General features: G+C 36.3%; 43 protein-coding genes, 4 long non-coding RNA genes and 5 pseudogenes across 61 annotated transcripts; 35 read left to right on the forward strand and 17 right to left on the reverse strand.

Moving 5' to 3' along the window:
- Positions 1–4301: 4301 nt before the first annotated feature.
- LOC125580520 (protein DA1-related 1-like) lies at positions 4302–8220 on the forward strand. 2 transcript variants are annotated; one of them, XM_048745041.1, is made up of 12 exons: positions 4302–4654; positions 5154–5293; positions 5369–5474; positions 5549–5906; positions 5980–6100; positions 6271–6354; positions 6435–6554; positions 6628–6840; positions 6913–6975; positions 7058–7176; positions 7258–7316; positions 7577–8220. In XM_048745041.1, the coding sequence occupies exons 2-12, from the start codon at positions 5177–5179 to the stop codon at positions 7906–7908; spliced, it is 1692 nt and encodes a 563-aa protein (XP_048600998.1). In that variant the 5' UTR covers positions 4302–4654; positions 5154–5176; the 3' UTR covers positions 7909–8220. The 2 variants fall into 2 exon arrangements, with proteins under 2 accessions (XP_048600998.1, XP_048600999.1); XM_048745042.1 differs by having other exon boundaries at positions 4302–4539.
- Positions 8221–9646: 1426 nt separating this feature from the next.
- Positions 9647–12484, reverse strand: LOC125580858. The gene has a single exon (XM_048746106.1). It carries the CDS (start codon positions 12482–12484, stop codon positions 9647–9649), a length of 2838 nt encoding a protein of 945 aa, XP_048602063.1.
- A 1179-nt stretch (positions 12485–13663) lies between these two features.
- LOC106407925 lies at positions 13664–15193 on the reverse strand. Its single transcript, XM_013848770.2, has one exon. The coding sequence runs from the start codon at positions 15191–15193 to the stop codon at positions 13664–13666; it is 1530 nt and encodes a 509-aa protein (XP_013704224.2).
- Positions 15194–17566: 2373 nt separating this feature from the next.
- LOC106429842 (probable vacuolar amino acid transporter YPQ3) lies at positions 17567–20698 on the forward strand. Its single transcript, XM_013870923.3, has 11 exons — positions 17567–17851; positions 17952–17994; positions 18088–18114; positions 18265–18363; positions 18443–18555; positions 19494–19680; positions 19769–19870; positions 19946–20041; positions 20142–20162; positions 20243–20392; positions 20493–20698. Exons 1-11 carry the CDS (start codon positions 17625–17627, stop codon positions 20601–20603), a joined length of 1176 nt encoding a protein of 391 aa, XP_013726377.2. The 5' UTR covers positions 17567–17624; the 3' UTR covers positions 20604–20698.
- A 1875-nt stretch (positions 20699–22573) lies between these two features.
- Positions 22574–24012, reverse strand: LOC106369794 (calcium uniporter protein 1, mitochondrial). The gene is made up of 2 exons (XM_013809907.3): positions 23362–24012; positions 22574–23254 (listed from the first exon to the last, which is right to left on the reverse strand). The coding sequence occupies exons 1-2, from the start codon at positions 23890–23892 to the stop codon at positions 22793–22795; spliced, it is 993 nt and encodes a 330-aa protein (XP_013665361.2). The 5' UTR covers positions 23893–24012; the 3' UTR covers positions 22574–22792.
- A 2421-nt stretch (positions 24013–26433) lies between these two features.
- Positions 26434–28036, reverse strand: LOC106441455 (geranylgeranyl pyrophosphate synthase, chloroplastic/chromoplastic). Its single transcript, XM_013883303.3, has one exon. It carries the CDS (start codon positions 27674–27676, stop codon positions 26564–26566), a length of 1113 nt encoding a protein of 370 aa, XP_013738757.2. The 5' UTR covers positions 27677–28036; the 3' UTR covers positions 26434–26563.
- A 972-nt stretch (positions 28037–29008) lies between these two features.
- LOC111202031 (NEDD8-conjugating enzyme Ubc12) lies at positions 29009–30640 on the forward strand. Its single transcript, XM_048745044.1, has 6 exons — positions 29009–29152; positions 29567–29693; positions 29779–29887; positions 29988–30066; positions 30146–30262; positions 30347–30640. The coding sequence occupies exons 2-6, from the start codon at positions 29576–29578 to the stop codon at positions 30482–30484; spliced, it is 561 nt and encodes a 186-aa protein (XP_048601001.1). The 5' UTR covers positions 29009–29152; positions 29567–29575; the 3' UTR covers positions 30485–30640.
- Positions 30139–32855, reverse strand: LOC111215608. Its single transcript, XM_022719363.2, has 5 exons — positions 32646–32855; positions 32194–32491; positions 31601–31896; positions 31369–31532; positions 30139–31307 (listed from the first exon to the last, which is right to left on the reverse strand). Exons 1-5 carry the CDS (start codon positions 32744–32746, stop codon positions 30706–30708), a joined length of 1461 nt encoding a protein of 486 aa, XP_022575084.2. The 5' UTR covers positions 32747–32855; the 3' UTR covers positions 30139–30705.
- A 2350-nt stretch (positions 32856–35205) lies between these two features.
- LOC125580521 (BES1/BZR1 homolog protein 2-like) lies at positions 35206–36969 on the forward strand. The gene is made up of 2 exons (XM_048745043.1): positions 35206–35564; positions 36088–36969. Exons 1-2 carry the CDS (start codon positions 35328–35330, stop codon positions 36760–36762), a joined length of 912 nt encoding a protein of 303 aa, XP_048601000.1. The 5' UTR covers positions 35206–35327; the 3' UTR covers positions 36763–36969.
- Positions 36970–37634: 665 nt separating this feature from the next.
- Positions 37635–39478, forward strand: LOC106369801 (UDP-glycosyltransferase 72C1). Its single transcript, XM_013809913.3, has one exon. The coding sequence runs from the start codon at positions 38090–38092 to the stop codon at positions 39476–39478; it is 1389 nt and encodes a 462-aa protein (XP_013665367.2). The 5' UTR covers positions 37635–38089.
- A 2224-nt stretch (positions 39479–41702) lies between these two features.
- Positions 41703–45238, reverse strand: LOC125580522 (aminopeptidase P1-like). The gene is made up of 13 exons (XM_048745045.1): positions 45010–45238; positions 44831–44894; positions 44588–44727; positions 43839–44495; positions 43412–43633; positions 43204–43338; positions 43036–43116; positions 42899–42953; positions 42711–42815; positions 42528–42599; positions 42303–42427; positions 42082–42231; positions 41703–41848 (listed from the first exon to the last, which is right to left on the reverse strand). The coding sequence occupies exons 1-13, from the start codon at positions 45100–45102 to the stop codon at positions 41825–41827; spliced, it is 1923 nt and encodes a 640-aa protein (XP_048601002.1). The 5' UTR covers positions 45103–45238; the 3' UTR covers positions 41703–41824.
- Positions 45239–45285: 47 nt separating this feature from the next.
- Positions 45286–47019, reverse strand: LOC106441873 (probable NAD(P)H dehydrogenase (quinone) FQR1-like 2). Its single transcript, XM_013883654.3, has 2 exons — positions 46407–47019; positions 45286–45688 (listed from the first exon to the last, which is right to left on the reverse strand). The coding sequence occupies exons 1-2, from the start codon at positions 46970–46972 to the stop codon at positions 45460–45462; spliced, it is 795 nt and encodes a 264-aa protein (XP_013739108.2). The 5' UTR covers positions 46973–47019; the 3' UTR covers positions 45286–45459.
- A 14956-nt stretch (positions 47020–61975) lies between these two features.
- LOC125580523 (homeobox-leucine zipper protein ATHB-40-like) lies at positions 61976–64056 on the forward strand. The gene is made up of 3 exons (XM_048745046.1): positions 61976–62174; positions 62580–62905; positions 63626–64056. Exons 1-3 carry the CDS (start codon positions 62090–62092, stop codon positions 63866–63868), a joined length of 654 nt encoding a protein of 217 aa, XP_048601003.1. The 5' UTR covers positions 61976–62089; the 3' UTR covers positions 63869–64056.
- A 2464-nt stretch (positions 64057–66520) lies between these two features.
- LOC125580525 (G-box-binding factor 1-like) lies at positions 66521–69385 on the forward strand. Of its 3 annotated transcripts, none has more exons than XM_048745050.1 (12): positions 66521–66795; positions 67437–67521; positions 67605–67649; positions 67728–67817; positions 67897–67986; positions 68062–68198; positions 68280–68337; positions 68423–68471; positions 68546–68673; positions 68743–68820; positions 68896–69021; positions 69104–69385. In XM_048745050.1, the coding sequence occupies exons 2-12, from the start codon at positions 67471–67473 to the stop codon at positions 69191–69193; spliced, it is 942 nt and encodes a 313-aa protein (XP_048601007.1). In that variant the 5' UTR covers positions 66521–66795; positions 67437–67470; the 3' UTR covers positions 69194–69385. The 3 variants fall into 3 exon arrangements, with proteins under 3 accessions (XP_048601007.1, XP_048601006.1, XP_048601005.1); XM_048745049.1 differs by having other exon boundaries at positions 66523–66795; positions 67460–67521; XM_048745048.1 differs by lacking the exon at positions 66521–66795 and adding an exon at positions 66871–66934 and having other exon boundaries at positions 67460–67521.
- LOC125580526 (HVA22-like protein k) lies at positions 69205–70423 on the reverse strand. Of its 2 annotated transcripts, none has more exons than XM_048745052.1 (4): positions 70204–70423; positions 69983–70041; positions 69654–69751; positions 69205–69564 (listed from the first exon to the last, which is right to left on the reverse strand). In XM_048745052.1, the coding sequence occupies exons 1-4, from the start codon at positions 70264–70266 to the stop codon at positions 69356–69358; spliced, it is 429 nt and encodes a 142-aa protein (XP_048601009.1). In that variant the 5' UTR covers positions 70267–70423; the 3' UTR covers positions 69205–69355. The 2 variants fall into 2 exon arrangements, with proteins under 2 accessions (XP_048601009.1, XP_048601008.1); XM_048745051.1 differs by having other exon boundaries at positions 70180–70283.
- On the reverse strand, positions 70358–72144 carry LOC125580524 (scarecrow-like protein 15). The gene has a single exon (XM_048745047.1). It carries the CDS (start codon positions 72020–72022, stop codon positions 70553–70555), a length of 1470 nt encoding a protein of 489 aa, XP_048601004.1. The 5' UTR covers positions 72023–72144; the 3' UTR covers positions 70358–70552.
- Positions 72145–82164: 10020 nt separating this feature from the next.
- LOC106354059 lies at positions 82165–84873 on the forward strand (annotated as a pseudogene).
- A 1592-nt stretch (positions 84874–86465) lies between these two features.
- LOC106450717 (probable polyol transporter 6) lies at positions 86466–88675 on the forward strand. Of its 2 annotated transcripts, XM_048745054.1 has the most exons (3): positions 86466–86796; positions 86863–86979; positions 87134–88675. In XM_048745054.1, the coding sequence occupies exon 3, from the start codon at positions 87145–87147 to the stop codon at positions 88516–88518; it is 1374 nt and encodes a 457-aa protein (XP_048601011.1). In that variant the 5' UTR covers positions 86466–86796; positions 86863–86979; positions 87134–87144; the 3' UTR covers positions 88519–88675. The 2 variants fall into 2 exon arrangements, with proteins under 2 accessions (XP_048601011.1, XP_013747934.1); XM_013892480.3 differs by having other exon boundaries at positions 86467–86979.
- A 22-nt stretch (positions 88676–88697) lies between these two features.
- LOC106450798 lies at positions 88698–90229 on the forward strand. Its single transcript, XM_013892593.3, has 3 exons — positions 88698–89073; positions 89153–89374; positions 89904–90229. Exons 1-3 carry the CDS (start codon positions 88849–88851, stop codon positions 89964–89966), a joined length of 510 nt encoding a protein of 169 aa, XP_013748047.1. The 5' UTR covers positions 88698–88848; the 3' UTR covers positions 89967–90229.
- Positions 90230–90885: 656 nt separating this feature from the next.
- LOC106354048 lies at positions 90886–92280 on the forward strand (annotated as a pseudogene).
- A 222-nt stretch (positions 92281–92502) lies between these two features.
- LOC106450574 (acidic leucine-rich nuclear phosphoprotein 32-related protein) lies at positions 92503–95043 on the forward strand. Of its 2 annotated transcripts, none has more exons than XM_048745053.1 (2): positions 92503–94466; positions 94531–95043. In XM_048745053.1, exons 1-2 carry the CDS (start codon positions 92811–92813, stop codon positions 94582–94584), a joined length of 1710 nt encoding a protein of 569 aa, XP_048601010.1. In that variant the 5' UTR covers positions 92503–92810; the 3' UTR covers positions 94585–95043. The 2 variants fall into 2 exon arrangements, with proteins under 2 accessions (XP_048601010.1, XP_022550151.2); XM_022694430.2 differs by having other exon boundaries at positions 92503–94460; positions 94533–95043.
- Positions 95044–96388: 1345 nt separating this feature from the next.
- LOC106450513 lies at positions 96389–98831 on the forward strand. The gene is made up of 2 exons (XR_007318219.1): positions 96389–97738; positions 98409–98831. It is a non-coding gene; the product is annotated as an uncharacterized LOC106450513 (long non-coding RNA).
- A 4154-nt stretch (positions 98832–102985) lies between these two features.
- On the forward strand, positions 102986–105241 carry LOC125580528 (phosphatidylinositol transfer protein 3-like). 2 transcript variants are annotated; one of them, XM_048745056.1, is made up of 6 exons: positions 102986–103105; positions 103737–103818; positions 103916–104092; positions 104169–104267; positions 104358–104603; positions 104697–105241. In XM_048745056.1, exons 2-6 carry the CDS (start codon positions 103753–103755, stop codon positions 104985–104987), a joined length of 879 nt encoding a protein of 292 aa, XP_048601013.1. In that variant the 5' UTR covers positions 102986–103105; positions 103737–103752; the 3' UTR covers positions 104988–105241. The 2 variants fall into 2 exon arrangements, with proteins under 2 accessions (XP_048601013.1, XP_048601014.1); XM_048745057.1 differs by having other exon boundaries at positions 103096–103232.
- Positions 105242–106487: 1246 nt separating this feature from the next.
- On the reverse strand, positions 106488–108430 carry LOC106450399. Of its 2 annotated transcripts, none has more exons than XR_007318220.1 (3): positions 107957–108430; positions 106990–107876; positions 106488–106846 (listed from the first exon to the last, which is right to left on the reverse strand). It is a non-coding gene; the product is annotated as an uncharacterized LOC106450399 (long non-coding RNA). The 2 variants fall into 2 exon arrangements; XR_007318221.1 differs by having other exon boundaries at positions 107968–108429.
- A 234-nt stretch (positions 108431–108664) lies between these two features.
- LOC111201830 lies at positions 108665–110308 on the forward strand. The gene is made up of 3 exons (XR_002654772.2): positions 108665–108949; positions 109071–109133; positions 109226–110308. It is a non-coding gene; the product is annotated as an uncharacterized LOC111201830 (long non-coding RNA).
- A 5222-nt stretch (positions 110309–115530) lies between these two features.
- LOC106369822 (GATA transcription factor 19-like) lies at positions 115531–118232 on the forward strand. Its single transcript, XM_013809931.3, has 2 exons — positions 115531–117299; positions 117607–118232. The coding sequence occupies exons 1-2, from the start codon at positions 116997–116999 to the stop codon at positions 117970–117972; spliced, it is 669 nt and encodes a 222-aa protein (XP_013665385.2). The 5' UTR covers positions 115531–116996; the 3' UTR covers positions 117973–118232.
- A 3980-nt stretch (positions 118233–122212) lies between these two features.
- LOC106450134 (monoacylglycerol lipase ABHD6-like) lies at positions 122213–126333 on the forward strand. 3 transcript variants are annotated; one of them, XR_007318223.1, is made up of 6 exons: positions 122213–123568; positions 124599–124688; positions 124941–125008; positions 125109–125939; positions 126004–126079; positions 126176–126333. XR_007318223.1 is itself a non-coding variant. In XM_048745058.1 (4 exons), the coding sequence occupies exons 1-4, from the start codon at positions 122918–122920 to the stop codon at positions 125245–125247; spliced, it is 948 nt and encodes a 315-aa protein (XP_048601015.1). In that variant the 5' UTR covers positions 122213–122917; the 3' UTR covers positions 125248–126333. The 3 variants fall into 3 exon arrangements, 1 of the variants encoding a protein (XP_048601015.1); XR_007318222.1 differs by having other exon boundaries at positions 126004–126333; XM_048745058.1 differs by having other exon boundaries at positions 125109–126333.
- Positions 126334–126643: 310 nt separating this feature from the next.
- Positions 126644–129155, reverse strand: LOC125580529. The gene is made up of 2 exons (XR_007318224.1): positions 127836–129155; positions 126644–126948 (listed from the first exon to the last, which is right to left on the reverse strand). It is a non-coding gene; the product is annotated as an uncharacterized LOC125580529 (long non-coding RNA).
- A 115-nt stretch (positions 129156–129270) lies between these two features.
- On the forward strand, positions 129271–130778 carry LOC106449972 (monoacylglycerol lipase ABHD6). The gene is made up of 4 exons (XM_013891662.3): positions 129271–130004; positions 130173–130259; positions 130413–130480; positions 130595–130778. Exons 1-4 carry the CDS (start codon positions 129411–129413, stop codon positions 130716–130718), a joined length of 873 nt encoding a protein of 290 aa, XP_013747116.1. The 5' UTR covers positions 129271–129410; the 3' UTR covers positions 130719–130778.
- Positions 130676–133585, reverse strand: LOC106449863 (ATPase family AAA domain-containing protein 3C). The gene is made up of 6 exons (XM_013891565.3): positions 133220–133585; positions 133057–133152; positions 132478–132989; positions 131651–131981; positions 131425–131573; positions 130676–131350 (listed from the first exon to the last, which is right to left on the reverse strand). Exons 1-6 carry the CDS (start codon positions 133394–133396, stop codon positions 130819–130821), a joined length of 1797 nt encoding a protein of 598 aa, XP_013747019.1. The 5' UTR covers positions 133397–133585; the 3' UTR covers positions 130676–130818.
- A 3047-nt stretch (positions 133586–136632) lies between these two features.
- Positions 136633–137734, reverse strand: LOC106370064 (protein RADIALIS-like 3). Its single transcript, XM_013810138.3, has 2 exons — positions 137359–137734; positions 136633–136796 (listed from the first exon to the last, which is right to left on the reverse strand). Exon 1 carries the CDS (start codon positions 137619–137621, stop codon positions 137382–137384), a length of 240 nt encoding a protein of 79 aa, XP_013665592.1. The 5' UTR covers positions 137622–137734; the 3' UTR covers positions 136633–136796; positions 137359–137381.
- A 7437-nt stretch (positions 137735–145171) lies between these two features.
- On the forward strand, positions 145172–145826 carry LOC125580859. Its single transcript, XM_048746107.1, has 3 exons — positions 145172–145183; positions 145463–145532; positions 145591–145826. The coding sequence occupies exons 1-3, from the start codon at positions 145172–145174 to the stop codon at positions 145824–145826; spliced, it is 318 nt and encodes a 105-aa protein (XP_048602064.1).
- Positions 145827–146276: 450 nt separating this feature from the next.
- On the reverse strand, positions 146277–148269 carry LOC106354020 (annotated as a pseudogene).
- A 2728-nt stretch (positions 148270–150997) lies between these two features.
- LOC106449755 (U-box domain-containing protein 5-like) lies at positions 150998–154473 on the forward strand. The gene is made up of 4 exons (XM_013891487.3): positions 150998–151743; positions 151820–152005; positions 152184–152291; positions 152402–154473. The coding sequence occupies exons 1-4, from the start codon at positions 151699–151701 to the stop codon at positions 154235–154237; spliced, it is 2175 nt and encodes a 724-aa protein (XP_013746941.1). The 5' UTR covers positions 150998–151698; the 3' UTR covers positions 154238–154473.
- Positions 154474–155439: 966 nt separating this feature from the next.
- Positions 155440–158272, forward strand: LOC106449648 (pheophytinase, chloroplastic). The gene is made up of 6 exons (XM_013891409.3): positions 155440–155674; positions 156645–156757; positions 156831–156941; positions 157021–157577; positions 157661–157752; positions 157888–158272. The coding sequence occupies exons 2-6, from the start codon at positions 156673–156675 to the stop codon at positions 158168–158170; spliced, it is 1128 nt and encodes a 375-aa protein (XP_013746863.2). The 5' UTR covers positions 155440–155674; positions 156645–156672; the 3' UTR covers positions 158171–158272.
- Positions 158273–162047: 3775 nt separating this feature from the next.
- On the reverse strand, positions 162048–164036 carry LOC106391146 (lysM domain-containing GPI-anchored protein 1-like). The gene is made up of 3 exons (XM_048745059.1): positions 163618–164036; positions 162705–162822; positions 162048–162605 (listed from the first exon to the last, which is right to left on the reverse strand). The coding sequence occupies exons 1-3, from the start codon at positions 163940–163942 to the stop codon at positions 162338–162340; spliced, it is 711 nt and encodes a 236-aa protein (XP_048601016.1). The 5' UTR covers positions 163943–164036; the 3' UTR covers positions 162048–162337.
- Positions 164037–165464: 1428 nt separating this feature from the next.
- LOC106449443 (auxilin-like protein 1) lies at positions 165465–169940 on the forward strand. The gene is made up of 6 exons (XM_013891233.3): positions 165465–166075; positions 166215–169072; positions 169147–169283; positions 169358–169447; positions 169520–169696; positions 169773–169940. The coding sequence occupies exons 1-6, from the start codon at positions 165663–165665 to the stop codon at positions 169806–169808; spliced, it is 3711 nt and encodes a 1236-aa protein (XP_013746687.2). The 5' UTR covers positions 165465–165662; the 3' UTR covers positions 169809–169940.
- Positions 169941–170065: 125 nt separating this feature from the next.
- Positions 170066–170581, forward strand: LOC106449546. Its single transcript, XM_013891321.3, has one exon. The coding sequence runs from the start codon at positions 170153–170155 to the stop codon at positions 170522–170524; it is 372 nt and encodes a 123-aa protein (XP_013746775.2). The 5' UTR covers positions 170066–170152; the 3' UTR covers positions 170525–170581.
- Positions 170582–171609: 1028 nt separating this feature from the next.
- LOC106449277 lies at positions 171610–172366 on the forward strand. The gene has a single exon (XM_013891087.3). The coding sequence runs from the start codon at positions 171778–171780 to the stop codon at positions 172147–172149; it is 372 nt and encodes a 123-aa protein (XP_013746541.1). The 5' UTR covers positions 171610–171777; the 3' UTR covers positions 172150–172366.
- A 213-nt stretch (positions 172367–172579) lies between these two features.
- On the reverse strand, positions 172580–174288 carry LOC106449171 (probable methyltransferase TCM_000336). The gene is made up of 4 exons (XM_013891000.3): positions 174056–174288; positions 173560–173973; positions 173204–173476; positions 172580–173025 (listed from the first exon to the last, which is right to left on the reverse strand). The coding sequence occupies exons 1-4, from the start codon at positions 174137–174139 to the stop codon at positions 172684–172686; spliced, it is 1113 nt and encodes a 370-aa protein (XP_013746454.2). The 5' UTR covers positions 174140–174288; the 3' UTR covers positions 172580–172683.
- A 2791-nt stretch (positions 174289–177079) lies between these two features.
- LOC106449068 lies at positions 177080–179219 on the forward strand (annotated as a pseudogene).
- Positions 179220–179718: 499 nt separating this feature from the next.
- Positions 179719–183142, forward strand: LOC106448977 (phosphatidylinositol/phosphatidylcholine transfer protein SFH12). Its single transcript, XM_013890813.3, has 13 exons — positions 179719–179935; positions 180013–180332; positions 180768–181034; positions 181119–181196; positions 181284–181385; positions 181466–181515; positions 181590–181689; positions 181762–181836; positions 181912–181989; positions 182072–182135; positions 182217–182620; positions 182686–182760; positions 182854–183142. Exons 1-13 carry the CDS (start codon positions 179920–179922, stop codon positions 182866–182868), a joined length of 1644 nt encoding a protein of 547 aa, XP_013746267.2. The 5' UTR covers positions 179719–179919; the 3' UTR covers positions 182869–183142.
- A 2246-nt stretch (positions 183143–185388) lies between these two features.
- Positions 185389–188614, forward strand: LOC106448823. Of its 2 annotated transcripts, none has more exons than XM_013890732.3 (17): positions 185389–185613; positions 185681–185775; positions 185890–185928; positions 186018–186071; positions 186149–186223; positions 186348–186413; positions 186508–186550; positions 186665–186710; positions 186818–186911; positions 187000–187052; positions 187131–187318; positions 187403–187495; positions 187575–187641; positions 187733–187799; positions 187879–187932; positions 188052–188241; positions 188363–188614. In XM_013890732.3, the coding sequence occupies exons 1-16, from the start codon at positions 185562–185564 to the stop codon at positions 188193–188195; spliced, it is 1230 nt and encodes a 409-aa protein (XP_013746186.2). In that variant the 5' UTR covers positions 185389–185561; the 3' UTR covers positions 188196–188241; positions 188363–188614. The 2 variants fall into 2 exon arrangements, with proteins under 2 accessions (XP_013746186.2, XP_013746130.2); XM_013890676.3 differs by having other exon boundaries at positions 188052–188236.
- An 887-nt stretch (positions 188615–189501) lies between these two features.
- LOC106370045 (peroxidase 49) lies at positions 189502–190962 on the forward strand. The gene is made up of 4 exons (XM_013810123.3): positions 189502–189797; positions 189874–190065; positions 190146–190311; positions 190392–190962. The coding sequence occupies exons 1-4, from the start codon at positions 189573–189575 to the stop codon at positions 190802–190804; spliced, it is 996 nt and encodes a 331-aa protein (XP_013665577.2). The 5' UTR covers positions 189502–189572; the 3' UTR covers positions 190805–190962.
- A 2327-nt stretch (positions 190963–193289) lies between these two features.
- Positions 193290–194627, reverse strand: LOC106370036 (probable ubiquitin-conjugating enzyme E2 17). The gene is made up of 6 exons (XM_013810116.3): positions 194284–194627; positions 194079–194182; positions 193900–194002; positions 193754–193817; positions 193583–193671; positions 193290–193499 (listed from the first exon to the last, which is right to left on the reverse strand). Exons 1-6 carry the CDS (start codon positions 194311–194313, stop codon positions 193404–193406), a joined length of 486 nt encoding a protein of 161 aa, XP_013665570.2. The 5' UTR covers positions 194314–194627; the 3' UTR covers positions 193290–193403.
- A 1830-nt stretch (positions 194628–196457) lies between these two features.
- On the forward strand, positions 196458–199980 carry LOC106448735 (CDK5RAP1-like protein). The gene is made up of 3 exons (XM_048745061.1): positions 196458–196858; positions 197607–198676; positions 199305–199980. Exons 1-3 carry the CDS (start codon positions 196539–196541, stop codon positions 199817–199819), a joined length of 1905 nt encoding a protein of 634 aa, XP_048601018.1. The 5' UTR covers positions 196458–196538; the 3' UTR covers positions 199820–199980.
- A 1423-nt stretch (positions 199981–201403) lies between these two features.
- On the forward strand, positions 201404–202215 carry LOC125580860 (ethanolamine-phosphate cytidylyltransferase-like). Its single transcript, XM_048746108.1, has 3 exons — positions 201404–201543; positions 201724–201959; positions 202148–202215. Exons 1-3 carry the CDS (start codon positions 201404–201406, stop codon positions 202213–202215), a joined length of 444 nt encoding a protein of 147 aa, XP_048602065.1.
- Positions 201966–203502, forward strand: LOC125580531 (annotated as a pseudogene).
- Positions 203503–208088: 4586 nt separating this feature from the next.
- LOC106354012 (3-epi-6-deoxocathasterone 23-monooxygenase CYP90C1) lies at positions 208089–216545 on the forward strand. Of its 4 annotated transcripts, XR_007318226.1 has the most exons (10): positions 208622–210005; positions 210096–210369; positions 210466–210580; positions 210651–210775; positions 210927–211008; positions 211090–211201; positions 211279–211436; positions 211510–211630; positions 213469–213793; positions 213871–214010. XR_007318226.1 is itself a non-coding variant. In XM_048745062.1 (9 exons), the coding sequence occupies exons 1-9, from the start codon at positions 208372–208374 to the stop codon at positions 216179–216181; spliced, it is 1518 nt and encodes a 505-aa protein (XP_048601019.1). In that variant the 5' UTR covers positions 208089–208371; the 3' UTR covers positions 216182–216545. The 4 variants fall into 4 exon arrangements, 2 of the variants coding, with proteins under 2 accessions (XP_048601019.1, XP_048601020.1); XM_048745062.1 differs by lacking the exons at positions 208622–210005; positions 210096–210369; positions 210466–210580; ... (3 more) ...; positions 211279–211436; positions 211510–211630 and adding exons at positions 208089–208613; positions 214137–214412; positions 214905–214994; ... (2 more) ...; positions 215575–215705; positions 216064–216545 and having other exon boundaries at positions 213871–214020; XR_007318225.1 differs by having other exon boundaries at positions 210927–211201.
- Positions 216546–232346: 15801 nt separating this feature from the next.
- Positions 232347–236903, forward strand: LOC106448526 (beta-galactosidase 3). Its single transcript, XM_048745064.1, has 18 exons — positions 232347–232630; positions 232767–232862; positions 232938–233050; positions 233140–233206; positions 233302–233394; positions 233516–233659; positions 233738–233826; positions 233913–234018; positions 234099–234186; positions 234270–234388; positions 234471–234635; positions 234706–234884; positions 234975–235084; positions 235162–235271; positions 235362–235472; positions 235547–235660; positions 235747–236286; positions 236381–236903. The coding sequence occupies exons 1-18, from the start codon at positions 232454–232456 to the stop codon at positions 236519–236521; spliced, it is 2562 nt and encodes an 853-aa protein (XP_048601021.1). The 5' UTR covers positions 232347–232453; the 3' UTR covers positions 236522–236903.
- Positions 236904–238585: 1682 nt separating this feature from the next.
- On the forward strand, positions 238586–242432 carry LOC125575134 (protein MICRORCHIDIA 3-like). The gene is made up of 17 exons (XM_048745065.1): positions 238586–238936; positions 239016–239050; positions 239127–239205; positions 239282–239371; positions 239475–239550; positions 239630–239708; positions 239825–239953; positions 240041–240139; positions 240222–240326; positions 240412–240558; positions 240693–240785; positions 240877–240928; positions 241030–241141; positions 241259–241787; positions 241855–241925; positions 242006–242048; positions 242123–242432. The coding sequence occupies exons 1-17, from the start codon at positions 238612–238614 to the stop codon at positions 242219–242221; spliced, it is 2163 nt and encodes a 720-aa protein (XP_048601022.1). The 5' UTR covers positions 238586–238611; the 3' UTR covers positions 242222–242432.
- Positions 242433–242602: 170 nt separating this feature from the next.
- LOC106448443 (protein MICRORCHIDIA 2) lies at positions 242603–246567 on the forward strand. Its single transcript, XM_022694439.2, has 18 exons — positions 242603–242893; positions 242964–243038; positions 243119–243153; positions 243232–243310; positions 243379–243468; positions 243547–243622; positions 243710–243788; positions 243868–243996; positions 244109–244207; positions 244341–244445; positions 244540–244686; positions 244877–244969; positions 245181–245232; positions 245331–245442; positions 245571–245844; positions 245913–245983; positions 246082–246124; positions 246195–246567. Exons 1-18 carry the CDS (start codon positions 242656–242658, stop codon positions 246291–246293), a joined length of 1896 nt encoding a protein of 631 aa, XP_022550160.2. The 5' UTR covers positions 242603–242655; the 3' UTR covers positions 246294–246567.
- The last annotated feature ends 5156 nt before the right edge of the window (positions 246568–251723 follow it).

A 251723-nucleotide genomic window follows, 5' to 3' on the forward strand; every position in this document is an offset into this window, starting at 1 on the left:
ATGACAGCGATGGTCCCTTCTTATTCCTTGTCCTTTTGGTGTCTAATTGTTCCTTTCATCTTTATTTTTATTTTAGCTTATCTTATCTTCTCTTTTATTTTATTTAATAGACTTTATGATAATTTCTCGCTTTTATTATGTTTTTATCATTGTCTTTTTAATACTGTTATTTTTGCAACTTCAGAGTGTTTTCTATTTAATGGTGTGACAAGCTCACTAGCTATTAGGTTTGCCTTTGTGAAGTATTCATTTATTTGCTCTTTAAATACAAACGTACATATGCAACGTATGTGTGTCTATGAAAACTATCAAAATCTAGGAATCGTGACATGTTTATTTGAAGTTTTGCTCACTACTATCTTAATTAGTGGGTTTGTTTTATCATTGTTCGAATAAATTACTTCCAAAACATAAAGGCTTTTGATTAAAGATGGTATTTATGCTTTGGCATCAATAGTCATGTAGGTTCTAGGATGTATTGTTTTTTTAGGTTATAGGATGTAGAATATGTCTAATGTAAGATTCTCACCAAAACATATCATTGAGTAGTGGGATCAGTAATTAGAATATATCTGGTATGTATACACTATAATTCTAGCAGCAGGTTCAAAGTCAGTAACTGTAAAGTACGGTTAGCAGCAAGAAAATGAAGTAGATTAAAGTCTGAGGTTATGCTTTTGAAGGATTGACAAAAACCCATAAGCTGGTTGCCAAAACTTCCTTGTTAACAAAAATATTGAAAACAAAATATAGTTCAACTAGATTCGACATAATTTATAGTTACAGTCTAGTTAAAGATTAATATAATTCAACTAGAATCTAATTCTATTTATTGATCTCTGATTTAAACATACACAAAACTAAATTATATATATATACTAACCAAGATTTACTATTTTTGGTTCTTTGATAGTCAATATGTACTTGCACATTGCAAATCTCCGTTACAAATCACATGTTTTGGTTAATAATAATACATATATAATATAGAACAAAAAAATATCGTTTTATCTTTTAGAGTTTTAGTTGTATAACACTAGGACTAAGTACAAAACAGAAAGTTGGATACACATTATATCAAAATAACCATCGTCGAGTTTAAAAATAAAATAAAAATAACCATCGTCTATAATTGTACGTAAAAAGTTAAATAGACAATAACCCTAGTATATCCAACACTCTGTAGTAAATTAATGAAATAAAAATGGGAAAGGAAAAAGTGTTTGTTTTTGTCTTTTGTATTTTGATTATTTAATATTTCAACATCTCAGAGAGTTAATTCATGTGCCAGGCATGACTATGACTAAGTAAACGTAAGTTGTAACTATGTAAGACTGTACAGAAAATGACTCTTGACTTGGCCAAAGAGAATAAATTAATTTTTGAAAATAATAATCTATTATATCAACATGAAAAGTTATGTCTAAACGAAATAAATTAGATAATTCGTCTGGGATATGAAATCAAAATTACGTTTTTTTTTCAAAATTACGTTCTTGTTTCCTGATTCTGAGAAGAAATGGAAAACCAGAACAATCATGGGGAAAACTCGAAGTGACGTTCTATGTGTGGAGTCAACGAAACTTTCTTCCAGTTTTACCAACGCACAGGTAATTAAGTATTAACTATACACATAAGAATTGGTTTAATTAAATAAGGCAAAAAATCATCAAATGAAGAGAAACCAAAGAAGCAAAAATGATTTATGTTGGAAGGTCCAAGGGACCAACATTCTCATCGTCTGCAGCCGCTCCATTTTCCAGTATTATATTTGCATTTGTTTTGGATTTCAATAGAATAGTATAAACCTACATAAAAATATTACAATCTTTGCGAATTCATATAATTTATATCCTCGTCTATAGTATCATATAACACCAATAATTAGTTAGGACCATCTTATAGTTTGGATAAGTATGTAACTTATAATTCATATAGAAGATATAAATATATATATAAATATATATCTTCATGAAACTCATTCGGTTTAATTATTTTTTGAATGTTCATGCATGCATGAGGCTGTCGGAAAAAAAAGTCTCGAGGCTTTGTTCACAATTTCACATCTATAAAAATGGTCAAGAAACGCAGAACACATCTTAGTTTGATTGGTTCACGTGGAAACCCCGGCAAGGGATGGCCACGGGCACGTGAGAATTGTGGTCCATGTCTCAATCTGCGACGTGTTTCAATTTCTTAAGCTTGAAAGGCTGACAGCCTGTTTCATGAATCATCCATCACCTAGCTTCAAAATCTTGTTCACTCCTTTTTTAGGTATGGTATGAGAAATTATATCGCTTACATGCGGCCCAAAAATTAGTGACTCGTTTCGCTAATCCATAACCTAAATATTATTGTCTAGAACAGTAAAGCCTAATTATATATGGGCCTTAAGAAGCCTAGTTCAATTTCTTTACTTGGGTAAGTGATATCAAATGTAAGATGTCCACTGAATCTAAATTATGGTCAACGAGGAGTTTATATTTGTGAATAAATTGGATTATTTTTAAGCCAGTTGATAACAACTTTGATGACAAATTGTAACAAATAAGTTTGTCTGTTGCAGGAATTTACTCATTGCTTGCGTAAGACGTGGGTGGGATCACAATATAGAGAACGTTACTAAGTTCAACTACTACTAAAACAATCATAACAAATTATCAAAACAAAATCTGAATATATATTTTTGACATTAATTTATTACTATATGGATTTTTAACGTTAAAACTCATCAACTAAATTTGTTTTGGGTAAAAACCCTCAAACTAAGTATTTAATAAAAAAACCCTCAAACTAACGTTATTTAATGAATTAAACCCTAACATGTCATAATTATCATTACTACCGATAAATCTTTAATTTAGAAGTTTCTACATTAAGTAAACAAGTTGAGGGATTTTACCATTAAAATTTAAAAAACAAAAAAAAAATCAAAATTTTATAATATTATTTAAAAATTAGTAACTTTTTTTTGACAACATAAGCGAGAACTAAGTAACTGAACCGCGCGATTCAGAAAGCCAAACCGAAAGTATTGAATCGACATATAACATATAGCTGAAGGAGAACTCTTCACACCACTTGCAAGCTTGCCCGCCATAATATTTTGTGCTCTTGGAATATGTCTGATCCGGTAGTTAGGGAAGAAAGTCTTACTGCGTCTAAATTCTTTATATAATTTTTGTTATATTTTTTTGGTTTTTACATTTTTAATTTATACATATATAATGCTGATGTTAAAAACACATCAAACTTATATATTTACAAAAAAAAATTAAAAATGCTAATTTTGAAAATTTAAGTTACTAATTTTTAGATAATATTATAAAATTTTGATTTTTTTTTATTTTTAATGGTAAAACCTCTCAACTATGTTTACTTAATGTAGAAACCTCTAAACTAAAGATTTACCAGTAGTATTGGTAATTATGACCTGTTATGGTTTACTTCATTAAATAAAGTTAGTTTGAGGGCTTTTACGTTAAATACTTAGTTTAGGGGTTTTTACCCAAAACAAACTTAGTTGAGGGATTTTAACGTTAAAAATCTTTACTATATTATGAATATACATTTTTTATTTTGATTTTTATACAACAAAATTTTTATATTTTACAAAAAGATTAGAAACTTTTATTTCTCATTTTTTTATACAAGACGGTTTTAAATTTTAATTGATCGGCTATTTTTTTTTAATTGATCCGCTAAATACATTAACATACACGTTTTCATCTTTGTTTCTTTTTCTTTTTTCTTTCTCAATTTTGATTGTTGATGTAACCTACCGAATACTCTTGACCCTTCTAGCCAAAACAACTATCTCTCAACCACAAAATAAAATAATAATATAGAAAACAACAATGTTAAAATTCATTAATCTCCCAATGGCGATGGATCGTCTATCATCTATAGTTGAAATCATCCAAAAATATATGTTTCCAATTCATTTGGTCGTATGTAATAATGCATTAGGTCGACCTAAATAAACTATTAGATGACTCTTACCTACTTAACAATTTTCAAGTTGATATTTTTCTTTGTTTTAATGTTTTGTCTGTGTTTCCGTGTAACCATGCTTATGTAACATACTTAGAGGTTAAGATCAAATGCTAATGATCAAACCGATGAGCAAAATCAACTTAAGTGTTGGAAAAAAAAAAGCTACAGAAGAATGTAACTAGAGAGTCAAAGATCATGTGTCAATAGTGGTAATGCTAGTAAACATCAACTCTGTCTTAAAGTTTTTCAAAACATTTGATTTTTGTTTACAAGTGTGCCCCCACTTGCTTGACCTTCTTAACCCAAATAACTTCATCTGTAACCATTCCCCCATCTTCCTCTCTCTCTCTCTCTCTCCATAAAGTTATCACCTTTAAGTGTGTTCTAATGGAGATTATTCTCTACTCATCCTATCCCCTTCATTAATAAAGCTTTCTTCACGCTTTTTAAGACAATTAACAGCCACGGGTCCTAAAAGCTAAAGTCTTTTGCTTCGAATTCAAGTGTCCCTTCTCTCTCTGTTTTTGCTGTCCATTCCTTGAAGTAAAGTTTTGATTTTTATAAGAATTGAGAGAAGTTGAATAATCATGACTATTGGGTTTTCGTTTCTGATCCGATTCTTATTCTAATCTTGTCAATTTCCCATCATCTCTTTCAGGTAAACTTCTGATTTATCTATGCTCTGCTCATGCCTTTGTACTTAGATTACATCTCTGTAACAGGAACAGAACAGAGTATTCTCTTTAGAAAGCTTAGATTTTGTTACATGGGTATTTAGAATGATGAATGTCTCTGTTCCCTTATGAGCTAAGTCGCTTGTTTTGAGGAAGATTTGGATAAACCTCTTAGCTTAGTGTGCTATCCTCTGTTTTTCGGGAAACTATGAGAAAAATGGATACTTTGGGGTTTGCTTTGGTAATAAACTATATCCTCTGTTCAAGATTTGGTAACCCTTTTTGATTCTGATGCAATCCTTTATTTTATACCTTTCTTCAATTGTTGTTTTCCTGGATAATCAGTTTATTTTGTTGGATCTTTGATCTCAGTTTCATTCTTTGTTAATGCTTTGATTGAATAATAATAATTTAAAAAAAAAGAAGCAATGGAGTTTCTTCTTCTCCTGTTTGGATACATTAAGAATATGTTTCTCTTTGCAGGTAAGAGGTTGTTGTTGGTGCCAATGGGGTGGCTTACTAAGATCCTTAAAGGCTCTAGCCATAAGTATTCAGATGGACAAGCCAATAGAAGATACAATAGAGAGGATAGGAGCTTGTTGGACACTCCTCGTTATTCCGCGGTAAAATGAAGAGTTATCTTTTCTTCTTCTTCTATGTTCTTTGTACACTCAAAAGAATGTTGATTTTGAGTTCAGGAAGGATCTGATTTTGACAAAGAAGAGATTGAATGCGCCATTGCACTCTCCCTCTCTGAACAAGAACATGTGATTCCACAAGATGACAAAGGAAAGAAAGTCATCGGTAAGGTTATCATCTATCCACTGATTGTTTTGTGTGCAAACGTTACCTTTGCTAAGCTGATTGTTTTCTTTTAGAATACAAATCTGAAACCGAAGAAGAAGATGATGAGGATGAGGATGATGAGGAGGAGGATGATGATGAAGAACACATGAGAGCTCAGGTGGAAGCAGAAGAAGAAGAGGAGAAAAAGCTAGCTCAAGCTCAAGTAGAAGAAGAAGAGAAACGAAGAGCTGAATCCGAACTAGAAGAACTAGAGAAACAGCTTGCCAAAGCTAGAGTAGAAGATGAAGAGATTAGACGCGCCAAAGCTCAGCTGGAAGAAGACGAGCAGCTAGCAAAGGCTCTTCAAGAAAGTATGAATGTGGGATCTCCTCCTCCTGGATATGATTCTGGAAGTGTGTTTCCATCATACCCATTCCTTGTTCCATCTAGGTAAATACATTTATATATAGATTCATAGACATTATCATTCTCTATTGAGTATTCTTTTTAATTGTATTTGGAGGATATGCACTGGTTGCCGAGGTGAGATTGGGCATGGAAGGTTTCTGAGTTGCATGGGTGGCGTTTGGCATCCTGAATGTTTTTGCTGCCATGCTTGTGATAAGCCCATCATAGACTATGAGGTGGTACCAAATACATTTAGTACTATACTATTCTGAATCTTGTGAATTAGGCGTTCAAAAAATCGGCCTAGACGCCTCTGCCTAAACAATAATCCTTTATAAGACGTCTAACCACTGCCTAGCGATTTTTAGAACATTGGTGAATACTAACTTGTTAAGTTTTGTTTCAGTTCTCAATGTCAGGAAACAGGCCTTATCACAAACTATGTTACAAGGAGCAGCATCATCCAAAATGTGATGTTTGTCATAACTTTGTGAGTGATTGATTCCCCACATCTCTATTGTCTTTATGCAAACTTTTTGATACTAAAGCTTAAATTGAAAACTTCTGTAGATTCCTACAAATCCAGCTGGTCTCATTGAGTACAGAGCTCATCCCTTTTGGATGCAGAAGTATTGTCCTTCACATGAGCGTGATGGAACTCCTAGATGTTGTAGCTGTGAGAGAATGGAGGTCAGTTTTCATATAACATTTCTACTGATTAGGAAAGAATGTTGTTTTGTAATTTGATGTTATGTTTTTGCAGCCGAAAGATACAAAGTATCTGATACTTGATGATGGAAGAAAGCTGTGTCTTGAATGTCTAGACTCAGCCATTATGGACACTAATGAATGCCAACCGTTGTATCTCGAGATACGTGAGTTTTACGAAGGCTTGCACATGAAAGTGGAACAGCAGATTCCTATGCTCTTGGTGGAGAGATCAGCTTTAAACGAAGCTATGGAAGGAGAGAAACATGTAATTGATCTTTATGTTTGCTTACATACACTCTTTTGTTTCAACCTACTTCTCATCTTATTCTTCCTGCAGGGACATCATCACTTGCCTGAAACTAGAGGACTCTGTTTGTCTGAAGAACAAACTGTCACAACAGTAAGGAAGCTACACTGTTGTTTAGTTGTTATCCACCACAAACAGTGTGCTGTGTTGAATCAGAAAATATTTTTACATGTAGGTGTTAAGGAGACCAAAGATTGGGGCAGGGTACAAGCTGATAGACATGATCACTGAGCCTTGCAGGCTGGTGCGCCGTTGTGAAGTCACTGCTATTCTCATCTTATATGGACTTCCCCGGTAAACACTTTTCATCACACTCCTAAACTGAATTATTGTCTTGATGAGACGTCTAACGTATTAGTAATACATTTGTGACAGTTTGTTAACTGGATCAATCCTAGCTCATGAGATGATGCATGCATGGCTTCGACTAAATGGTAATTTGAAGAATCCTCCCTTCTTGTTAAATACTCTATCCATGACTAAAATTACGTTACAAAATAAGTGTTGTTTTAGAATTTCAATGTAAAATTTATTCTCTAGTTTATTTTTATGTTGGTTGAAATATGTTTAGTTGCATAAGTAAAGATTTTTATTTAGAAAAATTTAATTTTGTAACCTGTGCAATCTAAAACGACACTTAAAATGAAACAGATGAATAATTGCTTGTTTGCTATGTATATGTGTGTTTGAGTAGGGTATCCAAATCTTAGACCAGAAGTAGAAGAAGGGATATGTCAGGTTTTAGCTCACATGTGGTTGGAATCAGAGACTTATGCTGGCTCTACGTTAATAGATATTGCATCTTCTTCTTCGTCTTCATCATCAGCCGCTGTGGCGATTGCATCGTCCAAGAAAGGTGAGAGGTCTGAATTTGAGAAGAAACTTGGTGAGTTTTTCAAGCACCAGATAGAGTCAGATTCTTCTTCGGCATATGGGGATGGGTTCAGGCAAGGTAACCAAGCAGTTCTTACACATGGTCTGAAGCGAACTCTCGACCATATTCGTCTGACCGGTACATTCCCTTAATGGGGGTTTGAAACGATAAAGAGATAAACAGAAGGCTTGTTATAGTTTTTAGAGTATAAACCGAGGGAAAATGGAAAAAAAAATTGTATAGTTTCAATACACATTTAAGAGTCATAAAGTTTCTACCTCCAAGTATAATTTCACATGCATTTTAAAAAGCTTTATTACTCTCCAAACTTTCACATCGTCAACGAGAAGCAAGGTTGTGTAGGAGATGATGTGCAAAGTTAATTATGTTGTAGAAAAATCAAGGTTCAAAGAGTTCCTAATGTATTAGATTGAGTAATATTTCAAAATCTTTTTTTTTCATTATCACTGGTTGGTATATGTAGATTGTAGAAGCTTATGCTTATTACTTCTTTTTTTTTGTCAACTTGCTTATGCTTATTACAAACGGTGGTTTATATTATATTTAGACCAAAAATGGATAGAGAATCTATGTAAGAAAAGGAGAATGGATAAACTTTGTATATCCACATTTTATGTACATCAATATCACTCTAGAATCTAGATATTGTGGCTCTTCTCTTCCGTGGGGGGACGAGGGCCAAAAACGTATAACTATCGTCATGTTGATCTGGCTATATACAAGATTAAAATATTAATTTTAAGAATATATGTTTTAACTAACAAGTATAATTGCATATCACCAAAGTGTTCTGTTAGATTGAATAATATGATTGTTGTTCACGTGTTATAAATTTCGTCCATTGTATGTGAATAGATTGTATCTTATATGATATCAGTAATTTGTAGCGGATTCAATATAATTTAAAAGAATCAACAGAGCTCATTAGTATTATGTGAAGTTATGAATGCTCGAAAAGTAATAACACAATGAGGAGGTCTAGAAGAGATAAATGGAAGACGTCTCTTCATCAGTTCTCGATCATTAAAACTTGCAAAGATTAAAGAAGATATCTATCCAACGAATGATTGTGAAAGTAAGGAACAAAACCAAAGTGAAGATGGGTATGAAGAATTGTGGATAGACATAAGAGATAGAGGCGAGGACAAAAGAGATATGATGATATGATCACACGTGTTCCCCACTCACTCTTACTACTTGTCGCGGCGCCTCGTCGCCGTTTCTTTCTTTCTTTTCTAAATCTCATTGTCATATCTTATTTAATGGTTGGTAAGATTACTCGCATTTAGAATTACTGCTAATGAATTTGATCGTTAACTATGACTTGTGGCGCGATACAAAGTGGCGACATAGCGTACTAAACTTTGTAACTGTTAAACTAGTTCCTAGACGCATATTGAACGTTCGTATGAACAAGAATAATGATTTTTAGTTACTGAACTTGTTGTACAACAAAATTACTTCAAAAAATATGATTTCTAGTTGCAGAACTTAATAACAAATTTACTTCAAATTTGACTGCGTCACATGAGGTATTATTGTTATAAATGATTCAATAGCCACGCCAGTAAAAATATCATTAAATTCTGAAGTCAGGGTTTTGTGAAAGATGTCATCATCATCGCAACATGATGCGGCCACCTCGGAGTCTCGTTTATTTTCCTAGGAAAATGATTATTTCTGTAAGAAAACCTGGACCGTTCGTTTGATGCAGCCACAAAATTACAAATTTAAATAAGTTGTCGGGTAGGCAAGTAGTAATTATTTCGAATTTTTTTTTTTTTTTTTGCCATCTAGTATATTGCATTCATACGACAAAGGTTTCAAGTTTTTGTACAACACAGATTAACCAAAGGAGGTATATAAACATCAAAAAACATGAGAGCACCATCGAGGTGCACCAGTTGCAACGTAGTATTGAAATCTGAAGTCCTGAACTGCACTAGTAGCTATAAGGCGTGCTCCTCTGTTAGCTTCAAACGATTCACAGAGCACCCGCCATTCCAAAAAATTCCTTAGTAATAATCTGATTTCCATCACTTTGAACTTGAAGGAAGGCCATTCGCGAGGTCTGATGATGGCATTTACTAGCATTCTTCCTTCAAAAGCAAAGTGTACCTTTAAGTATCTGTGATTCTTCATGCTTTCAATAGCCCAAGCAACACTGACAAACTGGGCTTCACTTTTCGATTCCACTTCCCCAAAAGACCGTCTGCTATGGAGAAGAACTGTACCTGATGAGTCTCTCACTACCCAAGCCGCCCCTGCAATTCTCTTTTTCTTCTCCCATTTGAAACCAATATTGCACTTGAGGAAATCCACCGGAGGGCACTTCCAAGTGACTGGGGCTTGGATAGATGGATCCCTATGATCATCTGCCCTCCTTTCCAAATTCTGAGCTACATACCATAAACGGGTTTCCTCTCGAGCTTTGTTTCCCAATTGCTCACTGTCGAACAATAAACCTTCAAATAGCAAATGATTCCTGTTTTTCCATAAATACCAAAGTATCCACGGGAAAACCTTCGTCATTTCACTCATTGTTTCATCAACTTGCAAGGAATTAAAAAGGAAGGCCATGTTCGCATAAATAGACGCAGCATCAAACCCACCCCGAGGCGAAGGAAACCCTGAAACTGCCCATACTTGTCTTGCCAATGTACAGGAGAACAAAACATGGTTAATAGACTCACCGTCCTCTCCACAAGTTTGGCATACCGTGTCACATTTTATTCCTCGGGCACTAAGGCAATCAAAGACAGATAAAGCTCCAGAAAGAGCTTTCCATATGAAGACCTTAACCTTTGGAGGAGCCTTCAGATTCCATACCTGAGCCGTCAAGGGATGCAGAGACGGTTGAGCTTGCTGGAAGTGAAGGAGAGCCGAGTTGTTTCTCCAAAAAGCAAGGTCATATCCAGTTTTGACAGAGTAGATTCCATTCGGAGTATGCTTCCAAAAAGAGGAATCTGGCTCTGAGACCACCGGTTGATTGCGCATAAGAACTTTAATATCTGCAGGAACAAAGAGCTCATGCAAACGACTGCGGCTCCATCTTCTTGTTTGAGTGTTGATCAGTGAAGAGACTTGCAGGTTCGCGTCGAAAAAACTTTGTTTCCTCAGAGGAGGCCTGCACAAACCATCCTTATCCTCCATCCAAGGATCAGACCAAACCTTTAGGCTAGTTCCATTACCTACTGATATCTTCAGCCCTTGCATCAGTAGCTCTCTCCCATTAAGAATACTGCGCCAAGCATATGAAGGTCTTCTTCCTAACTGCGCATTTAAGAAAGAAGAACCTTCAAAGTATTTACCTTTAAGCACTCTCGCCATCAGACAGTCATCAAAGTGTAAGATCCTCCACGCTTGTTTTGCCAAGAGAGCCTGGTTAAAAGACTCTAAATCTTTAAAACCCATACCCCCCAAAGCCTTTGGTAAGCACATTTTCTCCCAGCTCAACCAGTGGATTTTCCTTTTGTGCTCAACATTACTCCACCAGAAAGATGCTAGAGCATTCGAGAGAGTAGAAATGACCGTCTTTGGTATTTTGAAAACCGACATAGCAGAGACAGGTAAAGCTGATCCCACTGCTTTTATCAACACCTCTTTTCCACCTTGAGAGAGCGTTCTAGCATGCCAGCCCGAGATCCTCCTACCTAATCGCTCTTTAAGATAGGCAAAGAGCTTTATCTTTGACCCTTTGAAGCATTCTGGAAGTCCTAAGTACTTGGACTCACCACCTTCTGATTCAATACCCAATTTCTGCTTTACTTTAGTTTTGTTCTCCTCAAGAACGTCTTTCCCGAAGATAATAGAAGATTTAATTGGGTTGATCGACTGACCGGTGACTGCTCCATAGCGATGTAGTATTTCTATCAAGGTCTTACTCTGATCTTCATCAGCTTTGCAAGAGAATAAACAATCATCAGCGAAAAGAAGATGATGAATAGAGGGACCGTGCTCCCCAAATCTCAGACCTGACAATCTGTTCTCCCTTTCAGCCTTTGACAGCAAATGAGTTAAACCTTCCGTACACAGCACAAACAGAAAAGGGGAAAGGGGATCTCCCTGCCTAAGACCCCTTTTAGGCGTAATCATTCCATGAGGCTGGTCATTAATCAGTATTGAATACGTTACTCTGGTGACGCATTTCATGATCAAATTAACCCATCTCTCATTGAATCCAAGCGCCAGCAGGAGTGATCTCAAATAACCCCATTCCACTCTGTCAAAAGCCTTTGACATATCTGTCTTTACCACCATAAAGTCTGAAGCAAACGAGCCTGAAGCCCCTAGCGAGTGGACTAACTCGTGCACAATGGTGATGTTGTCAGACATCAGTCTCTGGGAGACAAAAGCAGACTGCGTTGGAGAGATCAAGACCTGCAACCAAGGCTGAAGTCTTCTGACCATAATCTTTGAAACAATCTTGTAGATCACCGAACAAAGACTAATAGGTCTTAAATCTGAAACTGTCTTTGGATCTGCAATCTTAGGGATCAGACACAAGTGTGTGTAATTCCATTCCTTTGGGAGAATACCAAAGTTAAAGAATTTCTGCACCTCCGCTATCACTTGCTCTTCAATGATAGTCCAGAATTTCTGAAAGAAAAGGCCTGACATACCGTCAGGGCCTGGAGCTTTCGTCGGATTTATTGAAAAAACCGCTTCTTTGATTTCCAAATTCGTCACAGGTCTCAATAGATCCATGTTTAGTTGTTCAGAAACTCTTGGTTGCAGCCTCTGAGAAGACCTCCTCTCCCTCGGCGTTGACAAGCTTGTCAATGTTATTCCTTGCACGAGCAGCGTTCACAGAGATGTGAAAAAAATGAGAGTTACGATCCCCTCGACTAAGCCATTTGTCTCTGCTCTTCTGCCACCAGTATGTCTCTTCATCTCTCTGGGCCTTAACCAGATCTTCTTTCAGCAATCGAATTCGAGCAGTTGATTGTTGTAAAGCTGATTGTTCATGCTCCAGAGCAGCTTCAGCTTGGTGAATTCTGTCGCCTGAATTCATGCTTGAATGCTTCTTTAGACCGCTTAGAGATCTTCTGCAAGCTTTTAGACCCTTTGAGACTGAGCCCAAACCGTTACTTGTAGCAAAATCCCAGGCATTTGCCACACTATCATGAACCCCTTCTACCTCCAAGAATCTTCTATCAAATCGGAACCAACCTCTGTACTTTTCTTGGCTTTCAATCAGATGTATAAGAACAGGCCTGTGATCCGATCCACGCTTATCTAAAAACGTCTGGTTAGAGCAAGGGAACTTCTTGAACCAAGCCCTGTTTCCAAAACATCTATCTAGTCTGGTATGAACCCAAGAGTTACTCCTTAACCTGCTCCAAGTAAAACCGTTTCCATGACTCTGAAGCTCTTCTAGCTTGCAAGCATTAATCATTTGATTGAAAGGAGCGAAGGACTCATCTTGTCTCCAGACACCACCCGTCTTTTCTCCGTTATGCAAAATATCATTAAAATCTCCAAAGACGCACCAGCTTTCCTTTCTATTCACACCTATTCTACTGAGCCTTTCCCAGAGATCGACCCTTCTTTTATAATGCGTCGGCCCGTAGATACAAGACGCAAAAAAAGAGGTGTCGCCAAACTGAATTATACAATCAACCAAGTTCTTATGCACATCCAGAAACTTTATATTTACAGATTTCTTCCAAAAAATAGCCAAACCCCCAGCATGTCCAACAGGATCCACCATATATACACGATCATAGCCCAACCAGACCTGAAGGTCAACCAAAACATTCCTAGTATTCATAGTTTCCATAAGCAGTAGCACCTCAGGGAAAAGTTTTTGACGCATTTCCCTAAGGCGTTGAATTGTCAGATCCTGAGGCCGCCCCAGGCCCTGACAATTCCAGGAGATAAAGCTCATTGAGGCTTCGGCAGTCCCTCCATTGGGACCACCCTTGATTCTTTGAGTCGCGCCATTTTGTCACCCTTCAAAATAGCGTCTTCCGCCTTTCTTTTAGAACCGATCTTCTCTGCTCCTTCGTTTTCACCGTAGAACTGGTGAAGAATTCCTGATGACTGACCTTGTTGTTCACGTCTTTTCTTGATGTAAGGTCTTCTCCTCGATTTAGAGCTTTTGTGGACAACCCCGGATGGCTTGGACACAAAGTATCCAGGACCATATTCCGTAGAGTTCCCATGTAAGCTTGCTGTCGAATCATGACCTCTCTCTGACACCCTTGACGAGGAAGGTTCATGAGGAAGGAAGGCCTGATGAACAATACTCCCAAGATCCGCCTTTCTATCTGATACCCTCAAATCTTCCCAGCGATGAACCAAGCTACCTGCGATATTAGCTTTGATTGCAGAAGCCATCAGTTTGTCAGCAGAATCTTTGTCTTCCAATCTTGGCTCAGCGGAAGTATTAAGGTCGAAATCATAGACAACACCCTTTCCTCTGTCAATTTGATTGGTAAAGGTCGGAGCAGTTTCTAGGCGCAACATTGTCTTCTGCAGAAAAGGGTCCTTCTCCGCTTCAGCTACTGATGATCTGACCCGGTCAATTCTAATCTTCTTATCTTCCTCTGTTGCCATTAATAAATATCTTCTCATTTCTTCCAAAACCTCAGGCGCTATTTTCCTTCTTCCTGTCATCTTGCAAATTCCAACTTGATCTTCAGAAAGAACCCCAAACAGAGGATCGTCTTGATGCAAGATGACTTCATTTCTGTGACTGTCCATGATAACCCGCTTACTCCTCAGAGCAGCAGCCTCCCGATTCCTATTCAGAAGTGGACAAATATCTTTTTCGTGGTTCAATCTTTGACATTCATAGCATCGCTTCCTTATTCTCTCATAGTTAAAGAGAACCACTGCAGAGCCTCCCTCCGGAAGATTAACAACTTTTGATTTCCGTAGTGGTCTGGAGACATCGAATCGTACTTGGATCCTTACATAGTCTTGCACTTGTGGCTTGTCAGGATCAAAAGCAACCACCTTGACTGCACCTATCTTCTCACCAAGAGCGGTAATAGCTTCCTTCGTATAATAATTGACAGGGAGATTTCTGATTTGAACCCATAAAGGGATGAACTGTAAGTAATCCTCAGGAGGCTTCTCCACCCATCGATCAATCGCTAAAGTCCAGTCGTTGAAGGTATGAACACCTTTTTCTAGAACCTCCAGCAGATCATGTTCATGATCAAAAACAAACTGGAACCGTTCCTTGGACAAAGCTATTCCTCTAACTTTCCCTTGCTTCTGCCACGTTCTTGGCATCTCGCGAATCAAACCCGGCATCTTCTGGCAGTCTGGATTAAGAATCCTTCCGATAATACTTCGAGAGTTTCTTTCACACGATTTGTACTGTGGAAGATCAGGCATAACGAACGGTTCATCTTCCTCTTCCAACGATAGAGCCATCAACGCTTTATCCATAGCGTATGACATCTTGATTTTACAGAAATTTCTGGAAATTCAACTTCTCCGCCGGTAAAAGTTATGAACAAACCCTAGATTTTTGAAGATTACACTGCAAAACTACCAGAAGAGATAAGTTTTGTGGTGGACGTGTCACTTTTAGAAAGACAGCTGTGCTCCACTCACTAAAAAGGGATACTTTGCGAGAGAGAAACTAAAGCCCAAAAAAGGGAAAACTTTTCATCATATTGAAAGTGTAATTATTTCGAATCTAACTAATGCTTTACAAAAAGGAATGATACAAAAATAAATAGTTTAACAGTAATTACAATCAACAATCAAATGCAACTAAAAGGGAATGATACAAAATAAATAGTTTAACAGTAATTACAATCAACAATCAAATGCAAATAGGTTGATTAATAATGTTCGAAAATTTTACAGCATTTTTCACTTTTACAACGTCAACATCATGGAGTCTAGTCCCATTAATTTCTCGTACACTTTGGATTTATGCATTGGCAGTGGACAGAACAAACCAAACCAAACCGGATTAGATTTGGTTAAACTCAATTGAGTTTTCCAACCGAACAATTATGTACATAAATATACATTTTATCATTTTATGTGATTTTTTGACAAATAAATGAAAAAAAAATCAAAGGAGATTGATACATAGCATAACTGACGATGAGAGTGGGCTCCTCTCCTCTCTGTTCTCTCTCTATGCATCTTTCACAGAGAGGATGAGTTGAAGCTTGATACTTTCTTTTGTTTATAGCCGGATCTTGTCCGGATTTTGACTCCCGATGCTCGGGCCTTCGACTCTGGGTTGCGGCGGTTCCTATAACGCCGTCTTCGCCAGCTCCTTTCTTGCCCCTTCTCATTCTTCTACGGCGTTGTAGGCGAGCTGGGTTCCAGAATCTTTCTGGTTCCTTTGTTTTATTATCTTCTTCTTCCTCCGACCTCTGTTTCTCTGTGGTTTATTGAGTTTCGATTGACTCTTGATCTATGGATTGGATTGTTTCTTCCTTTTCTCGTTTAGAGTTGTCTCATCTTCAAGCTTATTCCAATCTATAAAGATGTCTGGGCTTTGCAAGCAGGTGAATCTGATCCCTCCAGATCGATTGTAGACAATCGAATGTTTCAATAGTGAAGCGGTGGTCCTTTCTTTTCAGTCGGCTTGGGTTATCTTCGCAACGGGTCTCCGGCGTAGATCTCTCTGAGGCGTTGTGGTGAGCCATGTTTGGTCACTCTTGGAGCTGATCCTTTACTATCGCTGTTGCCGGTTACTCTTCTTCCTTCTTCCTGTTCCGGTTAGTTTCCGGTGGAAGTCCGATTACAGATTCCGGCGACAGGTTACCGGTCGTTGAAGTAAGGTGATGATTCCACTTCCGGACACGTGTCCCATCTTCGCAATGCGCTCAACACGTGTGGAAGCTGCTGTGAATCGATCACGTTTTCCTTTGGACCTGTTTTGTTTTCTTCTATGGGCTTACGGTCCATAGTTGTACTGTTCAGTTTGGCCGTTTTGTTGACCTTTCTTTGTAATGTAATGGTCGGGTCTTGTTCCATTTGGGCTTGACCCATTTAATAAATTCCAGTTGACAAAAAAAAAAAAAAAAAACTGACGATGACGATTTTCCATACATAAGGCTTTTTCTTATTAATGAGATGACACTTTCTCGGAAATTATGCTTTGGTTCACATAAATGTATATATTTACTCAATTAAGTGTTGGAGAATCATGAAAAAGAATATACCTACCAAATGTACTACAAAGGTTGAAGATCTGATATTCAGCAGGGCATCAAATATGTACAAGAGAATATGCTCATTGATCATACCCTCGACCGTTTTTCTTCACTCTCTCATGCTTACATGTTTGACATTAATTTTGTATGTGCATGATATTATTATCCTTTCCCTTTTCCTTTCGATGATTGCATTTCTTCAGGACAAAATACCTTAACCTACCACAGTTTTATCTGGTCATTTGAATTTTTAATGATATCATTCTTTCTAACGATGTAGAGACGATTATTATTAGACTATTATTAACCTCTTGACATGTTTGGTTTGGGTTTTTAAAAACAGTATCTATCACATTATTATTAGCTCCTGACCTCCAGTTGCTAAAGATATTTAGCTAATTCTTATCACCTCAATTACAAGCTTAAGATTCGGGACACATTTTTATACTATAATACAAAGCAACAAGCTTAGATTTGGTGGATAATTAATATAGTTCTCCGCAGACCCCGTATACAATTCATCATGTAAAACATAAATGGTCCCCATATATATGAATTAATATGCGTAATATCGTTCTCTCCTATCTCCTTTATACGATTTGTCATTTTCCTTACCTATAATCCTATAAAATAACCAAGAGAGATAGAGAAACATACACACACAATTATATAGATAGAGAGAGAGGTAGATAACACTTAAGAGAGAGATGGTGTATGCAGGTTACTGCTTGAAGGAGAAGAAGACATGTGTGAGATGGGTGGAGAGATACTTCGATGACTGTCTCTGTAACCTGAACGACGAAGTCTCGTTCGCACTTGGAATCGTTAGCCTTATCTGCTGGGGCGTGGCAGAGATTCCTCAGATCATTACCAACTTCCGTACAAAGTCCAGTCATGGTGTCTCTCTGTCTTTCCTCCTCGCTTGGGTCGCCGGGTCCGTACACTCTATTATCTTTAATTATTATTATATATTTATAAAACTCTAGATCTCTCTAACGTTAGTTATTTTTACGACTTTTTATCAATCGGTGCAGTGATATCTTCAATCTCATCGGGTGTCTTCTTGAACCAGCTACCGTAAGTTGCACAACCGTACTCATACTACTATAGTTTAGTTTAAATCTTAATTGTTGTTTTCTCACTTTGTCTTTTCCTTTTTTATTATTGTAGTTGCCGACTCAGTTCTACACAGCCTTGGTAAAATCGCTGTCTACTCGCCGCATAAACAACATCTGTCGCCATAAAGCTTACGTGTCCTTTTTCGTTAAATTGAGTATATGTTTAATTTGGTTCGACTGCTTAATTAATTTATTTATAATTTTATATCTCAACTTGTTCTTTCTTTAGCTTTACACAGTGAGCACCGTGGTATTGGTGATCCAGACAATCTACTACGACTATATCTACAGACTTTGTACACATAGACGCACCAAGATCTGTCAAAAGGTACTAATTATGTTAATTTTAAAAGTAATTACATATTGAGTATATATTGTAATACTCTTGGGTGTGAAATTATGTTAAGGATGAAGAAGATGAAGAGAAGAGACCATTAAACCCACCGAAGACGATGGGATCTGCCATTTCCATCCCAGGGGAATCTTACAAAGCTTCTCCTCGGAAAGAGTTCTATTACACGTACGTATTAGTAGGGCCTCGGCATAAAATCCGGAACCCGAAATCCGAACCGAACCCGAACCAAAAAACCCGATCCGTTATCCGATCCGAAATGTAAAAATACCCGAACGGGTCTTGTAGGGTGGTACAAAAAATATCCGAACCCGAAGTGTTATTAACCGAATCCGAACGAGTAACCCGAAAAATCTGAAATTAATAGTCAATATAAATATTTTGAAATATATATAAGTATTTTAATTATTAAATTCAATATTTGTGGTAATATGACATATAATAATAAATATTAAAATTTTAATAAATGGTATAATAAATAAGTATTTTATAATTTGCTCATTGAAATAAAAAGTCGACTCTCTATAAAGCAATACATATTGTTTACAAATGATGTTTGTTTTCATGCTTGATTTAACATTTTATTGTTATTTTATCAATTTTATGTGTGATAAATTAATTTTTATTTAATTTAGATGTTTTTCTTTATGTTTTGATTCAAAAATTTTGTTTTCTACTTCGGTTATATCCGAACCGAACCGATATAACCCGAATCCGTATGATATATGATTACTTTATGGGTTTTAGGACGCAATACAATTTTGAACCGAACCCGAAGTGTTATTATCCGAACCCGGCCCGTACTAATAAAATTTTAGTATGGGACCTAGGAGCGTAAACCCGAAAAACCCGATCCGAACGCCAACGGGTACCCGAACGCCCATGCCAACCCTATTAGCGCCCATGCCAACCCTATTAGTAAAAATGCTTAAATTGAATTCACTCTAACTTGATTACGAGTTAAGTTAAAGTTTGTGACAAGCAAATCATTTATCAATGCATTATTTTACTCCTACACGTACGAATATGTTAATATGATTTATCAGTATATTGTCACATGACACTTCACCTTGGTGCTGATTTCCGGCGACTTTTTTCTTTTTCAGGTCAGCGAGATCATTGGCCGGAAGTGGTACACCGCCTTTAGGAACATCGTATTTTCGGGTGGCCAAGAGCGGACCTTCGGCCATGACAATAGATAGTGGTTCTTCCTCGGACGAAGATGAGACAATGTCGACGCTTCCTGTTGTAACGACTAAGACCATTACCCAACCAAGGCCAATCCCAAGACAGGTTTCTTGATTATATTCTTATTGGGAACTAAAAATCACTTTAAGCAGAAGGAACAACGATTGACACGTTGTGTACTTCTTCCTCTCAGGCTGGTTTTGGAACGTTCTTAGCCGCATCCGTTAGCCTTCCTCTGCAGGCCAAGAGTCTAGCGGAAAAATATGCACATGCTTCAAGCAGACGGCTTCTAAATGTGCGTACCTACTTATATAATGTTTCGTTAGCATAAATGAAATTATTTCAAACATTATTTGTTGTCTCGGTATAGGAAAGAAGAGTTGAGCATAGTGCATTGGGACAATGGTTAGGATGGCTAATGGCAGCCATTTACATGGGTGGTCGCATCCCTCAGATCTTGCTCAACGTAAGCTAATTTTTGACAAGTCTAATTGATCTCTCTTTGCTTATTGTTTATGATAGATACTAATCTTATCTTGGTTCGGCCAATAATTTTATAAAACTAGATCAAACGAGGAAGCGTCGAGGTAAATATCTAAACCAGACAAATCAATAAGCACTACAACAGTATATGATCTAATTAACAATATGTTTTGATTATTGGCAGGGTTTGAATCCACTTATGTTCATATTCGCACTTGTAGCCAATGCAACATATGTTGGTAGTATTCTTGTCAGAACAACTGAATGGGACAGTATCAAAGCAAATCTCCCTTGGTTGCTTGATGCTATTGTCTGCGTCCTACTCGATCTCTTTGTATCCTTTTTAACCATTTTCACAGCGCCAAATTTTAAAATGACATTGCATTCCCATTAGGTTTTATTTTGCTACCTTAATTAAAAAAAAATCAAAACAGATCATATTGCAGTATATCTACTACAAGTATTTCAGGACGAACAGTTCAAAAGGCGAAGAAGAACATGGCTACGGAGACTATGTGGAAGCAATCAAAACTTTTGTTTCGTGAATCACTCTTTACGTTACAGTGATTTTAAGTATTGATTCGAGGTTGTATGTCTGTCTACAAATCTATTTATATATGATACTATAGTTCATTTACCACCGAAAGAGGAGATATACATTCAATATAACCTCAAAACCAATGTTCAAAATGTTCCATAGAACTTGAGTATCTGTCAGTTATTAAGAGTATCTATTTATATATGATGCTTTTCGAAAGCTCAGTTGGAGAATACTCCACAACCCAGACATTCTTTTATCAAAAGTCCTCATGGGAAAATACTGCAAAGATGAGAGTTTTCTCACCGTGACAGAGAAGAAGGCAATGTCTCATGGGTGGCGAGGAGTGTTACTAGGTAGAGATTTGATTATGTCAAAACGCTGGATGGGTAGTTGGAGATGGAAGGTCGATCAGAGCGTGGCACGACCCGTGGCTAAGTGTAACAGAGCAAAAGAGACCAGTAGGGCCACCGACTGAGGCTTCAAGTAACATCACAGTAGCAGAACTACTCCGACCTGACTCCAGAGAATGGAATGATCACAAAATAGAAGAGCTCTTTTCACATTGGGAGGAGACCATCAAGACCATCAAACCAAGCCTTGCAGGAGCTCCAGACAAACTGATATGGTTAGGTACTACCTCTGGAGACTATACCACTAAATCAGGCTATCACACGGCGATTGGAAAAAAAGCAGAAGCTGACGCACAACAAGAAGGAGATGGGGAGTTTGAATGGTTCAAAGCTGTCTGGAACCTCCAAACTTCACCCAAGATCAAAATGTTCCTATGGAAGCTGTTCAACAAGTTATACCTGTGGGGGAGATCCTAGCGCGGCGCCATATCAACTCAGAAGTCAGCTGTAAGAGATGCGGATCACCGGAATCTATAGATCATCTTTTCCTGCACTGCCCTTTCGCAAAGAAGATTTGGGAAAATGCTCCCTTTGCGACGGCCCTCGGGGATAGCGGATTGATAGATTTAGAGGATACCTGGCTAGATCTCTGTAGAAAACCTTGTCTCCCTCCTACAGGTGTAGCGGGACAACTTGCACCTTGGATTATATGGCAGATATGGATAGAGCGCAACCAGCTTATCTTTGAAGGAAAGTCCCTCTCGGAGGAGAAAGCATTAACGAAAGCTGTTAAATTGGCAAGAGAATGGCTACATGCCCAGGAGCCAAAGCAAGGCGTAAACCCCCAAAGAACCCCAGCGCCGATAGTAAGACCTCCGAACTGCTCAATCATGAATGCAGATGCGGCTTGGAAGACAACCACAAAGGTAGCAGGATTTGGATGGACCTTGAGGGACTCGATAGGTACCTCTGTTTCATCCTCCCACACGGGCTATGAGAGATTTGTAGGCTCTGCCCTAGCGGCAGAAGGACTTGCAATGCGAGCTGCTCTGACAAAATGCAAGGAGAAGGGAGTGAAGCGGGTGATCTGTGAATCGGATTCCTCACAACTCATCAAAGCCATCAACTCAGGCCCTTGGAAACCCGAAATCTATGGCATAGTTGCAGATATTTGCGAGTTGGCTAGCTCTTTTGATGTAATCAAGTTCTGTTGGATCCCTAGAGAAAGAAACACCATTGCTGATAGTTTAGCACAACAATGTTTGTTGGAGGTTGAAGCTTTTATGGCTGTCAGCTAACCTTTTGATTTGAATTAATTTAAGTGTGTTTCAAAAAAAAAACATAAAACCTTAGCCCAAAGTGTTCCCACCAGAAGTGCTCTACTACTTGAACTTTCTAAATCAAACGTATATACCATTATTTAAGAAGATGACCACACTCTCAAGAACTAAACAGAGTTCAACAAAGATCAAGTGAAAATATAACGAAATAATTCTTCAGCGTTATTGAGATTGTGTATATATACAGTTGTAAAATCAATAATCGTATCCAATTGAAAAGAATAAGAAATTCACACTTGAGAGATGAAAGTTGATATGCAAGGAGATATTGTTGGAAAAATATATGATAGTAATAGTTCTCTATATATTCGATATTTCATTACAAAATACAACATTCAATATTATATTCTACTCTCCAAATGTTATACAAGCCGCACCTATTCGAATATTTTTTCTCTTTAATGGACTATTCTTTCACACATTTTTTGTTGTTGTTAATTTATCTTTCTCAGGTTAGGACAACGACACATCGAATCGAACAAGATGCACCTTAATCAAAAAGATTAGTTATGTAAAGCTCCAAGAATCTTGGAAACAGCAGCTGAAGAAGGCTTTGGATTAAACATCTTCTTCAGCTCACCATACCTCCCCACATCAAAATCTTGAGACTTCATCAGTTTCCTCTGTTTAGCCTCAAACCTACTCTCGTAAAACCCTTCAAAGGAAGGCTCCTTCGCTGTCCTAAGGAAAAAAGTGTAACCCGCCATGAAGTATATAGACGTGACATAGAAACAGATTGGCTCCATAACGTCCCACGTGAGCTCCCAAAACGTTAGCCTCATGAACCCTGCGGTCTGGAGTATCAAGTAACCAAGACCAGCCCAAAGCTCTCTTCTCACCAACGAATGTGCTTTCTCGTCAATGACTTTCTTTGTAGCTTCTAGCTCTTTCAGCTCCTTCCTTCTCGGGTCGTTTGGGTTACGGATCTGTGGTAAAGGAAGCAGACCCGCGATAGATTTGGTTACCTAGTCACACAAAACAAACGTTTGGTAAAACAATTCATTAAAAAAATAAATAATAATTCATTAAAAACAGAGAACCACTTCTAAATACCAAAACCAATGATCATTACCTGATCAGGTCTTAAGCAAACGTAATCTCCCAAAACGATGACGTTTCCTGAATCATCAAGCATCTTAGCGATCCAAGGCCCTTGAGCAGGATCCAAACAAGAATCATTGCAAAGACCAACGAACTCAGCGTAAGGGATCCAGCTTTTCCCTGTCTCCATCAGCTTCGTTTTCACCACCTCGATCTGCGCAGCTCTAAGCAACTTCTTGACGTCTCTCACAGTAAGCCCCAACGCCTCCGTCTTCTCCGCCGCCGCCGCGTGTTTCACCGGAGGAGGCAAAAGCCCGTCTAATCGAATCCGGTCGTTTTCTCGGAGCTTCTCCCTCAGACTCTCTCCAAACGGCATCTTCATCATGGTCATATCCATCCACGAATCAGCAGGCTCCGGATCAACGGTGGCTTCTCCTGGTTCTTTAGGAACCCTGGTCCGCACGGCTAGCGAAGAAGACGAGATTCGACAGTTCATGAGACCTTGAGACGCCATTTTCGAAACATTGAACACACGCTGCGACAAAAGCTTCCTCATCGCCATTGCAATAATCAGAATAAAATAACAAAAAATAATATATCGAAATTGAAATCGATGTACGTTGGATATATGAATAGCTAAGGAAGAGCGCTTTATATAGGTTTCAACCAAAGTCTTCTCTGTTGTTTATAATTTAGTTTGGTTTCTTGTCTTAAAACAATAAAATTAATTAAATAAGTGGACCCCGCTACACGTCAGCTGATATCTATCACCAGCAATTCAATATACGCTGCCTTTTTGTGAATGCTTTGGTTGTTTACCACCGTCCACGTGGATTGATCTTGGTTGGTGATAGCTTGCGGTGCCTCCGTAGCCGTCTGATTAATTTACGGTTTTTTAATGTAAAGTCACGAACGTGTCGCCACATATTTCTGTTTTATCCTTTTTACATCTGATTTGTTAGTAGTCAATCTGTTTTTGTTTTATGGTTTTAAGTACTGAGTAAAAAGGAAACAAATCTTTTTTTTTGGTATATATGTTAAAGAAAAAGGAAACAAATCTTTTAGGATGTTATCTTCTAAAAATGATAAAGTTGAAAGGGATGATATTTATGATGTAATGTATTTGTAGATTTGCAAATTTGGTAACGTTGAAACAGTGACGTGTTGCCACATTTTTCATTTTATCTTTTACACCTCCAAAAGATATACAACCAAAAATTTATTATGGAATGTGTATCTTCATATGAACTGTTACTCAGTAAATTTCAACACAAAGACGTGTCTCCGCATTTTCTGACTTATCTTCTTTTCATCTCCAAGGAGATCCAAGTTTTACTGAGACGATTAAATACAATTTTCTTCTCTTTTTTTGACCAAATGTTTAAATATATTTAAATGGTGAAAAGTACACATTTGAATATCTTATAGCCTTTTTGAGAACTCTTGTTAGACGAATATATGCACATGGTGCATATGGATAAGAATAAGAAGAAGTGAAAATATCAACGTTAGATAACAACATGAAATATATTTTTTCAAAAAAACAAAAAAAACATGAAATATATTATTGAGAAAATGAGAATAAAAATCCATAAATTTCACGCTGCATGTACCAACACCACAGGCACGAGAATTTTAAAAAGAATGGAAGCCAACACCCATTGATTACACACCATACACAAAATTAATTTATTCAAAATAAATAAAATGGGGACTTGTGTACGGACTTTGGTAAGGTCAGGTGCAAAGATAGCTAATCCATCTTATTCGTCGTATACTCTAAGATTCGGGTCCAATAGAACACGATTCGTGCATGAGCTGTGACTTACCACTTGCAAGTAGAAGTAGTTGTTTATGGACGGCATCGGACATTTTACTAGCGATAATGATGGTTGTACGTTTTTTTTTGTTCTTTCTGTGATTTAAAGTTTCAAACTATGCATAATATTACATTATTACACAACTAGTTTGTTTTTCAACTGATAGAGACAACCAAGTCTCAAAAATTTAGATTAAACAAATCGTTAGTTAATCATATTCATAATGTAGTTGTCACTTGTCAGTTCTGACCGTGTGTACGTTACCCATTCACCATAATTGTGGTGTAACGCGTGATATATACACTGCTTACTGAGATGGCGAACACTGTTGATAAGATCATGGCCAAGGATGGGATAGGAATGTGGCATAGTGTTTCTCCTATATTAGTGGGAAGTTTCCATTTGTTATACACGTTATGTTAGTTGGAATTTATTTGGTGAATCAATGTGTATTTAAGAAATGTTTGTCTTACGGAAAATGATATGAAAAGAAAATTACAGTAAAAATGTTCTTAAGTCTTTGGGATCCAACATTTCAAAACACTGACAACAATAAAATTGAAATACACAAATTAGATTACAATATTTTGGAATGAAATGATGCGGAGTAGTTGATTCCATTAAGTCTACAGATTTTTTTTATCATTTACTATAAATGTAATAAAATGCTCATTCTTCCGATTCCAAAATTAATTAGATAAAATATAAAGAAAATTATTCTAACAAATTTGTTCATGAAAGAATGGAATGAAATTTGAATCTGCTGTATTTCATTCCTATTTATTTGGGTTCCATTAGTTTCATTTTAATTTACCGGTTACAGCCGAACTTGGTAAATACATCGTTCCTATAATACGTCCAAAAATGGTTGTTTTTAACGAAATTGTGTAGATACATCGTACTTCCAATACATGAAGGTGGACTGAAATAAGGAAAAAAAAACAAAGGCTTTAGAAACCCAATATTTCAATTGAGATCTTGGGTTGTGAACTAATATATGGGCTTGGCCCATCTTTAATTATTTCATTACTATTGGAATCAGATTGGTCAAAACGCTTAACTTGGGCTTTACTGAGTACATTATTTTCAACAATGCTTTACTCGTTGACCTGAGTGGTTCCACGATGCAAAAAACGACGACTTGGTCTTCTTGTACGAACCTTTAAGATCTAATCTGAACAATCAACGGATCTAGTAGATGAGAGAGAGATCCAACCGTAGGTTTCTGTCCTATAAACACATTTGTTCATCATCAACTTCAAGCATTTGAGTAAACCGTTACAGAAACTAGAATCACTGATCTCTTAATATTAAATCTATAACATAGCAATCATACCAATATTTCTACAATTCGATCTGAAACACGACCAGAGAGAATAATTCCGACAAGAACTAAAAAAAAGGAACACAGTTTCAGTTCTGTCTATTGGCAATGTAACTAGCCAAAGCCAACAAAGGAGCAACCTTGTCGGAATCAAACCCCAAGAGCTGATCACGCGCCTCTCTATTCAACTTCTCAGCGAACTCTCTCGATTTCTCCAATCCCATGAGCTTCGGATACGTCAGCTTATCAGCGATCAAATCTTTCCCGGCGGTTTTCCCCAGCTCCTGAGACGACTTCGTCACGTCCAAGATATCATCAACCACCTGAAACAACAGACCAATACACCTCGCGAACTTCCTCAGCCTCTCGATCTCCTCGTCGCTCCCTCCACCGACGATCCCGCCCAAAACGGCTGAAGCCTCAAGCAACGCCGCCGTTTTATGCAAATGAATAAACTCTAAATGATCCAATCCGACGTCGTTTAAGTCTAATCCTTCGCTGCTTATATCCACCACTTGTCCAGCCACCAGCCCTTCGGTTCCTATAGCTTTCGCCAACTCTCCGACGGCTCTGACCACTCTCGCCGGAGAAACGTCGGAGCTCGTCGCCGACGCCAAATGCTCGAAGGCGAAGGAGAGAAGCGCGTCTCCGGCCAGGACCGCCACGTCCTCGCCGTAAACCTTGTGGTTCGTCGGCTTTCCGCGGCGGAGGTCGTCGTTGTCCATGCACGGCAAGTCGTCGTGGATCAGCGACATGGTGTGGATCATCTCGACGGCGCAGGCCGCCGGCATGGCTAAAGACTCTTCGCCGCCGACGAGCTCGCAGGCGGCGATGCAGAGGACGGGCCTGACGCGTTTGCCGCCGGCGAGGAGGGAGTAGCGCATCGCCTCGTGGATCTTGAGCGGCTCCCGGAGGGGGACGGCGGAGTCCAGGGCTCTGTTGACGGAGTCGGCTTTGCGGAGGATGTACGACATGAAGTCGAAGGAGGAGGTGGTGGATGTGGATTTGAGGTTGCTGTCTTCTTTGGTGACGAGGGAAGAGGAGATGGTGTGGGAAGCAGACGAAACGCTGCGTTTTGGGGTGAGGGAGATGGGTTTAAGGGTGATGAGAGAAGGAGATCTAGATCTGGGTGTTTTGGATTGGGTTGAAGGATGATGGTGAAGAACCCATGGGCATGAACCTAGAGTCACTGAAGAAGCCATTGAACACAATCTGCAAATTTCAGATTACAATTAATAAAATTTGTTTTTTTTATAGGACTTGAGGGAAAATTGGAGTCAAAATCAACTGGAAGTTGGGTTGGCTATTAGTGTCGCTAGAGAGTTACAGATAGGGTTGTGTGACGGAATGGGCCTCTAGCGGTGGTGGTGGTGGTTGATGACGAATGTTTGATTATTTAAAAAAAAACATCTACCACCTCTTTACTATTTTTGTTCCGTTATTTAATTTATTTTGTAGGACAAAAAATCATTGTCTGGTTAGTGTATATCCTTTACAAAAATCAGCATAATCTTTTTTTTTGTGGTAAGAAAAAAAAATTAGCATAATAATAATAATCTTATAAGTATAATCTTTCAAAATCATAAAACACCTTAATTTAGAAAGACGTTTTAAACATAAAATCTTCAAGAGGAATAAAGAAAAGTCCACATAAAAAAAGAAGAAGAGATCTTCCATTTGAAAGTGGCTAATCTTTTTGTTTTGTTGATCTTTGACACGAAGATTTTAGTATATAAATTGGGCGTGAAACATGCATACGCGTCGCAAATCTGTTGTGGACTTTATATTAGTATGAGTTAATGACAATGATGTTGGCATCTGTTTGGGCATCTCCAACCTTATTCCAAAACCCACTCCAAACTTTATTTTATAGTAAAATTATCTCTAACTCTACTCCAAAACCTATCATATTTTAGAGTAATAGATATAATTACTCTAAATATAGAGTAAACCAACTCGTTACCCCCAAATAGAGTTGAACTTTTTTATTTATAAAATGATCATTTATATCTAAATATTTTCGTTTTTAATAAAATATTATTATATATAAATATTATTTTACTATATATATTATAAAATTAATGTTAATATTTCTTAATTATATAAATATCCATCTAATGAACTATTTTATGCAACAAAATATATATATAATATAAAACATAAAAAACCATACATATAAAATATAAAAGATAAGCACCATACAAAAGATATATAATATAAAACATAAAAGATCATATATATGAAAATGGACTATTTTGCAAATAGTATAAATAAAAGATAATATTACTAATTTTTTAATAAACATAAAAATAATATATATTTAAAATATTCTATTTTGGAGTTGGAAATAGAGCAATAAATTGGAATAAAACTAAACTCCATTTTGAAATTATTCTATTTTGGAATAGAAAATAGATTAAATAGTCTTCGGCATTGTAAAAACCGCCAAATTTAACTGTGAAACAATAAATGGATGGTACGTGACTAATGGGCCTAATGGGCCTAAATGGACCGAGTTGTCGAATCAACGAAGAAGACACAGAGAGGAGTGTGATTCTTTCTTTATTATTAACTCCGCGTCGAGAAAAAGCTGTCAAATTCAACATTTCTCCGCGTCGTTTAGCTTCCGAGGACGAGAATCGTCGGCGAGCTTTGATTCAGTCCTCCGATTATCAAACGTGTTAGCTTCTTCCCCTCTCCATTCTCTTTTTGTTTTGTTTTTCTTTGTTCTTCTTCCCTTTAACGATTCATTATTACGTGATTATGTTAGAAAGTATCCTCCTTTACGACTCATTATGTGACTTATGTCGGAAACTTTCTATCTTTGAGCTCTAAAGTAGATTAACTTTTGTCTTTCTTTCCTTTTTTGAGTTTTTTTTTTTTTTTGGGATCTTAAAGTCTTCGAATCCACAGTCGTTTTTGTTCTAAGTTCGCCTATGAGTTAGTTTCAGCTGTGATTTTGATGTTAAGGTGTTATGATGAACTAGAAAAATCATAACTTTATTAGTTTGCTAGTCAAAATAATTTTATATTTTCAATACAATAATGCTTTAGTCATCACTTAGAATCGTTCATTTTTTTGATTTGGTCAGAAAGAAGCAATGATTGGGTTGTTTAAAGTAAAGGAGAAGCAAAGAGAACAAGCTCAAAACGCTAGCAGAGGTGGAGGAGGAGCTTCTGTCAAGAAGCAATCTGCTGGTGAACTTCGTCTTCACAAAGGTCTCTCTCTATATATTCCTTTGATTGTTTTAGCATTTTGTCTCTTCTTCAAGTTTCAATTTTTGCAATCTTTGAATGTGTGCAGATATATCAGAGTTGAATCTTCCTAGCTCTTGTACGATTACGTTTCCTAATGGCAAAGATGATTTGATGAACTTTGAAGTCTCCATTAAACCTGATGATGGTTACTACCAGTTAAGTTAGAGCCTTTTTATTACATACTGTATATCTCATGCTCACACTTACAACGGTTTGAGAACTCATTTGTTTCTTTTCTTATGAATGATAATACAGCAATGGTACATTTGTTTTCACGTTCCAAGTGTCTCCTGTGTATCCACACGAAGCTCCAAAAGTTAAATGCAAAACCAAGGTAGGCTTAAGAATATGATCCTCTCTCTTTCTTTTTGTTGTTGCATTGCTTATTAGCTCCATCTTTACTTGCTGTTTAGGTGTATCATCCCAATATCGATTTGGAAGGAAACGTTTGCCTCAACATCTTGCGTGAAGACTGGAAACCTGTTCTTAACATTAACACTGTTATCTACGGACTCTTCCATCTCTTCACGGTAGAAACAAAATAATTATCCTGATAGATAGATACAATAGCTTAGTGATTCTCTTAAACTGATACTGTTGTGTAATTCACACAGGAACCAAACTCTGAAGATCCTTTGAACCATGACGCAGCGCAAGTCTTGAGGGACAACCCAAAGCTCTTTGAGACCAATGTCAGGAGAGCCATGACTGGTGGATACGTTGGTCAAACCTTTTTCCCACGCTGTATCTAACAAAAAGCTCTGGTTCGTTCTTCTTCAAGCTAAAAGATAAGAACCTGATGAAACCTTTTTATGCAACATTGTATCTCTTATTCTCAAAGGACCCTTGTTTGCCTGCTTCTGTAAAATTACATTCGAATGAGTTGTATAACATTCTGTTCAGTTTGATTCGGTCTCGGTTTCAATGCTTTTATGCTGTGGTATTTGAAAGAATCAAAAAACATAAGCAAAACTCAGATCATTTCAACGTCTTTAGAACTCGCTGTTTTCGCGTTCTCTCGATCTTTCTTGAAAACGAAATGCAAAGGCGTGTAAGAGAGACAGCAGAGGCCAAAGGGGACAGCCATCATCGACAACAGCCCCTTGGAGAGAGCCTCAGCTTCACGCACGGAGGAGCCTTTCAAAGGATCAATACCTTTGGAATCATACCCGAACATCTTCTCAGACAAGATCCCAACCAAAGGCGCAGCGAACGAGGAGAAAGAGCCTTCGAAAGCCCTGTCGAACGCGTAGATCATCGTCCTGTGCTTGGGAGGGACGACTTCGGCAAACATGGGCGCGTTAACCGCTGAACCGCACCAGCTTATGGTGAGACCCATCAAGAAGAGAGTGATGGAGAAGGTCAAGTAGCTTTCTCTGCTCTGTGGGATTGCTTTCAGAAGGATAACTGAGAATGGGATCCCCATGAAGGCACTGAACTGCGCACACATCACTCTACCGGAGTTCGGAAAAATCCTTGACATCTTATCAGCAATGATGCCTCCCATTAAGGTTCCTATAGCGCATCCGGTCGCAAACACTCCAAGCAAAGCTGCTGTCTGGTTATGATCAAAACCTAAAACAAAACAAACAGTAAGCTTCAAAGACTACAGTTCTTGATGGATAATGAGGCTTACCGATAAGCTCAAACCACATTGTGAAGAAAACCATTGCAGTCCAAGGTAACGAACCAACGATTCCTTGCAAGACAATGATCTGAAACGTCCTTACTTTCACCACCGACTTTGTAGCTGCCCATGAGTCATTCCAAACCGATATCTTATGAACCACTAGCTCCTCTCTACACAGTTACAAACCAACAGATTAGTTTGGCTATCAAGAAGTTTCATATTTGAGGTTGTGTTTTACCGTTCAATGTGCTTCCTGGGGTCAACCACAAAGAGAAAAACTAGTAACCCAATCACAGCACTAAGAGTTGCCATCATGATGAAAGCGCAACGCCATCCCGGTACACCCCAGAACTCAGAACCGGCCATAACAGTAGCTACAACACCTCCTCCAATACCACCAATAGTACCAATGAGATTCAACAAACCAAAACCAGCTCCTCTAGTACCATCCTTATAGCTATCTGCTATAAACGACTGAAGCGCCGGTATCACAATAGCTAATCCAAACCCATTCACTGCTCTCCATAAAGCAACCTTTATCACACAAAAATAACCATTAAACAAAATGTTATAACTAAAAAATTCATGACCATTTTTTTCTCCTGTATCTCATCAGACTTTAGAACTTTAACGAACCATTAAACAAAACTTCATACAACTTTAAAAGAACCCATTAAACAAAACTTTATAACTAAAAATTCATAACCATTCTTTTTTTTTTTATATCTCATCAGACTTTAACCAATAAACAAAACTTAATACTACTTCAAAGAACCGTTAAATAAAACTTTATAAGAATCTTTAAATAACAGATAAAAAGACAATTTTTACCTGAATGAAGTAGTTGCTAGCTCCAACGGCAGCAGTAGACAAAGCCCAACAGAGAGTACCTATCGCAAGAACAATGGGACGATCATAGGTAATGACGAGAACTCCTGCTAACGGCGAAGCGAGTCCTTGAACAAAGTTCCTAACGAATGTTAAGTATCCTAAATCTGACGGTCCTGCGTTAAACGCTTCGCTCACTTCTTTGTAAACCGAAGGCAGTAGATTCTCGTCTGCTCGCTCCATGATCGCAGCTAGGTTTATCAGAATCAGTGAAACCGAAACTCCTAAAAACTTTCCTGTTCTGTAATGAAAAAAAAAAACAGAGGAAAAGTTGGAAACTTTCAAACTCTTGCAAGATTCGGACAGAGAGACAATGAAACAGTTAAATATGAATCAGATCTACGAGACGAGAACAGTCAAAAGTTATAAATCGAAAAAGACAAAAAGGAGCTAACTTTATCTTCATGTTGTTAGTACGGAGGTTGCGAGGAAACAGAGACCGGAAGGATCCTAAAGCGGTGGAGATGTAACCGGAACGAGTTCGAGCACGACCCATCTAAAAAAAATCAAAACTTGAGTTCCAGTTTAACCGAAGATGGAGTTTGGTTGGTTTCTGTAATATCGGAAGTCGTTTTTTTGGATATTAGTGATTTATCACGTATTGAATGGTTTTTGTTTTTTTTGGATTATACTGTAGTTTAAAAAATTTATTACTATGGATTTTAATTTTCAATGATACTGATCATGGATTGTAATTAAAGGATTATTTTTTACTAATAAAAAAGATTATCAGTTTTATTTAGCACGTAATGGTAGTTGAGTGGGTGGATCGTTACAGGGAGGAACATGCTTACATGAATATGTACTATTTTTCGGATGTCAATAGATTGTGACGTTATACTATTGCGAAAATAGATTTGTGAAGTCAATAGAAAAAAAAAAATCAGCTCATGGGAAAGAAATACACAACACTCGTTTTGAGTTTTATGATGACGGATGCTGACGAATGAGGAGGTGCGCACGCTTCTTTTGTGGACGTATCACGTACGGTTAGGATTATCAACATAGTGGTCATGGAGTCAGCTCTTATCATGAAGGGGCAAGTGAATGAGAGCCCTCTTACTTTTCTTATATATCCCTTGACTATCATATTTTTTAAAAGAGGTTAAATATCTTCAAGTAACTTCCAACCCCAAGTGCTAACCGAGTTAGTTTCAAGCCCGAGTGCTGGAATGTAACTCTCCAAGCTACCATGATTCATTTCTGACATATGGTTGGTCCATTCAAAGAAGATCTCGAGATTTTTTCTAAAAGACCGTGTTTTTACTGCATGATCTGGTTGCTGTGAAGATGTAACATTTGGTATTATGTTGGAAAATATTTTCTGTTGTCTGATGTCATGACGCTGGTTTAAGCATTCGAGAGCCAAACAATAAAACGTTCTGAAATATGAAAGTCCGCATTTGAGATCACATGTCTGACTTCTTTATACCGAGACCTCTGAAATAAACGATGCACAGCCACATCAATGAGGTTCAAAAGGTACTGGAAGAAAATTTCATTGATAAAATGTACGATCGCATCAGTTTGAAATATTGTTTGCCTTCATTACAAAATAGATTATATCATATTGACACCTAACAAGGCATTTTCACAATTATGTAATGATAATTAATATACAGAAATGGAGGAATTCAATTTTGTTTTGTAAAGTCAGAATAAGAAACCGAAATATTTTACCAGCGTACAAATAATTAAAACGCAAAATCACACCGAATCGACCGATGCATTGAACAATAACAGTGAGAATAGTTGGTTTGTGACTAAATGGACACCGCACGACTAAATGAATTAATCAAATTTAAATCAAAGTAGATTAAATGTACATGACCACGCCGTACCATTTGAAACTTTGTTAATATTCCCCACGTGAATGATTTGATCCAAAGTCACTGACAGATTGGATCTTTTTGGCATCACCAATTATTGTATTTTTCTTTAGAAACTTTTTATTTCTTGGTTTGTGAATATGAATGATAAGACGTGGTTGAATATGATAAACACAATATAAAACACCACACAAAATTCTCATTTAATTGGCAAGCAGTAACAAATGATATATATATATATATATATATATAATAGGAGTATATATATAACATAAGATTGTGATCGGTGAGTATATATAATTGTTTAATACCAGGAAAATAGTAGAATTGTTTAATTAATAATTAGTTAGCTGTAAATAATAGCATGAATCCAGCTGGGGATTCTGCTTCCTGTCTTTGCTCACGCCTAACTGGAGCCGCACGTGCTCCGACCACGATGCCAAATTGTGTTTTACTTGTATACTTTTCTCATTTTTATGCTTAAAATATTTAGTTTTCCTAATTACACTGATACATTTATAATGACATCAAATTTATCGTTTTTGATGAATCTTGATGACTGGAAATCTTCATTAAACATCTAATAGTTAGAGTAAATTGTAAGTCATTTTATTAAATTAAATATGACCGTTATGAGCTATAGATGCTATTAATAAAAATTTACAACCTGATAACAGAAAGTGGAAAAAAAAAACAATAGTATCATCAATATCTTCGCTTAGACACAACTCGAAAAGGTCATATAAATGTATTCGTAAAAAGAAAATTCTTTCACAAGACGACAACATGAAACTCTGTCGTCATTTTAAAATTTGTGAAAACAATGCAAATTATCACTAGAATATACTACAGTTTAACCTTTTTGTAAAAATTACTAGTATAAGTTTATATACCACTATAAAATAATTAAAATGCACAAGAGGAAAAAAAGAAAGAAAAAAGATACCAATTCATTGAATAGTGAAAAGGAAACCAGGAGGGGACCACAGCTCGTGCGTTACATTAATTAGACACGTGGAAGCTGACTTCCAAAACCGGTCCCACAGTTAGACACGGATCGCACGTGCGGAGACACACAAAAAAAAAGATTACATTTTTATTTATAAAACCAGAGACGATGAAAGCCAATCCGCTTGAGAGTCACCAAAGAAACTCTCTCTCTCTCTCTCTCTCTCTCTCTCTCTCGTCTCCCTCGTGCGCCAGACTGACAAAGACATCAGAAAGATAAAGAAAGATCAAAGCTTTTCTATGGCGGCAGGTGGAGGAGGATCATCGTCGGCGGGACGGACTCCGACGTGGAAGGAGAGGGAGAACAATAAGAAGAGGGAGAGGAGAAGAAGAGCCATCACGGCTAAAATCTACTCTGGTCTCAGAGCTCAAGGTAACTACAAGCTCCCTAAGCACTGCGACAACAACGAAGTCCTTAAAGCTCTCTGTCTCGAAGCTGGTTGGATCGTTGAAGAAGACGGCACCACTTATCGCAAGGTCAAATCCTTTTTCTCAATTCAATTCATCATCGATCTATGAAAAATATTAGTAATTTTATTTCTTAATCAATTGAATTATTAGAGAGATTCTGAGATAAAACAGTAAGTTTTGATTATTATTTTTTTTTCGACTATTTTTTTTAAGTTTGATTATTCGGACAAAACTATTGTACTTCTTGTCTGAAACCATTTTCTTATTCATATGAATTATTAGAGAGATTCTGAGATAAAACAGTAAAGTTACGACTAATTTTTTTTTTAGTTTGATTGTTCGGACAAAACTATTTTACTTCTTGTCTGAAACCAAATTCATATTCATATGAATTATTAGAGAGATTCTGAGATAAAACAGTAAAGTTTGATTATTAATTTTTCTGACTAATTTTTTATTTTTACTAAAGTTTGATTATTCGGACAAAACTATTTCACTTCTTGTCGGAAAACCAATCAAAGTCATTGACTTTGACTTTGAAACTGCATCGTATTGTGTAGTCTTGACTGATTCTTGAATTGTTCAACAGGGTTTTAAGCCATCTCCGACGAACTTCAGCACGAACTCATCAATCCAACCGAGCCCACAATCCTCTGCCTTCCCAAGCCCAGCACCTTCTTACCATGGCTCCCCTGTCTCATCCTCCTTCCCAAGCCCATCTCGTTACGACGCTAACCCTTCCTCGTACCTCCTCCTCCCTTTCCTCCACAACATCGCTTCCTCCATCCCATCAAACCTCCCTCCTCTCAGAATCTCCAACAGCGCTCCCGTAACTCCCCCCTTATCCTCTCCCACCTCTCGCGGTTCGAAGCGGAAGCTCACCACGGAACAGCTACCAAACGGCGGGTCTTTGCTTAGACACCCGCTTTTCGCTATCTCGGCTCCGTCTAGTCCTACTCGCCGCGGCGGTCACCAGACACCGCCGACGATACCCGAATGCGACGAGTCGGTGGAGGATTCGGTAGAGGATTCAGGGAGGTGGATCAGTTTTCAATCTACGGCTCCTCCTTCCCCGACGTTTAACCTCGTTCAGCAGACGTCTATGGAGATTGACATGAAAAGACCAGAGTGGGGGATGAATGCGAGGGGCTCAGAGTTTGAGTTCGAGAATGGTACTGTTAAGCCATGGGAAGGCGAAATGATTCATGAAGTTGGTGTAGAGGATCTTGAGCTCACTCTCGGTGGCACTAAAACAAGATGCTAAAGAACCTTGATCATAACAGAGCATTGTACAGGAGAGCTCGTGTGGCCCAAAGCCTAAGGGTCGAACCTTTTAATTACCGTTACACTCTCTCAGTTTATACTTCAATGTTTGACTTCTATGGTGATAATGTTATTGGAGGTATTAATGTGTGTTTAGTCACATGATTAAGAAATGTTTTTTTGGAGATAAATGTTATTGTTTTGCTGATTTTAATTGTTTTCTTTTTAAGAGATATTGTGATTAGTTTTAGAGTTTGTTGTGTTGTGGACCTTGTTGGGTGTTTTGAATAAAACGAAACCTCCACGAGCGGGTGATAATGGACCCCTACCATGTGCTCTTCTTGGTCTGTTTTGCTGGGACCTAAATAAAACAACTACCTCTCTCAACCAATTTGCACTTATTTTATAGTATTACTATGTAATAATAATTGTTATCGCGTGTTGTAATTAAATACTCATATTTTCATATGTCGTAACTCTCACGATACAAGACAACATTTTCATCGCCCACGTGAGTCTGTATTTTTTTCTTTTTTATATTGATTTTTTCGGATAATGGCCATGTCTTGTGACTTGATGCGATTACATAACATATCTTTTCCTTGAAATTATGTTTTATACAATATAATCATAATCACACTGTTCTCATAATTACTTACATATAAATTTTTATATGGCATGGCCTTAGATGCCTCGCCCTACCGAGATGTGTGGGTTTACAAGCTCATAATTTTCTATCCATCCATCAAAACAGATTGTGGGGAAACCAATTATGGTATGTTCATCGACAAGTAAAACGCTAATGACCATACGGTATGGTCCATACCTAACTTTACTTTAACGCCAGTCTTTTTTATTTGAAGGAATTATAATTTACATTTGTTTAAATAAATAAAATGATATAGTAATTAGTAAGATTCAAAAAGGAAAAATAAACAAACGTCCAAAACAAGGAAAAATAAACAAACACATCTCGATTCATGTTCCTATGCTTGGCTGAGTTGTTGGCCCATCTCATCAAAACGTCATCTTAATACGTAATACATGCAACGACCTAAACTTAATTAGCTCAAGCGATGGATATTAGCGTCTGTTATACGTTGGTAGAAAAAAAACTTACGTTAAGATTAAATCCACGAAATGTTATGAAAAGTATTTACCCAAATTTCAGTTCCATTAATGTTTTTTTTTATATAACATGTCTTCTTTTCAGTTTAATAAATGATAACATGTTACGATGTTCACTATATATTCAACTCTAATCAGTCTAATCACCAAACACATTCTCATTTCACCAATTCAAGAAAGCAAGAAAATCATTTAAAGGCATGGAGATTCACGGAGCTCTAGTGGCTAGTCCGGGCATGGGCCACGCAGTACCCATCTTAGAACTTGGCAAACATCTCTTGAACCACCACGGTTTCGACCGTGTTACTGTATTCCTAGTCACAGATGATGTCCCACGCTCAAAATCCCTAATTGGTAAAACGCTGACGGAAGAAGAAGATCCAAAGTTCGTGATCAGGTTTATTCAGCTCGACGTTTCTGGTCAAGATCTCACCGGTTCGCTTTTAACTAAACTAGCAGAGATGATGAGGAAGGCAATACCGCAGATAAAGTCTGCGGTCATGGAGTTAGAGCCAAAGCCTAGCGTTTTCGTCGTTGACTTGTTGGGCACGGAAGCTTTAATTGTGGCTAAGGAGCTTGAGATCATGAAGAAACATGTTCTTGTTACTACAAGTGCTTGGTTTCTAGCTCTTACGGTTTACATGGCGAGTCTTGACGAAGGGACGTTGTTTAAGCATCTGAGCAGCAACGGAGCGTTGCTTATACCGGGATGCACCCCGGTTAAGTTTGACCGGGTTCAAGATCCGAGTGGTTACGTCCGTGAACTCGCTGAGTCACAGAGAATTGGGCTTGAGGTAGTAACCGCAGATGGGGTGTTTGTGAACACGTGTCATAGTTTGGAGTCAGTGACGATCAGGTCTTTCTTGGATCACAAGAAACTCGGTTTGGTTATGAAAGGAGTCCCGGTTTACCCTGTTGGACCGCTGGTTAGACCAGCGGAACCGGATTTGAAGCATGAGGTTCTGGACTGGCTTGACTTGCAAGCCAAGGAATCTGTTGTTTATGTCTCTTTCGGAAGCGGTGGATCACTAACAGCTGAGCAGACAATGGAGCTGGCTTACGGTTTGGAGTTAAGCGGGTTTAGGTTTGTTTGGGTGGTCAGACCACCGGCTGAAGACGACCCGTCAGCTTCAATGTTTGACAAAGCCACGAACCAGACCGAACCACTTGACTTCTTACCGGAAGGATTTTTAGACCGGACCAAGGATGTAGGTTTGGTGGTCAAGACCTGGGCCCCGCAAGAGGAGATCCTTGCACATGAAGCAACGGGAGGGTTTGTGAGTCACTGCGGATGGAACTCTGTTTTGGAGAGTATAGTGAACGGTGTGCCGATGATAGCTTGGCCTTTGTACTCGGAGCAGAAGATGAACGCGTGGCTGGTCTCAGAGGAGCTGAAGATCGCTGCTAGGGTTGATGTTGGGAATGGGATTGTGAAGAAAGAAGAGATAGCTGAGATGGTGAAGCGAGTGATGGATGAAGAAGAAGGCAAAGAGATGAGGGAGAATGTTATGGAACTCAAGAAGAAGACAGCAGAGGAAGCTGTCAAGAATCTCTCAACGCCTCAGGCTGCTTACTTAACTCAATACTAATAACAAAAAAATAACAATTTTTTTATTAAAAAAAGAAGCAATAAACGTAATATTTCTATATGAGCCAAGAAGATACATTAACTGAGAATCTTGTAGACATGTGTTCAAGAAACATGAGCCTTTTATATTTTGAATGTCTGAAATTAAGGCAAATAATCTTTGTCTGAATAGAGAAGTGACAACATCTAATGAATAGACATCAGGGAGGGATTCAGACCAATACACTTACAGGTTCGGTAGCTTTCTTGAGCCATTCCATTTCGGTCTGGTTCAACAAATGATCCACATTAATGCTAAAATATCTTGTTTTTCAGTTTTCATCAAGTTTATAAAAAAACTTTTCATAAATATGTTTCTCTGTTGTGGTATGTGATTTCTCTTTTCTTCCCGTTATTTTTTTTTTTGGTCAAATCTCTTTTCTTCCCGTTAATCCCATCTAATTAATTGGATTATCGGGAAAGATAAATCTGCGTTGGTTTTCTTTTCATATGAACAAAAAGCAAATGTTTTTTTCTTGAACAATGTGTGTGTGTGTGTTCGAGAGTAATTTTCTCCACGCCTACATTAACTACAAAGTATCCGTTATATATACAAAATGAGAAAACATCTCTTGGGAAGGCAATAAAACTCGTCTTGAAAAGCTTCGATGTATCATTGGAAGCTGGTAGTGACTTTTTATTAAATGTAAATAAGCCTTGGAACCATATACTTTGGGAAACCCTAGGTTTGACCTCTTTGCTTGTAACCAACGGCTCAAAACGCTCTGTTTCCATGTCTCTTTCTCTCTATAAATAACACTACTACGAATAGTTTTCTCCTCATTCACAAAACATTGGCTTCAAACTTCTTTACGTTTCTCATAAATGGCTGAGCCATCACGACACCAAGGAAGGTCATACACAATACCAAACGTGGACGAATAGATTTCTCTCATTTACCGTCAATTTCAAGTGGGTATGTCTCAGATCCTCGTTATTTTGGGTTTAAGCTCTAGAAAACTATTAAGTATGTAATTGTATCGTTTGGATTGGATTAATTGTATGGTTGTGTAATTTAGAATTTTTTTTATTGTATCCATTGTTCTCACTTTGTCTGTTGCTCAAAGTTTAGGATAGGATTCCTTGCACTTGTTTATGCTTTTGCAAAATCATAATCTTTTTTTTTTCAAATATCGTAGCTTATGCCTTTGAGCTGGTAACACGCATAGCTCATGTTAGATTCATGATTTTGTACTTGCTTTGTAGCTTGAGTTCATGTCTCTCTCCTCTTTGCATTTCAGTTTAAATTTGGTTATCCTTTGGAAAATAATATAAATCTGTTTGGGTTGTTTTTTGGCAGACCTTTTTAACCAGCAATGACAGCGCGGGATGTCTCCTAAGGAGACGGATTGGTGGTACCATGATGACAAGTAACTCGTCTTCTGGTCTGAGTTAAACCTTGTAACTCATCTTTAGTGACACTGGATTCAGGCAGTTAACACAAATGTTGCTGCCTCCGGTAATCGTCTTCCACGCATCTGAATACATTCTCGCTAGAGCCATTCATGGACCATCGAGAGGTAAACTATCACTCAGTTTTCAGTTTTGTTTTTTGCTTTTCATATATCAGTTTAGAATTCATGTTTGACTCTTGTGTAGATTTTGGTGATCATGTTAAAATTAAGTTCACTATTAAAATTTGAATTCAAGACTTTCTAGTCTTCAAAGCTCAAAGCAGATATCCACACGTCCTTCTTTTGTGTTTTTGAAAGAGTAGTGATACAATTTATTTCTCTTGTTGAATGTGTTTTGAGAAATTAGTAGTAAAGTTTTTTTGCTTGTAAACGACCTTATTAGTAGTGATACATGATGGTCTAAGAATATGTTCCTTGTAAACATTTAAGAATGTGTTTTGAAATATTATTAGTAAACGTCTTGTTGTTGTAAACGAGACCGAGACATTATCACAATTTTAAACGAGGCTCGACCCATTAATAATGTGTTTTGAGACATTATTAATAAACGTTTATGTTTTGAGACAATACTTGTGAAGAATGTGTTTTGAGAAGCATATGCTGTTTTAATGCAGGTAACTCGCCAGTCAACCTATAAGCATCAGCTTTTAATACCTTCGCTGGCTCATCGTTACAACCACCCATTCTGGTCATATAGGTTTGTTTGGGTGGTCAGACCAGCTGCTGAAAACGACCCGACCCGTCTACGTCAATGTTTGACAAAGCCACGAATCAGACAGAACCGATAGACTACTTACCTGAAGGCTTTTTAGACCGGACCAAGGATGTAGGTTGAGGAACAGAGTTGAGGGAGAATGTTAAGGAACTGAAGATGAAGACAGCAGAGGAAGCTGTTATGAAGCTCTCAACGCCTCAGGCTGATTAATTCACTCAAAACTAATTAGCAAATAAATCAATATTTTCTAATAACAAAGCAATAAACATATGTTTCAATATGAGCCAAGACATGTGTTCAAGAAATATGAAGCCTTTTATTTTGTGAATGTCAGAAAATTAAGGCAAATAATCTTTGTCTGAATAGAGAATGAATAAGACATTGATAAACATTTAATGAAGAGAGACATCTGTTGATTCAAACCAGTACACTTACAGGTTCAGTAGCTTTTTTGAGCCATTCCATTTCGGCCTGGTTCATGAACGGAGCCAAAATGTCCTTGCATTTCAAATGGTAAGTGTTTAACCATTCGATCTCTTCTTGTGTCAACTGCTCTAGATTGATAAGTTTCACTTGATAGGGTGCCTAGCCAGAGAGAAAGAGAGATAGTTACTCAGATATGCATGTTGATAACAGGAAAGTAAGTAAGTAAGTACCCAAGTGATATGCTCGAACTGCAAGTAACCCTTGTCGCCAAAGTTAAATTCTGTTTCAGCATCATTGACAACAAGAACATTCTCTAGCCTAATACCAAAGTTCCCATCTTCATAATAACCAGGTTCTGCAAAAGATTATAAAATAAAACCAAAGTGTTTTTTTTTATAGAATATGAGGTTAATTAAAAGATGAAGATCAATAACGAGATTTTGTTGAAGACAAACCATCAGTAACAGTCATGGAAGCTTGAAGAGGAACATTCCTAGCATGAGGTCTGAAACTAATTTGGTGAGGTCCTGGAATAATCATCCCAACACACGATTTTCACAGAAAGTTAGTTGATATTTACAACTTAAAATAGTTATTATTAAGATACAATATAAGAAAAGAGGGTTCTAATCACTTGCCTTCATGGACGAAAAGGTAAGAGCCGACACCATGACCAGTACCATGTCGATAATCCAAACCATACTTCCACAAAGGAGCTCTAGCAAGAATATCAAGTGTATACCCTGTAATTTCAGATTAATAGCCAATTAGAAATATATAACATGTTCAATAGTCAAATAACAGTGATTTGTAATCATAGACTTACCGCTTGTTCCTCTAGGAAACCGAGCATTTCCGAGTGCAATATGACCCTTCAGCACCTAAGATATATCCCATTAAACATATATTAGAAAGTTGAGTTATCCCAAATAGATAAGAACGTTATCTTCATAAAGTACACACCGCAGTGTAGCAGTCCTTTTCATGAGCTGAAGGCTTTCCAAAGTGAACCGTTCGTGTTATATCAGTTGTTCCATCCAGATACTTCGCTCAAAAAAACATCAATAAAAATGAGTATGTTAGAGCAATTAAGAGAAGCTTATATTATTTACTCAATCATGTGATATAAACCTGTGCTCCTGAATCACACAAGTAGATTTTGTCTGGGTCCATCTCGGCACAAGTTTCTGGCTCTGGTGAATAATGAATAATAGCAGCGTTTGAACCGACAGATGATATAGTAGGAAAGCTTAATCCCCTAAAATGCTGCAACCCATGAACAGTTTATACATTAAGATACTTTCACACTAAATGATATTAATATGTAAAAAAACATTACCTCTTTGGCAGCTCGGAGACTTTCAAGCTTATCGCTCACATTCAATTCGGTAAGCTTAGCGGTCTCACTAGTTGGTTTCTTCTTGTTAGACTCTGCTTCCATAAAGTATCCAGATGCTCCATATAGCTCCTGCATCTGTTGATCTAGCCAGACAAGGTACTGGACAACAGCTGCACCATCACGCACATGTGCCTTCTTGAGCCCTTCTAGCTCAACAGGGTTCTACGCATAAAAGAGCAGAAGCAATATATTAATAGATAGAACCAGGGCCGGTCATGGGATTGAAACATTCGCCTCATGCCCCCAAATTTTTTGAAAACATTATATATATATATATATGACATTAAATTTGTATACAAAAATATTTTAGACCCTTATCTCAGGGTCGGCCCGTAACACATTTAAGAAGTCAAGTATTCATTATTACCTTTAAGGCTTTAGGGAGTGATAACGGAGATGGTTGCAAGAGGACCTTATCAGCATCCAATTTTGAATAAAGTGCATAGCAGCACTTAGCAGGGTCCACCCATACCCAATCAGAATCAATCTCCATGTCCTTTGTACTTTTAGAGGAGAATGACGAAAATAGTCTATCAGAAGCAAGCAATGCCACATCCGAGATCACATCTGTGTACTCTCTGACCTCTACTCCAAGCCCTTTGAAGTACTCACTCGCCTCATCAGATACTTTCTTTGTGTCCACATAGAGGAAAGCAGAGTCGGTTGTAACAATAGCAAAGGCGTGAGCAACGGGACAGTAAGCAACATCGGTTCCACGGATATTGTAGAGCCAAGCAACCTCGTCGAGAGCAGCGATGACATAACCACGCGCATTCTCTTGCTTGAGCTTTGACCTCAGCTCTTCGAGTTTATCGGGAACAGAACGGCCAGCAAACTCCAAGGGATGAACGACGAGGGGGCTCGTCTGAGAAGGTGGGCGGTTTTGCCAAACCTCGTCGACAAGATCAGTTGTTGTCGGAACGAGCTTCTGATACTTCTTGGCAAAGGACTTGTTCCATCTGTTAGCAGTGTCTACGGAGACACACCATGGATCAACACCAATGTTTGCTTCTTCGGATAGATTCTACATTTGTCCAAAACCAAAACAAAAAAATTCAATTAAAAGAAGAAAAAAATTAAAGAAACATCTTATTGAGCGTGTGATGAGTTGCTTACATCAGACATCCAAACTTCAACGAGAGGATCTTCTCCCATACGCATTAGTGTCCACTCGTTGCTAAGCTGTTGCGTTGCTTGCAAGAAGTACCGACCATCTGTCCAAAGCCTTGCTTCGTTTTTCGTGATTAGTGCCAAACCTATTAATCAATTATATGTGTGATTAACGATCAAAGATTCAATTAACGATTTAATGAGGTTACAGAAAAAAAAAAAAAAAAAAAAAAAAAACAGAACACACACCTGCACTTCCAGTGAATCCAGACACGAACTCGCGACGTTTGTCCCGAGCAGAAACATACTCGCTCTAAAAATCAGATAAAAAAACACAATCCCATTAAACAAAAAAATAAAAAATATATATCGAAACTTCGTTGGATCAAATCTACTAAAACATGAATTCAAAGATCAGATCATGAAACCTGGTGATAGTCTTCGGAAGGAACAACTAAAGCATCAAGAGGAGGAGAGTGAGAGGCCATTAGTGACCTCAAGGAAGAAAGAATCTCAGACATGATGGTGTTCGGTTCTGTTCAGATGTTCAATGTCCCAATCACAGATGTAGAGGTGGTTTGACTTGAGAGATGGATTATAAAGTACTTATAAACAGCTTTCACGTCTTCTTAGGAGAATCCAAATGGCTGACGCATATTAAAAATCAAACTGTATATTTTTTCCCTACGTTTTAGCTATTAAAATTTTACAAATATGTTTTTTTATATATTTTTTGTTTTGATAAAAGTGCTCACAATATAATCAAGAGACAATAATGATGAAAATGGAATATTTTTATATGATTATTTAGCTTGAGAAATTGAATAAAAGAGGAGAAAAATAAAGAAGTAATCATATGGGACTTTTTTGTTTTGTTTTTAAGGTTGGCCAAGTCTCTTGACTATTGTAGCCATGTAGTTTCCTTGATGTTCAGCAAGAGCTAGTTCTGTTTCTGTTGCTTCTCTTGACCCATCACCAGCGAATACACCGGCTCCATAAGGTGAACCTCCTCGTACTGAGTCCATCTTGAACATTCCTGCTCCAAATGTGTAGCCTATGGGGACAAATAGCATCCCGTGGTGCACCAGCTGTGTTATTGCTGTCCATCTGCAAATAAACACCACATGGAATCAGCAGGTTTTCAGATACTATTGAACTCTAAAAAACACAGTACACTAGTTAAGATGCGCAAAACCATATGTAATGTATCGTTACATGCTTCTCTGTATTTGCTGTGTTAGGTCATCAGTAAAAGAGGGAATTTCAAAGATATTTTGTGAAAAGCAACCAAACTATCACAGAGCAAATCAGCTGAAGGGATTGAGTGCAAATATTTTTTAAAAAAAATATTGAAGAACCTATCAATTTACAGGAAGCAACAACACTCCTCATGCCTAGAAAATTAGCAATTTGGTACTAAGAAAGTGAGACTCATTTCTAAATTCTAATAAACTTCATTTAACAATTCTATCCTATTCAATGGTGGCCAGATGCCGACTCACAAATGTAGGCAAATCAAATTGAGTTCTGAAACTATACAATCTACTAGATTCCGTTGAAACAAACGGTGTAATTAAGAAAGCAACCAATCAAAAGCAAGCTATTCCAACCATAGGCTATAAAAACTAAACTGTACTTCGATAAAGTCTCTGACCAGAACAACTTTTTCAGGCAAAACATAAAGTTCATGTTTTTTATGCTATTAACTCCATTTATTTCAAAAAGACAAAGCTTTGATATTGACACTTGTACTTCAAAGTCAACTATTTTCAGTTTTTCAAACCAATGCAAGCAGTAGTAAAGGAAACAACCAAAAGAAGCTTACGCAGTGGTCTCTTGTCCACCTCCTTGAGTCCCCGTACTCACAAAGAACCCGGCAGGCTTCCCGGCGAGCGTCTGCTCCTTCCACAGCTGCCCCGTCGAGTCAAAGAAAGCCTTCATCTGCGCCGCCATACACCCGTACCTCGTCGGAAACCCGAACAGAAACCCATCCGCCTCCGCCAGCTCCCCCGACGTGATCTCCGGAACCCCCGTATCCCTCCCCGGCGCCTTCATCTGCTCGACGACCTCCTCGGAAAGCGTCTCCGGAACTCTGTACAGCCTCGCCTCCACTCCTTCCACGCCGTCCGCTCCCTTCTTCATCCTCCTCGCCAAGCTCTCCACGTGTCCGTACATCGAGTAGAACACCACGAAGATCTTCAGCGGCGGAGAGACGGTCCTGGCCGTGATCGCCGGCGTCGTTGCTCCCGTCGTCGCCGTCGTTTGATCGTCCTCGGTCGGGAGCGGAGCGTTGACGGCGTCTTCGTACTCGGTTCCGTGATCGTCTCCGGCGGTGGCGAGAGACGACGGCTTCTTCTTCTTGCTCGGAACGCATCCGCCACCTTTCCCCATTCCCAAATTTTCCGACAAACGATTAGTTAAAATAAATAAATAAATAAATCACCTGAAATTAAGCGAAGAGTTAACAGCTCATAGTCAAGTCAACCATAACGGCGCCGTATATCTTACGGTCAATATTTGAGTTGGGCTCGGTTTCATACACGAGCTGACTAAGACCTTTTACTGGGCTTTATAGTTATCAGCCCGTTTACGTTATAATAGAAGCCTTTTAATTATAGGTTCACTGCATATTAGGCGAAGGTCGTCGGTTTCATACACGAGTCTAATGACTAAGACTGTTTATTGGGCTTTCTATAGTTGTTACCCCGTTTATGATAATAATATAAGCCTTTAATATGGTTTTTGACTTTTTGTCAATGTTTGGGTTTGTCAATGTTTTTTTTTTCCTTTGTATATGATTAATTAACCAACTACAAATAACAATTTTGAATGTGTTTAATCATTGTTGTTGCTACCTTAAAATAGTGATGGAAACTAACTAGCATGTGTAATAAATAATTTATACTTTAGGATAGAGCAATTTAGGTTTGTGGTGTTTCACTTCTTCTGCATTTGCCATGTATTTTTATTCGGATTAGTTTGAATTTTCTCTCCCTAGTGTGAATCGAAAGAAGCATCCAAACTACGTGTGTGAAATAATTTTACAGTTAGCATAAATATTCCCCGTATAGACTTTTTATTTGTGTGCGTAATATTTTTCAAATTCTTCTCAATTTATTTATAAAACATTCACTGCTCAGTGCTCACATAAGTTACAAAAAACATCCATTACTCACATGCGTGTGTGATTTCCAGGTTGATTTCAAAAACAGAAATTAAAAAGAATATTTACATCTTTTTGCCCATTGATTTGTGTCATTCTCAGTTGGGTCTTTCGTTTTGCTGCATCCATTTTTATTCACTCCATATATACACAATATATCTGAGCCATTATTTGATAGATTGAGACGTTTTTTTTTTCCTTAGTTTTGTTTTGTAGAAACTAGCACAGATATATGTTTTTGATCTCTCGATGGATAAACATATTTATGCATGTGAATGAGTGCATAGTTCGTCAATATACAAAACTATATATAATTGCAATTATAATTGATATGATGGTTGCTTTCTTAATCGGCTAATCCGATGGTGTCTTTTGACGTGTTTGAAAGCGTACTATTAAACTAATGTAGTCTATTTAACCTAATCATCCTACCTACGATCTCGAAAAAGAGTTGCATGAAAATTATCAATCACATTGTTAATTTGAAGGAAACTATCATTTGTTGATTAGGACGTAGGAGAATAGTTAGTAGACTCAGCAAGTCAAATTACATCTATTGGTTATAAGTACTTGAGATTCTAAGTAGGGGTTATTGGTTGTTGTATTTTAATGGATTTGAAAATCCGAACTAAATCTAGTGTTATTGGTTCTATGATTTTCAAATTTGTATTAAAATCATGTGTTATTGGTTTAATGATTCATTAATTTTATATCAAATCAAGTGTTATTCAATCGTACGGATTTACTAATATATTTGATTTAATAATGGATTTGAATGGATTTGTTTGGATTTTTTAGTTAAAAATATAAAGACTCAAATCCGAGGAAAAACCTCCGGATTTGCATATTTTACTTGGATTTATAAATACTATATGGATTTCTAAATCAATCAAAATATATAAACCAATAACACCTTGTAAACTTCACTAAAAGTCTGGTAGAATGTTAAACAAGATACGTATTTCAATATGTTGAATTGATTAACCTTTGGGTATTTAACTATTTATTGTAGTTATGTACTAAGAGCTATATAAATCTTACCTAATTGATTAATGTCGGGAAAATATATAATTTAATTTTCAGCAGCTAATATTATACATATTGATGTATTAGTGCTTTGGTAAGCTTTACTAATTTTTTAACATCATGCTTGATGTTGTGCCAAGTATTACCTTGGACCACCATGGAAATCATACAAGATCGTGTTTAAAGCTGCGAGAGAAAATATAGAAAGATTATATCAATAAATTAAGACTGATAATGAGAATTCTCTTATAATAATACATTTAAAGATAACACCCCCACAAATCTAGGACCAAACCCAAGAGCAATCTAGAAAAACCTCCTCTTTTAGCTGTCTTTAGGGGCGCCTGTGGAGTTGATAGACATGCCACGTTTCCGAATACTATTTATGGAAATTTATAATCTTAAATTAAGGAGCTAATAAAAAGATTTGTTTAGTTGCTAACCATGTGCTTAAAGCTCTAATCGTGTTTCGGAATGCAGAAGAAACCAAAGAGACAGGTTGGACCTCGAGAGATACAAATGAATCAGCAAAAAACCGTTGAGTGAACAACATATTTAATTATGATTCATATCTATATTTATGGAAAGTATATCTAATTTTTACTGCATGTGAGTGTTTCCTGGACCGTCCACGTTGTGTTCTATCATTGAATGTTTTAATCGTAAAGATTGTGGCGGTGATTAGTGTCTTAATCGAGCAATTGAGAATCTTTAATGTTATTTTAAAGGACCATAGATATAGGATTAGCTGTTTAGGGATTGACATGCTTATTAATCCACTACAGAAGGATCCATGGAATTCTATTGGATTTTTTTAACCAACGAATATCAGCAATCAACTACTTCTTCAATCAAACAGGAAATGAAAACAATGTCTGTGTACAAAAATTAGCACCATAGTCATTTTAACTATTATATTTATCAAAATTTCAACCCAAGACACAATATCCGTTGTCTTTGTAATTATTTTTTAATGGAAAGCTATAATCTTAACAAACAGAGATGATATTTGTGAAGATTTTGTATGCATATAAATATTAATTTTGATGATGGTTATATATAAACAACAACCATGATAATCATTTATTAAAAAGTTGTATAAGAAAATTATTTTGTGTAAAGTTAGATTAACTAGCGGAAGAAATACACCTATGAAGGTTATTATATTGACTGTGTTTAAAAAAAAAAGAATAAGAAGGTTATTATATTGACAATAAATATGTTTATTGGTTTCGCTTTTCTTTGCGTCAGAAATATTTTGGTATTTTAACCACTAGTAGTTAATTATGCAACGAAGCGTAATATTTCTTTACAATTATTTGTTCTTTGGTTCGTAGATGTGCATGGACTTTTTGCTTTAACGGCGACTGCGACACGCGAGAGATGGAGAGACTTGTGTCCCAATAGTTTTTCATAAAAAATTTTGAGTGTTGACCCAAAAAGAAGAAGAAAAAAAAAACATTTTGAGTATGCTTTATTAGTAGCTTTCAAGGTTCCTAGCTTTTACCTTTTTATCAGTGAAATTGTGACAACTAATGTTGCAGGCGTCGCTGACTCGCTATATCCATTGTTTGGTAAAACGTGGATTAGGTCAATTCTTATAACTTTTCAATGGTAATTATCATTTATTCATTTGAGAGAAATGAAACCAAAGACGTAAGAGCAGCAAGCTCAATCTTTCTATTTGCTGATACAAGTTTCTCAACCGCATGCGTATGAAATGAACCCCCAACACTTCTACGTATCATCCTCCAAAAAAATACCATACGTATTTTAAATCAGCTGAGGAATATATACAAACATATTTCTGTGTGTATTTGCATTTGCGCCTTATATAAAAGAAGTTCAAGGCAATGGATCGTAGAGTGCATGCTCAAATTAAGGCGTAACTGAAGGAAAATATTTTATAAACAAAAGATTTAGAAGTGATTTTCCCCAAAAGAAAGTTTTACATTAAAACAAAAAAAAAGGTGTTGGCTTAAACACAACCAATCATATAATTTAGAAGGGCACCAATACCAACTCCCCCTACGAATTTTGTTTATTAAGGTACGACTTTCCAAATAAAGTAACGTATCGGATGAGAAAGCATATATACAAACGCGAAATTATTCCTGTTAGTAGTAATCGATTGGATAAGATTCTAAAATATTATTTTGTAGACTACCTAACATGTATGTGGTGTACGTCTATATACACGCTTTACGACCCTATTTAATATTTTGGAATAAATTTGATCAATCCAATGCCTGTACGTATGTGCACATAACATAAGATATCAGTTTCTTTCCGTGGGTCTAAGATTTTGTAGCCTTATATAGTAATAGCGCGTCACATACCCAAGGTTTGGGAATACAAGTACTATTTACTATAGTATTATACTTTGTATAACTAATTAAACTTAAAAATTGCTGACGACGGAGTTGAAATAAATACTTTACTTTTAGACATTGCATATAGTGATTCGTTTCTTAAATTTGTATCAATGACTAACATGGTCTTAAAAGTTAAAACAAAGATAACATGTGAAGCTATTTTGATAACATGGTGCATATAAATAACTAGACCAACATATACCTCATATCTAATTTTGTTACCCATTAATTGAAGTAGTATATATAGAGGTTAACTTTTTTGTGTAACACTTAAAGAGGTTAATTAGCATGTATATAGGATTATAAATGGCTTAACGAGTAAGAAAATGTCCGGCGAAATGGTATAGGGACATGGTCTAGACGCAAAAGACAACGAGAGTTGAAAACAATATCGTGGTTACATGAACTACCACGTGTCCGGACTCATATGTTACATCGTTACGTCTCATTTCCCAATAAGGAAATCTCTAAAGACATACGTAACGACTCCTTTACAAATTTCCCAAGTTCCATTGATTTGGTAAATATTCAATCAAAACGTGACGCAAACTATTTTGAGTTACAAGCAAAAAGCCAAACGGTTCTTTGCGGATAAGTTTTTGCCTCTTTGAGTGGGATAAATGTGTAAAACATATCCCTATATGCCTGTCTACTTTTATAGTATTTATTTTATTAAAGCTTTAAATGGCTGGATTATGTACGATTATCAGTTTTTATATAAATCTTATTAGTTTGGATCAATTAACGTCAACGCTTTGTTTTTTACATACAGTTGGACTATATCAAATTAGCTCAAGTTTTAACATGTTATTTTCAAATTTCTGGTACATAAAATCTTAGTTGTTTCTATGCCGAATTCGTATGGGTTTAGTCTTGTAGCAAATTATACTTGATCTGAAAATCATTCAAAAATATGTATTCATTTCTTACTTGGTTCAGTTTAAAATGACTTTGGTTTGACTTTAATATTCATTTCATTTTTTTTGTATGGTTCGAATTTGGTTTATCTAAACCGAGTTGGATACGTCTCTAAACGAAATGCTGAAAACATGGCGGATGGCGGCAACAGTTAACTTATGGGAGAACAATAAATCTAATTGGTCTGTACTCTTTTTTTTTTTTTTTTTGAACACATTTTGGTCTGTACTCTCTGAAGAAAGGAGTCAGGTTCCATGAACTGAAGACTGATGACACGTGAACGAACCAACAAGAGATGTGGTCTCCTTTGCTGATTCCTATAAATTCGCCACGTGTATAACTTCATTTCATGATGTAAAAAAAATTAGTTAATTTGAGTTTGGCATATATCGATCGACAAAGAGCGATGGTTAAATTGTTAGGTGAAAGCTGTATTTTACTTTACTTCCTTCAAAGTATTGACATTAGTTTCTTATTCTTTTAAAAGTTATCTTGAACTAAGTGTTGGGTAATTAAAAAAAACTGTTGTGTAATTTGGGATTTTACTGAAAGTGTTACGTAGGTTATGGAATAAACTTATACCGTCCAGATAAAAGTGTCAAAAATAAAACTTTTTATTTGAAAAAAATGTTAAATTTATTCAGATAAAAGATGCTTGACCAAAAAGAAAACAAAAATTCAGATAAAAGATGTGACTATTCTTCTAGTTGTTTAGAATAATTTGAAACTTGATAGGCTGGTTAGGGCTGGACATTTTATCTGTTAAATTTGATTCGATTCGTTATTCGTTTCAATTCGATCCGAAATTTTCGGATATCCGTAAACTTTCGAATCAAACCAAATAGTAAAAATAAATATCCATTAAGATTGAAGCAAATCACAAATATTAAAAAATTTGGGAAGCGGATATCCGATCTGATCCGTCAATATATAAATACATATATATCTTGATTATATTTAAAGTTTTTAATGTATAAAATTATATAATTATTATTCTAACATATGATTTGATAAAGTCTATTCACATTATTACTTATATAAAAGTATTACATAAAAGGAGTAAAACACATTTATGACAATTATAATTTTTTTTCTTAAGTTTTGTGTTATTATAATCGTTAACTAAGTTCAAAAAATTACAAAATATGTAGATTCACTACTTTTTTAATTTTTATCATATATATCATGGAAAAAACATTTTACAAAACAAATTTGTATCAAAAATTTAAGATTATTTGTATTAATCAAAACATATGAGATACCCGTAAGTATTCATAAATATCCGCAAATATCTATTTATTTTCCGGATATCCGTTTTTCCGAATATCCGTATTTTTCCGAAGCAAAGCAAATCGGAAAATTAGATATCTGTGACATACGAAGCAAATCACAAATACCTTCAAAAACCCGGATATCCGATCTGTGCTCAGACCTAAGGCTGGTAGCCGTAGATGCCTAGGCGGTCTAATTTAATCTATGGTCATGATTTAGACAAAGAAAGTCTTATACTTTTCGAAGAACACCATTAAATTTATTTGAGTATTTACAATTCAAATATCCGAGCAACATTAAAAAAACAATATAATAATTTCATAAGAACAACACCTGTTTGAAAATAACAACAAAGTGAGGAGTGGGGGAATCTTGAAATAAATAAAAAAGCGAATGAAAAGCTTTAGAACATTATATGAAAAATATTTATCTTATAAATTATGTTTTAAAATTTTACTGGTGTTAAGCTTTAATACTTTCGTTTTATAATCCCAGATGTCTGCTTTGAATCGCATCTATTGTACAGTAATAAGTATTGTGATCACTACAACCTAAATCTTCTTTCGAGCACATGCAAAATCGGCAAAGAAGGCGTTTTAGGGTTCTAATTTGTACATTCTAATTCGAATGGGTACACTAATCTATATTTCTTTCACCTCCATTTAAAGATCACGAGCTGACTACTGCCCTTCACTATTCCTCTTCAAATGAGCCAATCATATTCCAAAAATATTTGATCACTAGTTAGCTATGTAGAAATATCTAAACAGTTTAAAACATATTAATGCAACTGTCAAAATCAGGCCGACCCTAATAATATTCATGAATATGTATTACAAAACATCATCAATCCTTATAAGTTATGTAAATGACTCACCTAAATTCCGAAAACATGGTATACGTATCATCACATGCCAGACTTTTTGGTTAGTACTTTTAATATAGATATTTCGGGCTTTCTCGGACATATATAGTTTTTTTGCCAAATTTTTTTACAAAACTTTCTTTAACAATACTGAAAATTTGTATTGGGGAGGTAACTGGAGGAGAGAGATGTAAGGGTGGGATTGGAAGAATATGTTAAGAAGTGGAGACATGGCAGTGTTCTCAAAGCAGACACAAACACTTGGTGGAAGAAAGAGAGAGACAAAAGGCTTTAGCTTCCATTGTCTACTTCTATATATTTTACAATGAAGTTAATTATAAAGCATTCTCAAGACCACAAAAAAAATTATACGTACGTTTGGTTGTGTTGTTATTCGCCACGTTCCACTGTTCAATTCCTTTCATATGACTCCCATCATGTTCTTTTGTCCCCTCTTTTTTTTTCTTTCTTTTACATCCTCTCAGAATGAACAAACTTTAGAAAAAGATAAAAGCAAAAAAAACGTGACACACTAATTTTAATAAGGTATGCAAAAGCCCCGGTTCAACTTGGGAGTGCGAATCTAGTAGTCACTATTTAGAATTAAGATATCCAAATGATGTATATGGACCGTCAGACTAATCGAGTTGAATATCTGGGTTTGTTTACAATTTTATGTATCTATTATCACCCATTCTAACATTTCATAACTAAAATTAAACAAAACCCATCCATTCTAACATTTTTCTCAACAAAGCTCATCCATACTACGTATTATGTTCTGTTAACTCGAAATATATTTTTAATATCATAAAAATTAGAATGATAAACTTTAGAAGCAATCACTCTCCTTAATTCAGTAAAAAGAAACACTCTTCTTAAGACATACATAGAAATATCTTTACCCAATTTAGGAGGCCAATGGTCCAACATCTGTAAGGAGAGTCCACATCTACAAGCAATTAACATCCTGAACATGGACTAAAACTCGTTTTAAGATAATCAAGTAAAACTAATTAATGATTAACTTAGGAGTTGTAAGATGACGACAAGTCCCTACTACACTCCAACCACTTTAAAGTTTCTACCATTTTTCATTTTAGATGCCCAAGAATATCCTCTTTGGCTTTAGACCAATTAAGAGTAATCTAAGTCATTTGTTTCCTCATTGGCCACCCTTTTTCTTCTAACTTTTTAGTAATGAAAATACAACCTTTTTGTAAGCGTAAAATTTTCATTTTTATAGAGTAGGATATTTTTTGGACGTTTTTTTTGGTCAAATTTTCTTGGACGTTTATAATGTCTAAGTGTAGATGCCGTTTTTACTACTGTCCCTCGGCATATTTATATGAAGCAATCCTATAGAGCTCCAAGTTTTAAGAAACCTACTTAAAACTCAATCTAAGACTTTAGCAAATATACAATGTAAATAATAAGTAATGTATAATCATACTGATTATATAAAATTTATGATATTTGAGTTTTACTTTAAAGTTATTCTAGACCTTTGAATAATCGTCCGTTAGCATGTCTTACTCATCTTTGAATTTTGTCAACCGGTACGGTAAAATATATAAAGTTGTAAACTAAAATCTTAGGTAATTAAATACGATTTAGCTTAATTTTCTAGCTCTAATCTACTAGCAAGGGCACCGATTATTTTTCCCAAAATATAATGAACAATTTCTTAGCATGGATCCCTAACCACGAATGAAAAGAAAACAAAAGAGAAAGAAATTCTAAAGTAGGATGATCGGGACTGATTGGGTCGTGGAAGACATTGATACAAGTGAATGTCCTCTCCATTGGACAGTAGTCTCATAAGTCCCTTATCTAGTGGTGTTCCCTCCAAACTTTTTATAGTTTCCTAGATGCTCGCAATTATTACTTTCTACCATACGTGTAGACTGTGTAGTACATTACTTCTTATCCTTCGATTTTAGTAATAAATAAAATTTTCACTTTAGTAAGTTTCACGTGCCAAGGCCTTCGACTTTCCTTCTCGTATCAATGACGTATAAAATATAGAGTATCGTAAGTGATGTATTGTACTGTACTTTATATGGAGCGCGCCATCATTTTTGTATATATGTATGAAGCAAAAGTTCCAATTAATGGGTATCGACCATATTTTAATTTTTTTTGTCTCTCATATGAATATTGAGTATAACAAATGAGAAACACTTATAATAATTTTTATCACTTTAAAAAAAAATTGTTGTCAATGCTTTTATTGACTTTTTTTTGTAGTACAGTCCGTTCAGGTTGGGATCCCAATAGTGGATATTCTTACAAACAAATGAACAATAGTCGTCGTACTACCCAATATAATGGTGCTGGCTTTGTGATTGTTCATCACAATGCACGATGACTATGTCTTAATTAGATTTGTTAATTACCTAAACAGGAAAGCCTAATCATCCTCTTTACGACATTATTTTGGATCTCTTTTGCAGAGCTATACATACATGTCTACATGCATACTAGATTATTAAAGGTTTTTTATAGCTGTGAACGGAGGTAAACGCAAAACTAAATAAGATATCGCGAAGACTAAGAATATTTATATCAATTCAATCAATGACATTTAAAGTCTTTTATTAGTTAATTTCTAGTTATAAAATTATGTGTTTGGATAATTCCAAGCTTGTGGAAACTTAACATATTATTAGATGTTTAATATGTTAAGATAAACACAATAAGAAAACCTAGAAATAGGAAAATGAAGTTTCTATTTAGGTTAGGTTTGTGTTTTTCATATCTCACATGTTAAAGGGAATTGTCTTTCATATAAATATAGGTCTAATGGATATGTGTTCCATATGATCTGAGAGAAACATATTGACAGCTTTAGTTTTGAGTAGTTTCTAAAGCTAATAAGAAAAGTTATTCTTATAACTCTTTGTGTTTCTAAGAGATTTGAATTGGTATCAGAGCCTCAGGTTGGAGACTCGATCTAAGCTTAAGTTGTAGCTTAAGATCCTGGTGCTTGTGAACAAGAGATCGCGACGGCAAGATGGCTGACGTGACTAGGGCTCCACGCACGAAGGACTTTGGATCTACATCCATCCAATGTCCGATGTTGTCACCGACAAACTACACAGTTTGGTCGATGAGGATTAAGGTTCTACTACGTGTTCATGAAGTGTGGGACACAATCGAACCCGGTTCAGATGATCAAAAGAAGAACGATGTTGCGATAGCTCTTTTGTTTCAATCTGTTCCAGAGACTTTGATTCTCCAGGTGGGAGAACAAACCGCATCAAAAGAGATCTGGAATGCCATCAAGTCGCGACACCTAGGAGCTGATCGTGTAAGGGAGGCGAGACTTCAGACGTTGATGACAGAGTTTGATAGGTTGAAGATGGATGATGCAGATACGGTCGATGACTTCGCGGGGAAGATATCGGGCCTATCATCCAAAGCAACCTCGTTGGGAGAAAACATAGAAGAATCCAAGATGGTCAAGAAGTTCTTGAAGGGTCTTCCAAGACACAAGTATATCCAGATCGTAGCATCACTTGAGCAAGTCCTAGATCTCAACTCGACGGGGTTTGAAGACATAGTTGGAAGGCTTAAGGCGTACGAGGAGCATGTAGGAGAAGAAACTCAGAAAGAAGACCAAGGGAAACTGATGTTTTCGAAAAATGAAGAGCATAGTCAGAGGGGCTATGAGAATTCCCGTGGTAGAGGAAGAGGACGGAACGGTAGAGGCAGAGGTCGAGGTAGGTCACACAACCAAAACCGTGCGTCACACACCGAAGATAACAACTCGAAGAAGAATCGTTCAAAGCTGATATGTTGGAGATGTGACAAGCCTGATCACTACGCAACTGTCTGTCCCGAAAAGACAGAGAAGAATCAAGAAACCAACCTAAACGAGACAGAAGAGGCTGATGCACTCTATGTACACGAGGTGGTGTTTTTGAACGAAGATAAGGTGATTCCGAAGAATCTTGATATCGACAAAGGCAGTGCAAGTGTCTGGTATTTGGATAATGGAGCGAGCAATCACATGACAGAGAACAAGGAGTTCTTTTCGAGTTTGAATCTCAACACCAAAGGGAAGGTGAAGTTTGGTGATGGATCGTGTGTTGACATTGTAGGAAAGGGTGTGGTTACCTTTGTGTGCAAGACTGGAGAGAAGAAGGCACTCAAGGACATATACTACATACCCGATCTGAAGCACAATATATTGAGTCTTGGGCAAGCAACAGAAAACGGATGTGAGGTTAACATGAAAGATGTCTACTTAACGCTCACAGATTCGCATGGAAGGTTGCTAGTTCGTGTGACAAGATCTCCAAACCGTCTCTACAAGACCCCTATGGAGATAAGCTACCCGAAATGTTTACATGTCAGGGACGTAGATGCTACATGGAGGTGGCATGCTAGGCTGGGACATATAAGCTATGGAGTGATGAATAACATGGTAAGGAAGGAGATGGTCGTAGGAATGCCGTGTGTAACACACGAAGAAAGCGTGTGTGACGCATGTCTCGCAGGGAAGCAGATCAGACAGTCATTCCCGACTAAAGCCATGTTTCGTGCGACAAAGCCATTAGAGTTATTGCATGGAGATTTGTGTGGTCCAATCACACCACCAACGCCTGCAAATAATAAGTATGTCTTTGCCTTGATCGATGACTTCTCTAGGTATATGTGGGTTATGCTATTGAAGGAGAAGAGTGAGGTATTCGATCGATTCAAAAGGTTTAAAGAGAGTGTAGAGAAGCAGACAGGCTCAACCATCAAAACCTTTCGCACCGATAGAGGAGGAGAGTTTACCTCAGCTGAGTTCAATCTATTCTGTGAAGAGAATGGAGTTAAAAGGCACCTAACCGCGCCTTACACACCTCAACAAAACGGTGTTGTGGAGAGGAGAAACCGAACCTTGATGGGAATGACAAGAAGTATGCTGAAGGCAATGAAGATGCCAAACTACTTGTGGGGTGAAGCTGTACGACATTCAACTTACCTCATCAACAGAGTTCCTACAAAAGCCTTAAAAAATCAAACGCCATACGAATGCCTTACATCGAGGAAACCAAATATCAAGCACTTGAGGATATTCGGTTGTGTAGCTCATGCGAAAATCACTGGTCCTTATCTGAAGAAGTTGGATGAGAGATCAAAGAGTATGGTCAATCTTGGAACTGAGCCGGGTTCCAAAGCCTACAAACTTTATGATCCAGACACAAGGAAGGTGATGGTGAGTAGAGATGTGATTTTCGATGAAGAGAAAGCTTGGGACTGGGCGTCTACAACAAACCAAGCTGATTGTGAACCGAGCATGCTTAAGCTTCCACATGAGGGTGATATAGAAGAAGGTAATGATCAAGGTGAGGGTCATGAACAGGAAGCTATAAACCAAGATGAGGAAGAAGAAGAAGATGCGGATCACAATGCAAACCAAAACGGTGGAGGTCAACCACTGGTGACCAGACAAGGCCGAACCATAACAAAACCAAGATATCTCGATGATTATGTGTTACTTGCAGATCAAGAAAGTGCAATGCTGTTGCTCACAGTGGATGGCGAGCCAGAGAACTATTTTGAAGCTGAACACGTACGAGAATGAGTTGAGGCGATGGTGGCCGAGTTAGAGTCTATCACAAGAAACAAGACATGGAAACTTGTGGAAAGACCGGCTGGAGTGAAACCTATAGGGTTGAAGTGGATCTTCAAGATCAAGAGAAAGGCGGATGGTACAGTGAGCAAGTATAAGGCGAGACTTGTGGCAAAAGGCTATGTACAAAGAGAAGAAATAGATTTCGATGAAGTGTTTGCACCAGTGGCAAGACTTGAAACCATTCGGCTCTTAATAGCCCTCGCAGCAACGAACGGTTGGGAGATACATCACATGGACGTGAAGACCGCTTTCTTGAATGGAGATCTAAAGGAGTTAGTGTATGTAACTCAACCTGAAGGTTTCGAAAAGAAAGGAGAAGAGGATCGAGTGTATGTGTTACACAAGGCTTTGTATGGGTTACGCCAGGCACCCAGGGCCTGGAATGTAAAACTCGATCAGGTTCTCAAGGAGATGAGATTTGAGAAGTGCACGAAGGAACCATCAGTGTACTGCAAGACTGAAAGAGAAGACGTCTTGATCATTGCCATCTACGTTGATGATCTATTTGTGACAGGAATTTCACTTAAGGTGATTAAGCAATTCAAGGAGGAGATGTCTAAGAAGTTCGAGATGTCAGATCTAGGTAAGCTAACGTACTACCTTGGCATAGAGGTGATTCAAGGAGCATACGGAATCAGAATAAAACAAGAGAGGTATGCTCAAGGAATCCTGCGTGACACAAAGATGGAAGCGTGTAACGCAACTCAAATTCCAATGGAGGCGAATTTGAAGATCTCAAAAGCTGAAGATGAGCAAGAGATAGATGCTACCGAGTTCAGAAGAATCATAGGATGTTTGAGGTATCTGCTTCACACAAGACCCGACCTGTGTTACGCAGTAGGTGTTCTTAGCCGATACATGCACAATCCGATAGACTCTCACGGACAAGCCATCAAACACATATTGCGATATGTGAAAGGAACAACAAACTACGGTCTGTTCTTCAAGAGAGATGGGTCAAGGAGTGTTGTTGGTTATAGTGACAGCAGTCACAACATTGATCTCGATGACGGGAGGAGCACATCAGGACATGCATTCTACTACGGTTCATCACTGATTACTTGGGCGTCGCAGAAGCAGCAGACGGTTGCATTGTCATCATGCGAAGCAAAATTCATGGCAGCAACAGAAGCAGCGAAGCAAGCTATATGGATCAAGGAATTGTTGAGTGAGATGCTAAGCAAAGAAGGCGAGAGAGTCAAGCTTAGGATCGACAACAAATCAGCCATTGCTCTAACCAAGAATCCAGTTTTCCATGGAAGGAGTAAGCATGTTCTCAAGAAGTATCACTTCATTCGTGAGTGTGTGGAGAACGGGCATATCGAAGTGGAGCATGTGCCGGGTATTGAGCAGAAGGCTGACATCCTTACCAAGCCATTAGCAAGGATTATGTTCAAGCAAATGAGGAGCTTAATCGGAGTTCAAGAAATTGATCTCCCTAATTCAGGTTGGAATTAAGGGGGTGAATGTTGGATAATTCCAAGCTTGTGGAAACTTAACATATTATTAGATGTTTAATATGTTAAGATAAACACAATAAGGAAACCTAGAAATAGGAAAAGGAAGTTTCTATTTAGGTTAGGTTTGTGTTTTTCATATCCCACATGTTAAAGAGAATTGTCTTTCATATAAATATAGGTCTAATGAAGATGTGTTCCATATGATTTTAGAGAAACATATTGACAGCTTTAGTTTTGAGTAGTTTCTAAAACTAATAAGAAAAGTTGTTCTTATAACATATTGTGTTTCTAAGAGATTTGATTATGTTAAAAGAGTTATTCATTTAGAAGTATTTTTTGTGAACCAAGAAGTAAATAATCATTTTAGTATATAAATCATTTTATTTCTTAATGTACCAATTGGGGGAGGGGGTGAAATATCGAAAAACTAATTGATACTTGCAGATGAGTTTTAAATTAGTCAATTGTCTCGGTTATCAACGTCGTGTCTTTACAATATGAAACAATACTAAAGATGGTGTGATAAAGAAACCACTTTAACTAATCCTCCTAGTTAACACAGAAGACTCACAACGAGTCTCGGGAGTGTAATTATATCCAGTGGCAGTTTCGAAATTTTCAAAAACAAGAAACCTACATCAGGAAAATAACACTTCATACAAAAAAAAACTCATTTCTTGGCACTCTACACCCCCTTTATAAATCATAGGTCTTCTTCCTCTTCCCCAGCACAACTTCTCTCATCTCATAAAAAGTGAGACAAATTAGGATAGAGAGAAAGAGAGGGATCCAAGAACATGAACCACACTCTGGATGATCAGAACATGGCTTTTATCTCTCAATTGTACCCTGATGTCTACACTCAGATAGTACCACAACAAGGTTTGTCCGAAAATTTCAATCATCTTTTGTTTTGAATTACGAGAAAACCAACATTTAATGGATTTTCTAATAAAAGGACAAGTGGATTTGTTTTCTTAGTTAGTTTATCTGAAAAATTAATCTATCTTATCAGTCAATCTATCTTTCTGTTTTGTTTCATGACCTGGAAACCCCACAAATTTAATGGAAGAAGTTATACAAATTCTAGTGGGTTATCTATTAGTCTTTCCCAAAAAAGAAGTTCTCGACCAACACGCGTAGGCCTAAAATATTGATATAATATACGTACATGTAAACACACATCAAGAAACTGAAAAGTAAAGAAAAGATCCAAATATTATTTTATATAACATGTTTCTGTTTTTGGCGAATTACTAACTTGCTTTTTATTATTTTGGTCGGTAGGTGAAGTGAAGCCACCGAAACGAAGGAGAAAGAAGAGCAAAGCAGCGGTTGCTTCCGGAGATGGAAGCAATTGCTTGTTTAGGAAGAGAAAGCTTACCGATGAGCAAGTGAACATGTTGGAGATGAGTTTTGGAGATGAGCACAAGCTTGAGTCAGAGAGGAAAGATAAACTTGCGGCGGAGCTAGGGCTTGACCCTCGTCAAGTTGCAGTTTGGTTTCAGAACCGTCGTGCACGGTGGAAGAACAAAAGGCTCGAGGAAGAGTACAACAAACTCAAAAACTCACATGACAACGTCGTTGTCGACAAGTGCCGACTTGAGTCAGAGGTATAATTTCTTTTCTGTTATTCTATTTATCTCATAGTATTTTTTTTTTTGTTCAGTTATTCTTCTAACTATGAGTTTTAATACGGGTAGGGAATGTTTTTAGGTTTATCATCATCAGGTTTATCCACGATTGTGATAATGATATTAATGGTAGATAGAACTAAACAAATATTTTCATTAAAATGTATATCTAGCTAGTTAAAATACGAAAATATTTTAGAAATTTTATATTTTCAACTTTTTTACAGAAATTTTAAACAAAAAAAATCAAATAATTTTTGTTTGTTATTTACCTTATTCTTTGCTTTATTTTATTAAAAAAATCTCAAAGATTTCAGCCAAAAAAAATTCTCAAAGAGTAATGTAGTTTACACATTCTTTTGGCAAATTATCTTTAACTGGCATAAATGAACATGAGCTCAAGGCTCGAAGAACTTTGCATATAAAACAATAAATAAGTCACCAGAGACTTGAGTTGAGAACAGAAAAAAAGCGACATCGAACAGTAAATTGCCACCATATTACACAACATAAAATACTTTTAGGCGTTCCGTACAATTTTTTAACCTTTATAATAGTCGCTTGTCTTTGTCAATGAGACTCAAAATTATTGAGGAGACCCACTAACAAAAATCTCTTTTATTTAAAATTTAATCAAACGTTTGCATCAGTGATTAGTTGCTTACTGATAAATATTAACGTTGCGTTTGTTTTCCTCAGCTTCTTCAGCTCAAGGAACAGCTATATGATGCAGAGAGGGAGATCCAAAGATTGGCAGAAAGAGTAGAAGGAGGCTCGAGCAACAGTCCAGTTTCTTCTTCAGTTTCGGTGGAAGCCAACGGGACGCCGTTTTTTGGAGACTATAAAGTTGGAGACGACGGTGACGACTACAGTAACCTGTTTTATCCGGTCCCTGAAAACATCTACATTGATGGAGCTGAATGGATGAATCTTTACATATAAAAACTCTAGCTTAATGTAATATTTTAATTGTATCAACTAGTGTCGTGAATTAGGGAAGACTATTTTAGGTAAATTGGTAGATTATATAAGTGCTCTATTTCTAATGTACAAATAGTTAAAATAACTATGGATGTCTCGCTAGTGTAATTTGGCAATCGTGATGTAAGCAACAGTTGTTACGTAGCTAATTATGAGCAATCTGTATTAATTAATGAAGCAACTACGTGATTTAGATTTTCACCCTCTTTCATGGCGTTTGACCTATTCATGAGTTTTTTTTGTTACAAGTTTGCAATGTGTGTATACTTTAAATAACATCATATATATCACATAATTGAGGAAAATTTGTTCTATATGAGTTAAATTACTGTATCCTTGTTTTAATATGTTTAATATATGTAAGTGTAACATTTTGTTATGTTGAAGCTATGGAAAATTTTGGAGTGCGCATTTCTTGAGTTAGATATTAGATAACTATATTGATGGATCCTCTGTTCTTATCAGTTTAGGATTCATTCATGAAAGTGACAAATACATACCGTTTTACGACTTTAAAGTTTATAGCTCGCCACTAGCAGCTAGTAGTTGTCTTCATATAAAAAAAATTTACTAGCCAACAAGAAAAAAGTACGGCTGTAAAAGGAGGGTCGGCTACAATATGCGATGCAAGATTTTTTTCTTATATAGAAATATTTTGTAGAAGTCTAAAAGATAGAGGACTAGATGAAATGCACATGAGAAAAATGGTTGTTAAAACTTTATATGTTGATGGATAAGAGTTTGCCAAATTTAAATGAAAGAGGAGTTCGGATAAAATATACCTAATTTGGTGAAACATTAGGAGGTCAAGTTTTAATAGTCACTTGACAACGAATGAGTAGGCCTATAATATAGTTAGAGAACAGTCATATTGGCTCTTTAAGTAATATATTGACCATTATCACCGGTGATAAGAATCGCAAACAAAAAGTGAAAATGTCTCATATCAAAATAGTAAACATGAAACGATTACAATTATCATCTGGTTACGTGCATCAGTATATGAGATGAATAATCAAATGGACCTGAGGCTGTCAAAAAAAGTTTGTGGATTCAAACCATCAGTGTTTTTGGTGACACATTCATAAAAATGATTCGGACAACTACGTACATACATTCTAAAAAATCAAACTGTTTTTTTTTTAACATGATTTGAGGATCTTTGATGCTAATAATAAATGCAATTTGCAACTATGTATACAGAAAATCAAAGTGTTATTTTTTTGTTTTGTTTTGACATGCATTACTAATATAAATTTGATTAAGTTGTTTTGAATTTTGATCGACGGTCTGATATTTTTTATCTAGACATATACTAAACCCTGATTCAAAATCATAAAACGAAAAAAAATTCCGGGCTCATAAAGCTTAGAAACTGTGGACCCACGAAGAAAGGTTTGGCGAATAAGTGAAAGATTTAATGATGTTTGGGTAAGTAGAAAGCGAAGTGTAAAGCAAACGTAGTGTAATGGCTCTTTCCTAAAACGATTTGTTTTCGCAACACATTCGCTGTATCTAGTGGATATGTTGTAGTATTATATTGTCCGGAGTCTTCATACGAAAAGTTTGTCACCTTTCTTTTATATGGTGACCAGTCACATCAATTACCTAATGGCTAAATGGTAATGCTGATGCCCCACGAAAGATTCTACATTTATTCGAGATCAGTCGCTTTGCTAGCAAGTAGCATCAACTAACAAAGGAAACAAATATAAATCAAGGCCCGATGGGCCTATAAAGGCTATCTTGGTGTCTACCAAAGTAGCTTGGTAAGGAGCCCGTCTTGAACAATAGCATTATGATTTTGATGCATGGGTTTTTGGGTGAACTTACCCATAAAACAATGATTTTTTCTTTTTACAAATTGAAAATATTTTTTTAAAACAAATCTTCAAGTTATAAGCCATAGTCATTATTGCTGAGAACGCTGCGATGGATCGATTGTACGAATCTTATGTAGCTAGAGGTGCCTCTTTTTGGATCTCAAGCCTGATAGCATTTGAGAAAGTCTAACATCTGCGGTGAAGCATGGGTATAGTTTAGAATTATTTTTTGGTAATAGAAAAACTTATATCTGTTACTTTTGTGTAAATGTGCCTTTGTTAATGGGATCCTTAACGTTTGTTATATAATAGAGATATATTCGATGAAAAAAAAGCCATAGTCATTATTCAGCTTTCGATTTTTCGCGTTAAAAATATAGAACTAAAAATTATCTTCCACTTTTTTAGTTTTGTGTCCAAAAATCCAAATAAGTTGCACTATACAAGAAGGAAAAACATGTTTAAGTACTTTTTGAAAATATTACAAAATAAATTTAAGTGTAATCTAAAAGGTTTACAAAAAAATAAAGTTACTATTGTCATCAAATAAGTTCAAAAATTTATTTATTTTGACAACAAATATATATATTATTTGTTGACAAAAAGAAATTACTATTATTTTCGACATCAAGAAATGATTAGTTTTCCTTGTGAAATAAATGAGTAAAAGATGAGTCACAACAAAGAGTAGATACCGTGTCAAAACCTTATCCAGTAACACGTATACAGCTGGACACCTCCTTGTCGCACGTGTCAGATCATCAAACCCTAAATCCCCAAAAAATTAAACCAAAACTTTCCTCTCTCTTCTCGTTCATCCCCTCCTCCTATTGGACTTCGCCACACACCAACCACATCGGGCAATAATCTCAAAGCTTCTCTCTTTTTTAAAATCCTTCTCCTCCTACCTTCTTCACTTTCCCGAGAGAAAAATTGGAACACTTTTATCTTCTTCGGAGCTGAAATTGAGAGATTTTTTTTATATCTGTGTCTCTGTCTGATCTGTCGGAGAGAAGGAGAGGACGTGTCCTTGCATCTTTGTCTGACTCTTTCTCTATAATTTAGGTAAATATCCTACCTGGACTTCCACATGGGTCTGATTGTTTTTTTTCTTTTTTCTTTTTCTTTTTCTAATATCTCCTCTCCTCTCTTTGCATGTACTCTGTTCTGATCATTGTCTCTGTCTGTTCGTTGAACAATCCATGTAATTAAGAGATTTTGTTTCTGTTGTTTGGGTTCGTGTAAGAACACACATATTATGTACTTGCTTTGCTATTTGTTCTGTTTCGAAGTTATTGTCGTCTCGAATTTTCTGTGTTTGCTCCTCTTGGGTATTTTGTGATCTGAAGTAAAGTCTCTGTTTTTGTTAAATATGTCGGGTAGAGAACACAAAGCTTCTGTCTTTTTGAGTTTTTTTGGATGACTAAATCCTCTGTTTGAGCTGTTCCAAAGTCTTTTGTAATTAAGGTGTTTAGAGATTTTGTTTCTGCTGTTGGGTTCGTTTTAAGAACATGTCATGAACTTTGCTGCTCTCTCTGTTCTGTTTAAAGTTATTTAATTTGCTTCTCTTGTGATCTTGTGTTCTGTAGGAAAGTCTCTGTTTTTGTTAAATATGTCGGGTTAGAGAACACAAAGCTTCTGTCTTTTTGAGTTTTTTTTGGATGCCTAAATCCTCGAACTGTTCGACAAGTCTTTTGTCTTAACAGGTTCTTTCTCCTTTGTTTTGTAGCTTATAAAACAATGGGAACAAGCGAAGAAAAGACGCCTTCTAAACCAGCATCCTCAACACAGGTTGCTCATTCTCCTCTTCTTCTCCGTTCGTTGAATCTACATGTGTGTTGACTTTCATGTATCTACTACCACTTGTTCTGCAGGACATTCCCCCCACACCTTATCCAGACTGGTCTAACTCAATGCAGGTTAACTTTCGGTTCTCTTAATGTGACTGTCTTCTTTCTTGACAAACACACATAATGTGTATTCTCGTTTCTCTTAAGGCTTATTATGGAGGAGGAGGTACTCCGAGTCCTTTTTTCCCATCTCCCGTTGGATCTCCTAGTCCTCACCCTTACATGTGGGGTGCTCAAGTAAGCTTCCCTTTTGCTATCTTTGTCTTTGAATAACACTTAGCACGAGTTTTATTTACTCTTTGTTGAATACTTTCAGCACCATATGATGCCGCCTTATGGGACCCCCGTTCCGTACCCAGCCATGTATCCTCCAGGGGCGGTTTATGCCCATCCTGGCATGCCCATGGTAATAATCTCCATACCATTTAAGTTCGAAACAAATGATAAAGTAAGTAACTTGCTTAGCACCTTCCTCTATTAGCCTCCTTCTTCTGCTCCAACCAACGAGACCGTGAAGGAACAAGCCCCTGGAAAGAAGTCAAAAGGGAGCTTGAAAAGAAAGGGCGAAGGAGGTGAGAAGGCGCCTTCTGGTTCTGGGAACGATGGTGTATCTCACAGGTATAACGCTCTATTCAATGTAGATCATGATGGACTTTGATGATGTAATTATGCTTTGTTTTGTTTTGTTTTGTTTTGCAGTGATGAAAGTGTCACAGGGGGTTCATCTGATGAAAACGATGAGAATGCTAACCACCAGGTGCTGATCTTAGTTTGGACTTGTTCCCTGTTTACTTAAATGCTTTTGTGTAATTTTTTTTAATTGAGTTTTGATGTTAATGTAGGAACATGGTTCAGTTAGAAAGCCTAGCTTTGGACAAATGCTGGCGGATGGTAAAACTCTTGCATCATCAGTACAAGCTCTTATGGTTTCTTCTTGCTCATGCTTTTTTTGTTTCCTTGAGCAGCAAGTTCTCAGAGTAATACTACCGGTGAGATGATCCAAGGTTCAGTTCCCATGAAGCCACTAGCCCCTGGGACTAATTTGAATATGGGAATGGACTTATGGTCTTCCCAGGCTGGTGTACCTGTGAAGGTAAAAGACCAAACCATCACTCATTTTTGCTGGTCTGGTTATAAACTCCTGTGCGCTTACTCAAAACAGGATGAAAGAGAGCTCAAGAGGCAGAAAAGGAAACAATCTAACCGTGAATCCGCCAGGCGGTCCAGACTAAGGAAGCAGGTAATGTTATTATTAGTATATAGTTTCTTCTGATGTTTAAGTTACTCATTTGTTAATTCACCTTATTGAATATAGGCGGAATGCGAACAGCTTCAGCAGAGAGTAGAGAGTTTGACTAGTGAGAATCAGAGCCTGAGAGATGAGTTGCAGAGACTCTCTGGAGAATGTGAGAAGCTCAAGACTCAGAACAGTTCTATTCAGGTAACAACAACAACTCTTACCGAAAATTTTATGAGCTTTGCTTCTATTCATACGGAGTCATTGAATATATATATATATACAGGATGAGTTGGTAAGAGTGCATGGACCAGAGGCCGTGGCTAATCTAGAACAGAATGCTGATGGGTCTAAAGATGGCGAAGGAACAGATTAACACACTTAGGAGACATGCAACTTGATAACGTATTATAAAAAATAGTTATTTGTAAACCAGTCTGAAGTTATTTGAGATTTACGTGACCATGATGACCATACAACCATTTGACGTTTTGTGTAATAGTGATTACCATACTTGATGCTACACTTGTTTGTTTTATTAGTCTTCGTGATCGGATTCAGATTCTTCCAAGTCTCGTATTGTTGCTGTTGATGGTTCTGGTTCAGGGCTAATGTTTGGTGTTTCTTCTTGTCGTCCGCTTGGTGGTGGTGCAGTTCCATTGCCTGTGATGTCGTTTTGAGATGTCCAATAGTACCAAGAAATGAGCTTGTCCGTGAACACTTCAACAAGGCTGAAAGAACCATAAGCTGCAAGGAGAGGGGATAAAAATCAAATGCCATGTGAACAGATGAAGAAGGGATATGATTAGAAAGGTGACTGCAATTGCAATACCAACCCGCCCAGTAAATAAGCCATTTTCGTTGTGCACTCTGATCTCTATTCTCAATTGCCTTGAAAGTTGAGTATACTGGCAACCCGATGCCAATGGAACAGCTTACATGAAACAAGATTCAGACATACATCAAGAAGTTTCATCCTTCACAGTTATACCTTTTTAATAAAGTAAATAACTCCAAAAACAACAAGGAGACAAAACTTATTCTATTGATTGAACCAAAAACAACAAGATTCCCCAACAAGATACTAACACTTGTCCTAAAGCCGATCATAATGAAAACACTCTTCATAGTTTAACGACATAAAAAAAACAAACAAGAATCTTACCATGCGGTACGAAGTACGATATTGGAACCAAGAGGAGAAAGCAGTACTCGTAATCCAACCTGAAAATTTCCATACAGAAAACAAATATTTCTCTCAAGATGCGATGATCAGACAGAACCGCAGACGTGGTTCACAGTAATATTGTATTAGAACAAGACAATACAAACGTTGTCATTAAAATACTAATGAATCCACACCATAACATGGATCCAAAACATAACCTCGCTGGTGAAGCCTGATCCGAGAAGCGCCATGGATGGAATCTGTGAAGCAAATCCGCTCATCGGAGATTATTCATACACTCACTCCAAGAATGATCAAATCACAGTTACGCTTGTTTATGAATAGTTTAAACACTCTAACTCAGACAGAGACTTTACGTAAGAAACTATTTTATTTCCTTATTTAAATTAGAAAACAGTCGAACACCAAAAAAAGATCAAAAACAGAGAGACAAACCGAAAATATTGAAGGCGTATATAGATACAATTCGATTCTATTATATCATATCATTTTGTTAAACCAAACCAACTCTAAAACAACCTACAAACCAGTAACGGTTCATCTTAATTAAAACCTCCAAGCCGACGTGGCAACCAGCGCCCTTCCGTGCCAGCACAGCACCAGCTCCTCCTGCCGTTTCGCCACGTGGAACCCTCTCACCTGCGCCTTCTCCAGCAAACACTCCGCCTGAAAGATCGCGAACTGGCTCAGCTGTATCGACCTCATCCCGGCCCCGCAGAACGCTTCCCGCCACGTCATCTCTCCAACGTTTCTCCTACCTCCCGCCGTCGTCTCCACCGCCGCCGCGATCTTCGGCCGCAAGACAAACGCTTCCACGATCTTCTTCACCAGATCTCCCGGAGGAGCCGCCGCGTCGAGGGACTCAAGCACCATCGTGTAGAACTCGAGAGCCGTGACAAACTCCCGCCGGAACGATCCCGCTCCGGCGATCTCCGTCCACCCTTCGCTGTCGACGAAAACAACAACCTTCGGAAACACTCTCCGTAAGTTAGTCACAAACTCGGCGATTCCGCTCAGACGTCGGAATATCGCCGGAGATATCAAGACGACGGTTCTCTCTCCGTCGACGAACCTGATCGCCTTGAAAGACAGCATCTCGAACGTCTTCATCAGCACGAACTCGATCTGGAAACGGATCTTCATCTCCGCCGCGAACTGAGTCAAATTCTCCTTCACGAGGCGCGTCTCCACGGCGCACTCCTCCGCCACCACCGCCGTGACTCGTAAAAACCCGCTGCTTATCGATTTCTCGGCGATCTCCCTCATGAGCGACGCGTACTGTCCGCCGAACCCGATGTCGAAGTCCACCACGTGGACGAAGGGAGAGGAAGAGGACTGCTGCGAGCTCAGGGAGTCGAGGATCGCTTGGTTCGCGGTGAAGTGAGAGAAGAGAGGGATCGGGGAAATACCGGAGAACTCCTTAACCGCGCGAATCTTTTGAACGATCTCGGTCCAGGAAGATAGTAACCGGGTTTGATTCCGGTTCGATCCGGTTAAAAGCGAACCGAGAGCTTCTTTGAAGTAAAACGCTGCTCTTTGTAACGGTCTTCCCGCGGGAGATCGAAGGCGTTGGTTGAGGCGTGATAGAATCACCTGAGCGAGCTGTAGCTCGTCTGACTCGACGCAGTCCACGACTCGGATGAGGTCTTCGACGAAATCGAATCCTCCTCCATTGTCGACGCTGTCGAGGGAAGTGAAACCGTAACCGGCGGTTTGGTTTTGATAAGCATCGGATGAGTCGAAATCGGACGGCTGGATCTGATCGGGGAAGCCAGGGAGGTTGGAATCGACGGCGTAGAGTGGTCCTATTGCGGAGTCCGTTGTTGTGAACTCTGTCTTCAAGGGGTTGGGTGTTGAGTCATCGTCTAGCTCCAGCTCCTTCATGATCGAGTCCCAGTCCATGGAACGCATCACATGTTCGTCCATCGATGGTATCTGATTATTGTTGTTATTATTATCAGTACTGTTAGTGTTCGATGGTTGGTTGTCTTGAGGAGACGAAGCCTGGACCTTCATGTTAGTGTGTAAGAAGAAAGGTGAGGCAACAAAAAAAAAATAGAAAGAAAGGGAAAAAAAAAAGTAGTTTTTTTCTCTCTGTGCAAGTGTGGAAGAAGAAGAAGGTGGCGGGGCTTTTGAAAGGTATGATGGGCAAAGCTTTTTATCCTAGATTGAGAAAGTGCGTTCAAAAAACGTTTTTTTTTTAACTTGGTAACCGTGTCTAATCCGGGTTTTGGTTTAGGGAATATAAAATCCAATTGGAAATTGACTTGTATTTTATTCCGATTTTTTTTTCTTATTTTTAATCCAGATTCAAATTCTTACCGACCCGTCTCTTTCACCTATGTACATTTTTTTACCGAAATAAATGGATTAAATCGGTTGTTTTAATGTGTGTTTATGTTTTAATTCACCTTGGTTTAACCAAAGTGTATTATTACAGTTGGGAGATTGGCCAAAGTCATGACATGAGAAGAAAAGCGGCGAGGCCAGTTGGGTTTTGTGTGTCATGTAATACTGTTATTAAGCATAATATATTCCCAAAACTATATACTATATTTAGACAACTAGCAAATTTTCCAAGTGCTCTAAAGGGCCGAAATACATATAAAGTTGCTCTGCTTTAAAAAAAAATCGGCTGAAAGAGATACAAGCTCCACTCAGGCCTCCACTACGTTGAATCGTTGATCATCTTCAAGAAGGCAAAAGTTGATAAAAGAAAGTTACAAAAAAGGTTAATGATTTCTTTTCTTTTGTCTGTGTAGGATCTTTTGAGTCTTTCTCATCCTAATGTATACACTATGCAATTTAATATAACGTAATTAAATTGTATATAAAAATTTATAGGAAATTCATATATTTTAACACTTAAATTATGAGAAAATATTATGTAATTTTTTATACGGTAATATTTTACATAATATCGTACGAGTTACATAAATTCCGAGTGGACTGATACCAATTAAAAACAAAAAATTTTAACGGACAATAATTCCCGGTGCTTGCGACCAAAAAGGGAGGGAGAAAGAAAAGAAAGGGAGTGACCACTGGGCTTTATGTGGATCCCACATTTGGACACGGTAAAAAGCAGGGGAAAGTAAGCGGGCCCACGATTGGCTAACTTTTGAGGTAATTTTGTCGGAGATAGTGCCTTAGAAGCCCATGGGCCATTGGAAATTTACCGAACCGAGATTGACTGATCATTAAGTCAGCGCGTAAGAATCACGCCCACTACTTACTTAGCCCCCCACTTCTCCTCTCACTGGAGAAAGAAGAAGAATATGTTCTCTCATCTTCACTTATTGCTTTCGTTTTCATGGGAAATGATCTCTTTTTCTTTATTTTTTTGATGCACCAGAAAACTACAAAGCCCATTCCACATTCTTTTGAATATACTTTCTTTTATTTTCCTTGTATTCCGAAAACATTTAAAGTTTGAAACCATATTCATCTTATTCGGTTGATAATACATTAATTCCGAGCGTAAACGATTGAAATAGCCTTTTGCAACCATGCCAAACTAATCATGAATTGTTGAAAGCAGAACAAATGATCATGCATTATACTGAAAAAATGCATAGATATCGTGGAGGAAAGTTTCCTTTCATTGCAACCTTTACTAACGTGGAAAAAAGGTTCCTATCATTAGTCACTTATTCATCTTTTTATTTATAACATAAAAACTGTCTTTTTAATCTTTAAACTTTATTTGTGCTGAATAATGTAGATTTTATGCGTTGTAGCGGCTCAATGAACACACTAAACTACTAAAGCTCCTTTGCGGCAGCTCTCTCTCTCTTTAGTTTTTAATGTTAAATTCATGACTAACTCCTCATTTTTGTTACTTTCTCTGTGTATTTTTATAATATAGAGAAATAACCATGCTTGATATATTCGATCGTGTGAACACTTACGTGCAATGGGATCCACTTGGATCATAGTCTCATGTAGATTATACCGTACATTTTATGATGTTTATCTTCGAGGATCAGACATGAAATACAATGAGACTGTCGAGTTCTAATTGCGGAACATAAATTTAATGATTCTAACACAACTCATACGCCGAGTGAGTTATATGAATTTTTTCAATTTTTTTAATCTCAATTTTATATCAAAATCAAATATGTTTTCGATTTTTTTTTTAATGTGTTTCGAATAATAGCACATCATTTTGTTATGAAAATATATATATTGTGAATTTCAACTCAAATGGTAATATGACAAGTGACAACACTAAGAACATATCAAATGGTACACTATTTTTTTCTTCTTCAATTTACTATAGAATAGACCAACTCTATAATAGGATTATCTTATTTTATAATAGATTATAGAGAAAAAATAGTATACCATTGGAAATGGTCTAATACAAACCACTAAATTACATATTTTTGCTGTTCGGTAATAAAAAAAAACACATATAGGTGAACTATACGTTTTCATTATGCTCCGAACGTCTTGTTGCTTTAAAGTTTTAAACCATTAGACTATCACAGTATCAGTTGGTTATTTTGTCAATGTTTTCATACAGCTGATTCGGTTAAAAAAAACAGATGTACCTATATGTACAACTATTTATCTAAAACCGGTAGTATACGTTATAACGAACACGGAACACAGTATCACTTGGTTATTTTGTCAATGTTTTCATACAGCTGATTCGGTTAAAAAAACAGATGTACCTATATGTACAACTATTTATCTAAAACCGGTAGTATACGTTATAATAACGAACACGGAACGCTTAAATAAAATATTGACTGTTAAATGTTCTGCGTATACTAATGTCTCCAAATAGGACAAAATCTTACCTACATGACCGGAATTTAGAATAAGAAGATGATTAATTTTCATAAATAATGTTGGTAACTAGAACAAGTTATGTTTATTACACACGTGATCATATATTAAAACAAACGAATGAACGATCATATCTTATATTCCTACTCTGCCAATATGCTTTTACTGATCGACCAATGGATTCTCTCGTTACCAAAATTCTTCCACTGCCTTATTCTTTAAATTTTGTACTGGTAATATTTGAATATGTACTGTGCTGTAGTGAGTGTGATACCTCATAGTTAAGATGATAGGAGATCTATGTGCATGGTAGTAATATTTGTTTTCGTACGTTTAAATTTAAGCTCGAATAGTAGTTAATTTGCACAGTAAAATTAACACAGCTACGTATTTTCTTGGGAAAATATTATTCAAGGAGAAAGTTAAAGTCTTATACTTAGGAAGTAAGGAAAGGAAAGAGAGGCTGATGATCCACGACACCAGACGCTTCTTCCTTCTACTAAAAGAGAGAGGCTTCATGGTCACAAAAGCAATACCTTGTTTTTATGGTAGATTCTTATTTTGTGTCACTCATAAATAAAAATACTTTTATTTAAATAATACAAATGAACATCGTTCTAAAAACATCTTTCCCACAAGGGCATGATTGATAGAAAAAGGTTTTGATACAAATATTTGGTTATTGCATTGATCATATGTTAGTTCGATAATACGCAATGAAAGGAATCATCTATCACTAATGGTTAATTTGTAACTGATTAACGGTGATCTTTCTGTGAAATCTTGAGTTTCAAATATTCGATCAACTGTATCTATTTGATTTGGTTCTTACAGCATATACTGAGATTAAAAGAAAAAAAAGCATATTACTGAGATTAAATAAGTGCTATATATTACTAAACCTGTATTATAATGAATCTTCAATAAATGAAATAAGTAGGTATTATACCCAGATACATCTAAATCTAGTAAACTATATTATTTTGTCTGGACTAGATTAGTTTTTTTTGTTGTTTATGTTTTTTTTCCTGTTTTGCAGTAGAACATGTACTGTGTTTTCAGCCAGCTTTTAATTAGTTTAGTAGCTAGATTTCACCGCTGTGAATTTAGCTGGTGGTGGTAAGATTTTAACTCGGCCTAAAACTAAAAATAAGAAACTAAGATAAAAAAATAAAATATTAATATATAGTCAATAATGTACCGACAAAAGAAAATAAAAGAAGGAAATAAATGGAGGATCTTCTATTTTGCAACACATTGAGTAGTCACAACATGCTTTGTGAGACTCTCCCTCCCCTTCAAAGAATATATTACTTTACACGTTTTATTATTAGTTAATAACTATCTTTGTAACACTTTTTGTGAAATGTTATCATTCATTTTTAAAAATATTTTTCTTTTAAAGAATTTTAATCTTTGCAGTTTGTATGATCATATATTTGATCTTTTGTCTATGATATCTAGTGATTTGTTCGGGTTTACGATCATATATCTGTAACATCCCGAGTTTTGATATGTGAAAAGGCTTAAGAGAATTGATTTGGTTACCTATGTCACCAAAGTTGACTTATCTTTTCCGGAGCACATCCTGAAAGAATTTCAGAGTTAAGCGTGCTTGACTTGGAATAGTGGAAAGATGGGTGACCTATCGGGAAGTGATTCGCGATAGCGTGCGAGTGAGGCCAAAGCACGGAAAAAGGTCGGGTGGTGATTGCAGGGTCAGTAAACAATGATTTCGAGCATTGGAAAAATTAACGGACCGACCGTCGGACAGGATGGGGCCCACGGGCCGAGAGAGCAGGCGTGGGTGGCCCATTAGTTGTGGGCGGTCGGGGCGTTACAAGTGGTATCAGAGCCAGGTTAGCCATCTCAGTTGAGACCTGAGAGGCGTCTTGAGACCTGTCGTGGGCCGCAACGAGGACGTTGCGTTCTTTGAGAGGGGGTGAATTGTAACATCCCGAATTGTGATATGTGAAAAGGCTTAACATAATTGATTTGGCTACCTATGTCACCAAAGTTGACTTACCTTTTCCGGAGCACATCCTGAAAGAACTCCAGAGTTAAGCGTGCTTGAGCTGGAGTAGTGGAAGAATGGGTGACCTATCGGGAAGTGATTCGCGATAGCGTGCGAGTGAGGCCAAAGCACGGGAAAAATCCGGGTGGTAATTGCATGGTCAGTAAACAATGATTTCGAGCCTTGGAAAAATTAACGGACCGACTGTGGGATAGGATGGAACCTACGGGCCGAGAAAGCAGACGTGGATGGCCCATTAGTTATGGACGGTCGGGGCGTTACAATATCTTCTGGAATTTTGTTATCTCCGCGCGAATCTGCTAAAGATGATAAATGTTTTCAGAAACAAAGCATTATATATAATACTACCATTTTCCATCATTTGATACTATTTGAGACAAATTTGTTATATTACTAGGTGCTATACTCACCAATCACCATAACACCCAATTGTGAATATGGTGAGTATTATACACACCTAGACAAATTTCTTAATCAAAGTGAATATCATAATTCCATCATAGGAAGAATCTGAATTTATATTATTTGTATAATGTTGTGCTCTTTGTCTACTAAAATTCAAAATTCACTATGTTAATGTGAATGTTTAGGACTTCGCTGATCCCATCTTAATTAGTCCTATATGGGAACAATTTTATATTCTTTTTTTTTGCTCTAACAATTTTATATTCTTGCGTACGTTGTTAGTGTTAGATGATGTGATTGTAGATCGTAACTCTTCCATTTCGCAGAACCAAACATGTGGACTGTTTATGACCATATAAGGTATGATGTGATAAACAGCTGATAAACTTGAGACTTGAGATATAAAAGTTGTTTGTCCACGAGCCAACAATTACCCAAACACACGCACGTCGTCCTCAACTTGACTTCCAACGAATATATATTTTCCTCACTCATAAGTCATAAAGTCAATTACACAATTCCTAGATCAATTTGCATCATAGTTAGTGTCTATAATTCTCATACGTTACCAACTTTGTTTGATTCTATTTATTTGGTATTTGCCGTTTTTGACAAGTAAGGTACGTGTAAACTTTGGCTAACCGAATAATGGTTTATATATTACTTCTATTATATAGTTCTATGTAATATTTTTTCTAAGAACTAATTTTTCTTTCTTTTTATATATTTTTAAAGCAAGCAATTAATGGATTATAAATTTGATTTTGTGGTCCTTGTTAATTAAAACGTGAGAGTTGAGACCATGAACCAATTTAAATTAGATGTTAATTTTGCTTTTAAGTGTATACTAGATTTTGATCCGCGCTTTCGAAGCGCGGATTATTTTGGATTATATATATTTTGAAATAAAATAGTATATTCTAATTATTATATATTATTATCTTAAAAATTGTATTATTCTCCTGGAACGAACTCGATGTGGTAGCATCGTCCTTTGTAACGGTCAAGGCTGGTAAGCCCAACGGTCCACACAGCTGTCAACTCGGCTCAATCTTTTTTTTACTAAAAGGATTGAGCCGAGTTTATCTAGTATATATACTGTTTTTGGAAGAATTTTTTTTAAAAAAAATTATATAATTTATGAATTAATTTATTTGAGATTTTGTATGTACACACTTTTATGTAATTCTCTCTTATGCTTGAGCATTTTACTCATACCCAAAAATTGAACCGAAACCGACTAAAAAATACATATTTGGATTTGGTCCAGGTCCAAAGCAAAGTAACTATTGGATATTTTTTGGACCATCATGTGTTTGTCGAGTCCATGTCTTACCCAAGACCCGATCGTATATCCAAAAATACCCAAAATATTTTGTGTATATTAGTTATATTTGAAAATTTCAACTGAATAATTTTAGTTATCAGGTTTGTGTTTTCGGTTATAGTTTCGGGTTTTAGGTACAATTTAAAATTTTAAAATATAATATTAGGTATTTTTTGGTTCCTCGGATCAGATTTCAGGTAAAATTTTGGATTTTTTTGGATATTTGAATATTTTGGGTATTTGTTTGAGTATTCGGATATGTCTTTGTGTTGTGTGTTTTTTGGCTTTTCAAATATTTTTGGGATTTTGGGTATTTCAAGTCTTTTTCGGGTATTAGATATCCGAACCGATCTGGACCCGTTATGTATCCAAAAAGTATTGTGTTTCACGGGTATTTTAATTATGGATTTGTAACGGAAAAGAACCAACACAAACCTAAAATTTTCAAAATTAGGTCTAAATACATAAATTATTATATGAATATATCCGAATATAATTTTGGTTTTGGTGATGTATTGGCCATCGATTAAGATTATAATATAGACATTATGATTCACGTGAATTAATAGTGTATTATATGTTAACCATATGACTTAGTAAAATAAAGGTAATACTAAATAAGAATGATATTCTAAGGATATAATCGTAGATTTTTATAGATAATATTCTAAGGATATTAATGATACTCTGGATCATAATCTTAGGAGATATTTAGAAAGATTATTTAGCTGGTCTAGGTAAATTAATGAAAGGGTGCACTAACCTTGTATAAGTAGATTTTTTCAGAATGTTTCACTTTTAATATAATAGATTTTAAGTGTATACTAGATTTTGATCCGCGCTTTCGAAGCGCGGATTATTTTGGATTATATATATTTTGAAATAAAATAGTATATTCTAATTATTATATATTATTATCTTAAAAATTGTATTATTCTCCTGGAACGAACTCGATGTGGTAGCATCGTCCTTTGTAACGGTCAAGGCTGGTAAGCCCAACGGTCCACACAGCTGTCAACTCGGCTCAATCTTTTTTTTACTAAAAGGATTGAGCCGAGTTTATCTAGTATATATACTGTTTTTGGAAGAATTTTTTTTAAAAAAAATTATATAATTTATGAATTAATTTATTTGAGATTTTGTATGTACACACTTTTATGTAATTCTCTCTTATGCTTGAGCATTTTACTCATACCCAAAAATTGAACCGAAACCGACTAAAAAATACATATTTGGATTTGGTCCAGGTCCAAAGCAAAGTAACTATTGGATATTTTTTGGACCATCATGTGTTTGTCGAGTCCATGTCTTACCCAAGACCCGATCGTATATCCAAAAATACCCAAAATATTTTGTGTATATTAGTTATATTTGAAAATTTCAACTGAATAATTTTAGTTATCAGGTTTGTGTTTTCGGTTATAGTTTCGGGTTTTAGGTACAATTTAAAATTTTAAAATATAATATTAGGTATTTTTTGGTTCCTCGGATCAGATTTCAGGTAAAATTTTGGATTTTTTTGGATATTTGAATATTTTGGGTATTTGTTTGAGTATTCGGATATGTCTTTGTGTTGTGTGTTTTTTGGCTTTTCAAATATTTTTGGGATTTTGGGTATTTCAAGTCTTTTTCGGGTATTAGATATCCGAACCGATCTGGACCCGTTATGTATCCAAAAAGTATTGTGTTTCACGGGTATTTTAATTATGGATTTGTAACGGAAAAGAACCAACACAAACCTAAAATTTTCAAAATTAGGTCTAAATACATAAATTATTATATGAATATATCCGAATATAATTTTGGTTTTGGTGATGTATTGGCCATCGATTAAGATTATAATATAGACATTATGATTCACGTGAATTAATAGTGTATTATATGTTAACCATATGACTTAGTAAAATAAAGGTAATACTAAATAAGAATGATATTCTAAGGATATAATCGTAGATTTTTATAGATAATATTCTAAGGATATTAATGATACTCTGGATCATAATCTTAGGAGATATTTAGAAAGATTATTTAGCTGGTCTAGGTAAATTAATGAAAGGGTGCACTAACCTTGTATAAGTAGATTTTTTCAGAATGTTTCACTTTTAATATAATAGATAAAGTGTTCCTTCACACGTAGTAAGTTAGCTCTTTTGGATCCGCTTAGCTACGTTAAGATATATATATAGAACCGGTCTTGGACAAAGCCGAATGAAACATTCGCCTAAAACTCTCAAAATTTTTGAATTTTTTTTATATATAAGTAGGTACCTAAATTTGTATATAAAAAATTCGGGTCCTCAAATTATTGAAACTAGATGATTCTTTTGCACATGCAGACCTAAACATTTTATAATTATTTATTAATACATCTATTGCTAATTAAAATACTATAATGATAAATTATTATTTATGTTTTCATTTTGAATACATCTTAGAAATCGCTTAATATTATTTTTTCAATTATATAAATTAATGATTTTACTTGGTTAATATTTAGTTATGTATTTTATGTATTTTATTTTTAAATTTTATTAAAATATATTTTCAGATAACAACATAATATATAAAAAAATTGATCTTTTTATTTTAAATATATTTTTTAGATTTTTGATAATTTTTACTCTAATTATTCAATTATCTAATCAAAAGAATTTAAATTCGTTTTTATTATTTTGACTAATTAATATATTTTATTCATTAAATGTATAAACATTATTAACCGGTATAACTTTCAGCGTGAGAGTTTGAATGTGAAATTCACTTTACAAATAATATTATAGATCTTTCTTAAATTGTCTATAACCCCAAAATTTCAGGACGGCTCTGTGTATATATATACATACGTTTGAATTAACTTGACGCTTATAGTTTGAGCTAATCTGCCAACTAAAGATCATGGAACTGTTCAACTTCCGATCTTCCATACAGAATCCAGTCACAGAAAAATAATGGTTAGAGAGTGACTTTCTCAATTCTCATGCATGATGCATGTAAAGTTGGTTGGTACCCACTACTCATAATAAGCTTAAGAGCATGCTTACGTTCGGCCCAAACCCTATAAAAAATAATTGGGATCTGTCAAAATATTTTCCCTTTGCCTTTGGACCAAAAAATAAGCCTTTCACCCAAACAAATAGTCAAATCAAAAAACTAGGCATGAAAATTAATAAATTATGGGTGTAACTGGTAATCAACTTTAGAAATGCTATGAATGCAAGGAATTAAAAAAAATGGAATGCCAACTAATGGAACGATGGAAGTTATGGAATGAAATAAATAGAATGAATAATTGCAGAGAAATATTTTTGTAACACAAATGGTAACTTTTCAAAGGAATGGAATGAAATGAAAGTAATTTTTAATTTAAATTAAATAATGTTAAAAAGAAACACAAATATTTATTTAAACTTTGCTTAAAACTAAACATCTTTATTGCCAAAACAATAATATCTAACGAGTACAATGTTTTGCAATCCAAATATCCTTACCAATCTGATCACGAACAGCTTTCATATATGCTCCAGCCACCGTGTCATCCTCATTTCGAACACTCTGATCATCATTTGTATCATCACTGATATTTTGATTACCATGCAGAACATCATTTCCTGCTTCTGCCTCTTCAAACTCAACATCTCTGATGTTGCTTTGACGGATGAAATTGTGAAGGCCCATTGTAGCAAATATAACACATCTTTGTACAGAAATACCATACCTCCTAAATTCATTTAAAACCCTCCATTTTTTTTTCCAAACTCCAAATGTTCGCTCAATTACAGAACGGAGGGATGCATGCCATCTGTTAAACATCTCTTTGCTATTTCGTGGCGCTTCACCATTCAAAAATTCCACAATTACGCTGTTTTCTAGTTACACCCTATATACAGATTGGGCCAAACAGAATACTCGGACCGGACTAATTTTTTCCGTCTAATTTTTGCGTGTGTTAGGGGGAAACGCGTGAGAATGAAAGAGAGTGTAAAGATAGAGAAAGAGAGAAGAGCCGTGATAAGGACTCTGAACGTAGTAGAGACAGAGATGGTGAGCGTGGTCATCACAGAAGCAGTCGTCACAGGGACCGTAGTGATAAAAGAGAACGTGGTAGCAGAGATGATGATGATGACCACCGCAGAAGCCGTGACCGTGACTATGATAGGCGTAGAGATGACAGACGCCGTTGTAGGTCTCGTTCTCGTTCCAAGGATAGATCTCCATCGAAAAGGTTGCATATTATTTTTTTTCCTGGCTTTAGTACACTCTTATATGAACTGATTTTTAAATTTTCTTTATGTCTATGATGTTATTGCACTAGGCGGGTGAGTGGATTCGACATGGCACCTCCAGCCTCTGCTATGTTAGCTGTTGGTGCTGCTGTTACCCAAGCTCCTCCCGTACCACCAGCTACTGGAATGTTCCCCAACATAATGTCCTTACCAACCGGACAGGTATGTGCTTTTCTTGAACTAATTCTTCAGTGTCCTGCAGGCATTTGGAGGACTCCCTATGATGCCAATCCAGGCTATGACACAGCAGGTTAGCTTTTGATTTTCATAAGATTGCTATTTTGTTTCTCTGTTTCTAACCATTTCTTCAGGCGACTAGGCATGCTCGCAGAGTCTATGTTGGTGGCCTTTCCCCTCAAGCAAATGAACAGGTTAATAACATCCACTCTCTTTTTTTCTCTATGTTCCAGCATTTGATACTGACATTGACTTACTTTTCCTGCGTTGCAGTCGGTGGCTACATTTTTTAGTCAAGTTATGGCTGCTGTTGGTGGAAACACTGCTGGTCCAGGTGATGCTGTTGTTAATGTTTACATAAACCATGAGAAGAAGTTTGCTTTTGTGGAGATGCGTTCTGTTGAAGAGGCGAGTAACGCAATGTCTTTGGATGGGATTATATTTGAGGTATGTTTTTTTAATATTACCTTTCTACCAAGTATTTTTTTTGAAGTTTTAGTATTTGAATTAGGCATGCGGTTTCGTTATTTTCGGTTTCGGTTAATTCCGTTTGGCAACAATCCCACCGAAATAAACCGAAAATAAAATTGGTTATTTTCGGTTTTATAATTTTTTCGAAAATAACCTATTTTGGGATTTCGGTTAGAATTTGGTATAATTATTTTAAAAATCAGATAATCTAGGTTAGCTCCAGTTATTTTTTTTTTTATTTTCGTTATTTATTTCGTTATTTTTTTTATTTTTTTATTTTCGTTATTTTTTTTTATTTTGGTTATTTTTTTATTTTCGTTATTTATTTTTTTTCAGTTTGTCTCCAGTTATTTTTTTATTTTCGTTATTTAGGTGGGCTCGAGGGCCCAGACCGTATTTTCGTCGGTGGGCTTCCTTACTACTGCACCGAGCTGCAAGCCAGGGAGCTGCTGGAGATCTTTGGCGCCCTCAAGGGCTTTGATCTCGTAAAAGATAGAGAGACTGGCAACTCTAAAGGATACGCTTTCTGCGTCTACCAAGATGTCGCTGTTACAGACATCGCGTGCGCTGCCCTAAACGGCATCAAAATGGGAGATAAGACGCTTACAGTGAGACGTGCAAACCAAGGAACAACAGCAGATTGCTTTTCAGGTTAATATGTTACAGCCGGGACCAGTGGCAACAACAGTTGTATCAAGTTGTTAATGAGGACGAGCTTAGAGATATAATGGATGACATGAGACAAGAAGGCAGCAAGTTTGGTAAGAGATGTCTATATATTGATTTGGAGATACAAGATTTTTTTTTTAAAAAGAGTATTGATTTGTCTCTCTGTTTTCTTTGGTTTGTATATGTCTGTTTTACAGCCTTTTGCTATAAAGAATCAGCACCTAACATAATCAGACTGGAGACTGTATAGACCACTTTATCTTTCTTAGAAGAGAATAGCAGTGTCTTGTTGTTTAACTCTTTTAATGCAGGTTCGTTGACAAACGTTGTGATCCCGCGTCCCAGCCCCAGCGGTGAGCCAGTTGAAGGCCTTGGCAAGGTCTCTCTCTATGTATAGTTAGAATCTCATTGGAGATATATGTACATGTGCAGGTATTCTTGAAGTATGGTGATACAGATGGATCGTCGAGGGCAAGAAGCGGGATGAATGGTATGAAGTTTGGAGGGAACGAAGTGGTTGCTGTGTTCTACCCTGAAGAGAAGTTTGATCAAGGAGAGTACGGAGCCTGAACTCATCCCTTGTTTCTTTGCTTTCTAAGACCTTAAGTTCTCTTAATTATTTTTTTTTACTTCAGTTAAAGATCCTTTGCGTGTGATTTTAAGACGAAGAAATGATATCAATGAAATTTTATTGTTATAATTTTGTTTCCGTTGTATATAGATTATAGTTTTATCAACATTATGGAAGAAGTATAAACAAAAGTCTATAATCGACATGATTAATTTAGATATTGGGATATATTTTCTTTTTATATTTTTCTTTTCAGTGACTGTTCCTTCATATTTTAATAAACTCCTTTTGTGGAACATTTTTGTTGAAAAGTATGATGGCTAATAACAGTATAAACTTCTGACGAAAGAGTCCAATAATCCCACTCGCTCGGAAATAGAACAGTACAAAGTTGGTGAATGAAGTCCGTGGGGTATTTATGAAATGATGATGATCTTAGGTAAAACATTATTTATTTTGATTTATCAAAAAGTGATCTTATTTTAAAACCAAAAGGTCAACTTAGTTTAACTATTAAAACGACTTTTTTGGAGCTAACAATTTAAAACCACGAACATATATAAAACATGACACTAACTCATTAGAGCACGATTAATGGGAGTTTTTAGGACGAGGTTTTTATATTCTGTTAAAAACTCTACCCTAAAACCTCTCCATTAATCATGCTTTGGCTAATATCAAGTAATTATATTTTATTTATTTTCTTATGATTTATAGGTTTGGTTTAAAAATAGAAACGCATCAATTGAACTCAATGATAAACTAGTATCTAAAGTTATTCGTTGTTCACGATTCAATAATCCTAGTTTCTAGGATTTTTTTTGCATCGATTAGATATGAAAAGTTTTGAAGAACAGTGTAAGTTATGTCTGGACTTTTTAGGTGAAGCTAGTGTAGATTGAATATTTTTTGCAATTTCTTCTAGTGTAGATTGAATTTGTTTTTGATTTGGAGAGAAAAAAATTATTTACAGTGGCTCTTAACAATAATACTTTCCTTGGTCCTAAATACAGAATGAATAAAGTATAATAATAACATGACAGTTTTTCTCTGCTACATATGCAAATGAAATGTTTTTTTTTTTGAGAAAAGGCATTCTATATGCAGATGAAATGTTACATATATGATATTACTTTTACAAAAAATCATAATCTACTTAGTTGAATTCTTTATAGGGAATTTGCGGTAGATATACAAATTATTTGTGCCTATTTACTTGACTAACCAAAACATATATGGCTTTTCGCATGATTCAAAGTCTAATCAAATCAAAACCCCTTTTAGATTTTCTTAAATCCAAATAGCCACCTGACTTTTTCATTAAATAATCTAAAATTTCAAACTTTGAAAAACTTATTAAAATGGACCCATGACGTTTTACACTCTCCATAGCTGACCTTTGACTCCATGGATCCAGCCAAAACATGTGTTTGGTTACACAGTGACATAAGAATTTTAAAATATTCACGAGAATTAAAACAAAAAGCAAATATTAAATATAGTTCTTATCACAATATCCAGTATCCAATATTAATAGTCTCGTGTCATCTACCCATATCTTTTCATATCAAGTTACAGAAAAATCTTAGCTGGTCAAATTTCACGTTCGGTTGCCCCAAAAAGTCAACTTGGCTATAGATACGTACAATCTTATCCAAAATCATAAGTTAACTAGTAGTATATGTCACTGATCAAGTTTTAGACACATCTTATAAAACTGTTAGTTATTAATTAGTAATTACACACGTAGATACCGTCCGAAATTGAAGTCGTTGATCGGGTCTTAAGTATTTGATCGCGCAAACCAAATTTCTAAAAATATATAGAAGAAAAGAAGTTGTGGATGACCCTTGTCAACTGGATTCAAATAACTAAATCATCTTTCAAACTTGTGGCTTTCACGAGTACAGTCTTCTTCTATGTGTTGTCATATCTATTTTTTTCTATATATAATCAACGTATCTTCTTTGATAGTGTAGAGAGTTTAAGACCAAACTCATAACTAACTTTCAGACAAAAGCTTACAACTGGGAGAGACACTAATTAGTTAAGGTCTGCATACTCTATAGTTTTCTAAATACTTGTCGGTGAAATTAATCATGGCCGATCAAATATCAGGCGAGAATCCGACCGAGAAGACGGTCGAGAAGCTGACCGAGACGCCGACAGGAGTTAATAGATACGCACTTCAATGTGCTATTGTCGCCTCCATCGTCTCCATCATCTTTGGTTACGGTAAATATTTTATAAGAAATCTCAAAACTATAATTACGTTTGAATATAATTGAGATTTTAATTTTCAAAGCTATTAAAATTTGATACGTTGTTGGTTTATGATTATAAGAACTTAGAGTTATATATATGTCTTTTGTATTAATTTGTTCTATAGATACTGGTGTAATGAGTGGAGCGATGGTCTTTATAGAAGAAGAGTTGAAAACAAACGATGTTCAGATCGAAGTTCTCACCGGTATTCTCAACCTTTGTGCACTCGTTGGATCACTACTCGCCGGAAGAACGTCGGACGTGATCGGACGGCGCTACACAATCGTCTTGGCCTCAGTACTCTTCATGTTGGGCTCAATACTAATGGGCTGGGGTCCGAGTTATCCTGTACTCCTCACGGGTCGATGCACAGCCGGACTAGGAGTTGGTTTTGCTCTAATGGTTGCTCCGGTTTACTCGGCCGAGATAGCAACCGCTTCGCATAGAGGACTCTTAGCTTCCCTACCTCACCTTTGCATCAGTATAGGGATTCTACTAGGCTATCTAGTGAATTACTTCTTCTCCAAGCTACCGATGCATATAGGTTGGAGGCTGATGCTAGGTATAGCCGCGGTCCCGTCCCTAGTGCTGGCCTTCGGGATCTTAAAAATGCCGGAGTCTCCACGGTGGTTGATCCTACAAGGCCGCCTCGGAGAGGGGAAGAAGGTACTAGACTTGGTGTCGAACTCGCCCGAAGAGGCGAAAATACGGTTTCAAGACATTAAAATAGCTGCCGGAATCGACCCCAAGTGCGAGGATGAAGTGGTGAAGATGGAGAACAAGAAGACACACGGAGAAGGTGTTTGGAAAGAACTCATTTTAAGACCTACTCCTGCGGTAAGACGGGTTCTTTTAACCGCATTAGGGATTCATTTCTTCCAGCACGCGACGGGAATCGAAGCCGTGCTGTTATACGGTCCGAAGATTTTTAAAAGAGCAGGAATAACGGCTAAAGACAAGCTGTTCTTGGTCACAATCGGTGTCGGAATCATGAAAACGACGTTTATTTTCACGGCGACTTTCTTGCTCGACAAGGTAGGTCGGAGGAAGCTTTTGTTGACCAGCGTCGGAGGAATGGTTTGCGCGTTGACGATGTTGGGATTTGGGCTTACGATGGCCCAGAACTCAGGCGGGAAGCTAGCTTGGGCTTTGGTGCTCAGCATAGTTTCAGCTTACAGTTTCGTCGCGGTTTTCTCTATTGGGCTTGGCCCAATAACTTGGGTCTACAGCTCTGAGGTGTTCCCGTTGAAGCTTAGAGCGCAAGGAGCGAGTCTCGGCGTTGCGGTGAACAGAGTAATGAACGCCACCGTGTCGATGTCGTTTCTCTCGTTGACTAAGGCGATAACCACCGGAGGAGCTTTCTTTATGTTCGCCGGAGTAGCTGCGGTGGCGTGGAACTTCTTCTTCTTCCTCATGCCGGAGACTAAAGGAAAGTCGCTCGAAGAGATCGAAGCGCTTTTTCAAAGAGACGGTGATCATAAAGTACGCGGCGAGAACGGCACCGTTTAATGTTTTTGTTTTTTTTTTTTAATTTCGCTTTAAATGAAAGCGACTACCTTTTTAAGTAATCGATACGACGCCGTTTAGTGTTATTTGTGTGTGGACTTTATCAAATTATAAACCAACGGTCAAGATCAGCGTAGAGCTTTTAATATTTTATTACCAATTTTAGATCAACGGGTCATACATTGCCAGTTACTAGCAAACACTGGCCCACTTACTAGTGAAAGAGAGTGTGCACTTGTGCTCAGATCAAAATCGAGCCGACACTGTATGTACCGAAACTGAGCTCAGGTTCTGTTGTAATCCTCACCACCACGCAAAGTCATTGAGATCGAGATGAAGGAGGACGATGTCTTTCCGACGAATCAGAAGAAGGATAGCTCCGATTCGGTCTTGTTCGGAAGAGGACGTTACAAGTTCTTTGCCTTCGCTGCTCTTATGCTTCTTGCGTTTTGGTCGATGTTCACCGGTACAGTCACTCTCCGGTTATCCACGGAAGATCTAAACCGGTTATCGGAAGATATCGGGATCCCAACGAACCACGAGAGCCTAGACGTTTTGGTTTTAACTCTTTTACTTCTCCCTCTTTGTTTAATTCTCTTTTGTCGAGATTTCGAAGCTGAGTTTGTGGGTTTTGTAGGAAATGGAGGAGAGGGAGAGAGTGGTGAAGCATATGTGGGATGTGTATACTAACAGTCGTCGGATCAAGTTGCCTCAGTTTTGGCAACAGGCGTTTGTTGCTGCTTATGAGGAGCTTACCAGCGATGTTCCTGGGGTTAGAGACGCTGCTATTGGTGAAATCGCCAAGATGTCGGTGGCTCGGTCTATCTCTCTTGATCCAACTACTCCTTCCCGATCAATGGTGATGATTCTGATATAAAGTTTGGTGTTTTTTTTTTGAATGGATTCTCTAGTAGTAGGTTAGTGACTTCAGAATCAGTAATGGATGGTATAATTTGCCTCTAGTTGCAGTAGTCTTCATAGTTTCTATAAATGGGATGGAGTAAACAGTAATGTTCAAATAGGAATCTTGTTATTGTTGGTGATCTGATACATATGTATATATGCTTTGATTATCCAGACATTGAAATACCAGTGCCAAGTCTCCATATGTTTAACAATTATGACTAGTGATTCTGGAGATTGGGTATGTTTCAGTAACATGGTAGCATGTGATTCAGTCTGCTTAAAAAACATGTTATGATATTCTAGATAGCTATAGCTTTCGGTTAAGTTTTTTTGCAGTTATTGCAAAACCCCACTTGTAGAATAAGTTGGTTGGTTGGCAAAGTATGGTTAGAGTTTCCATGATTCCAAGTTAACTTCTTGCATTTATTGAATGGGATAATTCATCTGAACTCTCTTTTTTTTTCTGTTGGGTTTATTCTCAGAGCGCAAGGGTATTGGGAAGAAGCTTCAACAAGATTCTACACAAGCCAGCAGCAAGTAGCTGAGTGCTGATGTATTGGTAACACATATAAACCTAAGCTCATTCCTACTCGCTGAAGCCAAAAGATGAACACTATCAAATGAATAGTTCAGTTTTGGGAGATTAAAAATTATTGTCTCGAAATCAATTGCTCCTTTTGGATTCTACCAATTGGTAGCTAGTACTTTCATATATATACATGTATAAACATGAGTCTTTATGGTTTTTTTATACTTCTTCTGAGATGTTCAATAAATCCTGAATAAGTGCCATACTGGCTGATTCCCATTTCTCACCCACTGCCAACGTTTTGGTACTGCAGATTGCATCAAATCAAGGTTTCACAATGAAACCAAACCTGATATCTGTTGTCCGATCACGCTATTGCAGAAAACACAATTGCAAATGCGATTTCTGTAACGCAAACATGAAAATTACAAGAAATATTTTGCTAGAAAACCTGGAACGAGACTAGTAGTTGTAATCAGGGTTGGGTATTTTATCCATTTTATCCATTAAATTTGATTCGAACCATTATTTGATTTTCCGAATATCGGTAAAGTTTCGAAACAAAACAAATAATAAAAATAAATATCCATTAAAAACCAAGCAATTCACAAATACTAAAATTTTAAGAACTGGATATCCGCTCAGCTCCGACAGCTATATAAATACATATATATTGATTAAACGTAGAGTTTTAAATGTATGAGTTTATATAATTGTCATTTTAACGTATGATTTAATAAAATTTATTCATATTATTATTTATAAAAGTATTAAAATAAAAAAAAAAATAAAAGAAAAATTTATGATATCACCAAGACATTTCCGGTTAACCAAATAAATTTTACCCGGTTTTCTATTTTCTTTTTTTACTCGTCGTATAAATAATTAGCTTTACTAACACCACACACACGAAGTGTGTACTGTTCATTTATTAAATAACTGAATCAATAACTGAATGCTCCTCATGCGGCCGCGTGGTAGAAGAGCGCCAAACTCAAAACCACCACCTCTTCCACCTCCGCGCGCAAGACACTCCTCTCACCCTCGTAACCGCCGATCTCCAACCCCCCGCGCAAGCGCAACCGTCTCCCATCGGCGACGATGAAGAAGATCCGTTCGAGCCCACGGGGTTCATCACCGCCTTCTCCACCTGGTCCCTCGAACCAAACCCGATCTTCGCTCGCTCCTCCCTCTCCTTCTCAGGCCACCTCGCCGAGCTCGAACGAACCCTGGAGCTCGCTTCGAATTCGACGAACTCGTCGTCGTCGACGGTGGTTGTGGATAGCCTTAGGGCTTATATGCAGATCGTCGACGTGGCGTCGATTTTGGGATTGGATTGCGATATCTCCGAGCATGCTTTCGAGTTGTTTAGGGATTGCTGCTCAGCTACTTGCTTGAGGAACAGAAGCGTCGAGGCGTTGGCTACTGCTTGTCTTGTTCAAGCTATTAGAGAAGCTCAAGAGCCTCCCAACTCTTCAGGATTCTGTCTAATACCTTTTGCTTTGCTTTGAACAATAGGAGATCTCAATTGCATCCAATGTACAGCAAAAGGAGATTGGGAAAGTACATCAAGATCTTAGGAGAAGCTTTACAGCTAAGCCAACCAATCAACAGCAACTCTATATCAGTTCATATGCCAAGGTTCTGCACTCTCCTTCAACTTAACAAGTCTGCTCAGGTGTGACCACTAAACTTTTACTTTTCTAAATGCTATTACCTTTTCTGATCCTAATGTGTCTGTATTCTCCTAGGAGCTGGCAACGTATATTGGAGAAGTGGTGATCAACAAATGCTTCTGCACGCGTAGAAACCCCATCAGCATCTATCTATCTAGCTTGCCAGCTTGAAGACAAACGAAAGACGCAAGCGGAGATTTGTAAAATAACGGGACTAACCGAGGTAACTCTACGCAAAGTCTACAAAGAACTCTTAGAGAATTGGGACGATCTTCTCCCGTCTAACTACACACCAGCCGTCCCACCGGAGAAAGCATTCTCCACAACACGTTCGACAACTCCTAGAGCCGTGGATCCATCGCCTGAACCGAGTTTCATGGACAGAGACAAGCCATCGGTTAAACCCATTGAAAGTTTAGATAATGCACACCAGCAACAGTCCAAAGGCAAAGAAGATCAGTATTAGATTAGTCTTCAGTGTGAATGTCTCTTCAGTCTTTAGTTTTCAACCATAACTGAAAGCAGCTACTCTTGTCTTTACACGTAATGCATCTTGGTTACACGACAAATTCTTGATCGTTATTCTATGGTAATATATACAAATTTATGGTCTAATTGGTGTGACAAATGCAATACATTCTTTGTTACGGTTTATACTTCGGTTAGCAATTGAATTTGGTTTAACCTTATGACGGTGGGAAGGTATTTACATTCATGCGCAAAGTATGACGTGTTACAGATAACGACGAGCGAGGGGATACTTTCGTAATATCACGAACAAACACAAAGATCAGCGATCTGCGCCGTCGATTATCACCACGTCACCTATCCTCGTCTCACAAAATCACCGGCTCGGATTCGTTTTCGATTCACCTTCTCTCTTAAGATTTGTGTTTCTTCTCTTCCATCGTTCTTTCGACTTTCATAGCAACGAAAAAAACAAAAAAAAAAAAAAACTAGGGTTTCTGGTGTATAGCTCGTTGAGCACAAGCTCTCGGGGGTGGTTTTGATTCGTTTTCACGAAACAGCCTTCTTTGATCTCTCCGGTAAATCTTCGGATTCATCCTTGTTCTCGTTTCTGAAAATCGATCGGAGAAAAAAATAAAAAATAAACAGAGGTTTGCGTTTTGAGGTTTATAATCTATACACATCAGTGGATTAGGTTTTATACGGTGTCGTTTCGTATGGATGAGATCTGGGAGAAAGCCGTTGAAACGGCGTTGGGCGGCGAAACGGAGCCGGAGACTACTCGCGTCCTCACTCTCGACGGCGCAGTGAAGTGCGCCAAGGGCCTATTGCCGCGTCCCGGGATTCTCGAGAAGTATCCAAACCTCGAGCACTTATCTATAGCCGGCGTCGGCGTCTCCTCGCTCGATCGGTTCCCGCGGCTCGGGAAGTTGCAGAAGCTCGTGCTATCTGACAACAGAATCTCCGGTGGGCTTGAGTTTTTGGTTCGGGCGGGCTTGGGCTCGCTGCGTGACCTTGATTTATCGAATAATCGGATTGGGCTTTTTGAGGATCTGTTACCGTTGGCTGAGCTGGAGCTCGTGTCGCTTGATCTGTATAAGTGCCCCGTGACGAAGATGAGGGACTATCGAGCTAGGGTGTTCGGGTTGGTTAAGAGTTTGAAGTATTTGGATAAGATGGATGCTGAGGAGAATGAGATTCCGGAGTCTGATGATGAGGAGGAGGATGATGATGATGATGATGAGGAGGAGGGGGGGGATGATGGAGATGATGGTGAGGAGAGGAGAAATGTTATTAGCAATGGACGTAGTGAAGTGGTTGTTGAGGTTGATGAAGAAGAGAGTGGAGCTGATGATGACGACGGAGATGAGAGGCCTGAAGTGATGAGTAATGGGCGCAATGAAGAAGATAGCGGAGCTGATGATGAGGAGAGGCCAGAAGTGATGAGCAATGGGCACAGTGAAGGGGCTGATGAAGAAGAGAGCGGAGCTGATGATGATGATGATGGTGAGGAGAGGCCAAATGTGATGAGAAATGGGCGTAATGAAGGGGTTGTGGAGGGTGATGAAGAAGAGAGTGGAGCTGATGATGACGACGGAGATGAGAGGCCTGAAGTGATGAGCAATGGGCATAGTGAAGGGGTTGATGAGGAAGAGAGCGGAGCTGATGATGATGACGGAGATGGTGATGAGGAGAGGCCAAATGTGATGAGCAATGGGCGCGATGAAGAGGTTGTGGAGGGTGATGAAGAAGAGAGCGGAGCTGATGATGATGACGGAGATGATGGTGAGGAGAGGCCAGATGTGATGAGCAATAGGCACGGCGAAGGGGTTGTGGAGGGTGATGAAGAAGAGAGCGGGGCTGATGATGACGAAGGAGATGATCCAGAGATTGATGCTGATGGCGAAGTGACTGCGGGAAGACAGTCCAGTGAGTTACGAGATGAGCATCTGAATATGGATGAAGAAGAAGATGATGATGATAGTGATGAGGAAGATGAGTATGAACAGGATGGCTTGATTGTTGATGATACAAATGAAATTGAGGAAGAGGTGAGCGAGGGCGAGGAAGAGATGGAGCAGAGGGTGAGCGGTTTAGTTGCCAACGGAGCTCAAAATGTACTTATGAATATTGACGAAGAAGAAAATGACGAGAGTGGTGAGGAAGATGAATATGAACCGGATGGTTTGCTTGTTGATGATACACATGAAATAGAGGAGGAAGATGGCGTGGAAGAGATGGATCTTGGTGTGCAACATGGGAATGAGTTGCTGAGGAACATCTTGGTTGGAGAGATTGAACATGAGCAGGAAGAGGATGATGACGACGAGAGCTGGGAAGAAGAAGAAGAAGAAGAGGAGGAGGAGGTGAGATTTGTTTCCTTGTGTGTTTATTATGATGACTGTATTTTTGTGTGACTAACATATGGGTTTTGACAGGAGCATGGAACAGGAGGCCGAGCTCAGTCTATGGCAGAAGCAGTCCAAGTAGACGAGGAAGATTCAGACGATGAAGTTCAGGCTTTGTATTCAATTGCATCATCTAACCTAAAGAGGAAGAGAGATGAAGATGACGATGGAGATTCAGTTTCCAACAGCGATGATGATAATGGAAGCGATGATGTTTCAAGTGATGATGAAGATGAGTAGTAGTTTGTGTTGAAGCAAAAGACGTTGGGATTTTAAATGGCAGTTAGGAAGTCTGGTCTTTTTGCCGCCTCCAAACACTCTTCAACTTAACTTTAAAGGCCAATTTGGCGGAATATGTATGGTTTTTTAAAAATTTTATAAACTTAAGGCAAAAAGATGTTCGTTACATAACGTGGGATTGGGGTATTGTAAAGCTTTACTATGCAAGCACGTGGGGGAAGATGTGATGCTCTTTAGTTTAGTGTAATCGGACGGTCCATGTCAAATAGATCATTCTCATAATAAAGTGTGCATGGATATACGTGTGGGCATCAGGTCATCACAAAGCATGTACCTGAAACAACAAAAAGAACAGTATGCTTGATGAACAGAATCTGCTTACGGTTACCTCTTCTCCTAAGCCATCTTTCCTTAAAATTGGTCGGATTAACAATCAATCAAATTACATTGACATGGAGTCTGACATAAACATCACTGATACTTTGAAAACGTATGTCTTGTGTCAGTTCCAGACTTCCAGTTAAGGAATATTGTGTTAATAAATCGAAGATTGAGTGATTTAACTGGAGCTGGTTTGCTTGAAAGCGTCTGGTCTTCATCATCTTTTTGTTATCAATCATGAGGAAGAACATCTAACCTTTTTTGTTCTCAATCAATCCGTGTTGCTTGGATTTCCGGGCGGCTACCGCGATTTGATCATGGGCCTTGTACTAGCCCATTTATCATCGTTGGCCGTTATCCAAAGTCGGCAAATAAAACACAGTAGAAGGTTTATCTAGAGGTTGTGAGAGTCAAATATTTCTCCTAAAATAATGATTATGTACTTTTGACTTATTTTGGTCAGGAAAAATTAGAAAAAGAAATAAATTTGTTTGCTCAAAAATATGGAAGAGTCGTGAAGTACTTTAAGGTTCCAATGGATAATAGAAAAATGAACAAAAATTATGCATTTTTATTCATTGGAGAAGAATTTTTTTTCTCATAAATTCATTTTCCATAAAAAATCTAGAGGAGTAGAGTGAAACCCACCTGCTTATAATTTGACTAAAAATACTTAATTGACGTGAGAAACAAAAAAAATCACCATAGTTTTTTTTTTTTTTTTGAAAAGAACAAAATCACCATAGTTATTTCTCTAAAACATGTGGTCACAAAATTTTCATAGGATCAGACGATCAGCTATCAGCAAATGGAATTTCAAGTTTATTGTCATTACCATGTTAATGATATTCACATTTTTAGCAAAAAAAAAAAGTCACCAATTGGAGCCTAAGTGGATATATCACACAAATATTTTGAAAATTTTATTAAATTTTAAAAACAAAAAGATTTCATCAATAAAGAAGAGGCAAACCAGCCACATAGACCACAACAAAATCACATGCTGCTACGCAGAGTTAAGGATGTTATGGTTTGGTTAATGGAATTGATAACTCAACTTTCTTTCAGAATCTCTCTATACAAAAACGGTTCTACAGTTTTGTCAGTCTCTTCCCCATTTTTTAGTTTCTTAAATAATTTATATCACAAGAACCTCACTGATAGACTGTCACTAATGGTTGCCTAATACTACTTACAGTAACCGTGATTCAACAATACTAGGGTAACTATGATGTTTGAAATAGTCAGGAGAGAGATAACAAGATTTGATTATGGGCTATGTGTTAGCCTCATCGCTTTGTGTCAGCCCGGTAACCTTCATGGGCTGTTATCAAAAGTCAGCAAATAAAGTAGACGATTTATCTAGAAGGTGTGTGCCAAATATTTCTCCTATAGAAAAATAATGCGTTTCTGACTTTCTTGGTCAGGCAAAATTAGAAAAATAAATTAAAAATACAAAAAATATGGAAAAGCCGTGATGTAAATCGCCTGGAAAATTCAGATTTTTTTCCCCAATAAAGTAAAGGGAACCACCCTAAAGTAAACGTGATTAGGTCTGACAATGAAATCCAACAACCCATATTAGCTGTCCATTATCCTTTAATTAATTTTAATTTTATCTTTATTTTAGTAAAACAACCGCCTCTCATTAAAAACGCCCCTAAACACGTACCCCACATAGACCGTTGATCTTATATCTAATAATACGATCTCGTCCGTCCATTATTCCTAACACTGTGTATAAACGTAACGCATTGATCTCTTTAGGATTACATACCCGCGTTTCTTATGATCCATTCAACTTCTTCTTCATCGCTATTCGCTAGATTCTCTCTGGTACGTCGATGTCTCGAAGTCTCTCCGATCTTCGCAAATTCTGCTCTCGATCTGCAGATCGGGGCCGTATCCGTATGTATCTAGTGGATCCGGTTTAAATCGCGGCGAGAAGACGGATCGTAGCGGCTGAGACCTCCGTAGATCGGTTTATTATGCATATGGTAGCTGGATCTGATAATTTGATTCGTTTAATTCGATTGAATCCCTTTGTAATATTGTTTGTTTGTTTGTTAATTTCTGATCTCGGCCGCGAATTTCGTCGGATATGTGATTTTTGTCTGCGGTTTGATGAGGTGATGACGAATCCGAGGGGGGGAGCGATCGAAGAGGAAGAGGATGGGAGATGTGTGAATTGATATGAGTTTTAATATGATGGGATGATGTATGAGATGTTTGTTAGGGACGATAGAGCCTGATGATGATGATGATGATGATGATGATGATGAGGCTTGAGTTTCTGAATTAGCATCTTTGTCATCCGACCTTTGCCATGACAGGTGCGCTTGCATGGCAGGTCACACCAAAAATCCTTAATAATAAAAAAAAAAATAGTTTCGTGTTGGCTGAGGGGAGTTCGCACGGGGGACTTTTTTATTTTATTTAGCCCGGGTTCTCCCCTCACCCTTTGTGTCTTTCGCACTCGCTTTGACTATCACTCTCTGATATCTCAAAATCACACAAAATATCTCGACCCTCCTGACATACTTTGAATTGATTCGGATCGTTACTATCGGATCTGGAGTCAAGCACGGGCCAACAATACTCTACGGAGACCAAAGGTACTTCCAGTTATTTATTCACATTATTATATAATCACCTCAAGTTTTCATTTCTCATGGTTAAATTATCATAATCGATCTCCGAAAGTACTATATCGGCCAAGCATTGGTGTTAATAATTTGAACGAGTTATCAATATCGTCTACAACTAGGTCTTACAGTTTACTGTCTTTCGCAATTGCAATCCGATTTATATGTTACTTAGTATGGATTGGATTTTGAGAATTTGTATCCACCTTTATTTTTTGATAACTCGAAAAGAATACTAAATAGTCATTACTTTGTACCATATTGTAAGCATATCGTTCTCTAACATTCTTAGAGTTGCAAATGGCTTTGAGGACTTTTGAAGGAGAAGTTTTGTTTTCGATGAGGTATCTTGCACAAGTGTCAGATGTTTTGTATGTTGTCCACAGCTCTTGTTTCTTTACTGAGAGTTGTAGTTACAATGTTTGCATTAAACTTTTGCATGTTATAATCGGATTTTGTTCTGTAATTAGTGTTACAGTTTCTATTTATACATTGAACCTTTTTTTTATCTTAGTTCCATCAATTGGGGTTTAATGTGATTATTTAATAATTCAGAAATGAAAATTGTTAAATGTTAAGCAGGCTTTACATCTTTGATCCATATCTAATTTGATAATGGACTTTTCTTTGTCGTGCATAGGGCTCTTTTGCGGTTGGGTTTTTGCTTCCACGGGGTGAAAGTTTGAAAAGCCCATGTGCCTTAATCACGCGGGAAAGGTTTGTATTATTAGATCTGTAAGCTCAAAATGGTAGAGCTCTCGGTATGAGAGGTTGGTGGTTCGAATCCACCCAGATCTGTCTGTCTTCCTCACCCTTTTTTAGATTTAACTGATTTTGAATTTCATTTGTTATGATCTTCTGCATTGGCATTTGGCGCTAGGGAGCGGAATTTGTCATCGGTAAGCAATGACGATAAATAACTATGTAACTTGGATCACAATCAACTAAGCAAAGACTTTCATCCACTTAAGGAAAAGTCTTCCTAATACATGTATACTTTTCTTTCTTTTTTTGATAAAATGTGAAATTTATTGTTCTGTGTAAAAAATGACCATTTACAAGACTATAAAACTCTAAAAGAAATCTTTACAAAATATAAATTTTTCCTGCCATGGTATTATCTTGTGACCGCAAACCATCTCTGTATCAGTCCAGCCAACTTATGCTCAGACTTATACCGAAGGGATGTGATTATATTCCTCAATGCCTTGTCGACGATTCGAACCACTTGCTGCACTGTATGATAGCCAGTCTGATGTCTCTCTTTCCACACATGATAGATGCAGGTTTGAAAAATCATTTTTACCAGGATCTTGTCTAGCAGCTGAAGGTTGTTCTTGCTCACAAACTGCAAAGTATACATCCAATCTGGATCAGTTCTGCTACCTGTAAGTCTGTTCGCAAGAGTATCCCATACCGTAAATGAGTAGGGACATGCGAAGAAGATATGATCTCTAGTCTCATCCCTCTCTCCACAAAGAACACAATCCTACTGAATCCTCCACACTTTCATCCTGTCACCGGTAGATAATCTGTTTTTCACAGCCAACCAATCAATGGAGGAGAACCTTGGCACTCCCAAATAATCATCAACATGGGTTATACTTATATGTATGTGTTTGGTTTTTGATGAAAATAATAATGTGGAGAATTATAAAGCGCATAGATCAAAAATAAAATGGGAAGGAGTAAAATTCATAGATTATATACTTTAGGACTGTTCAAAAAAAACAAAAAAAATATATACTTTAGGATTCAAGTGGAGATGGAAAATGATTGTGATGGATCAAAATTGTTTACTACGAAAGCAGTAACTAATCCAAATTTTCATTCTCGAAAGTTTTCTAGTGTTATCAGTTACTCAGTTAAACCACTATCTATTAAAACGTAGCAATTAGCTGTGACCAAACCCATACATAATTTGGAATGTTATAGCTTGAGTTTATTTTCTTGTTGATGCTGTTACTTCAGTTTCCTTACCTCCGGTTGTGTTTGGTGGTGGTGTTGGGATAACAATGTTACACATTAATTGGCTTATGGGGTAACAATGAATGCTAAAGTTTCGGTATGGCAACGACAAGAACTGATGGGGTATCTGCCCAACTAAAACCTTGACCAAACTCCATTAATGTATAACTTCTCTCTCCGATAATTTTGCTCTTATGTAACTTAAGTTGTTTGTCACTGTGTCTTGATTTTGAACCTTTCTAAATTACATCTCGTGTTTGCTTCTATTGTTTTCAAGTCCATCTTGAGTAAGATAGTTCCGTGGGTTTCAAGACATATAACTGTGCCTGTCAATATGTCTTGGTCTCTTCAAAATGAATTTTATGCTTTACTAGAGGACTAGACTAATATTGTGGGGGTTCTGATTTGCTAGAGAATTTATCGTTTGTGTTGAGCAGATTCGAAGTTTGATTATTAACAAAAAACTGGTGACAAATTCTCTATAGAAATATCGGGCTTCTTTGGGCTTAGAGGTTGGTACACGAACAATTAATCACATATATATACAGAAAAATACGTTTAGGGTTAGATCCAAACTAACTACACAAAAGTACTTACAGCGATGCGAGTCATGTGTTATTACAGTTCTGGAGTAGTCTTCGCGGGACTCATCTCAGTTTAAAACGCATCGTATTATTCAGAAATGTAGTTGGGAATGTTGTCTGTCTTTTCTTATGTGATGGTCTTAGCTAAAACTACTCCAAAACTGTAGACATCGAAGTATAGCGAGTCCAAACAATCTAATAATGTTCTGTACTAGTGTTGTTAAGTTTTCTGAGTCTACGCCAACCACTTCTGAATTTGTCACCCAAGGTAAAACTTTGTAAATTTATTACTGAACCATTTTGTTAAAACGTGAAATAAGATTAGGATTTTCCAAATGTATCATCACCATATCTGTATTAATGAACTTTTTTCATCTCGTCTTTTTATAACTAAGAGCATCTCCAAAAAAAAATTAATTCTATATTTGAAGTTTCTAAAACTCTATATTTGAAATTTAAAAATGTTATTTTTCGAAAACAAAACTTCAAACTTAACTTCAAAACTATTTGTATTTTATAATATGAACCTTATATTTGTCATAAATATCTTGAATTCATAAAACTTTTGTAAATAACTAGCATATATATAAACATATTACAACAAAATTAATTAATAAAATATTCTATAAAAATTTAATTAAAAATAACTTAATTAATATTAAACTTCAAACAAATACCATATTGTTTAAAATGATTTTCGTAATGCATATATGATTTATTAGTGCATTTTAAAGTAAAAATGGCTCTCCTCATTTTTACTTTGTAGATTACGAGCTAAAAGTTGTTGAAATCGGATAATATTGATACTTGTAAATACATAAGATCGGAACAAGAAAGTAAGAAAGAAACATAAAATATTTCTAAAAGACTAATTTTTTTCGATGATTTTAATACTCGTGAATATATTCGATATGAACAATAAAGAATTGTATGAAAAGGATATCAAAAACAACAACAACAACTATCTTCAGTTACACAAAAAAAATTAGACAATATTTGAAAATTTTGAAGGTTCCGGATCAAACTTATCTGACTATTAGTGTTGTTGTAATATTTAAATTTGTGTAATAGTTATGTCTTCATGTAATTTAAAAAAAAAACTTTTTTGTTAAGTTTGTTTTGTATATTATTGTTGTCTAAATCTAGTTTAAAATATTTTAAATCTTATTTTAAAGTTTTATTTAATTTTCTGTGTAAAATTTTAAATCTGTAAACAAAAAATAAAATATATATGAGATATAAATTTTTTAAGGTTTAAAACAATAAACAAGAAAATATTTATGAATCATAAATGTGATGTGTGATTGTAGAGATTAAAATGCAAATAAAATATGAAACTTCAAATTTGAAGTTCTTTTTTTGAAAGCAAATAACTTCATATTTGAAGTTATAGAGTGTCTTTTGGAGCTAACCATCTTTCTTTGCAGATCTAATTTATTTCAGTTAAATAAACTACCAAACGCCAAATTTGTTAATTAATTATATATATTTTTTTGGTCAAAATAATTAATTATATAAAAATAAATAAAATACTAGTAGTTATTATTTACTATTGACCAACCAATGGGCCTTTCACATAAACATATATGGCCCACTGTTTGAATACAAATTTATTAATTTTACTTACCACATAAATGAGTTTTGGGCAATTCTCATAAAATTACTACTATTTTTTTATCACAAAAATAAACCACAAGGATTATATGGGTTCTGAACATTTTGGATTACGGACGTGCAACAGGAGCTTCTCAGCTCTGCACGCTGAGATGGAATGTTTACTTTGGGCAGCCTCATGTATGAGAGACATGAGGATAACTTTGATACGGTTCGAGACGGATTGCTCGGATCTAGTTGACATGAGTACTAACCCGATGGATTGGCCAACTTTTGCGACAGAGATTGAGGTGTTCCAGAGAATACATGAGGACTTCGAGGATGTGAGTTTGTCTCATATTCCTCGGAGTAGGAATGGTCGAGCGGACACGCTTGCAAAAGAAGCCAGGAGCAAAAGATATATTTTTTCCCATATAGATCAGATCCGGACAGACGAAGATGCTCCTCGGAGAATCGTCTGCTCCTCGGAGAATCGGCTCGTCTGCCACCACTTGATCTAGTTTACATGGGCAGTCGACAAAAAAAAAATAAACCACAAAAAGAAAAATTATTAAAATATTTCATTTAGTAGGTAAAAGGACTCTTGTACCCTAAATATATAAAAAAAATAAAAATTAAAAAAAAATTAAAAAAAATTAAAAAAAATTGATTTTTTTTTATAGTTTTAGATTATATGTCAATTTCGAACTTTTTTATAAAAAAATCTTTTCGAATTTTTTTTTATTTTTATTTTTTCAAATTTTCTTTTTGTATTTCGAAAAATACTTTTTGAAAATATTTTTAAAATTTTTATTTTTATTTTATAAAATTTTAAATCCCAATTTCAATCTCAAATCTCTACCCTTTAATTCTATATCCCAAAGTTTGGATTAGTTAATCCTACGAATATAAGTATATATTTACTTTTTTAATAAAATATTTTGATCATTTTGATTCTTAGAATCTATATTTGTGACAAAAACTTTTTTACTGGTATCTTGGTGTATTTCCCATTAGTTAATGTCTGCAAAATCATCTTTCCCACGTTTCTAGCCTTTTTAGCCCTTTAAAAGTGGGAATGATACTCGCGTGACAACCAAAACTTATCCTTCTCTCTTTCTCTCTAGATCACTCATACAAAGAGATCCATATTATCTTTGACCAAAAAAAAAAAAGAGATCCATATTATCAGGTTAGATTCTCTATACATTTACCACTTAACGAACTTATATTTTCATTTCGTTTGTCTAAAAATCAAGTTTCTTGATCGTACGTACGTGTTTTCAAGGCTTCTGCTGTTTTCAAGACTCTCGAGACGAGTAAACTTCATAAATTTCATTTATTTATTTATTATATAAATTAACTTTTTAGTTGATATTTACTGAATTTTGCAAATATATGTTTAGATTCACGGCCGTTTATTAGAATTTTGAAATGAAAAAGAACTTTAATGGTCGAGTTATTATTATAACAGATTTAGCTATAATGTCAATGTTAACTAACTAGTCATGAAATTTGTAATAGATGCTTTGAATTATATATGTTTCTAGAAGGGCTATGTAATAGATGCTTTGAATTATATACGTTTCTAGAAGGACTTTATTTTTTTTTCTAGAGAATTTTCATATACAGTATGTTTGAAGAAGATTCGAACTTAGATTATTGACAAACTGTTCACCTCTTTGTAAGATCTCCATGTTGTATAAAGCTTAGATTTATGTTCCATTAATTATCTAATAGTCGATCAAATTTACTATAGCTGATCCTTGAATCTAAAATAACTCCTATCGGATTAAAACTGCTTATTCTTGCTGTCAACTTAGAGCTAAAGGATTGTTAATGTCAAACAAGTTCAAGAGAAAGAATGCTCACCAACTTGATGACGATTCTCAGCAAGATAACAAGGTACACGAAGCTTTTCTCTCTTTCTTTTTTTCACTATGTGGGAGCATTAATATAAAATACCAAAGTATTACTAAATATAACCTCTCCAAACATTCAGGTTAGCAAATTGAGATCTGCGTTAGGACCGCTCTCGGGACATAGTTTAGTTTTCTGCTCTGATGCTTCCTTGAGGAGATATTTGGATGCTCGTAATTGGAATGTCGAAAAAGCCAAGAAAATGATTGAGGAGACTCTTAAGTGGAGATCAACATACAAACCTCACGAGATCCTCTGGGTAAATTTAACTTAAATGTACTATACCGGATTATTTGTATCTTTTTCCGCTTTGAATCATCTCTTCTTCTCTCCAGCATCAAGTAGCACATGAAGGTGAGACCGGTAAAGTTTCAAGAGCTAGTTTTCATGATCGACAAGGTAGAGTAGTGCTTATAATGAGACCTACAATGCAGGTAAGTAAGCGCATTTTCACATATTTATCTCATTTTAAAAATATTTTTTAACAAGTTTTAAAAACTCTCAATTAATATTTTATAAAACAGAACTCAACATCAGCAGAAGGTAATATCAGGCATTTGGTTTATCTTCTTGAAAATGCAATCCTCAATCTTCCAAGGGGACAAGAACAAATGTCTTGGCTCATCGATTTCACTGGTTGGTCTATGGCCGCTAATGTCCCTATGAAAACAACACGGGACATTGTCTACATTCTCCATAACCATTACCCTGAGAGACTCGGTATGGCCTTTCTCTACAATCCACCAAGACTATTCCAAGCAGGCTACAAGGTAACATCGTCATTAATTAAACAAACTCATTATCAAAATGTCACTTTTTTTTTTTTTAAGAGCCATTCATTTTACCTACTCTTCTCCATGTAGGCTATTAAGTACTTTTTGGACCCACGCACAGCTCAAAAGGTCAAATTTGTGTACCCAAAAGACAAAACAAGTGATGAACTGATGAAATCACATTTTGATGTTGAGAATCTCCCCAAGGAGTTTGGAGGCAAAGCAACACTAGCGTATGATCATGAGGAGTTTTCAAGACAAATGTATGAAGACGATGTCAAAAAGGCAAAGTACTGGGGATTAGAGGATACGGAACCAAACGGCTTCCATGCAGCTGATGTTGTTTCTGAGGCCGGCCACTTCTCTTGCATAAGCAGCTAGCTGAGAGTTGAATACATATGTATGTATAACGCAGAAAGAAGAAGACACAAGATAAGAAAAATAAAGGTTTAATTATTCTCATTATAACTAATAAGGTTCCTCCAAAGTCCTTGCTCTTTTGATAAGTAGTGAGCCAAATAGCAGAAATTTCTTGTCATAAAAGTTTATGTATGTGTTAGTCTAGAGAATGTTACCTTGTGTAATTGTTTGAAAGACACTTGGTATAAAAATGTACATCTATCTTGTTCTCAACATCTGGGACAGTTCTGAAAGCCTTTTTGCTAGAGCTGATGGATAAGCCAATATTTGTAAAGTGGTTCTCCGTGTCAAGAACTGACAAGCCCTGTTTCAAAGACCGTTAAATTTTTTTATCACATGAGATTCTAGTGCTGCATTGGTTGGAGATTACAGTATATATAGAACTAGTGGTATTCCGGCGCTACGCGCCGGGTTTATATATTTTTTTATATGAATTTACAATTTATGTTATAATCTTTTTAGTAAATAGAATATGTTTAAAATACGAAAATGAAAATACGTTGAAAGAGAATAATACATTTTCGATATATTTGATCGTTGTTAGCGACTATAAGGTATGACTTTGTTTTGATATTGATTAGTTCAAAATGGAATAGCGTAAGTGGTTGTGGCTAATTGATTTAATAAAATAAAATAAATAACCGATAATAATAACAAAGTTAATTTAGTTAAATTTTAAACATAAAATAAAATTAGATGTTTTATTTAGAGAACATATTTATAAAGTACCATGTAGATAATATATAGAAAGAACAACACTAAAAAAATTTATTTTATTTAAGTAACAAATAGTATTTATGGGCGGATGAGTAAATGAATAAATAATATAAATTTCGTTCCTTGAAAATCAGCCGTTTTGCTGAGACAGTCGATGCAAGATTGGCGAGCCATCTTTTTCAGTGATAATGTGAAGAAAGGAAGTGAGTTAATCGGTGTTGATTGAGTCATTTTTGTCATTAGGCACTTTCAGTTATTGAGCTGTGGGTATAAAGTGTTCATTTTTATTAATGTAATGCTAGCCGATCTAGATAACTGAGGTTCAAAACTTTTCACAAGCAAAAATATCAGTTATTAGGTCACAAAAGCTAAGACTCACGTTAAAAAAACAATAGCCCAACATCCATCGATAATTTTTTTTATTTAACAAAGATTCTGACTCTGAACAGATGCTTCTTGATGTTGTTAAACCTTCTTCTTATTTTAATTTTTGAAAGATCTTTCTTCTTATTTTCATTTCAAACTGCTTCTTGCTTTCTCTCTTATGTTCCTTGATAACAAAAAGCGTTATATACAAACTTATACACATTTTGGAGTTTGTTTTTAGGTGCCCCTTTCTTATCCGAGTAGTTGTTCTCAGAGTTTAATATTCAAGTGTGTTTTGTTTTTTTGTCACCACAAAAGTTATCTAAATACGTTAATACCCAGAGCTTGGAAACAAATGTCAACCAAAACTTGGATGGATTAAGATGAAATATTCTTTTATTGATTTAGAATATAGGAAATGTGAAAGTAGAACCATAGATATTTTCTTTAAAAACACTAAATGAAAAAAAAGCTTGCGAGAAAGTGGAAGAGTCTTCACTTGGCTATCTTCAGCATCTATGCTTTGGGTTCCTTCTTAAGCTCCCTCTCTGTTGTTGAAACATGTGGCTCCTTTGCTGAGCTCCCGACTGTGTTTTCCTCAGTTCCTGTTGTTTCAGTAAGTGGAAGCCACCACTGCCGGTGGCCTGATCAGTTGCAGAAAGCTTGTGGTTTTTTGAGCAGATGCAGGACACACATGAGGCTCCTGGCGTATCGTCACCTAGGTTGTTGTCCCCGCCCTGTCCAAACGCATTATAAGATGTTAGACTGTATGTTAAAAGGAGAAGTACATAGTATATGAAAGAATTGGTAAACACGTAATGCAAAAGTTGCAGTAGGTCTAAGCTGGTGACGATCAAAGAAACATGTGTATAAAACTAACCATGAATAGATGGATGATAATAACCAAAGCATAGAGGCCCTATTCCAAATCTTTTTTAAGATCGAAGATGTTGCTGATTTGTTGCACCGCTTTATAAATAAGAGAATGTTAGATAAAAAACCGAAGTTGTTTTGGATATTATTGTAATAGAAAATACTTTCACATATCTCATTAGCAACAGTTTTCTCAAGCAAGCAATCATGATCATCCCAAGTGATTTGATCAAGCTTTAAAGAAGCAGGACTAAGCCACATCTGTAGTATGACTAATGAAGGTGAACACATAGGATGGACAAAAAAATGCAACCCTCCAGGATGAGTATTTTAACATCTCAAAGAGAGTTTCATATGTAGGCTTCAGATAAAGCCTCATTATGTAGAATGAGCCTCTCCATCGTCACCTAAAGAACGCTCGTTCATCGAGAGAAATCTATTGAAGAATATCAATCAAAATACAAAAACAAAAGATTTATTGGGTGCATCCTCAACCCCAAGATATTGCCTAATGAGTTTCTAGACTTGCTCTCTGTTAACATCATATTCTTTGGCTAAAGCAAGCAGTAGATTCAAACGGTCTTGATGAAGCTAGAGGATAGAGTTTCCCTAAAATCATTTTGAGGGTAAGTAAGAACATGGAAGAAGCAATGTAAAAGATAGTTTCTTACCTCTTGAAAGTCAATAAGAGTAGTGTCTGAGACACCAGTTTTATTCACTGATTATGCAAAGATAAAATGGTATCAGTTCAGTTACCTTCATCAGGTAACATCAAACCTACTGAGCTTGTAAACAGCTCCCTCTTTCAGCATATGTGTTTAAAAGTGTTAAGGCGATGAACAAAGATGGAACCTTGGAGAAGCATTGTCTCTGTTCCTTCTTGAATCAAAAAGCCTGCCATAAGAACACACCAAACTTGTAACCAAGAGACTTTGGAAAGAAAACAAACAAAAGCAAAATCATGTGACTGATACCAAAAACATACGCAATCACCAAATAATTATGGTGGAGGATACCAAAGGTACAAAAGGACATGGACTGTGTTGGAAGTATGCTTTTATAAGAGATGAGTTCACAATCTGCGACAACAGCTGCCTTTGGGGACTTTCTAGATATCTGATCTTTTCGATTGAATTTCCCACAGCTAAAATTCTACCACATGTCTGAAATCCACATGCTTACTGTGAAAGCCAATCTGTTTTCACTATGTAAGTTTTGATTTGCTCCTGTTGAAAGTTGTTTCTTGTCAGATTCAAATGATCAAATCAAATGATTTCTAGCCCTAGCGGCTGCTGTCTATCTATTGGAACTTTGAGTAAGAGGTAATTTTGCAGAGATTTATGTCGAGATGAAGAGTAGATCTGAACAATAAATATATGGTACAAAAAATTTGAAGAGTTAAATCATGCGTTACAATTGATGGTAGAGTTTTGGAAGCATTAAAAGAATCGTGGAAGTGTAAAGGGTGAAGCTTAGTTTTTTTTTTGCTTTAATTTTGGTGTTGGTGACGACATATCTTGGCCTCCGGCCAACTAAACACTCGTTACGGGCCATGGCCCACTTTCCTTTGCCGCTAAAACGAAATCGAGAACACACGAAAAAAGAAGAGGCCACGTGTCCAAAAAACGCCTATCCTTGTTTGGTGACGTGGCGGCCTGAGGTGGGAGAAAAATCCCCTTTATTTATATAGATAGATTAGTGTTATGTATGACCTAGGAGAGAGGCCCATCACTATAAACACGAATTTGATCCAACAACTCACAATACAAACAGGCCCAATTGATGCCCTAGATATATAATAAGATAACAAAATTTGAAACTGCGAGACCAATCTCAAAAACCCTAGAAAAGAAGATGTTGCGGTTCCTGGGAAACACCACCTTGGCTAAGAAGGTAATGGAGAGATGTTTGTAGCAAGGGGATGCTGCCGTTGCAGTATCGTGATTTTTCATCCGTGAGTGAGAAAGGTATCCTCATTTTTATTTGCATATCAAAATCTCTCCTTCAAGTCAAGTTTTTCTTTTTTGTGTTTCTTGTTTCTAAGTTTTGCTGGAATCAAATTTTTTTCTTTTTTTTTTGGTTTGTTAGCTGTCTCGAAAATTTATGGATACTTCTTTAAAACGGTCTTTGGTGGTGCTGGAATCCTGCTCGGTATGTGGTTTGTAAGCTTTTTATTTATTTATTATTTTTTAAGAAACAATCTTCTTCTTCATAAACCTGTTTGTTTGGTTTTTCTTCTTCAGCTCGTGTGACAACAAGCCCCTTCTCAAGCGGTCTTCAGGAGATTGAAGACGATGTTTTTTTTTTTTTTTTTTTTGAAGACAACTTAATTTCATTAAAACCTTAACCTGCTTGATTACAACGATTAGAGGGAATTATACATCCTCTTTAATTGAAAGCATAAACTACAACAATGTAAAATAAATGAGATAATTCTTCAACCGAAGATGACAGCTGATTCGAATCAGAAGGCTACCTCGACGATTGAATACGATGTTAAAGAGGTAAATAACCAAGGGACTGGGTTTAAAGGTCTTTTTCTTTTTCTTTCTTATCTTTCCTATATAATTCTTCGTCTCTCCATGTTTCATTTTTTGTCGAGTTGATTTCGTCTGTGAAAGAAGAGTTACAAGTGATGGTATTTGGCTGTTGGTGTGTGTGTTTTTTTTTTCATTGTTTCTGTTATGTCTATGAACATGGTTCTGTCTTTAATCTTTTAAATAAATCTCTTTTTTTTTTGTTTTTAGATAAAGACCCCAACTCACACCTACCACTATATATAATGTTCTTGTATGATGGATTGCTGATGTGAGCCTGATGTCCTGTTCTCGAATTTATTCACAACAGTTAAACTTTTTGGATGATGTTTGCATTGCATTGCATGGATCAGTTTCTATGCATCTGACAGACTATATAAAACCTCGTTCAGATGTATGCTTTTGTTGCAGTTGTAGAATTTAACAGGCTGTGTGTCGTCAGAGGATTAACAACAAAAAAGTCTAGATGAATACCAGAATATCTTTGAGATTCTTATTTACAGTGTCCTTTGCATTTTCTTTAGGAGGAGAGTTTGCACACCATTTTACTCTAATTACAAACGTGTAAAAGGTTGGACTGTGTCTAACAGTTCAAAATGAACAAAAGGTTATCAGAAGAGGAAGATAATTTAAAAGCTGGGGATTAGGATCTCCTCTTCTTTGTTTTCGTTATTACACAAATAAGTAGTAGACAAAACACCAAATATGTTTGCTTATCTAAGAAGAGTTTCTCCTCCTTCTCCTCCTCTTCCCACGAACAGCACAGAGGTAGTAGTAGTAGCCTAGACATCAATCATCCTTCTTCTTTCCCTGAAATATAACACAGTTATTATTACACAACCAAGTCAAGGGATAAAACATAGCCTAGATCGAGTTTCACCAAACATCAAACAAACACATGCATACCAAATCAAGAAAATAAAAACACTATGTTTAAACAAAACTTTAGTTACCTTATTACGCTTAAGGTAAATTTCCCCTCGGATACGCTTTTCCTCGTCCTTCAAGAACTTGTGTACTCTTAACCAATGCTCTCTCATTGGAACGAGGAATAAGACATAGTTACAAGAATGTTTGAAGCATCCATACATACATGAATTCAAAGAACCTTACTTATGATAGATTGGCCGAACCATCCTCCCATAAATACAAAACCAAGAACAACTTTGTTCTGCTCCTCCCATCCATGCTTAAAACTCGAGGCCACGGATGTAAACCCTCTCCGACAATACTGCAGACATCTCTCGATACAGACAATACAATCACGAATAGATATATATAGAAGGAAGGATCCGGAATATAAAAAAAAAAGTTCTTGCTTACCTTGGCGCAAAGCTTAATCATCTTGTTCCGCTGTATACGTGGGTGTAAAGTTAGGGTTTCTGCTTCGGGAATCTTGTAACACCCCAATTCTGCGTTATTAATAAAATGGGTTTAAGAGATTTTGACCCAAGTCATTAAAGCCCATTAAAGCTCATTAAGGGGACACGTGGAGTAGAGGAAGGAGAACACAGTTTGAGATGGACTTTTGAAAGAAGGATCTCGATCGCATCTGAGTTAGAAAGATCATATATGGAGTTATTCTTAATAGAGGACATGTCAGGGAAGCCATAGAAACTGACGTCTATGTCTCTGGAGTAATGACTTTGTTGTGATGAGCTTTGCTTCCTACGCAAGCATCAGAAGCAGCAGGGAGGTTGAACTGTTTTGCTGCAGCAACTTCAAGAGAACGTGGAAGGTTAATTCGGGTGCTGATCTGACTAAAATTTTGTATATATGTACGGGACACTGCAGACTCATGATTCAACGGTGGGATCTAAACGTGGACGGTCAGTTTATTAGTTATTCATGTATTTCTGAACCGGTTTGGTACATTGTGAAACAGAGTGGTATGTTGATGGATCGTCTTGTTTGGTTGGGAAAATGAGCTCGGACTGAGCTCATATTTGGCAGGAGCCTTATGGACTCGTGGATATATGTTCGACTATAAGGAGAGAGGGTCTGGAGTTCGGGAACATGGAAAACGAGCGGTACAATGGATCTGTCCAAAGTTAGAGAAAATGAAAACTTGTCAGTCAAGTGGCTAAGGTGAGGGATTTATGGGAGCATAGTTCATATTTTTCTGTTATACTACATGAGTTATAATATGTAGGCTTAGATCTGATTGTTAGTTAGGAATTGTATGATTCTATGATTATATGATTTTAATGTCTAATAGAATAAGTTGCGTGAAATGATGATTTGTTTATATGTATGACATCTATATAAGAAATAATATGATGAAATAAATGTGTAGTATCCGCTAAACTATATTTGCGAAGTGATTTTGCCACATGTCCTTTTTACAATCAATTTCACAAAACAAATATGACATGACTACTAAAATTGATGACATGTTTTATAGCTTAATATGACATGGACAATTGCATTTAATGTTAATTTATATTTTTGGTAAACTTTTTAAAATATGGTAATAACTCATATATTACATTTAATGTCAATTTATATTTTTGGAAATTTTTTTAGAATATGGAAAGAACTCATAAATTATCATTAAAATAAATATATTCAAATATGGCATTATTAATTTCGAAATATAATTTAGTTATATAATTTTAAATTATACAATTTTATTACTAAAATTTTCAAAAATGTATACAATTGTTTTAGAAAATTATAAAATTTAATCGTAAAATCATTATTTTCTTATATATCTACAAATTTTATAAATATTTTTTAATTTTAATTTTTGGTAATTATGCAACTTTTACAAATTTATTTAATATATTTAATTAAAATAAATAGATAGAAAAATCTATCTAAGATTATAATTTCAAATATATACATGCATATTCTTAAATATAATTTTTATGTTTAATTAAATCAAATTTATATTAAAATATTGATACGAAAAAGAAAATTTACAATATTAATAAAAATTTATTTTAAAATATAATTTATATTTATCTATTAAAAAATATTTTAAATTTTTTTACTGCTCATGGTGCATGAAGACACCTAGTAAGTATATACAAAACGATATAATGACTATGGTATAATGGAAATGATATGTATGGTATAAAATGTATTATATAATATGAGCATGTATGATGTAAGAGAGGAAGAATCGAGCTATGGGCCGTGGTCTTCCCTCGAAAACTGGACTGTGTTGGGCCGACGGGTTACATGCACACGTCATGAACAGCTGATGAGCCCGGTATGGGAGTGCCAGTTACGGCTGCCTCCACTCATGAGGTTCTTAGCTATCACGAGGATAGTATCATCACGATTATGGCTGAACCCAAAGATATATGAAAGTCATCACGAGGATGACTATATGAATGTCTTGCTTAGTAGGCAAGAATATGTATGCTACAACTTGGAAACGAAACCAAGTTGTGTGGTTGTTAGTATCTAAGTTTATATGTTATGATGATTGTTTTATAGTAGTAAAATATGTATTATATTTTGATGCGAGTTTCTCATTGAGTAATTCATTATTCACTCGTCATCGTTGTCTTTTTCAGTATTTTTTTTTTGTCATCAACTTTACAGATTCATATTGACTCTGTGAACCACACTGGTAGATTTTGATCCATGTGAACTACAAAAGAAGTAAGAAGATCTTTTTCAGTATGTGCAGATGCGATTAAAGTTAGGACACAAGAAGTAAGGTTTAAGCAATCAGATTGAGTGTTATAAACCTCTTTGTTTTTTTTTCTTGGATATTTTTAAGGAAAAAAAAAAACTCAAGGGTTTATTGAGTCCAATAAAAAGATTTTATTTTTCTTTTTCTTGTTATTATTAATTTTAGTGTATAATATTTACATTTCATAATATAGATGTATTTATTAAAAAAAACCGTTTAAAAAAAAACACCAAAATATTTTTAAATATTGACAAAAATTAGAAAAGATTTTTATTGTGAATTTTTTTGATAATACAGTGGTCCATTTACAACTAATGAAGTAGTTTAAAGCGGATTTCTAATTTCCAATATTATTTTAAAATCACAAATAAAATTTGTTAAGCTTTAGACTGAAAGCATATAGTTATACTCATTTCAAAATTTAAAAATATTTTATTGTTTTATTAGATGCTTTTTTGTTGGTTACTGGAAATCATGTGAGGTAATTCATGTTCTTAAAGTAAAAATAGATTTAGCTAATATAAAATATTTTATTTTAAATGATTATTAGTAAGTGAAATGACATATATGGTCGAGTAATCTAAAGGGACAATCGGTAAAACGACACAACACAGACATTATATTCAAAGAAAAAAAGACATTCCAGTTGGATCTTGTTGCCTTTGATGTATAGTATATTTTTTTCTCTTTCATTCTTCTTTCATCTTTGGATACGGTACGGCCTAAAGAAAAGCTCACGTTAGCTTTGCTAAATCTGTAACTAAACCACGTTACATCGTACCTTGTATTTGGTTATTAATTACTTTTTGCTTGTATGCACAACCTTGGCACATGATTTTATATATAGGAAGCAACGTGCTTTACTAAACCACTTACTTATAAAATACATGCAAATGGAGGTTATAGATTAGAAGTCACGTGAGTTGAGAGACATGACAATTACAAAGTCGAACACTTAGTGTCTTGGGGTAATCGTTAGGTTTCGTGTGTCATGAAGCAAAGTGTCAAGTTATGTGTATTTGAGAGAGAAGCATCTTTGGGAAAGCGGTGTGGTCGTCTTAATTGAACAAAATAACACCAATCTCAAGACCGATCTGATTCTCTTTGTTCGCTCTCTCTCTCTAAGCCCCATTCCTGATGTTTCATCTTAATATTCATAGTGTCATACCCTTTCTGGTCACACATGTTTTTGTCTGTTCATGTTTGGCGGTACACGCCCTCAAAAAGGATTATTGTATTTATCGTGATGTGAAACTCAGTTGATTGTTTTCGTTAAACTATAAACTCACTGGATATGGTCAATAACAAATACTATAAGTTGATGACACCGCATTTAGAGTACCCTTCTTTCCGATTAAAAGAAAATGAAAATTTGTATAACTTAATATGTTATGTTGAACCAAAATCGACATAACACATTGAAAATTGATTTCGCGAAGTACCCGAATGACGATCCGGCTACAAACGTATTAAGGGGAGTGTGTTAATAATCATAATTATGATCACCACAAATAAGATGTTTTTAACTTATAAAATACGATAAAATAAAATGTCAGTTTAAAACTAAAAAATGGCAGTTCGAAATCTTACTTGAGAATCTGATTTTGGTTATCGGTAATGAGTCTACTTACCCTTTTGATTTAATCTGTTTTCCACTTAGATCAAACTCAGCTGTTTTGCGTTTTGTAGAACTATATATATTCTCTATATTACTTTTTACTTTGTGCAAAACAAAAAAAAACAACAAGATGGATCTGTTAGTAACGTAATTACAACGTGATTTGATCCAACTAAAAAAAAGATAAGCAATGAAGAATATAAGATCTTTTATAGAGCTACATAGTGTATTCATTTGAAGGGTTCATTCTCTTTGTAACCTTTTATTTTATAATTTTATATTTGAGTTGGAGGTTGCTTCTTTGACTAACCAATAGATCTATCTCTCGCCAAGCTAAAGAAAGAACACAATGTTATTGCTTTAAAAATCATTGTAAAGTATCTCACTTGGGTCACCTTTACCTTTATCCCTTTAATATGTCACTTCTAACTCGAGCATTGGCTAGTTTTATTCGTTAGCTCCTTAAAAGTACCGACCTTGGCGATTAAGATATCTCATGCATTTGCCACAATCGTGACAACGTTAATGTTTAAATGCATACAAAGTTCGCAACGACTGAAGTACGCGTGAGTATTTAGTTTAACATTCATTGGTTGTAATTGTAAATACTATCTTTTGAGTGAAATTTCGACACTCTTCTTTTCTGTTAAAAAAGGTTAATAAAATTAAATACTATCTCGACAGTGTTTCTATAGAGTGGCAAAAGACCAGCTGATTCATATTCTGAATTCCACTTTTGTTTTGAAATTCATGACATTTCATCTAAGATTACTTTGGAAATTAGTGTTACATGCATATAGAGAAGATGTTGCTATATTTTTGAATGTGGAATTTAAAAGACGGTTTCTGAACGACATAAATTAGAATGAACATGTCCCTTCGAGGACATCCGATAAAAAAAAATTAGAATGAACGAGTCATATTTTATCACATATTAGAATGCGTGATACTAGAACATAATTTAGTGCGGTGAACGTTATCATCACAAGGACATAAAAGTCTCATGCAAAAACTGAGAGTATAACACGTCGACGCGGTGAAGCAAGCGACGACGTGTGGAAGAAGGGGACTGAGAGATTCAGGTTTGGAGATGATCGTGATCGGAGAAGAGACCAGATCCTTTGAAGACCGTGACATCCCAAGTCACGTGGTCCTCTTTTTTTCTACATTCTCTATCGCTCTCCCTCCACTTTGTCTGCAGATTGAACTTGTCATTATTATTGCTTACTTTTTAATTGTTAACAATCTCTTTTTATTAATTAATTATAACACTGTAGTTTGCTTAGCAGTGTTAAACAATTTCGTCCGTACTAAAAGTATTGTTTTAGAGTGAAATATATCTAAACAACACTGAAAATATTGTGTGATTTTTTATTTCTAATTTTCTTCTGGTCCAAAAGTAATTATCTTTGAACTTCAGTTATTATCATCTGCTTGCTGACTTAATAATAGCATATTTGTATATACATTTTTAAGAAATCAGTGTTAGTGGGAAAACAATATCGTTAATGAAACAAAATGAATACGGAACGGTGAAAAGATATCATAATTGTTTTCGCTACGTTCAATGATGTACAGTTTTATAGATTAAGTTATTTTTTGTATACATTCTAACAAATCACGTAGGAATGCAATAAAATTGTACTATAAGTATTCAAATATAAATTGACTTAAATAAACGGAATAATAATAATAGAACAGGTAAATCAAAATCAATTACTAATCGAAAAAAGCTCACTATTCTTAAATTATTAGAGTTATTATTTGGAATACTATCCAGAAAATTGTAATCCCATGGAAATATATAACGTATGTAACATCAACAAAAGTCTTTTATTAGAACTGAACCAAGGACCCAACACATATTTAAATATTTTTTGTAACATCTTTTTTAGACAAATTAAAGGAGCATATATATATACTCATCTAAATTAATCTAAAGAACAAGAAAGAAAACAATATGGATTGAGTAATACATTACATACATAACACCGGGACCAAATTTTGGTCTTTTTGTCGAGTACTTACGTACCAAAGTTCTATAAATACTCACTCCTGTTTCCACTTCACAACAGCAACGTGGACTCCTTTGTATTTTAGCTGACTACTCTTTCACCGTTTCCTTATAATCACCACACGAAACACACACACACCTCCTTTTCATCTCTCGAAACACGATTTTCCTTAAAATCATTTACCTACGTATAGTGATGGGTTTGTCAATGTTCTCCTCTGAAAATGATGTCGTCCATCATCACTCCTCGCCTTATGCTTCTGTTGACTGCACTCTCTCCCTTGGAACTCCCTCTACTCGCCTCTTCAACGACGACGATGACCGTAGATTCTCTACTCATACTTCGAACAATATCTCCAACGCCTTAGGCTCATGGGACTTCTTGCACGGTGGCAAGAAAGCCGGTGGAGGCGGCGGAAACAACTTAGTCGCTCGCCACTGCGCTAGTTGTGATACCACTTCTACTCCTCTTTGGAGAAACGGTCCAAGAGGTCCCAAGGTATATAACATGTAGCCATTGCATCACTAATCGTTACAAACCATATACTATTAGTCTATTTTATTTTTCGGCTTATCCAAACTTTTAGATCCATTATTTATCTCGACCAAATATAAGTATAAATCAATGAAGTCATCTTGTGAATATTGAAACTCGAGATGGCAGCTTTAAATACCACTCTTTAAAAAAAAGCATCCTATAATATACCATTACCACTTTTGTTCGATATTACACTACCGACTATTAGTCCATTTTGTAGCTTATGAAAATATATCGATTATAACTTTATGATTTTTAATTTGGCCAGTCACTGTGCAATGCGTGTGGAATCCGATTCAAGAAGGAAGAAAGACGTGCGTCGGCAGCCGGAAACTCTACTTCCGGTGGAGGACTAACGGCTTTTGGTATTCCGGCATCGGATCATCACGGAGGTGCAGATTACTATTATAATAACAACAGTAATAATAATCATTATTATGCATCATCGTCGCCTTGGACTCACCACCAACAGCAAAATACGCAAAGAGTTCCTTATTACTCGCCGGCGAACAACAACGAATATTCTTTCGTTGATGACGTCAGAGAGAGACATGATATCACGACCGATCCCTTCTTGTCTTGGAGGCTTAACGTTGCCGACCGGACCAGACTTGTCCATGATTGTACGATGTGATGAGTTATGACCGTTTCATATCTTTTCCCCATAAGAGTTTTGGCCTTGGATACCTTTTAGCCAAAACAAAAAAAAGGAGAAAGTCTTAAATTTTAATTTTATTTTCTTTACATATATATTTAATTTTATAGTCTTTGTGTAAGTTTTTTTTAAAATTAAATTTCGTATGAAGCTACTTGTGTTTTCTTTTCATGACTTTTTGAATATTCTCTCGGGTAATCAACTAATGATACGTATACTCAGGTACTTTTTAACCTTTTTCTCATGTGTGTCCTACTTTGACCGTGATTCAAGATTTGTGATTTTCACCATGTTATACATATCTTCCTTTGATTTTTTTTTGCACGTATTATATTAAGCGTTTAATCTTGAACAAAATATCTGCTGACTGACCGTGATTGTGGTCGAGTGGTAAGAAGACCAGACTGAGACGCCAACACGTTTCAGATTCGATCCACCTGCTGCGCGAAACTAAGTCACAATTATCATATTCATCTAACACGGATATGAGCCTATAGACTCATTTGAATACTCGAAGAGAGGGTTTATCCGTGGACTGCACCTTCTCTTGTGGATTAGTTTGGACTTTTTCGAGGGCTTTGGATACCCGCCGGTTAATAAGAAAAAAAAATATATCTGCTGACTGCATGGTGGACAAGATGAATGTTTGTCGTATTATGGCCCTAATTGTCTTGGAATTTTGCGATGAATTTGGCTACTTCTCTCAGTCTCTGTATAACACTGTTGTTTCCACTCCATGTGAATAAAATTTATCCTTTTCATAACGCCTTTCACTCTCATATAAAAGCTTTATTTCTATTTGATTTGTTGTCTTGTAGATATTTAAACGCCAGAACAAAAATCGATTTGAATTGTCTAGATATTTCCAGGGACGTATAGAATAATGACTTTTCTGCATTCCTAATATTTAAACGGCAGAACAAATTATATCGGACTTGAATTGTCTAGATGTTCATGTTTCCAGGAATGTAGAACAAGAAGACTTATCAGTTATAATATTTTTAAGTTTTCCTAGAGATAATCAAAAATATAACATCACTAGAGGGGTGTCCGCGCAGCGCGCAGAATATTGTTTTATTATTGGTAAGAACATGATTTTTTGGATAATGTAATTATTTTATCGTTTTTATTTGTTAAGAGCATTATTTGGTATTTTTAATGTGTTATGTAGTAGTAGGTGATATGTTAATATATTTTGTGTTTGTTTTTTTGAATAATGTGTTATTGTGTGTACAATACTTGTTAATAGTGAAGTGAACCTCTAACGTAAAAGAATATTGAATTTCAATAACTTTGCATCTACGCATTTGTTGATTAATTCTAAGATTAACGGTTTCAACGTCAAAATTGTATTATATTTTTTTCATATTTTTGAAAATTAAAACTTTTAAGATATTTTTTGTCTTCTTCCCATATTTTGACTTGAGCCGTCACCGTCTATGTAGTTCATTACCTTTCTGGTGTGCGGTGCTTCTCACCATCACCGGAAAAGACTCACTTCTTTCTCTTGTTTTTCTTTGGATTTTCCACCTGTGAGATTATATGGTATTTGTTATAGATCAGATTTCTGAGTTTTCAGTTGTTCGGTTGATTCTCACGGTATTGTAGGCTGTTCCAGTCAATATTGATTGCTCATCTTTTTCTTTAGATTTCAGCTGATGTTAGGAATCGCATCTCCTTGGTTGGGTCAGAGTTTAGTCGTCTTTGATGCTTACCGTCCATAGTTTTTGCTCGTCTTGGTTTTCAAGATCTAGTTTTTGGTGTTCTGACTTCTATGCTCTCTTTCATAGCTCGAGGGTGGCTTCATAGTTTGTTGATTTCGTTTCGTCTCTCTTTCCCTCACTATTCTCGCATCTCTTTGCAGCTTTCATCGCATCTCTGGTGGCTCTCCCTTTCACCATGTTTGCCACTCGAAGTTTAGATAATGTTTTCGTTCGTGTATGCTATGTGGGCTTGGAAGGTAATTTTTGGTCTCAAGTTTAGTTTCTGATTTTTTGGTGGTTGTCTTCCATTCTCCACTCTTCAAGTTGTTTCTTTTCTTTCCATGTTTCCTTTGGTATAGGTGTGCGGAGTTAGTCTCTTGGAGCTTTGGTCTTTTTTTATCCAGAGCTTTGTGTTTTTTCACTTGCATGGTCGTCTTGTATGTTCGTGTTTAATTTATGAGATGTTTCTTACCTTTTAGGTACTGGTTGTGATTCCGGTGCTTTAAGCATATATCTTCCTGCTTCTTGGTGGCTTTGGATTTTCGATTATTATTCTCCATCTGGCTCGTTTTCTTGGTTATTTGTGTTGGTGCTCTAATTTCTTATTCTTAGTTTGATTATTAATAAATATATAATTTGTAAATAAAATAAAAAAATTAGTAAAAAAATAATAAAATGGTGAAAGTTTATGTATTTTTAGTTATTAATAAATTTAAAATTTAAAGTATATTTATATTATTTTATTTATTTCGGACCAATAAGTGCGAGAAAGATTAGATAGTACACAATTAGAAATTTATGGAGTAAATTGTAATAATTTAGAAGAATAAGGATTTAAAATACAAAAAAAAATATGAAGACACATGTCAACAAACTCTCTTTCCACATGTCATAAGAAGGAAAAAAACCAACTTTATATAGATAGATTTGTAAATAAAATAAAAAAATTAGTAAAAAAATAATAAAATGGTGAAAGTTTATGTATTTTTAGTTATTAATAAATTTAAAATTTAAAGTATATTTATATGATTTTATTTATTTCGGACCAATAAGTGCGAGAAGGATTAGATAGTACACAATTAGAAATTTATGGAGTAAATTGTAATAATTTAAAAGAAGAAGGATTTAAAATACAAAAAAAAACATGAATACACATGTCAACAAACTCTCTTTCCAAATGTCATAAGAAGGGAAAAAACCAACTTTATATATATAGATAGATGTATATACTTTCTTTCTCAGACGATCGAGTTCTAAAGTAAATAAAAATTTTGTATTAAAAATTTGATCAAATGGTACCTCATTTTTATGATATCTGATGTACTACAATGTCAATTACATACCAAAACATTCGTCAAATTCGTTTAAAAATATAGAATAAAATTTTATATAAAAAGGTAAGATTTTATAAAAAAATTTTTTTGTAAACTAAGATTTTATAATATTCCGCTCTTCATTTTTGAGTTTATCACAGATATAGTAAAATGTTTAATGTTTTACATGTTAGTGTTAAGAATATAACAGAACGTAAGTTGTGCTTTATACTCGGCTTAAGCCCATTTAATTTTACCTCATCCAAAGTCGGGAGAAAATTCAAAAGTTAATTAACGTAATTTGGGAGATTAGAAGGGACCACCGCCAATGCCATATTCTATGCATACCTACGCTTAGTTTGTCTACCAAAGACAAACAAAAGAAAAGCTTAGCAAAGACAAATTTTTATGCTTACTATAATGTTTGAAAATCATAAATATAATACTTATACGGTACGCAATATTTCTGTACGAGGAAATAAAAAAAATTCAATATAACGACGGAAGTAGGAAATGCAGGTTGTCTAAACTAGTCCATGAAAAGTAAAATGGACCCCCATCCACCGGTTCTCCGTCTAACTGTAACTAATTAGGTCTGATACTCCAACCAAAAAAAAAACAATTACCCTAAAATGGCCATGGCCTTTGACCAATACTTAAATTTCTTACATCAATCAAACTCCGATCACTAAGGATCTGACTGGTCCAAATCCAGCAGTTGCATATTGCGGTTGTGGAAGTTTACAGATGCGGATGGTTGCGGTTTCTAACAGTTTTAAGAAATTTGTACGACTAGTTCAGCGGTTAAAAATTGATGCATTTACCGGATACTTATGATTGATTAACTACCAAACACAATAGCGGTTAAATAATAAATTAACAATATTTACAATTTATATAATTATAAAATATCAAAATCATAATATTATAATAAATATAAAAATTATATTTAGAAAGTTATAGTTTTAAATTTTTTAAAATTATAGAAAATATTTTTATTTTAAAATGTTATAATATTAATTAAAATATAATAGATATATTTTAGTATTTTTATAATTTCAATTTCAATTTTCTATTGAATATTTTTATTTTTGCATTTATATTGTTTTAAAAAAAATTATTCTCCCGCAACCGCAAACAGTAGCTGAAACGCTGAAACCAGCTTTTGAATTTATGAGGTTTAAAGTTTTTTGAAGCAGAACGGTTTGAATGATTGTTGTAAAACTCCAACAAACGCTATTAACTGCAAAAGCTGCGTTTGCGGATGGTAGTGGGAAAACCAGTCATGTAAATTTTCCCCAAAAAAGACAGACCCTACGAAAGAGGGGAAATTAGAGGGAGTATATTTCACCTTGTCTTTTTCTTCTGGTTAATTCCTAAATTTTTTTCCCAAAAAAGCACCGATGCATCTTTAAATTTTTTTAGCACCCATGCATTTAGTTTGTTCTTTTTCATGTAAATTGTCTTTTAATTTAAAATTAAAAAAAACATATATTTCTGTATGGTAGTTTGAAATTTCAGAAAGTATTATCGTGACAAACATATATTCTCTAACTAGAATTGACTAATGAATCACCATGATCGTATTAATATTTTATTAAACGTGATTTTAAATAAATTTTTAAACATGAATTAGTCATTTGATCAACTTGACCATCTTAGTTTCTAGAAGTATTCTTCTACTTAGAGGAGTGAATAAAGGAAAATTAGATAACCAAGATAACAACCTAACACCAAACACATATATTAAAATAAATTCCAAACCCAATTTCACAAGTTGCGTTAAAACACACACACACACACGAAAAAACAAAACTTATATAATGTTGCTTCCCAGTTAATCCTTCTGAAATCACTCATCTTTCCACCAAAAAAAAAAAGAGAGAGCCAAAAAACAGCAGTAGCACAATGGTGAACTGGGTCGAGGCACAAAAGCCATTGCTAAACGGTCTTATGAAAATGGCCGGTGTCGTTCCCTACACTTTAGAGATCGAACCAGGAACAAAGATGAACTTTTGGGTTCCTAAAGAAATCCTAAAGAAGAAATCCCGTACCGGAAAACCAGCCAAACCGGATAAACCAACCAAACCGGCGGTTTTATTAATCCACGGCTTCGCAGCTGAAGGAATCGTAACGTGGCAGTTTCAAGTCGGTGCATTATCCAAGAAGTACTCGGTTTACATACCGGACCTCCTCTTTTTCGGTGGTTCCTACTCTGATAACTCTGACCGGTCTCCGGCGTTTCAAGCCAACTGTTTGGTCAAGGGGCTTCGTATCCTCGGTGTGGATAAATTTGTTCCCGTAGGGTTTAGCTACGGTGGCATGGTGGCTTTCAAGATTGCCGAGGCTTACCCGGAGATGGTTAGAGCAATGGTTGTGTCCGGTTCGATACTCGCGATGACCGACTCCATTAGTGAGTCGAGCTTGAACCGGTTAGGGTTTAGTTCTTCCAAGGAACTCTTGTTACCGACTTCGGTTAAGGAACTTAAGGCTCTCTTCACCATTGCTGTGCATAAGCCCTTGTGGTTTCCTAAACGATTGTTTAAAGACTTCATTGAGGTACTTATTTTTACTTATGCTATCTGTTTAGTGAAAATGGGTTTTATAACCCTTATAATACAACCATATATTATGCGAAAGTGTAAGTTATTTTTTTGCCTTTTCTGCGACTCTTACAAGATTAACGATCGACATTTTATAAGAATGTATTTCCACGTTTTAGTTAGTTATAAGAGTTCGTCTGGTGTTTCGCTATGTCATTTCATTTTTGAAGGACTTTTACATCATATCACATTGTTGAGACAAAAGTTTTTCATTATGAATAAATATTTTCTAGTGTCCTGAAAACTTATATATCTATCATTTTAAGAATTTAGTTTGCCTCAGAATCATTCTTAGGCTTATTGATAACAAAATATCAATAATAATTTTCAAATGATTATACATTAAGATTCATATGAATCACATTCCCTATGAAGTGATTGTGAGAGTTAGGTGTGCCTCGCGAAGTATCTTGCATCTTTATATCAAATATCCGAACTTGGTAATGGTAACTACACAATTTATGGATAATTTTGCTAGTACAAAATCTAAAGGTTGTCCACATACAATAGACGTCCCTCTTCTTATTAACCTAGGAATTTATGCGTATACATTAATCATTAATTACGCTTACTGCACTTAGGCTTCAGAACACAGTATATGCGTATAATCATTAATTACGCTTTCACTAATTTAATTTTCAGTAGTAGACTAGTAGAAGTTAACATTATTTCACTCTAATCTATTTGTTCACCTAACATTTTCTAGAACGAAATGATGAAAACAGATTATTGATATATATATATAATATGATTTTGGTAGTTTAGATATATAACTTGTTCAACTACTCTTAACTAACTCTCGTATCTATATTTGGGTGACTAAGATCTATTTGTCTACCAATGATAAGTGTTTTAGTTATTTAGAAGGGTCCCTATTTAGAATTACTATAGTTTATTTTCTTCACTATTATAGAGAAACAATGTTGAAAAGAAACATTATTCAGTAATGTGAATGTACGTGCTCAGATTTTTTTTTTTATTGGTAGGTGATGTTCAACAACAGGAAAGAAAGAGCTGAATTATTAGAGGCTGTTGAAGTCAGCAACAAGGACGTGACAATCCCTCATTTCCCATGGGTACGCATAAATAAGTTTTCAAATCCGTTTATGTTTACATACATGTGGGATATTAATGCCTATCAAATTAATTACATTGCAAAAGAAAAAATTACATTGTAACAACATCTGTCAATCTTATAACTCTTACTATAGTTGAAAATCCGAGTGAAAAATGGTCCTAAATTCTAGCTACGAAATTGTATCACAGATCCATAAAACAAAATTATTTAGGTTTGATCTTCTTTTTTTTGTGTGTGTGTATGCATGCAGAAAATACATTTATTGTGGGGTGAAAGTGATCAAATCTTTGACTTCGAGTTAGCTAAAAACATGAAAACGTAAGTTCGAAGACTATCCATAACATTTAGTCATTTTTTCTACCATTTGAATTGATTGATTTGTATTGTTCCTAATTTTTGTCGTTGTTGGTATTTCCAGAGAATTAGGTGAGAACGCAACAATAGAAAGCATAAAGAAGGCAGGTCATTTGGTGCAACTGGAAAGGCCTTGTGTTTACAATAGGCGCCTCAAAAAGTTTCTTGCATCCGTTCATTTTGAAGAAAAACTCATTCAATAAACACATCTTAGAATGTTATTAAGTTATACTTAATCTTGATATATATATATATGAAATATTTATCTCAAAAGTGAATAATCATTTGGTTTGGTTTGTTTGATTTTTTTTTCTGTTACGATCAATATATGTAATATCTGGTGGAGTTCAAGCCAGATTTTGTAAAAGATTATTATCAAAATAATTAATTTTAATAACTAAAACATGCATACAATCAATTTAGTCTTGTACTTGTTATTGTACCTATCATTGTTAGAGCACCATTAACCAGGGTTCTTAAGAGGGTTTTTAAAAATAATGAAGCATTTAATTAAATCAAAACTAAAGAAAATTGCAGTTATCGATCTTTAATATAGGATTTCTGTGACCGATTACAAAGGGGATTTCTAAGCCACGTGTCAGCAAACTAAATAATGAGGCATTTTTTTTCTCTCTCCTCTTCTCTTTCGTGCCCCGTCTTCTCCGTCTCCTCCTGTGTTCTCCACGGGACGACGATGGCTTTTCGTTCTCTCCTTCACACCTACAAGGTTCAAACGAAAGCTAAAACCCCATCTCACTTCGTTAAGCCTCCTCTCTACTCGATAAATCTCTCTCTGTCTCCTTCTCCGTGGATCTCTCATTCGATCGGATGATCTCTCTCCTCCATTGAGTTTCGGAACTTCTCTGTGGAGATCGATGGCCACATCCACTCGAAAGTGAGTTTGATTGTATTTTTGAATTGGTTGCAGCTTGATTTAATAATGGTGTTCTTTCTTGCAGTAAACCACATGTAAATGTGGGAACAATTGGGCATGTAGAACATGGGAAGACTACTTTAACTGCTGCAATCACAAAGGTGATTCCTTTTTTTACATTGATGAGAATTTTTTAATTGGGAGAACCTCTTTTGTTTTTTTTTTAAGTTGAGATATGGATTCTACTTATTGTTTAGGTTCTTACTGAAGATGGAAAAGCTAAAGCTATTGCCTTTGATGAAATTGATAAAGCTCTCCAAGCCAATGTTTTTGCTCTAGTCTGATTCGGATGGTCAATCTATGTTAAGATTTGATCTCGGCATGATCTTAATCGCAACCGATGAGTTCTCAGCGGGATGAGTTCTTAGCGGGAAATAAACTTGGACAAGGTGGATTTGGATCTGTCTACAAGGTATGAACTTTTCATTGTAAAATATGTTTTCAAAACATCTATATTTTTCGATGATGTCATACCGGTTTCAGGGGATTTTACCGAGCGGACAAGAGATAGCGGTAAAGAGATTAGCTGGAGGGTCAGGACAAGGAGACTTAGAGTTCAAGAATGAGGTTTTACTCTTAACGAGACTCCAACATAGGAATCTGGTTAAGCTTCTTAGCTTCTGTAATGAAGGAGATGGAGAGATTCTTGTTTATGAGCATGTCCATAATTCAAGTCTTGATCACTTTATATTCGGTAAGCCTTGGCACGACCAATTGTAATGTATTTTCATTACAAGACTTTTATCAGACTAGAGAAAAATAAATCTTTTTTTTTTCTTTGTGAATCTATAGATGAACACAAACGTTGGCTACTTACTTGGGATGTGAGGTGTAGAATCATAGAAGGAGTTGCAAGAGGGCTTCTTTATCTCCATGAAGATTCTCTTCTGGATCAAAGCTTGGAGAGTTTAAGACACTTGCAAAGCTTGCTTTATCTGACTCTGTTACTACAACATCAAAGGCCTCAAACCTGAATCCATCTGGTATTTCTCAGAACAAAGACTTAATATAAAATGTGGCCAAATGAAAATTTTTTGCATTAGAAATTGCTATCATTTGCCGATACATAATATGAAAAAAAGAGAAAGTTTTTATGTAAGGGGACTTTTTGACGGTCATATACTATCTTTTTGTGCATACTACTGAACTTGGAGAACAAGAAAATTGTGTTTTCTTCTAAGACTTTTTCTTGTGCTCAAAGATGAGATTCACGAGAACGTATTTCATAGTATTATGATATAATATGCATAAATATTTGAGTAAGTAATATTTCAATTATGCAAAAAATTTTAAGAACCATTGAATAAGAAACTCCCAATGGAACACAAAATCTATGGGTTTCTTAACTAAATTTCTTAACTAATTTTTATTATTAAATAAATCATTAAGAAACCCAAATGGGATATATGGATAATGATGCTCTTACGTATCAGCTCGTGCTATAAAGTATGTTTTATTTTATTTTTGCTATATAGAATGTTAAACTTTAAGTTGGAGGGCCAGGCATGGAATTTAATGCCGTCATGATAATGTTAGGTACAAAGAGTATGCAGACTAGATGGGTGACTTTAAGGAGAAGATATGGGATCATGAGATAGCGTCGGTAGCAGTTGGATCATCCACGCCCACGGGGCCATCTCATATATTCATGAAAATCCCAGGACGAGAAAAGCTTTAGGAAAACGTGACAAACTTTTATTCTTATTTTAGAATTAAAAAAAAAAATCCTTCTTGTGCTTTAATATTTTCAGTAATACACTTCACTTAAAATCTAAGTTCTCATGCACATGTCTATAAAATAATTGCCGAAAAAACTCGTACATGGATCTTGTACAATATAAGCATTGATATATTTACCTTGAAGGACCTTAGCAAGGAGGCAATCTGGTTTTTGATGCAATCTCCAACCCCGATGGCAATATTCTCACTGCTACTGGAGCTACTGCGATGTCGCACGGATGGAGAAGTATTTTGTTAGGCAGAGAGCTGTTGGTGAGAATTTGGGATGGGTTGTTGGCGACGGACAATCTATCAAGGTCTGGCAAGATCCTTGGCTGGAGACGAGACACCAGGAGAGACCTTTTGGTCCGCCTCGAGTGAAATATGTTGATTTGTTGGTAGCAGAACTCATGGTCACAGGCACCACGGAATGGGACCACAACAAAATCCAACTTTGTGTCCCGGATTATGAAGAGAGAATCATGTGCATAAAACCAAGTGCAACTGGGGCTCCGGATAAACTTGTCTGGTTAGGCACCAAGACAGGAGACTACACTGTTAAAATAAAAACCTTCTCATGGAAACTGCTTAAAGGAGCGCTCCCAGTGGGAGAAAAGCTGCTACAAAGGAATATTGCTGTTGATCCCCATTGCAAGAGATGCGGATGCTCCGAATCTATTAATCATCTACTTTTCCAATGTCGCTTTGCTCAAAGTGTCTGGAATCTAGCCCCTTTCGTAACGGAAGTGGACTACTGCAGTGGATTGTTAGATTTGGCAGCAAGCTGGACATCTCTTTGTACTTTGCGATGCCTACCTCCCGCTGGTATCACGTTCGGAGCTTTATCTCTGTGGGTCATATGGAGTTTATGGAAGGCCAGGAACATGTTTCTTTTTGAGGACTTCTCAGCATCTCCTGAGGAAACTCTGTCCTTAGCAATCAAAATGGCGAGAGAATGGAGCCTCAACAAATCAACAGACAAACCACCATCACCAACATGACTCAAGCCCCGCGTACGAGTACCTCCTGATGTGGTGACTGTGCAAACTGATGCAGCTTGGACACCTGGAAGGAACGCAGTGGGCCTAGGATGGGTCATCCTCTCTTCCCCGACGAATAGATCAGAGAGAAAGTATCAGGAGTTTGTTGCTTCACCTTTTATGGCGGAGGCTTTAGCACTCCGAGAGGCTGTCCGCACCTGCAATCTCAATGCCATGGAAGCCGTGTCCTTCGAATCTGATTCAGCGCAGCTGATCAAAGCCATCAACGACCGTAATCATCTCCCGGAGCTATATGGAATTGTTTCAGACTAACTATCTCTATCGTCTTTGTTTAAGTCTGTCTTTTTTCCTTGGATACCTCGTGAGAGGAATATCCTCGCTGATACTTTGGCTAAGGATGCCTTGTCTGTAGGTGAAACATTGGTGGTTGATGGGGCTTTTATGGCTCCCAACTAACCTTCCCTCTTATCAATTAAAGTATGTGTTTCAAAAAAAAAAAAGCATTGATATATACAATTCTTTGGTCCCCATATCATTAATTTACGATCATATTCATGATTCACATCCATCAGTCATTTTCTTTAATTTTAGAACATCAATATCTCTTTACAAACTACTCAAGTATCACTCTAGACGTAACTCTAAGCTAAGAGACAAAGGTATGTGAGTCGTGAGAGGAATAAAATAAAGAAAGAATTTCGATAGCTTTATAATGGTGAACTTGGTGGTTGCACTAAGATCCTCGATGTGCATGATCGTAAAATCAGCCGGCATTGTTCCCTACACCGTAGAAATCGAACCAGGAACCAATATTCATTTCTGGTTACCAAAGAAAACCGGCGATAAACCGGCCGTGTTACTCATACATGGTTTTGCCGGCGATGGAGTGATGAATTGGGCGTTACAGGTTCGTTCTTTATCAAAGAGATACTCTGTTTATATACCGGACTTGCTCTTTTTCGGTAAGTCGTACACCGATAAACCGGACCGGTCACCGGAGTTTCAAGCCGAGTGTTTGGTAAAGGCTATGCGTATCCTTGGCGTGAATCCGTTTGTCCCGGTCGGGTTTAGCTATGGTGGCGTTGTGGCGTTCAAGATTGCGGAGTTGCATGGGGACATGGTTAAGGCTTTAGTGGTGTCTGGTTCTCCTCCGGTTATGACCGACTCGAATGTGAACCGGTTTGGGTTTAGTTCAATCTCGGATGTCTTGTTACCCAAAACGGTTAAAGGACTTAAGTTTCTTCTCTCCGCCGCTATGCATAAACGCATCTGGCTCCCAAGTTGGCCACTAAAAGATTACCTTAAGGTGCATCCGTTGTTTTATTTTATTTATTTTCAGAAATTTCTTTTATAATCAGATATATTATTATATATCAATGTTTAATCATGGATTATAACGTTATAAACAACCACATTCACATATATGAAATTTTACAAAAACATATATAACCAGTGTGATTATGTATTTGCACAGACAATGTTTACTAATAGGAAAGAAAGGGCTGAACTCTTAGAAGCTCTAGTCATCAGCAATGACAAAACATTCCCAAGATTTCCTCAGGTAATTTAATATTTATTATATGCTTTAAGTTTTCTTTTAAGAAACAAACCCATATGACTATGACTAGTGGCAGCAAAAAATCTGCTCTATATAAGATAATTTACCAAAATCATATGAAAAAAAATACACAATTCTTAATATATATCGTTGCAGAAGATACATCTTTTATGGGGCGAAAATGATCAATTCTTCAGTCTTGAATTTGTGAAAGATCTGCGAGTGTGAGTTTCTCTACTAATCAATTTTTTATTTTCTTTCATAATTGTAAAGTTTTCTCAACTTATTTTACATAAAATTAGCTTTATTTATGTCCATTTCATATTTACATAATGCAGTAAATTGGGAGAAATGACAAGCATGGAAAGTATAAAGAATGGAGGTCACTTGGTGCAACTGGAGAGACCATTTGTCTACAATAAACTTCTCAACAAATTTCTTGCTTCTGTAGAAAATCTTTAAAACAAGAATCCAAATGGTTTCACCCAAATATTTTTATTATAAAAAATTGAATTTGTGATTTTTAAATTAGTAAACAACAAATATAACCAAAAAGAATGGCTCAAGAGAAGAGCAATGGCTGACAACTTTCAGAAGCAAGCCTAATCCTCTGGTGATGCTCTTCAACTTTATACTCAACAATCTCTTTAAAAAGCTGAGAATCCAACACGCAATCCTTCCTTCCGTACACTCCAGCTTGTACTCCAGCCACAAGCTTTGCGATCTCACGGCCAGAGAATCCTTCAGTCTTCCTCGCAGCCTCGGAGATCACTTTATCAGTCAAGTCATCTTCAACTCTAATATTCTGTGACAGCTTCTTAAACAAATGACTCCATTTAGGCTTTGTATCTCTGTTCTCTTCATTCTTCTTCAAGTAGTTGTTGAGATAGAGGTTGAGTAGCTTGAAACGTTCCTCTTCACCTGGAAGTGGGAACTCAATGACTTCATCTATCCTGTCTGTAACCGCACTGTCGAGATCTCCAGGTCTGTTGGTAGCCAAGACAAGAACAATGTCTCGGGATTGATCACCGGTTCTGAAGAGCAATGCGTTCAGAGCACTACGCTGAGCCTCACTCATGTAAACGCTGTTACGTCTGCATTACAAAAGGAATCATCATTGCAATCCTTTTTGTCATCTTAAACAAGACAAGAGGGAGAGGGATCTTACTCGCATAGAAAAGCATCAGCTTCATCAATGAAAAGAAGTAAACCTTTGTTAGACGTCTTAGCCCAATCAAATATCTGATGGATTTTAGTAACAGCTTGTGATCCCAAGGGAGCAACATCTCCTCCTGTCATCATAGCATAGTCCAGACCCTGCACCAATACAACAATGTCAAAAGAAGAAGGCATTTAAAACATAAGTGAGGCTTCCTTGGGGAATGGTTGCTTACCGATTTTCGAGCTATTTCTCTTGCCACCATAGTTTTACCAGTACCAGGAGGTCCATAAAACATCATGTTGCGGAACGGTGCTTGGTGTGACTTGGTGTTCGATGTAGCTCTAGCGAGATGCTCAATTCGCTTCTTTAAAGAAGGATGGAGAATTACATTGTCAAGCGGCTTTGATCCTTTGGCTGCAGATAAGGCTGCTCCCCCTGAGATTCTGTTCTTCAGCTGAGACATTGTGCCTGCCAATGGAAACCTACCCATTGAAGATTCTCTGATAAGTGATGGTTGGCCAAGCATCCTGTTAATGTATCCCCATGTAACTCTAGCTCCCTCACTGTTAAACACAAAAGAATCACCAAATAGATTCAGTTAAAAGATGATCAAAGAGTATAGCATCTAGGCCTGGGCAAATTAAAACGGAACCGAAGAACCGAACCCCGAACCGAATCAAAATACCTGAAACCGGAACCTAACCGAATTCCTCAGATACCCGAATGAGTCCTATATTTCTATATCCGAAATAACCGAAACAATCCAAAATATCCAAGATTTTATTCAAATCATCCTTAATTATTTGATATTTTAACTAAAATACCCGATATTTTACCCAAAATAACCAAAACCAAATGAGAACCAAATCTTTTCCGGGTATATTTACTATCTGAACCAAACCGAACCCAAAACTACCCGAACCAAAAATAGGTCAGATAGTAAATGGATCTTCTAGCCCGCCACCCAAAATACTCGAACCAATACCCGAAATGCCCAGGCCTAATAGCATCCACTAGAGTCAAACAAGACTGTTTCAGAAACAGTTAGGAGAAGCATACCGAGTAGTGTAAACACCAGCAGCCAACGCTGTAGCACCTCCAACAGCCACAATCAGCTTATTCCGATCAGTTAACAGAGTCCTGAACCCTCCTTCGATGTGACCAAACATGGTGTTGATTGCAGCAAGCCACTTCTCCCTCTCACCGTTTATCCTCTCCATAAGCAGCCTTCTGTTCTGATCCTCGGTAAGCTTGGCCTCGTGAGCCCTCCCTTCAGCTTCAGCCATGGCTTTGACTCGAATGGTCTCCCGCTCGAGCTCAGCTCTCTCTTTCTCGGTCTGGCGTTGCTGAGCTTGGATCTGCTCTTCTGTTGAGATCCTCGATCTCTCTTTCCTCATGGAAGACTCCTCTTGCATCCTCACCAGCTCGACGTTGTGATGTCTCTGCGCTTCGTGATCTGTCTGCTGTCTCTTTCTGGCTAACTCATCCTCGTACCGAAGAGTCTGAGCTTTGGTTAGCGCTTCTGTCTGCAAAAGACTCCTCTGTGCCTCTGCTAATCTCTGCTGTCTCTCCTGCACATTTTTCAAACAAATCATATTATTAAATATCTAAAGGCTTATGATCATTTGTAACACTCACAATATCACTGTGTGCTCGAATAGCATCGTTACGAGACTTGTCAGCTGCTGACTCAGCTAATCGAGTCTTCTCTTGCTTCCTCATGAGATCAAACACCTGATCAAGAAACAAAAAAAAACTCTAATTCCGTAAATTACGAAAAGACCCTTCTTTGCTAACTTACCTGTTTGGAGTGAGGAGAGCTGTTGATCTCTCTAAGAGCCTTCGCAGCTCTCTCCAGAGCCTCGGGATCAAAGCCCGAGCCTTTGGGCTCATCGCGCTCTGGTTTGGACTCCGACGAGGATTGATTCGCCGGAGAATCTGACGGAGGAGAAGAGAAGAAAGTAAACCATCTAGACATTGGTTATCAACAAACGCCAAGGAAGAGATTTGAGAAGAACCCTTTTCTCAGATTGAGAAACAGAGCTAAAGGCTAAAACTTTGACGGTCGATTTCTGGGTTCGCCGACGACGATAAACCCCACGGTGGTGGCTAAAGCTCTTAGGGTTTAAGCGGAAGAGAGTTTTTATAAAAAAATGAATTTTTCTTTTCCGAGTGTACACGTTTCTCTTTTTTCCTTGGAGAATAATCTTAAAACGTGGGCCTTAATTAAATATGGGCCGTGAATTGGGCTACAGCCTAAACCCAGTTACATCTTCACGACCATGTGAATTTTTTTTAAAATCCATCTTTCGATTCAAATCATCGTGTAACTAATGTTTGGATTCATTCTCATCGATTGTGTGGTTTATGTCTTAGTAGAAGATATCGAACAAAGGGAAAATTCCTCTATTCAGATGTGTAAATGTGAACCGTGTACATGTATACTTTCTTCTACTCTCTAAGCTAATCTGACCAGGCTAATGACATGTGACTAACAACATGAATACTTTGATGTGTCTAATTATCATATTAATGTAATTTTGGATGATATACGTCAAACGTCTCAAAGAGTCTGAGTATTATGTATGTTTGAATCCGAGTAATGATGTAGAGATAACACTAATATAAGCCATACTATATATCATGCATGAACTGCTATCAAATATCTAATAACCCGGTCAGTCATCACTCGGAGGATTTTATGGACCGGCCTGAACTAACAACAAAAACGTAACGTAGTGATGAAAAAGTTGCATATGTCAACGGGCGGAATTATACTTCTGTCGAACCAGTTGGATGATTATTTGCTTCAAAAACCACTGATTTAAATTAGGATTTATTTGAAATTTGTGACTAAATTTTGTTCTCCACTCGGCCACGAAAAAAAATATTCGTACGATTCATTTTGTTTACTCATGTATAAAAATAAACGTAAGCTATAATTGCTCTATAATGATTTAAAATACAAGAAATATTCCACAATCCACATTCATATAATTAAAACTACCAAATACTGAATTTAGTTGAATATTCTCGATGGTATACTTAAAAACACACACCATCTTAGTGGACATAGAGATTATTCGAACGTACGTACTTGCGAAGTTATAAGTTTAACAATGCTAATTATTATCCACTATCTTATATATTTTAAGAAAAAGTCTAATCCACTTAATTGTACTATATATAATTTATTCCCAACCAATAAATTTTATGAATCCTTGTCCATTTGCAAGTTATGTATCTTATTTGTTGTAATGTGAATATGAATGTTGAAACAATGGCTCGGTGTTTGAGACGTCAAGTTCATGTGATGAAACATTTTTTTTTGTCTAGCTAGGTCATGGTAATAAACTACGAAATGATCTTAATTGTTTTAAACGGTTCAATTCCAACCACAACCACACCATTTTGTTCTAGATCAACACTCCAATTGTTAAATTTATAGTGATCTAGTTTTTCATTATGTTTTGTATGGGTCGCAGTTCTGTGCCGGGAATATATACAAAACAAGCGGTGTGAAAGTAAGATGTTGCATTGCCTATTTCATCAGTTGCTACTTTGAACTCTACATCAGTATTTGATGGCCAGGTACTAGCCTCTACACCTTCATCCTTTGTTGAAATCCTCCCAACAACTACCAACAGACACTCCTTCTAGCAATTCAGCCTTGTCTGAAAATACTCCGCTTAATACAAACCATGCAGCTACTCTGGGAGATTTTTCAGTCACTGGGAGTGTTTTATTAACACCCCGCCCAAAGTTTCAAATGATATTCCACCATCTACTTCTGGAGGTTTGTCTTTTACTCCTTTCACAGGTGATTGTACAGGTTATTTTAATGAATATGAAATGGCTCAAAGATCACGACATGGAAGAGAGTTGAAACCATCTCAGAAGGTCCAAGATATGCAATGGCACACGGTAAGAGGTTGCAAAAGCCGGGGCTGCCGAGGCAGAGGTCGTCACGGAGACCAAAACTAAAGTTATTTAGTGAGCTAATCCCTCTCTCAATTTCTTCAAATGCTCAGAATGTTTTGCTTTAATTCTCTAGCTCCATATGATTTTGTCAATCATCTTTCTTTCTCAAGCTTTATTTTGATCTCTATGATGTCAAAACTCATAGCCTTGTAACTTTATTTTCATCATTGCAATTTAAATATGAAAACTTTTTTTCAAAAAAAAAAGTAAGATGTTGCAGAATATTATCCCTCTTTTTCAGAGAAAATATAGTACGTGTACCTTTATATTCTCTTGAACTAATTTGAATTTAGATTATAGTGAAATGAATAATTCCAATTCTTCGTAATGGTTCATATGGGTCGCAATTTTGCGACGTATGTAGAATATACAAGGCATGTGCTCTAAAATATTACAGAAAAGGCGATATATACCTCATTTTCCTTTGAGAAAAGTATACATATTACTTACATTTTTGTTTTGGTACAAACGAATAATACCCAAAAGTGACAAAAGGTGCATTAGCTCAATTGTGGACCTCTCATCTTGACTTTTACTTTTGGTGTAAAACTTATAGTAGTATTAAACCTTAACATTTTTGTTACTTAATTTTCCTTTTCACTCTTTTTAGTAGTCGCTTATGTCAAGTGTCAACGCTATGTTGTTCCTGCGTTCCTATATTTATTTATTTTACACAGCCAACATTAATACATTACACACTCAAAGGGCCATGGAAACATGGTTCTCTTTTGGATAACCCTCTATTGTGATGTAAAGCTAAATTTGGTTTTCGTCTCACTCTCGAACAAGCAACTTTCCTTGTAAAATGTATTTTTGGTTGAATTAATTTAACATTTTTCGAAATAAAAAATATTGCACATTTTTGTGACAATTATATTATGATAGTGTAAGATTTAACCTCTTTTATATAAGTAGATATTCAAATTACATGCCACTGCAAAAACTTTTTCGGGTGCATAAGGACGCGTGTATCCCATGAGAACCAAACGAAAACCATCCACCATAGATTAATTAATCCGTCTAAGAAAGTAGTTTCTCTAATTTTTTATTTAATGATCACCATCAACTATGCTCTCTTGATATCCATGGAAATTATCATCAAGCTGGGCGCCAAAACGGCGAGGTGAGTGCAAAAGTGAATGCAAATTATGTTCTGAATCGTTCGATCTTGTTAGTTAGTTTGATTATGTATGATTTGTATGATATTAAATAGAGTTCCAACGAACGAGTTGGTTCATGTGAAACTCACGTTGATTCATTAATATTAGCATGAAAGCAGAAAATTCTTACATAGTCGTATATATATAACACAATAGACGTAAATACATTAGATATATCTTTGTTTAGATGCTCTCTGTTTGTTTCTGGTTTTCGAATCATGTTGGTTTCAGAGGAACCTGCAATAAATATATAAAATCCAGATGAAATTAGAAGTTAAAGACTAAAAAGAGGTAGATATTAAAATTAGGCAAGGATATTGATAACCATGTTACATAACTTAGGCAATGGAGATTTTTGCAACGCTTAAGACAAGAGACATGGGACATGTTATCACGTATCATCAGTTGTGACTTTGATTTTTTTTATTTATTCTTAGGCAAAAAAGTTTTCAAGGAATGTATTCTTATGAATATAATAGTAACAAGCATGGAGATAATGTACTAACGATCATTTCAAGAACTAGACAAAACGAGCTTTTGTATTTCTCTGTTACTAGATTCGCTTGTTGTCCACACTTTCAGAAGTTGGGACAGTTCATAGAAATGGGAAACAAACAAACAGTGGCGTTTACTATTATAGATCGTTAAGATATATTTTCTTTTCATTTTATTGTATGATTGGTTTGAATAAGCAGATCCAGGTAGGCAGTGAAATAAGATAGAAACATAACAAAATATATATTGCATGTCTACACTTTAAGATAATAATGTCATGCATATTAATAGTTGTGAGCGGCACCTTTTTGAGTAGCGTAAATGCTTTCAGTTTCCATTTGAACGGTAAGTAGGATGCGGATAACGCCCTGACTCAATGTCATTGACATCCCTTACGAGGAGCTCGTAGTGTCTCCTTACTTCTTCAGCTGATTTCCCACCAACTGCTCTAGCAATGTTATGCCATCGGTCAGGAGTGTCCTGCTCATATATAGCCAAAGCCCTTTCAAATAGTTTGTTCTCCTTACGCGTCCAAGAAGTGTTAGAATTCATGGAGTTGGAAGCCATTTAGTAAAGGATCGAAAAGAGTGTTTTGAAAATGGAAATCTGGTTTCTTTGGAGGGAGTAAAAGAAGAAAGATGTATGTATGAGTTGATTTGGTTAGTTGAGAGAGTGAGAAGCTCCTTATATATAGGAAGAAAAAAGCATGTTGTGGGGTTAATCCAGTTGGACGAATATATACTTTGAAGAGTGACTATTTTTTTTAGCAACTATTTTTTTTAGCAACCACATAAAGTCTTAGAGAAGGTACACAATTGTGAAACAATCCAATGAAATCTGAGATGTGAAACAATCCAATGAAATCTGAGATTCCTTGCCCATGCAATAGGACAAAATATAAGAGGCTTCCTTCCTCCTTTGTTTACAGTAAAGAAAAAATATAAGAGGCTACAAGCCGTACAGTAGAGACTAATGCAGTAACCATGCTTAATACCTCTTTAAGGCTTTTGATGTGATCTAACACTATTAGATTGTAGCATCCGATGCTTATTATAAACACATGAGATTGTTAGATTATGTTTGATGCTTTCTTGTGATTTCCATCCATTTTGATTGATTTTTTTGTTTGTATGATTGATAGGTTCTCTACGCGTTCATTGGTGTAGCTGTATAGTGATATGTCTTTTCAATATAGTCATAAAAGAAACACCATCTCACTTCTTTCACGGATTCGTCTCATGGCTCTTATAACAAATTTGGTAATGTAATCATGTGAGTTATACTATTACATATTGGCTCGTGGGGAGCATCTGTTGAGAAGGATATAAACCCGTGCAGGCCTCAGTAAATGAGTAGTAAAAATCAAACCCCTTATACATACATACATACATACATACATACATACATATATGTCTTAAATAGCTTTTAGCTTTAAATTAGATTCCTCCAATAGAAGACATATATCAGAGTGCAATATAATACTAATTAAAAAGTGTTTTGGCTTAATAATGAGAGATTTGTCGTCTAAAACATCTTCTTCTTCGACCCTGACCACAATAACATTCTTTGAAAACCATAAGAATTAGGTTCGGCTACATTGATATCGTCATCGTACCAGATATATATTTTTATTCTAAGAATATTTGCTTTGCCCTTCTTTACTAAATAACGGGATAAAAAAGATTGGTTAATTTTTAAACCTAAGTAAACTTGAGCAACTGCTTTTCTTGCAGACCACTTTTGTAAGAATTTCATGAGTTTGAGCATTTTTATTTTATTTATAGAATTTAGATACAAAACTCTATAGCATGGATGCTGAATGTAGAACGAAATAGCTTTTTCCTTTTTCCATATATAAAAAATATTTTATTTTTCAAAAAAAAAAAATTCTAAACCATAGTAAATTGGTTTTAAGAAAGTGTTTACATGTTGAACAAAAAAAAGAGAAAGTGTTTAAAATAATTCTGTAAAAAAGTAAGTTAGAATATAACATTCACCAAAACACATCAACACAATGTACTTTTAGTTTCTTCATCAAAAGATTTCAACATTTTATTGTCTTATATTTTAATATATAGACGAAATATTACTAACGGAAGTCATGCTTTAACCACGAGAATGGTTGATGAGAACCTTTACGAAGATACTCAGGTGTTCTTGTTTATATATTTAACATTTGGGTAAGTAGTACAAGTGGACAAATTCCAAATCTTGAGAAGATCTCATCGATGAATATTAGAGACGACATATGCGCCTTAAAGCATCTTCTGCTCCTTTGTTTTGGACATTGTTTAACTTCTCTTATTCCTCTCCACTCACTATGTTTTTAATTGTATGTATCCATATTATTATAATTGTTTGTCATCTATTTTTTTCTTAAATCTATTATTTTCATAAGCTATAGTAACAAAATATTAAGATATGGACTGTATTCTTCTCCAACTTTTTCATATAAAATATCTTCCTTGTAGTATTCTTTCTAAGGTTTGTAATAAAACATTCTTTTTGGATGATACTCATCCTCCTTTCAACTTCACTTGCCCACTCAACAACTTGTCCTCTTGGAATATTATTTTGGGCTCTTTCATTTTGATCCGTACCGTCATTTTTACGCTTCATTGCTTGAGGTAAGCAAGCACTCATATTAGTTACTCTTCCATTATGAACGCCAACTAACAATTTCTGCTTTAATTTTTCAAAAGAAAATGCTTGAATTCAGGTCTTTTCTATGCATTGTTTGGTCTGGTCTTTGATTGTGTAGGCAACTTTGTGCTAAAAATCTGTCGAGAGTATGACTCCTCTGATATGATCGGTCATGTTATGGCAGATCAAGTCTTATATGAGCGGGCTTTGAATGACCATGATTTTGTGTAGACTTAAGAACTTAACTGTGGTTGATTGCTCAGTCTGCACATGTTTTAGCTCACCATACATTTTCTACTATTAAAATAGTATATATATATATATATATATAAATACCAATGTTTTTAAAAATGATAGAAAAAACGATCTAAGTTAGTTCTACTTCTTTATTTTTTATAAATCCTATTTTTTATAAATCCTATAGGCTGATCTGGTCGGCCTCGGGAGGAACGTACTTATAGTTTAGTATTCTTCAAAACGTTACTAATATGCCAAAAATCAACACCAAATGATTTAATTTGATATCTTGATGATATACGAGTATCATCATATTATATCATGTGCACTAACTTTGGTCTTCTTTAATAGTTACGTGAAGGGCGGATTTGATTTCTGAAACCTAACTCAAGAACGTACTTGATGTAAATTAATATTGTCATTGTCTCGATCTCAACACAGCAAGCAACAAGCAACAAGCGCACCTTCAACAAGCAACGAGCGCTCCATCACTGCAAGGCGCAACAAGCGCACCTTCAACAACCTCATGGCGCTTTGGATCAGGTGACTCAATCTCATCAACCGTCTATCAACTACTCCATTTCTTGTTTTTATTCAATTATTGCTAAGAAAAGTATGTAAAAATCTTTCTCTTATAAAAGACAAACTGCTCATTTAGTTAATGATATTTACAGTTCAGCGAAGAAAAAATATTGTTGTTGTCTCAGTCTAATTAAGTGTAGAGGCTGCTGACAAATTCTCTTACTTCTTTATTTGATTGGATTATGATCATTTTTTTTTAAACGCATAATTAGATTATGATCTTACCAGCTGATCCCTTTACGAAATGGGCTACATTTGACGTTCGAAGATGCTTCATTGTAAAACCTCTATCTAACATTTCTTTGCTGAGAATCTGAGATGACTTTTGTATTGTTACTCCATCTCGGGTTAAATATAGAGAAATCTCATGGTGGCGTTATAATATATGGAGGCACAAAATTAAGTGCAAACAGAATTTCTATTAGTTTAGTATACCACATATGATCCCGAATCCAAATATTTTGATGTCATCATATTATCTTAAACATCAAAACCTTAACTTTGGTCTCTAAAGATAAAAACGTAATTATAAAATCATTCTATTTGCCAGCATGTAGCTGTCCGGAGAAGACTAGTCTGGTTGCAATATTGCTAGTAAAACTAAAAGCCGTCAATATTATAATACATTAAAAATCAAGATACATGCAAAACGAAATTTCAAGTTGTTTTGTAGCGGAAACCTTACGGTTTTTGAGATTAACATTTGGTGAAATAAAGTTTTTGAGATCACAGTTTGAAAAGTAGGACAGTATGACTGCATTATTCGTTAAAACAAAAATCTTATTCAGTTGGATTAGCCGATTATTATACTTGTCGAATAGTCTTATTACTTTTCTTACATATATAATTCAAATACGTGTGGGATGAGATGACATAAGTGTTACAAGAGAGAAACATGAGATCGTCTAAGGGTTCGAAAGTAAACTAACATAATCTCGAAGAAAAATCTCATCCCATATATAGCATGAGGTCAGTACCAAGCATGGCTTCAAGCCACTTCCGAAGATGGGCTAAAGTAAAAAATTCGATGAATTTTGTAAAAATTTCCAACGTCATTGCATTTAGGAAAATTTATAAGATCATCCAACTTTCATTTAAAATCTAATACTATTATGATAAGGAAGCACCGTAGCCTAGTGGTTAAGGTTTAAAGGCTTCTACACCAATGTTTGAGGTTTGAACCCCAGACTATGCAATTTCTTGCAGATTACAGGAAATCCAGGTTTCAAGTCCCGGAGAGAGCGATTTATTAATGCATCAGCGTTATAAAAAAAAACGAAGGCTAAAAGTTAATGGAAGTGATAATGGAAATGGAAGTAACGTCTCCTAAAAAAGGAAAATAGAAACGAAGGCTAAAATTAAAACGATAGTAGTGTATCTAAAAATGGACTGAGCTAGCTAACCCGAGTGATGACATAATAGCTAAGCTTATGTTCATATTGATGATGCTGCAAGAAGTAAACTTGACTCGAAATCTAAGAAGTGTTACTTTATCGGTTATGGTAACCCGGAGTTTGGTTACCGGTTTTGGGATGATGAAAATCGAAAGATCATCCGCAGCAAGAATGTTGTGTTCAACGAAGAAGTGTTGTACAAGGATAAGCTAAGAGAAGGCTCGGAGAGGAAAGAGCCTGGAGCTGTTGACTTAGAAGATATCCTGACACCGGAGTTGGCACATGATACCGCAACAGTAGAAGAAGAAATCTCTCAAGACGAAAGGGGTGAAGCTAAAGAAAGTGATGATTCTGAAGTGGTCCCATATACACAAGTCACGAAGTTACGACGGTCAAGCAGAATCATCAGAAAACCAGTAAGATTTTCTCCATCGCTCAACTATATTCTGCTCACAGACAGAGACGAGCCTAAATGTTATGAGGAAGCTATGCAAGTTGATGAGTCGATCAAGTGGGAGCTTGCAATGAACGACGAGATAGACTCGTTGTTATCCAATCACATGTGGGAGTTAGCAGATTTGCCTAAGGAGAAAAAGGCATTGCATAACAAATGGGTTTATCGGATAAAAGAAGAACCTGATGGGAGTAAGCGCTATAAAGCGAGGCTTGTTGTGAAGGGATTCCAACAAAAAGAAGGTGTTGACTACACTGAAATCTTCTCTCTTGTAGTCAAGATGATGACCATCAGAACGGTTCTTGGGCTGGTAGCACAAGAAGATCTGCATCTTCAACAGATGGATGTGAAGATGACATTTCTTCACGGTGATTTGGATGAGGAAATTTATATGAAGCAACCCGAAGGCTTTGAGATCAAAGGAAAGGAAAGCCTTGTTTGCAAGCTGAAAAGGAGTTTGTACGGCTTAAAACAAGCTCCAAGACAGTGGTATAAATGGTTCGACAGCTTTATTAAAGGTGTCGGTTTCTTGAGGTGTGAAGCTGACTACTGTTGTTACTTCAAGAGGCTTGAAGAGTCCTACTTGATATTGCTCCTATATGTCGATGACATGCTGATAGTAGGAGCAGACTTGCACGAGATCAATAGCTTGAAGACGAAACTCTCAGAAGAGTTTGCGATGAAAGACCTTGGTGAAGCAAGACAAATTCTAGGGATGAGATCAGTAGAAGCAAGGAAGGTCTTAAGCTATCACAAGAGGAGTATGTGAAGAAAGTCCTCAAGAGGTTTAACATGGATGACGCGAAGCCGGTCAGTACTCCCCTGGCAAGTCATTTTCGGTTATCTAGAGAACAGTCTCCAAAGACGAAAGACGAGATGGAATATATGGATAAAATTCCATATGCTTCTGCTATTGGCAGCTTGATGTACGCGATGATATGTACAAGGCCAGACATTGCACATGCAGTGGGAGTTGTTAGCATATTTATGAGCAATCCAGGAAAGGAACATTGGGAAACCGTTAAGTAAATTTTCATATATCTAAAAGGAAATCCAAGCTTATCGCTATGTTTCACGAAGTCTAAGACGAGATTGCAGGGATATGTTGATGCTGACAATGGAGGTGACATTGACATCACGAAGAGCACAACCGGGTATGTATACACCTTTGGCGGTACTGCAATTTGTTGGATGTCAAAGTTGCAGAATATTGTATCTCTATCAAGCTATGAAGCTGAGTATGTTGCAGTAATAGAGGCAACAAAAGAGATGATGTGGCTACAGTCTTTTCTAGAAGAGCTAGGCCATGACCAAGGGAAAAGTGTGTTATACTGTGATAGTAAAAGTGCCATCGATTTGGCAAAGAATCCGGTTTACCATGCTCGGACGAAGCACATACATCGTCGATATCATTTCATCAGATCAGCGTTGGAAGATGAAATGTTGGTGCTTGAGAAGATCCCAGGAAGCAAGAATCTGGCAAACATGTTGACGAAGGTCGTGCCGTACGATAAGCTGAGGTTGTGTGCAACCTCAGTTGGTTTGTTGGAGTCACAAGCTGGGAAGACCTGCTACATTGATCAAGGTGTGAAGACAGATTGAAATCAGTCTTCAAGTGGGAGATTGTTAGTCAAAGAACATGTGAAAAATGATGGTTGGTGAAATGTGGACATGGTGAAAACAAAATAAAAAAAGAATGACTTGGCAATTTTGTCAACAACTACTTCTCACCAACCTCTCAAGCCATTCCTATAAATGCATGATGTATCTTGTTGTTGCTCTTCATCCCAAAACAAAGTGAGAGAGAACAAGAGAAGAGAAGAAGAGAGAGTGCAAGAGAGAAAAAAAATATTTCTTGTGAGAAAATTTTTCCCTATAAAAAATTAAGTGTAATTTCTTGAGTGTATTTGGGGTCGGGTGTGAGTTGAGAGCTTGTAAAAATTTCTCGGGTTGATAATAAAAGATCTGTAGCAGGTTCGGAGACGTAGGCAACATTGGCCGAACTCCGTTAACAATTTTGTATGTTTTTTTTCCGCTCCCATAAATTCTGGTTTACCGCAAAATTTGACCGCGTATTTCCTAACACCAAACATAGTAACATTTGTCTATTACCCGAAGCCAGTAATAAACATGGAAGCAGTCTGTTACGTTTTGCCACCTCATTGGGTTCAACATATTTCTCAAAAGTCAAAACTCACTTTTTACAAAAAAAATCATTGTTTGACATGTGCAGCTACTCCAAAGATATATGTCAGTCTGGATCTATCGTAATTGCACCCGTAAAAGTACTGAATGTATGTTCCTATGCAAATCAAATGACAAGTGTATATGAGCTCTAACGGTAAAATTAGGGAGTTCAAAATGACAAAGGTTGATCACCGACTTCGTCTTAGTCTGTTTATATTTTGTGTCACGTACTCTTCGAGCTTGTGAGTATATTTTGTCTTAGTCTATCACAAACCTCGATTTCTTGTCTTAGAATAAAAGGAAGCTTGTGAGTACTGAAAACTCTATCATGAACCTCAGATTTCTTGTCTTAGCATGTGTATATCTTGTCTCACGTACTCTTTGAGAACGAACACCCCTCGTCTCAACCGGACCTCGTGGTCTGGTGGTAAAGGAACTTCGGCTGAGGTGTCCGCCATCACGACTTCGAGCCCCGGCCACAGCGGATTTAACATCCCTTCCGCTGGGGCGCTGGACCCCCTACGGGAGGATAGTTGGGAATGTGGCTGCCCAGATACCAGAATTATCAAAAAAAAAAAAAAAAAAAAAACACCCCTCGTCTCTATGATTAAATTTAGATGATGAAGGTGAAGGTGATGACGTTGAAAAGTAACTCAAGGTGATAACCTCAAAAAGAAACTCATGTAAAAAATCTAATCCAAAAAGTGGAGTTTTTAAGGAATGTATTGTTTGCATTAAATTTACAGTTTTTGTGAAAAACGTTTTCTGCATGACACAATAACATCTTCTTATGAAGCCACATCGTTAAGGAAAGTCTTAAAAGTCCTTCTCCTTTAATATATAGGGAATGTTTTCTAAAACAAATTTTTTCTATCAATCTCCTTTTTACTTATTTTTTGTTTTTTACTTAGGGCTTAGGTTCTCCTCCACCACCATATTCCTTTCCATCTACTAGACTATCGCCTGTTCCTGATCCCTCAGGTGATGATTCAATGAGGAGGATTCAGAGCCGGAGACAGAGTATTTTTCCCTTCTCCAGGGCTGTCTCCTGCGCCAGAAGAGCGAAAACCAGACGACATCAAAGCAAGCGAGGAAGGTGATGAGTTTGAGAAAGAAGAAGATAGCTGCGGGATGAGTGGATTGAAGAAAGCTGGGATCGCCATTGGAGCAATACTTGGAGTAGGAGCGATTGTAATGGGAGCTATTGTTTACAAGAAACGTAGAGATAACTTAACCAGAGCTCGTTACACTTACTTCCAGGGAGAGTTTCTTTAAGCTGCTTTCTTGTTTCTTTTTTTTTTGGATTAAGAAAAATATATAATCATTTTTACATTGTTGTTTTTGGTGGTGCTACATGATGAATCTTTCATCTCTTAGTAGAGCTTATATAATTATATATTAACGGAGCATTACCATGTTCCACTCCTCAGCAGGGATTGTGAAAATAACGAAGAAGATAAGTCATCTAAGAATGATCCACTGCTGAGTATATCTTCCTACACATCATCAATGGAAAAAAGGCGACAAAAGTGATGGAGGAGTTCTTGGAGATATGTCATGTTATGAGTGCGACTCAACTTCGCATACTGATGTTTAAAATTAAAACAAATCCATTAATTCTCTATGGTCTTATTAACGAAAGGACAACTATAAATAAAACAAATCCATTATCTATGGTACGTACTATTAATGAAAGGACATATATAAATAAAACCAACCCATTCTCTATAGTCTTATTAGTGAAATGACAGCTATAAATAAAACAAACTTAATATTAAACTGTAAAAACGATGCTGCAGAAGTTGAGTCTCTTGGCATGTCTTGTGTAACACCACAATCGGTGGGTTTAAACGAAACCTGTAGTGAAGAACGATCGTAACCAACCAAGAAGTTGTTCTGTGCTCTGTTGCCAAAGATAGCTTTTTCAGCAATTGGTGTTACCGGACCACAAATAATTATCAGACAAATGGCTTGTCCATTAAATGCCATATACGTATTGTTTTTATCCAAAACAAGATCTGCACCCCCACTGAAATGCATTGTGATCACTGGAAAGACATCCATGGAGTTCGTTTTGTAGCAAAGCATGTCGTCGTTGTCTAATTTTTCTGCAGTCACAACCTTCTCCACCGACTCCCTCACTAGACTGAGGTCAACAATATGAAGAATATTTAATGTATTTAAAAAAACCTGGATGCAGCAATGAAAACATAAATCTAACATGTTACAATACATATAGTAGTGGAGGCCTATGGGACAAAAAATAAATCCACTTGGTTTCAGATTTGGTACAACCTAAAATCATCATTAGCCCTGTTCGTTTTTCAACGCTGCGACAAGCGGCAGCGGCTCTAAATTATCTCAACGGTTAGGGCGAGCACATCACAGTCAAGACAAAGTCGGAGTTGCTTATTCAACGCCGCGACAAATAAAACCGGTAAAGTGAACGCTGAGAAAATCAGCGATTGCCGCAACTCCGATTTCCTGCCTCTGATTATCAAGCTTGGGACTAGCTGCGTCTTTAAAACTATGAATTTTCTTCTTTCGTAAAGTAATTGTTGACCGCTGCGGCTACTGGCGGTGTCTTTAAAACAAACAGAGCTATTCTATTAGCTAGCGGGCAAGTAGGTTAAAGTGCTTCCAGAGTCTATTAATATCTATTAATATGTTACCGTCTACGGCGTGAAACGGGGTCCCCAATGTTTCAACGCGAGCCTCCCCAACGCTGACCGCGTCTAGGTTTAGGTAATAGTAACCTCGTTTCTCCTTCTTCATAAACATAGGTGTTGATACAGTCCCATCTCCCGACACAATAGCATTACTTCCAAAGCTAATCTTACTAGTTCCCTCATGCGAAAAGCAGTAAGAAAAGGCACCGAGCATGTTTTTGCCCATCTGAGAGATGAGAGATAAAGATTCCCAACCTAGACCAACAATGCCCGAAGCGGTTGATCTGACCAGCCCTGAGCTGTTGTGCGAACATCCAATGACGGTTTCAGGCATTACATAGGAGTGGCCAGAAGTGGATTGGATGGTGACGGTCTCGGTTGCTAAGCGTCCTTTGGAGTAGCTTAGGTCTCCGTAGACCAAATCGTAATCACAAGATTGAGTGGTATTGCACTCTTTGTAGGTGGAGGACTTGGAAGGGTCGAATATTGGATTGCGTTGTTTGTAGCAGTGAAGACAAGGCAAACATTGTGTCCATATGATATGGCTTCCTGTGTCTATGGCTGCGTCGATCTCGACAGGAGGAGTACCGATTTTGAGTTTCATAAGATACAAGTAGCTAGGTATCAAAGACAACGTCGGCATAAGGAGATGATTGGAGTTGATCATAAGTATTAGAACGTCGAGAAGAAGATGAATTGGTGCGACGGTGGATTAGGTCCATGGTGAAGCCGCTGGGAGGTGATGAGGCTGTGGTGGTAATAAAGAGAAAAGCTGTAATGATTTGAAGAGATAGTACCATGCTCATCGTTCTGGTTGCGAGAGACATGGTGATCGAATAATACTTTTAGGTTTTGAGACACGATGCAACTTCTTGATCATCATGCACATATTTATACAGTTTGGACTTTATTCGTAATTGTTAATTCTCTTGATTTGTCATTTTCCCAATACTGTTATTTCCGTTTTTGGTTTTCTGGTCTTCCATTTTGACGTTTCACTAATGGAAATTATATCACTTCATTTTACGTAATTGTTCATGAACCCTAAGACCATGATTAACCCGGAGTTCTTAGATTGGGGTTCCTAGCGGAAGTTAAGAAACTGTTTCTTAACTTTTAACTAAAAAAACTAAGAATTGATTCTTAAAGTTCTTATTTAAGAACCGGTTCTTAGCTTTTTTAGTTAAAAATTAAGAAACAGTTTCTTAACTGCCGCTAAAAACCTCGTTTTAAGAATCTCGGGTTAATCATGTTCTAATTGAAAACTATGTACGTTTAGGCTACTAAAAAAATGTAAGTTTATTAATAGAAATATGCCTTTTGTAATATCGCGACTAGAGAGTTGGCGAATTTGCGAAAAGTAAAATTTGAACTTGAGAAGTTTACCAAAACGAAGGCTACAAAAAAATAAGCCCATTAGTCTATCTCTTCTGTTCTTTTACTGACAGCCGTGTCTACCTCTTCCTTCGCTGTGCTTATTGTTTGTATACTTTTTTTTTAAGAGCAAATTGTATACTAGTGTTTTTTTTAACGATTATTTATTATGATATCACAATTATGAAAAAAATTACATAGAAAATTCGACAACCGACAATAATATATGTCTTTTGAGGATCTACGCCTAACTGCATCATCTGAGCCATCCTACGAAGATTTACGTCTGGCCGGATTTACTTGCACCATGTTGAAGATATCTTGTAAGCTTTTCTTTCGTAGTCTGCATAATTATTTAATAAATTATTTTTTCGGGCATTAAAACTTGGACCTCCTATAATAGACAATCTGCAATAAATTGCATAGCCTGAGATTCGAATTCTAAACCTAAATGTAGAAGCCTAAACTTTAACCACTAGAATACGGCGATTCCATATTGTATACTGGTTTACGTTGTAATTTTTTTCTTTTAAGCCGCGTTATATTTTTCCTAATGCATGGTAACAGACTAACAGTCATTACGATTTACATATAATAATAAAAATGCCTAAATCTGTTCTAGAAAAGACGCTTGCGCGTTAAAATGTACTTTCATAGCTTCATCTAACCTTATCTATAGACAATTGACCAAAAAAACAAAAATCTAACCTATAAAGCTAGGCGACCAACTCTTACCGTGTGCCATACCTAAACCAAAACCTACAAAATAATCGAACTTAATTACCCTACGAGCGAAAAAAAATCTCAAAAATTAAGTTTATACAATATCTAAAGCGATTGGAAATTAATTAAACCATCTTTTGTTAAGAGGCTGAGAGTAGTAGTTGTCGCTTGTCAATGAGTAAGTGGAGCCGATCATATTATACGCTTTGGGATAACATATATAGTCATATAGACTATAGTTATACCAAATAGTTGACTAGACCTAAAATTTCCCCAACTAGCTTAACCTACTACTGTTTTATTCGTCGAAATTATAAACTGGATCTTTGATTCTTTGCTACAAAAATATATTAACAAACTGGATAACCCTTCTCTACCATATTAATTATATTGTGATTCGTAAAATCTAGATAATATATATTTTCTTAAAAACTAATTCAAACTTTAGGTTAGAGACTTAGCCTAAGCTCTCAAGCATGTTACATCAGAAAACGAATTCTTCTTCTTGATTTGGCCAATAAGAAGCATGTAATGCATTCACACCGAGACATTGATGTTGTGTCTATATTACGACAAACCTTATCAAATTTAAACAAATAAACACCCATCATTTTTGGAAAACTTTTAAAAGAAAGACACCATCATTTTAAGCTCATGATATCTACTACCAACTACTGACAATATTTTACACTATGGGCAAATCATCTATCATCAACCCTAGTACTATTATATTTTTTTTTTGTCAACCCTAGTACTATTATATAAACTTAACTCTATATATAAACCCAAGATAACAGTCTTTGAAATTTCAGTACTTGAATAATTTTTCTACATTATTATTATAATTTATTCAGCTTTAGGTTATTAACTTCCTATACTAGTATAAGGAGATTGTCATAAATTAACATGAGCTATTATTCATCACCTACAACTTCATTTAGAAAAAAATACCTCAAATTACACTTTGGCATTTAGCAGGTGGAGGAAGAATAAAAGGTAGACCAGTCAACGGAATGCGACGAACAAAGTCACAATAATTTGCGTTTGCGAAGGTTGTGGCCATAAGAAAGTATTCTATCTCACTAATCGAATGTGATGTGATTATCCACACTCTTCTATGTTTTCAATATTTTAATCTCTTCGTAAGGCGTAACTGATCACACTAATTTTTCTTTTTTTTAAAGAACACACTAAATTTTCATAAATTTCGATGATTTCAAACTTTGTAAGTGGAATTTTGGTCGCAAATTAAAAGTACACCAAAAAATATTTCGTATTTTTTTCTTTGAAAGCAAAATATTAAAGCGACATTATTAGTACGTCTTGTTTGTAATGATATTTTACAGCATGTATAGTTTATTGACTGGTGATTAAAAATATCTAAATGGTGTAGCTTTACTAATTTATGGGTGATTTTCAAACATCTTTTGGTGATAGTGTAGATCTTTTTTTTTTGCGTGGAGCCACCCGGGGTCCCAATACTGTAGTGATAATATGTTTTGTTTTTTTCCATTTTGACAAGATTGTATGAGCAAACAAATACAAAAATGTATGATGCGATCCAATAAACCAAAAAAAAAAAAAGTGAAACGATCCAACTTGAACGTAATACTTATATATTGACAATTAACAATAGTTATCCATTAATTCGCAATAAAAAGCATTAACGCAATTTGAATAGGTATTTAAGAAAAAAAAAAAAATTGAATAGGTAATGTTGAAAAAGAGTTTGTTTTATGCGCATACTGACATTTGACAAACAAAGGTGCATTTGGCATCATAGATTGATAGTGTACTTAATCTCTATCCACCACGAAATAGTAAGGTAAAAGATGACCAAGATTTACTTAAAACACCATTAGACACCATTAATATATCAATAGCACTAGAAATAAAACAATATTAGTTACATCGCTATCATCAATCTCTATCAGAAGTTTCCTATTCTCTAGGGTAAAAAGAAAAAAAACAATAAAAAGTTATGTAAATCACTACAAAATATATAAAAGTGTGTGTTGCATGGGTTGACCTGACTATTACGAGCACTAAGACCTCGTCCTTTCAATTTAGTCTGCGCTTGACACGGCACTCTCACGATGTTAAACAATCTCCCCTTTTGGACCTAAACGCGGTCACGTAGAATCAGTCACAGCCCAATTGTTGTTTCTCCTATTTTAATTTGAAAGCTCAACGATTTAAACTCTGTCGTCATTCACCAGAAGCTGTCACTTTAACACTCGTAGTTTCTGTTTCTTTTCTCTCTTCTCTTCCCTAAGAGGCCACTCTCATATCATTTTTTTCATTTTTTCTCCAAAGATTCAAAATATTTTTCATCTTTATATGTTTATCAAACTTTCAGAATTGAGAAACTTGTTGTTTAGATGGGAATTACTCAACGGATAGAGAAGTTGCCTCATTCCTACAAGGTTGGTTGCAAGAATCTCTTTCATTGTTTTTTTTTACTTTGCCTGTAATAACATTTTTGGTCTTGCTTTGTTTCAGATGCACTCTTCCATGTGCTTAGAGTTAAATAACTTAGTTGATAGGGTCATGAGAATCTTTCCTGATATAGAAGATGCTAGACCAGGATCCTCCACAGGGATGCAGACTCTATGTTTGATCAACAAAGCTTTGGAGAAAGCTAAGTTGCTTCTTCAATACTGCAGTGAATCCAGTAAACTCTACATGGTTTGTTCCTCTCACATTATCTTAAGCTAATTTTCTTTGCAAAAAAAAAAAAAAAAAATTGGTTGGAAAGTTGAAAATAAAAAATAAGTTTCTTTGCAAAAAATAAAAATAATAATTTTCTTTGCAAATGTGCATTATTTCAAAGCAGTGAATCCTAATATGTTGCTTCAATCTTCAGGCAGTAACAGGAGAAGCTATACTCTCAAGAGGTTGTAGAGCCAAAAAGTTATTAGAGCAAAGCTTAAGTGACATCAGAAGCATGGTACCAACTGTTTTGGCTACTAAGGTTTGTGTACCAAACTATATTTCTAAATCTTCTTTTGTTATGAAAAAGCAGAATAGCTGATGAGAGTTTTTGTGTTCAAAAAAAAAAGCTGATGAGAGTTTTGCTTGCAGATCACTCAAGTAGTCCAAGACCTTAGGTCAACTGAGTTGGCTCTAGAATCATCTGAAGAAGAAGCTGGGAAAGCTGTTAGAGAACTGATGCAAAGGAGCACAACCTCATCTGTTTCTTCTGATGAGGTTAGAGATTTCCATTATGCAGCACTGAAGCTCCATCTCTCAACACCTGAAGCCATTGTGATTGAGAGAAGATCCCTGAAGTCTCTTTTTGCAAAACTAGGCGAGTGTGAAGTGAACAAGAGACAGATTCTGAAGTACCTTCTCTGTCTTTTAAAGAAGCATGAGAAGATCATCTGGAGAGATCACAAAGAGAACTCCTTCACACATCTTAATGATTCTGTGTGTGCTAGTGCTGCAGAAGCAGGATGTTCTGAGGAGGAACACAATGCTACACTTCCTGAGCATTTTAAATGCCCTCTTTCTCTTACCGTCATGTATGATCCTGTCATGATCTCCTCACGCCACACCTTTGAGAGGATGTGGATTCAGAAATGGTTTGATGAAGGTAATGAGTCTTGTCCTAAATCAAGAAGGAAACTAGATGACTTCACAATGAAGCCTAACGTGGCCATGAAGGAACAGATATCAAAGTGGTGCTCCAAGAACGGTCTTGATGTTCAAGATCCAACAACAAAGCACGCAAAGTCTTCACACAATCTTGACTTCTCCATTGCTAGTTTTGGAAGCTCTCTGTACAATCTTGACTTCTCGAGTAGGGACTTCAGCTCAAGCTTTTCAACTGATCCACCTTCCAACTCTAAGGGTGGTTACTTCATGCCAATGCAGACGATAGCTTCTGAGTCAGGAACTGAAGTCACAGACTCAAGTCAAAGCGAGGTGGAGATAGAGCCTTTAAGTGAACTCACTAAGCTTCCATGGGAGGCTCAGGTGAAGACCATTCAAGATGTAAGAAAACGTTTTGAGAACAACTCTAGGGCTTTTCAGTCTATGTTACCGAGTAAGTTTCTTGAGCCACTTGTCACGTTCTTGAAGAATGCTGCTGGAACCAATGCAGACACGATAAAGAGTGGGTTGGCTTTGTTGTTGACTTTCCTCAGTGGTAACAGAAAGGCTATAGAGGCTTTGGAAGAAGACGTGTTTGAAACGTTATCTGTTTTTCTAGGGTTTGAGTTATTAGTAGCTGAAGAAGCTTTGAATGTACTAGAGTTTCTCTCTAACCAGCCACATAGTCTCTCCAAGATAACTCTTTCTTCCCTTATGAAGATGGCTGAGTCTGGACCAGAACATCTCCAAGAACAAGCTGTGATCACACTCAAGAACCTGTCCACAAGCAATGAGATTTGTCTGGAAATGGTAACTCTAGGTTTCGTCAAGAACCTCACATTATTCTTGCAACAAAGCGTCTTCAGCAAGCAATCAATCATCATTCTGAGAAACTTATGCAACACCGAGAAAGGGCGGGTTTGTATAACCGAGACACCGAGTTGTTTAGCTTCAATAGCTGAGTTGCTGGACTCAAATGTGCCAGAGGAGCAAGAGACTGCAATCTCCATCCTCTTACAGCTTTGTGTGGAGAAGATAGAGTATTGTAACCTTGTGGTGAGGGAAGGAGTTGATATTTATCCATCTCTCTTCTTGATATCCAACAATGGAACAGAGGAAGCTAAGGTGGGTGCATCAGAGTTGCTTAGAGCTCTTGAAGAAGTAGATTTCAACAGAGAAGAAGAAGAAGAAAAAGAATCTTCCACAACTACTTCACAGGTTGTTACTCCAGTTATGCATCAGGATCCTATAATAACAACACCATCTCCAAAGAAGTCTGGTCTATTTGGACTCAGTTTCTCCATTCTAAAGAAGAAGAAAAGATAGATAGAAGCATAATTAGCTTAGTTAGGCTGTTTTTAACCTAGTCTTTGGACAGTTACAATTTTTTTGTGTGGTTTTCTGTCTTTGTTGATTTAGGGCTTGTATGTGTTGATACCAACCCAAAGAGCCTCCGTTAATGCAAGTTTAGTTGTAATTTGATAGGGAACGCATTGTGAGGAAATATAGTATGCAATTTGTAAATCCTTAAGTCACAAAAATGGTCAATTATTTTAAGTAAACTTCAATATGTTTTCAACATGGGCAGAGATGGTTGATGTATGAGTATCGTAAATAACATTAAAAACGGAAATTTCTTCTTCTTTTTTTTAAGTTTCCCACAAAAAAGTAAATAACATTGAAAATGAAATATCAAAATGGGAAATTATATTATAATCAAAAAGTGTAACGGCTATATCTCTTTTCTTGGGTAAAAGATGGTTGCATAGATTTTTGTGACCTAAAGGATTTACAAATTGCATAATATATTTCCTCACAATACGCTCCCTATCATAGAATTATTTTAAGTAAACTTCACCATGTTTTCAACATGGGAAGAGATGGTTGATGTATGAGTATGGTGAAATAACATTAAAATGGAAATTTCTTCTTCTTTTTTAACTTTCCCACAAAAAAAGTAAATAACATTGAAAATGAAATATCAAAAATATTATAATCAAAAAGTGTAACGGCTACATCTCTTTTCTTGGGTAAAAGTAATTATATACTTATATCTCTACTCATTAAATACAACACACGGATACCAAAAAATTGTAACGGTTACATTTCTCTAGTCTAGCCTCCATTAATGCAAGTTTAGTTGTAATTTGATAGGGAACGTATTGTCAGGAAATATAGTATGCAATTTGTAAATAATTAAGGCACAAAAATGGTCAATTCTTTTAAGTATAAAGTTCACCATGTTTTCAAATATGGGCAGAGATGGTTGATGTATGAGTATGGTAAATAACATTACAATGAAAATTTCTTCTTCTTTTTAAATTTTCCCACAAAAAAGTAAATAACATTGAATATGAAATATCAAAAATATTATAATCAAAAAGTGCAACGGCTATATCTCTTTCTTGGGTAAAAGTAATATTATATACTTATATCTCTACTCATTAAATACAACACACGGATACCAAAAAATTGTAACGGTTACATTTCTCTAGTCTATAAATACAACACATTCTTATTCTTCTTCTCAAACAACATCAATGTCGACAACCACCAAAATCATTATAGCTTTTCTTCTATTATTCTCTGATTACTTGGCAGTACATGCTTCATCTTCCATTCATAAAAACCCTTACCTCAACGCCAACACAATGCCGTCTTCTTTCAACACCGGAGCCTCTTTCTTCGACGCAACAAACCTCCACGTCCCGGCAACAAACACTCCTCAGCTTGCATGGTTTAAGTCTCTTGGTTTGCAATCAGGTTCAATTTTTATAAAATTTATTTTTTATTTAGACACATTTTTTTCCCTGAATCTTTTTATATAGATAAAAATATATTTTAAATCATTTCTGTTTTTACTCTTTTAAATAACAAATGTTTTCTTAGATTTTTGTATGATTGATTATGAAAGTATGATTGCATAAGTTGAAACTAATCGATATCATGTCATGTTTTGATCCTTAGAAATATCATGCCCATTGTCTTTGACAATATGTTCATTTAGCCTTCTAATTAACCTCCAAATTGTTACCATACTTTTGTTTCTTTTTCCTAAAGTTTTTATGAATAATTAGAAAATTTAATCATACAATACGAAACTTATTAAATTTTAATCTTTAGAGGTATCATGTTTGTTTTTGTTTCAATCATTTAACTTTCTAATTAAACTTCAAACCAAATCTGAACTTCAAAAAAATAACAAATGCTTTGTCGAGGCAATGGCAAATTGTATCTAGATATGTCTCTTGTTCTGTGAGGCAATGACTCTGTTATCTTCATTCTTCTTCACTGTTCCTGGAAATGCAACCATCAAAATAGTATCATAATCATAATGTCTGAAACTCTGCAACTCATCATTATTATTTTCCAAATATCTGAAGAAATTCAGGTGAAACCTTTTTGACTGTTGCATCCATTTAGAGAAACTTAAAAACCATTTTGGGCGACACCATTGCTTTTTTTTATCTAAGTTTTTGGTTCATATACATGCCTTTATTGCTAAACCGGAAAATACGACTGAACCGTCGGTTCAAATAATTAGAGATAACCGGAATTTATTGCTAAATCACAAACACTCTGTTTCGTCGAGAGGGTTAGACTTGTCTGGCTCAGACGTCGCCACAACTCTCCCGCAAGTTCACCCACACACACACACACACACTCGGCGCATCTTTTTATCCCTCAAGAATCCTTAAACATCTGTTTCTTCTCATTGTCCGCTTGGTAACAGTTTAAGGTTGTTCTCTGCGAATCAACCGATGTCTGCTTCATGTGCTGTAACACCGTCTGTTAGGACAGAACTAAGTAAAAGACTCACCTTTCCTGCTCAAACTCGTCGACCAAGTAAGCACCTTTCATCAAATTCTCCTTAGATTAAGACTGAATCGCATTAAAAGTTTCGATCTTTCAATGTTAGGGAACAAATGCGAAATCAGCAGAAGGGGCTTTGCAGTGAGAGGGATCGTTGCTTCTGGAGTTTCAGTCATGGGTTCTCCTCCTCCTTCAGCTGCTTCTCAGCCCATCCAAGGTTTGGATCTCGAAACTTTAGTTAAAGATTGTGTCTTGTTGGCTTCTTCTCTCTTTAATTAGATGAGATTCCTTTTAAGGTGGGGAGAGGTTAGCTTTTAAGCCAGAAGGATACAACTTTTGGGAATGGAGAGGTCACAAGATTCATTATGTTGTTCAAGGAGAAGGCTTGCCTCTTGTTCTTATCCATGGCTTTGGTGCTTCTGTCTTCCACTGGAGGTATAACATTCCTGAACTGGCTAAGAAGTACAAAGTGTACGCCTTGGACTTACTCGGTTTTGGATGGAGTGACAAAGCCCTCATAGAGTATGACGCCATGGTTTGGACTGATCAAGTTATTGACTTCATCAAAGAGGTTGTCAAAGAGCCAACCGTTGTGGTTGGAAACAGCCTTGGAGGGTTCACAGCTTTGTCTGTTGCTGTGGGATTGCCAGAGCAGGTCACAGGAGTTGCGCTTCTCAACTCTGCAGGACAGTTTGCATCCGAGAGTAGTAAAAAGCAAGAGGAAGAAGCTGAGGAAACCGTGTTAACCAAGTTTGTAGTTAAGCCGCTCAAAGAGGTTTTCCAGCGAGTGGTTCTTGGGTTCTTGTTCTGGCAAGCTAAGCAGCCTTCTCGAATCGAATCTGTGTTAAAGAGTGTAATAATGTCTTGCTGACTTTTTGTTTTTTGTTAGGTTTCTTTAAAAGTTTGTTACTTGGTACTCAAGTTTTCTTATTGCAGGTGTACGTAAACGCTGCTAATGTTGATGACTACCTCGTTGAATCCATCTCAAAACCTGCAACAGACCCAAATGCTGGAGAAGTTTACTACAGGTAGTACATAAAGTCACACCAAAAACAGAGCTACTCTGTTTTGATACACACACTAAAAACAGAGATACTCTGTTTTGAAAAACAGATACATAATGGGACCTAACTGTTGTTTTTGTTTGTTTAATCTTTTTATAGATTGATGACAAGGTTCTTGACGAACCAGAGTAGATACACTTTAGACAGTGTTCTAAGTAAGATGACTTGCCCGCTTCTGTTGCTTTGGGGAGATCTTGACCCGTGGGTTGGTCCTGCTAAAGCCGAGAAGATCAAAGCATTTTACTCGAAGTCATCGCTTGTGCACTTGCAAGCAGGGCATTGTCCTCATGACGAAGTCCCTGAAGCTGTAAACATAGCTTTGTTGGATTGGTTGTCTAATGTAGTTACCGAGCCATCGTCCCCTGAACTCTCAGAGGTGTAAAGACTCTTTTTGCAAAGGAAGTATATAGTTGTAAATACATTGTTACCGATACTTCTTGGATTATATAATTTAATATGATCAGGATTCTGGTTTTAGAGCAAATATTTATACGAGTAATGTCATTTTCATATAATTTTGATTATACAAAATTTATTAGAGGGTCCTACGATTATTACCTAAGCTGTTTTTTTGTCAACACCTAAAGCTAAAAGATATCTCGTCTTATTTTAAATGTAATAATTAGTTAAGAAATTGTCGTATGAATATTGAGTGCTACCATTCCGAAGTGGCCAACATAAGGACCATTCATTTTATAAACTCAAGAATGAGGAAATTAGTTTTTAAATTTCTTTGATTTTATTATTTGAGCATTTTAATCTGCAAAATAGTAGAAATACATGTTAACACACGATACGCGATTGATTTTTAAATCCTGTAAAAACGGTGAAAAGTGAAAACTGTTGCAACATGAGAGATTTATTCTTTATTAAAGTTGTCTAAATAAAATAACATTCAAAATCGTGTTAACCGGATACTTCTTCAACATGAGAGATTTTTTTTCTCTTGTTTGTTTAACAGTTTCTTAATTCTTTTGTTTTCTATGCATGAGTTTCAAAATCTAAACATATAAAAGGGAAATGAAATGAATAGAATCTCCTTATCATAACTTTACCATGTTCTAATACAGATTAAATCAAAAGAGAAGATTACGCAAAAAGAGAAAAGTGGTCCTAATCAATATTCAGATTGCTAAATTGTAGGCTGTACTGTGGACAAAAGTGAAGGAATCCAATCAAGTTAGAGAGGGAAAAGATGAAAAGAGATAATATAAACCTAGTATTTGGTTTTTATATAGATATTGCTAAATAAAACAATGTTAATACATAGTATTTATATACTTATAATCATATCGAACACGATCAGAGACAAATATATGCGTGTATCTTAAGTTAAAATTTAATACTATTTTGTCAATGATGCATTTAAATCTCAGCTTGTTTGTCAAGATAGATATACGTCTATGTTATTCTTTCGCAGAAGTAAGCATACTTGGGAAAATATCCAATTTCATTAAGCATGATATATATTAATCAAATAAAATTATAGTTAAAATAGTTGGATTACAATTAAATATGGAGTTCGAGATATTTAATTGGCTAGGCAAACTAAATCGATAATTCGATATAATAAGTTATAACCATATGATTATATCATAAAACATGTTTAGGATCTACAAAATTGGAGTTAGTTTTAACTGTGAGGGTTTATACTTAATCAAATACACCGATCATGAGATTGTGCAGGGATGAATAAGTGAATCGTGTAAGTAGGGCAAGCATGGTTATCACCTTCATCATTATGTTCGGACCATAATAGTTAAGCACGTTTTCGTTAACATTTTGATTTTTTAACTTGTACAGACATTTAAGATAAGATTAGTAATTTTTATAAGATTTATAACTAACATATAGATTTATCTTATACTATTTTTAAAACTGCATAGGGTTCATGCATGCTTTACAAGGCACGCACTCATAAGAAAGCATGCGTATACTCGTACATGTTTACCTTTGCATTTAACATGATGGTATTCAAATACAAATCAAACTGATTAATTGGATTTGAATGCAGATAAATATAGGCTGAATAAGAAAATAGAAAACAATCATTAGAAGAAAAAAACTAATTGGTTAATAGTATCTACCTTCTCAGTCTTTCAATTATTTCGAATGGTGACTGCGGTTTGAGCGGTGCGGGACAAGCGGTTCAACTGCGGTACGATTTTAACAGTTATAAAAACGTATAGATATATAGTATATGTATAGATTTTTGATACTATTGACTGTGGTGCGGGGCGGGGCGGTTGTAAACATTCGAAGCCTAGTCCACGGCCATTAATCAAATTAAAGATAAATATATGCAAAATTAAAAGAGAAGACATAAATGATCTCTCATGAAAAACTATCAAAGAGAAATTTGATAACCCAAGTACAGTTATCACTCGCTGATCCAACAATTTCAAAACTTTAAAAATAAATAAACAAAAGATTAATATTTATTAATTTTGAGAATCCTTAGAAGTTATTTTACCATTAATAATGCTACAAAATTTCGGATCTAACTAGCCCATATGTACTATATTATATATGTTTCGTCTATAACAGTATAACTTCAAGAGTAGGTGTAAGTCGGATTAAATCTAGACAGTGATTCATAGAAATACTAATAAAATCCACTTAATTGTAATTTGTAACGTTAAGTAATCTTGTTTTACTTGTGATTCATAGAATCATAGATATACTAATAAAATTAACTTAATTGTAACGTTCAGTAATCTCGTTTTACTTGTCAAAGAGTTGTTCGGTGTTATTAACTACTGGTTTAATGTTTTTGAATTCGTTTTTTGTCGTAACAGCAGTACTGTAATTAACATTCACTATCATAATTAATAAAATAAGTGTATTTAACTGATCACTAGTCATCATCCACATTAACTGATGCTATAACTCAACATGGAAAAAGCCAACTACCAAATTTACGAAGAAAAGAAATCGTTAGCTTTTCTTAACTAGACCATCCTGATTAAAAACAATTATAGTCCATAAATTTGCTTTATTACAAACCAATAAATATAGCAAACTCGATTATGAAAAATGTTTCTGATTATTGGAAGCTGTAAAGTGTTTATATAAAAAAATAAAAAAGCTTTATGTACTATAGTTCATAAACGATATCCAAATAGTGGATTAATTCAAAGAAGAACGGTATCGTCAAAATCAATATAAAGGCTTGTTAGCTAATGAATCAATGATCCATTTAAAGACCAGAAATAAACTTCGATATCGATTGGAAGATGGCAACGACGAGTAATAATCATACTATGAGTTGTCAACCAAATATAGAATTCATTTAATAATGGATCAAATGAAATCATGCATGGCACGAAAAAAATCTCGTTATCGAGTGTGAACACCAAAACGTTACGCTGGTGATTGAATAGGTATGGATTCTAATTCATTAGGGTCATAATTCGTGTAATGAATATACATGAGCATATAAATATTGTATATGTACCATAATTGTGTCGCACTTAATTATTAGAGATGTGATGTAATGAAATTATAAATTTCGATTTGCAAGAGACTATATATGATCGTGAGAAGAATACAAGCAAGAAGCGCCTCTATATGATCTGGAGGGACGGTTAGCCTGTCTTATTCTTGACATTACTCGTCTAATCTATTTTATGTTTATAATTACTTCAAGTGGCAGTGTGGCACTGATTTAAAATTAACGTTTAGTAGTATATGCTAAAATCTTGAAAAAACTACCACTCCAACAGTCATTTTTTTCAGATTACTACTGCATTTGTCAGAACAGTTTTAGGAAATGCCAGTGATTCACTAGTGTTTTTGGTATGAATATGATCTAGCTTTTCTAGATTAAAATATGTTACAACTCAAGAACACCAACGATGAGTTTTTTTCCCCCGTAACTAATCGTTAAAAACTACAACCAAATTCATAGCTATATATATTACCGTCGCAAATGAAAGTTGCTGCCTAGTCCTCCTACTTGTTAATACATCATAAAATTACAAAAGAATATGGCAAAGAATAGTTACAAAATGAAGAAATAATACAGTACAAAACACAAGTGCGGTACACATGTTATTCAGACATTGGCAGACGCAAACCCTACCGTTTCTTCTTCTTAGAGCATCTCCAATGGTGTTACCACCATTGGAGTCCTTATGATTATTAAACTAATTTTTTTTTTTTTTAGAATAGTTAAGGACTCTAATCAAAATAAAATGTCCAATGGTGTTCTTTAATTTAGAGTCCTTAGGAATAAAAAAAAAATTTAAAACATGTAATATGATCAAATATGTATAGAAGATTTTTCAATCTTTTTCAAAGTTTGTTGTTATGAATGAGCGTTACCAATTTCCCCTTCAAAACTAAAGTTTCCAAACTCAGACAATGAGACTGACAAAATAGAAATCGACACAGCAGTAACAAAAAATAGAAATCGAAAGGCCATTCTCCTCTGGAACTTCTCTTCTCTCTGTCAAAAACCAAAAATTCTCAGACCATTGCAGCAGCTCGAGGGCTCTGAGTAGCAAATCCATTGGCTTCTACATGACCATTAAACTAAGAAACGCTCTTAAGAGCTCCGGATAATCATGGTCTTAGGAACAGTATCAGGAGGAGCTAGAAGTGGCGCATATTGTTGAGGCCCGGGACATCGTGGCTGTAGAGATCTAGACAGCATGGTCAAGATGGTGCCGTTGGCGAAACCATTGTAATCACAAGTCGTCACGTTACAGCCAGCGCTACTCTGCTGGACCGTGATGTTACCGAGCATGAGGTTGCTGTTTGTACACTGCATACTCGAGCAAGAGACGGCTAAAGAAGCAGGCTCACAATACAAACTGCATCACATACACACCACACCACAACCAAATTAACATAAGCTTGAGAGAAGGAAGGAAGGAAGGTAAGGAGAGGATATCTTTGGATATTGTTATTACCTGCGGCTCCCAAGCGCACAGCTGCATTGCACGCAGTGGCCTGCTGCTAGAGCGTAGCTACCATTTGGAACTATCAATCCATAATCCGAAGCATACTTGGGAAAATTAGAAGCACAAGCTGTGACAAAGGTGAAGAAGATACATAACCAATCATTTAAACAGAGCTCAGCAAACAAGAAAACACCACAAAGATGCAAACTTTTGGCAGCTAAGAACTCACACAACACAAAAATGCAATCAAACAACAATAAAGGAAACAACCAAAGACAAGCTACACCAAAATAGAAACTAACTCCCATTATATAAACTTTTAAAGATAAGCACAAGCTGAGACAAGGTGAAGATACATAACCAAAAATAAAAACAACTGTTACCAACCGAGCTCAGCAAACAAGTAAACAGCACAAAGATTGGCAGCTCAAAACTCACACCAACGCACAACAAGTAAAGGAAACAACCAAAGACTAACAAAGCTATACCAAAAATAGAAACTACTTCCCATTATATAAACCACTAAAGATAAGAACAAGCTGAGAGAAGGTGAAGATACAGAACCAAAAATCAAAACAGAGCTTAGCAAACAAGTAAACACCACAAAGATGCAAACTTTTAGCAGCTCAAAACTCACACCAACGCACAACAAGTAAAGAAAACAACCAAAGACTGACAAAGCCACACTAAAGATCCCAACTTGGCAACATTATAGACTACAAACTCACAACAGAAACTGCTTCCCATTACATAAACCTCTAAAGATTCAACCTTTGGCAGCTCAAAACCCATATCAATGCACAACACAAACAAAAAACAATTAAAGAAACAACCAAAGATCCCAACTTGGGAACATTAACTAACAATAGAAACTACTTCACATCATATAAACCCATAAAGACAAGAACTTTATAGACCAAACCTGACAAAGGAACGGCGAGGATATCACCGGAGCTAACATCAGGAGCACCCATAGCATTCACATTCATCAAATCAGTAAGCGTAGTCTCATACCTCCTCGCTATCCCCAACAACGTATCCACCCCCTTCACCACGTACGACAGATAAACCGCCGGCAGAGAATTATCCGTCCCGTTGAAGCAAGCGCACGGCAGAAGAATAAGACAGGGGATAGCAGCCACCGACCATTTGCTCCAATCTTCAAAGGAGAATGACGGAGAAAGAAAGACAACAGAGAGAGAAACTACAGAAAACGAAGAAGGCCACGTCAACAAGGATTCATTCATTTTAATCCTTAATTAAGGACTGCTCCTTAGCTTATTTAGGTTTTATATTATTATTGTATTGGTATTTGCTTAGGATTATGTGCTAAGGATTCATTTAAATCCTCCATTGCGGATGGTCTTACCACTTTCAGTAACATTTGTTTCCCTCTCGGGAACCCAATTTACTAGTTCATTTATTATACTCTTTTAATTATTCTTTCTGTTTTTGTCCTTATTTTATACTCCCTCCGGATTTGAATATATGATGTTTAAGGTTGTGCACACATATTAAGAGAAATTAAATACTTACTTATATCAAATACTTTTTGGTTTTACTTTTAGTTAGTTTAAAGATTTATTTGAATCCCAATAAAATTCAACCACTTATATTTTTTACATTTTATTTTAAAAGCAAAATGCATTAATGAAAAGTAGAACATCATACATTTGTATACAAGAAAGAAAAACTAAAACATCATATATTCAAATCCGGAGGGAGTACATCCTTGCAAAAAACAACACTCATATCTTATAAGTACTATATAGATGACTAGACTTAGTCCGGATAATCCAAAGTTTTCATACGCATAAAAACAATGAGATTTCTGCGATCTGCAATTCAATTTTTAATCCTTGCCCTATTATTAAGAGGTGAAATACATTATTTTCATGGAAAATGATGAAGATATATGTGTAGTGTGCTGCGACGGTCGGTCGGTCCCACTGGAGAACAAGAAGTGACAACAACAAGCAGTGTATTTCCAATTTTGCCCTTTTCCCTTTCGGTTCGCGCGTTTCACCTGCTTACCGGTTACACCTGTCGCGCTTTTATCGGTTTCATCATTAATACTAATTATTAAAAGAGAATTCAAATAATTCTTATTTTAAGTTCTGCTGAAAAATACTTAATTCGTTATTTAATGAGTCGCCGCCGCGCCGGCCGTTACGATTGCAGCAGCACGACTGTTTTCAGTATTTTTTTTTGTTTTAATATTATTTAAAAGCATCAGTAATAAGAAAAGGATTGAGACGAAAAGGATTTCTCATCTAACTTTCATCCAGATTTTCGTAAATATGATAATGAAATGACGAAAGAGGTAAAAAAAATGCTGAAAGTTAATAAACATGAAAAAAACTCTTTTAACATGTGTCAATATATAAATAGTTTTATTTGTACTAAAATATATATCAACAATGACGCTCTAATATTCTTTTCTAACAACTAATAATAAATTAGACGAAAAACTTTATTTTCATTTCAAAGTTTACTTTTTGATATATAGTCATAATATTTCAAAAAATAATAATAAAAAAAATAAACAAACAATATTTTGCTATCAAAATTTTCAAAAAAAAAAATCGACAAAATTTTCTTAAACAAGCAGTATATTTGGCTATTTCTGAATTTATTTCTTTTGCTAATTGTTGTTTATACGATGTAGAGATGTGATTTACACAGTACAAACTTTAATTAAAAATAATAATACTCGAATTAGATTTTCAAATTAAAGAGAGACCCTTTCTCGTCATTTCTTTTTGAGACACATCACTTTTTTTTTTTTTAACATTTTCGCTTTTTTCGCCCACCTTCTCTCTCTCTCTCTCTCTCCCCTTCTTGACTTGTGTTCAGACTCTCAAAGAGAGAGCGCGCCTGCCTGCAAGCCTCAGCACACAGAGAGAGAACTCGAGGAAGAAGAAAAGCAATTCACAAACCCCTAGAGACTCGTTTTACTGATTCCCCATGGAGAAGAATCTCTCCCACCACCACTCTCGTAACCCGAAGAAACCTCACAACAACGGTAACGGCGTTTACACCTCCTCCGTCAAAACATCAAACACCGTTACAACAACCACAACATACGACGACGTTTTCGGCGGCCCGCCTCGTTTCGGCCCCCCGACTCTATCCCCCCGCCTCGAAGACTACTGCGAAATCTTCTCCGGCTTCAACGGCTCCTCACGCGCCGCCGTCTCCTCGATTCCAATCCTCGATCTCCCCCTCGATAAAGGCCTCTCCTTTGACGTCCGGAGAGAGAGCTTCGACTACCTCGAAGTCTTCGGAGGCTTCGACGGTCTCGATTCAGCTCCCTCGTACGATGAGCTCTTTATCCAGAGGGACACGGTGGCTGACGGAGATTCCTCCGACGGTGCTTGGTAAACGTCGTAGACCCATTAGAGCCTTTTTAGCTTCCTCTGAGTTCGAAAGTTTCCTCCTTTTTGGCTCTTAGCTTCCCTCTGAGTTCGAAAGTTTCCTCCTTTTCTTAACGAGATCGGTTCGTGTTTGTAATTGTAGGACTCCTGAAGAAGAAGAAGAAGAAGAAGTGGAGGAGAAAAGTCCTTCCTTTTCGAACGGAAGAGATTCGTATGACTCGATTGAGTTCAACATCTCTTTTCACAAAGCTAATCAGGTGAACGGCGGCACGAGCGTCTCACGTGTAGCGCCTGATCTTGGCTCTTCTTCTTGTGTTGCTGCCTTTGAAGGCAAGGATGGTTGTGATCAGAAGCGTTGTTATAGTGGAGCTACTACGTCTTGTCTTAGTGAACCTTTTGTGACGGTTTCTGAGATTGGTTTGAAGACTCATCCTACTGGGATACCGCCTCCTTCGAGACCGCCTCCTGTGTTGAAGAGTGATTTTAGGAGGTCGGGTTCTAATTCTAGGACTACTGGATCTGAAGGGTCTAATGAGGAAGGTAGTTCTCCGCCGTTCTTTGATGTTGAGGTTGATGCGAGTTCAGCTGCTGTGAGGGAAGCTATGGTTAAAGCTGAGGCAAAACTTAAAAGTGCAAAAGAGATGTTTGAAAAGAAGCAAACCTCCATGAACGGTAGAATGAGCGAGGAAGGGAAATCAAGCCATGCAGCTGGTCTGGACCATAAGTCTCTCTCTTCTCAAGGGTCTGTAAACTCTGACGGAAACGAGGAATGGGAAGAGGCTACACAGTTTGTTGAGCTGGTGAGAACAGAGCAGCCTAGAAACGCTGATGAGAACAGTGGTGGAGAAGATGTTTCTTTCCCTCGTAATGCAGGGTTCTTCGACCAGAAGCTAACATGGGGAGCTAATGCTGACTGGGAGAAGCAACAGAGGAGAGCAAAAGGAGACAGGGAGGAGGATCATGAAGCTAAGAAGTTGCCAAAACACCCTGGAGCGAGAAAGGTAGCGTCTAGGCATAAGAGACGTGAGGACAGGCTTGTAGAAAAAGCTCCTGAGAAGTTGAGAGATGTTGAGCTGCAATTTGAGATAGGCAACAATGTATCTGATCATGGTGGGATAGTGAAACAAAGAAACCTGATTAGGCCAGAAGAAAGCAAGCCCTTAACTGAGAAACTTTCAAAGCAAAAGATGGCAGACCGGAAAGAAGCTGAAAAGAATCTGGATAATGTGTTTGATTGGGAACAAAATGCAAGAAAGCTGAGGGAGGCTCTTGGTCTATCAGATAACGATAGCACGCTAGAGGTTCCCCTTGGAACGAATGGCGAAATGGACGAGAGTGAGAGAAAACTGAAGGAGGCCTTGAGGCGGATGGAGGAAGAAACTAGCTCTAAAGAGGAGGCTAGTGTAAAGGAAGAAACAGAAGCTTTTGAGAAGGCAGAGAATGAGAAAAGACTAAAGGCAGCTTTGGAGCAAGAAGAGAGGCTCAAAAAGCTTAAAGAAGAGAATGAACGGAGAGAGGCAGAGGCTCGTGAAAAGGCAGAGCAAGAAAGGAGAAGGAAAGAGCAGGAAGAGTATGAATTGCAGCTAAAAGAAGCCTTTGAAAAGGAAGAAGAGAACCGTAGAATGAGAGAGGCTCGCGAAAAGGCAGAAGAAGAAGAAAGGAGAAGGAAAGAACAAGAAGAGTGTGAAAGGAGGCTAAAAGAAGCTTTTGAAAAGGAAGAAGAAAAGAACCGTAGAATGAGAGAGGCCCGTGAGAAGGCAGAAGCAGAGAATGAAAGGAAAATGAAAGAAGCACGTGAAAAGGAAGAAAACGAACGGAGAAGAATAAAAGAGGCTCATGAGAAGGCAGAGGTGGAGCGAAGGATGAAAGAAGCTCTTGAACGAGAAGAGAAGGAAAGGCAGATTAAAGAGTTGCAAGAGAGGAGAGCCAAAGAGGCTCTTGAGCAGGCAGAGAACGAGAGGAAGCTGAAAGAAGCATGTGAAAAAGAGGAGAATGAGAAGACGCTGAAAGAAGCTATCGAGCTAGAAGAGAAAGAAAAAAGGCTGATAGAAGCTTTTGAGAGGGCGGAGACTGAGAGAAGACTGAAAGAGGAGCTTGAACAAGAAGAGACGAGGCTGCAAGAGGCCAAGGAAAGAGAAGAAAGAGAAAATCAAGAGCGCCAGGAAAAGGAGAGAGACGAGAGACAAGAAGACACATGTGAAATGGAGAAAACGTGTGAAACCACCAATGAGGCTTTGGAAGAGGATGAGAGAGTAGACAACCACGAACCAGTGAACAAAGTACTAGTGGAAGAAGAAGAAGAGGAAGGACCAAGCCAGAGAGTTTCTGTGTCCGAAGAAGCCTGTCACTGGAAGGTATTTGAAAAGAATCTTAAAGACGCAAGCCAAAAAGAAGGAACCAATGAGCTGGATACTGAATCTGAGAAGCTGAACGGAGTAGAATCAGGTGAGGAGTCTGCTTCTGTGACTGAAGCAAAGCTCAACCAGAAAAGCAAAACAGTTGAAGAAAGATCAGAAGACGAGAAACTCGTCAAAAACGGAACTGTTGGCGGTGCCAAACTAGAAAGACCACTGCCATCTCGAGTATTCATGCAACGGGAGAAAGAAGCAGAGAGGCTAAAGCGAGAGCTAGACACCAAGATGGAGAATCTAAGAAAGATAGAGGAAGAAAGGGAGAGGGAAAGAGAAAGGGAGAAGGATCGAATGGCTTTTGATCAGAGAGCCTTGGCTGATGCACGCGAAAGACTGGAGAAAGCATGCGCCGAGGCCAGAGAAAGGTCTTTCCCTTCAACGGAGGCTAGACTCAGAGCAGAACGTGCAGCAGTGGAGAGAGCAACCGCTGAAGCTCGTGAACGTGCAGCTGAAAAGGCTGCTTTTGAGGCAAGAGATCGGATGGAGAGATCAGTTTCTGATAAGCAGTTAGGTTCTTTTGGTGAGCGAACCGAGAAGCAGTTTCAGAACTCAGCCTCTTTTGGTGCTTCAAGATATCAAAACTCTCCTGGTAACACAGATACTCTCTACTATTGTTCATCTTCAAGCTTTAACTCTTGGTTCTTTTCTTGTGTATGTTTAAAGGTGCTGATGGTGAATCACCTCAAAGGTATACATCGAGACTAGAAAGGCATCGAAGAACAGCTGATCGTGTAGCTAAAGCTTTAGCAGAGAAGAACATGCGTGATCTCGTGGCTCAGAGAGAACAAGCAGAGAGAGTTGTATGAACCACCAGAACCAAAACTCTTATTCAACTTCAAAGAAAAGCTAATTTTGTTTCTTTTTATCTTTACAGAGGATTGCTGAAACCTTAGACGCTGAAGTAAAGAGATGGTCAAGTGGGAAAGAAGGAAACATAAGAGCATTACTCTCAACATTACAATACGTAATGTTTCTCCTAATTAAAGATCAAAGTAGTTATTATATCTCATAAGGCTAAGTCTTGTTATTGACACAGATCCTTGGTTCTGAAAGCGGTTGGCAACCGTTACCGTTAACAGAAGTCATAACATCAGCAGCTGTGAAACGAGCTTATAGGAAAGCAACGCTTTGTGTTCATCCAGATAAGTTGCAGCAACGAGGTGCAAATATTCACCAGAAATATATCTGTGAAAAGGTCTTTGATCTTCTTAAGGTAACACAACATATCTTATGTTTTGTTAAACACAATAATCTTGAAATTTAGATTTTTGTTTTTAATAAATTTTCAGGAAGCTTGGAACAGATTCAACTCTGAAGAAAGGTAGAGAGAGTCCCTGGTATATGCTCAGAAGAAGGCTTTGATTTTTTCTTCCTTTTTTTTTTTATATAAAAATTTGTAAAGTCTTGCTTCTTGACAAAAACAATTATTCATTTTAATCTGACCAAGCTTTGAAGAACGAAAACGTGTTATTATTCGTTTATTTGACTTAATGTTACACAAACCAAGTCTCGTGGAAGTTCCTTAATATTCTTGAAATGTCAAAGAAGCTACGACCAACCCATCTTTATATAATATTGATGAAACTCTCTCATTACAACAACAAGAAGCAAACAACAACAGAATCATCATCTTACACCTCTATTTTACTTTTAAGAAACTATTAAAAGGATGCAAATGCTAAGAAGCTTTAGCACGAGGACAAGAAGCCGTCTTGGAGGCTACGAGCGAGTGAGTGATGATTCAACTTTCAGTTTACTCGGAGCAAAGCTAAGAAGATCGACGAGTGTTCCTTACTACGCTCCATCTATCAAGCTTGGTGCTGGTGGTGTTCCGACCATACTCGAGGAGCTTCCTCGTCAGAAGTCCAAGAAAGTCAAACCAACAAGCAAATTTAGCCACCCTATATTTAGCTTTTTATATGGGAAGAAGAAGAAGTCACCGACCACCAGGAAACCTGAGTTTTCTAGATATCTTGAGTATTTGAAAGAAGGTGGTATGTGGGATGCGAGAACTAATACTCCTGTTATCTATTACAAGTAGAAGTTATGGAAAATAATCAACAAGTTTTGTTTAATTTAAATGAAGTATATTTTCTTATGATTTGTGATGATATTTGTATATGTAATCAACGATTCATTAATTTGATTTATACGAATACAAGTGGTGGAAACAAAAAAAAAATTGTATGTTTTGGAGCAATTTCTATTCGGACATGATCAAAAGTTTCAAAGCAAACATTAGATGAATCAATAAGTCCTAGGTCAGACAGTACTGGTCTGACTATATATGCATGTCCGCTTTAAACGGTGCCGAGGAAGTTTGAATAGTGAATCTCTTACTAGTTTTGTGCAATTCCAGTTTATGTATAAAGCTGGTGCTTATAACATCAAAAGCAAGTTCATAAACTTGGGACTCTAAGTATTCATCAAGCTAAAGAGAGATAGAGGCCATATCCTGAGGCTCTAAAGCAGCAGCTGCAGCCTCTTGATGCATGGCCCTTTCAATGTATTCATTGAATACAATAACGCAAAAAAAACTTGGTAGTGCTCTTTTTACAATTAGCAGGAGCACTTTCAAATTGAAGAGGTTAGACAATATAAAATTATATGCATATGTTGTGGATGAGTTTTCAGAAATACACGATATTCACACATCCATATATAAATGTTGTCTCTAAATAATTTTTTTATTAGTCACAAATCTAAAATCTCAACAAAAGTTAGGGTCTCTGAAATGGCTAGATGACAAATACTAATTATTTTCTGTTGAATAACACTATTTTTTCTTAGAAACATGTTTTCTGGAATAATGAGATGTATAGTTGATTTCTTAATAAAACGTTATATTTATTTGACCGGGTCTGAACAATAAAAACATGTTATTCATTTATTTGACCCATTTAGATGCTAGTTCTTTATATGTAATATAAACTGAGTCTCGTTGAAGTTGCTTTTTGAGGATGAGGTCAACAATTGCGGTAGAGTAGATTTGAAAGTCAAAGAAGCTCGACGAATCTCTCCTACTCATCACTTAATTTCTATTATTATATACAATAAAAACATAAAATCGTTGGACTTTTCAAATTGGCAGCCAAACTCTGACCGTATTAACTTTCAAATCAAATAAGATACAACTATAAAATCTTATCACCATCACATTCCATATATAAACAACACATTGATAAAACTCTTCCTCATTACAACAACAAACAACAAACTCTTTTCTTCACTTTTTCTCTATACATCTTCTTATCGACTTGTTTATTTTACGGTTAAATTAAAAGAAATCAAAAGATGGAAATGCTAAGAAGCTTTAGCACAAGGACAAGAAGCCGCCGTGGAGGCTACGAGCGAGTAAGTGATGATTCAACTTTCAGTTTACTGGGAGCCAAGCTAAAGAGATCGACGAGTGTTCCTTACTACGCTCCATCTATCAAGCTTGGTGCTGGTGGTGTTCCAGCCATACTAGAGGAGCTTCCTCGTCAGAAATCCAAGAAAGTCAAACCTCCAAGCAAATTTAGCCACCCTATCTTTAGCTTCTTATACGGCAAGAAGAAGAAGCCGTCGACGACAAGGAAGCCTGAGTTTTCTAGGTATCTTGAGTATCTGAAAGAAGGTGGTATGTGGGATGCGAGAACTAATGCGCCTATTATTTATTACAAGTAGATGATGAGTTTATGGAAAATGAAAAATCAAGAAAAAACTTTTCAAGTTTTTGTTTAATTCAAATGAGAGTTCTCCTTTAGTTTTGTAATAATATTTGTATTATTGTATATTACAATATCGATTCATTAATTTGTTGATAAAAATACAAGTGTTGGACACAAGATTGTATGGTTTGAGCATATTTGATTTGAATATGATTTTATAGTTTCAAAACGAATTTTAGACGAGTCAAAATGTCAAAGTCAGCTAGTTCTAGTCTGACTGGTGAATCCCCCGTTTGGTTACGTGGAGGTTAAGGGAGACTTCCCTTGTATAAACTTTTTAACTAATTTATATGTTTATTGTACATATATAACACAACTCCGTTTTTCATTAGCAGAAAAGTAGTTGGAGTTTGATTGATTCTAAACACTGTAAATGCTACAACAAGTGAAAATAATGAACAATAGTGTTCCTTCTGTTTAATTGATCTTTCTGGTTATGTTATCATATATCCAACATTTGATACACATATAGAGGTTTTATTTCAATGTTTCAAAGTTTCCTTTTCAGGACAACAACAAATGTGATGGGTCTTATGTCTTCTTTGGCCAACTCCTCGTCAACCATTCTACCATATGTATCAAACAGCTTGTCAAGAATCTCTTCCCCGAAGTGTAGAGCAAGCATTGACTCTTGAACCGCTCTTACCGTCTTTGCAGCCGTCTTACCATAACTAACACCATCCTCGTCGCCTTTCTCCTTGTCAACTTCTAACATCTCTAACTTCTCTAGTTCAAAAGACCCTTCTTCCTTCACTTCATCTTCTATCTCAGCAGCACTCGGGGCGTAAAAGTGCATCTCGTAAGAATTTAGCTTCTCTTCCTCAGTTTCTCCCTACAATTAAATGGAAACAACAACAACCAGATAAAACGTTTGCATTATCCTCAAATAATAAAAGCTATTATATATAAATTGTATGGTCTCAAATTACCGATAATATTTATTTTTTTTAAATTAAACTAAAAATGTTATAGTCCCTTTTTTTTTAAATCGGCCATATATGCATGTATACCTGTGCGACAAGATTGGCTATGGATCTAGCCAGAAGCTCCCAGAGGAAAGAGTTTCCTCTATCCACATAATCAGGACTTTCTCTTCCGAGCATTATGAGCACCATTCTGCCTGAAGCAACCAACTCTTTTGATCTAAACCGAAGGAACATGGAGAAATCTTCCTTGAATTGACTGTAGTAAGCTTTGGAAACAGCTTCAGGGCTTGAAGAGCAGATGTTAACACAACCTTTGTTTATAGACTTGCCTTGATCATCATACAAATCTGGAGGAATCTGGAAAGAACAAAAACAAGAACCATCTCAGTATATGTTTCTATATATCTCTCAGTCTCAACTTTTACATTTAATATGTGCACCTTGGAAAGCCAGTGTAAGCTGTAAGAGGCATAGTTAAAGTGGATGGTATTTTCAGGGAAGAGCCTTCCATAGAATGATCCAGGGTAAGCTGAAATGAATACTGAAGGGCATTCACCGTTTTTGGCATCTCTCTTTAGCTCTATGTGAAAATCAGGCAAGGTCTTGAATATGGAGTTGAAGTCATTTCCTGGGAGATCGTTAAGGAAGATGCTGAATTCCGGCAAGGGCTGGCTTGGGATCTCTCGGCGGTGAGAAAACTCCACGGCTTTGATGATGTCTCTAATGGTGGAGAGAGTGTTTGGTCCTGAAGAACATCCCAAGTCAGCTATTCCTAAACTCTTTGGTTTTGTCTCCTTGTAGAGTTCTTGCAGTGTCTCTAGTGTTATGTGTTTTGCTTGATCAGATGCTTTCTTCTGCAAAGATTTAAAAACAACAAAGAGGGTAGTTAGAAGTCAAGATTATGAACTAAATCAGGATATTTGAAATATCAAGAACCTGGAAGGTAGAGTTTCTTGCATAACTAGTTTTCCCATCTCCTCCTGTCATGTGAAACTCTCTTTCTAGATCCCTCTTATCCATCACAATGACTCAAAAAAATGTTAAAGTCTCACCAATTAGGGTTTTTTCTTCTTCTTTTGGTGTTAGAATTTGCTTTTCTGGCCTGTCACCTCAATCTTCCATTACCTACACTTTTTTTTTCCTTTGCAAGGAAATTGTGTGGATTTAATAAAAGGACCGTAAATAATATATAAAAATGCAAACGTATTTGTCATAAATTGGGAATTATTAATGAACCGGGACAGCTATTGTTTGGTTGGATCTGTTGAAAATTTGAGCTTATTTAGAGCATCATATTCGTATGATTAAATACTCATAGATGCCATCTCACAATAAATTTTATTATTGTGAAATATTTTAAAAAATTAAATAATAAAATATTAATTAAGCCACTAATATAGTGAAGACATATTAGTAATTTTCTCGTAAAAGGGAGAATTTCTTACGAATAAACGTTTTCTTTTCTATATTTTTAATGAGTATAAAATATTTGAAAAACTACTTAAAATATCTTTATCACAATTAACTTTTATCACAATTAACTTGAATTCAAGATATCTAGTGTTTGAGTTTTGGGTTTTGGGTTTTGGGTTTTGGGTTTTGGGTTTTGGGTTTCAATAGACTTAATAAATTACCGATTGGGATTCTTTCATCATTGTTCATGATTTGAAAATAAAAAGAAAGAAACCGAAAAAGATAAATGTTTCTTTGGGTGGGTGAATTTAGTTTGGAAAGAGAAATGTTTAGGTGAAGTCCAAAGTGGCCAAAAATAGGAAACTAAGAAAAAAATAATAACAAAAAAAAAAACCGAAAATCGGAAATTTTCGGTCAACATCATGATGGCTTCATGTTATGTTTGTACTTTCTTTACTTTGTTCTTGATACCATTGCTACACTTTATTGCTGTCAGTGGTGGACTCAATTATCATCTCTCGTTTAAAGACATGGCATTCAAGATATCATGACTCTCTAGAGAATTTATTGGGGGTATTCACGGCATCACATGGTGTCTGAGATGATGCATTATAATATCGTTGAACAGAACATGCATAAATATAGTGCTACAAAACATCATAGAAAAGTAGAGGAAACTTTGGGACAGAATATATATGATTAAGGAGGAAGAAGATAGATTGACTTTTAAAGGTAGAAAGCTACTAAACAAGAACGGGAGATGATGGGTGGTGTGTGTGACCATCATTTCCCTCTATCACTTCCTTACCTTTAGGCTTTAGTACTCTATCTCTGTCTCTTCCTTATCTTTAGGCTTTTATTAGTCTTTCTTTCTCCCACTCTTCTCGTTTCCTTACTTTTTAAGACTTCGGTGGTGGTGGAATGCTTGGTTGAGTCATGAGTGTAGTAGTGTATGCTTTGTCACAGAGAGATACACGATAGTTTTTGGTACGATATCGTTTGGTGTTTTGAGGGGCATGCACGCGTGTCACTAGAGGGATTGATGCAAAGCTGTTTGTAAAAGTTCATATGTATATGGTTTCTTACATTATCTTCTCTCTCCCTCTTTGATTATGTCTTATTTTAGGTTAAAGTTAATCTCTTTGTTTGCTTTCTTGTTGGATGTTAAGATTGTTTTTGATTAATTGGATAGCATTTCACAGATTTTGAACTTAGTCCCTATACCAAGATTGGATGATTCTCTCGAATCCAACTTTAAAGCTTATTGCTATAGGAGGTGGACGAAAGTAGACCATAAAGTTTAATTTGGAATTTGATAAAGTCACATACACTCCCTTCTATGTTCGTTTATTGGCTCTTTATAGGGAGTTTATGTTTATATATCAAATAAACCGATGCTTCTAAAAAGACATACAAGTTCTTCACTAATTAAAATGGGTTAATTAGTTTAAGATAGAAAAAAAGGAGATACTTATTTTAAAGAAGATGGAGTGAATATATGAGTGGGCTCTTTAATAGACCGAAGATATGAATCAAGTTATGATTTCCCACGATAAACAAGAAAACATATGAAATTATAACATGATTCACTAAGTGGCTTAATAAAGTAGACGTAGTTTTCATATACCAATCTCAAAGCTACGTACAAACTAAAGTGATTAACCTTAAAAAAAAAAAGTGATCAACCTTATATAGGAAATGACATTTGTTAGCTTTATCGACAGTTCAAGCTGCAAAGACATGTAGCTATTTTAATTTATTGATGCGATCATGACCTCAAACAAGTATCGCCCAGCAAAATGTTATGAAAATACTCCATGCACTATTACCATGACCTAATCAACAATATACATATAATATGGTGATGTCTATAAAGTTCCATGCACTATTACCATGACCTAATCAACAATATACATATAATATTGGTTGAGCGGTAACTATAGAAAATTTACTTTAGAATTTTGTCGGTAGGATTTTTGATTTAGTTTTAAGGGATGTAACTTTAAAATTCCGTAAAGCTAAAAAGATAGGATTTTAAAAAATAAGATTTTATTAACTATGTTTTGTGTGTTTTTGCTGTAACTTTAGTTTTTTTGGTTGTAACTTTAAAAACCAAGATAAAATATGATCGGTAGTATTTAATGCCGTACATAAAAATTAAAGCTAAATTCATTACTTACGGCCCAACCAATCACCCTCACCGCGATGTCTATAAAATTCCATGCACTAAGGCACACTAACGATATTTACTCAACAATATACATATAATATTGTGATACGTAGTATAAAACATTTAAACCCTTGAAAAATTGAAGTTGTACTATAAGTCTACGTGGTTAAATAAGACATTTTGAAAATCACCACTTCAATTTTGAGGTTTTTTATTTGGAGATTTGAAAGCAACCATATACCTCAACCTACTTACAAACAATTACGTAAGAGTACAAAATTTTAGCAAAAAAAAAAAAAAACAATTACGTAAGAGGTTGGGGCAAGTGCCCCCAAGGTAATGAAGTATCGGGCCACTATATAGCCCGTTATAAGTTTATGGACACAGCTGGGCCCATGAATGTATTTCTAACGTAACATGGTTACATACACGGACATAGAGTGATCTGCCCCGCCAGACACACCCGGTCGGAACCGGTCGTCGTCGTCTTCTTCTTCGTTTTCTTTTTCAAATTGGTTTTTGTTCTTTACAGTAATCTCTGTAATTGACAATTTCTTCTTTTTCTTTTATTTATCCCTCTGATTCATCAAAATCGCAAAGCCAATCTTTACATCTGCTCGTTTCCATTTCTATTTGTGATCAGGTAACGTCCCTTGTTATGGTCTCTGATTTATTCTTCTTCTTCTTCTCGATGATCACTCTAATTGCTACTTTTCCTTCCGTTTTTATCGATTTCTTGCAACGAGGTAGTGATCAGACAACAGATCTTTGCTTGTATGGTTCTGTCTTTTTTTTTTTTTTTTTTCTGTTTTATTGGTAAATTTTGGATACAAAGTTTCCATCTTTTGTCGTTTTCTGATCTGAATTGTGAAAAATTGTATAGGTTTTTGCCTCAAAGTGCAGCAGACTAGTTCAACTTAAAGACGGAGCTTTTGGTTTGGTTTTAGCAATGGATACGAATCTCGTGGAGATGGTTAGGGCCTCTTTGAATTGGGTTACAATGATTCTTGATGCTCCGTCAGCTAGAATTGTCTTGTTCGGTGTCCACCATGTTCAGCACTATCCCTTGTTTCTGTAAAAGAGGTGATATCATTGTCGCGTAAGTGTTACACAAAACTTCTTTTAAAGCGTCTTCTTATCTGAACATTTGGGCTCATTCATTCTTGTTTCTCTCTTAGCGACGAAGGTGTTCACTGGGGGATACAAAATGGACTTCAGCTTTCGAGAAGTACAATCGTGTACTTCAAGCACAATGACATGGACTCTCTTCGTAGTACTTTGGAGAAAATCATGACAAAGAACAAGCGCTCAAAGAACTCGAGGCGTTACATTGTAGCTGAAGCTGTATATCAGGTATTGTAAACACCTCTCTGTTTTTTTGTTCTCCTGCCATGAGTAGTAGACCTTGGCAAAAAAACCGGAACCGAAATACCCGGAACCGGACCAAAACCCTCATAATGGTTCCTATATTTCTAAATCCAAAATAACTAAACCGAACGGGTACCCAAATATTAGAAATATTAACTATATCTATGTATAACATAATATATGTTTATAATTTAAAATTAAAAGTATCTAAAAATATTTAAAGATAACTACGCGAAAGTATCCAAATATTTTTATTTGAAATATCCAAAGTAATCCAAACTATCTGAGTTTTTTTATCCGAATCATCCTAATTATTTGATACATTATCCAATACTTAACCGAAATAACCGAACTGATACCCGAAATGCCCATGCCTACCATATGCCTACCATTAGATGTAACGTTTCCCCACTTGCTTGTGTTTTAATCTGCAGAACTCAGGCCAAATCGCGCCTCTTGATGAGATAGTGAAACTAAAAGAGAAGTATCATTTTCGTGTTATATTGGATGAAAGCAACTCTTTGGGTGTGCTTGGCCGTTCCGAGAGAGGTCTTGCAGAGCATCACGGTGTCCCTGTGCGTAAGAACGACACACATTCTTAGTAGAGACTTATCATTTTGCTATTTATAACCAATGGTGATGATTTTTTTTGTCTCCTTGAAACAACAGATTGAGAAGATAGATGTTGTGACTGCAGCAATGGGCCACGCATTAGCCACAGAAGGTGGGTTCTGCACTGGGAATGCCCGCATCATCGATTACCAGAGACTTAGCAGCTCAGGATACGTGTTCTCGCGAGTGCTGCTATCACAGCTATTGATGTCATTGATCAAAACCCTGAGTTGTTAGTCAAGATGAAGCAAAACATTGCTCTGTTGTGGAAAGGTTTGTCAGATATCAAGGGGATGTCGCTAGCAAGCAACCCTGAATCACCTATTGTGTTCTTGAAACTAGAGAAGTCTAGTGGTTCAACTAAAGCAGACTTGCTTCTACTTGAGAAAATGGCTGATCGTGTAAGTAGACTTTCTTCTTTTTCTTGGCGAAAACGGACCTTGTCTTGGTTTTGTTGACATGAGTGGATCATCTATGCAGGCTTTGAAGGAAGGGGCTCTAAGAAGTCGTTTCTTCATAAGTGCCGGTTACCTGTAGGGATCAAACTCTTTGTCTCAGCGGGACATTCAGATTCTGATCTTATTAAAGCATCAGAGTCCCTGAAGAGACTCGCTTCGGAGCTTCTACTCTTAACTCCTAATCCTTTTCTTTTTTTTGTTCATTACATCTTATGTTTTTTTTTACAACCTTTGTCCTACTTTATATTCTTGATCATGATCATGTAGCTTAGAGTTTATTTATAATTTTATCAATAATTTTTAGCTCTATTGACTCATGAAAAAGATGAGCTTCCATCTTATGAATAAGTTGCTTGATATGACAAGTCATCTCTGTTTTCAAAAACTTGTATAACAAGAAAAAAAACTGTGACCTAAAAAAGGAAGAAGAATGAATGGTTTGGTTTGGTGGAAAGAGAGAGAGAAAATGAGAGGTGTAGCTTGTCCTCTACGTTAATGGCGCTAGAGAGATTTTCGGACGGTTTTTTTTTTAATGTCCTTTTTATCTTTGTCCTTCCTTTCATTTTCCTCTTTGCAGAGGTAATAGTCTTTTTTTTTTTTTTCAAAAACCTTTGTAATGAGATTCTCTTTTTGAAGGTTTGAATGTGATTTTGTAAATTGAGTTTTGCAGGAATATTGGCAAAAAGGGCATTGATATAAAACTTAATAAAAAAAGACACTCCTCGTAGAGTGTTCCTCCCCCTCCCCCCTCGTGCCCATTCCTGCCTATTCCATCTATCATGTCTTCCATCCAACGTAAGAACAAGATCTGGTTCGTTTTGTTGCTGTCTTCTTTCTTGTTCTCCTTCTTGAATGTTTGTTTGTTTTTATAGAAACCGCGATGAAACCAAGGATGGGCTCTTTCAAGAAGAGGAGCTCATCTAAGAACCTAAGGTATTCAATGAAGAGAAGGACAAGCAGCAAAGTAACCCCTTTGGAGATCGAAGACGTGCATGACGCTGAGGAGTTGAAATCAGTCGATGCTTTCCGTCAAGCGCTTATTCTCGACGAGCTACTCCCTGAGAAACACGATGACTACCATATGATGCTAAGATTTTTGAAGGCCAGAAAATTTGATCTCGACAAAACCAAACTCATGTGGACTGAGATGCTTCGTTGGAGGAAAGAGTTTGGTGCTGACACCGTTATGGAGGTATTATTATTTATCGGGATGTTATATAGGGTTTTTATACCCAGCTTTATTCTAATCCTAACCCTACTTTAGTCCTAATTAATATTAATTTGTGATTTAGATACATATAGTAATTTCATGATTTTGCTGAAAAAAAACTCATTTGGACGGGAAAACTTGATTTTGCGGGTTTGGCGGGAAAAATCGATTTTACAGTTTGGCGGAAAAAATCGATTTTACGATTATGACGGGAAAACTTGTTTGAGCGGAAAAAAATTGATTTGGAAATTTTGATGGAAATTTCGTTTTAGCAGGAAAACTCGATTTTATAGTTTTGACGGGAAAACTCGATTTTGCGGGAAGTTCAATTTTTTTAATTTACTTATTTAGATCTTGTAGCCATTATGGTCTCTTATCTTTGCTAACACTTTCTGTTTGGTTTTTGTAATACCTCAGGAGTTTGAATTTAAGGAAATTGATGAAGTGTTGAAGTACTATCCTCAAGGACACCATGGAGTTGACAAGGAAGGAAGGCCTGTGTATATCGAAAGGCTTGGTCAAGTAGACTCTACCAAGTTGATGCAAGTCACAACTTTGGATAGGTATGTCAACTACCATGTTATGGAGTTTGAAAGGACTTTCAACGTTAAGTTCCCAGCTTGCTCCATCGCTGCGAAGAAGCAGATTGATCAAAGCACAACTATTCTTGATGTCCAAGGAGTGGTATGAATGACTAATCATGAATCTAAACATGTATTAACCACTTCTAGAATTTCTCATTAAGTTTTATTATTCTGAGCATATCAGGGACTTAAAAACTTCAACAAGGCTGCTAGGGACTTGGTTACTCGTCTTCAGGCGGTTGATGGTAACAACTATCCCGAGGTGAGATTTATATTTATTTCTATGCTCGACTATTCTTTTATCTATGAGCTTAGAAATTTAAACTTTTTAATGTGGTGTTTGGTTCAGAGCTTGAACAGGATGTTTATCATTAATGCTGGTTCAGGATTCAGGATGTTGTGGAGCACGGTTAAGTCCTTCCTTGACCCCAAGACTACAGCAAAGATCAATGCAAGTATTCAAAACCTTTTTGCTAGCTTTTTCTCTGTGGAGATAGTTTAAGTAATTAGCTATATATATTTAAATAACAGGTTCTTGGCAACAAGTACCAAAGCAAGTTGCTTGAGATAATTGATGAAAGGTGAGACTCACAGCTATTTACAAGCTAATCTATGCTACTGAAGACTTGACTATCTCATCTTAAATTTGTATCAGTGAACTCCCTGAGTTTCTTGGAGGTACTTGTACTTGTGCTGACAGTGGGGGATGTATGCGCTCTGACAAAGGCCCATGGAACAATCCAGAGATCATGCAGGTGAGTTACTTTATCATCTTTTTTAACTATTTTACTTCTAAACTGATTATGCATTTTTTTTTTCACCTGCAGAGAGTTAAAAATGGTGATCACAAATGCACAAAGAGATCACAAGCTGAAAACGGTGCTGAGGAGACCATCTTTGAGGTCTTGCTTACATATATATGCTTGAATAGTATCCTTTTCTTGAATCTTTAAACTCATGTTTCCATAATCTTCCAGGGAAGTGAATCTACAGCAGAGCAGGCTCCTGAAGAGGCAAAGGATTCAGCACAACCGTCTTCCTCTTCCTCTGACATTGTAAGAACGACCAATCTCTAAGTTCTTGAGCTCCAAGTAAAATAACCAATGCACTTGTGGATTTGATATTCTCATAACTCAGGTCCCTGTTGCTGCTCACCCAGCCTGGAACATGCCAGAAGCTCACAAGTTTTCGCTCTCAAAAAGTATGTTCATTCTTGTGCACCCGCTTCTTATTTAAAGTTAGGACATATGACTTCAATGCTTACTATCTTATCCCTGATCAGAGGAAGTATATGCCATCCAAGAAGCATGCAACACCGCTGCATCCGATGGAGGGAGGTCACCCATTTTCACCGGCGTCATGGCTCTTGTGATGGGTGTTGTCACCATGATAAGAGTGACCAAAAACGTCCCAAGGAAACTAACCGAGTCAACCTTATACTCGAGCCCCATGTACTGTGACGACGCGTCGATGAACAAGAGTGCAATGCAGTCAGAGAAAATGATGGTTCCCGCAATCTCAGGAGAAGACTTCATGGCCATCATGAAAAGAATGGCTGAGCTGGAGCAGAAAGTGACCGTCTTGAGCGCACAGCCAACAACTATGCCTCCGGAAAAGGAAGAGATGCTTAACGCCGCCATTAGCCGGTCCAATGTATTGGAGCAAGAGCTTGCTGCAACCAAGAAGGTACACATCTTCTTGAATCATTAACATTAGACATTTACTAAAAGGCTAATATCTTTTCGATGCAGGCTTTGGATGATTCTCTTGGTCGTCAAGAGGACCTGGTGGCATACATTGAGAAAAAGAAGAAGAAGAAGAAGCTTGTAAGTTTTGTTTTTTGACTTATGTTCTGACTTGAGAAACAAGCTATCGAGTGTTTGTAACTGGTCTTAGGGTTTTGCTTCTTGTCTGCACAGTTCAACTACTGGTGATCAATGAGGAACATACGAAAGGGAAAGCCTCTTGAAGAAGAAGAAGTAGAGGATTAATGGTTGATTGATAATGGTTTATTTTTGGTATTCAAGGGTCTAAATCATCAACACCGAGCGTATTTGTAAAATCAATTTCTTGTTTATATTTTATTAAAGAAATTTAACAAGGAAGATAGTTTTGTTATTTCTCTGTGTATATTATACTTTCTTACAAATACATGTATATTAAAATGTAGTTTTAGTGTGTATACTACTACGAGTTACTACAAACTGGATATGCCTAAGACTATTCTAAAAGTCGTTTTAATCCATATGGTTTAAGAGGTTGATATGTTTATATCATTCAGCCGTCAAAAATTAAAAAAAGAAAGATTGAGTATTTAATTTTTAATCTGTAATAGTTTCATGACTTTCAGAACTGGTCTTGTCTTTGTTTGAAGTTAAAGTTAAAGTGATCAATGTATAATTTAATATGGTGCATTCATCACGATGTACGATTTTTCTCCATCATCACATATCAGTGTTTTTGAAACTCTTGTTTACATCATATCACAGGCCGTTCAGTCTTCTTTGAAAGCAATTTTCTGAATGAACTTAATTGATTTAAGGGATTATTGAGTGATTAATGTGTAGGGTTTGTCCATTTGAAAAGTAATGTAGATTCTACAAAGTTATGTTGATCATAATGTGTTTATGTAGATTCTACAAATTTTTATGATTTTCACGAATGTGTCATCATGGAAGTATTTGATCACCTTAAATGGTGATTGGCCGCCGACATTAAGATAATATTTAGTTTTTTGAAGATAATATTTAGTTTTTATCATTAAGTTTAATTTTCATTGTCACGATTTAATTCAATTTATCTTTTCAGATGTTCATTGATATATCTTTAGTTTGTTTAGTTTGTTTAAATCTTCATTTTTTGGGCTAAGATTTAATGCTTTTGTAGGTTATTTACCAAATGGTCTGTACACATAATGCAAAGCACACAACATATCTTCTAGTCTTATGCGAAATGATTAAGGAGCAGACATTCGACATTTTAAGGTTTAAAAAAAATCATTTTTTTCTTCTATCTCTAGAAAAGATAAAAATTGACTTTATTTTCTATTTTAGCGGTTACCATATCTCTTCTCGCGCTCATTGTCTTCGTGGAGTTGACCATTTTGTGATTCAAGTGACTTCTTCGGAGTTCATATGCAGACTCTCTAAATGGATATCTGGTAAGTTTTTATGTCAGTACTTTTAAATGTTAAGTGTTGTTGTTTTAACAACATTTTTTATTTATAGGATTAAATAAGTCATTTTCGCTTTGAAATATACAAGGAGGTGGCCTCTCACAGTTTGTCTTGGGGTGGGCAATCCCTTTGGGATCAGGTTGTTGAGAATATGTAAATATTATTTACAATGAGCTTTGTTTGTAAGTTTTAATTAATAACTTATTTGATATTTGACTGATTGTTGAATTGCTGGTGCTCACTCCATTTTACGATACAGTTGAAGAGCATATTGAAAAGATGAATCAGGCCGATTTGAACCAGTTTGATGTTGGATACATTCAGGGAGCCTCTAAGAGGGTTGTTGTGTCTATCTGTGGGTGGCCGAGTATGATTGTGGATCTACTAAACGCCCGCGAGTAGTAGAAAATTATGAATTTGAAAGTTTGAATATTTTGTTTTTTTTTTTTGCTTTTGACATCAAGATAAGTTCTTTCCTTGCTTTTGTTGAGGCTCGTATTTGTCTTTTCCCGCTTTCTTTCTATAATTTCAGGTGAATCTTAAGTTGCAATATTATTTTGTAGGCTTGCTGTTTATGTTCGATTCATGCCGAACCAAATCGAAATTTCGGTTCAGAGAAAGTCATGAAACCATAAAATCGGTTTTCACAAACAATACTAGTTTCACAACTATTCCAATATGTGGGTGATAATCTAAGTATAATCTAAGTAAACATACTTTAATGTTTTATCAGACTCATTTTTCAGGATTTAACCCTAAAGGGAGTTATTAGTAAGTAATTTGTCATTAAACTTTAAAAATTTCGAGATCTCACTGTTATTAGTTTATGAATTCTATAATTTTTTTGTAAAATCTATTAGTATTGGTTTAAAAAAAAATTAAAATTCATTCAAATCTATTATTATTCAAAAAGTTTAATGATGATTGTTTTTTATTCTAACCAAATCGAGTGTTATTGAAAGATGAGTTTTTTCATATTTTTATTCATAAAATACAAATTTCAAAATATCATTTTTATCTACGAGATTTTCAAAATATATAAGGTGGAAAAAAAAACTCAAGAAAACAAATAGTTATTCATACCAAATATCTATTGCACTTTCAATCCATATTTTATGCCAAAAATTACAATCATATATGTAACAACTCTCAGAAGTTAAACAAAATTAATGATGATGCGTATTTAGTAGAGGTGATGTGTACCGAATTGATTACTTAGTTGGTCGGTTATGTCCTGGAAAAATTGGTTTGATAGAACATCAAAAACCGGTTTATTTATATCAACACCAGTACGAGAGAAGGACCTTCCGAGCTAGCTAGAGGGTTTGACGATGAGCTGAAAGCGATAATTATCCGTCGTCTTCCCAATCGGAATCTGCCGGCGATATCCAAATTCGGCGTAATTCAATCCGAACCCCGAATCGGGCGACGACGACGACACAGAACCAAACTATGCAGATACGGAGGTGGCCACACAGTTTCATTCAGCTTCTCTTCGTCTCCGGTAAAATGCCAATTAAGTGATTTTCTCCCTCTTACGAATTTGAGAGCTTATGAAAATTTATTTGCAGCTTTTGCAATTGGATTATTTGACGGTGCTGGGTCTGTACCCGTACCCGATTCGAACTGCTACGCTCTCGACAATTCAAGTCGTCTTGTCGATTTTGTATCCTCTTTCTACTACTCTTTTCTTGTAGCTTTGGATCGGTTAAAGAGTAAAGGTGTTTGCTTTTGAGTGTGTGTGTTGTGAAAATGCTTTCTTTAACTTTGGTTTGATCAGAGCAGCTGGATTGGTCATCCGTTTGAATATGATGGCAAGGTTTGTGTATATATGCATTCTCTGTTTATAGTATTGTGGTTAGGAGAGTTAGCTTGAGGTTTGACTTAAGTTCTCTTTTATGGATGTAGGAGTTTGATTTGGTGGTTAGATTTTGCAAGGATGTTGAAACAAGAGGGCAGGCGGTAACACTCCCCATATCATCAAACTTTTGTTCAGCGCTAGATGATTCCTCTAATGATGTTTTTTGTGTTGTGTGCAGGGTTATGTTGATTTTGGACGGTTTGACCCGTTGAGCTACTTTGTTTCCAGCTCTGGACATTTCGATTTTGTTCAGGTGAGAAGAACCTCCTCTTCTGTCATAGTTTTTTTAACATCATAATTAACCAGTTGTTTTTTTTTACTCTGGACATATATTTGATTGTTTGTGTTTCTTTCATGATCTGTGGTATACAATGTAGGGGTTTTACCACGGAGACCTGGCGAATTGCGAGCAGAGCTATGACAAACTTGGACGTACAGCACAGGTTAGATAGCTAGCTACTCACTAGTTTTATTTTTGAAAAAAACTTCAGTGGCTCCTTTCTTAGAGTTTGGTTTCTGTTTTGTGATGTTGTTCAGGTCAATATTATTTGTGGGAACTGTGTTGATGGACGCTGTAAAGGTGTGTCTGAGTGTCCTCCTTCTTTCTTTTGTTTTCTTCCAGATGAAACTTTAGAAACGGTTCTCAAGTCTTGGAAATCTATTAAGTCTTCCTTCTTTTTTATCCTTACTTCAGGTGGACTTGGATGCATATGTAGTGTCACTCAAGATTCAACTTGCAGGTATGTCTCTCTCTGCTACTATTTATCTCTGATGTTACAAGAATCATCATACATCATTTTTTTTTAATCAACGGATGTATGTTTCTGCTCTTTTTCCATTGGTCTAGAGTTACTGTCGAGTTGGCTATTCCGTGTGAGAAACCTGGCCCTCGTGTCTTCAAGGGATTCACGGTCGGTTTGCATCCTCGCTCATGGGAACTTGTAAGAACAAAACAAACACAAGTTTCTGATAGCATATTTTTCACACTGAACAAAAACTTAAAAGTGGATTTGGTTTTGGAACCTGCAGATTTATAATGGGATGACACAGTTTGGATTTGACAAACCTCGTCGTGAATTTAGGTAGAGAATCAAGAACCTAGTTCTGTTCATGTTTGAGTCCTATGTATTCACTACATGAAGTGTTCCTACAATTCGCAGCTTCAAGACCGAGCAGACTCATCTTACACTCTACATGACTGCAATTGCTTCTCTTTCAACATTGGTAGGGAAGCCTATCATCAAGGTCTCCCCGGAGAATGGTCTTAACGTCAAGATATCTGGTTCTTCCTTGACTGGGAATCATCCAACAACCTTATCTCCTTCAACTCTAGTACTGGACTGGAACTGTAATAGCTTCTGTTATCTTTCTCTTTTCATTGTTCCTTTGACCTTTGTTTTTACAAATCCTCTAACATCTTTCTTTCTCAAAGGTGAGAAAACTCGTAAGACTCCGTATGAAGTCAATGTTACTATCCCAGTGGATGGTTATGATCCTGTTCAGTTCTTCCTCACAAAACTCTGTGGTGAGCTTATCATCTACATGGCATTCTCCGTTGCTTGCTCTGTCTCTCTCTGATACAATACAATTTGTTTTTTCTTCAGAATACAACCAAGGTGCTGAAGGAGGATCAGCGAAAGGATGGGCTATATTTGGAGTTTTTTCCTGCGTGTATGAAAATCTCTTTCTCAGAATCATAAACGGCTTGTAACAGGAGAACTAGCTTCAGCTAATTGTGTTCTTGTGTGTTGTTTTTGATCAGATCCCTCGTTGCATTTACACTTTTCTGCTGTGGAGGATTTATCTACAAGACAAGAGTAGAACGCGTGGTAACCTTTCAATCTTTCTACTTCCGTTCTTTGATTCTCTACACACACAGTAGCACTGATGTGTTCCGTATGGGCGCAGCGTGGGATTGATGCATTGCCAGGCATGTCACTTCTATCAGGCTTACTAGAAACTGTAAGCATTTCCAAAAATGGACTCAAAAAAGTATTCATTTATGATATTAGGTCACTGTATGAATCCTCACAAGAGACAATTTATATACGTAATGTAATGGATACGGTCTTTGTAAACAGGCGAGTGGAAGTGGACAAAACTACTCAAGAACTGAAGAGATCAACAGCGCTTTTGCCAATGAAGTCTCATGGGACCGCTCTTCCACGTCTTCTACTCAAGCACCAACGCAGAGACCAAGTGAAAGGACATATGGTGCTATCTAACTTGCTAATCGCCTTTGTTAAAGGTTCTGTCTCAGTCAATGGTATGGTATGCAGTTGAACTCTGTTTTTTACTTTAATGTTTGGTTTCTAGAATGAGGGAAAACAAATTGTGAAAGAGTCAAAAAAGTTGAAAGCTTCACTCACCTTGAGATTGCTTTTACCTGCAGATTCATGTGTTGTGGTAGATGACGACAAACAAAGTTTCCTTTCGTTGCTTTGGTTACAAAGAACAAGAGCGTGTTCACATGTCAATAAAGATTGACACTTTTTTGTCGTCAAAGGAGTAGGTAGAATCTCTTCCTACCCTCTTCTCTTTCTCACTACGTAAAAGTCTTGGCCTCTGTCTCTTCGAACATAGTTTTATGTATGTGTATTACCAAGTCATTTGCAAAAGTAAAAATATTATTTCTTTTCGACTCTTTTTTTCAGATTAGTTAAATCTAGGTATTGGTATTAGTATATTATTTATTCTGTTCATACTTGATTTCTTCGCTTTTATTTTATTTTTACAACAAGATAAATATGTAAAACTAGTCTCTTAGCTTTTTTAAGAGTCGGTTTTTACCTTTTTTTAAGTTAAAAATTAAGAGATGGTTTTTTATATTCCGCTAAAAATCTCATCCTAAGAATTTTTCATTAATCATGCTCTTAAGTTAACTACTTCTAAAACATCAAAACTCAATAATCATCGATTGAAGTGAAAGGATGAAACCATTTATGAGCAAGACGGATCTTAAGATTTTAAAAGTTATAAACAATGTAATAAAAATTATTATCATTTTATTTTAACCATTGGAAGGCTTTAAAATTTTGAGCTAATGTTTTATTTGTCTATGTCAAGAATAATTCTGTCCATGCGATTATGATCTCGAAGGCATACATTCTTTATGTTATAGACCATCATTTTTGTGTGTATACAATTCGAATATTTAATCATAGAAAGAAAGAAAGAAAGAGTTAATAGTTCTCAAATTATTGGTACTAGTCGTTAACATATGGATAAAGATCAATTTCAATATATTTAAAACTCAAAACTTTGCTTTGCCTTTCCCCCTCCAATGAAGTCAAATCAATTGTAAATAAATAAGTAAAGCAAAAAGGAGGTAAATTAGTCAAATTAAGCAGGCAATGTTGGGTACCAAACACAAACTTTAGTCTCTTTTAATCTTCTTTTCTCCAATATTTTTTTTACATTTTGTTTTTTCTAGCAGTTCCCTTGATTATTATTATCTTAATCTCTATCTAGTTAATTACCAACTCCACTTCTTACTTCTTATTCAAAGTCTCTTCCTATAAATACCTTCTTCCTCCCCCTCTTGCTTCATATCACTTCTCATCACAAAGTCTTCTCATCTCTTCATCTTCTCGTCAAACATAATGGCAGGACTCAGTAGCTCTCTCTTTGTTCTTTCTCTCCTTTGCGTTCTCCCTCTTTACCTCTGCCAACAGAGCTACGGAGGCAAACTAAACCCTGGTTACTACGCACATTCATGCCCGCAAGCCGGAGAGATCGTGAGATCAGTTGTAGCTCAAGCTGTTGCTAGAGAAACCCGTATGGCCGCTTCATTGATGAGACTTCATTTCCACGACTGCTTCGTTCAGGTTTTGTTGATTTCTTCAACGTCTATCATGTTTTATTTATTTGTTACGTACTGAGCAAGGTAGCCTTGAAATGTAGGGTTGTGATGGCTCTTTGCTTCTAGATAGCAGTGGGAGGATAGTGAGTGAGAAAAGCTCCAACCCTAACAGCAAATCAGCTCGTGGATTCGAAGTAGTTGACCGGATCAAAGCTCAACTTGAGAAACAATGCCCTGGAACTGTCTCTTGTGCTGATATTCTAACCCTAGCTGCTAGAGACTCCTCTGTTCTTGTAAGTCTTCTCTACAATGTTTGTTAAAAAAATTTGAAAAAAAGAGCTGATTCGGTTTGGTTTGGTTTGGTTTGGTTTAGACTGGTGGACCAAGCTGGATGGTCCCATTGGGAAGAAGAGATTCAAGAAGTGCAAGCTTGAGCGGTTCGAACAACAACATCCCTGCACCAAACAACACGTTCCAGACCATCCTCAGCAAGTTTAATCGTCAAGGACTTGATGTCACCGACCTTGTCGCTCTCTCCGGTAAGCTTTCTTCATTCTATCACAGTTACTTTACTTGCACGGTACAAATAATAAACCCTATAACCTTAATTTGTTATCAGGGAGTCACACTATTGGATTCTCGAGATGCACAAGTTTCAGACAGAGGCTATACAACCAGTCCGGAAACGGTCGTCCAGACATGACATTGGAACAATCATTCGCTGCTAACTTGCGTCAAAGGTGTCCAAGATCCGGAGGGGACCAGATTCTCTCGGTGCTGGACAAGGTCAGCCCGGCGAAGTTCGACAACAGCTACTTCAAGAACTTGATGGAGAACATGGGGTTGTTGAACTCGGACCAGGTTCTGTTCAGCAGCAATGATAAATCGAGAGATCTTGTAAAGAAGTATGCAGAGGATCAAGGAGAGTTTTTCGAGCAGTTTGCCGAGTCGATGATCAAGATGGGAAACATCTCTCCCTTGACCGGTTCGAGTGGTGAAATCAGGAAGAATTGCAGGAAGATAAACTCTTGAATTCATGATATGAGTAAAATGTTTTTGAGGGGAAGAAAATGTGTGACACTTGTTTACTTTGTGTGTTTTTTTTTCATGTCATTTGAAGTTTCTGAGGTGTGTTATTTTGATTTTGTGTTAAGATAAGAAAAAAGATTATTAGGGAATATTTTAAAATATTTTCTAATTTTCAGTTAAAATATTAGAGAATTTTTACCATTATCAATAGAAACTTGTCTATGAAATCTTATCAACATATATTATTAGTAAATTTTAATTTTATTATTGTAAACCAACTGGCTTATTGAAAGGAGATTTTTTAACAATGTGTTTAACCAACAATGATAACTAACCAAAATTATGCATCGCAAACCAATCATTAATGTGGAAATAGGTCAGTTTAATTGTTAAACTATAATTAAATTGGGTTCGAATCCCGGCCACTGGGGAATTAACATTTCGGCATTGCCACGGATAGAAAACCGACACATGGCAACACGTGACTAGTCTGGATCACTTTTGTGGGACCATGATATATAATTTTTTTTTAAAAAAATGTTAAACTATAGTGATCGGTTTGGCACTGAATACAATTCTTTTAAAAACTATTATTAGTTTCCTAAATAAACAATTATTGTTATTTGTTTTGAAAAAATGTAAATATGAAATTTTGGTATTACACCAATACCAAAAGATCAAATATGCTAACAAGTCAACATAATTCAGTTATTTTGCGTATTTTTTTTGTTCAGAATGAAACTCAGTCATTTAAAAAAGAAATCAGTAGAAAAAATCTTAAAAATCAAAAAAGACGATGTCTTTATAATATTAATAATCTAATCGAACAGTTCACTTAAGATGTCTTTCTTGTTCTCTAGCACCAGAATGTTGAGACTGTTGTACTTTTCACTGAACTTGTGATTGTCATATGATCTCACACTTTGGCTGATACCAAAAGTTGAGAGTACAACATACAGAGTAAACAAAGACATTGTGCAAGTTTTTGAGAATAGAAGAAGAAATAATGTATAAAACTCATTTTCTAAATATATAAAACTCATTCTCTAAATAACATTCTCATAGATCCAAAATAGTAAAACCGTTAAAATATTCTTAAAAGTAATCAATAAAGAAACATTTAAAATTTGCTAAATAACATCTGCCTAGATCAAAACATTTAAAATATTCTTAAAATAATCGATAAAGAAACATTATCATTAATGCAAACTAGGTGTTGTCCTGCACCATGTGCAGTAAGGAATTTTAAAATCTAACTTATATTTAAAAATAAATTTTATTAAATACTATACATTTTACTATTTTCTTACTAATATGTAATATAGATTTAATATATATTAAATCAATTTGTATAAAACTAATAAAAATGATATGACATTGAATAATTATCAAAAATTTAGCATAAACAATATTTATAAAATTTGTAGGTATATAAAAAACTAATGATCTTACGATTAGATATTTAAATTTTAAAAAAACTTGTAGAAATATTTGAAAGCTTTAGTAATAAAAATTGTATAATTATACAAAATAATAATATTTTGAAATTTAAAATGTTATATATGAATATATTTATTTTATAGATGATGTATGAGCTATTACCATATTTTAAAAAAGTTTACCAAAAAGAAATATCAATATTAAATGTAATATATGAATTATTATCATATTCTAATAAGTTTGTCAAAAATATAAATCAACATTAAATGAAATTATCCATGTCATATTTTTTCGGAAGCTATGTCATCAATTTCAGTAGCCATGTCATATTTGTTTTATGAAATTGATTATAAAGAGGACATGTGGCAAAATCAAGTTAAAATTGAAGTTAAAATTGAAGTTAAAATTGAAGTTCTACTAATGAATAAGAACACTTTTTGAAACCGTGTTCTGCATAACTTTAAAAATCTAATTGGAGATGATGTGTTTATAATCTTTTGAACTATAATATGAAATAAAAGAGTATCTTGGCTTTGTTATGTATGGATGCTGTTGAATTGTAGTGTCTAATTAAAGTATTAGAATTGCAATGTTGCTTCTGGATTGTAAGGAATCTTGAGGCGCAGCGATTAGAATAGCTTTGTAGTCTAGAGACGACAACTGGTGTTAGATGTTCTAGCATCGGTATGATTCTGTTTATCCAAATTGTCTAAAGCTTATAAGTATTTGGCTGCAGGTGCATTAAAATGGAGCAAGGAACATGCTGAGTAGGCATTCATATGTTTATTACAAATGTAAGACGCCATGGAAAGTCGATCAGTAGCCTTTTATGTAGAGGTTGAAAGATCACATTTTTGCCTTGGCGCGATTAATACACAAAGGTTTGTTCCTTGGATCAACCATTCTCTCGGTGGTTTGTACTAATCGTTCTTGATGATCTCTGATCTCTTGTAAAGAGAAAGAGAGGATTTAGGCTATTTCTTTCACTTAATAAATAAACATGTTATTTCTTAACTTTATAGTCTTGTGCACAAGCTTTTAGTGTTAATTAAACTGCGAAAAGGAGCTGTTCTAGTTTTGAAGATAGAAACAGGTCAAGAACTCAACCTGAGATCATTACATTTTGGTTTATAGTTACAATATTAAAGGGCACACATAGATGTTATACTTTATCGTCGTGGAACCGCCACCTAGTTTCTTTAGGGGACCTTCCATTTTTGCAGTTTTTCAAGTAATGGTCGTTGTCTTTAGGCTTTTGCTGCAAGAGACCAAGAAGTATCTTAATAAAACTATATTGAAAAATCTTTTGAAAGAAGAGAATACACAAAACGCGCAACAAACCTTAACGGATGAGCTTGAGAGCATTGAGAGAATACTAAGACAGATTGAACTTAGTCTCATCGCAGGCGACCATGAATCATACAAAACATCTGCATCAGCAAGCTCTTGTTACTAGACTTTATGTAATATAGGGGAAAAACACACGTGAGTACATTGTGTGTTGTTTCTTACCCAAGCAAATATGACCGTTGCTGTAAATATGAGGATGGAGTGGAGCTGGATGCTGAAAGATAACCTGTTTTTAGGTTAAGGGATTAATGTGATGATTAGATATTGATAAAATTATTAATAACAAAAAAGAGTTTTTAAGGAGGAACCTGTGGAGCTTCCATAGGATAATGCTCAGGAAATTCCACTTGAAGTTGGTAAGTTTCATTGGCATAAAGGGTTCCTGGAGCTCCATTCACTTCAATGATCCATCTTTTCACACCAACATTTTCAACATTAAATCATTTGTTTTTCGAAAATGAAACGAAAAATGGGTATAGTAATGTACCGTTGGAGATTATCAGAGACTCTGTGCTTGAAACCTGCAGGAGGACTAGTCTGCCACTCCATGAACTCTTTCTGTAGTCTATTAGTGGCGATTTTGGTCAGACCCTAACCAAAAAAAAAAAAAGAGAGATGATCAAGCCAAAAGGATATATAACACAACAGGTTTCTTTTTGGATACCAGTTGAAGAAGCAATTAATGAACCAACCTTGCGAGTTGATGCAGATGAAGTTGTCATTTGTAGTTTAAAAAGTTATTACAGTGATTTTGAGTGTAAGAGAGATGGAGAGAAGATAGTGTTTGTGTGTTTTTGTCTCAGCCTCATCCATGAGCATTTTTATAGTGTCTTATCATCTCCATCTCGTGTTCAAAGTAATGTATCTATGTCCAGTCATCAAGCCGACGTCGTGTTATCATATCTTTCCACTTGTGCTAGGGAACCGAAACTTTACTCGCTTTTGCTACTCTCACGAACACGATCACGATCACGATTACGATCAGTTTGGAATATAATCACTAAGCATTCCAAAATCTGTGTACTTCCTAAGATTCATACTAAGTATTTCCGCTAGTTGTGTAAAATTTATTGTGTCCAAATACAAGCTGTTCTCCAACTATATATGTACCCTTTGATGGATGATATTTCATCGGTGCCTTGGTTGCTTTCATTGTCTCTTTTTGGCGCTTGTGATTATTTTGGATGGATTGGTTCACATGTGTAAGAGCAACTTGATTCAATCATCTAAGTATATCAAATTTGACTAGTCATTACAATCTTGATGTTGCATGCATTTGCTTCAATCTTGAAACAGAAGATGTCCACATACTTTTCTCCACAGAAACTATGGGCCATGGCGATGGCAACATGAATCTAATGTTATAAAGTATCTCACTAGTCCAAGTTGTCTCAAGAAATACACTTGTTACTTGTTAGAGAACTTTGCCTTTGTGTTTTTAACCAAAATGTGAAAATCTATGGCATAACTAGAGAGAACTCTAACTACATCAAGAAGGTCCATTGAAACCGAAACTGCCAAGAATAGAAAGATATTATGTGAGAGAATCTTGAAGTTGCTATTATTATGATAAAGATGCTTCTCTTTTTGAGTTGTGGGTCTAAATACAATGCAAGCTTTGACTTTTGCTACACGTAAGCTCCATAGGTTTTTATTCTTTCTTATCTATGACAATAAGATATTAAAACATAGGTGACAACAACAAAGAAGCATATACACTTTAGTGAGTTTAAAATTAACTTTATGTTCCTTTGCATCAATCATACTGCTCTGCTCAAACTTGGCTGCTCATCTTTATGAAGAATCAACTCATCACAACCTTGCATTCGTCTAGAAAAAGAATGTCAAATATTCCCAAAACTAAAAAGATGATAGATTCCTCATCACTTATCACGTTGGAGGAGCATTCATCATAGATTGATGATTAGATGCTTTCACTAATTTCGGTGCGTAATCATAAAGCATATACCTTAGGGTGAGAGAAGAAAGAGTTAGCAAGAACTTTGTATGGATTGAGAATCCCCTTAGGGTCCATCAAATTTTTAATGCAACCTGCAGATATTATATCCTCGTAAGAATAGAGTGACCCAAGAGTTCTAAACGTAGCTAGTTGGGTTTGTTAAAATAATATTCACCAATCACCACAATCCAAATTAAATGGTAAGTTTCAGAGAGGTCCATATTCTAGGAAAAAATATTGTTTCAAAAAGATATATTTTTTACTTTTTTAATGTATTATTTAATGATAAATTGTTAATTTTTTTCATAAAAAAATTAATGGTGTTTATTGGATTTTTATTGGCTAAAAGTTATGAAAAATTGTTATTCACAAAAATCAATGTATTCATAATCAAATTTTAATGTGTTTTCTTAATATATGTGAAAAGTCTAAAATATGTATTTTTTTTAGACGTAGTACTAACAAAACATGTTCGTGTTGTTAGGCAAGAGCATCAGCCTAGTAGACCCTTTGTACTTGTGCATCCAATCTGTTACTGCAGTCTCAAGCCTCTCTTCATTTTCAATCACGCTTCTCTCACCTAGTATCTCCTTGAAGTAGCTAAACCTCAGCTAATAAGATACGAATTCAAAATGTAAATATTAGTATATCTAAACGTTTGATATTTTACAAGTGAAATTTAATTTAAAAAAAAAAAGTCAAAGCTGAAACAGAACGAGACATTGAGTTATGTTTTGGTCGGAGATTACTTAAAGATTTACATCCAAATCTTATGAAATCTCCTGACCTTCTCCTTCTCTATTACCAAAAAATGTTCGTTAGAAAGAGGAGACGGAATAAAATGTCCGTACTACCCCTGAGTCTGGACAACGAAACGCTGCGTTTTAGTGTGAACATCCGAGTAGATTGACTTTTGTAAAATCCCTAAAGCCTTGAGAGCCTCCCATTGTTGTTCCTTGAGAGGAGCTTCATCCTCCATCTCCCCCAATGGCGTCTTCTTCACTCTCGTCTCTTTCCTCCATCCTCAGCAACCCTCAAGGCTGCTCTCTCTGCTTCAAATCCTCTACAAGACGCGGTCTCTCTCGAACATTCCTCTCCTCGAAACTTAACCATTCTTCTTCTTCTTCCTCTGCTCTCCTCCCTCGTTGCTATCGTCTCACACAGAACTCGATCAAGAGGAAGAAAGGGTTTGCATTAGATCTTTCCAGAAGCTTCTCTGTTTCTCAAACTAAGTTCGATGGCCCAAGCCTCCACCAATTCATCTCCAAAGCTCAAACTTCCCTTACCGCTCCTCAAACCGAATCTGAGTAAGTCGCTTTAACACCTTAATGCTCTGTTTTTTGAAGGTGTTTAGCCGTTGAAAGTTTCGAACTTTAGATGAGATTAGAGTTCCAATTTAGTTGCAAAAGCCATGTAATTGCTCACTAAGCCATAGTTTAAAGCTCTGTTTTAAAAAAAAAAGTCTAGACCTTGACGTCTTAAAGCTCTGTGTTTTAAGGAATCTCATTTGCTTTGCAACCTTATAATTGATGTTAGCCATTGATTGGTCAATCAAAAACCCTTAAAGTCTCGAACTATAGATGATTAGAGTTCCACCAATCCATAGATTGTGCAAGCTTGTGTTCGTTGCTGTTCAAAGTCTGGACCTTTACATGATCTTACCAACACCTTAAAAGCTCTGTTTTCGAAAGAATTGGTGTTTAGCCATTGGAAATTTCGAACTTTACATGAGATTAGAGTTCCAATTTAGTTGCAGTAGCCATGTGTTTGCTCACCAATCGTGAGCTTGTGCAAGTTTTGTGTTCGTTGCTGTTCAAAGTCTGGACCTTTACATGCTATTACTAACACTTTAAAGCTCTGTTTTTGGTGTTAGTCATTGAAAGTTGCTCTGTTTTTGGTGTTTAGCCATTGAAAGTTTCGAACTTTTAGATGATTAGAGTTCCAATTTAGTTGTGTTTGCTCACCAATCGTTAGATTCTGCAAGTTTTGTGTTCGTTGTGTGTTCAAAGTCTGGACCTTTACTAATACATTTCTCTGGCTCTGTCTTGCTCTTAGATGCACCACACAAGACTCCGACATTTCATCACCATCAAAAGGTAGGATCTATCACGAAACATACGGATGCCAGATGAACATCAACGACATGGAGATAGTCCTCTCCATCATGAACAACTCCGGCTACAAAGAAGTAGTCACCGACCCCGAGAGCGCGGAAGTCATCTTCATCAACACTTGCGCCATCCGTGACAACGCGGAGCAGAGAGTGTGGCAAAGGCTCAACTACTTCTGGTTCCTGAAACGCCAATGGAAAGCCAATGTCGCCGAAGGGAGAGCAAAGTCTACTAAACCTCCCAAAGTTGTCGTCTTGGGATGCATGGCTGAGAGGCTAAAGGACAAGATTCTTGATTCCGACAAAATGGTCGATGTGGTGTGTGGTCCTGATGCGTACAGAGACCTCCCGAGGCTGCTGGAAGAAGTGGACTACGGTCAGAAGGGAATCAACACTCTTCTCTCTCTAGAAGAGACTTACGCAGACATAACTCCTGTCCGAATCTCTCAGAACGCTATAACAGCCTTTGTATCGGTCATGAGAGGATGCAACAACATGTGTGCTTTCTGCATTGTGCCGTTCACAAGAGGGAGAGAGCGGTCACGTCCTGTTGAGTCCATCGTCCGCGAGGTTAAGGAGCTGTGGGAGTCCGGTGTGAAAGAAGTGACTCTCTTAGGACAGAACGTGAACAGCTACAACGATGATTCGTCTGATCCTGAGCCATCAGGAGGAGGGGGTGCTAAGTGGGAGTACAGTGAAGGGTTCTCGAGCAGGTGTAAGGTTAAAAACATGGGTTTGAGGTTTGCTGATCTTTTGGACAGACTCTCTTTGGAGTTTCCTGAGATGAGGTTTAGGTTTACTTCTCCTCACCCTAAAGATTACCCTGATGATCTGCTGTATCTGATGAGGGATAGGCATAACATATGTAATCTCATTCATCTTCCTGCACAGTCTGGTAATAGTAGGATACTTGATAGGATGAAGAGAGGTTACACCAGAGAAGCTTACTTGGATCTTGTTAAGAAGATTCGGAGTATTATACCGGACGTGGCTATAACCAGCGATTTCATAACTGGTAAGCTTACTCAAAAAAAAAAAAACATTGATTTAAAACTCTTTTGTTATGTTTTTAGATGTCTTCAACTAGGTTGTTGGTAGTCATGGGCATATTATCTGAAACCCGAAAACCGAATCAGAAAAACCAAGACCGAAACCGGACCGAGAATTACAAAAACCCGAATGGTTCCTATTTGTCTAAACCCAAAAAACCGGAAACTGAACCGAGACCCGCACGAGTAACTGAATATCCTAATTATATTTAATTTTAAAATAATTATATATAATATAATTTATAAATCGATAATTATTTTGAAAAACCTGAATTTCTCAAATATTTTTCGGTTTTTTGGGTTTTCTAGGTTTTGTTGGTTTCAGGCCGAACCAAAACCGAACTATTTATAATTCGTTTCTGTTTCGGGTTTTGTATAAAAATAGAAACCCGACCCAAACATTACTAACCGATCCGATCCGAAAAATGTTCAGTTCCTAAACAGGTCTTATATACCCAAACCCGAGTAACCCGACCCGAACTGAAAACCCGAATGCCCAGCACTAGTTTTGCCTTGTTGGTTACATTGTATTGGTCACCATTAGCTTTATCAAAACTCAGCCAATAATGTCTCGTGAATGTTGTGAATCGGCAGGCTTCTGTGGAGAAACCGAAGAAGAGCACCAAGAAACGCTAAGCCTGGTGAGAGCAGTTGGATACGACATGGCGTATATGTTTGCATACAGCATGAGGGAGAAGACGCACGCTCACAGGAACTACACAGACGACGTTCCAGAGGAAGTGAAGCAGAGACGTTTAACAGAACTCATCGAAGCCTTCCGCGAGACAACAGGTCCTTGTTACGACTCTCAGGTCGGTTCGGTCCAGTTAGTTTTGGTGGAAGGGCCGAACAAGAGAGCTCCTGAGACAGAACTGATCGGCAAAACAGATAAAGGACATCGTGTTTCGTTTGTTAGAAAGCCTCTTTTTGATAAAGACAAAGGGAATGGTGATTTGAAGAGGAGTCCTGAAGTTGGTGACTTCGTGGAGGTTAAGATAGAGAGATCGACGAGAGCGTCTTTGTACGGAGAAGCTCTAGCGATTAGTAAGATGTCGTTGTTTCACGATGTTGGTGGTGTTGATGCTGTTGTTGCGTCCTGCGCAAGTTAAATTTTCATTTTGTTTCTTTTCAAAAAAGGCTTTGGAATATTATTTTTACCTTTTCTGTATACTTTTTTATAGTTGTATCCAAAACTTACTTTTTACAATTTGTAATCGAAAAGGAAAAGAGATAGTGACACTAGAGATGTCGTAATCAATGGTTTAATGTATCGAAATTTGCAAAGGGTTGATTTGACTGTGACAAGTCAACCTGTTATTGTGTTTCTTCTACTACGCTCTGTTGCCTGCTCCTTTCCATTTACTTACTATTGTTAACTGGAAACACTGACCACCGACAAAACGAAACACCACATAGAAACTGATCCATGCAAAAATAAACTTGGTGAATATCATAAAAGTTATTGCAGTGAATAAATTCAAGAACTAGAAATCATGTTTAAATACAAGATAATAGAAGATTGTGAACTTTATTAATTATCAAAAGACACGAGAAATGAATCCTCACTTGTCTACATCCGCAATCCATACTTTATTTTGTTTTTTAAGTAATAGTAGCAGTTAATGTAACACATATACTCACTGCTAAAAGGTTCACTGCTCGAAACACTATAAATTGTCTCTGTAGTCTAGGCTAGCTCCAGCCTAACTAATCTAAAGTTATTGAGTCAAGTATAATATACAGGGCATTAGGCAGAAAGCTTTCTGATTAGTTAATTGTGAACCGACCTTGTATTAACATGTGTACCTCAGCTTTATATCAGACATTTATTCGATTAGTTAATGTCACTCTTGGATGTTATTAAGTCTAAAGTTAAAAGAGGGAACCAACAAAAGCTTTCCAATCACATGTGATAGTAATCACACCACCCAATACTAAAGCTGGATCAAGTTATTCATAACACTCCATAGGTATCTAATAACAAGTGCGGGTGCAAAATATCATTGACTATACAATGGCATTGACAAATAATATAGTTTAATAGCACTGATTAACATAGATCATTTTTTTGTGTGGCTGTCATGATTTATCAAAGTATTATAGGATCATGGATTAACCGGTGAACTTATGTTCATCAGTGTTTCAAAACGTAAAAGTAATTCTTGAATTCCGTATTTTTCAACGCATTTGATCATCTTTTATTTGCGTAGTCCGATCTTCTTTTTTTCACTGAATAATACTTTCATTCATTCAAGTTTCTGTCCAAAATAACCTACCAAAAAAAAAAGTTTCTGTCCAAAATACAGTCAGAACACTAAATGGAAGCCATAACAAGACAAGTTTGGGTGGTCCGATCTATAGTATCAAGTTTGGGTTTAATAGTATTTAATCATTTACAGGTTAGTATATTCATAGATGTACAAAGTATTTACTAAAAATGGTTAAACATTACTATTAAAATACAATAAATCTATACTATTTTAAAAGGGTTATATGAGCATCAGAGAGGACGTCCACGTCAGACAATAAAATCAACCAATCAAGAGATATCTTTTTGACACGTCATCTCGGCTGTGGATTGTTGGGCTTCGATTTTTTTTTTAAAGATAGAATGTTAATGATGTTGGCTCAGTAAGTCCATCTCCTTTGCTTTTGCCTCTTCTTCACGCCTTCTGCGATCTGAGAGTCCAGAGATGACGTTTCCCTTTCTGTTTTCTCCAGATCCCGATTTGCTAGATCGATTCGTTGCTCCCTTCAGGAAACGAAAACCAGTCCGCGTCTACATGGACGGCTGCTTCGACATGATGCACTACGGCCACTGCAACGCGCTCCGGCAGGCGTGCTCTCTACGACGAATTGGTCGTCGGCGTGGTCAGCGACGAGGAGGTCATAGCTAACAAGGGACCTCCCGTTACGCCTCTTCACGAGAGGTGATGATGATCTCTTTTGTTGTGTATCCAAAATCGCTTTATTTTTTTGTTCTGATTTGTGTAGTTGGTTGTGTGTGTTTTAGGATGATATTGGTGAAGGCTGTTAAGCGGGTGGATGAGGTTATTCCCGATGCTCCTTACGCAATCACGGAGGAGTTCATGAAGAGGTTGTTTGATGAGTATCGGATTGATTACATTATCCATGGGGATGATCCTTGTGTTCTTCCTGATGGAACTGATGCTTATGCCTTGGCTAAGAAGGCTGGGAGGTATAAGAAGATCAAGCGTACTGAAGGAGTTTCCAGCACTGATATCGCTGGTAAAATAAAAACTTACAGTACATTCAATTGTTGCTTAGATTTTGTTTATCTGCTAAGGGGAGATAACGAGCTGTTAAGGGGATATACAAACTGTTAACGGTTAATGGATAGGTTTGACTAATCACATAAAGATTATAACTTTGTTCGAGTTTCTGCAGGTCGATAACAAACATTTTGGAATTTTAAGGAACGAACTTTCGATATGGAAACTTTGATTCTTCTTCCGCTGAGAATGGGTTTGAGTCTTATAGGTAGAGATGTATGAGGTAGAGACTAAAGGAATGAATTTTCAATTTGGAAACTATGATTCTTCATCGGCTAAGAATGGTTTTGTGTATCTTTGTTTAGTAAACCTCACAATGTGGTCTCTTTTGTAGAATGAGAAACGAGAGAGAGTGGTGAAGGCAAGTCGTGATATCACTATGAACATCAAAAAAGTCATCTTTCAAGTTCACAGGTAACAACATCAAACTCTTATACTCTGTTTTGTTTTGGGTGATAATGTTTTTTTTTTATGTGGCAGACTCAGTAAAGACAACAAAGAAGAGGTTCTGGAGAAAGCAGGGAAAGATTTAGAAGCAGTGAGGGAACAACACTTTGCCCGGCTGATGAAAGAGCTTCAAGGAACTGATTTTTGGAAGCTCCGGCGAGCTTACTCCCCAGGGGTCTGTCAGAGAATCATAAACAATCATTCATCTTTCTAAAACCATTTTGGTTTAACTGATACATGATTGTGTGTGGGTTAACTTACAGGTGCAGGAATATGTTGAAGATGCAACGTTTTATAAGTTCGGCATGTCCGGAACACTCTGTACTCTAGATGAGATTAACTCTACGCTTTTACCGCTTAGTGACCCTTCTCTAGAGCCACTGCAGATCAACATCCTTGACTATATTCTCGGGGTATGTTGTAGACTCTCTTGATTTAATGTTAACTCTGTTAAGAAGATCTCAGTTTATGTTTGCTTACTTGTGCAGCTTGCAGATATGACTAGAGAGCTAATGAGGATGGCGATTGGTAGAATATCAGATGGTGAAGTCAAGTTCGCGCAGAGAATTTTGTCAGTTTGTCAGACAGATTCACAGAGAACTTTTGCTGGTCGTGCCTCAGATGGATGATAGTTATGACATGAATTCAAAGATGGAAGTAATGCTTCAAAGTGTGATCAAAATTGAGAATGGTACATTATCTTAGCAGTATTTTTCTTAGCTTTTTGTTATTACATGTAATTCTTGATTTGGTTTGTTTTGGTTGATGACCAACTTTGTCCATTGCAGGTTTCACACAGACGAACTAGAAATCTACTCTTACTTGTGTGGCTGTTTATGGTATAGATAAAAAAATGTTGGAGACTTGCATTACTTATTTATGTGATAATATGAAGCTTTTTTAGTTTCACTTTCTAGCTATTGCTCTGTCAAACTTCTCATTTTGTTTTCTTGGCTTCGGGTTGTTTCTTCTACTGCAAAACGAGGTTTTAGTAAGGATTTTGTGCTATGTAATACTTATTCATTTCATAGTTAAGTTTATTATGTGTTAAACGTTGGAAAGTGTAAGATTTAGAGGAAGAATGGAAAAAAAAAACTTTTATCCAAGGTTAAGTTGATCAAAGTATCTACATATCAAATTATATATAATAGTAATACAAAAACTCAACAAACCAGACATCAATTAGTTTATCAATTTTTGAAATTGTCTTATCTCTATATTAGAATTAGAATTAGTTATAAAACTAAAGTAATATAAAATTTAGGTTATTTACTGCATAGATATTCTATCTTATTTACCAATACCATCATCTCCTTTTTCGTTCTTATTAAAAAGAAGAAAAATATTATATGTATCAACCTAAATACATAAAAGCTTTCTTTTTAACAGTAACTCTTACAAAAAGGAAATATTAATATATGAAAATTTCACCTTTTATTATAGTCCCTCTCTATACAAATAATGGATTTTTTAAAAAAGTCTTTTACTTGCATAATGCATACAAAAGATTGATGTTCTATTTTTAATTAATGCATTTCACTTGAAAACTTAACACATAAATCAAAATACGAAGGAGTGGTTTAATTTTATTGGGAAGCAAATAAAATTAACAAAAATAATAAATCAAAATATTTGTTTAATTTTTATTAATATATGGAAAAAAAATTATAACATCAATATTTTAAATTCAAAAGGAGTATATAATTAATATAATAAATTAGTTTGTTTATGTAGTATATAAATAATCCAGCTGAAGATAATCTACGAAGTTTAAATCAGCTGTAAAATTTACGATTTTTTTATATACCTCAATAAATAAGATAAAATTTATTTAAACCATAACTAGGTTTAGTTAACTTTTACTCATCTTAATTATCATTTTATATATGATTTTCAGTAATAACCGAAACCAAATGGTGAGTTATTGAATTTTTTTAGATACAAAGCAATGAATAAATACAAACCTATTTAATTTTTCTACCAATTTAATAGTTGAAAAATTGATTGTAATATATATAAACAATTTCTATTCAAATATAAGTGTAAATTTTTTAATTTAACTAAAACTTACACTCATGTGTAGTTAAAATATTTTTAAAAGTATTTTATATAATTTTTAATTTTTGTTTACAATCAAAACTAAACTACAATTTAGTTTCTAATTATACTGTCATAATTAAAATGTTAATTAAATAATTTCGAAAATATAGCTTTAAAAGATTCTAAAAGATATTTGAAAGATTTGGTTGGACATTTTCTTAAGATATTTATTAGTATTTTAAATAAAAATAAATATATTATAATTAAGTTATGTAAAATTTCATAAATATTTTAAGAATTTTCCAAATAAAAAGAATCACACATAAAAGGTGTCATGATTTCTATTTTAATAGATTATATATAAATAAATCCATATGAATTTTTGAATAACCATATAATGAAAAGCAAAGGAGAATACAATTTATAAAAACACAAATAAAAATAGAACTCAGTATTGATCCTAACCAAAAAAATATAAATCATTATAAATCTAACAATTTCTTATACTGAGAACTTAAATAGGTCTTTTACAAAAACAAAAAAAAAAGAACTCAAATGGATAAAGATGAGGAATTGGATTATAACTAAGACTTAATTAGTTTTTGTTAATTCTATTTTATTTTAGATATTAAAACAATAAAGTTTAATTTAAATAGCTTCAAAGTCATAAATTATTTCATTTTTAATTCTGTAAAAAATATACATATATATGTACTTTAAAAAACATCACATGTATATGTACTCAAATAAAATAATATCCAAATTTATATTTTATTTAAATTTTATGCAAAAACCCGGGCGTAGCCCGGGAAAGGTTCTAGTAATAAGTAAAGAAAATTGGTTGGGTGGGAGATGTAGCTATCTAGTATCTAAAAATGAGACGAGACAAAACGGCCTAAGTGTGGCTCAATAGCCGCTCCTAATTTCTGTTCCCTCATTTATTCCTACATCACAACATTTATTTTGTTCTCTTAAATTAACACTATAAACGTGGACTTAGATTGTTAAAAAAAATCAACAAGTTGCTCAAAAAAAATCAACAAACGAGACATTAAACACTAGAGATTAGGTTGGAAGATTTTTATTTACAATCTATCTAACTAGATTTTATCGCTTTATATAGCAGCTAAGAAAATAGATGTATTTTAACTTGGTTCACTATTTTACATTACTTTAAGTAACAAAGAGAAAAAAAATTATATACCAACACTTCATAAATATTGAAGCGTTGAGTATTTAATTGTAATATACATATTTAGAATTAATGATAGAGAATGGACTATACCCTCGTTGTTGTATTAAATCGGATAGAATGTAAGTACGGGTTATTGGTTGTTGTATTTTAATAGATATGAAAATCCAAACTAAATCTAGTGTTATTGATTCTATGATTTTTAAATTTGTATTAAAATCATGTGTTATTGGTTTAATGATTCATAAATTATATATCAAATCAAGTATTATTCAATCGTACGGATTTACTAATATATTTGATTTAATAATGAATTTGAATGGATTTGTTTGGATTTTTTAGTTAAAAATACAAAGACTCAAATCCGAGGGAAAACTTCCAGATTTGCATATTTTACTTGGATTTATAAATACTATATGAATTTCTAAATCAATCAAAATATATAAACCAATAACACCTCCTTATTGTTGGCCTGAACAAAGTATACTTTTGTAACGAAGTACACATTTTTTGAATGAATGTTAAACTTATTAAAAAAAAAAAATCTTTACAATAAAGTACAATTTAACTACCCTTGGTACTAATCCCTTTAATAACAAAGATGTTATGAAGTTTTAAAACAACTTCTTCTAGTCAAATACATATGCACGTCGCTTATTAAATGTTTTGGAATTGTTTGTTAGAGAATAATAATATCTAATGATAACTTTGAATAGTAATTGCATAAAAATGGTTTTTTAAAAAAAACTCAAAAAATAAATAAAGAAGAAATAAAAGCTAAGAACCAGGTTCTTAAAATATAGTTTTTAGAATTGGTAAGAACCTCTAAAAACATCTCTAAAAAAGAATTATATTTTGAAGTTTTCAAAACTTTATATTTGAAATTTAAAGATATTTTTCTCCAAAAGCAAAACTTCAAACTCAACTTCAAAACTATTTATATTTTATAATATGATCCTCATATTTATCTTCATAAAACTTTTGTAAATAACTAGCACATATATAAACATATTACAACAATAATAACTAATAAAATATTATATTAAAATATAAAATTTAAAATAAAAATAACTTAATTAATATTAAACTTTCAAACATAATATCATATTATTCCATTAAATGATTTTGTGTAATGCATATATGATATTAATATTTGTAAATATGTTAGATCAAGACAAGAAAGTAAAAGAGAAACAAAAAATATTGCTAAAAACTAATTTTTATCAATGATATTAATACTCGTGAATATTTCGATAGGAACAAGAAATAATTGTACGAAAAAGACATCAAAAACAACAACAACAACCATCTTCAGTTACACAAAAAATAAATTGGACAATATTTGAATATTTTGAAGGTTCCGGATCAAACTTACCTGACTATTAGCGTTGTTGTAATATTTAAATTTGTGTAATAGTTATGTCTTCATGTAATTTTTAGAAAGTTTTTTTGTTAAGTTTTTTGTATATTATTGTTGTCCACATCTAGTTTTAGAATATTTTAAATTTTATATTAAAGTGTTATTTAATTTTATGTGTAAAACTTAAATTCTGTAAACAAAATTTAAAATATTTATGAGATATAATTTTTAAAGGATTAAAACAATAAATAAGAAAATATTTATGAATCATAAATGAAATGTGTAATTGTAGGGACCAAAATGCAAATAAAAATATGAAACTTCAAATTTGAAGTTTTGAGTAGTGAAACTTCAAATATAGAGTTTCACTTCTCAAAATTTTAAATTTGAAGTTTTGAACTTTCTTTTTGGAGAACAAAAAAATTCATATTTAAAATTATATAATGTCTTTTGGAAATCCTATGTATTTTTCTTATTGGCTCCTTCTGTGTTTGTGTCTTTCTCTCTTCCTTGCATTTTTCTATCTTTGTTGTTTATTTTTCTCTTAAGAACTTCAAAAGAGATTTACTAATAGACATGACAAATTACAAAAGGTTCTAAACTTCACAAATTATAAAATTTATAATTAAATTAAATATTAAAATCCTTAATGGGTTCTAACCATGGGAGATGGTCTAAAAATCTTTGCGAGGATAAATTGTACATTCATTTTTCATAAATTGTTAACTATGTCATGTTTCGAAGAACAATTTGCGTTGTATCTACCAAAGTATATATATATGTGATACTAATTACTAGATAAATACGTGAAGATCTTTAAACACATATAATTCAACGTTTTTATTGTAAAAAAAACGTTTTTATTGTAGTCAAAATATCAAAAAATATACCCGAATATATTATGTATGTCAAAATAATACAAGTAATTAACTGTCTGTTCTGTTTTACGTTGTTTTTAGGTTGAATGTATAAAAATATAAGTGGTAATTAACTGTGTTACATATTTTTAGGCGTGACAGAGACCATGGGGATGTATATAGTGAGAGACGGGAAAAGTGGATTTTATATCATTAATTCCTCTGTTTCGCCCCATTGAAAATGACATCACCATAGCTTTAGTTCTACTAATATTTGTTCTCTCACTTTCTTTTCATGCATGGCTTTTGAGATTTGAGAAACCTAATTCCTAATATCTCCTCATAAATACTTATGTTATAGTTTCATGTGCTTTGGCATGTTATTAACTTCTTTTGGTATGTATTTAAGTATTCTCCGGCAAATTTAAGTCTTTTCCGGTCGCCGGAAAATCTTTACTCTCCATCTGGTTTCATGGATTATTGGATCGCCGGTTTCTTGGTTTTGACGGCCGGAGTTCTACTCCTTTCATGGCTCTGGTTCCGTTTAACAAACTCAAAAACAAGAGATGAAGACAAACAAGAAGAGAGTGAGAAGAAGAAGGGAATGATTCCGAAGGGAAGTTTAGGATGGCCGGTGATCGGAGAAACCCTAACCTTTATTGCTTGTGGATATTCTTCTCGGCCTGTTTCCTTCATGGACAAACGAAAGTCTTTGTAAGTCTTTTTCTATTCATTCTCTCAACCAAAAATTATACTAATAAAATTTCTGTGATTTATTCATCGTCCATGTTTTTAGTAACATACTTCTGTGTTATTTTCTAAATTAGATTACATATGAAAACACACTATTTAGCTCCATTTAATTACAATCAACTCATCTTTTTAGGCAAATGGGAAAAACTAGGAGTCATATAGCGATAGTTAATGCGTTTTGTAAATATAATTAACTCTTTTGGGATTGCGAATAGATAAGCTAAAACTCTTGGACGAAACATAATTTTAATTATTTAAAAAAAGACTGACAAAAAAAACAACCTGTCTTCATGTTCTTGGTCATCTACAGGAGCAAAATAGTTTAAGCGGAGGATCTTGGTTTTTAGTTAATGATTGAGTTCACTTAATTTCATGTGTCATCTTTATCGCTTCTGCATTTTTTTTTTTTTGAACTACTATCGGTTCTGCATTCTATATTATTTTCGTATGTTATTATTATCATCTAATAAGTAAAAGGGGAATACGCTCAGCGCTCAGACGTCCACGTCGGATGAAATAATCAGCCAATCCCGTTGCATCTTTCGTCCACGTCTTTGCTACGTTGGGCTTCATTACGATGGGCTTCGTTGTTATGTTTTATTTTTGTTATGTACCTGGCCCATAAGCCCATAAGCTTGGCCAAACGGAGAACACCGTATCGAGCCTCCACGAACCCTAGCCTTATTTCTCTTACGCAGACCGCATCGAGCCTCGACGAACCTCGACGAACCCTAACTTCATTCTCCCTTGCGCAGACAAATATCTCATCCCTTTCGTCTTTCCCACTTCTTCCGTTTAACGGTTTCGTCTGTTCATTCACTCCTTCATCAAATCCTCATTAACCTCCATTAATGGATCCCTTTCGCATCCCTCACTCTGATTTCTTTTATAACCCCAATCATCCCACCAGTTTGATTCCCCGCAAAACTATCTTCTCTCCCGATGAATTCCAACAGCAAAAACTCCGCATCCGGCGATCTTATCTCCAAGAAACCTAACGGGAAGGACGTTGTCTCCTCCGCCGCACCGGTCAAACCCTCCGCCGCATCGATGAAACCCTCCGCCGCGGCGATGAAAATCTCCGCCGCACCGACGATCCCCTTCGCCGCATCGATGAAACCTATTGGCCAATCCGGTGTCTCCGGTGATTCCTCTTCGACAAAACGTCACGGCAAGGCCGTTGTCTGCTCCGATGTCCCCTCTGACAACAGCGATCGCGTCGTGTTCTTCAAAGATGTGACGTTTGGACCACAAGAACACGAGTTGAGATTTCGACTGATCCATTTTTGGGAGGCAAAACACGCATTCTCGAAGATACTTATGGGTCTAGAGATGCTTCTGGTCGACGCAGAGGTTTGTTCCGACATCTTCTCTTTTTTTTTTTTAATTTGTTTATGTTGCGACACAGATTACTAACAATCCGGATTTGTTCATTCTAAACAGGGCACTGTGATTCAGGGATTCATCCCACCATCAAGGATGGACACTTATCTACGACACATGAAGCCCGGTTCCACCTACAGACTTACCAATTTTTTTGGTTCTAAGACCAAGAAGGTGTACCGGGTTGCTGATCCAGACGTGACCATTGCGTTCTCATGGAAGTCTGTCCTCTCCGATCTCACAGACACTTCGGCTTGGTTTCCTGAAGACCGTTTTCGTTTCCATGGTTATGAACAGTTCGAAGCGGCCTGTGACCTCAAAGGGGATCTGTATGGTAAGATCTCTTATATTTTATGATCTGTGCTCAGTCTATCTGTTTATGTTGATCAGATATCTCTTGATTATTTATTAAGTTATGTTTTTATCGCAGATTTTATTGGTCATATCAAATTGGTGAATGAGCAGGCTCTTAACGAGAGTTTTGTGCTTGATGAAGTCGAGATAGCTTCTGATCGGCGAATTTTGGTTCATGTTCAGACACATGAGTGAGCCATCTAAGTTTTATGCTCTAGAAGTATACTTCTTTGTTTAATAAATGTGTTCTCTTCGATGCAGTGGTCCTGTGATGAAGCTCTACATATGGGACAAGGTAGCAACAGCCTTTTGCGAGAAGTTTAGATCGCTTGGAAAACCTCCGAGTGTTATCATGGTGACAACTGTGAATCCTAAGCGTTTAGGAGGTTCGTATTATCTAACGATTGTTGTGGTACATAGATGTTAGTAAGTTGCGTGGGAATCACAGTAGTATTAGGTGTTGAGAAGGGCTGTTTTATGGCTAGATTGTTTGATTAATTTGTTATTTTTTGGGTATGGAAATTGGTTATGCTACAGGTGCTTTGTCTCTGTCATCTCTATCATCTTCACGGGTTTTTTTTGATACGGATGTTCATCAAACCAGGGAGTATCTGGCTTGGTATGTATTCATCTATATATTTGCACCGTTTACGTTAATCTACCGACTGTGTTGCTTATTTTGTTTTTTGAACATTTCTAGGCTTGAATCAAACTCGGAAGTTGCTAATAGAGTTAATGCTGAGATTGTCACCAAGGCTGAGACAGCTACAATCGGTGAGCTACTCACTTACATGAAGCAGGAAGGAGCGAAGGTACGACATCTCATGCTTTCATACTTGCATTGGAATTAGATTTGTTATTGAGTATCTTCACTGTTGTAATATTATAGGTTGCTTGGTTCGAGTGTACGGCCACCATTGATGATGTTGTGCGTGGCTCAGCTTGGTACTACATTGCTTGTGGTGGATGCAAGACTAAAGCTACTAAAGGACCTACCACGCTTATGTGTAGGAAGTGTGGAAAGACTGAGATTACTGGTGCTGCAGAGTAAGAATTGTAATTATATTTTTTTGTGTCATATATACCATCAACGTCCATTATTAATGCGCATTTGAAACAGGTATCTCAGCAAGCTATCTGTCTATGACAACAATGATCATGCGAGCTTTGTACTTCTCGGTGACGCTGGGTTTGAGTTAACTGGGAAGAAAGCATCTGTATTGGTTGAGAGTTACTATGAGGTAATCACATACCTGTCCATCGTTCAATTTTTGGTTGTGTTCTAACAATTTTTTAGATGATATCGTATTTTCTATTTGGATAATTTTTGCTTCGTTGGTTCATTTGTTTATGTTGAGGTTTACCCTTTTTTAAGTTGCTAAAATTTATACAGTATTTTTATTTTTAGTAATAATTATGTTGTTTATTTTAAAATAGTAAGGGACAAATAAAAACTTGAAAAAATTATTTTACTTTTATATATTTCTTCCATATATATTTATAAAATTATCTCTTATTTGTATGTAATAAAAATTAGGGAACTGAGATAATTGAATTATACATGATTTATAGTAAACTTTAGAGTAGACTTTCTCTATTATAACATATATGATTTAAAAAATAAGAAAGGTACAAATTCTCCTATTTAATTATTTGATATTAAAACTACGAATACTACGTAAGTAATCATCATTACACTATTAAATCACTAAACGACTAATTACTTCAACTCTTGCTAGAATCCAAAAATGATTTTATTTGCCGAACACAAAAAATGTTGGTGCAAGGGGTCGAACCCTGAATAATGAGCATATACAAAGGATGCTCTACCACCGGACTAAATACACACTTTGGGAATCTGATCAAGACAAAAAAACATTTACTTTACATTTTTTTGGCAGGAACTCAATTTATTAATTAGTTCTTTTAAAAATAAGTTTCATTAAATAACGGAAAACAATATGTTCCTTTAGAAAGTATTTATATATGTTTAATTTTATATATATATATATATATAATTGAAAGGACATAGAGTACGTGTTAATAGAGTCACCAGATCATTCTTGCGTCATTAATCATGCGAAGGGAAAGGCATCGGTTACTTATTTTTTGTGTTTTTATATTTATTGACGTGCTCCCCAAGAAAAATTAGTCACATAATTGGCTAAAACCAAGTGCTTAATTTTCTGGATATTAACTAAGGTTTAGGAAATTTCTTAATACATATTAAATATAATGATATTTGTATAAACCCGGGCGTAGCCCGGGCAAAATATCTAGTTATTATAATACTCTAAACATCTTTGTTGTGGTCTTCTGCTATTCATTACTTTTCCTCATTATAAAAATAAGTGGATTTTAAGTTTTTTGTATATTTATTAAGAAATTACAAATTTTTATTAATTTTTTTTTGTTTGTCTAAAAACAATAATAAATACATATAATTCAACCAATAGAAAATCATACCGCAAAATACAAATAGTCAAAAACATAAAATTATATTTATTTTTTACATGAAAATTTGAAAACATCAATTAAAATGAAACAAAAATTTTCTCTTAAAAATCACCTAAAATGATACCGAGGAAGTATTATTTTCTGTGTACTAAAAAAGGTTTCAAGATGGGTCCTCTTGAATACCCACTGATTGACAAAAAAAAATCTCAACGATTTATCTTGTATACTGTTCGGACTGAAAACACTGACATGATAAGGATTTCTGCAATGTCAATTAAGTTTTGTATAGTTGTTAGTATTTTGCATTTTTCAAACAAGAAAGAAATAAGTAAATTACTGCAATATCATAAGATGTGTATATACCAATCCATGTCTGCTTAGTCGCACATAGAATTCTTACCATTAAAATGATGTATCATCTCACTCCACCTTTTTAACTTTTGAAAAAATGTTTATGGATCAAGAATTTCCTAAAGTCTGTATATCTACTATATATTGTATATGACTAGTTAGCGTAGAGTGTTCATACCAAATATTATACCGTAGACCATACATTTTCTTTTGAATTGGGAGGTGTTAGTTTTATGTTCTTACGGAAATCTATATACATGTAACCATATAGGTATGGGAAGGTGTTCAAGACGAACATAATAGGGACACCAATCATAATATCAACCGATGCAGAAGTTAACAAAGTGGTGCTCCAAAACCATGGGAACACATTTGTCCCTGCATACCCTAAATCAATCACTGAACTACTTGGAGAAAACTCTATTCTCAGCATCAATGGAGCTCATCAAAAGAGGCTACACACTCTCATTAGCGCGTTCCTTAGATCCCCTCACCTCAAGGAGAGGATCACTCGAGACATTGAGGCCTCGGTTGCTCTCACTTTAGCTTCTTGGTCTCAACTTCCCTTGGTTCATGTCCAAGATGAGATCAAAAAGGTATTGCGTTTTGATAGTACGGTGCCACAAACCATTGCACTGCAACTTGATCCGTATAATGTTTTATTTGTTTGTAGATGACGTTTGAGATACTAGTAAAACTGCTGATGAGCATATCTCCTGGTGAAGATTTGAATATTCTTAAACTAGAGTTCCAAGAATTCATCAAGGGTTTGATTTGTATCCCCATCAAATTCCCTGGCACTAGACTTCATAAATCCTTAAAGGTCATGAATCTTTCTTATGATATATAATCATATCAATACATCATAAACTATTTAAGTTTTGTTAGTCACATTTGCATGTAAATTATTAGGGTTTAACTTTTGAGCTAACCATGCAGGCCAAAGAAAGGTTAATAAAGATAGTTCAGAAGGTTGTGGAGGAGAGACAAGTGACTACGACCGAGATGCCAAATTCTCCAGCAAATGACGCGGTGGATGTGCTCTTAAGAGACGTTAATGACGGTGGTTGTTCGGATAAGCAATCTCACCCGTTAGATTTCATCAGTGGAAAGATCGTAGAGATGATGATACCCGGAGAAGAAACGATGCCAACGGCGATGACGTTGGCTGTCAAATTTCTAAGTGACAATCCCGTCGCTCTAGCTAAACTCGTGGTACGTATTGATATACAAACTTCCACAGCACCCACCACACGTGTGTGTCTCTAAATGCAAATTGCCGACGTCTTCCGGACCGTAGCTGAAGTGATTTTAACGGCTGAGATTTTAGTTTTAGATAGTGGAAGTGGAACTAAGTGTGGGGCCAGAGAAAAGGGTTTTGACTTTTGTTTCCGTGTCATGTCGCTATCGAAAGTCTTCTTGACGTGACACTAGAGTACACGCACGTGTGGGAACTGAAGAGACACGTGAGAGTATAGGAACCGTAGGATTAAAAAAGCGGTGTGGACGGTGTCGGAAGAGGACGATTTGAATTAACGCCTTTGTCTGTACGAGCGACCACACCGCTTGTCAAAACAGCGTTTCACGTCAAGGAAAACGCTGTTTTCAACTCCCTCATTAATGTTTCAATCAAAACGCGTTATCTATTTTTCTTTTCACATTTTAAAATAGTTAATACAGATTTTATAGAAATTTAATTGATTGCAGGAGGAGAATATGGAGATGAAGAGGCGTAAATTGGAGTCGGGAAAAGAATACGGTTGGTCAGATTATATGTCTCTCTCTTTTACTCAAAATGTAAGTCCCACTAGTTGAAATAAGTTACCAATTAATTATTATTTTTAAATAATTACCACATAGTATTAGCTTGTCTTTGAAAGAACTAATGAATGTTTAATTGCTTTGTAAATTTTAGTTTATTTTTGACCTTTCGAATCACAAACAGGTGATAAATGAAACGTTGAGAATGGCTAATATCATTAACGGTGTGTGGAGGAAGGCTCTTAAAGATGTGGAAATAAAAGGTATGTCCCTTTACCATTAGCACGCATTAGGATTAGGTATCGACTTTATATAACATATGTAGGCATGCTTATCTTATATGAATTCAAAGTATTTAATGATATACTTGGATATAAAATTTGATGGGTGATTGCAGGTTACTTGATACCAAAAGGATGGTGTGTATTGGCATCATTTATATCAGTTCACATGGATGAAGATATTTACGAGAATCCCTATCAATTCGATCCGTGGAGATGGGATGTACGTGACTACTACCTATCATTAATAACATTAAAGTTTATAAACACCATGGTTCGTTTAGTAGATTATCGAACTTCTACTACTAATATTTAGTACTTATCTTTTTATGCAGAGGATTAATGGAACGGCAAACAGTAATATTTGCTTCACACCCTTTGGTGGTGGGCAAAGGCTATGTCCCGGTTTAGAACTATCTAAGCTCGAAATTTCCATCTTTCTTCACCAACTCGTAACCCGGTTCAGGTAAGCCCATAAATGACTTGAAGTGTACATAAAAGTTTCATAACTTTATTTTTTTTTAAGTTTCATAACTTAGTCCAGCCAATGGTATAAAAAATCACTTTAGGTTGTTGTAGGACCTTTAAAAATCTTTTATAATAGACTGGGACATGTAACTTAAGTACTAGTCGCATAACCCATGTTAAAATCCGATTATCCACGTTTGAATATGTGCATGTGTATAATAAAGTTGTAGACGACACAACAAGATAATTACGTTCTACCAACGCATACGGCATACTAAGTATTTGATGATGTACATACTACATTAATTATCATACATTCCAATGAAACTAAGTCAGTTGTAATGTTGTACATGTAGTTGGACAGCCGAGAAAGACGAGATCGTGTCATTTCCAACGGTCAAGATGAAACGGAGGCTTCCGATCCGAGTGACTCCGGTCGAGAGAACCTCTCCTATCTCAGTTGAAGATCATTAGCTAATATATCCTTCAAAAGAACCAAGTGTTTAGGCAAAAAGAAGGAGAGAAGCAAACAAATATATTTTAAAAATATAGCAGAAAAGAGAAGCAAACAAGATTGGAGAGTAAGAGCAGAAAGAGCCATACGTACAGCTAGTGATGGCTCAAAGAGCAGAAAGAGACTCTAATTATTTATATTTTTTGTCATGTCAAATTATAAGCGTTGGTACTTGGTTAGGTTGTCCCTTTCTCTTTTATTATCGTATCAAAGCCAAACGCAACTTGAGATATGATTCCATAGATATGTATGGTTTTCGTGTAAATTGATATAATCCTAGGCATGTCTCAGTTAAAATCTCTATCTAGTTTTTTACTTTTAATTTTTTTGTCTGTACAAATTTTTGTTATTGTCATATAAAATAGAGTTGTTCATAAAATAAATCCACCAAAAATTGATCTCCCGTCTCTTTCGATGATACGATGATCACGAAATTGTGTTTACTTGGACCGACGGCGTGATAGTATATATTATATAACATGTATCATATAATAATATGTGATATTAAAACTTAAAAGAGTATAATTTGGTGGGTGGTGAAAAGAATAGATTGAAATTTATGGCTGCCATAGTATGGACAAAGCCATGCACGAAAGACGAAACATGTCCATGGGGAATACACGTGCATGTTGTGTACGTCGACCCACCTTGTAACTATTTCCATTATTATCAAATTCGTGGAGTCTTTCTATTTCACCTTCGACACCGCCAAATTTCATCATTATTTTATTTATTTGCTTACTTACGATGAGTTTTATCTACTCTGTGTTGTAATATAATAGCCCGATACAAAAAATTCTGTTTCAAATGTGATTATAAGCAAATTAATGATTTTTCAATAAGAATAGTAGGATTATATATAGGCATACTAGGGGTTTTCCTGCACCACGTGCGGTAAGCAACTTTTTAAACTTAACTTATATTTAAAAATAAATTTTATTAAATATTATAGATTTTACTATTTTTTCACTAATATTTAATATAGATTTGATATATATTAAATCAATTTGTATAAAACTAATAAAAATGATATAAAATTGTATAATTATCAAAAATTTAGCCTAAACAATATTTATAAAATTTGTAGATATATAAGAAACTAATGATCTTATGATTAAATATTTAAATTTTAAAAAAATTGTAGAAGTTTTTGAAAGCTTTAGTAATACAAATTGTATAATTATACAAAAATAATAATATTTCGAAATTTAAAATATTATATATGAATATATTTATTTTATCGATAATGTATCAGTTATTACCATATTATAAAAAAGTTTACCAAAAAGAAATATCAATATTAAATGTAATATATGAATTATTACCATATTTTAATAAGTTTGTCAAAATATAAATCAACACTAAATGAAATTATCCATGTCATATTTTTTCGGAAGTCATGTCATCAATTTCAGTAGTCATGTCATATTTGTTTTGTGAAATTGATTGTATAAATGACATATGGTAAAATCACTTTGCAAATATAGCAAAGGGGATCCATAATTTACCCAAAGATGTTGATGACCAAAAGGAAAAAAATACTGATTAGCATGAATTTTGATTTTGTGGTGGGCTTACATTCGGCCCATGGTTGCTTTGCCCACATCTATTTCTAACCATTTTTCACTTCGAAGTCTTACATTTTATTGCTTGCGAGTTATGATGGATCAAGAGAGAAATTAATTATTTCGTTCGGTTTAACACAATGAAAGTTACGATGCATTTCGTTTTATATACAGAGTTTAACTTTCCTTTTGTCTATTTTTGCCAGAATTATTATTTTCTTTTTGACGTCAAACATATATATAGAGGGTTAGCCTGCATAAGTAAAATAGTTTTCTTTAGAAACGAAAATAAAGGTTAAACATATATATTTGTACACACAGGACGCACTGATCACTACATAACTTTGAATACCGAGGTTAAATAATTCCATCAATGTATATTTAGTAGTGTTATCTCAACAATTCAACATAATAAAAAGGAGACGAGACGAGACAAGTTTAGTGGAGGATTAAATATATACTAAGCAAATCGCATTTGTTAAATCAACTAATCGAGTAATGTTAGTGACTTTAAATTAACATATCTCTGTATGAACATAGATAGATAAAAATGCTATTATTGCTACGTGCTTATGTATGTCTCTTTGCATAGTCAATTAGACCATCGGTCTTGATTGCTATGTTCAACGGCATGGTCCGTGAGTATCATTTTTTTCTCATGGCCAAACAACAAATGTTAGAGATAATGTTAAATAATTGTATATGTTTAATTACGGAATCACAGGCGAAAATATAATAATCAACACAATAATGGAGCAAGGTTCTCTCCAGAACATGACACCTCAGCTTTTAAAATCATTGTGGAGTCGCCATGTCAATAAATGAAAAAACATTAAAACCAATAACAACATTTCGTTTCTCCACGTCATAATCCACGCAAGCTTAGTCACATGTCGATCGCTTTATCTTCTTTGACTTCAGATTCTCCAAGCAAAGAAACCCAGTGAATCAAGAATCAGTAAGGATGTCACTTACAAGACGAAATCGACAACAGTTCTTTTGGAATAAAAACACCTCGAGTATCCAAAATTTAAAGCTTTGTGGCACATATTCTCAATAAAAACCCACAAAAGGTAAAATATAAACGAAACAATAACGTTGTTAGTGGTGGTTGTGAGATTGAGGTAGCAGATTATAGCGAGAATGCAAAGCAGATATGGTAATGAGAGAAATCCAGTGACAGAGGTGGTGGAAAATATAGTGTGGTGGACATCATTGATAGAGATCCTACTGATATAGACGTTGGAGTATTTATTGAAGAAAATCTTTGCAAATAAATTTTAATGTTTTCGCATTTTTTATAGAGAAAAAGACAAAAATAGCATTAAATCAAGTTTATGTTCCCAAATTAGCACTCAAGATCAAAAGTCACAAAAATAGCACTTAATGTTTTATCAAAAGTCACAAACTTAGAGTTTAGAGTTAAAGGGTGGGGTTTAAGATTTAGGGTTTAGGGTTTAGAGTTTAGGGTTTAGGGTTTAGATTTTAGGGTTTAGAATTTAGGGTTTAGGGTTTAGGGTTTAGGGTTTAGAGTTTAGGGTTTAGAGTTTAGGGTTTAGGGTTTAGGGTTTAGAGTTTAGGGTTTAGAGTTGAGAAATGAGGTTTTGGGGATAAGATTTCAAATTTGGAAAAATAAAAAAAATTAAAATTTTCAAAGGATAAACTTCGAAATGTGCTATTTTGGTCATTTTAGTTTTTGAGTACTATTTTTGTGATATAAACTTAGAAAGATGCTATTTTGGAGATTTGCCATTTTTTATATGTTTCTGTCTTTTTGGTGTTTTTAAAAGCAAAGATAGTTTTTAAAAGCAAAGATAGTTTTTAGAGAAATGAGTTTAATTTTTTAGATCAAAACTTAGAAATATAACCTGCTTTGATACTTATTGGTCTATATTCTAAACTTTCAAGTTATGTGCCGCATTATCCCATCGAAAAACACTAACAACAATGTGTTATTAGATTTCACGCCGGGTTAGGATGATGATGACGAGATTGAGAAAAATCTGGAGAGTTTGATACTAAGGTTTGTTAACTGAGATCCAAGTGGATTTCATTATGAAGATTGCAAAGAAACTATATTGTCGTTCTTTTTTTAACTGTCACAGAAAAAGATTGAACAAATTGTTGATATTTATTAAGAAGCTTAAGGTTTGTGTTGAATTGTTCCACAAGTGGACGAGACCCATGTCCAGGAGGAGGAATATCTTTGTTCTTCCCTAGATTTTTCATTCCAAAGTGGTCTCTTATTTGATATATAACAAGATAAGTTTTAATTTTAGGTTTAGAGAGTATTTATAGGACTCCTAAAAACCTAGAGGGCCTCAAAAACAAGTGGGCCTCAAAAACAAGTCTGAGAAGGTCCAGCAAAACTGAAAAATTGACAAAATATAAATCTTGCGTGCGGGTTCGTGACCCCTCTTTGGTGAGTCGCTCCAGCTTCACAGCGGGTTCGCCACCTCGCTCTGGGACGTCGCTCTGGCTTCTTTTGCACTTCATGGATTTGACGCGCGATGTACCCACCTCGTTCTGTCTTGGTCGCTCCGGTTCTCGAAAGTTGTCGATGGGATGTTGGGCCCAGAGCAGTACGCTACCTCGCAGCGAGAGGTCGCTCTGGTACAGAGCGGGTGTCATACCTCGCTCCAGTGGGTCGCTCTACACTCCAATCTAGAGCGGGTGCATCAGGTCGCTTCAGAACCTCGCTCCAATTCCCATTTCGCTAAGATGATCATTTTCTACTCTTTAAGAGCCCAAATGTCTCCAAATACCTATGCTCCAACACCTAATAAAGACTTATGTATGCAATATGAAACCTAAAGATGCTTAAATATTAATCTAAGTGATTCAACATATGCAAGAATGAATGACTAAAACAATGCAAATATGCAAGATATCATACATCTGAATATCAAGTTTGGTGGAAAATAACAATGACACCAGTGAGTTGTTAGATTTTATCATTTCAACAAGTGTAGGAATAATGATCACGATATTGAGAAAAAGCTGGAAAGTTTTTGATACCAAAATTTGTTAACTGAGATCCATCCAATTAGATTTCACTCAGAGATTTTTGAAGAAAATATTTTGCACTTTCACTGAGAAACTGTTTTTTTTTTGTTTCTTTGGGGTATCATAGGCTAAGTTTGAGAAAATGCCTGTCTTTGAGAACATGTGTCTTTTTTTTGTCACGATGAGAAGTTGTGTCTAGGAGAAGGAAAATCTGTGTTATTCTCTAGAATCCACAAAGAAAAGACGCAGTGACACATCAAGGAGTTCTCTATTCTCCAATGGGTAATTATATTTTGAGCTCACTTTCTCTTTACCGTGTAACATGTGAAATCAATCTTGGCCTTTCAAGCACTGTGACATCTCTGAATAAAGTAATTAATCTTTCAAGCACCTGTAGAATCATACAGTTAGACGTAAGTTCCATTTCTGTATAACAAAGAAATATATCTATATATATATATATATATATATTCTCATACATGTTCTATGCTTGATGCACGAATATGTCTTCTCTGTTGCAGAACATTCTGAGCAAGCTAAGGCAACTACAATATGAACGATTTGTTTGGTCACATGAACAATTGCATAGAACCAAGAGGTGTGCGATTATCCAAGTAGAAAAACAACTCTGTATATTTATTTATGGTTTTTGGAGTCATATATCCTTGGTGTCCCGTAACCAACAAAAACATCACTTATTTGAAATTTGTTGCCAGACCTGTCCTCAAGGACGAATGACAGAGCGGAGAAAAGTAACTATAGAAAATCGTAAGAAGAAAACATTAATTAGTAATTAAGTTTGATAAGCCAAACCATGTGGAGAGGAATCAACTTTCCGAATCGCTAGATGATATAACTCGGGGGAAAAAATGATATAGGTAAGCTCTCATTGTTTGGGATATTTTCAAATAATGGTCATTACGTGGTTATTGAGACCGATCACCGATGAGTGAAGTTGACGTACTCATTTGAAAATATATTAGTATATTAATAGAAGGTTCATCAAAGTTACAACGCTCAAGAACCTAAGACAAAGCCGAAATATTCAAATGACTAAAAATATCACCAAATAAATTACTAAAATACAGTATGGATTCATCATAATCTTCTTAAATTTATATAGAAGCAGTCAAGTTTTAAGAACCTAAAATATAAAAACAAAATATAAACATTATTAACTTGGAAAGAGTGGACATGTTTTCTAAAACCCGTTCTTATATGCTTACATAAGGTTTGATAAATTTTATCGACCTTTTATTTATCAAAGATAATTATAGTTTCATTAGTATTATATTATATATTGAGAAATGTGAAATTCTGTAATATATTGTATTAATATGACAAATATAGTACTAACAAAAAATTACATTTACTTCTAACCATATTTGTAAAGTTGAGGACAAGCCATTTTTTTAATAATTTTCCAATAAACTGTCTCACAGTAAATAGCAAAAAAAGTACAATGCATAAAATGTATTTCGTGTTATGATAGTCCGCGGCGTAGCGCGGGTTTTGACCTAGTATATATAATGGCTTCTAATATTCAGTTAAATTATATAATGTGCGGTATAATAATGACTCCACTAAGCTCATAAACACAAGTCTCCTTAATGACCGTTATTATATCATTTCATGCAAAGCCTTGTCTAACAAAGATGAATTACCAATCTGTTGGTGCAAGTATTATTATAGCATACCACTAATTGTGTTTTTCCCCTAAATAATGTTTTGTGCGGGGACTTCGTAAAAGAGGCGATAAATGATTTACTAAAATATTTTAGGTTTCGCAGACTAATCGAGCCGCATACACATTGCCATGACCAAAGAAACATTGTAGCTTCAATTAGTCTTGAAGTAAGTACTTTTTATGCAAATGGTTTTGCATTCCCAGATTTGAGTGGTACTACTGTCATGACTCATGACACTATCAACATTTAATGTAGTGTTTTCCATAAGACACAAATGACTCCTTTGGTGGCTGTGGGGGTATATATCTAATTATTGACTCCAAAACATGTGAACTACTAGATGATGAATTCTTCTTTGTGAAGCAATGTGTGGTAACATTGTAAATTTACTATCTCCATTCAAAAATATCTCCATAAGTTTACATATCGGTTTCCTTATTTTGCATGTACTAGCTAGCTAGTTGTCACGGCCCGGTTTAACCCAAAACGTCCATGAAGACAACCAAAGATCGGGTCGGGCCAAAGGTGAATCAAGCCCACTCCACTAAGTATTTTCTTAAGCTTTAAGTCTTTTGTAAAATATCTTAGGAATGGAGAAGTGTAGAGAAGTGTAGAGAAGTGTAGAAAAGTGTAGAAGGTTGTGGAACACTTGAGAAGAAGTTTCACAACCGTTAGATCGGTTTGATCTGAGCCGTTCGTTGAAGAAGAGAAAGTGTATATAAAGGGGATCACCCCTCACTTGTAAAGGCACCAAGTTTTAATAAGAAAACACTTCTACAAACTCTCTCTCTCTAAAAATCGTCTATACTCTCTCTAAGTGCTGAGTGAGTTGTCCGAAAGGCTGACTTAGCAGACCACAAGGGTGAAAGTTGCTAAGGCCGCACGTCCTGATTGCTGCGAAGAAATCAGTCCGTGACAGTTGGTATCAGAGCAGAGGTACGATCCAGACAAGGGGAGACTCTGGCCGAGTGGAGAAAATGGCTAAGGGAGATAAACAAAGAGAAGGGAGCTCACAGTCCGGCGTGGAGGAGCGTGGAAGGGAGTCCACGGCCACACGTGCTGGCACCCAGCGGGAAAAGAGTGTTTCTCGTGAGGCTCTGGGTGTGGCTGTGGGCGAGATGGGTGAGAAGCTCGAGAGGGTCGAGCATACCGTCACTGAGCTGGAGAGTGTTGTGTTCGGTGGGCTTGAGGAAGTCAAGCAAAATGCTGCCGACTTGGACTCTCGGTTCATTCGGCTCGAGGAGCTGGTGACGGGATCCATGCAGGCTTTGCGTGATGACATCGAGGGGATGAAGGCACGCTTTACTGCGATGGAGGAAGACATCACGCTGGTCAAGAGGGCAAGCGCAAACGCTGAAGCCGTTGGCGGAACCAATTTTGGTAAGGTTGAACTTCCGAAACCAAACCGGTTCAACGGTGTGCGGGACGCCAAGGAGGTCGAGAATTTCCTTTGGCAGATGGAGATATACTTCGACAATCTCAACGTGGTGGCTGAGAATGCGAAGGTGAAGGCTGCGACGTCCTACCTGTCGGACACAGCCATGCTATGGTGGCGAAGGAAACATTCCGAGATCGAGCAAGGAACATGCCGGATCGATACTTGGGATGATTTCAAGAAAGAGTTGAAGCGGCAGTTCTACCCGGAGAACGTCGTATATGAGGCTCGCAAGAAGTTGAGGGAACTTCGACAGCGTGGCTCGATCCGGGACTATGTGAAGGAATTCACAACGCTCATGCTCCAGATTCCGAACATGACCGCGGAGGATCTTGTGTTCTACTTCACTGATGGACTGCAATCTTGGGCCAAGCAAGAGTTGCAGCGTCGGGGAGTCAAGACGGTGGACGAAGCCATCGCGGTGGCCGAGTCACTAGTTGACTTCCGCACCTCTGGTCCGTCCGAGTCCTCGAAGAAGAAGGAGCAGGTCGTGGCCAAAGGTGGGGGAGCAAGACGGGATACTGCCCGACCATCCAACTCAAGGAGTTTTGAGAAGGGTGCTCGTCGGGAAGACTTCGAGGCAAGAAAAAAGTCCTTCGTTCCGAAGGGAGGATGCTTTGTGTGCAAGGGGCCACATGCAATGAAGGACTGCCCGAAGATGGGGTCGTTATCGGCTATCATGGAGTGTCGGGACACCGAGACTCCAGCAGAGGAACCAGGGAAGATGGGGTCGTTGCAACTTCTCAACGCCCTGAAGTCTAACCCGGTATTGAAGCCGACGGGTAAAGGGCTCATGTACGTTGAAGCTCGGATCAACGATAAGCCGACCCGAGTGATGGTGGACACGGGCGCCACTCACAACTTCATGGCGATAGACGAAGCCGTGAGACTTGGGGTCAGGTGGTCCAAGAAGGATGGTTGGATGAAGACGGTGAACGCAAAGGCTCAACCCGTCAATGGGGTAGCTCGAGGGGTCGGGATGAAGCTGGGAAGCTGGAGCGGCCTGGTGAACTTCTCAGTCATTCCCATGGATGACTTCAAAGTAGTCTTGGGTATGGACTTCATGAGACGAGTCTCAGCCATACCCATGCCTGCGTTGAGCTCGGTATGCATCCTCGAGAAGGGATCACCGTGCATGATTCCGGCCTTAGAAGAGAAAACCGAGGAGACGAGGCAACTATCGGCGATGCAGCTCACCAAGGGGGTGAAAAAGGGTGAACCCACGTTTTTGGCCATGATGAAGGTGGAGGATGAGCCCAATAACGTTGAGGACATCCCTCAAGTCGTCAGAACCGTCCTTGAGGAGAACAAGGACGTTATGCCGGCAAAGTTGCCAGAGAAGCTACCACCGAGGAGGGCGGTGGACCACCAGATCGAGTTGGAGCCAGGAGCCAAACCACCATCTATGGCGCCTTATAGAATGGCTCCATCCGAACTGGAAGAGTTACGGAAACAACTCGATGAGTTATTATCGACGGGGAAGCTGAGACCGTCGAAGGCACCTTATGGGGCCCCGGTTCTGTTCCAAAAGAAGCATGATGGCTCATTGAGGATGTGCGTGGACTACCGGGCCCTTAACAAGGTAACGATCAAGAACCGTTATCCCATTCCGCTGATTGCTGATCTATTCGATAGGCTTGGTGGGGCAAAAGTCTATACGAAGATGGACTTGCAGAAGGGTTACTACCAAGTCCGGATAGCGGAAGGGGACGAGCAGAAGACTGCGTGCATAACGCGGTATGGGTCGTTCGAGTGGCTGGTAATGCCATTCGGTCTTACGAACGCCCCCGCCACATTCTGCACCCTGATGAACCAGATCCTACAGCCCTACTTGGATCGGTTCGTGGTGGCGTACTTGGACGATATCGTTATCTACAGCAACTCGATGGAGGAGCATGTGGAGCACTTGCAGACCGTATTTCGTGTTCTCCGCGAGAACGAGTTGTTTGTGAAGCGAGAGAAGTGTACTTTCGCCACCGAAGAAGTTCAGTTCCTTGGCCATGTTATCGGCCATGGAAAGCTGAAGATGGATGAACCGAAGGTCAAAGCAATTATGGAGTGGGAGGCCCCGACCAAGGTAACGGAGTTGCGATCTTTCCTTGGTCTGGTCAACTACTATCGTCGGTTCATCGAGGGGTATTCAAGAAAGGCGGCACCACTGACGGACCTTCTCAAGAAAGGGAAGACATGGGACTGGTCCGAACCGTGCCAAGAAGCCTTCGAGGGACTAAAGACCGCAGTAAGCCAAGAACCTGTCCTTGCCTTACCTGACTTCAGCCTCCCTTTCGAGTTACACACGGATGCCTCCGACTTTGCCATCGGGGGAGTGCTGATGCAAAATGGACATCCAATTGCCTTTGAAAGCCGTAAGCTTAATGAGACTGAACGGCGGTACACGGTTCAAGAGAAAGAGATGACTGCGATAGTCCACTGTATGCGAGTTTGGAGACACTATCTTCTTGGGGCACATTTCTCGGTCAAGACGGACAACGTGGCGACGAGTTACTTCCAGACCCAGAAGAAGTTGTCCCCAAAACAAGCAAGATGGCAAGACTTCCTGGCTGAGTTCGATTACACTTTGGAGTACAAGCCAGGAAAGGTGAATGTGGTGGCCGATGCACTAAGTCGGAAGGCGGAGCTGGCAGTGATGAGCCAAGTCGAGGGGACCATTATGGCTCGAATCCGAGAGGGGCTGGAACGTGATCCAGTCGCTAGGGAGCTGGTGAAGCTATCCAACGAGGGGAAGGTGCATCGATTTTGGGTAGAAGATGGGTTACTCTACACCAAAGGTCGAAGGCTTTATGTGCCTAAGTGGGAAAGTCTTCGACGAGATATCATTCGGGAGTGCCACGATACGCGATGGGCGGGCCATCCGGGACAGAAAAGAACGATGGCACTTGTCGAAGCTGGGTACTATTGGCCACGGATGAGGGATACCGTGGAGCTTTATGTGAAAACTTGTCTAGTCTGCCAACAAGACAAGTCGGAGAACAAGCAGCCCGCGGGATTGTTACAGCCACTACCCATCCCGGAGCGACCATGGGACTCGGTCTCGCTTGATTTCATCAGTGCGTTACCTAAGTCCGAAGGGTTTGGATCCATCCTGGTGATTGTGGATCGATTCTCTAAATATGGGACGTTTGTGGCTTGTGATCGGGACTGCACTGCGGAAGAGGCAGCAAGGGCGTTCTTCAAGAACGTGGTAAAACTTTGGGGACTGCCTCGGAACATTGTAAGCGACCGAGATCCCCGTTTCACTGGGCGCTTATGGACAGAACTGTTTAAAATACTTGGGACGGAACTGAGCTTCTCAACAAGCTTTCACCCGCAATCTGATGGGCAAACCGAAAGGGTGAATGCCCTACTTGAAAGTTATCTCCGTCACTTTGTAAGCGCCAACCAACGGGACTGGGCGAAGTTGCTGGACATAGCTCAGTTCTCTTACAATCTTCAACGCAGTGAGGCGACAGGACGGAGCCCGTTCGAGCTTGCAACGGGACAGCAGCCATTGACTCCGCACACCTTGGCCACGCCAAGGATTGAAGGGAAGAGTCCCGGAGCGTTCATAATGGCTAAACAGTGGGAAGAACATGCTGACCTTGCCCGAGCATGTTTGGAGAAATCCCGTAAACGGATGAAGAAATGGGCAGATGAGAAGAGACGGCCTTCAGAGTACTCATTGGGCGACCTTGTACTTGTTAAATTGCTTCCACAACAGTTCAAGGCATTCCGGAGCCTGCATAAGGGCTTAATCCGGAAGTACGAAGGACCGTTCGAGATAGTTGGGAAGGTGGGAAAGGTTTCCTACCGACTCGACCTACCGGATACACTTAAGATCCATCCGGTCTTTCATGTTAGCATGCTGAAACCGTACCATGCTGATAAGGACGACCAAACCCGAAGGGTTTCGACTCGAGCACCACCTGTGGTGACTAAGTCTTATGACAAGGAGATCGAAGAGGTTCTGGCGTCCAAGGAGGTAAGGAAGCGGGGAGTCCCGAGACAGACCCATTTTCTCATCAAGTGGAAGGGACTTCCAGAGGCAGAAGCAACATGGGAACCGGAAGAAGACTTGTGGCAATTCCGGGAAATGCTGAAGGCATACACGGTGACGAGGGCGTCACCGGCTTAGGTGGGGGAGGATGTCACGGCCCGGTTTAACCCAAAACGTCCATGAAGACAACCAAAGATCGGGTCGGGCCAAAGGTGAATCAAGCCCACTCCACTAAGTATTTTCTTAAGCTTTAAGTCTTTTGTAAAATATCTTAGGAATGGAGAAGTGTAGAGAAGTGTAGAGAAGTGTAGAAAAGTGTAGAAGGTTGTGGAACACTTGAGAAGAAGTTTCACAACCGTTAGATCGGTTTGATCTGAGCCGTTCGTTGAAGAAGAGAAAGTGTATATAAAGGGGATCACCCCTCACTTGTAAAGGCACCAAGTTTTAATAAGAAAACACTTCTACAAACTCTCTCTCTCTAAAAATCGTCTATACTCTCTCTAAGTGCTGAGTGAGTTGTCCGAAAGGCTGACTTAGCAGACCACAAGGGTGAAAGTTGCTAAGGCCGCACGTCCTGATTGCTGCGAAGAAATCAGTCCGTGACATAGTGGTCCGTAAATGTTGTTGTGGTAGTATTTATAACGAATATATATGTATATTTAATGCAAGATCGGAAGATTATAATTCAACGACAGGTTCGTTATAAAAAAGCTTAGTTTCAATTAACAACAGTAGAACTTAATCATTTGTTCGAGATGATGAGCTCAACGGACAACAACGGTAGATTCTTTGGTAACGGTAATTAGGATTAGTAATTTACAACATGTCTCATATGCTAAGTAATTATTATGTTTAAAATTCATGATTAATAATTCCTGTTCTTCCATAATGTTGTAAAGGGCTGAGTTTGTGTTGGTTTAAAGTTTTTTTTCTTTATGTAGTGGAAAAGTTGGATAAGAAAAAAAAAAGGTTTAAAGCAACCAGAAAGTTACATAAACGAAAAAGTGACATGAAAAGGATCGCAACGAAGAGTCAAAGGTGTGAAGGCTAACGAACGATTAACACGAACGATTAACGTGGCGCCATATCAAGTGTCAGGATCCGACCTAGATTCCTCTTTACCCTCGACGTCAGTAATTATAAGTTTTTTTTCCTACTGCGTTAGTGAAAACTTTACAAGTGTATATAATATATTTATATATATTGTTGTAAATGAAATATACAACAACACAACATTGTGTATTTATCTAAGGATAATAAAGGTGATGCTTCAAGATATGGAGGATGTAAATCTAGCATTACATAGGTAAGATGTTACAACGTACAAGAATGAAAATTAACTTTATTTGTCTTGGGAACAAGCGAAGGATCGGAACCTCCGACAGACGAATCTTAATTTGGTGAGAGGCGTGTGAGATTAGTCTCTTTCTAACAAAAAAACAATACATATACTATATCGTAGCATGAGAAAATAACAGCTCAGAGTAATGGAGTCCCACTAACGGAGTGAGGAATCTTGTGGTTTCACGAAGGTTCAAAGCCAATGAGAGATGGTTCATTTTTCATAACTGGTAAGAAAAAAAAACAAGAACTCACGCGAGACACGTGCACCGAAGCTTTTCCCACGTGCCAGCGAGTTCGTCTCCGTTCACAGATGACAGAACCACAAAAGGTAGGGTAGGACCTTAAAGCACATCCTCCTACACCTAAACAAACCGACATCTGAGTTTTTACTTGTAATTACTAAATTGCTTTTGTTATTTTCTTTTCAATATGGTATTTACCAAACATATAAGTAAGAGTGGTGAGATAGTTAATCATTTTAATATTGGAAATGTTATGAAACAAAGTTCTCGAGGTTTACGTTTTATCCCTTGTTAAAATGTCAATTGCTAGGGTTGGTAATTCTCTAACCGAAATTCAACCACCACTCAACATAAAACATGATATTATGATTGAATAACCTTACTTTGAAAACCTAAACATGGCACAATAAATAGTATAATATGTCATCAAAAACCATATTTTAATGAGTGTTTGACACATTGACTTGTTATTTTTGAGGCCCAATTTAAATAGTTTCAAAAGTAAATTTAATTCAACATACCATCACTAGTTCACTACATGCTCACCTAGATAAAAAATGATTTAAATTGCCATTGATTAAGTTACTAATGAATGACGATCTTGGAGTTTGGTGTGTATCGACATTAGTCATGAATTTGATTCTTTTTTAATTAAATTATCACTACTTGACTAGTCTGATTTTAGGATTTGACCCAAGTGATTTACATGGTGAATCGTAACAGATTATCGGTATATCTCTGGCATTAGTCGGAAATTGTTTCATACTCGGGTCATGCAGCGTGATACGTTTTTGGGACTAATTCACTCTGTAATACTAAGTGTATTTTTCTCGGAGCCGACCGGATCAGCCTATATTAAATATATATATACACGAGATTATATCTATTTATTTATATAAAATTCCAATTGTTGTTGCACAATAAAAAGCAATGGATTAAACATAAACCTAATCAAAATTGAAACACAAAAAGAGTAGAGAGACAATATATGGGTCTGCAGCAATGAAGTGGGCCTGCCGTATAGTTTAGGCAAAGCGTAATGCGACTGCGTGCCGGTTTGGCCCACTCTTTTTATCCCCTCCTTTTTCCGTCTTCTCTCCGCACTTCACGCCGTCCAAGCCTTAATCTAATCTAGGGTTTAACATAAATCCTTAATCTCTCCAAATTTTTATTAATAATTATCCCGTGGGGACACAACCAAAGCTGGAAATCTGGACAGTAATATTTACAGTATTTGATTAAATAAAATTAAATTTAGATAAATCATTAGTTAAGCTCAGACTTTGTTTTGACCGCTTAGGTCCACTAATAAATTCGTACAAATTGAAATTTCTTCTAGTCGCTAGCCATTTGTCGCATTATGATAAAAGAAAACTACTAACTAGTAACCAATACTATTAAAAAATCAACAATCTCATAATAAAATTTAGTTTTTTTCCCCGACAATAAGAAAAGCTGGTTGATTCTATCGAATCACATCTGATTACAAATCTGACCAAACTCAAAAACTATATAATATATGAAAATTTTGTTTTTGGAATATACAAAAGAGTTTGCTTAAGTGAAAGTTGTATGTCGGACCGTACGTTCTTGGAGAGTTCTATTGATCCAACTTTAAGTAAGTTCCGCATATATCCCTATTCGAACTATGAAATCACGAGTTAAACACATTAACGCAAGACTGCTTGTCGGTGTCGGTGGGTGGTACTAGCGTAAAATGATATTTTGGGGGTGTAAAACTGGAATATCAGCCATCCATTGCAAGAGAGCAGCACATTCACATGTTTTAGTGATTTAAATAAAGTTATTTTTCAGAGTTACTTACTGTCTTACTGATAAACCCTTGATTAAGGAAGCATCTCTTAGTCAAATCTCAAGTGGACTGATGGATTTGAACTCTCACCAGATCCAAGAACCCAAGAGATCTAACTAGTAATCTTCAAGGAAGTTTACAGACGAAACAAGCTTGCACAATATGCAAAAAAAAAAAAATATTCTTATTAAAAAGTTTAAACTGTCTGTACTTAGAAAAACCAACATACACTTGATAATTGATATGTTCATAAACTCGTTAAGTTCACCTATACTTTTTTCATTAAAAAAAAAATACTTGGACGAACCATATATTAAACAAGAACATGTCCTCCTCATACTCAAATCTGAACAACTTAAAAACATGATTAACTGGTGTATATAACCAATTTCCAGATAAAAACTACACACATTTATTCAGACACGACAAAAGCCGAAGAAAATTTCATAATATACAGACGCTACAAAACTACAAAATCAAATCTGGAACAATGTTAAATGGTGAATTTATTATGCCCAAAGCTGTAAATGACAGGTACACACTGTGAAATGTAAGTGGAAGACACATGTACGATGTGAATCCATTTCGACGACTAAATCAATATAAACACTTCTTCTACCTAAACTAAAGTACTTTCCGTACTCTAATTGTTATCCTTAAATCAAACTAACAACATCTAAAAGATCAAGAAATCAAACCCACAACAACATTCACATTTATATATTATTATTATTATATTAACCTAAGGAATACAAAAAATTATAGAAATGAAGAAAAAGTCTAGCGTGATTAGCTGCTTTATATCAATCAACGTGACTCTTTTTTTTTTTCCTTTTTCTCCAATATCATAATCTCAAAAACTTCTTTATTTGCTTGTTATATCCCATTTATTTTACTTTTTTGTTATCTTATTTTTAATTTTTATGTTAATAAAACAAATAAATAAAGGCTTAAAAAATGGTGGGAAAGCGTCGGTAGCCCACGTAGTGGTGATGCCAATAGACACTTGTGAAGTGCAATAAAACCCCTTCGTCCTCTCTTCCTTCTCCTTCGTCTTCTTCCTCTTTACTTCTCTCTCTCTCCTTAAACCCCCAGAAGTGTTCTTCTCCTTGTTCTCCTCTCTTGAAAGAAGCTTAGTGCTGAGAATGAGGACTGGTGATACTGCTCCACGGCTGATTCTCTGGCTCTGCTTAGGGTTTTTGATTCTAGGCGTTGGGTTTGTTCAATGCGGCGTTACCTATGACCGTAAAGCACTTCTCATCAATGGGCAGAGACGAATCCTCTTCTCTGGCTCCATACATTACCCTCGAAGCACACCTGATGTAAGATTTTGGATAAAGTCTTAAACTTTTTTAAAAAAATTTCTTGGTGGGTTTAAAGAAAAATCCAAACTTTGACTCTCTGTTTCGTTCATTTCATCAAAGGGTGTTTTAAAGTTGTGAACTTTGTTGTTGTTAGATGTGGGAAGGTTTGATTCAGAAGGCGAAAGATGGAGGCGTTGATGTGATTGAGACTTATGTCTTCTGGAATCTCCATGAGCCTTCTCCTGGCAAAGTAACTTTCTTTTTTGTTTTGTCTTCAGTTCTACATTATGTTCTGTCTTTTTGACAGTTACTTGTTCCTTTTCAGTATGATTTTGAAGGGAGAAATGATTTGGTGAGATTCGTGAAGACGATACACAAAGCTGGACTATATGCTCATCTTCGGATTGGGCCTTATGTTTGTGCTGAGTGGAACTTCGGGTAACTACCATAGTTCTTGTGACCTTTTGTCTTGTTTCTTCAGATTCAGTTGCCTCAACTCTAAAGTTGTTGTTTTTGGGAATGACCAGAGGATTCCCTGTTTGGCTGAAGTATGTTCCTAGAATCAGCTTCAGAACAGATAACGAGCCTTTCAAGGTCTCTTATATGAGTTAAATTTATTCATTTTGCCAGTTTATTAAAAGCTAGGAGACTTGTGATATTAAATGTTCTTTTTTTGGGTAACGTTGCAGAGAGCTATGCAAGGATTCACAGAGAGAATAGTTGAGCTGATGAAGAGTGAGAACTTGTATGAGTCCCAGGGTGGTCCCATCATCCTTTCTCAGGTTAATACTTCAATGGAACTGATTAATACTGTGATTAGTGTGATCATGCAGTTATGTTTCTTTTCTAGGATCAAAGTGATTTAATTTAGAAAGGTGTCCTCTTTTTTTAATATGAATGTAGATTGAGAATGAGTATGGAAGACAAGGGCAGTTATTAGGAGCAGAAGGTCACAACTACATGACATGGGCTGCTAAAATGGCTATAGCAACTGAGACTGGTGTCCCATGGGTCATGTGCAAAGAAGACGATGCCCCTGACCCTGTGGTTAGTTTCTTGATCACATAAGCGTAGTGATAACTTACTATGTTGCTTTGGTATTGACACATTGATATTTGGTGACAGATAAACACATGCAACGGTTTCTACTGTGATTCATTTGCTCCCAACAAGCCATACAAGCCATTAATATGGACAGAGGCGTGGAGTGGCTGGTACATATATATTCATTCACTTACATGGACTAATCATTTTCAAATTGATAATTTTCTTATATTCTTTGAACTGATGGCATCTTAAGGTTCACTGAGTTCGGTGGGCCAATGCACCATAGACCAGTTCAGGATCTGGCGTTTGCTGTTGCACGTTTCATACAAAAAGGAGGATCCTTTGTTAACTATTACATGGTATATTATACAATTAAACCACTTGATTAACCCTCAGTTATAAGATATGGTTTCCTAAAGGCAATCTTTCTTTGTAACAGTATCATGGTGGAACTAACTTTGGAAGAACAGCTGGAGGTCCATTTGTCACTACCAGCTATGACTATGATGCTCCCATTGACGAATATGGTAAAACGGCATGAAACTAATAAAATAATTCTCCATAATCATTGCTTAATGTACTAATTGAGTTATTGTTAAATGTTAAATAGGTTTAATCAGGGAGCCTAAGTATGGTCATCTAAAGGAGCTCCACAGAGCTATCAGGATGTGTGAAAAAGCTCTGGTTTCAACTGATCCTGTTGTTACATCTCTAGGAAACAAGCAACAGGTTTGAATAGGATTTAATTTAATAGATATTTTTTTGGTTTGGCTGTGGAAACTTCTTTATATTTTTAATTTATTTTCCCCAGGCTCATGTATACTCTTCAGAATCAGGAGATTGTTCAGCTTTCCTTGCAAACTATGACACAGAATCAGCAGCAAGAGTGTTGTTCAACAACGTTCATTACAACTTACCTCCTTGGTCTATCAGCATTCTTCCTGATTGTAGAAACGCAGTCTTCAATACTGCAAAGGTAAGTTTGTATATCATTGTTCTGAAACTAGGAACTGTGGTTGATCAGCTTTCTCTTGTTTTGATTTCAGGTTGGAGTTCAAACATCACAGATGGAAATGCTGCCGACAAGCACACCGAACTTCCAGTGGCGGAGTTACTTGGAAGATCTTTCTTCTCTAGATGGCAGCTCCACATTCACCACTCAAGGGCTCTTGGAGCAGATCAATGTCACCCGTGACACTAGCGATTATCTTTGGTACATGACCAGGTAAATAAATAACAAAAAAAAACATTTCCATAGCCTCAATATGATTCTCAAAACTTTGCTTAACCAAACATTTTGAATTTTGTAATGTAGTGTTGATATTGGTTCAACTGAATCATTCCTACATGGAGGAGAGCTGCCAACTCTCATTATCCAGTCCACAGGCCATGCCGTGCATATATTTGTCAATGGACAGCTTTCAGGTATATGGTTTTACCTCATCAACTTTCATTTAGAGAGTTTTTGATATGCAAAAACTAATATATATATAAATTCACAGGTTCTGCCTTTGGAACAAGGCAAAACAGGAGATTCACTTATAGGGGAAAGATCAATCTACATTCTGGAACTAACAGAATCGCTTTGCTGAGTGTTGCTGTTGGATTGCCAGTTAGTATTCTCTTACTCTTATCCGCTGCTCAAGTTGTTTTTTCTTTGTGCATATCTTATCCTGATCCATTTTATTTCTCAACTTTGAAGAATGTGGGTGGACACTTTGAGTCATGGAACACTGGAATCTTGGGACCAGTGGCTCTGCACGGGCTGTCTCAAGGGAAACGTGATTTATCATGGCAAAAATGGACTTACCAGGTGTTCTATCAGTCCCAAGTGATTCTACTCTCTCTTGGTTTCAACGTTCAGTTGTATAACTCTGTTTTCATCAGGTGGGGTTGAAAGGAGAAGCTATGAATCTTGCTTATCCAACCAACACTCCCTCTAATGGGTGGATGGATGTGTCCTTAATTGTACAAAAGCCTCAGCCTTTGACATGGCACAAGGTTTTTCGATTTGAACCAAACACAACTCTATAAAGCTTCTTCCTATTTTTAGAATCTGTACTAATGAGTAAATAATTTTTCTTCAGGCTTACTTTGATGCACCTGAAGGCAACGAGCCGCTTGCTTTAGACATGGAAGGAATGGGAAAAGGTCAGATATGGGTGAACGGAGAGAGCATTGGGAGATACTGGACAGCGTTCGCCACCGGTGACTGTGGTCATTGCAGCTACACAGGAACATACAAACCGAACAAGTGCCTATCCGGCTGTGGTCAGCCTACGCAAAGATACTACCACGTGCCGAGATCATGGCTAAAACCGAGCCAAAACCTCTTGGTGATATTCGAGGAGCTTGGAGGAAACCCATCAGCTGTTTCTCTGGTCAAAAGATCGGTCTCTGGAGTCTGCGCTGAAGTCTCTGAGTACCATCCCAATATCAAGAACTGGCAGATAGAAAGCTATGGGAAAGGACAAACGTTTCGTAGACCCAAAGTTCATTTGAAATGTAGTCCTGGTCAAGCTATCTCAGCTATTAAGTTTGCGAGCTTTGGGACTCCTTTGGGAAAATGCGGGAGTTACCAACAGGGAGAGTGTCACGCAGATACCTCGTACGCTATCTTAGAGAGGGTAAAAGATGATAAAAGAATCTTTACTTAGATAAAACTGCAGTCACACTCTTTTGTTCTTTTAATGACCTTTAGTGTGTTTTTGTTGTGTGCAGAAGTGTGTAGGGAAAGCGAGATGTGCAGTGACGATATCCAACAGTAACTTTGGGAAAGATCCGTGTCCGAATGTGTTGAAACGGTTGACTGTTGAAGCTGTTTGTTCCCCTGAGACATCTATAACTAGCTGGAAGCCTTGAAAAGATGATCATTGAGCTCTTTGACTACAAAATGTATAACCAAACTATACCGAGAGAGAGAGAGAGAGAGGGGAAGAAAAGAAAGTGTAATCTGTGTTGAAATGTGTGTGCATGTGTGTGTTTAGTTTGAACAGAAGACTTTGTTGGTTTAGAGTAGTTTTCAGTTAGGTAAAAAAGAAGAGTCTGTAGAGTTGTGATGGGTCTCGGGCAATTCCGGGTCTTATCAAAAAACGTTCGGCTCACCGGTCACCACTGACCATTTTACCGGTTATGGAGACCGGAGTTGTTGGGTTTGAATGGAGTTGGTTTAATGTTTGGTTTTGAGTTTTGTCTTTGTAACAAATGAAAGTTCATGTTAGGAGAAAGGAGATAGTATTGAGTATTGTGTGACCCATTTGTTTCCAATCTTGTTGTTTCATTTTTTTTAATCTAGTTCTTTTTACTTTCGTTAATAAGATTTTTCTCTAAAATTTGTTAAGTAATTCTTGATAATCTGTCAATATATAAAAGGCTCACCAAAAATAAACTAGTGTATTCTTGTATTAAAATGACAAAAATCTATTGTAATTCAAACTCGAATTAAAAAACATTTTAAAATCTAGTGTTATTCAAATTGTCATTTCATAAAACACTCTTAAATTTATTGTCATTAAAAAATCAAGTTGTGGATTTTAAACGGTTTAAGTGTTCGTAGAGTTTTAAGTGCAGTTTTTAGTAATATAAATAAAAATCCAAATCATATGGTTTTAAATAAAATTTAGAATGACTTTGTGGGAGTTATTGGTTGGTGTATTTTAATTGATTTGAAAATTTAAACTAGATCTATTGTTATTTTAAAATCTGTATTGAAATCAAATATTATTGGTTTTGTGACAAATTTTAATTCGAATCAAGTGTTATTCAATCATACGAATTAATTAATATATTTAATATCATAATGGTTTTGAATGGATTGTATAGATTTCTTTGTTAAAAATACAAAAATTCAAATCCGAAGAAAAATTTCCGAATTTATAAATACTAATCCGATTTTTTTAAAAAAATTGTATATTTTACTTGGATTTGTAAATATTATATGAATTTCTAAATCAATCAAAATATATAAACCAATAACACTAATAAAAATCATATAAAATTTTCAAATTCACCTAATATCATGTAAAAACTCATTAAAAATCAAATCATTCCAAATCACTTCAATTCACAAATTGAATACACAAAGAGATTGAATATTATTTTTGAATAAACTATGAGCTTGATTTTACGAACATAATTTGTTCATTGTTATTTTTATGCAGTTTCACTGACTCGCAACCAAGTTATTCCACGTATAAGAAAGCAAGTTTCGGTCATACTCTTCTGGAGATTAAGAACAAGACTCATGCTATTCACCATGCCATATGAACGAAGATGATCTTCCCGCTGATTTCGTCATGATGTATAACATGTATCTCCATCCTAAACTTTCCAATAATGTTTAAGTAATTTGTTTTCTGATTTGATTTAAGGATTAAGATTTTAAGTAATTTGTTTTATTTTTTTTTCTCTTATTTTATTTTCTGTTTGGATTATGTTTTTTTTTTGTCATCATGGATTATGGTTTCTTTCCAAATTTATTGATTTATCATTGAATCAATTTACATAGATTTTTTTTGTGAGTAAATAGTTATCTTTTAAATTTTAAGTTAAAATTTGTATTGGGTTATGAACATAACAATTTGCTCTATTATCTCTATAGTCTTATACACATACAAAAAATCACATTGCTGAATTATAATCAAAGGATAAAATAAATCATCTGATACGTGAATATTCAAAATATGGACAACTACTGATAATATCATCAAATAGTATTCAAAAATACACTTCTGTCTAAAAAAAATCATCAATAACAACACGCCTTGCTGTTTCCATATTTAACGCTTAAACCGCCTCTAGTTTAATCTAATATAAAACAACGCGCTCTCTCGTTGAAAAATAGTGAAACAACAGACACTTTCCTTTTCTTTTTCTAAAGCGGGTCGGGGCAAACCCAAGTTCAATTTCCATAAACCCGTTTCGAAATCACTCGTACGCGGTAATGCAATCATATGGCGAAACGTACAGTCGCTGACGTTGTACTTCTCAGTGACAGTGACGACGAAGACATCGGAGTCGTACGACGAGGAGGAGGAGGAGGAGCGTTTCGGAGGAGATCGGCGTCACTGATGGAGAATCGTCAAGTTCCAAGTACGATCGCCGATACGACGGTGACTCGTCGAGAAACCCTAGAATGCCGGAGCTTCTGGAAAGCCGGAGATAACTTTGTGATTCCGAAAGCTGTTACTCCTACAGCTCCAGGTATGCTTGAGCATGCTCGTGTTCATCCCAAGTTCCTTCACTCGAATGCCACGTCACACAAATGGGCCTTTGGAGGTAAAAGCTAAGACGCAAGATGATCGATCAACTAAATAAAACTCGTGATGATATTTTGTTTTGGTATTGTGTTTTGCAGCAATCGCTGAGCTACTTGATAATGCTGTTGATGAGGTAATTGCTTCTATTTTGTTCAGTGTGAGTGAGTTCTATCTTATGGCATTGCTTTTGTTCATTGATTCTTCCTCAGATACAGAACGGTGCTACTTATGTCAAGATAGATAAGATTGACATTGCTAAAGATAACTCACCAGCTTTGATTTTCCAAGGTACATTAGAGCCTTTTGAGTGAATTGTGTGATGCTTTTGCTGGATGTTGTTAGTGACATTATGTATCATTTGAAGATGATGGAGCCGGGATGGATCCTGATGGGATCAGAAAATGCATGAGCTTAGGCTACTCATCGAAGAAGTCTAATACAACGATTGGACAGTGTTAAGTTTTTTTATAAATTTGTGAAAAAGATTGTTTCTTGTTATGTGGTTATTAAATTTCAGGTCTCTAACCATAGTTCCTTCCTTCCACTCTTGTGTACAGATGGAAATGGTTTCAAGACAAGTACTATGAGACTCGGAGCTGATGCCATCGTTTTCACTCGCTCAACTCGTGGAGGGTATTTGATATATCTCTTTGGAATTTGGTGTATGCTCTTGTTTTTTAATCTTTTCATACTTTTATATTCTCTGTTTTAGAAAATCAACCCAGAGCATCGGCCTTCTGTCTTACACATTCCTTAGGAGAACTGGTCAGGATGATGTGATTGTTCCTATGGTAAAATCCTCTGCATATGTAGCTTTTTGTTTTCATGCCTGAAATAAGTAGTTCACTACAAAAGGTGGAACTACTGCAGTTTGATCTCAGTTGATGTTATTGTATCTGCAACGCAGATAGATATTGATATATCCAGTGACCTGCCCCAACCAATTATTTATGGCACTTCCGAAGATTGGTTTGCCAACCTTGACATTCTTCTCAAGTGGTCTCCGTTTTCAACAGAGGATGAACTTTTGCAGCAGGTTGTTTCTTCTGAAGACTCTGGTTCAGCGTGTATATTTAATGTGGTTCATTTATTAATTCGCTTATTTCCATTTTTCACCTACCAGTTCGAGGATATTGGGACACATGGAACGAAAGTAATGATATACAACTTGTGGCTTAATGATGAAGGAGTATATGAACTGAGTTTTGACGACGAAGATGAGGTACTTGCACTTTCTTTCAGGGATTGCAAAGTTGGGGTGTTAAATGTATTTAATATTTCTTCTTTTATACTTGGTGTAATAGGACATACGGCTCCGAGATGAAAATGCCCTGGTAAGGAAAGGGGTTGTCGCTGTGACATTAGAACTAAGATCCCATATCTCATACCGTTTCCGACATTCTCTAAAGGTAATTCTTCTGAATATCCTCTTATTGTTTTTTTTGTTCCTGTTGCATAGATGTTTGAAAGCTGACTTGGTTTCTTTATCCTTAGGCTTACATATCCATGTTGTATCTCAAAAAGTTCAAAAACTTCAAAATTATTCTTCGGGGAATCCCTGTGGAGCAATTCAACATTGCTGATGAACTCAGATATCCTGAGACTATAATGTACAAACCCCATGCAGCTGCAGTGGAATATGTAATACTAACTAAGACTCTTCCTTCTTCTCTTTCTTTCTATCTACTCACTGATTTCATTTCATGCATGGAGTTTCGGCTTTGTCTCCATTAAACTGTGAGAGAAAAAAAAAACATTAAGGTTCCTTGTTACAGGCTGTCACTGAAATTAAAGTTGGATTCGTCAAGGAGGCACCTAAACTTCCAGTATGTGGTTTCAATGTCTATCACAAAAACCGTCTCATCATGGTACGTTTTGATGTAGCAGATGGCGTGAATTTGTTAGCTTCCGCTTTTGTATATGGTTTGATTAAGTGAGATCCCCTTGCACCATTTACAGCCTTTCTGGAGGGTCACTCTGAGCGGTTCGACTAGCGGAAACGGTGTTGTCGGTATAGTTATCATTTCCTTGATGAACACTCCATAGAGTACGCTTTGTTTTGTGGGAAAGACCTCGTGGGAGAGACTCATTAAACCAAAATCTCTTATCCAGGAGTTCTTGAAGCAAACTTCATAGAACCCGCTCACGATAAGCAAGATTTTGAGAGGTCTTCTCTGTTCCAGCGGCTGGAGGCGAGGTTGAAAAAGATTACACTAGATTACTGGTCTCTTCTTCCTCCTCTTTAAATCCTTGCTCCAATCATCTCATGTTATTTTGATTCCAGATTGCAATATCCTTGTTTGATTATTCTTCCTTTCTTCTTTATTATGGAGAAAAACAGGAAATGCTGCAGCGAGGCTGTTGGATACCATCCTGACTCCCGTGCACACAAGTCGAAGAGGAAAGCAACACCTGATCAACCGCCTGGTGACGATACATTCAACCCTCCACCTTTGCCTTCTGATAAAATTAGTCAAGGTGGTCCGAAAATCCGTGAAATCAGTCTTAGTAAAGGCACTTCTAGCCGTGAACATAAGTCGAAGAGGACAAAAACACCTGATCAACCGCCTGGTGACGATACATTCAATCCTCCACCTTTGCCTTCTGATAAAATTAGTCAAGGTGGTCTGATAATACGTGAAATCAGCCTTAGTAAAGGCACTTCTAGCCGTACAGTTGCTCTTCCACCGCCACATATGAGAAATTTCACGGGTGTAAGAAGTAACTTCCAACCTGTGCAGCCCAATCCTCAACCAGTGCAGCTCAATCTTCAACCTGTGCAGCTTAATCCTCAACCAGTGCAGCTCAATCTTCAACCTGTGCAGCTTAATCCTCAACCAGTGCAGCTCAATCCTCAACCTGCAGCTACTGTAAGTGAAATTCATTTAATTTTCTTAACAAGTTTGAGAAATAAAGAAAATTAACAAATCTTCCCAGGAATCTGGAGACAACCTTGGTGGCGAGACAGCGTATAAGCTAAGCGAAGAGAACATACAACTGTTCATGGAGTATGTGTATATATTCACTCATACCATGGAAAAGTAACTCAATTGTCAGTTTCACCTACTGTATGTTCTTTCTTCAACAGGTGCGAGGAATATGCAAAGAAAGAGACTGAAATGGAGCAGACGGTAAGTTTCATTCCGCAGTATAAACATATGTTTGTTACATTGGTTTCTGTCTAACATGGCTACTAATGAAACAGGTAAGGAATTTAGAAAAGGAACTGGAAGAAGCCAAAAGTAAATGTGCACTACTTGCTCTGCTTGTCAATGCTAAGAAGATGGAGCTCCAACAAGTTTAGATAAAACGTTAAGACTCGAAGAACCCAAACTTTGATCTAGATCTTTTGGTATAATTGTATGTTAATATGTTGTGCAACCTCCCAGCAACGATAACACTGATATGTACATAGTTGGGGTATGGGCTTTTAACGTATTTACGCTTTATGGCCCATTAAGGCTCTAATTATCTGCACGATAAAGGCTTGGCTTATAGTTAAAAGTTAAAACCTAGACCATCTCTTGTATATCTAGAAAGACGACGCGTTGTCTCATGTGAAGACGGTGAGACGTTACGGAGTTTTATTTTATACCATCTCTCTCATATTGCTAACGACGGCACGTTGTCTCATGTGAAAACAGTTAGACATCACGCTGTTTAATTATATATATATCTCACAATAGCATCGAGTCCAACGACGCGGATTCGAATTCGTTCGTCGCTTCCTCGTCGGAGATGTCTACCAACGCGAAAACTGTAGTCGCCGCCGACGTCGTGCATTTAGACAGTGACGACGAAGACGTAGGAGGAGGAGGAGGAGGAGGAAGAGGATTGTCTCTAATCGAAACTCCGCAAGTTCCGAGTACAACCGCTGATGCGGCGGTGGCTCCACTGGAAACCCTAGAGTGCCGGAGCTTCTGGAAGGCAGGAGAAAGCTATGTGACACCGAACGTTGTTTCTCAAGCTGCTCCAGGTAAACAATTCACTTCCACACACGCACTACTACGATTATGGTTTTTGTGATCGAATTGAGAATTTGATAGGTATGCTTGAGCACGCTCGTGTTCATCCCAAGTTCCTTCACTCGAATGCCACGTCACACAAATGGGCCTTTGGAGGTAAAAGTCAAGATTTGACTCCGATCGAATCAATTAGATAAAGTAATCATTTTTTTTTTTTAATTTGTATTGTAATGCAGCCATAGCTGAACTACTTGACAATGCTGTTGACGAGGTATACTAAAATGCTTATCTTAGCTTTTTACCTTCTTAGTGAATTGGTTTAATGTTTGACTCTGCTTTTTTACCTCAGATACAAAACGGTGCAACCTTTGTTAAGATCGATAAGATCGACATTGCGAAGAATAATTCTCCAGCTTTAGTTTTCCAAGGTACGTTGTCTTTGAATGATTGTCAGATGCGTTGTGTGAATAACACGCTCTTTGTTTTCCAATTGAAGATGATGGCGCTGGGATGGATCCCAATGGAATCAGAAAATGCATGAGCTTAGGCTACTCGTCAAAGAAGTCTAATACGACGATTGGACAGTGTAAGCTTCTCGTTAGGTAGGTGGTTAGTAGAAGTGATTAGGTCTCTAAGCAGAGGTTTCACCTTTTTTTGTGTGTAGATGGAAATGGTTTCAAGACAAGTACCATGAGACTTGGAGCTGATGCCATTGTTTTTAGTCGCTCAACTCGTTCAGGGTATTATTGATATATATCTGCTGCATATACACTCTTGTGTCTTTGGCGTGTGCTCTTGCTTGAACTCTTTTTTGTATCCTTTTTTAGGAAAGCTACTCAAAGCGTCGGCCTTCTGTCTTACACATTCCTTAGAAGAACTGGTCAAGATGATGTCATTGTTCCTATGGTAAAATCCTCAGCATTTGTAGATTTTGTGTAATGCCTGAAATATATAATTCTTAAGACTGTGTTCTCAAGCAATACAGATTGATATTGATATATCCAAGGAGCGGCCACAACCAATTATCTATGGATCTTCAGAAGATTGGTCTACCAACCTTGACATTCTTCTCAAATGGTCTCCATTTTCAACAAAGGATGAACTTCTTCAACAGGTTGTTTCTTTCGAAAGCCAGCTTATGAATATTACATTGATTCTGAAAACTTTGATTCCGCGTAATGCTATATGTTGTATTAATTCGTGTATATTTGTCTTTCGTCCACCAGTTTGATGATATTGGAACGCATGGAACAAAAGTAATTATCTACAACTTGTGGCTCAATGTTGAAGGAATCTATGAGCTGAGTTTTGACGACGACGATGAGGTAACACACACTTTTCCTCTAAATAATATGTACTCGATGAAATATTTGTTCAGGCCTCAGGGTTGTCTTAGGTCCAGGTCCTATGTAGACGACAAGTTTCAACTTTTATGCCATTTAAATTATTTTCTTATAGGACATCCGGCTCCGAGATGAAAGTGTCCATGATGGAAAACGGGTGCACGCTAAAGAACTGGAAAGGAGATCTCATATTTCATACCACTTACGTTACTCCCTGAGGGTAGTTTCCTGAATATCTTCTTCTTTTCTATATAATAATGTATCATATTTCGAAGAAAGTATGAAGACTCACTTTGTTTGTTCGTTTTCCTCAGGCTTATACTTCAATGTTGTATCTGGAAAAGTTTAAAAATTTCAAGATTATACTTCGGGGAATCCCTGTGAAGCAGTTCAACATTGCTGATGAATTCAGATATCCTGAAATTATAAAGTACAGGCCACAGATAGCTACAATTGAACAAGTAACATAGATCCTCTTCTCTTTTTTTTTTTTTTTCAGTTCTCTGGTTTTGTTACATGAACCTTTGGCTAATTCTTTCTTGTTGCAATTTTTCCATTGCCTATAGTGTATGAGTTATTATATGCAAACATTGATCGAATTTTTTAGGCTTAGGTTGGTAGAAAAAACTCTACTAAGCGTTCTTGTCACAGGCTACCACTGAAATCAAAGTTGGATTTATAAAGGAGGCACCTAAACTTCCAGTCTGCGGTTACAATGTCTATCACAAAAACCGTCTTATCCGGGTACGCTTTCTTATATACCAGACAATTCTATGATCTAAATCATCTTTGGAAGCAACTAAAGTAAGTATCAAGTATGGTACTTAACGATTTTCAAGGAAATCAATCCTCTAAATAGAACATTAATAGATTGGCCTGCTATAATATTTTCCAATTAAGGGCCCTGCAATTCCATATGAATTGTATAAACTGAGATCTCTCTTGCACCTTACAGCCATTCTGGAAGGTCACTATGGACGGGTCAGCTTTAGGCAATGGTGTTGTAGGTAAATCTATTCATTTTAGTTGATAACTCCATTGAATATGTTCCGTTTGAGTGAAAGACTTGGGAGGTGATACTCATTAACCAAAATCTGTTCCCCAGGAGTTCTTGAAGCTAACTTCATAGAACCAGCTCATGACAAACAAGATTTTGAGAGGTCTTCTTTATTCCAGCGGTTGGAAGCGAGGTTGAAGAAGATTGTCTACGATTACTGGTCTCTTCTTCCTCCTCTCCAAAGCCTTGTTTCCAATCATCTCTCCATATTTTTTCCGTTATGATTTTTTACAAATTGCAACATCTCTGTTTTGACTATTCCACTTCTCGTTATGGAGAAAAAAACAGGAGTAGCCACAGCCACGTTTTCGGGTACAGGACTCCTCAAATGCCTGCAGATAAGTCAAAAAGGATACCGATACCTGATCAACCACCTCCTGTCAATACATTCAATCCTTTTCCTTCCCCTTCTTCTCAAGGTGGCCCAATAATACGCGAAATCAATATAAGTAATGCCACTTCAGTCCGTACAGTTGCTGCTCCACCGCCACATATGAGAAATTCTACTGGTGTAAGAAATAACTTCCAGCCCGTGCAGCTTACTCCTCAACCTGCAGTTACCGTAAGTGAATCTCATTTAGTTTTATTGTACAAGTGTGATAAAAAACAAACTGAAACAAATCTTCACAGGATACTAGAAACAAGCACGTTGGCAAGTCAGTGGAGGAGATAAGCCAAGAGAACATACAACTCTTCATGAAGTATGTATATATTTTAAAATGAAAAAAACTAACTGATTTCAGTTTCATATCACTCTTAGGATCTCAATCAATTTCAATGTGTTTTCGTTCTTGAACAGGTGCGAGGAATATGTAAAGAAGGAGACTGAAATGGAACAGACTGTAAGTTTGATTTCGCATTGGTAAACATATGTTTGTTTCATTGGTTCTAACATGGATATAAATTAAACAGGTAAGGAACTTAGAAAAAGAACTGGAAGAAGCTAAAAGTAAATGTGCACAACTTGCTATGCTTGTGGATGCTAAGAAGAAGGAGATGCAACAAGTTTAAGACACTAGATTCTGAAGGACCCGAACTTGATTCGAAATATTAATTACAGTGTTCGTGCATTTGCTTATAAGCAGGTGCATATATGTATGTAGCATATATATCTGTCAGGCAAACTGTTAGGATCTAAGGTCAGGGAATAGTTCTATTTTAAGTACCATAAGTTCTGATTGTATGAACCAACTCCTTTTCAAAGTTTTAACTAGTCTTGTAAGGACTAAAAAAAGAAGTGGTCCTGCTTGTTACATAAAGTATGAATTTAATTTAGTTTTGTAGAGTGGGCACTCTTACAGAAACCTATGTTTTATCATTAATGTGTATTTTCTTAATTTAATTAAAATCTGTAGGACAGAAAATTTCATTAAATGAACAATGGAGAAGGTAAACATGCAGTGATCTTCTGTAGCCAATTTGCATCCCAACTGGGATCAAATGGATAATGAGTGTGTGAAGTAAAAAAAAAAACACAATTTACATCATTACAATAATTATATGGACCGACCGACCAATCACTAACAGCGCATGGACCATAGTCGAAATTCAACATCCATTGCCCTATTATGTTGTTGAGTGAGCCAAGATCCCTAGCTCTTTTAAATTTTAACTTTATTTCCATGCGGATCTTAAAAGTATAGTAGAGGGTTTGATTGTACTTTCGGTTTGTGTTGTTTAGTTTACCTTTGTAACTTTGTTCATATATATCTAAATTTTATGTCTACTTTAAAATAAAACTATATATTAGTAATTTTTTACTAATTAAAAGTAAATTTTCATTTAGACGTAATTGTGAAACGCGACTGCGTAAAAACGCCATTTGAAATTTATAAGAAAGTTAATTAGAAAGAAGGCTTTTGGAAAACAGAAAAAATAATATTTGAACATGTAAAAGGTATATATGTAATTCTTTTACGTATTTATATAACACAGAATGTTAACAATTGAATTACCAAATACGAACAATTTAGAAGCAGTGGTTTAGTGGTTGGAGAATTAAATCTGAATGTTCTTATTTTAGTGGTCTTTTCATTTTGATTTTTTTTTTTTTAATCTGAAATTCTCCATGTTAACAAAAAAAAATATACCAAAAGAAGATATAGTTTTAAAATGGAAACGGCGAATAGGATATATACTTTAGGTTTGGTGCATATCTAATATTCTTTTTAACTATATGGTTATTATATGGTTGATGTAGATATCCAATAATAGAGAAGACATTTCTCTAAAAGACTCAAATATGCCGTGTTATTATCAACAAAAAGCCACATTTAAAGGCTAAGAAAATGACAGCCATTACATTATAATACAATTAATTTATTTTCTTTACATTCTTGTTATTCCCATTTGCTCAAATGTACTCCTTTCACGAAGCAACCCATCCCATAAATAAACCTTCTACAGAATACACTTGAAAAAATATTTTATTTTCTTCTTTCATTTTTCTTCCTTTTTTGTTGTTGTTGGTATTTATCTTCATTTATCTTATTCGTTAATGAAGATAATAATGGTAATGGTTTCTTGGACTCAAATACATGTATGATAGTTGTCTCATTGTTTTGTATATATAAATTCCAATTTGTTAGGATTCGAGCTTGATTTCAACCTAACGATTTCGATCAATGACACAAGCAAAAAAACAATAAAGAAGAGAAAGAGAACGCAAACACAATTTGGTCACTCGGAGTTCACCGCACTCCTCTAATAAGAAAGAGCCGCTATACTTGCCGGGGCTAGACGTTACCAGCAACTGCACTGTAGAGATCTTAACTCAAACTGAGCTCTCGAGATACAACAATGGCGATCTACTTCTTCCTCCTTTCTCTCTCTATCTTATCTCTATCTCTCTCTCTATACTGTTATATCACAATCAGCTTACAACATCAAGAGAATAATACGAGTATATAAACAACTCGTTATCTTCGTGCAGCTCCACGCGTGACTCACGTGCTCGTATGGTTTAGCTCAACCACAACTTCAATTGAATCGGAGCATACTTCAATTGAACCGGAGCCTTAATCTGATTAGGAACACCTCACTTCAACACTCCACTTTGTTCCTTATCAGCTCCACCTTAAACTTCATCCTTGTCACCAATACAATAACTCTCTTTATTCCAAGCAAACCCGCTCAGCTTCATATCCTGAGAAAAACCTCCCAGCCTTCATAACTTATGCTCTTCGACTCTTCAACCTTCAGTTACTCTTAGCAAATCCAAAGCTCCTTTGAACTTGCCAACATGTAACACCTTTGTGAAAATATCTGCCGGATTGTACTCGGTTGCAATCTTCACCACTTGAACCCAACCATCAGCAATCAAATCTCGAACAAAATGGTATTTCGTCTGCATATGCTTCGTTTGTTCATGACATACTGCATTCTTAGACAGTGCAATAGCACTCTGAGAATCACAATAGATCCTTATAGCTTCCTGACTGTAACCAAGCTCATTCATAAACCCTTTTAACCAGACTGCCTCTCTTGACGCCTTTGATAAAGCTATGTACTCTGATTCTGTAGACGACAACGCCACTATCTTCTGCAAACTAGATCTCCAGCTCACTGGATTTCCTCCAACGGTGAAGATCATTCATGTTGTAGACCTGCGCTTGTCAGCATCTCCTGCATAATCCGCATCACAGTAGCCACGCACCATAAACTCTCCTTCCTTTTTGAACACTAACCAAGTCTTGAACGAACCTCTCAAGTACCTGAGCAACCATTTCACTGCTTGCCAATGTTCCTTGACTGGTTTACTCATGTATCTGCAAATAAGACCCACTGCAAAGGCCATGTCTGGACATGTACAGGTCATAGAGTACATCAAACTCCCTACAACACTCTGATAAGGAACACTTTTCATAGCTTCAGCTTGATCTCGCAGCTCTACCTCCGTAGATGCCCTTAAGGCAAAATGAGTACCCATATGAGTACTAACCGCCTTAGCTTGCTCCATTTTGAAATTCCCAAGCACCTTCAGTATATATCCTTCTTGAGACACTGTCAAGACTCCCTTTGCTCGATCTCTATGAATCTCCATACCCAATATTTTCTTGGCTTCTCCAAGATCCTTCATCTCAAACTCTAAGTTTAGTAACATCTTCAACTCCTATATATGTCTCATGTTCTTCGACGCAATGAGAATATCATCAACGTGCAACAAAAGGTACACACATTCTCCATCCTTCAGTTCCTTGAAGTACACGCAGCTGTCAAATTCACTTCTGACGTAGCTATTCTTCAGCATGAACTGATCAAACCATTGATTCCACTGTCGCGGTGACTATTTCAATCCGTACTAAGAACGCTTCAGCAAGCACACCTTCTTTGGATGCTCTTTGTCTTCATACCCCTCAGGTTGATCCATGTATATGGTCTCCTCCAAATAACCATGAAGAAATGCGGTCTTCACGTCCATTTTCTGCAATTCCATATCAAAATGAACTAACGCAGACAAGATGATTCTAATTGATACTAACTTCACCACTGGAAAGAAGATCTCCTGGTAATCGATACCTCCTTCTGAGAATACCCTTTCGCTACCAATCTAGCTTTGAACCTGGGACCTTCTTCTTTGGTAACACCTTCTTTCTTATTGAATATCCACTTGCAGCCTATAGACTTCTGGTCTTTGTTTTGATCCACCAGATCCAATGTCCCATTCTTCTTTAACGAAGTCATCTCATCATCTGATGCCTCTGTCCACTTATCACTATCAGGACCCTCCATCGCTTCTCTATAACTTCCTAGCTCTGCTCTATCGGTGACCTCGCCCATTAGATACGCAAACCCTGCTATGTCTTCGTCTTCAGGGTAGACATGATAGTCTTGAAGCTTCCCTGGAGGTTTCAAAGTTCTTCTTGACCTATCTCTTGTCGGCTGATAATCACCCTCGGTCTCTATCGCAGTAGTCTCCTCAGCCCCCGTTACATCCTATTGCACTTGGCTTTGCACTGGAGACTCTTGAGACTGTTCCTCCAAAACTCCACCTTGATCTTGTATACCTTCTGTTCCTACAAAATCAAAACTCAAACGTTTGTTAGTAGAATTTACAGTGGTAGAGATTATACCTGAGTTGTCAACCGAAGACTTGGAGTTCTTGAACATTTGATCCTCCATGAAGACCACGTTGCGACTAATAATGCATCTCTGTTCATCCAGTAGCCAAATTCTGAAACCCTTGACCCCTTCTGGATATCCAGTGAAGACTCCTTTCTTTGCTCGTGGGTTTAGCTTCCCACCATCTGAATGAATGTACGCAATGCATCCAAACCTTCTAAGACCAGACAAATCTGGAACCTCAGTAGTCCACCTCTGTTCAGCGATCTCAAAATCAATAACTGATGACGGAGTTCTGTTCAACAAGTATACTGCTGTTGATACTGCTTCAACCTAAAACTTAGGCTCCAACCCACTCTCACTCAGCATGCTGCGGACCTTGTTCAAAATTGAGCGGTTCAACCTCTCTGCTACCCCATTTTGTTGGGGTGTATACGTGCAAGTGCGATGCCTAACAATACCCTCATCTCTGCAAAACTGATCGAACCTCAGATTGCAAAACTCTAGTCCATTATCCGTACGCAGCTTCTTCACTTTCCTCTCTACTTGAACTTTGACCATTTTCTTCCACTCAACAAACCGTTGAAACGCTTCATCCTTCGTCTTGAGAAAATAAACCCAAACCTTTCTTGACCAATCATCAGTAAATAAGACGAAGTACTGACACCTCCCAAGACTCATCAGAACATTAGGTGATCCCTATAGGTTTGAATGTATGTAGTCAAGTCTCTCCTTAGTCAGATGTTGAGCAGGACCAAAACTGACCTTGTGAGTTTTCCCAATAACACAATCCTCACAAAATTTCATCTCTGAAACATGTTCACTTGGTATGCACCCCTGTTTGACTAACATCTCTAGTCCTTTCTTTCCCACATGACCAAGCCGACTGTGCCACAGCTGAGTTTGATCCTTGTCTGATCCTCCAGACACCACAGCTGACGACTCACTCGACCTGTTTACTGCCTTTAGTGTAGAGCCTCTCAGAAAATACAATGTATCAGATCCTTTCTTGTATCCTCTCATGATCAGCGTGCAACCCAAAACGATCTTCATAATCTCATTGAAGCGTTGAACTCACAACCTTTATTCTCTAGAGTTCCTAGAGAAATCAAATTTCTCCCAATACCAGGCATGTATCTAACTTTGTGGAGGAGAAAAGTCGTGCCGTCTGGATTTTGAAACTTGATTGAACCTATCAATTTGACCTCGGTGACAGAGTTGTTTGCCATTCTCACCTTTCCTTATGTGACCTCTTGTAACTCCACAAACAACTCCTTCCGAAGAGTCATATGAAACGAGCAGCCAGTGTCTAATATCCACTCTTCTGAATCATCAGCCCTCTGAGTCACATTCACCTCTGCTGCTATCAACCCCACTAAG

The sequence above is a fragment of the Brassica napus genome, chromosome C1, assembly GCF_020379485.1.
Source record: "Brassica napus cultivar Da-Ae chromosome C1, Da-Ae, whole genome shotgun sequence".
Classification (NCBI taxonomy): Eukaryota; Viridiplantae; Streptophyta; class Magnoliopsida; order Brassicales; family Brassicaceae; genus Brassica; species Brassica napus.

Bases quoted from the DNA above. Each gene is read 5' to 3' on its own strand.
- LOC125580520 (XM_048745041.1), top strand. From the start codon at position 5,177: ATGGGGTGGCTTACTAAGATCCTTAAAGGCTCTAGCCATAAGTATTCA. The intron at 5,294-5,368 runs GTAAAATGAAGA...TTTTGAGTTCAG, and splicing joins ACACTCCTCGTTATTCCGCG to GAAGGATCTGATTTTGACAA. The intron at 5,907-5,979 runs GTAAATACATTT...TTGTATTTGGAG, and splicing joins CCATTCCTTGTTCCATCTAG to GATATGCACTGGTTGCCGAG.
- LOC125580858 (XM_048746106.1), bottom strand. From the start codon at position 12,484: ATGGATCTATTGAGACCTGTGACGAATTTGGAAATCAAAGAAGCGGTT.
- LOC106407925 (XM_013848770.2), bottom strand. From the start codon at position 15,193: ATGTCATACGCTATGGATAAAGCGTTGATGGCTCTATCGTTGGAAGAG.
- LOC106429842 (XM_013870923.3), top strand. From the start codon at position 17,625: ATGGTGTATGCAGGTTACTGCTTGAAGGAGAAGAAGACATGTGTGAGA. The intron at 17,995-18,087 runs GTAAGTTGCACA...TTATTATTGTAG, and splicing joins GTCTTCTTGAACCAGCTACC to TTGCCGACTCAGTTCTACAC. The intron at 19,681-19,768 runs GTTTCTTGATTA...TCTTCCTCTCAG, and splicing joins CAAGGCCAATCCCAAGACAG to GCTGGTTTTGGAACGTTCTT.
- LOC106369794 (XM_013809907.3), bottom strand. From the start codon at position 23,892: ATGGCGATGAGGAAGCTTTTGTCGCAGCGTGTGTTCAATGTTTCGAAA. The intron at 23,255-23,361 runs GTAATGATCATT...TTGTGTGACTAG, and splicing joins TTTGCTTAAGACCTGATCAG to GTAACCAAATCTATCGCGGG.
- LOC106441455 (XM_013883303.3), bottom strand. From the start codon at position 27,676: ATGGCTTCTTCAGTGACTCTAGGTTCATGCCCATGGGTTCTTCACCAT.
- LOC111202031 (XM_048745044.1), top strand. From the start codon at position 29,576: ATGATTGGGTTGTTTAAAGTAAAGGAGAAGCAAAGAGAACAAGCTCAA. The intron at 30,067-30,145 runs GTAGGCTTAAGA...CTTGCTGTTTAG, and splicing joins AAGTTAAATGCAAAACCAAG to GTGTATCATCCCAATATCGA. The intron at 30,263-30,346 runs GTAGAAACAAAA...TAATTCACACAG, and splicing joins GACTCTTCCATCTCTTCACG to GAACCAAACTCTGAAGATCC.
- LOC111215608 (XM_022719363.2), bottom strand. From the start codon at position 32,746: ATGGGTCGTGCTCGAACTCGTTCCGGTTACATCTCCACCGCTTTAGGA. The intron at 31,897-32,193 runs GTAAAAATTGTC...TGTGTGATAAAG, and splicing joins CTAGCAACTACTTCATTCAG to GTTGCTTTATGGAGAGCAGT. The intron at 31,308-31,368 runs GTAAGCCTCATT...GTTTTGTTTTAG, and splicing joins AATGTGGTTTGAGCTTATCG to GTTTTGATCATAACCAGACA.
- LOC125580521 (XM_048745043.1), top strand. From the start codon at position 35,328: ATGGCGGCAGGTGGAGGAGGATCATCGTCGGCGGGACGGACTCCGACG. The intron at 35,565-36,087 runs GTCAAATCCTTT...ATTGTTCAACAG, and splicing joins ACGGCACCACTTATCGCAAG to GGTTTTAAGCCATCTCCGAC.
- LOC106369801 (XM_013809913.3), top strand. From the start codon at position 38,090: ATGGAGATTCACGGAGCTCTAGTGGCTAGTCCGGGCATGGGCCACGCA.
- LOC125580522 (XM_048745045.1), bottom strand. From the start codon at position 45,102: ATGTCTGAGATTCTTTCTTCCTTGAGGTCACTAATGGCCTCTCACTCT. The intron at 42,816-42,898 runs GTAAGTCTATGA...CTGAAATTACAG, and splicing joins GTTTCCTAGAGGAACAAGCG to GGTATACACTTGATATTCTT. The intron at 42,600-42,710 runs GCAAGTGATTAG...TGATTATTCCAG, and splicing joins TTACCTTTTCGTCCATGAAG to GACCTCACCAAATTAGTTTC.
- LOC106441873 (XM_013883654.3), bottom strand. From the start codon at position 46,972: ATGGGGAAAGGTGGCGGATGCGTTCCGAGCAAGAAGAAGAAGCCGTCG. The intron at 45,689-46,406 runs GTAAGCTTCTTT...GTTTATTTGCAG, and splicing joins GGTGGACAAGAGACCACTGC to ATGGACAGCAATAACACAGC.
- LOC125580523 (XM_048745046.1), top strand. From the start codon at position 62,090: ATGAACCACACTCTGGATGATCAGAACATGGCTTTTATCTCTCAATTG. The intron at 62,175-62,579 runs GTTTGTCCGAAA...TTTGGTCGGTAG, and splicing joins TCAGATAGTACCACAACAAG to GTGAAGTGAAGCCACCGAAA. The intron at 62,906-63,625 runs GTATAATTTCTT...TGTTTTCCTCAG, and splicing joins AGTGCCGACTTGAGTCAGAG to CTTCTTCAGCTCAAGGAACA.
- LOC125580525 (XM_048745048.1), top strand. From the start codon at position 66,886: ATGTACTCTGTTCTGATCATTGTCTCTGTCTGTTCGTTGAACAATCCA. The intron at 66,935-67,459 runs GTAATTAAGAGA...TTTGTTTTGTAG, and splicing joins CTGTTCGTTGAACAATCCAT to CTTATAAAACAATGGGAACA. The intron at 68,821-68,895 runs GTAATGTTATTA...TATTGAATATAG, and splicing joins GGTCCAGACTAAGGAAGCAG to GCGGAATGCGAACAGCTTCA.
- LOC125580526 (XM_048745051.1), bottom strand. From the start codon at position 70,266: ATGAGCGGATTTGCTTCACAGATTCCATCCATGGCGCTTCTCGGATCA. The intron at 69,752-69,982 runs GTAAGATTCTTG...GTTTCATGTAAG, and splicing joins ATCGTACTTCGTACCGCATG to CTGTTCCATTGGCATCGGGT. The intron at 69,565-69,653 runs GTTGGTATTGCA...CTCTCCTTGCAG, and splicing joins ATGGCTTATTTACTGGGCGG to CTTATGGTTCTTTCAGCCTT.
- LOC125580524 (XM_048745047.1), bottom strand. From the start codon at position 72,022: ATGAAGGTCCAGGCTTCGTCTCCTCAAGACAACCAACCATCGAACACT.
- LOC106450717 (XM_013892480.3), top strand. From the start codon at position 86,844: ATGGCCGATCAAATATCAGGCGAGAATCCGACCGAGAAGACGGTCGAG. The intron at 86,980-87,133 runs GTAAATATTTTA...TTTGTTCTATAG, and splicing joins CTCCATCATCTTTGGTTACG to ATACTGGTGTAATGAGTGGA.
- LOC106450798 (XM_013892593.3), top strand. From the start codon at position 88,849: ATGAAGGAGGACGATGTCTTTCCGACGAATCAGAAGAAGGATAGCTCC. The intron at 89,074-89,152 runs GTTTTAACTCTT...TGGGTTTTGTAG, and splicing joins ACGAGAGCCTAGACGTTTTG to GAAATGGAGGAGAGGGAGAG. The intron at 89,375-89,903 runs GTGATGATTCTG...GTTTATTCTCAG, and splicing joins CTACTCCTTCCCGATCAATG to AGCGCAAGGGTATTGGGAAG.
- LOC106450574 (XM_022694430.2), top strand. From the start codon at position 92,811: ATGGATGAGATCTGGGAGAAAGCCGTTGAAACGGCGTTGGGCGGCGAA. The intron at 94,461-94,532 runs GTGAGATTTGTT...GGGTTTTGACAG, and splicing joins AAGAAGAAGAGGAGGAGGAG to GAGCATGGAACAGGAGGCCG.
- LOC125580528 (XM_048745056.1), top strand. From the start codon at position 103,753: ATGTCAAACAAGTTCAAGAGAAAGAATGCTCACCAACTTGATGACGAT. The intron at 103,819-103,915 runs GTACACGAAGCT...CCAAACATTCAG, and splicing joins ATTCTCAGCAAGATAACAAG to GTTAGCAAATTGAGATCTGC. The intron at 104,093-104,168 runs GTAAATTTAACT...TCTTCTCTCCAG, and splicing joins AACCTCACGAGATCCTCTGG to CATCAAGTAGCACATGAAGG.
- LOC106369822 (XM_013809931.3), top strand. From the start codon at position 116,997: ATGGGTTTGTCAATGTTCTCCTCTGAAAATGATGTCGTCCATCATCAC. The intron at 117,300-117,606 runs GTATATAACATG...TAATTTGGCCAG, and splicing joins ACGGTCCAAGAGGTCCCAAG to TCACTGTGCAATGCGTGTGG.
- LOC106450134 (XM_048745058.1), top strand. From the start codon at position 122,918: ATGGTGAACTGGGTCGAGGCACAAAAGCCATTGCTAAACGGTCTTATG. The intron at 123,569-124,598 runs GTACTTATTTTT...TTTTATTGGTAG, and splicing joins TGTTTAAAGACTTCATTGAG to GTGATGTTCAACAACAGGAA. The intron at 124,689-124,940 runs GTACGCATAAAT...GTATGCATGCAG, and splicing joins CAATCCCTCATTTCCCATGG to AAAATACATTTATTGTGGGG.
- LOC106449972 (XM_013891662.3), top strand. From the start codon at position 129,411: ATGGTGAACTTGGTGGTTGCACTAAGATCCTCGATGTGCATGATCGTA. The intron at 130,005-130,172 runs GTGCATCCGTTG...GTATTTGCACAG, and splicing joins CACTAAAAGATTACCTTAAG to ACAATGTTTACTAATAGGAA. The intron at 130,481-130,594 runs GTGAGTTTCTCT...TACATAATGCAG, and splicing joins TTTGTGAAAGATCTGCGAGT to TAAATTGGGAGAAATGACAA.
- LOC106449863 (XM_013891565.3), bottom strand. From the start codon at position 133,396: ATGTCTAGATGGTTTACTTTCTTCTCTTCTCCTCCGTCAGATTCTCCG. The intron at 133,153-133,219 runs GTAAGTTAGCAA...TTTCTTGATCAG, and splicing joins GCTCTCCTCACTCCAAACAG to GTGTTTGATCTCATGAGGAA. The intron at 132,990-133,056 runs GTGAGTGTTACA...AAAAATGTGCAG, and splicing joins TTCGAGCACACAGTGATATT to GAGAGACAGCAGAGATTAGC.
- LOC106370064 (XM_013810138.3), bottom strand. From the start codon at position 137,621: ATGGCTTCCAACTCCATGAATTCTAACACTTCTTGGACGCGTAAGGAG.
- LOC125580859 (XM_048746107.1), top strand. The intron at 145,533-145,590 runs GTGATGATTCAA...TCCCTTCTCCAG, and splicing joins GCCTGTTCCTGATCCCTCAG to GGCTGTCTCCTGCGCCAGAA.
- LOC106449755 (XM_013891487.3), top strand. From the start codon at position 151,699: ATGGGAATTACTCAACGGATAGAGAAGTTGCCTCATTCCTACAAG. The intron at 151,744-151,819 runs GTTGGTTGCAAG...GCTTTGTTTCAG, and splicing joins AGTTGCCTCATTCCTACAAG to ATGCACTCTTCCATGTGCTT. The intron at 152,006-152,183 runs GTTTGTTCCTCT...TTCAATCTTCAG, and splicing joins AATCCAGTAAACTCTACATG to GCAGTAACAGGAGAAGCTAT.
- LOC106449648 (XM_013891409.3), top strand. From the start codon at position 156,673: ATGTCTGCTTCATGTGCTGTAACACCGTCTGTTAGGACAGAACTAAGT. The intron at 157,578-157,660 runs GTAATAATGTCT...TTCTTATTGCAG, and splicing joins TCGAATCTGTGTTAAAGAGT to GTGTACGTAAACGCTGCTAA. The intron at 157,753-157,887 runs GTAGTACATAAA...ATCTTTTTATAG, and splicing joins GCTGGAGAAGTTTACTACAG to ATTGATGACAAGGTTCTTGA.
- LOC106391146 (XM_048745059.1), bottom strand. From the start codon at position 163,942: ATGAATGAATCCTTGTTGACGTGGCCTTCTTCGTTTTCTGTAGTTTCT. The intron at 162,823-163,617 runs GTTTGGTCTATA...CCTTTGTCACAG, and splicing joins CCTCGCCGTTCCTTTGTCAG to CTTGTGCTTCTAATTTTCCC. The intron at 162,606-162,704 runs GTAATAACAATA...TATGTGATGCAG, and splicing joins TGTGCGCTTGGGAGCCGCAG to TTTGTATTGTGAGCCTGCTT.
- LOC106449443 (XM_013891233.3), top strand. From the start codon at position 165,663: ATGGAGAAGAATCTCTCCCACCACCACTCTCGTAACCCGAAGAAACCT. The intron at 166,076-166,214 runs GTAAACGTCGTA...TTGTAATTGTAG, and splicing joins GATTCCTCCGACGGTGCTTG to GACTCCTGAAGAAGAAGAAG. The intron at 169,284-169,357 runs GTATGAACCACC...TTATCTTTACAG, and splicing joins GAGAACAAGCAGAGAGAGTT to AGGATTGCTGAAACCTTAGA.
- LOC106449546 (XM_013891321.3), top strand. From the start codon at position 170,153: ATGCAAATGCTAAGAAGCTTTAGCACGAGGACAAGAAGCCGTCTTGGA.
- LOC106449277 (XM_013891087.3), top strand. From the start codon at position 171,778: ATGGAAATGCTAAGAAGCTTTAGCACAAGGACAAGAAGCCGCCGTGGA.
- LOC106449171 (XM_013891000.3), bottom strand. From the start codon at position 174,139: ATGGATAAGAGGGATCTAGAAAGAGAGTTTCACATGACAGGAGGAGAT. The intron at 173,477-173,559 runs GTGCACATATTA...TGTTCTTTCCAG, and splicing joins GCTTACACTGGCTTTCCAAG to ATTCCTCCAGATTTGTATGA. The intron at 173,026-173,203 runs GTATACATGCAT...ATTTAATTGTAG, and splicing joins TAGCCAATCTTGTCGCACAG to GGAGAAACTGAGGAAGAGAA.
- LOC106448977 (XM_013890813.3), top strand. The intron at 181,035-181,118 runs GTATGAATGACT...TGAGCATATCAG, and splicing joins TTCTTGATGTCCAAGGAGTG to GGACTTAAAAACTTCAACAA. The intron at 181,386-181,465 runs GCAAGTATTCAA...TTTAAATAACAG, and splicing joins AGACTACAGCAAAGATCAAT to GTTCTTGGCAACAAGTACCA.
- LOC106448823 (XM_013890732.3), top strand. From the start codon at position 185,562: ATGCAGATACGGAGGTGGCCACACAGTTTCATTCAGCTTCTCTTCGTC. The intron at 185,929-186,017 runs GTTTGTGTATAT...TTATGGATGTAG, and splicing joins CGTTTGAATATGATGGCAAG to GAGTTTGATTTGGTGGTTAG. The intron at 187,800-187,878 runs GTAACCTTTCAA...GTATGGGCGCAG, and splicing joins AGACAAGAGTAGAACGCGTG to CGTGGGATTGATGCATTGCC.
- LOC106370045 (XM_013810123.3), top strand. From the start codon at position 189,573: ATGGCAGGACTCAGTAGCTCTCTCTTTGTTCTTTCTCTCCTTTGCGTT. The intron at 190,066-190,145 runs GTAAGTCTTCTC...GGTTTGGTTTAG, and splicing joins CTAGAGACTCCTCTGTTCTT to ACTGGTGGACCAAGCTGGAT. The intron at 190,312-190,391 runs GTAAGCTTTCTT...ATTTGTTATCAG, and splicing joins CGACCTTGTCGCTCTCTCCG to GGAGTCACACTATTGGATTC.
- LOC106370036 (XM_013810116.3), bottom strand. From the start codon at position 194,313: ATGACAACTTCATCTGCATCAACTCGCAAG. The intron at 193,672-193,753 runs GTAAGAAACAAC...TTGCTGATGCAG, and splicing joins CAACGGTCATATTTGCTTGG to ATGTTTTGTATGATTCATGG. The intron at 193,500-193,582 runs GTTTGTTGCGCG...GGTCTCTTGCAG, and splicing joins TCTCAAGCTCATCCGTTAAG to CAAAAGCCTAAAGACAACGA.
- LOC106448735 (XM_048745061.1), top strand. From the start codon at position 196,539: ATGGCGTCTTCTTCACTCTCGTCTCTTTCCTCCATCCTCAGCAACCCT. The intron at 196,859-197,606 runs GTAAGTCGCTTT...TCTTGCTCTTAG, and splicing joins GCTCCTCAAACCGAATCTGA to ATGCACCACACAAGACTCCG. The intron at 198,677-199,304 runs GTAAGCTTACTC...GTGAATCGGCAG, and splicing joins AACCAGCGATTTCATAACTG to GCTTCTGTGGAGAAACCGAA.
- LOC125580860 (XM_048746108.1), top strand. From the start codon at position 201,404: ATGACGTTTCCCTTTCTGTTTTCTCCAGATCCCGATTTGCTAGATCGA. The intron at 201,544-201,723 runs GCAGGCGTGCTC...TGTGTGTTTTAG, and splicing joins GGCCACTGCAACGCGCTCCG to GATGATATTGGTGAAGGCTG. The intron at 201,960-202,147 runs GTAAAATAAAAA...TGGAATTTTAAG, and splicing joins TTCCAGCACTGATATCGCTG to GAACGAACTTTCGATATGGA.
- LOC106354012 (XM_048745062.1), top strand. From the start codon at position 208,372: ATGGATTATTGGATCGCCGGTTTCTTGGTTTTGACGGCCGGAGTTCTA. The intron at 214,995-215,142 runs GTAAGTCCCACT...AATCACAAACAG, and splicing joins CTCTCTCTTTTACTCAAAAT to GTGATAAATGAAACGTTGAG. The intron at 215,222-215,355 runs GTATGTCCCTTT...GGGTGATTGCAG, and splicing joins TAAAGATGTGGAAATAAAAG to GTTACTTGATACCAAAAGGA.
- LOC106448526 (XM_048745064.1), top strand. From the start codon at position 232,454: ATGAGGACTGGTGATACTGCTCCACGGCTGATTCTCTGGCTCTGCTTA. The intron at 233,660-233,737 runs GTTAGTTTCTTG...ATTTGGTGACAG, and splicing joins ACGATGCCCCTGACCCTGTG to ATAAACACATGCAACGGTTT. The intron at 235,085-235,161 runs GTATATGGTTTT...ATAAATTCACAG, and splicing joins TGTCAATGGACAGCTTTCAG to GTTCTGCCTTTGGAACAAGG.
- LOC125575134 (XM_048745065.1), top strand. From the start codon at position 238,612: ATGGCGAAACGTACAGTCGCTGACGTTGTACTTCTCAGTGACAGTGAC. The intron at 239,551-239,629 runs GTATTTGATATA...TCTCTGTTTTAG, and splicing joins ACTCGCTCAACTCGTGGAGG to AAAATCAACCCAGAGCATCG. The intron at 241,142-241,258 runs GTCTCTTCTTCC...GGAGAAAAACAG, and splicing joins AAGATTACACTAGATTACTG to GAAATGCTGCAGCGAGGCTG.
- LOC106448443 (XM_022694439.2), top strand. From the start codon at position 242,656: ATGTCTACCAACGCGAAAACTGTAGTCGCCGCCGACGTCGTGCATTTA. The intron at 244,446-244,539 runs GTAGTTTCCTGA...CGTTTTCCTCAG, and splicing joins ACTTACGTTACTCCCTGAGG to GCTTATACTTCAATGTTGTA. The intron at 246,125-246,194 runs GTAAGTTTGATT...TAAATTAAACAG, and splicing joins AGACTGAAATGGAACAGACT to GTAAGGAACTTAGAAAAAGA.